This window comes from Chelonia mydas, chromosome 1, assembly GCF_015237465.2.
Source record: "Chelonia mydas isolate rCheMyd1 chromosome 1, rCheMyd1.pri.v2, whole genome shotgun sequence".
NCBI classification, from domain to species: Eukaryota; Metazoa; Chordata; order Testudines; family Cheloniidae; genus Chelonia; species Chelonia mydas.
In genome coordinates, this window is record NC_057849.1 from 96,475,413 (window position 1) to 96,763,770 (window position 288,358).

Genomic DNA, 288,358 nt, shown 5'->3' on the forward strand with positions numbered 1-288,358 from the left:
CTCACTAACCTCCAAGGACTTGTTATCAAGGTTGAAATTCAGTTATGATATTTGAGAGAGGAAAAAGATAAAATACACCTGTAGAAACTCTTGAATGGCAGCAGCTGAGAGTCCATCCATTTGCCCCGACATCAATCTTCCCACCCAAAAGTCTCCTAAGTGATAAATTGAAATGACACTTCACTCTTCTCTGACCTGTCTCTCCCTACATTTTTCTTTTTAAAATATTTACAGCCAGTTTGCATTTTTAATAAGGTAAGAGCAGTGGTGCTGAAATCATTTCTGAGTCAGAGTGTAGCTTTCAGAATCAACTTTTTTTTTTTAATTTCTATTTGCAGAGAAACTTTCCTCCGGAATTACTTCTAGTGTGTTTGAGTTGTCACCTGTCACTTCTGTCAGCTGTCATCTGATTCCTACCACTTGCAATTTGTCTCAGGTATTTCTCCCCACACATGGATCTATTAACTGCCCAAGTCTCTTGCATTGTCACATTCCCAGTTCATTGCTTTATGTTCCTGATATATAAAACCAAAAGAAGGATTAGTTACCTCAGCAACTCTTCTTCTCTGAATGTACTGCTTCAGCAGCATCACGTTGTATAAACAGCCAAGCATATTTATGTGACCATGGAACTGTTTAAAGCAGTAACTTAAAGTACCACTTCAGGGATGTGTGCCGCCTAACAACATCTAGACCAGTGGTGGGCAACATGTGGCCCGTTAGGGTAATCCACTGGTGGGCTGCAAGACAATTTGTTTACATTGACCGTCCGCAGGCACGGCTGCTCGCAGCTCCCAGTGGCTGCGGTTCGCTGTTCCCTGCCAATGGGAGCTGTGAGAAGCGGCGCGGGCCGCAGGGACATGCTGGGAACAGTGGGGACGGGAACGGCGAACCATGGCCACTGGGAGCTGCAGGCGGCCATGCCTGTGGACGGTCAATGTAAACAAACTGTCTCACAGCTCGCCAGCGGATTACCCTGACAGGCTGCGTGTGGCCTGAGGGCCGCAGGTTCCTCACCACTGGTTTATGGAGTACGCAACCAAAGATCCCATCCTATAATCCTGATGTAGCCAAAACTGAGATTAAAATGTTGCAGAATTGGACCCATAGTAACTCATTGACATTTATGATGAGACACAGAAACTGCCCACCAGCACAGCAGGGGCCAAAGAGAGCCTTTGGGCACAACTAGCTCTGCCCCATTATACCTGCAGCCAATGCCAGGACTGGAAGGGGGAGAAAAAGGAGAGAACCGGGCTCAGTTCAGGGTGGTTGGCAAAGAGGCAGGAGCTAGCTGCTGCAATACCTGAGAGGAAGGAGTAGTAGCCTGCCACCCAAGGCAACCACCAGGGAGTAAGTGCTGTCTCCCCAGACAAGGGAGACTGCAGAGGAGACCTAGGAGCCTCCGGCAACTGAGGTAACTGAGTGACAGAAGCCCAGAAACATTGTGGGGTTCAGCCTCAACAAACTTAATGGCTGCCCTGCCCAAAGGAGCCTGGGACTGCGGCAGGTCATCACACAAGATCTGTGAGAGGGCACTATGGGAGGTAAGCCACCTCAACGAATTGGACTATGGGGGCCATACCCCAAACTGAAGGGACAGTGGTAGAAAGTAGTCCAGGGCAATGGACTTGGACGGGGGGCCCTTGTGAAGATAGTAGAGTAGTGAGTGGTGTCCATTTTACCACTGAAATGTGATTGCATTGCTTTGCAAACAGCTATAATATTTTTTTAACAGCTTTTTCAGGAGAGTATATAAAAGTAAGGTTGCCAGGCATCTGGTTTTTGACCAGAATGCCCAGTTGAAAAGGGACCCTGGCAGCTCCAATCAGCACTGCTGACTGGGCCCTTAAAAGTCCGGTCGGTGGCCCAGTGGGGGTAAGGCAGGCTCCCTGCCTGCCCTGACTCCGCATGGCTCCCGGAAGTGGCCGCAGGGGTGACCAGGGATGCTCCACGCTCTGCCCCGTCCTTGCCCCGAACACCGGCTCTGCAGCTCCCATTGACCAGGAACTGTGGCCAATGGGAGCTGCAAGGGAGGTGCCTGCAGGTGCAGGCAGCGCGCACTGTGCAGAGCCATCTGCGCCTAGGAGCCGGACATGGCAGCCACTTCTGGGAGCCGCACAGAGCCAGGGCAGGCAGAGAGACTGCCTTAGCTCCACTGCACCACCAACCTGGAGCTGCTTGAGTTAAGTGCCGCCAGGCTGGAGCCCACATCCCAAATCCTTTCCCACACTCTGAACTCCTGCCCCTGATTGGAACCCCCTCCCACACCCTAACTCCCTCCCAGAGCGCACACCCCTCACTCCCTCCAGCACCCCAAACACCTCATCCCTGGCTCCGCCCCAGAGCCCGCATCCCCTGCCAGAGCCCTCACCTTCTCCTGCACCCCAACCCCCTGCCTCAGCCTGGAGCACCCGCCCACATCCCTAGCTGGAGCCCTCACCCCCTGCCCCAGCCCAGTGAAAGTGAGTGAGGGTGAGGGAGAGTGAGCGACAGAGAGAGGGGAGATGGAGTGAGTGGGGGCGGGGGCTCAGATAAGGGGTGGGGCAGGGGGTGGGGCAAGGGTGTTCGGTTTTGTACAATTAGAAAGTTGGCAACCCTATATAAAAGGAGGAGAGACTGTGTGGCTGAAGCTCTTTCCACAACCTCCCCAATTCTTTGAGTGCTTAAATGCACTCAAACCCTATAAACCTGAACAACCCAGCAGATGAAAGTTTCTGAATTATTTAAAATTGAGCTTTTTATGCAAAAGTTTGGATTTGTGCCCAAGGTAAACAGAATTTTGGTATTTAAGAATATCCAGCGCCTCCAAGGGAGGAAAAAATTAAGAACATTAAACTAAGATAAAGATTGTCTCTAGGTACCTGTTCAAATCCAACCCAGGTCAGTGGTGACTGAAAGCCGTTGTTACTAGATGACTATTTCCTGAAAGAAGTTAATAGCTGGTTTCAGTCTAGTTCCTTGTGGACTGATGTTTGTATTGCAACACCTACCACCACAATTGTACCAGGCTCAATAAATAATTGAAGGGAAGAAGAGGCAAATAACTGAAGGAACAGAGACTAATAACTTCTCAGCCATAAAGTGGTTTCTCCAGGTAAGATTGAGACAGATGGGACAATGTGGAGATACCTGCAGTGTTTATGATGGTGCAGTATTGTTCCTTTTTTCTTTGGATAAACAGAGGATTTCAGTCTTTGAGACTGTCATCTTTCCTAAGCATGCAATTCACTTTTAAAAAAATAACCCCACAGCATTCACTTTTCATTCAAACCTGTTGGGTTACGTTTTCAAAGCAGCGTGTAAATGTTTAGCTGATCTAAGTGAACACTATGAGCAGCAGCTGTGCAAGCTTCCCCACCTCTCCTCGCCAAAGTCTCCTATTCCTACTTGGACCCACTGTGTGGCTGAGAGGTATTTTTAATGTTGTTTTCCCTGCACTGAAGGGAAAAAAAAGGAACTGAAGAGTGACATTGTAGCACCTTAACAAAACAGAAAGCAGTTCCAGAATTCTGCTCTCACTTGCACTGGAGTAAACCTGAAATATAATTATTGATTTCACTGGGGCTAGTCCTGATTTACCTGGGGTAAGTATGGGTGGCCATTGGTCCAGCAAATTTAACTCTGTATTCAACATTGGTACCAATGTTACCACATTGCTTTCATCATATGGGGTGAAGACATAAATCTAATAGATCACCAGTCAAGTGAGTATAAAAGGAGCGGAAGAACACTAGAACCCATATAAATTATGTTCTTTAGCAATATCATAATCCAAAGTGCTTAGAAGCAACAGTTGGTCCCTTATGCAAATTAACTGGTGACTGCAAAGGTCTTTTAAGATTACTACAGTGACTAAAAGAATGACCTAAATATACCTTTTTAAAGGATTTTAAACATGAGTAATATTGTGTATATAGTATTAAATAATCATTAACTGCTCTAGCCATGTCAAATACACCAGGAAACAATTCAAAGAATGCCCTGGTAAAAGACTTTCAGCTTCCTGTTTCTCTTGAGGAATTTCCATATTTTAAAAGTGACGTGTCCTAATTTATTGTCCCAGGGTGCTTCTACAGCTACTTAGTGTGCCTCACTATCTAGTCTGTTTCTATGGTGGTTTCTCCATCAGTGGCAATTTTAGTAAGATATCTAGTCTTGATTTAAAAAGATACAATCTAGGATTTTTTGAGGGAAACTCTATGGTCTGTTAGACAAGTGGTCAGACTAGATGATCCTAAGGGTCCCTTCTGGCTTTGGAATCTATGCTCTGATGGTCCCCTCTGGCCTTAATTCTATGACTGACTATGAATCTATGAAAACGTCTCCAAAAACAGCACCCTCATAAGAGACCAAAAAGCTGCTAAAGGGGAAGGAGGGAGTGTGAGAGGTATATGCCCACTGTTTCTAATGCCAGTGAGCAATAACTTGCCAAAAATTTGGTGGAGAAAATATTCAATTGAAGAAGAAATTACTCTGTTCATCTTCTACAGGCCACCATTGACCACCAAAGAAAACATAAGAGTCTAGTTGCCCTGCTACCTGAATAGCAAATATAGCAAAACACTTATCAGAAGTTCCTGAAGAACTATATAGAAAACAGCTTTATGATCTAGAAAGTAGAAAAGAAGACATCCATGATCTACTTCTTGCTAAGAGGGAAGAAATGATTGAGACTATATGAAAGCTTGGAGCCAGTGACCATGAACTGCTTGAAGTCAGCATGGTAAGGAACGCGTTCACAAAAATGTAGCAGATTTTGGAAAAGCAAATGTTGGATAATTCAGAAATCTACCAAGTAAGGTACTGTCACAGTTACAGGGCTGATTGCACCTCTGTCCCCTTTCTGGTCTCTGAGAGCACCCTTCAGGTGTTTGGGCTTGTTCCCTTACCTGTCTTGGTGTGGAATCTCTCAGTTCTCCCACTCTTAGACCAGGATCTGGGCACAACACCCCTTCTGTGTTGACCCCTATTTCTGTGCAGGTTTAACTGGCCTCTCTTCCCTTTAAAAGCCTGAGACTAATGCTATACAGTGATGAACATTTTTCTTAAAATGAGTATATTAGCAAATCAGAAAAAGCATTAGAGAAAATGATTTCAAAACAAGCAGCCCACGTGCACGTTACATCTTATTTAGTTTTATGCTTCACTACAAGATAAGTTAGATGGGCTTCCCTCATGAGTTACAGGAACAGAACAGGCCCACTGTATGTTCTTTTAGGAAGCCAAAAAGCAATTAGGACCCAGTCTTTTCTGTCTTCCTTCCACAGAGGGTGTCCCCTATACTCCTCTTGCTTTTCAGGGAAGCTAGTTATTCTCAATCCCATCTTTCCCTCCACTTTCCCTGTGCTCTCTGGCCTCAATTGCTTTAGTGCTCAGTCATCTTTGTTACAGGACCTAGGTGTGAAGTCTTCATTTCTCCTAGACAGCCATCGAAGAGAGAGTCCCTGGGAAGGTTCCTCCATTGTTTGGAATTTCTATCCAATCAGCATTAAAGGCTTATGTCTGTAGGGATGTGTGCTGAAACTGTTTTTTCTCCCTTGACATTCCAATCTGCCATCTCAGGAATCCTATACATGTTTTGAGGTACAGATCAATATTCACCAGTGAGCTCCCCTACATTTGTCATAGCTACCTTAGAAAAATATTAAAATTTACCAGTAAAAGCAAGGCTAGGGACTCTAAAAGACACCAGTATTAAGGGACAAAAAACTATAAAGCTGTGACTGATTGGCATTATTTGGTTAAGAAGAAATAAGGAAGGATTCATATTTTCCTCATAATAAAAGGTACAGTGAGCTAGACTTACATTGCTACTTTGTGATGGGGTGCACAAACCCCATGCTGGATGTCAGCCAGGAAGAGGTTAATGGAGAGAAGACGACTTCAGGGTGGGGGTGGTAGGACCTGTAGGGGTAGGCTGAGAACAAAGCTTAGACTATTTTAATTTAAGAGGTCAATAATGCAAAGTAAGGAAATCTATAGTTATGTAATTTTTAACTTGATAGCATCCCTTTATCCTTAATCTATTAAATATTGCTCAAACATATTGAATTCTTAGCACTCATGTAGCACTCTGCATCTTTGAAGTGCTGTGAAGTATTGAATAAACAGCAAAGAGCTGTTGTTGAATATTTAAAGAGACTTGTGGTAGTACATGGGTTTTGTTGGAGGCAGACGTTTGTCAGTTTTTCACTTTTGTTTTTGGTAGTGAGAAACTGAAACCCAAAACTAAGACACCAATAAGTTCCATTACTCAGTCTAATCATTTGTCAATTTATTATAAAAGTTCATTGGCGGAAATAGTTCTGCTATCCCTCCTCCTGCCTTATACACAATACATTTTCTTCATTACTCAGTGTTTCTGTAAACTCTCTGCATGAATCATCCTTTACACCTTACCATGCCTATTTTGTAATAATCTGTTGTATTCAACATAAAATGAGACCTCACCTGGCTAGCATTAAATATACTATTGCTAGTTTAATGGTAAGGGCATAATAAGAGATCGAGGGCCAAATCCTAAAGACCTTTGTCCTAACTTACAAATTAGCTTCATTTGGAGTTTGCCTGAGTAAGAACTGCAGATTTGGGCTAAAGAAATAACAGGAAACACATACATTCTTTAGAGATTTGTTCAAATGATTTAGCAGACTGTGCAGATATACCTAAAAAGGGTTTGTGTTCTCAATCGACTGGAGTGTGCCAAAGCAAATACTGAAAGAACCAAATACTGACGCTTACAAACTCATTGTGGTGATGCATGGTAGTCACAGAAATGTGATAGTTTATAATGTTTTGTTAAATAACAGAACTATGTAATACTATACATTCATGTGACAACATAATGGTCCAGAGACTTTCCAGGTGCAACTCCCACTGAAATTACACTTGGGATGAATTTGACCCAATTCATCAGATACAGCAATTTTCTTTACGTTTCTTATTTCCATAGCTTTGTGGATGAGAGTTGTGATTTGATTTTACGACAAGAAAGGTAAATCAGAGAGAAGCATATGTATTTTCTTTCATGGGTGATAACGTTCGTTAAGTCAAGAGATGCTCTTTGTGCAGCTGGAAGGAAATGTCCTTTATAACCTTCTTAAGACAATCTTCATCTAGCTGAAAATTTCTAGCTCAAAAAATTTTCCCTTAGCAAAAATGTGTTGCCACGGTTCTCTCAACTTCAGTTACTGTATGTCAGTCTGATGCAGTCAGGGTCACTTTCATAATCACAATTTGCTAGTCAGCCTCAGGACAAGATTTAATTAGGTAAGTCTCTTCTCCCTTTCTGCAAATGTTGAAAATTGAATTCTTGGGGACTTGATTTCCCGCCACCCTCATTATTCCAGTTTGAAACAGGCACCATTTCCAAGCACACCCTCATCCATCCACTTTTGCAATGACTTATTCAGTTTGAAAGGAGTCAGAATTCAAACAATGTTAATGTTATAAATCATAAGTTTAAATCCATTAACACCAGCAATGAACATAATTCATCCCTGATCTTCCCATTGGCCATTTTTATATAAGAATGATCCACATGCATAGAAAATCTTGTAAAGTGATGTCAAGAATTTTAGATCCAGATAATAATATACTAACTCCCATTTTTTAGTCATCACTTTGATCCACAAAACTCCCCCTCAGCTGTTGCCTAACCCTGTAGGGACCTAGATTTACTTGTCATTTACATTTTTGACTCTGGGCATGTGCAATGCAGCCTCACTTTAGGGGTCTGGGCGCACATCTCCTGCCTAAGCCCCTAAGTGAATCTCTAACAGGGGAAGATAGGCACCCAAACACCTAAATCACATGTGGGTGCCTGACCCAGTAAGCATGCTCAGAGGCTGCTACCCAGATCAGGCCCCTCAGCTGAGTTCAATCCAAACAGCTGGGATTGTATGGGGGAAGAAGAAGACCACCTCCCTTATAACCTTCAGCCTACTGGTTAGGGTACTCACCCACCATATGAAAACTCAGAGGTTCTAGTCCCCTCTCCTACTGAATGGGAAAAAGGATTTGAACAGGGATTGGCTACCTCTCAGGTTATTGCTCTACCCACTGAACCATGCATGGGATTATCTAATGTGGGGTTTCTTCAGTCTCTCCTGAAGAGAGACTTCAGTTGTTCCACTTTAATAATTAATTGGGCCACTAAAAGAGAGAGAATGACTATAGGTTAGGGCATTCACCTGAAAAGGGAGTCCCCTTTCAAATTCCTTCTCATCAGGCAAGGGAGGGACTTAAAGTGGGGATGAGTACGCTAGCCACTAGACTAACAATTACAAAGGAGGTTCTCCCTTCCCAACCCCAGTTGTTTTGTGGAGTTAGGAATGCTTAAAGGCCATCTACCTGAATCCTCTCCTCCCTCCCCCGCATGAAACTGAGGCAGCCGAATGCCTATCTTCTCACAGTTTGTGGATCACACGCAGAGAGATCAGTGTCTCCCTGCAGTTCAGACTTAGGCGCTTATCTCCATGCAAGGAGGAGGCTTAGCACACATTCCCTCTGGTTGGCATCCGTCTCCTATTGGCTAGCTTAGAGCTCCCTGCCTAGTGTACTGACTTTATGTAAGTGTGGTCACAAATTAAAAGTTAGAGAAACAGGAAAATGACAGCTGTCTTTCCAGATCACGTTTAAAACCAGCATAAATAAAAACACATCTGAATTCTAAACAATGCCCAGGTTTTTTTATGTCATACTAAAGTAAATGGCCCAGTCTAGAAATTAAAAAAATATATACAAAATCCCCAAATTGAAGTAAATTTCAAAATTCCAAACCCCTAGAAACTAGCATTACGCAGTGTACAAAGAGGCCTGGAGAATCCTAAAAGACATTTGGCCCTTGGTACTATTAGTTAGGTAAATGGATATTATCATAAAGTGTACAGAGGCATATATTGTACATGCCACTTTATGATAATCCATAATCTTTAGTCAGAAAAACTTATAGTGAAAGCCATGGTTGGAAGCTGATGCTAGACAAATTCAGATTAGAACTATGATGTAAATTAAGTGTTAGTAATTAACCATTGGATCAAATTACCTAGAGAAATAGTGGATTCTTCAATACTTGAAGTCTTCAAATCAAAACTGGATCTTTCTAAAATATATCCTATGGCTCAATCAGACATAATGGGCTTGATGTTTCATGGGTGAGGTCCTTTTGCCTTTAAAATCAGATTTATCTATTAATCAAAATGCAAGAAACAGATTTCTCTATTTGTTAAATGATGAATGTCAAATCTAGTTTTGTTATGAAAAATGCTTATACCAAAATTCAAGAATTCAGTCACTCCCAATAATTTTTTTTCAAATATATTTGTAGAATTATTGCCAGAAATGCATGTAGAACAGATGGGTTGGACCTCACCCTCCTATGTTTGGCTTGTAAGCAAGTTTAATGCTTCATGCATATAACTTATGAAAAATGGCATCTCAGAAACATGGACAAAAGGAGCGTGCAGTCTTGTTTCCTAGTTCTGTGATCTTCCACAGAATTATCAGCAGTTGACAGTTTGCTAAGCTTTTATTCTTCCAGCCTTATATTCAGTTCCAGGTGGGTTTTTTTCCTGAAGAAAGAAATTAGTAAAATTATTAATAGTACTTGCTGGTCATGAAAGCTAAATGGAGTCCAATATAATCTTCTGTGTGCAGAGGCTCATAAGTTTCTGGAAGAATCTCATTCTGAGCTGACGCTTTCCATGCTTGCTTTGAGGAAAAATCCCTTCAATCAAGTTATCAAGAGTAAAAGTATTTCATATTTGCCCTGTTTTCTCAGATTTACTATGTACAATTTTTCAAAGTGGAAGAATATTTTGCACAAAACTGCTTTAAAGAAAGTTGGGTTATTTTAAGAAAGCAAGAGGCACAATTAATGAGCCATTCTCTAATAGCAATAAGCCTTATGACAGTGTGCATTAACAGCCTATTGGCTCATTTCACAGGCGGCAGAACCTGCATGCCAAAACCTTACTGACCTATACCCTGTAGCGGCTTATTGCTATTTTAACCGCAAATTGCTTTTTGCAGTGACTTCACTTCCCCCCCTTTTAGAGAAGAATAAAAGGGTGTCCTCGGGTGGATTTTACAGTCTTGCTTGGTCTCAATCTTGGTAAAAAGAAAAGGAGTCCTTGTGGCACCTTAGCTTTCCTGAGTTACAAATACATTTGTTGGTCTCTAAAGTGCCCCAAGTCCTCCTTTTCTTTTTGCGGATACAGACTAACACGGCTGCTACTCTCAATCCTGGTACTTACTACCTACCGGGGAGTACTTCCCACTTCCTGCTCATCTTGGCCCCCACACTGCCACCGCTCCCGGTTTCAGTGGGACTACTCAGGATAGTGAAGGTAAGCACGTGTGTGTTCCCAGGCTCAGGGCCCAAGTGGGGACGGGTGTGCTTGGGTGCTGTCGGCACAGGATGGAGGGGGGCCGAGGGAGGTGGGGACTACAGCCCCAGGGAAGAGCGCAGGTGAGAAACAGTAGAAGGGGGCTGTGTGGCGTGGTCCCACTCCCCGCCCCAGGTTTGGGTCTGGTTGGGTGGGAGCTCGACACCAGGGGATGCAGGGGCGGTGGCAGGGCGCTGGGCAGCGCCCCCTGGGGGCGGGGGTGAGGGGGAAGCATGTCCTGGGGCGGCAGGGCAGGGCGCGGGGCGGTGGCTGGATGCAGCCTGGGCGAGGCCCTGGGGGGCCGGTTTGCAGGCGGTAACGCCGGGGCTGCTTGAGGGGTGCAGGGCAGGAGCTGCGGTGTCGCCCGGGGGGGGCGGAGTCAGCGGGGGAGCTGCCCCCCCCAGCGCACGGGGCGGGGTGGCCAGGCCTGGCCCAGCCTGGAGGCGCGTCGCTGGCGTGTGTGGAGCCGCCCCCGCCCGTGCAGCGAGCCGCGGCGGGAGGCAGGCGACAGCTCGCTGCGCGGTCGCCGGGTGGACACAGCCCGGGCCCCGCCGGCCGCTGAGGGGCCGCCGCCAGCAGGTCAGAGGCGGGCGGGCGGGCTGCATTCGCGGGGCATGGCCAGGGGATGCCGTGCGCGGGGGCTGCGCGGCGCCCAGGGGCGGGGGCACCGGCAGACGGGCCTGCAGCGCGCCGCGGGGCTGCACTGGCCCCGGGTGCCGGGGGCGGCTTTCTGTGCGCTTCGTGTCGGTGCCTGCGCTTGTTTGTCGCTCTGGCTCTGACGAGGCGCTGGGGCTGAGGGAGCGCTGCGAGAGCCCACCCGCGCCAGGCTGCGCTTTGCCGGCTGCGGCTCCCCCGCTCCGGACAGGGAGACGTTAGCGGGCTTGTGAATGACAAGCGGGTGTCAGCTCTGCACCTGTGAAGGAAACTCGTGTCAGGAGGGAAGTTGACCCAGGGCCCTTCTCCAGCTCTTCCGCACGCCAGGAAGGAGTTGCGGCTGAAGAGCGCCTCGTCGCCCTGCTTTGTTGACCTGGCCAAGTAATTTATCGTTGACCTGGACAAGTATTTATCCTTAAACTTTGGTGTGTTCCCCGCTTCTGTTCTAAGAACTTGGGCTGCCCCAGGGGTGGTGACCATTGAGACTGGAAGTTCTGTTTTAGTTGGGCAGGAGCTTCATGCTCTTCCTCTGAATGTGGAGAACTCTGCTTACTCCCTATTAGATGTGGTTCAGTGGCAATTGATAATTTTGTTAACTCAGCATTTGGCACACTGCGCTTGGTAGAAAGTAGCAGTGAGCAGAACTAATGTTTTTGTTACTTCTGGAAGAGAAGAATCTCTGATTAAGGCCTTGTTTACATTAGCATTTCTCTTCAAATTTCTCACCATTGCAGTTCTGCTGCTGGCAGTAATGGCTAGGTGGGCTTATGCAGATATTTTTCCAGAAGCCACTGGTGCTTCTTAACTCATCTAGACTTGCTGTAATTAGTAGGGTGACTAGATGTCCTGATTTTATAGGGAAGGTCCTGACATTTGGGGCTTTGTCTTATAAAGGTGGCAGTAACCCCCCCACCCCCACCCCGATTTTTCACCCTTGCTATCTGGTCACCCTAGTAATTAGGGTTAGACAATACTGTGGCTAAAACATCAGTGGCCTGTCTGCACCAGCTCTGCCTTTACGGCTATCTCTGGTAGAACTGTGCTGGTCAGTTTCTGTTTTGAGATGTTTTAGACCTGTTCTACTCCTGACCACAAGTACAAATAACATCAATACTAATGCATATATATTTGAAACAGCATGACCTACCTTGAGATATACTTTGTTTGACTGTAGTGTGAAACCATGCAGGGATAATATAACTAGTGAGAATGTTTATGGTACTGTAGTTGTTTCAAATTACAGTATTTTGAAAGTAATATAGAATTATAATTAGGAGCAGAATGTAGTTTTTTTTCTTGTATACATGACTCAGCTTGTAACTTGAAAACACTGTTCATAACATGGTGTGTGGATTAAAAATCCTTTTGATCCTCATTACCCACGGTTCTTACATTAGGTTTTCTGACACTCAATGTGTATTTGAACACTAAAGTGTCATCTAGGGGATACTACTCTTGAAGAATGGTCTCTAGCATTGCTGTGCCAGGCTGGTAGAAAACCTCTTTTACACTTGCTCTTAAAATGTGTTGACACTGGAGAGAAAAAAAAGTTCAGTATCAACACTGCCAGTTTTGGAAACTATAGTGTAGACTGGGCATCTGGCACGGTGGTAAAAATATCTGCACACAGTCTGCAGTTCAGTTCGCACATGCTGGCACTGGTGCTTGAAAAACTCGGTTTTAATTAGTATTGTTCAGTGCCAGGTTGGCATGTGTTTGAAGGATAAGAGAGCACCTAGTGGGACAAGAGCCATTCTCTTCCTCTCCGATGATAAGGCTTTTTGAACACGGATTGTCACCTTGTTCCCCTTTGCATGCTGCTCTTCTCCCAGATTACCATGAATGCCTTGGTTTGCTTCTACTGTTCCAGGCTACTGGTATACAAGACTATTGTGCATCAGCCACTGGCACTCACTACTTCTTATGTAGACCCTGATCCTGTATGTAGCTATAGGTGGCCTGACCCCTTGATTTCAGTGCGGCTCTGCAAAGGTGCACGGGTCTGCCTGTGTTGAGCAGCTTGCAGCTTCAGGGCCACAGAACGGTGTGTTTGCTCTGGCAGCCTGCTTGTTTTGCTATATTAGCATTGGTCTCCTTATGAGTGGAATGATTGCCGTCTGCAGACACACAGGTTGTACGTTTGTAAGCCAAGCTGTGCTATTATGTGTGTAGTCTCCTCATAGTTTTCCTTCTGAAGTTTAATTCCTCTCTTCGTCATCACAGCCTTTCCTTCGTGAAGAAAGGGCCTATTTTTAAAGTCAAGCAGACAATTGGAACAATCTATCACAATCTCAAATCTTTGGAAATAGTATTTTTGGGATTAAGGTGCTAGAAGCTGCAGATGATTTATTACCTTCTTAACATTTGGCTTTTATAGAATGAAGCCTGTAATGCTGAGATGGTTTAAAAAATAGTCTACTCATTGGTAAATCTTAGACGAAATTCTTGTCTACAATTACATCCACCCTTTTTCTACAGCTTTTTTTACTTCTCTGCTGATTGGATAGTCTCTAGAATGGAGTTGTGTGGGCTGTAAGTAGATAAGAATCCTTATATTACACATAATCTAAACTATTAGCCTTCCTCTTTCTCAGGGTAGAGGCTGAACAGGAGGAGTATAAAGAAATTCCCACTAACAACGTACGGAGGTAAGGAATGTCAGGTAAATAAAGTAGGCTGGGATTTTCAAAGTTGTCTGGAGGACATGGATGCCCAATTCCTATTAATTCCAGGTTGTCCAGGCAGCTTTGGAAAGCTCAGCCATAGTGCATAATTCCCATATTACATATACTTACTCTAGGCTGCGAAGTATAAATGACAAGCTGTCCTACAGTGACTCAAGAGCATGAATACCAACCTCCAGGTACACTGTTTGGAAACAGGGCAAAAACTCCAAATTGATTGTGAGATCTATTTAGATTTCACCAACCAGTAATCAAGTGTGAACTCCTCAGGCACTATAACAGCCTTAACATGGAGTCACAGACCGTCCTCCTGGGTATTCTGATCTGTCTTGCCACTCAGGTAAGATTATCTTTGTGATAGATGGTCCCTTACACCAAGGATCACAGCAATATTCAGGTTTCTTCCAGTCTCAAAGGACCTGTCACTTACTCCAGGTCAGTCACAAGGACGGAGGGTCCCAGGCTCCAGCATGAGCCCAAACATCTACAACCTCAATAAAACAGCTCCATAGCCTGAGCCCTGTGAGCTCGCATCAGCTGATAGGGGCCAGCTATGGGTGTTTAATTGCAGTATAGAGATTCCCCTGTACTTCCTTTAGGGCTAACCCTGGCTAAGCATTGGGGATCTTTTGATTATGCCTAGTAATCCTTGCCTCCCAGAGTTCAAGCAGCATAACGATACAGTTCCTCCTTGTTAGGGGTTTTTAAGCCTCCTTCGGGGTGGATTTGATTTAAATCATGATTTAAATCAATAGTCAGGCAGACTCGATTTAATCATGGATTTCTACATAAAAATGCATTCTTGTTGGTTGTTATAACCTTAATACGTATTCTTCACAACTCAGAGATAGATGTAGGTTTCATTTTTAGAAGGTACATATTATACATTTTTAAAGTGATTTATTCTGAAAACTTTTCAGATTAGTTTTACAGCTCTATCAGAAAATGAATGGTTGTTTGGTTATTTCATTTACCAAAGGTAATTGAAGCAGATAGTTCAGAATGGCTTCATAAATATCTCCAATTCAACAGGTTAATCATTAATATTTGGAGGATTTTCTTGCCATGCTGTATTAGGAGGAGAATGTCACCAGACAGACATTTAAATGGTTTTATTTAACTAAAACAACGTTATGTATTCTGGATTTTTTTCTTCAGCAGCAAACATATTATAATTTAACAAAACAAGCATATGCATTTTTGAATTTAGTTAAACTTTCAAGTTTTTTAAAATCAGGTTTGTTTTTGTTAAAATTGTTTTTAACTAAAATAGTTAAATGGAATATTTAAAAAAAACAACAAAAATTAAATCGACTGGGTCAGCCAGGTCAACAAGAGAAACTTAAAATATTGGCTTCTGCAGCTAACTCAGTCGTCTTCACCTTCATTTTCCTGTTTGTTCATAATATGGAAAAGAAAAACAAGCTTTCCTGCTTTTTCAGGTCCCAAACCATTTCTCAACTTGGAATGAATTAGTCCAAAGGAAGACAATATTCTTTCTACGCTGGCAGAAGAAGGTACTGCTGTTTAAAAGTGAGATTATCACTTCAACAGTCTCTGAATTCATGAGCTTAAGTGACTTTCACCAGTTCACTTGTGTGACTTTCTTTAAAACATCATCAGCAAATGTATATTTCTTGAATGGTTCATCTTTAGTTCTGAAGTTTATTATAGTTGGCATTATGGAGGGATGATTGCTGGATGTCCATGTCATAGCCAACTCCTCTTCTTCAGCAGTTAAGGTTTGACCCTGGTACCGAGTATTGAGAATATTTTCAAGAGAATGACCTGGAGATAGTGCTTGTCCCATTCGCTTTTTTTTAATGCTTGTAATTTAACTCTGTCATTGCATATTTATCTTTTTTAAGATCTCACTCAGTTCCTTCCAAATTTCAACAACATCAGCAATAAAACAGCTATTTCTCTGCATTTTGTTCAAGGCTACAGAAATAAGCTTCAGGGTACTCGGCATGTGTTCAACATTTCTCTTAAGCCCAATGTTGAGAATTTTGGTTGTGACAGTGCCATCTTTTTTTTCACTATTTTGTTCACAAACTGTCCACAGATTAGGGCAGTTCTTGATACAGTGCTCAAAACAGTCCACTACTAAGTTCCATCGCACATCTTGTGGGGGAGTTAGCTTGGTTCCTCCCACTTTTTTCAGAGCAGCTGCTGCAAAGCGGTTGTTAGGGAAGTATTTTTCAATTTCAATAACATTAGCCTTTATTTCTGGAACACTGAAGTCTTTGGGTAGGAAGTGCATCAAATGAGCACTGCAACCGTATGTTATTAGCTTGGGACTCTCTCTTCTAAATAATTTCTTCTCATCTTGGATACGTTTGCAGCATTATCTGTGACCAAGCTGCGAACTAGACATTTGAATTTTTTTTCACGGTGTGTTATAGCTTTTACTGCTACTTCTTGTAAGTATTCTGCTGTGTGTGCATTTTCTGATCTATCAATTGTGTCCGTAAGGAAGACATTCCCTTCTTCTGTTGTCACACAAATACATACAGCAGGATCATTGTGGACATTGCTTCCCCCATCAAGACTCATGTTAACAATTTAATCTTCTAGACCTTTTGCACACTGCTCAATTTCTCTTTCATACACTTTATCTAGCAGTTTGCCTGCGACATTTGCTCTGTTGTGTGGACTGTATCCTGGTCTTAATGACTGACCCATGTTAATGAAGTGTGGGTTCTCAATCATACGGAAAGGAGAGTTTGTTGCATAAACAAACCGGGCAATTTTTTCATCAATTACCTCTTTTTGTAATCTGCTGGTTCTTATCACAAACTTATTTATGGTGGTTTCTGGATGATGGAGATTTTTTTTTTTCTTTTTGCTACAGGTGATATACTCTGGCTGTGTGACATACATGATGTGACTGAAACACTATCATTGGCAGATAACTCTGAAACTATAGAAGACGATGTGGATAGTCTTCAGAATCCTGTATGTTGAGGATGGATTCTCCTAAACAAAATAAGTCAATGTAGTTATTTAATTATTATTACCATACTGCTCATTTAGTATTACTCATTGCATTCACTGACACTCAGTACTACTTTAAAGGTGAAATTGTAAAAGGAAGATCTGCCTATTTCAGCTATTGTTTTTTTTACCACAACTGCATCTAAAATGATAGTACCATAGAGTAACAACTATATTTTTTGCTCAAACATGAGAATTCAAGAATAGTCCATAAGGCAGACAGGCTGTCCATAAGAAGTATGAAATAAAAAAGTTTACCAACCTGAACATCCTGCATGTTCAGACATGTTCCTTTCGTCATCTTAAAAGCACTTTCCTCCTGAGAAGAAACACTTCTCATAATGTTGTTTCATTTGGGCAACCAGGCCTTACATTTCTTTGTTGCACTGTTTGCATTTTGCGCGCATGCGTGTCCTACCCACTGGTAGAGAAACTTGATTAAAATATTTCCAAACTGGGGCTCTTTTATGGCCTGCTGCCATTATAGGTTTTCCCTTCCAGTGAGAGAATGGTATGGTAGATCTCAAATCAATGAAGGCTACACTCAGGAAGACCTCAAAAGACTTCTGGAATATGCTGCTCAAACAGTTTCACTTTTGTTTCTACTGCCTGTCCCTCCCTTCTCACATTTATCTCCAGACTACTTCTCCTTGTCCAGATCTATTCCACCCCCAACACTTTTCTATTCACTGGACTTTTTGAAACTTTGCCATTTTAGAGAGAAGTAAGGGATTGACTGTGTGTACACAGATTTGCAGAGGGACAATAGGGTTGTCTGTTATTTCTCACCTCTACACATTTATTTATTTATTTGAAAACATTTTTGCTGTTAAGCAAGTTATCTCTGGAGACACAAATCCACAGTTTGAGAACTGCAAAACTAAGCATTTCTGATGGTATCCTTCTAGACTGAGCACTGAGTCCCATTGGGTAGATAGAAAGATTAACCTAAATAATCTATACAGAAGCTCCTGGAACCCTATAAGATTGGGTCCCTAATCCATGAACTATTGGAACTCCTTTACAAAACTTCTCTTAAACATTACATGACTATGTTGTCTCATACTATAGAATTAGAATTTATAATCCCTATTCCTTGATAGTTTTAATTAAGATACATTATAGCTCAGAGCTATCTTTAGATAGGTTTTTTCCTCTCAAAAAGCATTTTATCAAAGTCTGATTTAAATTAAAAAAAATCTGATTTTTTTTTTTTTAAATAATTGATTTGAATCCACCCGAGCCTCCCTGTCCACTTTCTGCTTAGTGCTGCACTCTCAGCTGATGGGAGGAATTCATTTCTAAGACTCACCTTCATTGGAGGGGGAGAGTAAACAACAAAGTGTATTGTCCTCTTTCATGTTCCACTCTAGTACATCTGGTGTCAATGCCCCTTCCTTGTGGGGCAGCACATAACACCTTCTGTTGGAGAGCAGCATTTCACAATAGTTAATGTCTCTTTCCTGCCTGGTGATTTATAGTTACTGGGGCTCACAATGCAAACGCTCAAATATTACCTTATAATATGGGATACAGATGTTAGAAGTGAGATTAATGCATGCAGCAATTTACAAGCATTCCATAAAGTCTAAGCATTAAATGCATTCTTATAGTTAAAATAGGCATTAGAATTATACCAAGACACAGATAAGGCAGATTGGTTCCAACTACGTATTTGTCAGTGTTCAGTGGAGACACGAGGACCTTGGCATGAGCTGTCATGTGGTCTGCCAGCATCACACGTACAGTGTAATTTTATTTTAGGTTTGAAATGTTCCCTCATTAACTGTCACCATGGCCTCATGCATTATTACCTAGATTGTGTATATTAACTATTTCTAAGCCAGACCTTTCTGCTCACTGAGGAAAGTCTGTCGGTGCCTGTTAGAAAACTGCTAGAGTGTTTCAGAATCAAGAGACTTTGCAGCAGAATTTGGGTCCAAACTAACCTGCCTACAAAAACTCAGAGCCTTGCACATAGGTACTAAATCTGTAAGGTATCGTATCAGAATAGAACCCCACTTAAATCTTTCTTCAAATGATTCCTATAACCTCATAATAATTTTTAATGCTCTTCTCTGAATTGTTTCCAGTTTGTTGATAGCTTTTTGATGCTGAAGTGCTCAGAAGATGTCAATGCAGTAGTCAATAACAGAAATTAAAATAGTTTAGAAGCTGTTTTTTCAACACTGGTAGACCCCCAACTAGGCCTACTCCCCCCTGCCCCCGATATCTGTTTAAACTGTGCTTGTGCATATAGTTTTTTCTAGAGTATATAAAAATAAAGCTTTTGCACTCTTCTTGTTAGCTACTTTTACAATACCTTTTTCACAAGAGCATCATGTAGTATCTTAGTGAAACCATTTAGATAAGTGTGTAATTTTTACATGCTTCCAGTTGTAAGTCAGAGGTCTGATTCTGGTCTGTTGATGTTAGATATTGTGAAGTGCACCCTAGAAACACCTAAGCATCACATACATGTGATCAAGATAAAGCTGTGAACTTTGTCTCTCCCAACTTTAGCAGCTTTTTGTTTGCTATGGTTCTTTGGTGTATGTGCGCATGTAATCCTTCATCTTTCCTTATTGGAGAAAAGCTTTTGCAAAATGGTGAGTCTTGTAGTGTACTCTGAAAACTGTCATGCTTAGACTCTGCCTTATTCACTTCAGTAGATTTTCCATGGTTGAGTGTTCCTGACCCAGCATGTCTTATTTGTGTCCTTCAAGAGCTTTACCTGTGGCAGCAGGATTGTCCCAGAGGAGTACAGCTCAGTAGATAGGTGGTTTCTCATGTAAACTGGTCCCAGCACATTGACTGTTGTAAACATTAAGACAGGCTGGTACTAGAAGTGATTTAGGAGTTGGTTAAGAGTGCACAGCATCAGTGTGATACGTTCTTTAGAGCTTTTCAGCTAAGGAGGGGTGGTTGCATTCTAAACAAGTTAGATTTCCTGTGTAGCCTTCACTTTCATCCCAATACATTGGGTTACAATAGTTAGTGTCTTGATTAGCTTCTTGGTGTTGCTCTTCTCACTAGCAACACTTAATATTTGTTTTCAAGTTGAGCTAACAACTCTTTCTTGAGAGGTTTTCTCTGGTAAGCACTCTAATAACCTTGTGAGTTTTCTGCTGAGATGATACAAAGGTTAGTATTTTCAGAATGTTCTTGTCAATGGCGTCTGTTGCATCTCAGCTTTACTATTCTGTATCACTATCTTCTTGTATCACACTCATCACCATAGTATCTGAATGCCTTCCACTAGTGCATTAAACAACATGACTAACATCCGCCACATGTTTCTTCTCTCCTCCTCTTCCTAGGGGAGAAGTGTGTGCAGTGGAGTGTCTTGTTTTGGTAGGTATTTAAGAAAATAATAAAAATATGTATATGTTGCTGTGTATTTATATTAGAGAAGGCAAGGTCAAGAAAATGCACCTTGCACTTGGAGCAGAAGCTGGTGCGGTTTGTGATGGTCCTTAATTCCTGGGGTAGTCCTAGGCAGGGGGCTGTAATGAGGTAATGGTCTGTCAGTGTCCAAGGGAGGGGGTGGGTTTTAGTGTTCTCAGTATTGACATCTACACTGAAGATCTGGTCCAGGGTATGACCTGTTGAAGTCCCTGTATCTTATAACTATCAAAGTGCTTTTTTCTCAGAGGTAGCTATCAGGTTGCTAGAAGGGGATATCCAAATTAGTGGCCCCGGCCATTGATGAGGAATTCTATTTAATTAATTAAATTTATTTTTAGGGAGCGTGGAAGAAGCAGAAAATATAAAGGAGGTAGAGCACATGATGTAGGGAAGAAAAGGGTTAGGAAATAGAGCCCATCCATTTGGAGAACTCCGTTGATGGGGGTAAATCTCTCTTTTGTAATCCTAACATGGAATGAATGAATGAATGAAGTATTGTATGAACTTTGACTCTAAGATACAATTTTTCATAATATACATTTGGTAGTGTGGAATTAAATCTTAGGCCACATCTACACTGCCACTTATGAAAAAAAACACCTCCCTCAGCGACATAAGTTTCACTGGCATGAGTGGTAGTGTGCACAGTGCTATGTCAGCGGGACATAGCTACTGCCGCTTGTTGGAGGGGTGGTTTAGTTATGTCGATGGGAGATCTCTTTCCTGTTGGCATAGAGTGGCTACACAAGAGACCTTACAGTGGGACCCCTGCATTGGTACAGTTATCTCACTGTAAGATCTCTAGTATAGACATAGCCTTAGTGTAAACTATGTATACTGTCACCACAGATTAGACTCTGGGGTGTAGCTGTCCCAGGTCTGCTGCTTGTACTGCTGACATATTATATACTTCCTTGGTCTTTGTAGCTTTTACTTTACTACTTTGGTGCAAAACGTTCCTGTTATTTATGCAGAGTCATCTCTTATCTATTGGTAGGCCTGCGCTTATGACAGTGTAGAATACCAGTGTTGCAAACCCAGCCAGCATGGGTATAAATAGCAGCATAGACGGTGAGGCGCTGCTTAGCTTAATAGTGCCCTAAATGCCAGAACCCTGGGGTGTACCCCCTACTCTGCTCTCTACATGCCCAGGCAGTTCTGCTCAGGTCTACACTGCTATTTTTAGCAATGTCCTGCTGCTGAAGCCCTTCCCTGCTGCAGTGAAAGGCTCTGGTGGGGGGAGCTGCCAGAGCCTTTCCTCACTGCCTCCCTCCCATCAAAGCCTTTCATTGCCACATGTAGCTACACACTACAGTAAGGGGGGATGCAGCCTGCCTTTTGCTAAGGTGTGTTACTAACGTACCCAACATGCCACTGCAAGTGTAGACAAGGTATATATTTCCATCGACCTAAGGTGGTAACAGGAACAGATGAAGGTAGATGATTGTGCATGTGGCTGTTACTCTGTAGAGTAATTACGCAAGAGATCATAGGTAATTTAATATATGAAAGACGCTATACAAAGTACTCTGGTACTTCACAGCAGTCAGTCAAGCAAGCTAAATCAAAAGGGCATTTTTTGAGATGAGAATTAGTTTGGTGCAAAACCAAACAATAGTGATTTATTTAAATGCATATAAAACCAGCATGACAGAAAGAAAAATTTGCTTAAGTGTACCCAAACTGGTAAACTGCCCTGAGCAGCCTGTTAACCAGATGTCTCTTTGCTGGTTAGAAGTCCTAGCTTTCTCCTACCCTCACCTCTGAGAAAGAAAGAAAACTTTGTATTTAAATATCCTATGCCTGTCCTACCTGCTAAGATAACCTGTTAATCACCTTGGGTTCTCCCATCTCGTAAGTACAGGCTGCCAGTCACTGTAAAGGCCCAGGAGTCCACCCCTCCATATCTCACTTTCAGAAAAACAAAACTAGCCAGTTGACTCTCATTTTCTGTTGCGTGATAGCTGTTCCCTCTGCTGACAGAACAAACTGGGGAGGCTGCTGGCTCTGTCCAGTGTACATCCCTGAGCAGCTAACCTGGGTGCAAAACAGCAGGCCCAGACTGATATGTTCAGTGGCAGTTTATAAGAACATAGTGCCTACCTGCAGAAATGACACACGCCAATATGTATCTGTATAAATTTTATATTTTAAATCTACATCCCAAGAGTGCATGAAAACAATAGAATAGTTTTTAAAATGAGTTGAATCAGTTTGCTAAAGTGAGTCAATATTTTTCTTACTAAATGAAGGAGGAAATTTTAAAATATGGTTGGTTAGGTGTCATCTTTTTTCTTTTTGGATTTGGAGCTGAATAAATACTTAGAACTTGCTTTTAGATTTAATGGGTTATTCGATAATCGTCCACTAGACCTCTAGCCTAAGATTCATGCTGACTATTGACATTGCTTAAAGTTCATGCAGAATTTGCAGCGGATAAGAGGTGGACAGCTGAAGCCTCACAGAAGATACAAGCACGTCTTTTGAAGGTAAAACTAAGTAATGGAAACACTTCAGAATTAACACCCAATTTAGTAAAATGAAGGTAATTCATAACCTCGATTTCAGGCAAATCCTGCTCTCACTGCATAGCCTTGGGGGCCATCATGTGGAATCAACACGATTTTTGCTTCCCAAGATGTGGAGCTGGAATTGGGGAGCACATGCAGCAGGAGCACATGCTCTGAAAACTAAAGCGATCTTATTGTGTACAGCTAAGGAGATTTTAGGGGTGGGAGCCAGCAGATACTCCTATTAGATGGATTCATCAGATTTTTTTCTTCTTGTATCTGGTTTGAACAGAAGCAGAGAGCTGAGGCGAAGGTGGTCTTTCAGGAAGAACCTCTCACTATACATCTCTGTTGTTCAGTAGGGTAAAGATCCGGAATATGGACAGTTCACCCCTTTGCATTGTTTCCAGTTGTCCGTCTGTCGACCTTTTGTGGAACAGGGTAACACTCACAATAAGCTCAGATTCAGCTGAGGCAGCATCAGGCTTATTCCGAGAACACAACACAGCACCTAATGGGTAAGGAGCAGCCTTTGTGTTGAGCGGACACTGAGTGGCACTAGCTGAGTTCTTACATAGCAGGTATGGAATGGCCTCTGGTGGGCAACACCCAATATGGGGTGAGCTATACCAGTTCAATTACAAACCCTGCACTGGCTGTGTGAGTTCCCTACAGGACTCAGGAAGACAACACTATGGGCTTCTCTATACGGGGGATTTAGTTTGCACTGAGTTGGGGCACAGTAGTTGGTACACAATATGTAGGCATGCTAAAAAGGTGTACACAGGAAATCTGTACTCTCTTTCAGTTTGCATCATTGTGTACGCACAGCAGGGGTTTGGTGTACACTAAGCATGTAGCATTTCAGGAGGGTATCCCCAAAATGCTTTACTTTGCCACTGAGCTATGTGCATTCTGGGTTTTTTCTCACTGCGTGTTGTGGGATAATGTAGTGGAGGCCAATGGATCTCTGGGATTTGGGGTCAAACTCCAAAAAATCCACTTTCTGTCCCATACTTACTGCCTTTTTGGGTGGGCTAGTGCCATTTTTGAATTGCTGTCATGGAGAAATAGATGACTTGGGCTGTTGTCATGCAGGTGTGTGCTGCCATGCAGAAGGTACTGTTTCACTGGATTATGAAGTTTGGTAATGCACATGAGATTTACTGCTTTTCATGGATGGAGTTCCCAAATTGTATTGGGGCAATTGATGAGACACGTGTGTGCCTATCATTTGCCCCCACATTCGGCTTCGAAGTTTAGAACCTGAAAGAGGTATTTCTCCATGGTGCTCCAAGGCCTGGCTGACCACTGCGGCAGGTTTAGAAACCTAAATGTAGGGTAGTTTGCGAAGGTCCACGATGCTAGGATCTTTCAGAACCCATGCTTGTTTACCTTAATGCATAATGGATAGTTTGCTCCCAGGATCACTATGGATATTAATGGTGTGGAGATTGCTCTGGTTATCTGGGGAGACCAATTTATCCTCTGCTTTTGTAGCTAATGAAGTAATTTACAGGCCACATGGACAGACGGCAATAACGACTGTGTGCATAGTTGCAGAATGACAGTAGAGTGGGCATTTGGCCATCTGAAAGCAAGGCAGTGCTGTCTTATGGCTAGACGTAAATTTATGGCAGAACAAAGTTTTCCTAGGGTTATATCTCTGTGTTGTATTTTTGCACAGTATTTGTGAGAGGAAGGAGGAGAGTCTTAACAATGGGTGGGAGGCTGAGGTGCAGAGACTTGCTTGGCAGTATGAGCAGCCATCAAGGTTTCCGCCAGAAAGCATAAACCACTAGGCCAATTCTGTTAGGGGTGCCTTGTTCTTTCTTTTTCAGGCCCCAGGCTCAAATGTGGAAATGTATGTCCAGCACTTATCCCAGTTGGGGGGGGTGGTGCTGCGAGCAGTGTTGGATTGTGAGCATTGGAGTTGCTTTCATGGGTTGCAGAAGTAGCATGTTGTTGCACTGTGTGTCTTGTGTCTGTGCTTTTGTACTTCTGTAAAAACCTATGAGTTGCGAACATTTGTTTCTTGTTTCATGCCCTGCAGAGTCTTTGTGACTTTTTAATGTTTTTATTGCACAAGTTATGCCAGTACATAACAGCCAAAATAATACTTGGAAAATGTTACAAATTTTGCTCATAGTGATTGTAACAACATGAAACACAGCTTTAACATGAAGAAGTCTGAAATTGAAATCAGAATGGTGGAGGGGGGCAGCACACAACAATGGGTGGGAGGCACACTCCTTTTCTCAGGTGAGTAAGCGTCTTTCTTTTGCTGCTGCTTGTTTTTCTGGAGTTGAGAGTTGGGACTCAGAGTGCCAAGTACAGCTGTGGGGCTACAGCAGGGAACATCTTCTGGTGTTCCCAATACCCTGTATTATCCAGGGGCTTCAGAACATGGCTCAGTCCTTGTTGAGGGCACCGCATTGACTGAGGGCCTAAGAGCAGCATGTGTTCTAGCAGAACAGTGAGCCTGTGCATTGCCTCCGGTAATTACTTTTTTTATGCCCGTCTTTCTACATGATATTTCCGGTTATGGCAGCGCTGTCCCAAGCCACTTAATTTCCGTCTCTGGATAGTTGCCCGTCTTTCTCCCACTCAGATTTCAAAAACACCATCCAGCTCTCTGTAGTTCTGTTTTTTTTCTTTCTTTTTTTTTTTGTGAGCCTGTAAGGAGGGCTCCAAACATCTCACTCTTAGACTTCTATTTCTTCCCCTTCAGGTTGGACAGCTGCTGATAAAGGCCCTGTCCTGGAGGGTGTTGCTGCTGGAGGTGCCGGGGGAGTAGAGAAAAAAGCAAGCAGTTATTCATATTACAACTATATTCATAGACGTAATCCTAGCATTTTTTTAATGCTCTGTTTCTGAATTCCATTCCCTTAGTTCATCCCGGACTTGGGAAACCTCAGACGGTACGTGACGTGTGCTTGAGAGTAAGATTGAGATGTTCCTGGTTAGGGTCTCCAGTTACTATATGGGGTCTGAGAGGTTAGTAGGGGCAGGATAGTAGTCCCCTCTGTATCTCTGTTAGACTGTCCTGACTCCTGATGACGGAGAGGCAGGTGACTAAGAGGCAGAGAATGGTCTTACTCAGAAAGGTAAAAAGGGCAGACCAGTGAGATATGCTGTGAAGTTACCTAGATGGTTCCCCTGTAAAGCTGCAGGAGCAGGAGGAGTTGTGAGCTATGTCAAGGACGGTACAGCTGTCCCACAGAGTGTCCGGATTAAAGTCGAGCAATTTCTCAGTCTTATATTCTGTTTAATGTCCCCTGCAGACATGCAGAAAGTGCAGAGAAAATAGCCTGGGGTCTGTACTGATTATTTGAAACCTTTACTGCTCCCAGTCCTTCCTTCCTCCCCCCCTCCCCCCCCCATGAAATGTGTAACCTGATGAAACGCCATTAAGAGCTGCCTGGGTATGTTACTCCTAACCTCAATGTCTTTTCCTGTACAAATCCGTGAAACAGGTTGTTTGTGCCTGAGCAGGGAGCAGTAGCCCGAATGCCCACACCTAGGTATACCTCATGTAAGCTGTGAATACTTACTAAACTTTTTTTCCTGTAACAGCTGTCTCAATAAACATTTGAATTTCTCACAACTAAATAGTATCATTATTGAATGTTCTGTGGGAAGGCAGCGGCACGGAAGTAGAGGTTGTCTGTGCCTGCACCTTGCAAGTTTCGAGCATGTGAATGGAGTTAGGAGTGTGGGGATGGGATGCAGCATTTGCCAGGAAGGAGTGATGTGGAGAGGGAGAAAGAAAGTAATAGGTGGGAGTGGATGGGTTTGAAAACAGATAATGGACAGGGCTTCAGCACAAGATAGAAGCTGATTACCCGGCTGGTCCAGCCACCATTTTGAAATTGTGTTGCGGGAGGGGTTGGGGCAGTATGAAGGCGAACAGCGTTGGGGGAGGAAGGGGAATGGAGACTTGGGAAGGTTTCCAGCTCACATTTATCAGTTATGGCAGCGGCTGCGAGGCACCTGATACTGAAGTTAACACAGCAGTATAGCATAATAATAAATTGAAGATAGGTATGTGGATCTTCAATATCCACATACCTATATAGGATCTTCCTCCTGTGCCCTGGGCTGGTTTTGGGGCTGGGAATTTGGCAGCTGTGAGTTCCGAAGAGAGCTTGGCTGTTCGGGGAGATCTCTTCACTGTCCCACTCGTCGTCTGCAGGGGCCCTAGTGTCCTCGGTGGTGGAAGTGGCGGAGTACCACTGTCCACAAGGGTCCAGGGTTCTGTTGAGGTGTTCCAGCAAAAACTCCTGCCCAATTGTCCATAACATGGACTGGACACAAGCAGGCCACTAGGCTTTTTTGTTATCCGTTATGGTTTTTTGGTCTGTTCACTCTTTATACTGCACTGATAGGCATCCTAGCTCTGACCCTTCTCAGGCATCAGCTTTGAGAACCCCACAAAATGTTTCTTATTGCGGCGGTTGGTCACAAGAGTTGCGTGCACAGTTGCTTGTTCTCAGATAGCGAGGAGATTCAGGATCTCACCATGGCTCCAGAAGACTGCTCGAGGCATGTTGTAAGACTGCTGGAGTAATATCACTATAATGCTGTTGTTCTGACATATTTGAATTCCGGAGCAAATGGGCCGATTCTGGTCCCATGCCAGTTTTTATACATCTGGTCAACTTGACCCTGGAGTAGTGGAGGCTACACAGATAAACAAGTCAGTCACGGACAGCCACAAAAGCAGTGTAGGAAAGCAGTTGGAGTACTGCCAAAGTCGTGAGGAAGAAGCATTATGTGCACATGAAAAGTAAGTGTGCACTAACTCAATTCACATCAAATTTAGTATAGTTTGAAAGAAGACTCCAGAATTTGCACCGAGTCGGGAGTTAGTGCACTTTAAGGGTTTGCATTGTGTGTATGCAGGCATTTTCAATCCGCACTAACTCAAATTAGTGTGGACTAAACTCTCTCTGTAGACAAGTGCTGCATTGATTAATTTACATTCAGTTCACATTTGAAAGGTTTTCTTCACAACCTTACAGGCTACAAACATGGGTTTTTTTTGTTTATTTTTAAGAAAGTTTTGGTTGTGCATTATTTGTGTTAAGATTAGCACTCATAGTCCTCAACCAGATTGTTCCTCATTGTGCAGAGTACAATACAAACATTGGGATAATGTGCCAGCTAATGAGGGAACTTTTGTACTTACCATTGGTAAATGCATTTGTCAAGCCCTGGCTCACTGACTTACTGTTTACATGGCTGTCTTAAGTAGTATTTGTACTTTTGTGTGATTCATTGTGAGTCATAAAACTGTGTTGCTGCATAATGTGCAACAGCTGAAGCTAGCTAAGAATTTTTGTTTCACATTTAATTAGATGGCATGGCACTAAAGGAAACAGGACTATAGTTGGAAGGCTCTGTTCTGAAATGGATAAAGAAATACAATTCATGTTTGTTCTCAATTTTAATAAATCTTGAGGATTGATTTTCAGACTGATGTTTTATTGAATTATAAACAGCATTTTCAGTTGTCTCAAAGAAAACAAGAATTGTTCTCCAAATCACAGATCTCATATAAATCTATTAATAGTCCCGACATTCGTTATTTTAAAGGGTTTGTTATATATTATCTATCTTACATTAACTGCTTCAATAAGAAATTAGTTGGCCTGCAAAAATTCTCCTTTTACAATTAATTTTGTAGCAAACCAGAGAGTTGTTGAGCAGCTTGGAAGATAAGAGAGTGTGCGCAAATACAATGACTAAGTTTTAGTCAGTTATGTTGAATATGCATTTCTATACTTAAAGGAACACTCACAGTTTAATAATCATGAGCAAGATTCTCAGCTGAAGTAAATGGACAAAAATCTATATTTCAAAAATATGGGGCCAGATCCCAACCTGGTGTAAATTGATAGTGGAACTATACCAATTTACATCAGCTAAGAATCTAATCCCATATTTTAAAAATATAGGTGTTCTTATCAACATTATTATAATTTCAGTTATTAAGTGAAACTTCAGAACACAAGTTTGTTTTTCACTGTGATGTCTCTTCACGTTTTGCATTATCTTTCAGCATGGAGAATCTCTCATAATGGAAATAAAGTAGTCTGTTTCACTGGCTCTCCTGCAGGACAAATATTGCCATGTTTGGATGATAAACACTGTAGAGGAAATCTTTTGTTAACAAGGAGACTTCAGCTGGAATTAAGAAAAAAAGTTGTATAAAACCTAAGTTTTTGTCCAAGTAAGATGTGACAGTGTCTCTTCAATTAGATGGTCATTCCCCCAGACCACTGTCTGACTTGGGACCTTATCTATATTAAAAAACTCTTCCTACATTTTTAAACTATTACTACTAGCAGTTCAACTCCTCCGGTGTTACAGTTAGAGCTTACATAAACAAGGACCTGGTGGCCACTGTGTTGTGCATACCTGCATAAAGTAAACTTAGGTAACACTGGGTTTAAAATGCCAGCAGCAGCCTGGAGTCCTGTCTATGTCCACGCTCCCACCATTGCTTCCAAGGATGAGATGCTCCTTTAGTAGTAGCAGTGGGGAAATTTTAGAGGAAAAAGTCCCCTACTGACACAAAGTAGTCTTGGGCACTTAAAAGCCACTACAGAACATAGTAAAATGCATGGTCAGGTAGGCGTGCAATTGCCATAGTATATGCATGCAACATAGGTACCTAAAAACAAATGACTCTTAGCCCTAGATAATATTATATCAGGAGCTTTATAGTACCTTTAACAGAAGTGTTACCAGAGAATAAGAGTGCAAAACAATTCCGTATTTTATTCATGTGCCTGAGAGCTGTCAGAGGAACATATGTAACTCTTGATTTAAATTGAGGCCTGGTCTGCTTCTATAACTTAGATCAACTTAGCTACATCATTCAGGGATGTGAATTACACCTCACAGAGACACAGTCAAGTCAGCATGAGACCTGGTGTAAACACCACTAGATTGACTTCCTTATTGCTTCTTGAAGGGGTGGATTTACTACAGTAAAGGAAAAGCCCCTCTCACTGCTGTAGCAAGTGTCTACACTACAAGAGCTACAGTGGCACAGAGCCCCCCGCCCCTGCAGTATCTCAGTTCTTCCCCTCCATCTTTCTTTTCCCAGTCCTCAGTCTCCCTCTCCCCCACCCTGCCCATGGCTGCTTGGCCCACTTAACTCCTTCACTCCACCAAATCTGCTTTGGCTCTTGTTCCCTCAGTATTCACAGGCACCTTCCTCCTTCACATTGCCTAGGTGCCAGCGGGAGAGTCAATGAGAATACAGAAGAGAGTCTCTTCACCCTAGCCCTGAAGAGCAATTGCAGAGAAAGTTCTGAGCACCTGTATCCCCAGACTGGAACATGCTGAATTGAGCTATGGAGATGGCATGTGTGCAGTACAGTCACATACAGGAGAAGGAGCATGCTCAGCATGGATGGAATCTTTGGAGATTTTAGCAGGGAAGCTCTGACCTGTGAAAACTGAATTTGTCCAAAGGTCTATAACTTGGCCAAATTTGGGCAGGTGTTCTTTGGAACAGCAAAAGATACATCCTTGGTACAAAGGCCAGTTGCCTGCCAAATTTAAAGGTCCTTGTCCAGAGTATAGGGGTGCTAGACCTCAAAAAAATGGCTATAAGGATTTTTTTAACATGGCAAAACATGTGTTCTCCTAAGCTTGTTCTTAGAAATAACTGACCCATTTTGGCTGAAACATCTCAAAAAGCAAACAAACGAAACCGAACAAATGAGGTGGAACCAACCCACTGCAATCTGAGGCAGATGCTCAGGATGGAGAAGTTCAGCCCGACTGATTAAAGTTTGGCACTGTTACAAGAATCTGAAAACATGTTCATGTAATAGGCGGTGCTGCTAGCTCCACCTATAACATAGGCTATCTCCAGTAACTCCACAAACTTGTTGGATTCAACTGGTTGCAGAGGTGGGTCTCAAGGAGGTACCTAGATGTGGAGAGAATATATGGCCTGTGAACCAGTTTGGGAAGGATGTGCTTGTTGCAGGGGTTATTGTGAAAGAACATGGGGAGATGCATATGGGGAAAGAGAATAAATAGGACTTTAAAGCTTTCATCTTTGATAGAATGTAAGGGCAGTTTCAGAAAAGAGGCCAGGGTGGACAGATAGGAAAGGGAGCAGAGATATGCCAGAAGGCTGGGATAAGAAGTTTGGACTTGATGCACTTGTGGAGGGGAAGCCAGTGTAGGGATACAAAGGGAAGAAGGGGTGGAGTTGTGGTCAGATTGGTGGGCAAAGAAGATAGTCACAGCAGCTTTGATGGGCAAGGGTAGGGCAATTTGCATTTTATGAAGGGCAGAAAGGAGAAGATTGCAGTAATTAAGAGGAGAGGTGATGAGGCCTGAAGAAAGTTTTAACTGTAGGGATAGAAGAAGAATGGATTTTAGAAATGCTTCATTTCAGATATGCAAAACAGTCAATAATAAACAAAGGGGCCTTGGGTTGCAACTTTTAAATGAACGAGAGCTTTGTTTTTTGCCTAGTCTATTCGTATATTTAGTCTTTTTATACAGTTTTATATATATTTGGCTTAATGTATTTTTCTAAAATGGATACACTTTTGTCTATAGTGCAGCACTACTGTAGAATTCTTATATTTTCACGTTTAGCTTTTTATTGAATTGAAAGTTCATGTTCCTTATTTTAAAACAGAACCCTTCATTCACTGTCCTCTTTTGCTGCTGTTTTCTGTTGCAGTAGAACGTAATGGCATTCTAGCAGCATTTGTGTTTCAAAGTGAGGAAGCTGGTACATGATTTAGCACCTCTATTGCTTCATTAGAAGGTCCAGCAATCAAAGTGTTAAAATTTTGACTTAAGATGATTGCTATCTTATAAGAGTCTTTATAAATGACATGCTTGAACCTCACTACAAATGGGCAGCACTTGAATTCTAATCAAACTGAACATAGTTCGGGGACTGCTGACCCTGACCTTATGCCTGCCAAGTATATTAAAATGATAATATATTATTGATTGCATTTTTATTGTAAGTGTTCCATAACTGTACACAAAAGTCTGATATCTTGTGAAAGATACCATATATATATCACAAACAGTAAAGTTATATAGTATTGAGATGTAAACATATTTATGTTTCAGCACAGATGTTTTTTGGTTGTATTTTTAAAAAAAAAACTTGAAGGCTAAATTATTTGGAATACAGTGCATGAATAAATCTCAGTAACAAAACAGATGAATCATTGCTTCACTTATACAATTCTGTTTATTTTCTATAATACATTTTCGTGTTAATACAAGCTTTTTCAAACCATACCATAGCAAATGTTGACTGCAGGTATGGTGGTGGTGGTTTGTTTCATATAGGTGTCACTTTATCTCCTTGGTAACACTGCTTTCCTGTGAGAGGGAAATTTCTTGTTCATCAGTATGGATGCATTTGTTTTTACACTTTAGAAGTGCTGTGTTGCCTTGTCAATCATCCTATTACAACCAGTTTAAGACCAGTAGAACTGACGAACTTGTGTGTGATTGGGTACCATATGCTGGGAGGGATTTGCTAGAAGGAAGGGCTGCAGTCTTTCAGCAACAGAGTTCAGGCTGTGTCTTTGCTTCATCATCTGAGAGAAAATTCCCAGATAAGGCATAAGGCTTTCAGAGTACAAAAAAATAGGGTGATAATTATTTTACATGAAAACTACTCATCAGCATAGTGTAATGGAAAAGATGTGGCCATTTGATCATATCATATACATTTCCGTTCACATTGTAAATGTGTCGAATAGACAGAGCTAAACAAGGTAAGAGGATCATTGTCTTTTATTGAATGTTTAAAGAGTTTGCTGCAGTATGCTGCATACCATATGTGTTGCTTGGGGGAGTCAAGGAAACAAGGTTTCTCCAGGCATATATAGTCCTTGGAGGTGAAATGTGAATTTTATATGATCTTGTATGAGTGAATTAAATTTTCAAATGTAAATTGTTCTCTTGAGAAATAGAACACAAGTATATGTATGTTTCATTCAAAATAACACCATTTGAAAAAGGAAATGGGTTGGTATGTTTCAAAAAATACTGTTAGCCTAATTGGATTCTTAGCTGGGTTTTCATCTGTTAGTCGTTGCTTGTTTTGATAAAAGCAATTGGTTAACCTAAAAATCAATAAAGTTTACAATACATATGTTTGAAGATTCAGATGGAATTGGAACATGTCTCTTCTAAGCAACTGCCAGTATAAGGTCTGAACTAAAAATATGATTGTCTGTAAGATTGGAAACAGCTTTACAATGAGATTGATACTTCATTCCACTATGACTTGTATGAAGGACTATAAGTATTTTTTCAATACACAGTGATTCCCTGTGTTCTTAAGGCAAGCTTCTAAAGAGTTTGAGATGTTGTTGTTGTTTAGTTGAACATTTTCCCTGCCATTTCCAGGTCTTTGTTTTAGGTTTAAAAGTAGAACCTTGATCTAAAACAGGAAAATCAAGGTTAACAATACTTACTGCAATTATCTGATCTTTATACATTTTTAATGAGAACACACAGCCAGCAGAATAATTTAATGAGCAGACTGGCTTTTAAAGCAGTGCTTTCACTATGCTGAACAATATCAACTTTCTTGCTGAGAACTAGCAGGAGGAAGCAATGGAGAAGATTTATGTTAAATGTTCTTGACAATGAGAAGGAAAGGAGGTATTTGGGACAGAAGTCTGTTACATTTTACATGGAACGCGGAGTTTGTACCATATTGTTAGACCATGAAATCAAGAGTTTATAGTAAATTTTACTAGAACATTGCAAGAAAGGTATGCAAATATAGAGTCTACTCCTGTGAGGTGCAAAGCCTCTTTGACTTCAGTGGGTGCTGATGTTACTCAGTACCTCCCATGATCAAACCCATAGATAGTAACAGGAATTAAAACTCGATCTTCAATAACATAGCAGTACTGCAGCATTTACTGTGTATACAAATGTAGTATAATTTTAAAAGAACAAGCAAAAAAATAATTTTAATGACTTTAGGTAAAGCAGTGAGAATTTCTCTTATTTTTATGCCCGTTATTGTATTATCTAAGCATTACTACTCAAAGCACTGTTACCCACAGATGTGGAATAATTAAGATTGAGTTGATGAACAGTAAATATCAATGTGTTTAAAGAAGAAAACTAATTTAAAAACATTCTTACTGCCTATAAACATTAGCAATAGTGTAATTTTCAGAAGAGGTTTTGAATAATTGCACTAGTAATAGTTTAAACTATTTTTAAAGGGCAACATTGTATAGATTCTTATAGACCTACCATTTGTACCTTAAAGGAGAAGTACATGACACTAGCTCAAAACTTCTGATGTCCTCTCCCAATTCTTCATGATCCACTTATACTTTTCTTTTTTTTTTGGTGGGCCAGAGTTGGTTCATGTCTGAAAATACCCGACTAAATGCTGGGTAAAGCAGTTGACACTAGTTTTGGATTGTCTTATGTTCTAAACTTGTAACTTTTATATGCTTAACGCATCTGAGTTAATGTAACAATGTTTCGTTAAATAATTTTAACAACTGTATTATTAAATATAAAAGGATAGAGAGTCATTAAGGCGTCTGCTAATGTCACTGATTGGCTTTATGTCAACAATATTTCCAATTGCTGCCTAAATTTTAAATGTAGTATTTTTGTGTACATACATGGAGTATGCATCAAACAACCTAGAGGAAAACTATCTATGAAAAATTAAATAAATAGTTCCATCTCTTCTAAACTACAAAATATAATTTAAGCTTCACAAACAGGATTTTTCTTCACATAAAGAGTTTGCTTTTGTGTGTGTTTAAAAAAACAAACAATTCTCCTCAAGGATACATGCACGAACCTTCCCTTTTAGGTCCTTCCCACACAAAACGGACCTGTTATACTTTTAGGTGGGCTTTTAGTATTATGGTATAGCCGGGAGAAAAAATTTGAAATTATTTATAATGAACATGTAAATACTTGATATTAAATTTATTTGGGGCTAGATTCTAATAGCCTTACTCGTGTTTAGTAGCACATTTCTCCATGAGTAGCCCCATAAATTTTAGTGGGACTACTTGTGTAGTAACTTATTATTTGGTATGGGTAAGGATGGCAAAATCTGGCCCTTAGAAATAGTATGTAGTCACTTTTTTTATTTACCATTGCTATGGTGAAACCAAGTTTAGTCAAGTTTTTTTCAGTAATGTAAAGTTGTATTTACTTATGGATGACTACTCTTGTGTGAGCTTATGCAGTGTTTGTTTTGATTGAAAATCAAATTATTAATTTTTAGGGAACTTAGTTTTAGGATACATATAGTATATATGCCTCTTGTTAATAAGAGTATCTCACAATAAAAGTAGCAGATAATGTTGTATGCACTGTTAGATATACAAGCCTGATTAGCCCATCATATCTCCAACTGAATGTTCTGGTGTGTAGCTCCTAAGTATTTCAGGAATAATCTGAGCTGAGTTCCAGGTTATTTGTGAAAAGCTCTGCTTCTGACCACAATTTTTTTACAGTATTCACAGACTTAAGTAGGGCTCTTAAAGGTGAAGTGTATTCCTGATGAATAAATACAAAAATAGTTTTAATTTCCTAAATCCATTATCTAAATATATATGTAAACTCAAATGATACATTTTTGAAGTCATTTGCTCTTACTTTCCAGGGTCTGTGCTTAGGATTCTTGAATTATCCTGAAAAGAAGAAGCCCCATGTTTTGGAAAGGTTTCCTTGTGACTCAGAAACCCAGAATTAATTGCAAAATTTGTGCAGAATCCATTCCTTGCCACAGGATTTGGCTGTACAATATAAGTTTTCATTTAAAAATATAATTTCTAGTCCTTATGGTTGTGAAACTAACCTTCCAAGTGTGAACCAATGCAGTGCTGACTTGTCTGCAAACAGTGTGAAATAATAGCCTTAGAGAAATAAATTGCTGCCATTCACCTTAAAGGGAAGTACCAACCCTGAAACCTAATTTAAAAAATCTGCCCAGTTAATTATTTAACTGCTGATCATTTTAGTAGAAACATTAATCTGAAAAAACACAAGAACAGCAAAAGTTTTAACGACGAAAAGCTTGATTCAGTGCTTCATTGGCGGAAGCCATGTTCCCACTGATGAAGCTACCGCCCCTCATTCAGGGTGGTTTTATTTTGTCGTAAGAAGACTCTCTACTGGCGATAAAGAGCGGCTACACAGCACCCTTTACAATGGCGCAGCTGCAATGGCACATTGTAAGGTGCGTGGTGTAGACATAATGCGGGCTACCTCAAATCCAACTGTCACAACCTCCAACTCTCCCTTTGACAGCATGTCCCTACAATGCAGTTCTATGCTTGTGCTGTCAGTGCACAATTTCATGGCACACTAAAAAATGAAAACTTTAGGGCAGTGTAAAATTGAAATAAAATCCCAAAATTAGATTACATTTAAAATAAAAATAACCAACACAAGGAATACTGTGCCCATATTATTTTTCATATTCAATTCAATAAAATGCTGTGTTTTATATTAAAGCTTCTGTAGAAATTTCAGCATGCTGCAGCAATAGCGTAGTGCTGTGCAGAAATCAGGTGTGCTTCCTGTACATGTGGATCCATCTTTTCCCAGATTACACAGGGCCTGGTATGTTTGTGATATCATCAACTGTTAGAGGAGAAAAACAGCTGAGCTCCAGTCCTAGAGATAAAAGGAAAACAATCAGATAGTTTTGTTTTTAAATGTATCTCTCTTTATTCTTATTATTTTGAAATATAAAGCTGGCAATTAATTTCAGATATACCCTCTACTTTCTACTGTTTCTTCTGTAACAAGAAAGTAGATATGCATGACACTGCAAAATTCAAATGAGGTAATACTTCCAGAAGTACATCTCAGTCTTTACTTACCTACATCCTGGAACAATAAATTAAGCATCCAAAAAAGTAACAGCATTCAGCAAGGAAGTAGGAAGTAAGGGAATAGTCTGTCCACTGTTTGAATGAGTAATTGTAAATAAGTGAGGGGAAGCAAGATGTGTTTATGTCAAATAGGAAAGAAGACAGAAAAGTTATAGCAGTGTAGTTCCTACACAGAAAGCAGAGTAGGATATAGGGACAGATGGTTCCTCATCAGATTCTGTGTTAGTTTCCTTTTTTCATCCATAATTTTTAGACATATCTGTGTGGAAGACACATCCTGAAAGAGAAAGGGCTTGTTATATATTACGTTGCTCATAAATGGAGACAAGATAGATGCAGAGGTCTATATGTTAATTAAACTTTCTATACCGTCAAGGTTCCGTCCCCACTCTGTACTCTAGGGTACAGATGTGGGGACCTACATGAAAAACCCCCTAAGCTTATTTTTACCAGCTTAGGTTAAAACTTTCCCAAGGTACAAACTATTTTACCTTTTGTCCCTGGACTTTTTTGCTGCCACCACCAAGCGTCTAACAAATATAACAGGGAGAGAGCCCGCTTGGAAACGTCTTTCCCCCCAACTATCCCCGCAAGCCTTACACCCCCTTTCCTGGGGAAGGCTTGATAAAAATCCTCACCAATTTGCATAGGTGAACACGGACCCAAACCCTTGGATCTTAAGAACAATGAAAAAGCAATCAGGTTCTTAAAAGAAGAATTTTAATTAAAAAAAAAAAAAAGTAAAAGAATCACCTCTGTAAAATCAGGATGGTAAATACCTTACAGGGTAATCAGATTCAAAACATAGAGAATCCCTCTAGGCTAAACCTTAAGTTACAAAAAGACACAAAAACAGGAATATACATTCCATTCAGCACAACTTATTTTATCAGCCATTTAAACAAAACAGAATCTAACGCATATCTAACTAGATTGCTTACTGACTTTTTACAGGAGTTCTGACCTGCATTCCTGCTCTGGTCCCGGCAAAAAAAAACACAGAGAGAACCTTTTGTTTCCCCTCTCCAGCTTTGAAAGTATCTTGTCTCCTCATTTGTCATTTTGGTCAGGTGCCAGCGAGGTTATCTTAGCTTCTTAACGCTTTACAGGTGAAAGGATTTTTCCTCTGGCCAGGAGGGATTTAAAGGTGTTTACCCTTCCCTTTATATTTATGACATATACTGTAGTCAGTATTTCTGTTACAGGAACGGTATCTGGAAAAAATTAAAGAGTTTACTCTCTTTAAAAAGTTTTACAGGATGCAGCTAGGCTTCTCTCCATCTTTCAGGATTCAGTGAGAATGGCAATTACAGAACTTTGGGTAGCAAATTTATTTTTATTTTTTGTAGATTCTGATTACTACTATTAACAGACAGTATACAAGATCATCCTGAATATCTAGACCCAGCAAAGAATGGATTTTATTTTCTCCAGTGTTTCTTCCTAGGTGTGCAAAATATTTCCCTCTGGGATTCTGAGGGTTTTGAGATTTTTCAGGTACTTACTTCATGAGTTATTGTATATGCTGAGGGGCCCACAGTCTTTTTTTCACAAGTGTCTTATTTTCTGAGTCTCTGTTATTTTGTCTCTCTTTTTTTGTACTTGTCGAATACAGTTTTCTGGGCTCTGCAGTTTGTCAGCTGTCGAGAGCTTAAGTGATGGCTTCCTGGTGGCTTCCACTTTATTATCAGAATTTGCTTTCCAAAGTGGAGTTCATTTTATTTGTTTTCTGGTTTAAACTTTCCAGCAGATCTCTATTAGAGAGCTCTCCTGAGGCTGAAGTGAGGACGATATGGCAGATCTGGAGGTAGCTGCTCTGTGAAGGGTCAGTGGGACAAGCAAGCTTAGTTTTTAATGCTTTGTGATTGTCATATAACTTAAATAGTTTATAGCATTATTATTAGCTGTTTATAACAAATATATAAATATTTAACACTAAGTGCCATAGTTCGTAAACAAACGGCTTGTAACTCTGCATTTCTGGATTCTCTGACTGTCAGTCCCTGCCCCCTTTTGTAACTTAAGTGTATACGTGTGTTCTGTTAATGATTTAGGACTTCAACACTAGTTTGTATTTTATTTATGTGAAAAGTTGAAAGAATTATCCTGGGATTTCTTTGACAGCAGCACTCATTGCTAGCTTTCACAGTGTTCAGTAAGGGCTGTGAGGATGGTGATCCTATTGCTTCTATCCTAGCCAGCCTACTTGTCCATAGTCCTCTTCCCATGAATGAGGTTGGGGACATCCCCCAGTCTCCAGTCATCAGGGCAAGACCTCCATGCTGTGCCTCAAATGTGTGTGTCTGTGGGTTAGGTTTACGGTGGCCAGACAGCAAGTGTGAAAAATTAGGGCGGGATGGGGGGGTAATAGGTGCCTATATAAGAAAACCCCCCAAATATCGGGACTGTCCCTATAAAATAGGGACATCTGGTCATCCTAGTTAGGTTGGGGTGACATCCACACCCCATTTCCTCAAATAAAATAGAAAACAAATTATTTGCTGGATTAGCAGGGTACAGAACTGCAGTATCAACTAGTGTGGTCACAACCACAGCACTATTGGGCAGACTCAAGAGGTCTTTACATGAAAGGGCAGGAAATGTGCATGCAAGGGAGTAAGGAGGTGGTTTTGTGTGGAATGGCTGTGCTGCAGTACTGCTTTTCTAATGGATGCGCTGAGCATGCATGGAGTTTTGTTCTAGAAGCAATGTGTGCTACTGTCTCCCAGGGCTGTATGCTACTTCAAATTAAAAAGGTATTTCAGTTCACATTTAATTTTTCCAGTTCTTTTTGTGTTTTTAAGGTCCCTGTGCTGCTACTTGGCACTTTCTGAACCCAGACTGTTCATTGCAGAACACTTTCATTGCCAGGGTGGCTCCGTTCTGTGCCGGCAGTGGGAAGCCTCTGAAAGGGCTGTGTCTATGCTGCAGAATCTGGGTAGCCAGCATTTAAAAAAACAAACCAAAAACCTGATATAATGCTCACTACTCTGACTGTGCAGTGAGTGTCCACAGTAGCCCCAGTTTGAAGTGGCAACACCACCATCAAGTCAAGCAGGCAGCTTAATATTGGGCATAATCAATCCTAAAGAGGCAAGGAGCAACAGCATACATCTTAAAGGGTATGTCAACACTGCAGTGTATACCCATGTCCTGACTCATGTGCATGCAGGCATATGCTTGCCAACCACAACTCTGAATGTCTATAGTGCCAGCCTCACACTATCCTTACCTGTTTACCAAGGCCATGCAGGTTCTGCAGTTACATGGGTTTGGGGATAGGATTCTGGCGGCATATCCTAGGGTTGCTGGAGCCACTCTAGGAATTGTTTTACAGTGGTGTTGGAGGAGAACTTGTTGGGCCTCTGCATGGAAAGTGGTTTTAGCCCACTAACAAATTTATCTGTTAGTGATTTAACAAATCTTGCATCCGACGAAGTGGGTATTTACCCACGAAAGCTCATGCTCCAATACGTCTGTTAGTCTATAAGGTGCCACAAAACTCTCTGCCGCTTTAACAAATTTAGGCTCATCGTGCTCCATCTTGGGCCTTGGCATGAATCCAGCACTATTGGATGAGCTGTTCCTGCTTGTGACTGAACTGTTTGAGGCACGGTAGATTTTCTACAGGACAGTGGCTGACATTTCAGCAGCAGTTTTTGACTCTTGGAAGACAGCAGTGGGTCTCAGAGGGGAAGTATATTCATGACAGCCTACTCACAACTCTAGCTGCCTTTGCTGTGGATTCCCTGTGTGCAGACTTACATTTCTGGTGCAAAATAACTAGAACAACATGGTGGGAATAAGTTGTCATGGAGACCTGGGATGAACAGCAATGGTCCAGAGCTTCTGCATGAGGAAGTAGACCTTCATGGAGTTCTGTGAGGAATTCACCCCTCTCCGTCCGATCCTCTGGCCCCAGGACACACAAAATAGGGATAACATGTAAGAACAAATCATGCCAAACCAACCTAATTTTCATCTTTGACAGGGTTACTGGCCTATTGGTTGAGAGGAAGCTGTAGATGTGATATATCTTGATTTTAGTAAGGCTTTCGATAGTCTCACATGACATTCTCATAAGCAAACTAGGGAAATGTGGTCTAGATGAAATTACTATCAAGTGAGTGCACAACTGGTTGAAAGGCCATACTCAAAGAGTAGTTATCAGCAGTCTGCTGTAAAATTGGAGGGGGTGGAATATCCTGCCAGGGGTCAGTCCTGGGTCTGATGATATTCACTATTTTCATTTATGACTTGGATAACGGAGTGGAGAGCATGCTTATAACATTTGCAGATGACACCAAGATGGGAGGAGTTGCAAGCACTTTGAAGGATAGGGTTAGAATTCAAAATGACCTTGACAAATTGGAGAATTGGTCTGAATTCAACAAGATGAAATTCAATAAAGACAAGTGCAAAATACTTCACTTAGAAAGGAAAAATCAAACTCACAGCTACAAAATAGGGGATAACTGGCTAGGTGGTATTACTGCTATAAAGGATCTGAGGTTGATAGTGGATCAGCAGCTGAATGAGTCAGCAGTGTGATGCAGATGTGAGAAATGCTGATATCACTGGGCATGTTTATTCATGAGAAATGAAAACTGAGGGGGGACCTGATAATAGTCTCCAAATGTGTTGAGGGCTGCTATAAAGAGTGCTCTGGTTAATTGTTCTCTCTGTCCACTGAAGGTAGCACAAGAAGTAATGGGCTTAATCTGCAGCAAGGGAGATTTAGAACCCCAAGGGAGGTTGTGGAATCCCCGTCACTGAAGGCTTTAAAAAACCTATTTAGACAAACACTTGTCAGGGATGGTTTAGGTTTACTTGGACCTGCCACCGCACAGGTAGCTGGACTTGAAGACTTCTTAAAGTCCCTTCCTGCTCTCCATTTCTATGGTTCTATACCAGTGCCAAAGTAGGTTGCTGTTGCTATCTGGAAGCTGGCTACCACTGACTATTACAGGTCTGTCACAAACCAGTTTGGTGTTGGCAAGTCTGCTCCCAGTACTATAGTGGTGGAGGTCTATCCATAGGTGATGGACACAGCCAATGTGCCTGAAATAATAGCTGGCTTTGAGAGAAGCTGAACTGGGGCTATTGATGGCACTCTCATGTTCGTGCTTTGGCCTGCCTCAAGGAGGAGAGGAATACATCAGCTGCAAAAAGCTGATGTTGTCAGTTGTTCTGTAGGCATTGGTCAACTACAGACAGGTTCATAAACACCAACATGGGATGGACTGGCAAGATGCATGATGGCAGAGTGCTGAGAAGATGTGATATTTACATGCGTGGACAAGCAGGGACTGTATTACCGCTACATGGTATGGCTATCAGTGTGTCTGTACTCACTGTTGTTTTAGGGGTCCCTATCTACCCTCTACTGCTGTGGGTCATGAAACTGTACCCAGATCTCAGAGCATCTGGCAGAAGGTTTAATTACACACTGAGTCGTTGTGGAGTGCACATTTGATTGGCTGAAGACAAAATGGCACTATATGCCAACTCATTTGGATGCCAGTGTGGCCAGTGCTGTACGGTATGCTGTGTCCTGTACAGTGTCTGTGAGGCTAATTGTGAGAGTTCTTATGTGGAGTGGGTTCAAAACACTGCTGGTTTGCAGTCCTGATACAGGCCACCAGTAAGTGCATCTGTCATTGTTGGGACTGGGTCCAGGAGAGCAAGGGAAATAAGGGATGCCTTGTGCACCCACATCCTTGTATTGCCAGGTGCAGTGGATATGGAAATGCGATGCTATCATGGGGGACTGTAATGCTGTGTATTAAGTATATATATCAATATGTTTGGTAACTTCTGAGTTGTTGGTTTTATGTGATTATAAGAGTTTTAAACTTGTATTAAAAGCTTTGAATACAATTTCCTGATTTTTCCCTTCTTTTTCCAAGCACTCATGCAACAAAGTATTGTACAACCAGACTAATTTATTAACAAAACCAAAGGTATTAAAATATCCAGAAAACCATTGCAGGCATACCAGCTGCCTGTCCACAATAACTATTTACAAGTGTGCCAAGTGAAATAAAGTATAACTGTGTTCAAAACAGTGCCAGTTAACTGAAGGCCAAGCTCCACAGTCTCGCTGGTAGTGGACTGGATGTCAGAACTGTGCCACCTGTTCTTCCTCCTCCTGGTTGAATGTGTTGACTTTTGTATGCTACTTTACAGGGCTGTAGTGCACAGGGTATATCAGATCGTTCCAGTTCACAGACTTGTTAATAGCCCACCCAGCCCCTGAGTTTTTAGTGACTGCATTGGCTGTAGGATATGGTAACATGGAAGAGAATCCCATGGTCACTGGAATTGGTACAGGGACGTGGTGGCTGTCAGAGAGATCAGCTGTTTTAACAGTGCCCCAGCCTGATCCCTGTTCCTTTGGTCATGTTTGAGGAAATTGGCAACCATTCTGTCCTCTCCTTTCCTATCCTGCTCCTCCCCTCCTTCCTGGTACTCCAGGTGTTTGAGACTTGTATGCCATGTCGTATAACCTGTCATCTCTGGGCCTCTCTTCCCCATACTGGTTCAGGGTCCTGCCTCCAAGATTCCAGAGTGGCTGTGTTGGTGCAGCTGAGGGAGAAATCTTTGCCAAGATCATGAATGTATTTTTTTCATGGCAAGGAAAAAGAGTTTTCGACTTTACATTCTGCATCAGGACAAGGCAACAGATTGATACTTTTGTCAAAGTGATGTGTTTTCATTCTGTATTTATACCTTGCCCTATTCAGAAGCTATGTCCAGCAACATACCTTGACCAAAGACACACCATAGTAAGAATTTCAGATTGAATTTTTTTTAAAAAGTATGTGTGGAGGGGAGAGTTGGTAGAACTCTCATGGGGGACTAGGGCAATCCAATTAGAGTCCTGTTGTCAGTTTCAAATGGTATAGGTATTCCTGTTCTACAAATCCCCGAGTGGGAGAAGGAGTAGCTTTTTCCAGGCTACTGGTGAAATCCCATCTATCTGTGAAAAGGACATTTGCTTTTTTGTTTTGTTTTTGGTTTATTTTTGTCACCTGGTGACGGAACAGCTTATATAAGAATGGAGAGGGCTGGGAAGCTATCGAGGTAGCTGTTGGAAATTTTCCGTACTGAGGAATCTCACAGACCATATCGTGTTTCTCTAAAGCATCACCTGCTACCATTCTAAAGCATCACCTGTTAGGACTGGAGGAAAATTGAACTTTAACAGGATGCTGAACTAGGGTGCAAAGGCTTGCCAACAGCTGAGCAAATTCCCACCCACCAACCCAGACAACATGTCATGAACAGGCAAAACCAGAGAACCAAGCACTGTGGTCCACAAAGGACTTTTCTACTGAATACAACCATTGAGATGTGTAATCCATACTGTCTAGGACAATGGTTTAATGCTAGCAACAGTATAAGTCTGTCATACTACTGGTGTGACAGAGGTATGAAGACAGCACTATACACAGACACATGTGCTCATGCTTGCTAAGCCTGTAATCCTGAATCATTTTTTAATAGTAAGTGCAAAGATAAAAAATGAACCACCAGTTGCACACTTAAAAGGTTTTTTCCCTACTTGGAATCCATATTGGATTGCACATGATGGAGGGGGGAGGGAGAAGAGAGAGGAAGGGGGATGGGTTAGGGAAATGTATGGCTTCCACCCTCAACTGAAGCTAAACCCCATTCCCATTGCACTGTATATCCTCCAAAACAATAATTCTTCAACTAGTGTCCCTAATGCTGTTCTATCACCAGGGAGGCTTGCCTTCATTGTAAGGACATGCTCGTCTCACTGGGGTTCAAACATTGCCTCACTTGTCCTAATTGGAATGGCCACTCAAAGTGAGTTTGCTGCCTTGGAGAGTCGTACATCCCCCAGAAGTGTAACATTTGTCTAGCCCTTAAATCCAGTGTGAAGAAGAACCAGGAGATTAAGTTGCATTCCCTTTGCCCTGCTTCTGAGCCAGTTCAGGAGAAACTCCCCCCATATACCAGTCTCTAGGCAGATCCAGTGCCCCTTTGACCTTGGCTTAGCTCTATCCTAGAAAGAGGAGGATTCCAGAGATGTCCTCAAAGGGTCCCAGGAAGAGGAGTTCTGACCAGGGTGGATAAAAATCAATGATTTAAAAAAAAAATCAGATTTTTTAATTTAAATTGGATTTTATTGATAAAATGCTTTTTGAGGAAAAAACCTATCTAAAGATAATCATAATTAAGATACATTATAGCTCAAAGATATCTTATCCTGGAATAGGGATTATAAATTTTAATTCTATAGTATGAAACAATATCTTCATGTAATGGTTAAGAAAAGTTTTGTAAATGAGTTCCAATAGTTCATGGATTGGGGACCCAATCTTATGGGGTTCCAGGGGCTTTTGTGTAGATTTAGGTAATCTTTCTATCTACCCAGTGGGACTCAGTGCTCAGTCTAGAAGATACCATCAGAGATGCTTAGTTTTGCAGTTCTCAAACTGTGGATTTGTGTCTCCAGAGACAACATGCTTGTTAACAGCAAAAATGTTTTAAAACAAATACATAATATATAGAGGTGACAAATAACAGACCTCAACCCTATTGTCCCTCTGCAAATTTGTGTACACAGAGTCAATCCCTTACTTCTCTCTAAAAGTGCAAAGTTTCAAAAAGTTCAATGAATGGAGATTATTGGGGGTGGAATAGATCTGGACGAGGAGAAGAAGTCTGGAGATAAATGTGAGAAGGGAGGGACAGGCAGTAGAAACAAAAGTGAAACTGTTTGAGCAGCATATTCCAGAAGCCTTGAGGTCTTTCTAAGTGTAGCCTTCATTGATTTGAGATCTACCATACCATTCTCTCACTAGAAGGGAAAGCCTGTGATAGCAACAGGCCATAAAAGAAACTAGGGTGACCAGACAGCAAGTGTGAAAAATTGGGATGGGGTTTGGGGGTAATAGGCTCCTATATAAGACAAAGCCCCAAATATCAGGGCTGTCCCTATAAAATCGGGACATCTGGTTATTTTAAAAGTTACCCGGTTTGGGAATAAGAACCATTCAAGAAATATGTTTGCTGATGGTGTTTTAAAGAAAGTCACACCAGTGAACTAGTGGAAGTCACTTTAGCACTTGAATTCAGAGACTGTTGAAGTGATAATCTCACTTTGAACAGCAGTAGCTTCTTCTGCCGGTGTAGAAAGAATATTTTCTTCCTCTGGACTAATTCATTCCAAACTGAGAAATCGTTTGGGACCTGAAAAAGCAGGAAAGCGCTTTTTTTTTTTTTCCCCTTTTTTCCTTTCAGGTTATGAACAAACAGGAAAATGAGGGTGACAATGACTGAGTTAGCTGCAGAAGCCAATATTTTAAGTTTCCCATGTTGACCTGGCTGACATAGTCAATTTATTTTTTGTTTCTTTTGAAAAAAAATCATTTAACTATTTTAGTTAAAAACAATTTTAATAAAAACCTGATTTTAAAAAACTTGAACGTTTAAATTCAAAAATTCATATGCGTGTTTTGTTAAAATATCATGTTTGCTGTTGAAGAAAAAAATCCAGAATACATAACGTTGTTTTAGTTAAATAAAACAATTCAAATGTCTTTCTGGTGATGTTCTCCTCCTAATCTAGCATGGCAAGAAAATCCTCCAAATACTAATGATTAACCTGTTGGATTGGAGATAGTTCACCTCCCAATGACTTCATAAATATCTGCTTCACTTACCTTTGGTAAATGAAATAACCAAACAATCATTCATTTTCTGATAGAGCTGTAAAACTAATCTGAAAAGTTTTCAAAATAAATCACTTTAAAAATGTGTAGTGTGTACCTTCTAAAAATAAAACCCACATCTATCTCTGAGCTGTGAAGAATATGTATTAAGGTTATAACAACCAACAAGAATGCACTTTTATGTAAAAATCCATGATTAAATCGAGTCTTCCTGACTAGTGGTTTAAATCATAATTTAAATCAATTTGATTTAAATCAAATCCACCCGGCTTTGACTCCCTTCCTAAATAACCTGTTTCCCAGTTAGTTGACTGTCTCAGAATGACCTCTTGGCTCGGTACCAGAGAGGCTAAGGACTCCTGCAGTGCTGGTAGAACTAGAAAGTCGCAGAGCTTTTCCAAGAGCAAACATAGCTCCTACCGAGCTTCGGTACTGTCCAGACGTGACAAAGAGGGCAAAGAGAAACATTGTTCCAGGCCGATACTGTCAGATGCAGCTTTACCACTGGTACTTCCCCTGTTTGGTTTTTCTGTACTGTGCAAGCCTAAGTGTCTGACTCTGTTGGCCCCCAACTTTTCAGAGTAGAATGACTTTTTAGAGTAGCCTGGATAGGCAGTTATGTCCCGTTGCCCTCAACTGGTACCATCTTTACTGCTGTCTGAAGCCTTGAGCAGATGGATTACTTGATGAATATAAAGGCTTTTAAATGAGTCTTTGGGATTTCTAGAAACTGCTCATCATGGTGGTGAGGGTAATAAAGTAGGTTTTTCTGTTAGAACCTTATATTGTAAACATGGGCATAATTTGGCCTGCAGAAACTTTAATCCTGGGAATGATGTGTGAAGTGGAAAGAACCCAGGTTGACTGAGATTGCTCTGTGTGTGTGGGGTGGGGGGCTGGCAGGTAGAAAAAATATAATCTTTTTACTTGCAAACTAAACAAATTTTATATGTAAATCAGTGAGATACAATTAATACAAAAACCCACAATACCATTTTGGCTAAGTCACTTTTCAGGGTAGAACCATACTTAAGCATAATCACAGCAGTCACATCTCTTCGCTTTCTGATATTTAAAAATTGACAGAACATATTATCCCTGATTGACTTTTTTAGTATTCATTTTTAGACATGAATTTTACCATACAATGCATCTGCCTGAAAGAAATAAGACCTTGAAGCACAAAACCTGTTTGGAGGAAAGAAGCGCTCGGAACAGCTTAATACTTTGCCTTAAAAATAGTGTGTGGTGCGTCACGGTGAGATTTGTGCGTGGTCAAATTTAGTTTTTAGATTAGAGTTTAGTACAGGAATTAGGAGAGGTAAATAAGAATTGTCCAATATAAATTTTAATATAATATAGATTAGGGACCTATGTAGGACTAAAGCAGTAAGCAAGTTTAGTTTTTCTTTAAGTAAACAACACAACTGTAAGTATTCTCCTATTTTTTTAAATTCTGATTTTATATTAAAATATGACTGGCAACTCTGCTTGCCCAAAGCCATCTTTTGATTTGCTAGTTCAGCATTTTTGGTGTCGGACTCATGCATAAACTCCTAAAGGGGTCAGCTGTGCCCTTATCTGCAGAAGCAGAGTTGAATCTCTATGATCATTATTAGAGTTGGTCAAAAATTTGTTGCTGGAAAATCGAAACATTTTTCAGGAATGTATCAGTTTTGTCAAAACTTTTGCCAAAAACTCATTGGAGTACTTTGTTTTGATAAGATTGAAGTGGTTCATTTTGACATTTATAATTTATAATATAGAAGTCCTATTTATATTATAATATATAAGTCAAAACAATGAAGACAAAACAAACTGAATCAATAAGGAAGTTTTGATATGTCCAAAATAAAATGCTTCTGAGATTTCAAAATTGACTCTTCATTCTGATTCAGGATGAAAGGAAATTTCAAAATGTCGATACTTCCTGAGGAACAGATGGCCTTGAGTTTTGACCAGCTCTAGTCACTATGTGAAAAGGGTAATGAAAAAAGCTAGAGAGGAAAAGATATGTACTCATTGTCTCCATTCCCTATGGTTTAACTCAGTGGATGTCAGGTGGGAAAGGATTTCTATTTATTTAAAATGTTATGTGGCTTGAAAGCCTGTTGACTTGAAGGAGCATCACACCTGATTTAAGAGCTTGTAAAATATTTAAAAATTCCATGACCAAAATAGTCTTAATGTACTTCATTTCAGTTTTTTTTGTTTTCTGAGTCTATTCTCTCTCAATATTTTACTCTAACAAAAATAAAATTGAAGATTTAGTACATTAATCACTTTTACAGTATCATTTTTGTTTTGAAATCTAAAAGGGCAATATCTTGCCTGTTTTTAATTTTGTTTCTGCAAGTCCTCTTCTACCATCGGAGGCTATGTCTACACTTCGAGCTGGTAGTGTAATTCTGTAGTCGTAGATCTGTGCTAGCTCTGTTGGAGTTAGCGTGTTAAAAATAGATGGTAGCCGTGGTAGCATGAGTGGAGGGACGGGCTAGCAGCCCTGAATACATGCCTAGGATCTTGCAAATGGGGACAGAAAATAAAATCTGTGCTATTTTGACATCGTTACTATAAACTGAATAAATTGTTAGGGTTTAATTGTGCAAACTACTAAGTGTCCTCTGCTCCCATTGTGATTAATGACACTGTCAGAAGTACAAAAAATTACTTTTCTGAAAAGAAAAAGGGGATTGAAACAGAATTTCCATACAGCCCCAACTCCTCCAACACAACAAAACAAAGGTGACCTGTCTAGACTGGCACAGATGTATTTGAAAAATCAAATGAACAAGTAAGAAATGAGCCATCTCCTGTGCCGCCTTGTATCAGTTCAAACATGCGATAAGTTCAGTAGTGGTGTTCCACATCACGATAAAAGGTTCATTACCTAAAAATCTGAGAGAACTAAATGTGCACTAAATGACTATAGAAGTTATCATCTGCAGGGACTGCAGTAGCACATTTATAACTTGGCCAAAATCTCTGTCTTGCATAGTTGTTGAAGGGAAGCATTTTCTCTCTGAGCTTCAGATAGATGGCTATCTGTGAAATGGGATTTGACTAAATGCTACCAGATTACTGTGGTGGAATCCAAACCTCTGGATCTCAAGGTCTCAGCGGGCTGTAGCATTTTTTTCCTCTATTGGCATCTCTGGCACATTTCCTGGGCATCAACTGTCAGTCTGCTGCTCTTTCACAGAAATGGAGCCCCAGAGCCTACCTGCCTTTGGCCTCCAGGACCAGTGCTGACCCTCCCAGCCACCCAGTAGCTTAAACACACTTTCTCAGAGAACATCCCCCGAAGGTGTGAGCCATCTGGGTTAACTCTTCAAGGGACCAAGTGATAAGTGTAGCATGTAACTTTATTTAACTCAGTATTCTAGCACATTATTGCTCTTTACTTAATCATGTGAGACTTACAGAGATCTGTACAAACATAGTAAACGCTACACACATTTCCCTTACTCTAGTTCGCCCTTTCCTTGGGGGGGATCATCTGTGTTCAGGTAGGCAGGGTCTCCACTCCCCTGCCTCTTTTGCCTCATCTGGCTCTAGCAGCAGCTTCCCTCTTAAACTGGTGCAAAATGGTCAAAGAGGGAAAGCAAACAGAGAAGCTTCTGCCCTTTGTGACCGTCCAGACCCTCTGCTGGATAACTCCCTGTTTCACCTGAACAGGTGACCACAGAGTCCTACCCGGTGACTTTGTTGCTAGGTGACCTCTCCCCTGACAGACCAGTTCTCCTGGCTGGGAGTCAGTCTTTTGTCTAGACTGATTACCTTTCAGTAGTCAGGTGCTTAAGTCAATAACCCTGTTTTGCCACTCACTTTTCCAATTCTGGTCCAACATGGTAACAGGACAATAAAGAAGATCGAGAACCACACAGTCAAAAAAAAGGCTGCAGTCTGGTAAAGAGAGATACAGAGTTCATAAACACAGAACATGGACAGAGTTCACCAACTGTACAGACAGATTCCCCAAATTATCAGAGTGACAGCATCTGTTCCCAGGGTTAACAGGTCCTGGAACCTGAAGTAAGAAAATCTACTTCCATCTTTGTCTGGGGGGTCATCTGTAGTGATCTGAGGGGGAGAGCATGGGACTTGTGTTACACATCTGTGATAACTCACCAAGAAAGTTGTGAACCATGGTGTTATGCCAACTTTATTGTGTGACGGTGAAATGTGCGCACTGAGAGAGGCTGAAGAGTGGAGAATTCAGTTTTTGTGGTCACCATCAACTGTTCCATATTAAGTGCACGACAAGATCAGAAATGAGCAGTTTTGGGCACTACACTTCAAGAAAGATGTGAACAAATTGGAGCGAGTCCAGAGGACAGAAACAAAAATTACAAGTGATTTAGAAAACATGATATACGAGGAAAGATGGAAAGAACTGGACACATTAAATTTAGAAAAGAGATGGCAGAGGGGGAATATAGGTTTTCAAATATGTAAAAGATTATTTTAAAGATGTTATCAATTTTTTTCTACTTCTTGCCCTACCATTGGTAGATGTAATCAGTTTAGTTTACAGTCAAGGAGCTTTAGTTGAATATTATGAAAAGCTTAACTGTAAGGATGGTCAAGCACAGGAACATGTTACCAAGGGATGTTGTGGAATCCTTGTTGTTGGAGGTTTTTAAGAACAGCTTAGACAGACACCTGTCAGAGATAGTCTAGTAATACTGATGCCTGCCTAAGCACAGGGGGATGGACTAGATGACCTCTTGAGACCCCTGGCAGCCCTACATTTTTAAGATCCAGTATTTTGTGGCTGAACCCAGCAACCATCTCCATTGTGCTGGTTTTGTTTTGACAGCTTTCTTGGTACAGATGTATTATTAGGATGGAAGACTAGCGAATTACAAGCCATGTTTACTAGGGAGTTGGTCAGTGATCAGTTGGTTGCCAAAAGCTTCAGTGATGTGATTGCCAGTGAAGGACATAGGTAGATCATCCAGCTAGGAGAAAGATCTGGGTGGAGCTTGATATAAATGGAAGCTATATCCCTCTAGGATTTGCCTTGAAATCATGATGATGAATAGGAAGATTGACTGGTATAGATCCCATTTTGGGGTTTGAATCAACACCAGCTCATCTGTTCTGCATCCGTGTGAATGGACAAATTGGAGAGTTGCATGTGTGCTTTATATGGTCTTGCAAAGAGGCAGGGTGAGGGGCTGGAGAATCTATTGATTAGTTTTTTCTAATTAAAACAAAAATTATTCCTCATAACCAAAAGCAAGAAGGGGATGATATAACTTGGCCCAGTCCGCCTTCCAGAAGGTCACCAGTCTATGATGTAAGTGGACCCAGCTGCTGGATCCCATGTGCTTCTAAACCAGCAGGGTCTGGACTGAGTCTAGTCCCTGTTGCTAACTCTAGGTGTCCAGACTCAAAGGTTCAGACCTCTTGTCTGAGCCCTTCCTCAGGATTTAGGACTCTGAAATCCAGCTTCCTCAGACCCCCCATCCCCTATTGCTTACACACAGGCCTTCAGGGTTCCATCTAGCTGTGGGTGCTCCAACTTCTAGTCTGACACCTTTTGGGACAACATGAGAGGCAAGCAGGAAACACAGGCTTAGTAAAGGAATTAACCACAGTAATTTTACTCTTAAAAATACTAGAGAGTTATGTAACTTTGCAAAAGAACAAAAGTCCTGAGATGCACCCTCTGCTAACTTGATCTCATCCCTTATGTACGTCTCAGGTCTTGTTAGTGTTTCAGGCTAGGCAGAGGCCATTCTGCCATCTCTCTCTCCAGCCCGGTCTTCTTGTATGTGGTGGTGAATGGCCCCCTTCACAGAGAAGCAACTCATTGTTAAATATAGTCTGTCCCTTTTTGCTATGTGCTCCACTGATATGCTGGTCTCTTCCTCCTGCCCCAGGCTCTGGGGAGAGAGTCCATTGTTCCATGGGATGGGCCAGTAGTTGATTGACAGAGTCAGTGGCCCTAGATTGTTGGCTTGATGGCTTCCCTGGGATCATCTTTCAGTGAAGTATCTATCACCTTTCCTGGGTAGGTGAGCCTGCTGGAATACATCATAATAACCTTGCATTGGCTAAGATTAGACGAGTTCAGCACATTACACAAAATGAATGTCATAAACTAAAAATGGATGTTACCACACAAAATGGAATTCACAGTTTACCCCACTCTCTCTTAGGGAGGTGACATCATTTGGCATACAAATCTATTGGACTAGATTCTCCATTGTTCCAGTCCTACACTCAGCATAGAATTGGAGCAGGAGGCAGGTCCTTGATGAAACTTAGAGCCATCTAAGGACTGTTCTACATTGTACCATCTTGTAACAGCTCCCTAGGGGACATTATTCCGAGTAAGAATAGCTAGAGAGCAATGCATTCTAGTTATACCTCAACCCTCCCTAGAGAACCCACTATAGTGAGGGCTGAACTGGGGAGGCAGCATAGAGCTGTTGCACCAGTTCCATTCTTGCCCAGGGAAAATGCTTTTGTTGGGGTCATCTTGGGGCTGCTTTCACCTCTGCTGTAGGTCATCTATGCTAGGATGGTGGTATAAAAGGGTCAGAGCATATTCCAGAATCTGGCTGATCAGGAACACTTCTCTAGAAATGTTCGTACATTCCTGAAAAATATAAAGTATGTTGTTAGTATAGCAGAATGACCAACTTCTGTAATTTGACATGCGTGGGCCCTCCTAACATACCTTCCTTTGGGAATTTGATTTTATAAATACCTGTTACTCAAGGCAGTCTGCCAAAAGCAAAGCATTGGTGTCCATAGAGGCCCAAGGGTAAGTTATCTCTGGCAAGGATAATTAACCATTGTCCACAACTCTTCTGCCGGATTTTACAGATGAAATCTCCACATAATGACTGAAAAGCCAGGTTTCCTTTAACTTACAAAAAAAAAATGGTGAAGTGATAAAGAGGAATGATACAAAATCAGAAACGGGGTAAAAGATATAGTGGTGTATGAGGGAAATTGCTGTAAATATAAAAAATATTTGAAGGAAACAGTAAAAACAATTGTCTGGTGTTGCATTGAATTGTAGCTAAAATGGAACAAGTATGAGTCCATTTCAGCAACAATACTTGTAAAGACATCAGTGCTGCAAAATATCCTTGTGGCTCCAAGTCAGCTGTGCAGACTCTTGAAATGTTTTCTGAAGCTTAGTTACACATAGTCCTTTAGCAAAGAAATACAATGAAGTGCTTGAAAAGTTGTGCGTACATTCATCTGAATGATGCCAATGTATTATCATAAGCCTAGTTATTTCACAGTTGGTGGGATACGTTCTTTCCTCTTTCCCGAAAGGGCATCGGGCATCAGTGTTGTTATACTGTAAAGCCAGCTTTAAAGTATAAACCCAATAGATTTTCTTAATAAGCTCATTGCTCTACTGTAAATAGCTTGGGGCATAGTAAAAAACCTGAACCTTAATTATAGTAGCAAAAGGGTCAACATATCAGATTGGTAGTCTTGGCAAGGAAGATATGACTCATTTAAGGAAACTGATATTTGTAGGTTACATTGATAAATACAAGTGTGAACCATTCAACCCAGGGACTTTATTCTAGTGAAATTAAAATAAAGATTTAACTCTTTTAAAATTTCTTATTTTAGTGGTAATTTATATAATAGTGAACATCTTCAGGTTGAATAACAGACATTAAACTAATTTATAATGCCTTTCTAGGAGAGGTACTGTAAATAATAATAATTACCATTTTGCAGATGAGGAAACTAATAGAGAGGTTAAGTGATTTGACTAAGGCATAAGGCAAGGCAAATTAGCAAAAGAACTGGGATTAGATTTAGGGAATTTAAGGCTCCCTGCCATTTACTCATACCACTGTACTACCCCTCTTACAGGTGGATTATCATTTTCTTTCTCTTTGAACAGCTCACTCAGATTTATTCAGGCACAATCTCAAGGCTGATTATATGCTAACAAAACTAGCTGAAAGAAGAAATAGATTTTAGTTTTAATTTGTGGAAAAAAGTAATATGTGACTGTTTTCTATTATTTATATTTGTATTTCTAAAAATATTGCAGTGGCAGTCGAGCAGTATTCCATTCTTATTTTCCATCAAATAGCTGGTGGGACTTTATGAAAGGCTTTGTTGTTGTTGTTGTTTTTTTTTTAAAACAGTTCAGCTGCATTTTTTATGTCTCATACGTTTTTAGCAAGATCAATTACAGTAGCATAAGGTGTTTTTACGTTTTTCTTTTCTTTCACAGTTCATCTGCCCATTAGTACTTATTCCACACGTGAAGTCATTATTTTTATAATTGCATAAAGACTGAAACAGCAATCTGTTATAATGCCACCTAGTCTAGTTTTTAATTGTATGACTGGACAAAAATGTTTATATTAACCTACTATACATTTCATAGAATTATAGAATCGTAGAATATCAGGGTTGGAAAGGACCTCAGGAGGTCATCTAGTCCAACCCCCTGCTCAAAGCAGGACCAATCCCCAATCAAATCATCCCAGCCAAGGCTTTGTCAAGCCTGACCTTAAAAACTTCCAAGGAAGGAGATTCTACCACCTCCCTAGGTAACGCATTCCAGTGTTTCACCACCCTCTTAGTGAAAAAGTTTTTCCTAATATCCAACCTAACCCTCCCCCACTGCAACTTGAGACCATTACTCCTTGTCCTGTCCTCTTCTACCACTGAGAATAGTCTAGAACCATTTCTCTTTTACAAATACCAGAAAGTGTGGGATACATCCCGTAGATGTTAGAGATTGGTTCTATAGGAAGACACAAAATCAACATTTCATTTGTTTGGCTTTGTTAGGACAATACCCCAGGTTCATAGACTCATAGACTTTTAAGGCCAGAACGGACCATCATGATCATGCAGTCTGACCTCCTGCACTTTGCAGGCCACAGAACCTCACCCATCCACTCCTGTAATAGACCCCTAACCTCTGGCCGAGTTACTGAACCTCACATTATGATTTAAAGACTTCAAGTTACAGGGAATCCACCATTTACACTGATCCACAGAATTCATTGTTTAGTTTTCTGATCTTCATGTTCTAACACAATGCTAAGGTGTTCGAGTTGTTTAACTCAAGCGAAACACTGTTCTTCGATGTTTTATGTTTGTAAAAAGCATAATACAACGAAACAGGTAACTAACAAGTGTTCCAATGATCATGATTATTTATTTTTATAATCTGTTCTTGTATTTTGGGCTGCAAATCTCTGAGACAGGGACACTGTTTTAATGCAAAGAGCCTTGCACAATGGGGCCTATCACAGGGTGAGCTAACCTTTTATAGGGGCTTGAGGGTCAGCTGCACATAGTCCTAGGACCTAGGCTCAGGCCACCTGCCCCAGGTGAAGGGAATAAGTCCTGGGATCACAGGGTATAAAGGTGAGATTCTGAACCAGGCCCACTGGGATAGAAAGAACAGCCTGAGTTCAGGGAAGGGAACAGGGAGATTCTTTCTCCTTAGCTCCTGAGCAGAGTTCCTGGGAAGGGAGCTCCATAAAGAGTAGGGGAGGACCTGGTTTGTACGTGGAGCTTATGTTGAATTGTTTTATGTTTGAGAAATGAAACTCAACCCTGCAGGAAAAAGAATGAATCTTGATGTCATAGGGAGGGTGGTGGGTATTTATTTTTTATGCACTGGTTTAGAGAGCCCCATTCTGGTTAGTCCTGCGAATGTTACCATAATGTAAATGATAAAGAATAATGAAGTTTTAAACATAAAATTCAGGAAAGCAGTTTAGATTTTGTTAAACTTCAAAGACAAACCAAACAACAAAACAAAACTACACTACCTTTTGGGTCTAAGCTACCCAATAGTATTCTTTTACCCTAGTGATGTCCTGAAGGGTTTGAAATGAAAATTAGCCATGCCGCTACAAACAAAAATCTAATGATCACCAAGAAAAAGTGTCCTTTTAAGTTTCCTTTAAAAATTAAATCCATTGTTGTATAGGCTCTACTTATTTGTGAGAGGTCACACCCAATAGTTGTTTGTTTCTCTGTTCAGATTTACTTCAGGGATTCCAGCTAGGCATATCAGATTTATTTAGGGAATCTGTCTGGCAAGTTACAGTTGTAAATATAGCAAACAATCCCTCTGTCATATTCTGCCTGTTGTGTACACAAGCAAGCATAAGAACATAACATAAGAACGGCCATACTAGATGAGACCAATGGTCCATCTGGCCCTAGTATCCTGTCTTCCAGCAGTGGTCACTGCCAGTTGCTTCAGAGGGAGTGAACAGAACAGTGATTTTGCAATGATCCATCCCATGTCGTCCAATCCCAGCTTCTGGCAGTTGAAGGTTTAGAGACACTTGGAGCATGGGGTTACGTCTGTGACCATCTTGGCTAACAGCTAGTGATTGATCCTCCATGAATTTATCTAATTCTTTTTTGAACCCTTCACAACAAGTTCCACAGGTTAACTGTGCATTATGTGAAGAAGTATTTCTTTGTTTTAAACCTACATGCAAATCCATCTAGATGTCTTCCAGTTCAGCCACTCCGGTCTCAAGAGCCTGTACTGTCTCTCTGAGGGTAATGGCCTGCTTGTACTGTATGCACACATACACTACCTGCCACAAGGATTCAATGAAATAAGCTGGATAGCCTCCACTCTGTTGCTGGACTTCTGCCTGCATTATTTTTACTCTGTTTTTTATTTTGTTTTGGGTGGGAGTGTGGGGATGGGAGGCTTTTAGCCTAAGTTTGGAGTATGTTGATTAGAGAGGAAGTGCAAGAGGCAGATATGCCTAAACTCCACTGTAAAAATCCCCTGTTCGCTAGCTCCTCTCATTGCTTAGGAGCTGGCTTTTTAAACCCCTATTCTCCCTGAGTTAGCTTCTGCTCCTTCTCCAGGGATCCTAAAGGGATTGTGGATTGAAGGATAGCAGGCTAGAGCCTCATTAGTAAGCTCTCAACCTAGCCTAGCAGGCCGCTTGGTTCAGCATGCAGCCCCCAAAACCTAGAGCTTCTATCTGAGAGGTGAGCAAACTACAGCCCGTAGACCACATCTGGCCCATCCTGCCCGGCCCTTGAGCTTCTGGCAGGGGAGGCTAGCCCCTGGCCCCCTACCCTGCTATTCCCCTCCCGTGCAGCCTCAGGACTGGGCGGCAGCGTGGCTGCGAGAGCCGCCAGCCTGCCCCGGTGCTCTAGACTGCGTGGCTGGGTCTGGCCAGGCGGTGTGGCTGCCAATCCTGATGCTCTGAGTGGCATGGTAAGGGGGCAGGGAGCAGGGGGATTGGATAAGGGGCAGAGGGTCCCGGGGGGGCAGTCAGGGGACAGGGAGTGGGGGGATTGGATGGGGGTGGGGTCCTGGGGGGGTGGTTAGGGGCAGGGAGTCCCAGGAGGGGGCGGTCAGGGTACAAGGAGCAGGGGGGGTTGGATGGGTTGGGGGTTCTGAGGGGGGCAGGAAGTGGGAGTGGGCGGATAGGGGGTGGGGGCCAGGCTGTTTGGGGAGGCACAGCCTTCCCTAACCAGCCCTCCATACAGTTCTGGAACCCCGATGTGGCCCTCAGGCCAAAAAGTTTGCCGGCCCCTGTTCTCTCTTCTTATTTTATTATATGACATTAGCACTTATTTTATTAGTGCTTTTATTATATGACATTAGCACTTCTGTTATAGATGTAAAAGTGTTGTTTTACAGAGTAATTGTAAACAGGATACCTCTCGTAATAGAAGCATGTTGGAAAAAGTGTACAGCCCATGTGTATTCTGAAACATTACTGTGTTGCTGCTATATGTGTTTTAGCCATAATAGTGGCTTTGGACGGATCACGGTATCAAACCTTTTATTTCTGTACTAGCTTTTCATCATCCCCATTAATCCTTTTGCTGCACACATCCTTACCAATCTACCTCTCTCGAAACAACCTACTACTACACCAAATGGCCACAACTACTTGTGGCGAGGGGAAAACTATTTGGTAAAAGTGTGTGTGCAGAAGTGTGAAAGGGGTGCAGAGTTATGCTTGCAGTGCCTGGTTTGTACTGTGCAGGGGTTATGGTAAAGTGTTGCTTGTGAGTGGAGGAGTAGAGGGCATGTACCATTAAGGGGCTTAGCTTTCCATGTTTTGTTTTTTTGGGTCGGATATATTTATATGTAACATCCCTAGCTGTTTCACAACTGAGGTTTTTGTGTGTGTGTTAATATATCACTGATGATATACCACCAGTGATTCAAGGTAAAAGCCTCCACTTTATTTTCCTAAAACAGTTGAGCTTGGGATCTCTTACTTGAAACAGGGTGTGCAGAATTAGAGGCTGAATGAAACAAGATTCCTCCCTAAAGACCAAATCCCAGTAGTAATGCTGTGAAAAAGTGTTCAGGAAGGACCATGCAACATAAAATTTCCCAATATTTAGACTACTGTTCAGTGGTCTGGGGAGGCACCTGTAGGAATTAGCTAGAGACTCAACATGTCGGAGTCTCTAGGGTTATCCTGGGACTTCTGAGAGAGATTGTATTCCTTCTCATGCTGCCTATATTTGTCCTGTTATCTCTAGCAGGAGCCGCTGCTTCAGCAAATTACTCTTAACCGTAGATTGAAGGGAATGTCAAATTTAAGAGTAATGTACCTTTCCCTAAGCAAGCCCCTAGAGCTCAGTGAACATCGAGGCTCACAACAACCTGGGATCTTAAGTTTTCATCTGTTTGTTTGTTCTGGTTGTAAGCTGTTCAGGGCAGGGGTGCTGTCGTGTTGTCAGATTTGTAGGCAGTGCTATTAAGTGATGCCTATAGTTAGGGTTGCCTAAAACTTTCTATTACAAGACCCTGTTTTCAGTTATAGCTTTGATAAACTTTAAACTATTTGGTCTAAAACTTTCCATTAAAAGTTCCAGTAAAAATGGTTTCTAGCACCTTCAAGTTTGAAATTTGGCAAGAGGGACACCCTGGCGTCAGATGCGTGCTTTTTGTTGTCCCCGTGAAAATCCACCTACATTTGGTAGATGTTATTAGCCTCTGAAAATCACCTTTCAGAATTTGCTGAGGTTTGTTAGTTTGACAGCTAAGTTCTCCAAAGATGCTGTCTGCATTGGGTATGCTGCTGCCCAGGGCTGCAAGTTCTGAGTAGGACTTTCCCTGCAATCGCTGCTCCTTGATGCTAGGGATTGATGTGGCACCAACACAGGAACTGTGAGTGGGAATAGTCTCTCCTTTGCTCTTACTGCTCCGACTGATGTTGCCCGGGCAACAGGGAAGAGTAAGAAGTTATCTTCCCTGATGCAGAGGGGTATAGAAGCTGGCTGGGGGATGGGGAGATATGCTAGGAGAAGAAAGGTTTTTAACAATAATGCACACTCACCTCCAGATCCTCAATTCCTGAGATCCAGAAGGATGATTAGATCATTATTCTGACCTCTTGTGTATCACAGGCTATTAAATTTCATCCAGTCTAGTAAATGGCAGGGAAACCCATTGCCAAAGTTTGCATCTCCTCCCCCTCTAATGACTGGTACACTTAGAGAGTAACTATTACTACCAGTTAGTCTGTTAATTCAAGTTGCAGAGGTCTGTGCTGTGGGTCTATAGGTTTCAACCCTGCAAGTGACCCATGCAGGGATCAGTACCATTCCATATGATAGAATTTGCTTTTTCAGTTTGCTTTTTTAAAAACGGAGGAAATTACATACAAAAAAACTACATTAAAAGAACTTAATGATCGCAAAGTCAAAAGCACTCTAAAATAAGCAAATGTGGCAGGATCCCCATGGAAAAAATAATGTAACCATGTTGTTAAAATTGTATCATAATGTATATGTTATGCACAAGGGGGCTGAATTAAGGTTGCTTGGGCAACCCTACTGTAGAGGCACATCCCTCTCTTGAGTGAGTGGATTTAAAAAACTCTTCCGTCACTGTACTGTCTATATGACAATGCTACACATAGTATTTGTAGTGCAGGCATACTTTTATAAGGTTGCATGGGCAACCTTAATTCTGGCATTTCTTAACAGTTGAATACTTTACTTTGCAACCTAATGGTTTTTTAAATATTTTTTTGTGTATGTAATATGTTTGTAAAGCACCTAGGACACTAAGATCTCAATGCTGATGTGGGTCTTTGGGACTTCAATATAAATATTAAATAAATGAATCTGCAGTTGTTCAGAATGGGCATTTCTATCTAGTGGAAAAGAGCATGCAAGTGCAGACAGGAATGGTAAGGTTCTTGCTGGGCATGTATTTTGTAGCCATTCATTCATTCATTCATTCCAGTTGGAATTAGATTTAGGGCCTTTATCTCCCCTGCCTTTCACCTTGTGTAGTCATTTACATATGTGCAAAATGGATGTAAAATGCTATCGTAGCACCACTTTGCTCAGTTGTAAATGACTACCAAGGTACAAGGTAGTTGTGAATCAAGCCCTGTTGTTGACATTTGGTATGGAACAGTTCAGATGTGGTTATAATACTGAGGACTGGGTGGGATAGAACTACCTAATGCTTTTTTATTTCTTAGTGCTCTAAGTATAACTGGAAAATTGTTTTAATTTTGAAACCACTGTTTCCATTGATGTCCTGTGCTGGGACTATGGGATCCTCCTGTGCTGGGGGCTATTAATTGTGCATATCAGTTTGAAGGATCAGGTCCTTAGTTCATAACCAGGCCAGCAGAAAGTACTCATGACCACCGCCACTGAAGCACAAGCAAGGCATATCCATGAAACCTCAGCTTTTTCGTTACTCAGAGCTGTCACTGTGATACAGCAAAGCTGTTGGGCCAAAGAAGCTCATATTTTATATTTAGCTTGACAGTGTAAATAGAGAAGTGCTTTAAAAAGCCTGTACATTCCAGCTAGGAGCTCTACCAAGGCCTGTTAATCCACAAGTGTAAGGCTTGAGCCTATGATATGTTGAATGCCTGCAACTCATTGAGTTCAGTTGCTCAGCACTTCTCATAGTTAGAACTTTTGGGGGGTTACTAATTAAACGTCTCTGCTTTTTTTATTTAAAAAGTTTGTTTGTTTGTTTTAAAAGTTAAAGGGGAAATCCTAAATTAAATACGTTATCAAAAAGGAATAATATGATATCTAACTTGAGGAGGGAGGGAAGGTCTTGAGGTTTAAAACATAGCACTGAGGAGTTAAGATATCTGGGATCTAGTCCAAGCTCTGCCACAGACTTCCTGTGTAATCTTGGGCAAGACATTTATCTCCTCTGTGCCTCGGTTTTTCCATCTGCCCAATGGGAATAACATTCCGAGGCTAAATTATTTAGAGTCTACAAATTAACTTGTATGGGTTTATTTCATTACTCTGTGACAGCCTATGTTCATGGGCATATTTTGGTTGTATGGTTATAGCTTCAATCCCACAAAACCCAAAGGCATGAGATGGATCCAAAATGAAGTAAACAACAATAAAAGCAGGATGAACCTTGAAATAATGTGGATTCCTTATCTTTATCATGTCTAAATTTTTCTACAACTTCACTGCCAAGATTTCATATTTTGAATGTCAATGAATGGGTATTATTGTTTATTTAACTTTTATATTACGGGGTGTGTGTGTGTGTGTTTGGTGTGTTACAAGTAGAGGATACAGTAATTTTAATAGAAATTGCAGGCAGTGAAGTAATTTTGCCCACAAAGTTGGGAAGAAACAAAGACCCTCCCCAACAAAACCACAGTGTCACAGCCCCATGGGGTTCTCTATTGGTGATGGTTGTACTACTTTGGTTAGCTTCCTTCCTGTGTCTGGCTACTCAAGGTCACCTGTGACCATTGCAGCTGGGGAATAGCCAGTGCGCAGGAGTGCCCCAGCCATGTACCTTCTCCCACCCTCAACACACTAATAATAGTCCCCGAACTGGGAGTTCTTCTGGGGGTTTCAGAGGCCACACTTCACCTGTTGGGAGAACCCCTTCATAGGGGGTATAGTCTGAGGAAGAAACTCGTGGCTGTAGCACATCTGTGAATTCTCCAATCTGTCACCTTTATCCCATTCCATATATCCTTTGTTTCTTTCCCCTCGCTCACTTCTGCCTCTCCACTAAACCCCCTGGATTTCCCTACCTCTCCCACAGTCTTTTCACTCTGTCCTCTCTTCCTGCCAAAATTCTCTCTCAGTTCTCCCCATGTGCTCACTTCTCTCCTATCTTTCCTCCAAATCCTCTCCTTCTCCCTTCCTTTCCTTTAAGTCTCCTTCCTTCTTCCTCCACAATCTCTCTTCTCATTCCCTATCCAATTCTTGCCTCCCAAAGCTGTCTGACTTTCTTCCCTTCCCTCAAATACCCCAGGCTCCGTTTACACTACACAGGTCGATCTAATGTTGCTTATGTTAACCGAATTATATCAGTGCACACACTACAGCCTTGTCCTGCCTATGTAAGTGCCCTACGACACCGACATAATAACTCCACCTCCACAAGAGGCATAGGGCTTATGTCAGTATAGTTAGTAGACACTGTGTAGGCAATGCAGTGTCTGTGTAGGTACTGTGTTACTTACATTGGCTGTTAGCTCTCTTGTCAATTTCACAGTTCCCCAGGACAAGAAAGCCAGACATCTAGGGTCCAGCTGCTCCCTGCTCCTCTGGAGAGCTGGGTGGTTGGACCCCTCTCCCAGCTGCGAGCCAAGGCAAGAAGCCTGGGTGGCTGGTCCCAGTTCCCAGCTGGCACTTGGAGTGAGAAGCCCAGGCAGCTGTACCCTGCTCCCCACTGGGAGCCCGGGAGAGAAGCCCGGGTGGCTGGACTATGCTCCTGGTGGGGAACAGGAAGGCAAGAAGCCCTGCGTGGCTTCCCTCCTGCTCCTGGAAGGGAACGGGGAGATGGGGCAGGGAAAGCCCGTCGGGAACCTCTGGGGCAGCTGGGCTTCCAGCAGGGAGCTGCCAGCAGAGCTGAGAGACCAGGCTCTCAGCTCCCCTCACTCCCCTCTTAGGTGGGTGGAAGCGCTCTTGGTGAGGACGCACGCCATCAACCTGAGGAGGGTAATGTGGACGTACACCACTGCAGTAATTACTGTGGTGACTGTAAGTCAACCTAATATATGTCGAGTTAAGTTTTTAGTGTAGACATACGCCCAGTCTGGCCTACCTCTCCCAAACTACTTAAACTCTTCTCTTCCTCAAGTCTTTAATTGCCTATACACCAATGGTAGGAGCCTGGGTTACAAACAAGAGGATTTGGAATTGCAAATTTATAAGCATAAATTTAATCTAGTTGATATTACTGAAACCTGGTGGGATGATTCCCATGATTTGAATTTTAAAATCAGTGCTTATAACCTATTATGGAAGGATTGAATGGGCAAAAGAGGAGGGGGAATGGCACTGTATGTCAAAAATGGCATTACCTGTTTCTGAGTCGCTGATAACTCAGAAGAAAAGGAGTACTTGTGGCACCTTGGAGACTAACAAATTTATTTGAGCATAAGCTTTCGTGAGCTACAGCTCACTTCATCGGTCACAAGTACTCCTTTTCTTTTTGCGAATACAGACTAACATGGCTGCTACTCTGAAACCTGTCAGAAGAAAATGATTCTGAATGTTTATGGATCAATGTCCTAACAGATAAAGTGCAAGATGGGATACTAGTTGATGTCTGCTAGAGACCATCAAATCTCATTGGACCTATTTATAAAGTATAGGGGAAAAAGCTGTGTGATCTTGGACAGTGTGACAGTGACATATACTGGAGGTCTCATGCTGCCAGGACTAAAACATCCTTGGAATTTCTATAAATTATAGATGACTATTTCCTACCTGCATCCAACGCAGGAGAATTCTATGTTAGACTTAATAGAATCCTAGAATCGTAGGACTGGACGGGACATCGAGAGTTCATCTAGTTCAGTCCCCTGCACTCCTGGCAGGACTAAGGGTTATCTAGATTCTAGACCATCCCTCACAGGTGTTTGTCTAATCTGCTGTTAAAAATCTCTAATGATGAAGTTCCGCAACCTGCCTGGGCAATTTATTTCAGTACTTAACCACCCTGACAGTTAGGAAGTTTTTCTTAATGTCCAACCTAAACTGCCCTTGCTGCAATTTAAGCCCATTGCTTCTTGTCGTATCCTCAAAGGTTAAGGAGAATAATTTTTCTCCCTCCTCCTTGTAACAACCTTTTATGTACTTGAAAACTGTTATCATGTCCCCTCTCAGTCTTCTCTTCTCCAGACTAAACAAACCCAATTTTTTTTCAATCTTCCCTCATAGGACATGTTTTCTAGACCTTTAATTTTTGTTGTTGTTGCTCTTTTCTGGACTTTCTCCGATTTGTCCACATAAGACTCCAGTTGAGGCCTAATCAGCACAGAGTAGAGTGGAAGAATTACTTCTCATGTCTTGCTTACAACACTCCTGCTAATACGTCCCAGAATGATGATGATGTTTTTTGCAACAGTATTACACTGTTGACTCATATTTAGCTTGTGATCCACTATGACCCCCAGATCCCTTTCTGCAGAACTCCTTCCTAGGCAGTCATTTCCCATTTTGTATGTGTGCAACTGATTGTTCCTTCCTAAGTGGAGTACTTTGCATTTGTCCTTACTGAATTTCATTCTGGTTACTTCAGACCATTTCTCTAGTTTGTTCAGATCATTTTGAATTTTAATCCTACCCTCCAAAGCACTTGTAACTCCTCCCAGCTTGGTATTGTCCTCAAACTTTGTAAGTATACTCTGTATGCCATTATCTAAATCACTGATGAAGATGTTGAATAGAACTAGACCCAGAACTGATCCTTGCAGGACTCCACTCGATATGCCCTTCCAGCTCGACTGTGAACCACTGATGGGAACCGTTTTTCAACCAGTTATGCACCCACCTTGTAGTAGCTCCATCTAGGTTGTATTTCCCTAGTTTGTTTATGAGAAGATCATGTGAGACAGTATCAAAAGCCTTACTAAAGTCAAGATATATCACATCTACTTCTCCCCCCCATCTACATCTTTACCCTGTCAAAGAAAGCTATGTTAGGTTGGTTTGACACGATTTGTTCTTGACAAATCCAAATCTGACTGTTACTTATCACCTTATTATCTTCTCTATGTTTGCAAACTGATTGCTTAATTATTTGCTCCATTATCTTTTCGTGTACTAAAGTTAAGCTGACTGGTCTGTAATTCACCGGATTGTCCTTATTTCCCTTTTTACAGAGGGGCACTATATTTGCCTTTTTCCAGTCCTCTGGAATCTCTCCCTTCTTTCAGAACTTTTCAGATAATTGCTAATGGCTCAGATATCTCCTCAATCAGCTCCTTGAGTATTCTAGGATGTATTTCATGAGGTCCTGGTGACTTGAAGACATCTATCTTTTCTAAGTAATTTTTAACTTATTCTTCCTCTATTTTAGCCTCTGATCCTACCTTATTTTCACTGGCATTCACTATGTTGCATATCCAATTGCTAACCTTTTTGGTGAAAACTAAAACAAAAAAATTAATTAAACACTTCTACCATTTCCACATCTTCTGTTAGTTATTGTTTCATCTTGACAGGAACTGATCATAGAAGTAAAAGGAACTGATCATAGAAGTAAAAATTAATGGTAACTTAGATACAAATCATGACTTGAGTACATTTATAGTGTGCAAATTGAATAAAATCCAGATCAGTGATATATATACTTAATGCTTTAAAAGGGCTATTTTCAAAAAGCTGAAAACAATCTTGATCCAGATCAGCTGTCAGGAAGAATTTAATCAGAAAAAATTGTGAATGATAGTTGGAAATTGTTTAAGAATACTTTATTAGAAACCCAAGAAGCCACAATCAAGGAAGAAGGCCACACTGACTAAAAAAGTAACCTGATTTAGAGGGGAAGTGAAGGCAGCTGTTAAATAAATATCTAACAAATGGAAGAAATGGGAAGTTGAGAGTTATGAATATAAATCAGAATGTATGAATTATAGAAAATTGATAGGGGAAGCAAAGACACACAAGGAGAACGCTATGGCCAGCAGAATTAAGGAAAATAAGGAGTTTTTAAAAGTATATTAGGAACAAAAAGAATCCTAACAATGGTGTTAGTTCATTACTATGTGGAAATGGTAGCATTATCAATAGTAATGCAGAAAAGGCAGAAGTGTTCAATAAATATTTTTGTTCTGTATTTGGGGGAAAAAAACAGATGACATAGTCATGTCATATATGATAACACTCTGTCCATTCCACCAGCATCTCAGGAGAATGTTAAAAAAGTAGCTACTAAAGTTAGGCATTTTATCAGCAGGTTCTGATAATTTGTATCCAAGAGTTTTTAAAAGAGGTGGCTGAGGAGCTTGGTGGACCATTAAGGCTGATTTTTAATAAGTTTTGGAGCACTGGGAAATTTCCAGAAGACCATAAGAAAGTTAATGTTATGCCACTATTTTAAAAGGGTAAACCGGGTTACTGGTGCAATTATAGGCCTGTCAGACTGACATCGATCCCGGTCAAGATAACAGAAAGACTGAATTAAAGGAAGGTGATATAAGTAATGCCAATCAACCTGGGTTAATGGAAAATACATCCTGTCAAACTAACCTTATGTCTTTTTTTAAGTTTACAAGTTTGGTTGATGAAGCTAATAGTGTTGATGAAATATACTTAGACTTCTGTAAGGCATTTTACTTGGTAACACATGACAGTTTGATTAAAAATCTAGAATGATATAATGTTAACATTGCACACATTAAATGGATTAAAAGCTGGCTAACTGATAGGTCTTCAAATGTAATTATAAATGAGGAATAATCATCAAGTGGGTGTGTTTTCTGTGGAGTTCCATGGGGATTGGTTCTTGGCCCTATGCTTTTTAAAATTTTTATCAGTGACCTGAAAGAAAATATAAAATCATCACTGATAAAGTTTGCAGATGACCCAAAAATTGGGGAAGTGGTAAATAATGAAGAATACAATACAGATCACTGATTCACAGAGATCTGGCTCGCTTGGTAAACTGAGCACAAGCAAACAATAAGCATTTTAATATGGTTAAGTGTAAATGTATACATCTGGGAACAAAGAATGTAGGCCACACTTACAGAATGGGGAACTCTCTTCTGAGAAGCAGTGACTCTGAAAGAGATTTGGCAGTTGTGGTGATTAATCAGCTGAAAATGAGCTCCCAATGTGATGCTGTGGCCAAAAGAGCTACTGTGATCCTAGGTTTCAGAGTAGCAGCCGTGTTAGTCTATATCCGCAAAAAGAAAAGGAGTACTTGTGACACCTTAGAGACTAACAAATTTATTTGAGCATAAGCTTTCGTGAGCTACAGCTCACTTCATCGGAGGTATACAGTGGAAATACTGTATGCATCGATGAAGTAAGCCGTAGCTCACGAAAGCTTATGCTCAAATAAATTTACTGTATGCATCCGATGAAGTGAGCTGTAGCTCACGAAAGCTTATGCTCAAATAAATTTGTTAGTCTCTAAGGTGCCACAAGTACTTTTTCTCTTCTTACTGTGATCCTAGGATGCGTAAAATAAATTAATCTTGAGTAGGAATAGAGAGGTTATTTTACCTCTGTATGTGGTGCTGGTGTGACTGCTGTTGGAATACGATATCTAGTTCTCGTGCCACAGTTCAAGAAGAACGTTGATATATTGCAGAGGGTTCAGAGAAGAGCCACAACAAAATGGTTAAAGGATTAGAAAACCTGCCTTATAGTGATAGACTCAAACAGCTCGTTCTATTTAGCTTAACAAAGAGAAAATTAAAGGATGACTTGATTACATGAGGAACAGATATGTAATAATGGGCTTTTCAATCTAGCAGAGAAAGGTATAACAGGATCTAATGGCTGGAATTTGAAGCTAGACAAATTTAGACTGGAAATATGGTGTAATTTTTCAACAGTGAGGGTAATTAACCATTGGAACAATTTACCAAGGGTTATGGTACATTCTCCATCACTGGCTATTTTTAAATCAAGATTAGATGTTTTTCTAAAAGATCTGCTCTAGGAATATTTGGGGGAAGTTCTATGGCCTGTGTTATATAGGAAGTCAAACTGGATGATCACAATGGTGCCCTCTGGCCTTGGAATGTATCCATTTATGAATCTTCCTCTGTTCTTCCTCTCTCTTTCACTCCCCCCACAACCCACAGCTTTCCAAACAACTCTTCACCTGTCCTTCTTACAAAGGGCAGTTTCTCCTCTAAATACCCACTCACCAAGTTGTTCCACTTTCTAAGTCCCACCTGAGTCTGTGTCAGTGGGAGCTGCTTGGATGCTCCGTACTTCTGAAAATCAGGCCACTTACTTAATTGCCTAAATATGGTTTTGGAAGCCAAACTTTGGACTTTTTTGAAAATTTTGGTCAGTATTGGTTAGGCACTCAAAGTCAGGAAATACCAAAGTTAAGTTTGCATGTATAACCTTAACTGTGCCCCCTTGTACATAAGCACTGTAATGCTGTCTTTAATTACATTATAATATACACTATTAAATATTGTCATGTAATACACAGGTTTCAGAGTGGTAGTCGTGTTAGTCTGTAGCAGCAAAAAAAAAATGAGGAGTACTTGTGGCTTAGAGACTAACAAATGTATTTGGGCATAAGCTTTCATGGGCTAAAACCCACTTAATCAGATGCATGCAGTAGAAAATACAATAGGAAGATATATATATATATATATATATATATATATATATATATATATACACACACACACACACACAGAGAACATGAAAAAATGGGTGTTGCCATACCAACTGTAATGAAACCAATTAATTAAGGTGGGCTATTATCAGCAGGAGAAAAAAAACCTTTTGTAGCGATAATCAGGATGGCCCATTTCAAACAGTTGACAAGAAGATGTGAGTAACAGTAGGGGGAAAACAATTGGCATGGGGAAATAGTTTTTACTTTGTGCAATGACCCATCCACTCCCAGTCTTTATTCAAGCTTAATTTAATGGTGTCCAGTTTGCAAATTAATTCCAATTCTGCAGTTTCTCATTGGAGTCTGTTTTTGAAGTTTTTTTGCTGGAGAATTGTGACTTTTTTAGGTCTGAAATTGAGTGCCAGGGAGGTTGAAGTGTTCTCTGACTGGTTTTTGAATGTTATAATTCTTGATGTCTGATTTGTGTCCATTTATTCTTTTGCGTAGAGAGTGTCTGATTTGGCAGAGGGGCATTGCTGGCACATGATGGCATATGTCACATTAGTAGATGTGCAGGTGAACGAGCCTCTTATGGTGTGGCTGAATTGATTAGCTCCTATGATGGTGTCCCTTGAATAGATTTGTGGACAGACTTGGCAACAGGCTTTGTTGCAAGGATAGGTTCCTGGGTTAGTGTTTTTGTTGTATGGTGTGTGGTTGCTGGTGAATATTTGCTTCAGGTTGGGGGGCTGTCTCTAAGCGAGGATTGGCCTGTCTCCTAAGATCTGTGAGAGTGAGGGATCATCCTTCAGGATAGGTTGTAGATCCTTGATGATGCACTGGAGAGGTTTTAGTTGGGGGATGAAGGTGACGGCTAATGGTGTTCTGTTACTTTCTTTGTTGGGCCTGTCCTGGAATAGATGACTTCTGGGTATTCTTCTGGCTCTGTCAATCTGTCCATTCTCCAACAAAAAACCTTCAAAAACAGACTCCAATGAGAAACTGCAGAATTGGAATTAATTTGCAAACTGGACACCATTAAATTAAGCTTGAATAAAGACTGGGAGTGGATGGGTCATTGCACAAAGTAAAAACTATTTCCCCATGCCAATTGTTTTCCCCCTACTGTTACTCACATCTTCTTGTCAACTGTTTGAAATGGGCCATCCTGATTATCACTACAAAAGGTTTTTTTTTCTCCTGCTGATAATAGCCCACCTTAATTAATTGTTCTCGTTACAGTTGGTATGGCAACACCCATTTTTTCATGTTCTCTGTGTATATATATCTTCCTACTGTATTTTCCACTGCATGCATCCGATGAAGTGGGGTTTAGCCCACAAAAGCTTATGCCCAAATAAATTTTAGTCTCTAAGGTGCCACAAGTTCTCCTCGTTTTTATATAATACACAGTTTTTCTAAAAGTATGGATGGAGCTTCTTATAGAACTATGTACTACAAAATATGATTTTTTTTCTTCTCAGTGTATTTTTAATAGAAAATGACCTTGTGGATTCTACTTAGCATACAAAATAGCTTCATTATTCTAAAAATAGTAATCACTTCTTTGGTCTGGTAGAATCTGTATAAAACACTTAGTTATTCAACCAAGTTTGTATGTTTTTAAAGCAGAGTTAGAGCAGAAATCATGTCTACAGTCATCTTGTGTACACATAAAGTTTATTTTTGTAGTAATGTATTGTTATTTACATTTGTGTCAAATGCATTGGCCTTCAATTATACTTTATAAAAAAAAAGAACCATGAATATCATTTTAATTAAGAAAAAATTTGGGTTCACAATAAAAGTAAATGCTGAAAGGACATTTAAACAATTAGAAGCTTACTGCAGCCTTACATGAAACCTTTTAGAAATGGTCTGTAGTTTTAAAAAATCCAATTAACATTCTTTCTGTTAGAAACAGGGGTTTTACCTGTTATAAAGACACCCCCCCTTTTTTTTTTCAAGAGACAAGAAGTTCATACAAAATTCTACCATCTTCATTTTTTATAAACAGAACAAATAATAAGTAGTTGTTTACAACACTCAATAATGCAATCTAAAGGATTAACTGATAAATTAATTGGAAACTGTGGCTCTAATACATTATTTTGGAATTTAAGCACATGAGATTGAATTTTTTCTGAAGCAGCATACCTAATTATTGTATCTTCTACATTCATCTGTTTAAGTCATTCCCAATTTTTCGATTGTTGCCTAGATTATTGCTGCAATACCTGTTTCAATTGGTTATTCCCTTGTCGTGAATAACTTCATGAAAGGGGCTATTTAATATTTTTGTATAATTTAAGTCTGCACTAGTTTACTGCAGTAACTGCACATTTTCAGTGTCCATGATAAAAAGGTGGTGATTGTTTTTCAAAATGTTGCTTTTTAAAAGGTTGAATATAAACTGATATTTTATTTGTTTTGTCAGGTCAATTATTAAAAAGTGCCTTTGTGAAGTCACTTTTACAAGAGAAGACTGCGACGCCTGAATGTGTTTTCAAAATATTATCTCTGCCAGCTAGACATCGCCCTGACCTTCTATGTCACAGAAGACACCTCAACTGTCTTGGTTTGCCAATTGCTGGATGTGAAACTAGCTTCCATATTAAAAAAGCTGAAGAAAGAATTACTGCCAGGACGTGAATAAGCTGACTACATTGCTTTTCCTGTGTAATCGATACCAGCAAGCAGCCTGCAAAGAATTAATATTATCTCAAGGAGTGCCATTGCACTGAAGTAACTTTATTTAAAACGGTTGTCAGCGATCCAATCAAGAGACTCAGATATTTTACAGCCGGAGATGCTACTGAGCATGATTTTTTTGCAGCCAAAAGTCTACAAGTGGGACATATTGATTGATGAGTGACTGCTTGCTGATAAATTGTCTTTGCTCATTCTGCTTGGTGTGTATTGGGCTCCATTAAGCAATTTATTACTTCATTGCCGATAGAAAAAAAGCACAGAGCTTCTCTCTCTCAGCTATAGCTTTTGGAATTGTTGTAGATTGGCTTGGCATAATTCACTTAATAGTCATTCACAAAACCTAAATCAGTTTTTCATCATGGCTTTGAATGTTGCTCCTGTAAGAGATACAAAATGGCTGACATTAGAAGTGTGTCGACAGTTTCAGAGAGGAACTTGTTCACGCTCTGATGAGGAATGCAAATTTGCACATCCCCCAAAAAGTTGCCAGATTGAAAATGGAAGAGTTATTGCCTGCTTTGATTCCCTAAAGGTAAGGAAGAAAGTTGCATGTGTTAATGCTAATGCTAAAATACAAATAATTTACAAATACTTTACATCAAAAATATAAACAATAATTTCATCTTAACGTTCATACATTCGAAACAATTTGTTCTAGGAGTACTGCATGTGTTGCAGATTTTGTTTGTCTTAAGTTTTGTTTATGCAAGCTTTAAAAGAATTTGTGTTTGAGTGTTTTCCTGTCAGATGTAAATGTCTGTTGTTTACACATCCAAACTGTATAAGACTGTGGAATGCACGATTATTGACATCTAATTTGACCATTGTGTTCACATGAGTACCTTTCATGCTTTATCACTGTTCCATGTCAAATGTCTGGTTTAAAACGTAGGCCATTGTGCCATTGATAATAAAGCAAATTACAATAAATTAAAGGGTTATTTTAGATCCACAGAAGAACAGATATGTGGACAGAGTTGGCAACAGGCTTTGTTGCAAGGATAGGTTCCTGGGTCAGTGTTTTTGTTCAACTTTAACTCGCCGTATCATGCCTACTCTAGGTATTGGCAGGTCTAAGCTGAGTCCATAGCATTACTAGTCGTATGTACTGCTGTTTCAACTGTATAGACTATGAAGTAAGTTAAGAATAGAGTGGAAGCTTACAAGTGCACTCTTATGAGTTAACATTGGTAGCCAATCATATTTCCTAACTTCTCATATCTTAAAACATTAGCCTTTTTAAACAAACAGACAAGGCATAAACTTACAGGACTTTTGAGACAAAAGCTTTTTATGTTTAAGTATATATGCATATTTTTAGCATGAGAAACAACAATCAGTTTGACAGGAGGGAGAAATACAACTTGAATGATAGGCATGTTCAGGGTACTCCTAAGGTGCCAGAAGCTGGTCCAGGTTTCTCTTTAATGACAGGTTGGTGCTGGAGAGGTGGCCTGTGAGAACGTCTGAGGCTTTCTGGGGATGAAGACAACGGTCATTTAAAGAATAATGAAAGTGTAGAGTTTATCAAAAATGTGAGTTTGGATACAGGAAAAAATAAGTGAAATGTGGTGGGAAAGAACATTGTGGTGAGCAGGCAATGGGGGTACTTACTGTTTTCTCTGTTTTTAGTTGGCTGAGATTTTGCCAATTTTATCCATTAGCTACAGCATGAATTTACACCACTCAAGGACAGGGCTGGTGCAACACCCTGACCCATATCTGGCTGTAGTGGGAGTGAAAATGATTGAGGGAAAGAGGACAAACAATTGTTGCTGCTACCACCAAAGCAAGAGATCGGCTCACTGGGCTTGCCAGGAGAGGGAGGCCTGTCTAGGTTTTGTGTGACCAAGTAATTGGCTTTGTTGAGCAAGGCTGTGCATCGTTGGATTTCCCCCATCTGAAGTCAGTTATTGTGGACTTTGGCTTCACTGCAGTGCTCAAGGAACTGGCTGCACCACTTTCATTCTCTGTTTTCCACTAGCTTGGGGTTACTAGTTATTTGGTGAGGGCAGCTGTTCTTCGGCAGGATCAAGACACCTGGTTAATTTCATTTCAAACCTCTCTGCAGAAGAAGACAGCATTTCCTTGTCTGGGTCAAGCCTTCTGGGGAGGGATTTTCCCTGGCAATTCTGCGGAGATAGGTCTGAGGCTCCACGGGTCTTAAACCTGCGTGCACAGGTCTCTAAGAAACCCACATATCCTAGCCACTATCTAGCAGTTTGCTGGGCTGAGGGGCTCATGGAACCCTAGCCCCACCAGAGGCACCACCCACAGGAATCTTGATTGGAAGAGTGCTTGGACTCACCAATTGGTCTGGCTGTACTACTTAAGCCAGAAGGAGGCAACTGGGAGAGGCCCTGACTGGCTGCTACATTGCCTTCTTGCTTGAGTCCTGCTTTGCTGCTTTGTTCGTGATCCCTGCCGCTGTCCTACGACACTGACTCTGACCATTGGTTGGAGTCACTGATTCTGATTCCAACTCTGACCTTTGGCCCTGGCATTCGGACTCTGACTCTGATTCTGACCTTTGGCTCCAAATCTCAAGAAAGAGATCTTGGAGTCACTGTGGATAGTTCTCTGAAAACATCCATTCAGTGTGCATTGGCAGTCAAAGAAGCAAATAGAATGTTGGGAATCATTAAGAAATGGATAGATAATAAAACAGAAAATATAATAATGTCTGTATATAAACCCACATCTTGAATACTGCATGCAGATGTGGTCGCCCCATCTCAAAAAAGATATATTGGAATGGGAAGAGGTTCAGAAAATGGCAACAAAATGGTTAGGGTATGGAACGGCTGCCATATGAGGAGTGATTAATAAGACTGGGATTTTTCAGCTTGGAAAAGAGATGACTAAGGAGGGGATATGATAGAGGTCTATAAAATCATGACTGGTGTGAAGAAAGTAAATAAAGTGTTATTTACTCCTTCTCATAACACAAGAACTAGGGGTCACCAAATGAAATTAATAGGCAACAGGTTTAAAAGAACCAAAAGGAAGTATTTCTTCACAAAACCTGTGGAACTTTTTACCAGAGGATGTTGTGACGGGCAAGTCTATAACAGGGATCAAAAAAGAACTAAATAAGTTCATGGAGGACAGGTCCATCAGTGGCTATTACCCAGGATGGACAGGGATGGTGTCCCTAGTCTCTGTTTGCCAGAAGCTGGGAATGGGTGACAGGGGATGGATCATTTGATGATTACCTGTTCTGTTCATTCCCTCTGGGACACCTGGCATTGGCCACTGTTTGAAGACAGGTTACTGGGGTAGATGGACCTTTGGTCTGACCCAGTATGGCCATTCTTATCTGGCTTGACCCTTAGTTTTGGCATCTAGCCTCTGACTCTGGTTCTGACCTTTTGGCTCTGTTTTCTGGTACATGACTCGTGTTCTGACCACTAGGAATGACTGTCCATGTCCCAGTCCCTAAAACTAGCTGCCTCATGATCCTGGCAAGGGTGCTGACCAAAGAGATGATTGTTTGGGTTTTTTTTCTGAATGGAACCAGTGTCAGTCCAAAATGCTATGGGTGGTGATTGGATGAAGGAAGGTGGTAGAGAACCTTTCCCTCCAACCCCCCAGCTCAGACCCATTGGTTACAGGAGTTGGCCTTCCTTTGAAGGGCTACCAAGATAGTGTGAGGACATAATATTTCATCCCTCGTCTTCTATCAACTCAGGTTCATTTTCTCTAGGGCTGGATGGAACATGCCATTGGAAGTCCTGGCTCACTGAAGCTGTCTGTCCTTGGCTGGATATTTTAGTGCCAAGGAACAGAAAGTACTATCCAAATCAAACTGACACTCTTCAGAGAGTAACTTTGCACATACCAATAGACTGCCACTTAACAGTCTGACTGTGTCCTTGATTGGGGTGAAGGGAGGTGGGAGTGACTTAAACCTTTTTTCTGGGTTTTGGGGAGTATGATAGCATCAGGAAGCGTAAAGTGCTTGGGGTTTAGCTGGGCCAGTTGGAGGAGGTGGATGGTAGTGCTGAAAAGTAAAAGTTAAACTGCATGTGTGCTGAAGAAGACTTGGCTAAATAATGCTTTCTGGGTACTCTTTCATGGCGTGGCTACTTCGACCCGTCAAGACTCCTGCAGGCAGTGGTGCCCAGTCTTATTACACAGGAGGGCCATATAAACCTAAGCACAACCTTGTGTGGGCCAAACAGATTCTACACATTTTAGTTAATCACTTTTACTGATTTATATTTTATGTTCAGCTTGTTTTGTATGTATTTAGATAGGTTACTTCTAAGTATAGTACTGTCTGTTTGCACACTTGTGTAAACTAAAATGATGTAAACATGATGACAAAACGCTAATGAATTGGCTGTTAGTATATTATGTTGAAGCAGGCCACAGGCCTTATGAAATGCTCTGCTGGATCGTAGGTTGGGCATCCCTGCCCTAAGCCAAATGCAGCCTGTTGTATTTTCATTTTCATTTCCCCCCATCGCTGCCCTGAGTATTCTCTCCAACCTCTGCTTAGTCAGCTTATTCTTATTTTTTTTTGGTGCAGAGTCCTCCATTTCTTTATTTTCCAGCCTCTCTCACAGAATAGACTGTCCCCAAAGAAGAAAGTTTCCTTTTCCATGGTAAGTGCCACCAACAAATATCTGGGCTTGTGTACATGCAGGATTGTGCCGATTTAACTAAAGATGTGATTTAAAAAGGACTCAGTTAAAACTGGTGTGTGGACTCTCTTCAACCAATGTAAACCTGGTTTACTTTGATTTATCTTAAGTTGATTAGGAACAGGTGTAAACTAAATCAAAATAAGCTACCCTTAAATTGACGTGAGTGTGTCTAAACAGGGTTTTGCACTGGTTTAAGTAAATGTTTAAAAACTGGTTTAAGTTGAACTTATGCAATTTCAGTGTGTAGACAAAGCCTTGGTCTCTTTTGTGAACAGTTTCTACCTGACTGGCCGCTGCAGCATTACCGCTGAGAGCATATGAGGCCACCCTGTCTGCTGCTGGCACCCACTTCAAGTGCCAGAGAGCTGTCAGATTTTAAAACTTTGGGCACTGTGACAAAGTTCCTCCTCTACCTAGGTGGGTCTTGCGCTTATTGGCGGATTTGCTCGCCTTGGAGCTTCATGGCAACCCTCCGTTTGGCCATTTTTGTGAACCCACAGTCCAGGTCAACTCCTCCTGTGTCTGACCAGGAGTTGGGAGGTTTGGGGGAAACCCGGGCCCGCCCTCTACTCTGGGTTCTAGCCCAGGGCCCTGTGGAATGCAGCTGTCGAGAGTGCCTCCTGGAACAGCTGTGCGACAGCTACAACTCCCTGGGCTACTTCCTCATGGCCTCCTCCCAACAGCTTCTTTATCCTCACCATAGGACCTTCCTCCTGGTGTCTGATAATGCTTGTACTCCTCTGTCCTCCAACAGTATGTGTTCTCACTCTCAGCTCCTAGCACCTCTTGCTCCCAGCTCCTCACATGCACCACAAACTGAAGTGAGCTCCTTTTTAAACCCAGGTGCCCTGATTAGCCTTCCTTAATTGGTTCTAGCAGCTTCTTGATTGGCTGCAGGTGTTCTAATCAGCCTGTCTTAATTGTCTCCAGAAGATTCCTGATTGTTGTGGAACCTTTCCTGTTATCTTACCCAGGGAAAAGGGACCTACTTAACCTGGGGCTAATATATCTGCCTTCTATTACTCTCCTATAGCCATCTGGCCCAACCCTGTCACAGCACCTTAATTTGACTTAGATGTTAATTATCCATTATGTGTGGTAATGTGACAAGCTGGTGATATGCGAGCTATAGCCAAGATTGAAAGACATGACTGATGAATTTAGGTGCCCCCATTTTTGAGTGAGCAACCAGAGACACTTTGAAGGGGCCTTTATTTTTCAGAGGATAGGTTGTCAGCACTTTCTGAAAATTGCCTTAAAGATGTCTCAAGTCAGACACTTGAAAATTGAGATGCACGGAATCAGCTGTTGCTTTTGAAAACCTTTAGCCAGTCAGGCACTGATGTTGAGCAATCACCCTATCAGCAGAGTATATATAAGCAGACTGCCAAGTGTCACACATCTCGCATGGCAGTCATGAAATTGGCAGGCCTCTCAGACCTGCCTGCATCTCAGTTGTTCACCCTCACACATCTGGCTGAGACATCAGCCATTTGTCTGCCGTTCCCCCTTCTTGCTGCCAGAGTCTGCTGTGGAGACTGCTGAGCAAACACTCTGGCATGTCCTCCCTTGCTGCTCCCTCAGCTAAACTGGGGCTAGGAAGGAGCAGCTAAGAAGTGGCAGTGACTGGAGGGAAAGTAGGGTTGCCAACCCTCCAGGATTGGCCTGGAGTTTCCCGGAATTGGCATTGATCTCCTGGTGACTATTGAAAGTAATTGAGGATATTTTAAGAAAATGAAATTATGTCATACGGGGGGGGGGGGGACTCCCGGAATAGCTTCAGTAAGAGTTAGTAACCCTAAGGGGAAGGTGGTAGCGGGCTGTACATGGTGACGGGGGGAGGGATAGCTCAGTGGTTTGAGCATTGGCCTGCTAAACGCAGGGTTGTGAGTTCAATCCTTGAGGGAGCCATTTAGGGATCTGGGGCAAAAATTGGGGATTGGTCCTGCTTTGAGCAGGGGGTTGGACTAGATAACCTCCTGAGGTCCCTTCCAACCCTGATATTCTATGACTTCTATGACAGCAGTGCAAGGGGAGGAGCCCACTACCAGCCCCATGCTTCTTTCCCACCTCAGTCAACTGCCAGGCTGTCCCCGGGAGCCCTAGCATCCTCTACCTCCCAGTAGATCCCTGAAATCCAGCACCTCCTGCCCCAGGAATCATCAGAAGTGCTAGCACTGTAGGAACCCTGTACTTCCAGGAGCCTCAGCAGCCACCCACCCAGTTATTCCCAGCTTCCTCTCATACACCCAACCCAGCAAGATTCCCAGATAACCTCAAGGACCTGTCTGCCCCAGCCGGAGTCAGCAAGGATTGTGCAACTCCATGTCCTACACCTGCTACTGCTGGGGACAGGGACTGTTACCATATGGTTCAGTTTATGGCTATATGAAAATTATTTGCAGATATGCAAAATACCTCATTACATTTGCATAAAAGGTCATATGAAGGAGCACAGAACTTGGCAGCTCTGCATCAGGTTGCATGCATTGTGGGCCTCCTGCATGCCCAGTTGCTTAGCATTCCTTAGCATTTGTTGCTGCACCAGCCAGGGCTTCCTTAATTTTGCTACAACAAATATGTGGGAACAGTGTAGGCAAAAATCAATCAGATTCTCTGACTCATTTCACTACTAGCTTTTTGAACACCTGATCAATTGCCTGCTGCTCGCTCCTCCCCCACACTCCCTGCCTCCTCAGGTCACTCATTGTTCCTACAGGCTCTCTCTCTCCATTTCTTCGCTCCAGCCTTACTTTTCCAATGGGCACTCTCTCCCCCTTTCTCTTGGCCTGTGGGGGTGTGTGTCTGCCTGGGCTGTCAAGCAGCAGCCCTTCTACTTTAACTGCTACTAACAAAGCTATGTCTTTTGAGGATGCGTCATCAATGCAAAAAAAAAAAAAAAAAAAAAAAGCTATCCTGATGTAAAAGCTTAATGGAGACAAGACACAGGTTGTTCTTACCCAGGTAATTAGTTGAGGTCATCCAGAGGTTGAGGGATATGGGATTGACTTTCCCTAGCTACAGCAAGGTAAAATCTATCTGTGCCTTGTCTCCACTAGGATATTTAGTGAATTAGTGATCTCAGTGTAAAAACATAGCCCTTGTTTTTAAAGGAAGCGGTGTGTAGTGGAAAGCCATTCCAGAAAGAGGAAAAGGAGTTGTTAATTGGCTTGAAGGCTCTGGGATGCAGCACTGAAGACCCCAGGCTGTTAGGTGCCAGTAACAGAGCAGGAATTCAAGGAGAAGTACAGTTATATTTTACTCTTGGCTTCCATGTGTCTGCTGACCAGTGGTGTCTAGTGCCATACGGAATAGATTCATGCATGGTCACATGCAAAAATGGAAAACAAGGGAAAAGCCCTCATCCTCTTTCCTTGTCCAGCTCTCAAAATGGGCATTGTTCCACAGTTAACCTAGGTACAGCAAGGCAAAGTGAGCAGAGTCAAAAAATGTTAGCAAACCGTCAAAAGGTAATTGGCCCTCATGCAACATTGTCTTAGGAGGCTTTCAGTCTGGCACATTGCTAAAGCAGTGTGGGATGAGGGGACAGAGAGGACAATAGGAAAAAAGTGGTGAACAGAAATGCTACAGAGAGGAGTGCACTGCAGGGATTTATTTTAAAATTTCATTAATTCTAGCTCTGATCTTCCAGTCATTGGGAGTAAGACTAATTTCTCATACCCCTTTTTCTAGAGCACTGAAGAAGTTTGTAGGGGACCCCTGCCAGTTATATGGAACAGCGCCTCTCTAAATTGTAAATAATTTCTGCACATAACATTTGCTTAAATCCAGGGCAAACTTCTGAGGGTACCTACTACAATAGTGCATAGCTGAACATGAGTATCAGGAGAAATTTCTGCAGAGTTGTGGCTGGCAGTTGATTTGCATGGGTGTTCTTGGCAGCTTTAGTGCAGGGAGTGAGAAAGAAATTGTGTGAGGGCTGCCCTATGTTTCTCCATCGTCTTCCAAGAACCTCTTCCCGGTGATGCCAACTTGCATGAATTAAGAACAACATCAAATATTGTGAAATTTATGGCAAAGCCTCTGCCCCTAAATTCACGTGATTACATGAAAATCTCAGCTTTCATTAAAAAACAAAATTAGCTCCTGGCCCTCATGGTTGTGGAGAAAAGCTTGAAAATGTGAACCATTAAGATTAAAAAACCAGAAGGCAAATAAAAAGTCCCAGAATGTCTTTATTTTTAATCCAATGAGATTTTAAATAAAATCTCATGATATTTGGAGGGCCTGACTCATTTAGTTTAAACGCTTGGGCTTGCCAATACTGCTTCGGTTACACTCTCTCCGGGAAACCTAGAAGGCAGAAAGCATGCATGATAGTGCACAACAACAAAACTGTACTCTATGATAAGCATGATGGGGCAGAGAGGCCTAGTATATAGCTCATCTGGGAGACAAATAAGTGTGTCCATAGTGAGGGGAAATTTTTTTTTTTTTAATTTCCAGCCCAATGAAACTTATCTCCAAATCCATCCCTAACTTTGCAGTATTTTAGTTGCAAATTATTATTATTTGTTACAGTAGCATTGAGTCCCCCGTCAGAATCTGGGCCTTGCTGTCCTCTATACAAATCCATATTAGGGTGCTCACTGCCTCATAGAATGTACAATGTAAATTAGTAACCAGCTTGTTAATAAGTGCTGCCCAGCAGCTTTGTTAAGGCTCCTGATTCTGTTGCAGAAGGACAAAAAGGAAGGTCACACTAACAGACTGAGAGGACAGGTGAATGGATACCACACAGGAGCACTTTGGAAAATCCTTGTACTGTGCACACTGGAAAACCCCTAAGCAGTCAGCCTTTGCCTGCTCATCAAACTGGCTTTTCAAATGAGAGATGTGCCTGTTTTGTTTACTTATTACATCTACAGCTGTAAATGTGCATACATCTGGGCTGATAAAATCCGACTTAGGCTACCACTTAGAAGGATTTGAAAATTCTGGTCACGTGTCTAAAATCAGGCATCCCGAATTAGAGGCCACCTTTGAAAGTTTAGCCGTATATAATTTTCTCAGGGTCCTGCCAAAGATGTGTGATAAAGCCTAACAAAGCCCTCAAATCTCCTGGTCTATCCTTTAATCATAAGATTATTCTACAAAGAGTTGTGTACCGTAACTCAAGAAAATTCTTTTTTGATATAGTAATACCTAAAGGTCAAATAGAAGTTAGCCTGTGTCTTTGGGATTGAGTTACATGTAATAAGGGATGACCTGTCAAAGTTCAGTGATGACTCTAACATCATTAGAGGAAACAAGCTTATCCATTATACAAGCTACATGTTAACATGGGGGCGGGGGGAGAGAAGAGGGAGGATTCTTTCCAGATAACATAATTCACATAGAATTTGTAGCAAAATCTTCCTACAGGTTCTGTCAGGCAGTTGTAGTTTAAACTTCCATTCTATTTGTTGTTCTTCTGATGTACAGTTTAATTCTGTGATGTGGCTTAATTCTGAAAACTGTGTAAATCGTCTCATATTACCCTTTGTATATTCAAAGTCAGATCGTCTCTCTTCAATGATAAAAAAAAGATTTTACGTTCTTTACTGCTAATAGCTGTGCTGCTTCTACAGAACTAAGAGTGGGTATATCTACACAGCAGCCAGACACCTATGGCTGATGCATGCCAGCTGACGCCGGGTTGTGGGGCTTGGGCTGTGGGGCTGTGTCATTGCTGTGTAGACTTCTGGGCACGGACTGGAGCCTGGGCTCTAGGACCCTGCAAGGTGGGAGGGTCCCAAGGCCTCTGCTACAGCCCGAGCCTGGAAGTCTACACAGCAATGAAACAGCCCCGCAACGTGAGCCCAAGTCAGCTGGCAGAGGCCAACTGTGGGTGTCTAGTTGCAGTGTAGACATACCTGCTATGTCTTAATTGAAGGGTTAACTTGAGTTATATCTGCACTTGAATTAACTCCTCTCAAGTTAGCCTAGTTTGAGTGAGAGCAACCATGCTGCGAAATAGGACACAACTGGCACAAAGTGCTTGTATTAGTAGCAGAGAGTGGTTGCGTTAGCTGAGGAATTGTGTTTACTCAAGCTGTAGCCTATACCTTCTGATGAGCCTGCCAACTTAAGTTAAAACCACCGACATGCTCAAATTAAGGGGTTTTGTGTGTGGATGAGATTTGCGTTAGCTCTGCAGTGAAGACAAACCTTGAGTAAAGGGTGCATATTCCTTCTTGTGCATCATCAAAAGAACTGCTTACTTAGTTCCAATCCGTGAAAGCTGTGAACACGTGGTTGGCAAGAGGAATTGCACAGGTACAGTTGAACTAATTTAACATATGGAATCTTAATTACTGGTAAGGAGCATGAAGGAATATCCAGTTTCTTTGTCAGAGACCACATTGAGTTTGAAAGACTGGCAGACAAATAACAGTCTTGAAAACCGAGTACAATTCATATGGAAATTATTGAGACACGGTAAACATGGAACTCCTTGATATTTTTACAATTACTTTTCGGAGCAGAACAGCACTTTAAAATAGACGCACATTGTGTTTAATCTGATCTGACACTTCTCTCTGTGTGTGATGGGGTGTGCTGGGAAGGAGGAAGGTTAAAGAGTTGTTCTGGGCCCAGCCACCCTGCCCCACTGCACCTGCAAAGTCTGCATGGGTTGGGAGAGGAGCTTAAAAAGGGGAGCAGCTAGCTCAGTGGCAGACCGACAGTGGAGATAAGATGATCTGCACTCTGAACTCCTGGGATGGAGCTCATGCTGCCTGAAGCCTGGCAATAGTGACCTGACCAAGACTATGAAGAAGGGACCTGTGAGTCTCTGAAGGTCAAAGACTTTATGTTTGTGTTTAGTTCTTTACCTTGGAGACTGGTAGGAAGTGATCCAGGGAGGCAACTGCACAAGCACCCCAGAGTGTAAGACTTAGCTGCCCACCATTGGGCCCTGTAGTGGAGACCAATGGGGATGGTGGGCCCCGGCTCCCCTACCAACTCCTAAAGAGGGACAACTACAGAGGCCTTATCACTGATCCGGGGAATCAAGTTGGGCAGTACAGACCCTGAAGATAGACGGGTCAGAGCCATGAGATATTGACCCAAGAAGGGGGAGCCCTGAGGTCTCTGACTTAATCCTGAAAGTTCTCTCTTTGTTGGACTTTTCATGCATGCCCTGAAAGGTACAGACTTGAATATGTGACCTGCCTAGAGGGCAGAGTCACTGATAGGACAAATAACTGTATGGTGGAGTGCTAGTAAGGAAGTGGGACAGCTGAGAAGAAGAAAACCTGCCACACCCCCACCCAACCACTCAGCAGCACTGATGGTGAGTGTCCCACTTCAGAGTGAGATGATACCATCCGTCATCAAAACTGGAGGTGTATAACTGTGATGCGCCTCTCCTTAATTCTGGAAGAAGATGGAGAATATGTGTATTAATTGCCAAAGGTGATTGTCTGAGAGAAGATGTGGGTTACAGAATTAACCCTCAAGACGTTGCCATACTACAGCCTATGGGTTGTCTGGGCATAGAACAAGATGGCAAGAGCAGTTTGTCTTGTCATTTTTTTATTTTTACTGTTCACTATTAACAATACCAACAGCTAATCATGATTCTTCTTCAGTTCAGGTGGTAGTGTGTGATCTAGGGCAAGTCACTTAAAAAAAATTTAAAAGCCCTCCGTGCCTCAGTTTCCCCATCTGTAAAATGAAGAAACAACTCCCCTTCCTCCCAGGGACGTTCTGGTGATAAATTAATTAGTCTGTGTAAAGTGCTCAGATATACAGTGATACAGGCCACAGAAGTAACTAGATAGAAATACAAACCACCTTTCAAAACCATGATCTACATTAGTGTCACTGCAAAAGTTAGGGAAGGAGAGGAGAAATTTCCAACCAAAAAGCATTGCCATTAATATGGATTTCCAACTTTAACTGCACTTTAGTGAAGATTTTTTAACTGGAAATTAATTGTTAATGTGGTCTACACACCTGCCAAATCAAGAACTTTGCAAGTTAAAAATTATGCTCTGTGAATAAGAAGTAAATATTTGGAATGACTTCATATTTGTCTGCATGTATTCAGTGAATAGTTGAGTACACATCTTCTGTATTGAATGCATTCAAATGTATACACAATTGGTGTTTAATGCAAGAACATTAAAATATGAGTTAGTTAATTTTTTTTATAAAGGAAATGAGAGCAAGTCAATTAATGTATATTGAAACTAAAATTACAAAAATTCATTAAGTGTTATTTATTGGATGTCTCAGAAATGCAGGCTACCTTACAGATTCATCTTGTATACTGCCTTGCCTGCTTACTTTATAGTATGTCAAATAATATTTAAATATTTGCAGAAGTGCAAGCGCTTGATTTATGTGTGCACCAACGTGGTGTGTATGCGTACACCCCTTGATGTATGCACACACATGTAGGTATGGTATTTTTGTAAGCAAATTAAAGTTTGTATGTTTGCTCTGTGCACTTCACATACATGCTCTCTTGAAATTCTGGCCTACAGTGGAGTCCACTGTAAATCCATGGATTCGTAAATTAGTGGCAAAATTGACTTCAGTGAGAGCAGGATTAGGCAGTTTGTAGGATTAGGCACTGGTTTATATTACACAGAAACACACTGAAAGCCTTTTTTTTTTTTTTAAATTTAATCCTATGGCTATGATCAGTTTTTTAAAAATTGGAATTATTAAAAGAACTTATCTTAATATGGTACAGCTGTCATTGAGAATTATTTTTTAGACTTAGCAATTTTAGTCATATCCCCTCTACTTTGAATTTTTTGGGTTTGTTTGTTTTAGTTTCATCCTTCACCTCTGAAAATGGGGATTTATTTTACTGGTTGATAGGCTGGTGCTTATCTTAAATTCTTTTGCTATAAAAATTTTCATTAGAAAATGTTCTATAGGGTTATTCTAGTTCTGTTTAAAAAAACAGCAAGGAGTCCGGTGGCACCTTAAAGACTAACATTTATTTGGGCATACACTTTCGTGGGTAAAAATCCCACTTCTTCAGGTGAATCGTTGGTTTTTTACCCAGAAAAGCTTATGCCCAAATAAATCTGTTAGCCTTTAAGGTGCCACTGGACTCCTTGTTGTTTTGTGGACACAGACTAACACGGCTACCCCCTGATACTTGACACATGCAACAGTCTAGTTCTGTTTGCTCTTCCTGATTAAAAAAAATACTCTTATCACTGTATCTGTGATCTCTCCAACCCCTCCCCCACAAAACTGAATAAACTCATGATATCATTTAGTTTGGGTTTATGTCTTATATAATGTTGTCTGGTGTTTAGACAACAGTAGCACCGAGTTTTCTTTTGCATTGTACGTCCGATGCGTGCAATTCTGAGAAAATATTGTTGCACTATAAGATGTAACCTGACAGTTTGTATTAATTACTTCAAAATGAAGTTATGTCCATGTTCAAGTACAGGCCAAAAATTCCCCTAGGGCTTTAACCTAAACTGGGTAAACCTAATATGACTAGTTTCTTTATAGGTAAAGCTTAAGGTTGGACTTTTGTCAAAGCTGTTGTGGAGTCCAAACTTATCATGGATTTTTTTGTTTCAAATTTCGTCTTTTGATATTTGGAATGTGTGCGCTTGTGGGTGAATTTGTTGGAAAATGTAGAGCAAACTTCAGTGATGGCAAATGAAAAACTGAAAAATTATTCTACTTTGGAAAGAGACCACACACAAATGGCACCTTCTTACTCAGCAGATCTCTTCTCTGGCAAATCCATAGTCAACTAAGTATGGGAGAATGAGTTCTTTCTAATCAGGCTTACGCATTATCAACAGAATTGTCAGTTAAATTCCAGCTGCAGGATCAAGCTCTGCCCCAGCTACATCTGTGAAGAACAGGGCAGAAAACACAACCAGATTTTTAGATTCTAGGTTGAGTTTGCAGGCAAAGTCTCTTATTGTAAACTGAAGAAATTTTATCTAGAAGTCACTGAGAGCAATAAAGCTGTCCCCACACATCCAAATATCCTGTGTAGTTGCTCTTCGGAGTACAGATGCACATTTAAGCTCCAGGCTGCATGGTAGACAAATGAACAACAAGAATTCATCAACAACATAGCCACACAAAGGGCCACTAGACTTAGGGAGAATTTGAATCCCCCAAGAGTTAACGTGGGGACCATCGCTGTACAGTTAAATAAATAACTTGGCAAGCCAGACTGGGTTTACAGAATTCTGCTATGAGAACATCTAAAAGGAAAAGATTTGGCTTTCTCGGTCTCTGACCATCTTGAGAAAATAGCAGATTCTAAATGGGCTGCTCCAGCACACAAGAAATCTATAACCACATTTGTCACAAACTGTGTGTATGAAAAATTAGCTGGGATCACTAAAGTATACTTTATTTCCTGCTTTGATGGAGTATTCACCCCATACTACCCTGGAAGGGGTTAACACCGCACAGGAGGGGTTAAGTAACCTGAGGGAGGTCATTCTTGAGGGAGAGTTTTGGCTTGATAGGAAAGCATTGATTGAGGCTGGAGCCCAACTAGACAAAAGCAGGCGGGGCTGGTATAAAGTCAGGAAGTTTGCAGCAGAAAAGGCCTGCAGAGTGGCGGTCTGCAGTCACTCTTTAGACTCAGCAAGGGAAAGGAGGAAGTGTAGGGGGAGAATAAAAGCCCTTGGATCTTGGCCCTGAAAGAAGGGTTTCCCTAGAGGTTGGTGGAGTAGAAGCCTGGTAGAAAAAACCTGGTAGGAAAAGGTTTGTGGAAATGGCAGAAGGTTTGGGATGGTGCAGACCTTGGCTGCTGATTTGAGGGTCCCTGAGCTGGAACTAGGTTCCCCTACCAGCCACTGAGGGAGTGGCATAGTCTTGGATTGAAGGACTGCTCGGAATGATGCCTGGTCAGCCAGTCCAGTGAGGGAAAAGTATACTGACTGACTGGAAGGCCAAGCCATGAAGAGGGAGCACCCTTAGTCATGAAGAGAGAGCACCCCAAGTTCTGGAAAGCAAGAAGGGCTTGGGATGAACGAGTGACAGAAGGGGGCGCTAAATCAGACGAGTTGATCCCCAGACCTAGCCACAGGCGCATGCCCGCAGCAATGAGTGTACTCTATTACACCTGAGGTAAGAAAAGTTCTTCCAGCTGACACCCTTGAAGATCTCAAGTGAAATCCTGGTCCCATTAAAGTCAATTGGAGTTTTGCCATTGATTTCATAGAATCACAGGGTTAGAAGGGAATGTAAGGGTCGTCTAGTCTAACCCCTTGCCAAGACGCAGTATTTGTTGTGTCTAAACCATCCAAGACAACAGCTATCCAACCTCTTTTTGAAAACCTCCAGTGAAGGAGGTTCCACGACCTCCCTGGGCAGTTAGTTCCATTGACCTATGTTCTTACAGTTAGGAAGTTTTTCCTGAGATTTATCTAAATCTACTATGCTGTAGTTTGACCGCATTGCCTCTTGTCCTGCCCTGTGTAGCAAGAGAGAACAAATTTTCTCCATCTCTATATGGCAGCCTTTCAAGTATTTGAAGACCACTATCATATCCCCCACTTAATCTCCTCTTTTCCAAACTAAACATACCCAGTTCCTTCAGCCTTTGCTCATAGGGCTTTCATTCCATCCCTTTGATCATCTTTGTCACTCGCTTCTGGATCCTTTCCAGTTTCTCTACATCCTTTCTGTACATTGGTGACCAAAACTGGACACAGTATTCCAGCTCAGACCTAACCAGTGCTGAGTAAAGCAGTACGATCACCTCCTGTGACCTGCATGTTATGCCTCTGTTAATGCAACTTAAAATTGCATTTGCTTTGTTTGCAACAGCATTGCATTATTGACTCACGTTAATGTTGTGATCCCCTACAACTCCCAGATCGTTCTGAGCAGTGCTGCTGCCAAGCCAGTTCTCCCCCATTCTATATTTGTGCATTTGTTTTTTCTTTCCTAAGCGTAGCACCTTACATTTCTCTTTGTTAAATTTCATTTTGTTGTCTGTAGCCCAGTTCTCCAATTTATCAAGGTCCCTTTCAATTTTAGCTCTATCTTCCAAAGTACTGGCAACCCCCCTTTTGCTTTGTGTTATCTGCACATTTGATCAGTATGCTCTCTACACCTACATCCAGGTCATTAATAAAGATGTTAAATAACACTTGACCCAGAACAGGTCCCCGTAGAACCTCACTTAAGACTTCCTTTTAATCTGACATCATTCCATTAATAGTTACTCTTTGTTTGCAGTTGTTTAACCGATTATGTATCCACTTAATGTTAGTTCCACCGAGGCAACATTTCTCCAGATTGCTTTTCAGAATGTCATGTGAGACTGTGTCAAAAGCCTTGCTAAAATCTGGATATATTATATCCACCTCATTCGCCCTATTCACCAAACCAGTTACCTTGTCAAAAAAGGAAATCAACCACGTCAAGGGAAGTGATTATTCCCCTCTATTCGGCACTGGTGAGGCCACACGTGGAATATTCTGTCCAGTTTTGGTCCCCCCACTACAGAAGGGATGTGGACAAATTGGAGAGAGTCCAGCCGAGGGCCACGAAAATGATGCAGAAGAGAAGAGTGGGGGGGATTTGATAGCAGCCTTCAACTACCTGAAGGGGGATTCCAAAGAGGTTGGAGCTCGGCTGTTCTCAGTGGTGGCAGATGACAGAAAAAGAAGCAATGGTCTCTAGTTGCAGTGGGGGAGGTCTAGGTTGGATATTAGGAAACACTATTTCACTAGGAGAGTGGTGAAGCACTGGAATATTTATGACGAGATAACTGGCTCTGTGGATGAAGGGAAAGCAGTGGACGTGTTGTTCCTTGACTTTAGCAAAGCTTTTGACACGGTCTCCCACAGTATTCTTGCCAGCAAGTTAAAGTAGTATGGGCTGGATGAATGGACTATAAGGTGGATAGAACGTTAGCTAGATTGTCGGGCTCAACGGGTAGTGATCAATGGCTCCATGTCTAGTTGGCAGCCGTTATCAAGTGGAGTGCCCCAAGGGTTGGTCCTGGGGCCGGTTTTGTTCAATATCTTCAGAAATGATCTGGAGGATGGTGTGGATTGCACCCTCAGCAAGTTTGCAGATGACACTAAACAGGGAGGAGTGGTAGATACGTCGGAGGGTAGGGTTAGGATACAGAGGGACCTAGACAAATTGGAGGATTGGGCCAAAAGAAATCTGATGAGGTTCAACAAGGACAAGTGCAGAGTCCTGCACTTAGGACGGAAGACTCCAATGCACCGCTACAGACTAGGGACCGAATGGCTCGGCAGCAGTTCTGCAGAAAAGGACCTAGGGGTTACAGTGGACGAGAAGTTGGATATGAGTCAACAGTGTGCCGTTGTTGCCAAGAAGGCCAATGGCATTTTGGGCTGTATAAGTAGGGGCATTGCCAGCAGATCGAGGGACGTGATCGTTCCCCTCTGTTCGACATTGGTGAGGCCTCATCTGGAGTACTGTGTCCAGTTTTGGGCCCCACACTACAAGAAGGATGTGGAAAAATTGGAAAGAGTCCAGCGGAGGGCAATAAAAATGATTAGGGGACTGGAACACATGAGTTATGAGGAGAGGCTGAGGGAACTGGGAATGTTTAGTCTTCAGAAGAGAAGAATGAGGGGGGATTTGATAGCTGCTTTCAACTACCTGAAAGGGGGTTCCAAAGAGGATGGATCTAGACTGTTCTCAGTGGTAGCAGATGACAGAACAAGGAGTAATGGTCTCAAGTTGCAGTGGGGGAGATGTAGGTTGGATATTAGGAAAATCTTTTTCACTAGGAGGGTGGTGAAACACTGGAATGCGTTACCTAGGGAGGTGGTAGAATCTCCTTCCCTAGAAGTTTTTAAGGTCAGGCTTGACAAAGCCCTGTCTGGGATGATTTGATTGGGGATTGTTCCTGCTTTGAGCAGGGGGTTGGACTAGATGACCTCCTGAGGTCCCTTCCAACCCTGATATTCTATGATTCTATGGAATGGGTCATCTAGGGAGGTGGTTGAATCTCCCTCCTTAGCGGTTTTTAAGGACCGGCTTGGAAAAGCCTTGGCTGGGATGATTTAGTTGGTGTTGGTCCTGCTTTGAGCAGGGGGTTGGACTAGATGACCTCCTGAAGTCTCTTCCAACCCTAATATTCTATGATTTGTTCTTAGTAAATCCATGCTGGCTGCTAGTGGTCACCTCTTCATCCTCCAGGTATTTGCAAATTGAATTTTATACATTGCTCTAGTAGCTCCCCTGGTATCAAGGTCAGGCTGACTGGTCTATAGCTCCCCAACTCCTCATTTTCCCCCTTTTTAAAGATGGGCACTGTGACATCCTGACACCCCAGTATTCACCACTGTCATGTAATTAGGATATGTTTTGTACAAAGTATGTGTTGTGAGGTATCATTCTAAAAGTCTTCATCTGCTAGATATCAATATCTCGTTGAATTGTATGGGGTATCGTGGTATATGAAGTTATGAAGTTTGTCTATGTATGTGTTACTGAAACATGTAGTGAGGTTGAAAACACCCACAAGCAGCCTTTCAGATACAACAGTAAAAAGGCCAAGCAACGTTAATGGCTTATTGAGGAAATGCGCACGAGCACAAGGATTACCCCATGAACTGTGTACAAGAGAAACCTCTCAGCGATAGCACTACACGATGGGAACTGTTTGGCCCAAGTCACAGCAAAAGAGCTTTCCAGCAAGTGGGAAGTAGATATAAAAGGGGGGTACCTCACTCTCATGGGGGTACCTCTCTCTCTCTCTCTGCAACGGCACAGCTTGAAACAACTGAGGGGCAAAGACTGAACTGTGGGAAGTGATGGTCCCAGGCTAGAAGGATTTTTAGTCTGCGTATGAAAACGTTGGAAAGCCAAGGTAACTTGTGCCTTAAGAATCTGCCAGCCTGTTTATCACTCAGGCTGAGAATTTGCTAATTTATATCCTATATATCTAGTGTGTTAAGGTCAGTTTTGCATTTTTTGTTTATTTACTAAGGTAATCTGCTTTGATCTGTTTGCTATCACTTATAATCACTTAAAATCTATCTATGGTAGTTAATAAACTTGTTTCTGTTTTCTCTAAAACGGGTTTATGGAATTCATAACTGGGGGGCAAAAAGCTGTGCATCTCTCTCTCGACATTGAGGGAGAGGGTGAATTTTATGAGCTTACGCTGTACGGTTTTCTGTGCAGTGCAAGACTGTATAATTTTGGCTTTACACTCTGGGATTGGAGGGGGGGGCGCTTGAGTAACTGGGCAGTACCTTAGCTGAGCCTCCCCAGAGCTGATCTCAGTGTCTGTGTCTTTCTGCAGCTGGGGGTGTCCCTACCTGTATGTGTGCTGGTAAAGTGCAGCCTGAAGCCTGGGGACGGGCTTGACAGGCTGCGTAGCTGTACAGTGTTAAGGGAACCCAGGCTCCTGGGTCAGGTGGGTGCAATGGTACCCCAGTACATCAGGTGGCATTCCTGGAGTGGGGGGCAACCGGTCAAGGCACTACATTAGCCCTTCTCCAGTCTTCTGGGAGATCTCCTGTCATTCATGAGTTCGCAAGCATTACTGCCAGTTGCTCTGAGATTTCTTCAGCTAATTCTTTCAGCATGCTGGGGTGAATATTATCAAACTCCATTGACTTTAATTCATTCAAATAAATTGGAAGATCCCTGATGTGTTCTTTACTTTTCCTGATCTGCATCCCTTCCCATTTATTGTCTGATAACTTCGCTGGTCGTCCAATCACGTTTGTCACGCTGCCTGAAGTGGGTCACAGCTGAGAGCACCAGTCTCTGCTCAGATTGTCAGATAATAGGGCAGATACCCCAAACTAGTGGTATATTCTATAATTAGATTTCACCAAGCCAGTAACAAAAGTGCACTTCTGGATTCTACACTAGCCTCACCATGAAGTCACAGGCAATCCCTTTAGCACTCCATGCAGACACACTGGACTTTATAATAAAAGGTTATTAAAACCAAAACCCATCACATGTTAGATTACTTCTGCGTCAAAATATATTCCAGATCTCACCAAAGAGAACGCTGACAGCCAATTCCTTTCGTAAACTAACTAAAGATGTATTAGCTAAGAAAAGGAAATGAGAGTTATTCAGAGGTTAAAGCAGGTAAAATATGTTACAAGTGAATCAGAGTTTGTAGTCAATGCAGAGATGTAATGTCTGCTAGTTTTCCATAAGCTCTTCAGCCATTTGGGGATCTCTGTCTTGCATCTGGAGCCCCCCTGTCAGTGTTCAGATTAATCAGAGATGAAGGATTGTTTCCAGGACACACTTTTATAGCTGTCTTCCCCAAAAAGCAGCCAGGCAAATACTTGCACTCACAGCAGGGGCTCTTCCTTTGATGAAGAATGCATTTTGGGTCTTTGACCTTGGGACACCACATCAAGGACAACTTGCTTTTAAATTATCATTCTACTTCCTATACACAAATAATTCAGTTACAGTGCTATAAATATGCAATTGCCTGCCCTTACATTCTAATAGGGAAAGACACGTGAAAACAATTCAGATAACATTCATTAGTTTTCAGGAAGTCTACAGATCAAGCAAATTGCTAACACAAACCTCTGGATCTAGGGTTAATTAAGCATAAGGTACGCATATATAAAGTAAATCAAGAGGTTACAAATACGTGAAGACAACAGTACTTCAACTGTGAAGACAACAACATTTCTTTGACCTATCTTAACAGACAAGTGAATTGGCTTGATCCATTACAATGCCCCTTGGCATTTTTTTTATTCCTGTTAGGGCAAGTGAATGGGCCTATTAGCCCACTTAACAGCTCCTTGATACCCACACACAATTGGCACCCCTAACACTTCTTTGAGGTTATGACCTGAGCTACCTACTCAGCACAACAATATTGTTTTGTGTGTGAAGACTGAAGAGAAGTAGGCATTAAGCAGCTTTGCCTCCCTATCATCTTCCATTATCAGCTCACCTTCTTCATTGAGCAGCAGACCCACACCCTCCCTGATTTTTCTTTTTGTCTGACATATTTGTAGAGCTCCATCTTGTTGCCTCTAACATTCCTTGCTGGCTGTAATTCATTCTTTGCCTTGGCTTTTCTGATTTTGTCCCTACACACTCGTTCCAGTCCCATGTATAATTCCTTGGTGACGGTCCCCTCCTTCCTTGTCCTATATATATCCCTTTGGGGTTTTAGATAGCTAAGAAGTTCCTTGTGCAGCCACATTGGCCTCCAGTGGCTCTTCTTATCTTTCTTCTGCATTAGAATAGTTTAATACTGAGCCTCTAGTATTACATCTTTTAAAAACTGCTAGCCCCCTTCGACTTCTTTTCTTCCTAATTGGTCTCTTTCAATTCATTAGGACCAGGATTTTATCCCTAATGGGACCAACTCACAGATCAATTATTGAAATGGAATTATGAGGCTTTTAATTCTGTTTTTAGTCTCCTTCACTTGTGCTGCTATTTCTATGGTATTATTTTCTTAGATTTGCCACACATTGACTCTGGTTAATACTAAAAGTGAGGTCAACAAGCCCCACTCTGTACAGGCTTTTGAAAAGGGTTTGTTCATAAGAACTGCTATACTGGGTCAGACCAATGGTCTGTCTGCGCCACTATCATGTCTCTGACAATGGCCAGTACCAGAGCTTTAGAGGAGTTTAAAGAACAAGGCAGTTGGAGTGATACATCCATGTCTTCTCCTTCTGGCCGTCAGAGGTTTAGGATTGCCCTGAGTACAAGGTTGCATCCCTAACCATATTCTCTAATAGCCATTGATGTACTGATCCAGTTCTTTCTTGTGCCCAGTTATACTGTTGGCTATCACAACATCCCATGGCAATGAATTCCACAGGTTAATTGTATAATGTGTGAAAAAGTACTTCCATGTGTTTGTATTAAACCTGCTGCCTATTAACATTATCAGGTGATCCCTGTTTGTTTTTTATTGTGGGAAAGGGTAAATAACACATCTCCATTCACTTTTTCTACACCATTCATGATTTTATAGGCCTCTATCATATCCTCCACTTAGCTATCTCTTTTCTAAGCTGAAAAGCTCTAATCTTTTTAGTCTCTCCTCATAAGGAAGCCGTTCCACACCCTTGATTATCTGTGTTGTCCTTCTCTGAATCTTTCCGGTTCTGCTATATCCTTTACAAGATGGGACAACTAGAACTGGACACAGTATTTAAGTGTGGGCTCACCATGGATTTATATAGTGGCATTATGATATTTTCTGTCTTACTATCTATTCGTTTCCTAATAGGTCCTGATGTTCTGTTAACCTTTTTGACTTCTACCGTACATTGAACTGAAGTTTTCAGAGAACTATCCACGGTGACTCCAAGATCTTTCTTGAGTGGTAACAGCTAATTTAGAACCCAACATTATATATGTGTATTTGGAATTATTTTTTCCAATGTGCATTAATTTGCACTAATCAATGTTGAATTTCATCTCTCATTTTGTTGCCCAGTCACCCAGTTTTGTGAGGTCCCATTGTAACTCTTCACAGTCAACTTCGGACTTAACTATCTTGAATATTTTTTATCATCGACAAACTTTGCCACTTCATTGTTCATTCCTTTTTCCAGATCATAAATGAAGATGTTGAGTGTTACAGGTCCCAGTACAGATCTTTGGAGGGGCCCTGCCTACTATTTACCTCTTTCCATTGTGAAAACTGGCCATTTATTCCTACCCTTTGTTTCCTAACTTTCAGCCAGTTATTGATCCATGGGAGGACCTTCTGTGTTATGCTTTGACTACTTAGTTTCTTTAAGAGCCTTTGATAAGTGACTTTTGTCAAAGGCTTTCTGAAAGTCAAAGTACACTATATTGACTGGATCACCCTTACCCATATGCTTGTTGACACCCTCAAAGAATTCTAATAGATTTGTGAGGCAACACTTCCCTTTTCAAAAAGCTGTGTAGACTCTTCTCCAACAAATCATGTTTATGTATGTCTTATAATTCTGTTCTTTATTATAGTTTCTAACAACATACAATCTTTTCTTCATCATGTGACTTTACCCATCCTCTTGCTCTCTATTGTGAGAGATTAAACTTTTGGCTCTGCATTTGGAACAGAGACTACTCCATGTATTGTCTTTATTTAATGAAGGCTTCCATCAATGGTATGACACATAGGTTGGAGAGATTCTAGCTACAGTCTTCAGTGAGGCTGTTGACTTTTAGCAAGCTTCAACTTCCCATTCAGCCCCAGGATAGTAGTCTACTGAAGCCTGTGATAAATAGAGGCTACAGGTACCATGCTTGTCCTTTTCATTCCTCCTGAAGCAAAAGTAACAGTGCTGGCTGTCTAGTGCTTGAGGCAGAAGCCTTCCATCTCTGTGCTTGCTAGTGCCAAATCATAGTTGCTGGTTCTGATGGATGTCTCCCATATCAAACGGTGGCTAAATTAGGCTTTTCTATTCTGGGCAGGTTAACAAAAGGCAGTTTAATCTGTATTAACAATACTTTCCTTTTTTATCTTACTTTATCCTAAAGGGAGACTAGTTTCTAGTAAATATTATAGGGTTGTCAATTAATCGCAGTTAACTCCCTGATTAACTCAAATTAATCATGATTAATCGCACTTATAACAATAGGTTTCAGAGTAACAGCCGTGTTAGTCTGTATTCGCAAAAAGAAAAGGAATACCTGTGGCACCTTAGAGACTAACCAATTTATTTGAACATAAGCTTTCGTGAGCTACAGCTCACTTCATCGGATGCATACTGTGGGAGCTACAGCTCACTTCATCGGATGCATACTGTTTCCACAGTATACATCCGATGAAGTGAGCTGTAGCTCACGAAAGCTTATGCTCAAATAAATTGGTTAGTCTCTAAGGTGCCACAGGTATTCCTTTTCTTTTTACTTATAACAATATACCAACTGAAATTCATTAAATATTTTTGGATGTTTTTCTACATTTTCAATATTGATTTCAAAGACAACACAGAATACAAAGTGCACAGTGCTCACTTTATTATTTTTTATTACAAATATATGCACTGTAAAAATTTATAAACAAAAGAAATAGTATTTTTCACTTGACCTCATACAAGAACTGAAGTGCAGTCCTACATCTTATTCTGCCAATCGCTAAGACAAACAAGCTTGTTTACATTGATGGGAGATGCTGTTGCCTGCTTCTTATTTACAGTGTCACCTGAAAGTGTTCATATAGCACTTTTGTAGCCTGCATTGCAAGGTATTTACATGCCAAATATGCTAAACATTCATATGCCCCTTCCATGCTTCGGCCACCATTCCAGAGGGCATGCTTCCATGCTGATGATGCTTGTTTAAAAAAAAAAAAAAAAAAAAGTGTCAATTAAATTTGTGACTGTACTCCTTGGGGAAGAATTGTATGTCTTCTGCTCTGTTTTACCCGCATTCTGCATATATTTCATGGTATAGCAGTCTCGGATGATGACCCAGCACATGTTCGTTTTAAGAACACTTTCATAGCAGATTTGACAAAATGCAAAGAAGGTACCGATGTGAGATTTCTAAAAATAGCAACAGCACTCGACCCAATGTTTAAGAATCTGAAGTGACATCCAAAATCTGAGCAGGACGCGGTGTGGAGCATGCTTTTAGAAGTTGTAAAAGAGCAATGCTCTAATGTGAAACTACAGACCTGAACCACCAAAAAAGATAATGAACCTTCTGCTGGTGGCATCTGACTCAGATGATGAAAATGAACATGTGTCAATCTGCACTGCTTTGGATCACTATCAAGCGGATCATCGTTATCATCAGCATGGAAGCATGTCCTCTGGAATGGTGGTTGAAGCCTGAAGAGACATATGAATCTTTAGTGCATCTTCCACATAAATATTTTGCAATGCCAGCTACAACAGGGCCATGTGAATGCCTGTTCTCACTTTTAGGTGACATTGTAAACAAGAAGCAGGAATCATTATCTCCTGCAAATTGTAACCAACCTTGTTTGTCTGAGTGATTGGCTGACCAAGAAGTAGGACTGAGTGGACTTGTAGGCTCTAAAGTTTTATACTGTTTTATTTTTGAATCAGGTATTTTTTGTACATAATTCTTTGTGTGTAAGTTCAACTTTCATGATAGAGAGATTGCACTACAGTACTTGTATGAGGTGAATTGAAAATTTTTTTTAAAGTGCAAATATTTGTAATCAAAAATAAATATGAAGTGAGTACTGTACACTTTGTATACTGTGTTGTAATTGCAATCAATATATTTGAAAATGTAGAAAACATTCATAAATATTTAGATAAATGGTATTATATAATTGTTTAATAGCAAGATTAATCATAATTAATTTTTTTAATTGCTTGACAGCCCTAGTTAATTTGTATATGTGTTTCTTTAAAACTGTTTCTACTGTATTAAAAAAGGAAACATTCCTTTCTGTTGTTATTTTATGTGGTTAACTATATTTTTACTCTACATTTTGCATTAGGTATTTTACTTCATTTTAAATCTCAATTTTGGGCTAAATTCAACCACCATTTCCCTTTGCCAATGGTAAAATCATTTTAATCTCTTTTTCTTTCTAAATCCACTTCCATCTATTTAGTCAGTGTGAAGTCTGATTTCTTTTACAGAGGACTTCAAGAGATTTCAGCTGTCACCTAAAACATATGTGAAAAACCCTGGCTGTTTTTCAACATGCCAGTTTAGTAAATCACACACACACACATTAAAGAATAATCACCCAGTTTGATGTAATAGGCAATATTCATTCAGGATGATATCAGAACTGGCATACAACTTTGAGGATTTTGTAGGACAGGAATGAGGGAGAGTACCTTAGCAAGCTAAGCATGTTTGCATAATTCTTTTCCATCCTAAACCTGGCATTGGCCAATGGAATAAGTCCTCCATTGTTAAATGGAGAATAGGTGGTCTTTTAAAACAAATATTGGTATAAAAATGTGGCATTTTGCCAAATTTCCCTAAAGCACCAACAATTCTTTAAGGAGATATTTTCTTTATCAGATATTCAAGCATGCCGGCTGTTGCAGCATATACACTGCGTTTAATGAGCAAAGGAGTTTATTAATAGATCTTTGAAATGAGACTGTTCTTTCTAATTAGTTATTAACCTTTAAATCCTGGATACTTCAGAGGATCAAATGTGATCCATGTCATACATGCCACTGAGCGATTTGATTTAGTTTAAAGCACTGAACATATTATTGGTAATGGAAATTAAAAACAGTGATCTAAAGGTAGCCAATAGGTTTTTCTATTAAATGAGAAATTTTATCAAGAGCTAATTAAATTGTAAATGAAGTTCAGTGAATTGATATCCGTATATGTAGCCATGCACTGTTTAGCATGTTTTTGTTCTTAAGCACAGGCACTAAATTATCCACAAGAATGGTGGCTCAATAAGATAAATACATAGAAACCAAGGAGGAACAACAGTAGCTTATTTTAAGTTCAGTTTGATCAAAGGTTTTAATCAATATAACTTGCAGAATTTACTGGTCCCAGTGATCTTGAGATCTTAAAATAATTTCTCTTGAGATAATGTGTAAATGGAGAAGGCAAAAGGAAGGGCATGGCATTGCTGAGCTAGCATAGCTCAGTTTTGTAGACAGCTAGTTCTTGGCTGTGCTTTAGTTGTTGACACTGGATGTCTGCATTGCTGTGGATACCACAAGGAGCCTGAGTAAACAGAAACATTTTATCAGAAGGGTAGCCGTGTTAGTCTGTATCCACAAAAACACGAGGAGTCCGGTGGCACCTTAAAGACTTACAAGTTTGCAAACTTAACACCATTAAGTTGGGTCTGAATAGAGACTGGGAGGGGCTGGCTCATAACAAAAGTAATTTTCCCTCTCTTGGTATTGACACCTCCTCATCAATTATTGGGAGTGGACACATCCACCCAAATGAATTGGCCTTGTTATCACTGGTTCTCCACTTGTAAGATAACTCCCTCCTCTTCATTTGCCAGTATATCTATGCCTGTATCTGTAATTTTCCCTCCATGCATCTGAAGAAGTGGTTTTTTACCCACGAAAGCTTATGCCCAAATAAATCTCTAAGTCTTTAAGGTGCCACCAGACTCCTCGTTGTTTTTGTAGAAACATTTTATGAAGTGTGCTGACTTCTGCCTAAGTTTTTTCAAGAGATGCATTTAAGCACAATTGTGCATTCAAATAAATAGGAATATTTTTGTAAGAACACTGTAGGTACCTGTTGTAACTGGATGTGGCCACCCTGTGGGCAGAATTTTATACTTAACTGGGCATTCTGTACATGCAAAACATAAAATTTCTGGAAACACTAGGGAAAAGCCAGAGAAATCAAATTACTTTTTTCTTGTAAAATAATTACAAAATTAGTGTATGTAGAGAATAGAGCAGATTGAATTTGTTTTAGATGTTAATAGGGCGTTTGAACTACATCATAGGGAATCTTACTTGAAAATTTAATTCAAATTGATCAACTTCGGCAGTAGCACTGTCATGCAGAATGAAAGCTGAGTGCATGACTGTAAAAAAGATAAATGGCAGTGCATCAAATTGTCTAATGAAGTCCCACAGAGGTCATTGTTAGAACTTGTCTTATTTAACATCTTCATGATTTTGCATTCCTTATGTGAATAGTGTACAACAACAACAAAAAACTTAAATCAAAACGAACAAGCATAACTTATCAGTACAAATTCAATAACTTTAGCAAACTTCCCCTACACCTCTGAATGTGTGTGTGCTTAGTTGCTGAAAAGTGGCCAGATGGTATGGTGATGGGTACTTAAGAAATATAGCTGACAACAACGTCGTTTAGTAAACTTCCACCACACCTCTGAGTGTGCGTATGTCTAGTTGCAAAAGATTCTCATTCATTTCCTCTGTCAAAGAGCTCTATAACAAAATAGGGAGTATCACCTTTTCAGTGGAAGATCTGATTGTGGAAATGGCTTCCATGTATCCATTTCTGAAAATTAGTCCGGGTTTAATCAGTATCATATCTATATCAACATATGTATATATATTTAAACATGTGTCTGTTCACTATGCACTTAAGTGTGTCTGTGTCATTCAGGAGTGACTTGGTAGTCTGTGGTAGCATAAGCTCAAATAAATGTGTTAGTCTCTAAGGTGTCACAAGTACTCCTTTTCTTTTTGCGGATATAGACTAACACGGCTGCTACTCTGAATACTTCTTTCAGGCAGTCTTGATGGAAAATTCAGAGAATGGAATTCTGATACAAGCAAAAAACCACAGATCTCTGGGAAAGTAAGCTGTCATTAAAAAGCCACCTGTATAATTTTTTCAAAAATAGACACACAGAATGCAGTGGAATATCTGTTTTACAGATTCTTCTCTCAAATACTTTAAAAAAGTAAGAGATAAACAAGAAAAATTCAACCTGCTGTTCACAAAAACACAACTAGGCACATACCGCTGCATATTATTTCTCAAGTATTTTTATAAGTTCTCTTTTGAATTTGAGTGTCAATGACTTTTCCCCGTGAAACTCTTCCGAGGGAAACCTGGTGTTGGACATGTTTACATTGTGATATCACAACTCTGAGCTCCCACTGTAATTAGTTAGTGAATTTTAAGGCATGTTTTATGAACAAAATATGAGATGGACAGAAAGCCTGCCCCCACCTAATGGCCCAAGCCCTGGAACAAACATGAAGTAGGTAAGCCTGAAAGGGTAGGATGTGGCCCTTTAGGAAGAAAGGCTGGATTTGGGAAGTATTGAGAATCTGGGACCATCAGGCACCTGATCCACCCCACTGAAGTCAAAGGGAGCTTTACTACAAGCTCAGTATCAAATCTAAAAGATATTTTGGAAGGATGAATGGCAGGGTGAAGGTAAACAGGCTGTAAATCACAGCTACAGAGGAATCAATTGCTTTGATTTTTATGCAGTTCAACTGCTTTTTTTTTTTTACGCTCAGACCAACTTGCATGTAACAATATGGCCACTGATACAACAGGGTGCCCATCGGAGTTAGGAGTACGATCAGGAGTTAGGAAGTTCTTGTTGTGTAGGGTACTAATATAGCAGAGCTCTTCAGTTTGTGCTTAAATCAAGCCCTACTCAGCAAAGCACCTATTCAGAAATACTGTATGCAAATTTGTAAGGGAAAGACTTTGTGAAATAGCAGGTGAGGAGAGAATAAACTGCCAAGCCAAATGAGGAAAGTACATGCTAGTTAATACACTGTTGCTCATTAATTTAATTGGCATCTGACAAACACTCATTTCAATCACAGCACTGAACTGGTTTATAGTAAAAGTTTATTAAACAAGAATTAGTAGGTTTAAGTGATACCAAGTATAAAGAGTAAAGACAGAAAGGGTTACAAACAAACAGCAAGTAAAAATATATTTTCTAATAGCTAAGACCTAATTTAACAAGCTACAGTCTTTGTTCCAGGTAGTTTCCTCACAAAAATCTCCCTTTTCCAGCAAAGGCTGACGAGCTCTTAGCCAGGATTCTGACAGAGCCCATGACACCAGCTTTCCTTGTCTCCTCAGGTGAAGAATAACCCAACGTCTTTCTGTGTGTCCTGATACCTCAAAGTCTGCCTTTGTTTCAAGAGTCAAATTGATCCCCTGGGGTTCAGACTCCTGTCTCCTGGGCGGGGGGAGCTCCATCTTGATTAAGGTGTCTCTTGATATGTTCCAATGTGATGCTTCCTGCTGCAGTTTTACAATGTAAATGTCCTTGTAGCAGTTCCCAATACCAATTTACTGGGAGCTGTCCTTCCTTTGTAATCCAGACATGTTGACTTCCCAATCACCTGGTGAGCTTTCATGGTTCTGTTTACCACATATGTAAATTGCAATCCCATTGTCACTGGTCAACCCTGCTTTATTTGTATTCAAGACCTGGGCCAGACCTGTTTTCTACTTTGTTCAAATACAGGCTTTAAACCTTAATATCAGAGGACATCCATAACTCCACATACAGCACTGTCACATATATTTCACAATATTATTGACCAGCATGTTATTAGTTTTCAAATGGTACCTCACAAGGCATATTTTGCACAAAAACCATTACAACAGTGTGTACGGTGTGAAGACACCAGTGCCTAGGGTCACAGTTACTTTATACTTTTCAAATGATAATTTTTACATTATTAGGAAATCTATCAAAAGGAGCACGTTTTTTCTCTCAAAAGTTGGAGTGGATATACAAAGAATTTCTGTAGGTGTTTTAACAAACAAAACAAAAAACCTCAACATTATGTTGTGTACATCACAGTTTTTATGAGAATCTCTGAAATGTCACATTTTTGCATAGCTAGAAATGAAGGCCTGTTTCCTAGGGGAACAGGCACTAGTATCTTCCAGTGTAAATTAATATTTTAACGTGTCCTGTAAAAACCCTTCAGCTTAGTGCTGTGTTCCCTGGGACAGTGTGCTGCTGCTAGAGAACAGTGCACAGCAGTACTACGCATTTAGCCCCAAGTCTTCAAGAGAGGCTTTTAACGTTGGGTGTCTCCATTTTGGGATGCCCAAATTTAATCACCTAGACCGTTGATAGCCTCAGAACATCAAGACCTGTAAATATAGCTTTAGGGGCCTACAGTAACTTTAGAAATAGCTCTCTTCTCCACTGAGCTGCAGGAGCACTTAACCATTATGTTTTCAGAGCACTGTATAAATATTTACTAATTAACCCTCCCATCCCCTTTTGGAAGGAGGAAAGGTAAATAAATATGATCACCACTTCACACATGGCAAAGCAGAAGCACAAAGAGGTTAAGTAACTTGCTTAAAAATATACAGCAAATCATTCCTAGAACAACCATTAGAATAAAGGTCTTCTTCCAGCGTTTTGGACCTGCAATTTCAGCTGAAGGTTGTTTATTTCTCATATACTACTAAGCTGGTTTGTATTATGTTAGGTAGCTTTCGTGAGCTACAGCACACTTCATCGGATGCATGCAGTGGAAAACACAGTGGGGAGATTTTATATACACAGAGGACATGAAACAATGGGTGTTACCGTACACACTGTAATGAGAGTGATCAGATAAGGTGAGCTATTACCAGCAGGAGAGAAAAAAGATCTTTTGTAGTGATAACCAAGGTGGCCCATTTCCAGCAGTTGACAAGAACATATGAGGAACAATGGGGGGGGGAAATAAACATGGAGAAATAGTTTTACTTTGTGTAATGACACATCCACTCCCAGTCTTTATTCAAGCCTAATTTAATGGTGTCCAGTTTGCAAATTAATTCCAATTCAGCAGTCTCTCGTTGGAGTCTGTTTTTGAAGTTTTTTTGTTGAAGAATTGCCACTTTTAGGTCTGTAATCAAGTGACCAGAGAGATTGAAGTGTTCTCGGACTGATTTTTGAATGTTCTAATTCTTGAAGTCTGATTTGTGTCCATTTATTCTTTTGCGTAGAGAGTGTCTGGTTTGGCCAATGTACGTGGCAGAGAGGCATTGCTGGCACATGATGGCATATATCAGATTGGTAGATGTGCAGGTGAACACTCTGATAGGGTGGCTAATGTCATTAGGCCCTGTGACGGTGTCCCCTGAATAGATATGTGGACACAGTTGGCAACGGGCTTTGTTGCAAGGATAGGTTCCTGGGTTAGTGTTTTTGGTGTGTGGTTGCTGGTGAGTATTTTCTTCAGGTTGGGGGGCTGTCTGTAAGCGAGGACTGGCCTGTCTCCCAAGATCTGTGAGAGTGATGGGTCATCCTTCAGGATAGGTTGTAGATCCTTGATGATGAGTTGGAGAGGTTGTAGTTGGGGGCTGAAGGTGATGGCTAGTGGCGTTCTGTTCTTTTCTTTGTTGGGCCTGTCCTGTAGTAGGTGACTTCTGGGTACTCTTCTGGCTCTGTCAATCTGTTTCTTCACTTCAGCAGGTGGGTATTGTAGTTGTAAGAAAGCTTGATAGAGATGTTGTTGGTGTTTGTCTCTGTCTGAGGGGCTGGAGCAAATGCGGTTGCATCGTAGAGCTTGGCTGTAGACAATGGATCGTGTGGTGTGGTCTGGATGAAAGCTGGAGGCATGTAGGTAAGTATAGCGGTCAGTAGGTTTCCGGTATAGGGTGGTGTTTACATGACCATCACTTATAAGCACTGTAGTGTCCAGGAGATGGATCTCTTGTGTGGACTGGTCCAGGCTGAGGTTGATGGTGGGATGGAAATTGTTGACATCATGGTGGAATTCCTCAAGGGCTTCTTTTCCATGGGTCCAGATGATGAAGATGTCACCAATGTAGCGCAAGTAGAGTAGGGGCATTAGGGGACGAGAGCTGAGGAAGCGTTGTTCTAAGTCGGCCATAAAAATGTTGGCGTAAATGTGGGGCCATGCGGGTACCCATAGCAGTGCTGCTGATTTGAAGGTATACATTGTCCCTAAATGTGAAATAGTTATGGGTGAGGACAAAGTCACAAAGTTCAGCCACCAGGTTTGCCGTGACATTATCGGGGATACTGTTCCTGACAGCCTGTAGTCCATCTTTGTGTGGAATGTTGGTGTAGAGGGCTTCTACATCCATAGTGGCCAGGATGGTGTTTTCAGAAAGATCACCTATGGATTGTAGTTAAATTAGGCTTGAATAAAGACCGGGAGTGGATGTGTCATTACACAAAGTAAAACTACTTTCCCATGTTTATTCCCCCCCCCCCCCACTGTTCCTCACGTGTTCTTGTCAACTGCTGGAAATGGGCCACCTTGATTATCGCTACAAAAGGTTTTTTTCCTCTCCTCCTGGTAATAGCTCACCTTACCTGATCACTCTCGTTACAATGTGTATGGTAACACCCATTGTTTTATATACACACTGTGTATATAAAATCTCCCCACTGTATTTTCCACTGAATGCATCCGATGAAGTGAGCTGTAGCTCACGAAAGCTTATGCTCAAATAAATGTGTTAGTCTCTAACGTGCCACAAGTCCTCCTTTTCTTTTTGAAAGAAGTCTATAATTTTCAATGGACTACTGAATCATTTATCAGGAGGAGTGATTTCCCCCCATCCCTGCAGCACAGGTGGTGGTTGTGGTTTACTCTTGAGAATATAAAGACAAATTCAGTGGAGCATGACTGCTCATTTTAGTAATTACAGAAGTGTTTCAAATTGCAACCTTCTGCTGAGCACAGAGAGTCTGTAATCTTGTATTACAATGAAGTAAGTATGCAACTTGCAATAAATCTGGGTATTTTAGGAGAATTACAGAATATAAGTAATGTCACTGGGGGTTCAACAAGAATTGATTTTTTTTGTTTTTGTCTGTATTTATCAAATGGCTTACTGAACATTCAGATCAGCAAAACTTTACCAGTTTTCCTATAGCCCTTTATATGTATACTTGGGATCAGTGCCCAGGAAGTTTGGACAGATAGTGAAAAGGCCCAAGCGCAATTTACACCCGTAACATTTTCACATGAGGTTTGCATCTGCAAGTCAAAATCAGACTATTTGTGCATTTACCTATCTAATTATGGACACAATACTCTTACCATTTTTCATGTACAAATCCTTTTCACTTTTTTTTTGCAATTTAATTTTCCTATGTATTGTAGGTTCTTAAACCCTCCTTATCTTTTTATAAACCATGGTATGGCAAGAAGGCAGGGCACTTTGAAAATTTCATCCTTAAATTAGGTCAAATATTTAAATATGACGTGTCTGGAACACTTGCGAATTTGAAGGTTTGTTTAAACAGTATAGCTACACCAGTGAAGCTTCACTGATATAAAAAGTGACTATAACATCTGCGTAACTATATTGGTGCCAAAATTCCCAGTGTATACAAGCCCTTAGCAAAGTTTCTTTAAGGATTGTAGATTTGCATAGCAGCATTGTTAGGTATATTTCTTAAGTATCCGTCACCATAGCATCTGGCCACTTCTTAGTAGCTAAAGCTTATGATTGTTAATAATTCCACTTCAGCAGAGCGTGTGACCAAATTGTATGATCCTTTATCAAGCGGAACTTGCAAACAAGCAGAACTTGGCTCTATTAGTTGTGGAAATACAACCTCTTTTCTAACTCCCCCCGCCCTCTCCTAATTTCTATGATTACGAAATCACTCAGCTAGGAATTCATATCTGACAACTTGTCGGGCCTGAGACGACATAAATAAAATCAGACCTTGGTGCAAATTAAGGATCTGCACAAGTCCAGCTTCAGCATTTGGACATATATTAGGCCTTGTCTACTTGGAATTCAGGAGATATTTGGAACAGCTGAATATCCTTCCTAAATCCCTGTTAATTGTAGTACTTGCTGCTGATCCTTCTCCCCATGGAAGCTGGCAACTTTTTTGGCTTCACTGGGACCTGGGGGCCTTTATTGTATGTGAAAGCTTGATTGTATTTTTATTTCATCTTCAAACACAGAAAATTCCCATTTATTAGTATGCTGACTTGTGATTTTTCTTAATAGTAGGAGAGACCAGGAGAGTTAGGAATAATAGCATTGTTATCTCTTCTATTAAGGAACACAGGACCAAAGAATTGAGATGGTTTCAGTTTTGTGCATAAGTTCCCCAATTATTTAATGTCCTGAAGATAGTCAGATGCTTAGGTGGAGGCAGTATAAGTGCCTATATACAGTAATAGATACTTTCCCCCCAAGATCCTCGTATTTGTTGTGGAGGTTTTTAGAATGTTGATAAAAAGTTGTAGACATTGGATTTCCTTCATCTCGGGATTATCTTCTCAGCTACTGTGAGAGAGTTGAAAACCATTTCAGAATACAGCAAAGGGCTAGCTTTTTTTTCTGGCATTCCTATCAAGCAGATCTGAAGTGTTAGAGAAATATTTTCGCTATTTGATAATGCTGTAGTAATATCAGATCAGATCTTTTCAAAGAATATCAGGTATGCTGGCAAATGGTTGATTGCATCTATATAGTTTCTCGGGCACTAGGTTATTTTAAATAGTCTATCTGGGGTCCAGCATGACTTATGTTGTATTCTGTTTTACTAAAACTTTAATCTTAAAGGCAAAGAATTAGTGTAATCCATTCCTGATTGTTCTCATTTAATTTGATAATAGCATATTGAATATTGGGGAATTCAGTAACTGAAATTGTTTAGTTTTACCCTGAAAATTGATCAATTCATCATCAATCCTAATATTCCTAGTCCCCTTCCTTTCCCATATATCAGTTTTAAACACATCTAGAAAAGAAAATCCTGCTAGGCATGGATCTCCATTTATTTATTTATTTATTTTCTTTCTTCTTCTTTCATTATGTGTTGACATACAGCATAAGGAAAACTGATAACGTGTGGCTTAGAATATGGCAGACAGCTGCACACTATAAAGGAGCTTCTACTAAAGTGCCTAAAATAGCTAAAAATTGCTAGTTTCTCCACTCCATGTGGAGTTGCATTTAAAACTAATTAGAAATTTTTCATCCACTGAAATATTGAGACCTGTGACTGATGTTAATATCAAGAAGTTCGATGAACACTGATTTATGGAAGGTAGTGTTGCCTAGCGGATAGAGCACTGGCCAGGGACTCGGGAGTCCTGGGTTCAGTTCCCTGCAGTGCCACTGGCCTGCGTGACCTTGAACAAGTCACCTCACCTTCTGTGCTTTAGTTCCTCCATGTGTTAAATGGGGATAATGATACAGACCTCTTTTGTACAGCGCTTTGAAATGTGCTGATGCAAGGTGCTATATAAGAGCCAGATATTATCAATTCATGAAGAACTGTGAAATCAACATTAGGTAGGAGTTCAAAATAATCTGGCTGCTTTATAATCAAACTCTGTTGGGATAGTTCTTGGTATGCCAAGAAATCAACTATAGTAATCATTGTGCACTAAATACTGATGAAAGCTATCGTGTGTGTGGTGTGTGGAATCTCAAATGGTCCATTAGTATTAAAATATAAAGAATTCTTTTCAATTAAAGAGGAATTGCACTACTGTTTGAATTCCCCACTGATGAGGTAAAGGAGTTGGTTAAACCCCACTCAAATGCTGGTTGGTGACAGTATATTATGAATGTTCCTTCTGATGAATGGTGCTCATCCATCACAATTTTCCTAAGGCACACTGATGCAAAATCTGCAAGAGGAAAAGACAGATTTGCCCACGTAAATCATTTTTTTTTAGAATAGCTGTAATTTCAAAAACATTATGAAAAATTATAGTCTTGAATATTTTAATGATTGACAGTTTAAACTACATTATATTTTTAACCTGAGTGCCCTTCAGATGAAATCACTTTTAAAGTATTGTGGTAATTCTAATCACTGATGATGTACATGTCAGACAAGTAGAAGATGGAAACAAATATTTCACATTTTGTTGTTCAAAGAGAACTACCCCTGTGAGGACTCTAATCATTAATTTTTTTTTCAACAAAACTTTCTCTTGCCCTCTAAACTTAGAATTTTGTGGAGGGGTTTTCAGCCTACACTAGCACATAAAGAAAGTTTTCAGCTGAAGTTCTTTGTGATCTTTTAGTAGCTGCATAAATACTGTTTTCTTCTCTTCCCCAGCCTAAAAAAGGAAAAGTATAGAGGCAATATCATTCAAGCTCCACCTGTTAAGAAACTAGTCAGCAAAAAGTTCTTTCAATCACAGGTGATGTTATTAGCCCCTTCCATCAGATTGTGTGTTGTTTTTGTTTTTTTGCCTCCTCTGCCTAAGTGGGAGCAATGGGGTCCTCGCCTTAATCCTCTGCTTCCCCTCGCATCTTAGCATCCAAAAGAAAAAGATAATGAGAAAATGAAAGAAAGGAAGGAATGAGGTGTGGGAGAGCTAAGAAGAGAACCTCAGAATAAGAAAAGTATGGCTGTTGATGTCACTGCTCAAATTCAGGTTAAGGTAGCAGTCTGTGCTCCTTATGCCATCTCTACCCCTCTTTCCATTCAAGGTAGTCAATGACTTCTATATACAGGTGTATGAGAATGGAATTGGGTAATGGGTGCAGCTGCAGCACAGTACTCATCGGGCGTTCTTGGACCCGCTCTTCTGTTCTGGCACTGTAGGGTGCTTTTCTCCTTTCCCTACGTGGCTTTCACCCTGTTTCTTCCATCACTAGTGGGGTTGCTTCACACTGACAGTTGCAGAAGGCACAGATCTCATGCCTGTGGGGAATTTTCATCTTGGGGCCGATGCACAAGTTTGTCCTGTGTCAGTGAAAACACCTTCACTCTTGGAAGAGTTCTTCCTTGCCCATGGCAATAAAACCATGACTTGGTGGTCCCATGACTCTGGTCTGCATTGTAGTATTTTAGACACCTTAATAAATCTGTCATGTCTTCATACCCTCTAAGTCTCCATACCCTGGCACCAAGAGGTGTCAGCTTGTCACCACACCGATGCAGTTGTGCCTGTAGGCATGACCCCTTGTCTCCCATCTATCTAACTTAAGGGTAAAAACAGAGCTCAAGTGGATGAGATCAGCCACAGAGTGGTGTGAGCATTTTTGGAGATTTGTCTGTACAGTTTATGGATTCTGGCTGAATTTGTGAAGCTGTTGCTGTACAAATTGCTGTATCATGAATGCCTCTCTGTATGGGTATCCTCCATGGGCTACCAGGGCTGTGTCAGTCTTCTCCAGAAGAGGGACAGTGGGTAATACTTGACTTTTAATGACCAGTCAATAGTTATGCTAGAGTAACTGCATCCTAGAGGAAACCAGTTTTACCTTATTCCTCTGAGGAAAGGGGAGAAATGAAGAGTAGAAAGTTACCAAACAGCGCAAACAAGCAGAGGTGTTGGTAGGGGAATATATAAACAGATTCACAGGGGAGCTTGCAGTGCAACACACAGGAAATGTGTGCAGGATGAAAGAAGAGCACAGACCAAAATCAGAGGAGGTCAATTAGGAAAGAAGACTCCATGTTTTAGAGCCCAAACCATGCTTTGCAGCAGAAGGACCTGGAAAGCCCAAACAATGCTCTGGAGTGATAAAGAAATTGAGGGAGGGAAATGCATGTAGGATTTATTATTCTGTGTGGATCTGCATATTTTTCGTGCTGTTAAAGAGCAATAATGTGTTACATGCACACTTTACTCAGAAATGTATAATATTCTACACTTACCACCTGCCTCCTGGGAGAGTTAAAAGTGTAACACAGAAGGCTCACATCTTCAGTGGGATTCTGGGATAGGGTGTATTTAAACTAAGGGGGTATCGTGGGTGTCAGCACTGGTCCTGAGGGCTTAAGGGAGGTGGGCTGAGGGGTTCCACTTCTGTGAAGTGGTATCACATGGAGGGTCAGTGCCCAGAAAATATGACAGAGAGGCCAAGGGAAGAAACAGTGCCGCAGCCTACTGAGACCCAGGGAAGCTTAAAACTTCCAGTGGCTGAGTTCCCTTACTGCATCTAATAAGTGGCCATGATGGGGCACTTGACTCTGTCCATGACAAGTAGCTTTCACAGGATAGTGGGAACTGGACCAAGAAGCTTTTCTGCAAATACGTCATCAGTGGGGGAGTCCTTCAAGGGACTGGCGAATCTCCAAGCTGATGGAAAAATTACTCAATTCTGCAGCAGTCCATTGACACCCTGGAACCAGGAACTGGTGTCTTTTCTACAGCTTTAGAGTTAGGGTACAAGTATTTATGCCTTGGCTTCCTCCTCATTTCCAAAATTCTGAACAAAACAGATCACACAGAGAAGAATCCCTTGTTAAGCGAGGTGATCCTGATTTACTGACTGCCTGAATCTATCAATCTTTAAATAGTAGTGCCTGTTGAACAGAGCAGGTGTGACCCATGTACTCATGCCCCCCTCCCTTCCAGGCATCTATACACTGTCCCTAAGTTCCCTCTTACTGCCCAAGGAAGCGAGTTGAAACCAGTAGTGTTTGCCTGCTACTACTTAGTGGGATTTACTTCTACTATAATGTTAGCCAGAGTTAAAATTCCCTTCATTCTTCGCTTCATGCTTCCCCATTATTATTTTTGCTTATTAGGTTGTACCTAAAAAATTAAAACAAAATTTATTTTCTCACTGGGCACCATCTGCACCAAAATGACAGATTCATTGTCCTTGGGCTTCAAACCCTGCCTGTCCTGCAACAGTGTAATTCCTCTCACTGGTGGCCACAGCAGCTATCTGTTCTGCCTTGGCAGGAGCAAAGTACCAGACTGATGCTCTGTGTGTCGGTCCTTCTCAGCAAGGACAAGGAAGTCCAGAGATGTTCATCTGAAAATAAACCTCCTTGAACAGCCCACGACAGTACCCATGCCTACAAATACTGCTAAAAAGCCAGCACTGGCTCTGGTAACAGCATGAACTTCAACACTGGTACTATCCATTCAATCAATAGAATCCCTGGCAGTGTCTGCTGATTCTTTGCTGGAGGAGACAGTCATGTCATCAGAACTGAGTCCACTATGGCACAGGTGCATATCCATGACATCTAAGTACTGAGAGATCCCCAAAGGTAACACCACCTCTCTGTGAGGTCAAGTCATCATTGCTGTCATAGAGGCACAATTTGTCCCCTAAATCTAGCAGGGAGCTTTCTCTCCTTAGATTTCATAGGCTGGGAGAAGAACCCACCCCTTTGAATGGTCAGCAGTGTCAGTTGTGGCCATGCACGGGCTCCCTAAGTGTCCTTGTGCCCTTCACTGACTGGCCACAACAGACAGCAGCAGCCATTCCATTTTTCTCACCACCTCCTGGCTTCGAGATGGAGCTTCTCTCTGTGCATTGCTCAAATGAACTGCTGGCCCTTTTTTTAAAATTTATTTATTTATTGGTAAATTGTATGGTTAATAGTTGTATGGTTAGGGTTAATATATGTATGGTTAATATGGGTTTCATTTTTACCAGGAACCCATCTTTTTCCTTCCTGGAACTGGGATGGTTTCTTCTTAAATCTGGGGTACTTGGTATTTCTCCTCATTCAAAGGTGCTATGCCCATTAATGATGGGCACTTAACGTGTTTGGTTTTTTATCTGGGAAAACTGCATATTCCCAGAAAATGGGTGATTTGCAAGTCCTTCACTTCTAGGGCTTACAGATCTATAAAATCCAGCTTTCAAATTTACTTGACAGACAAATCAATGAGGCTGGCTTTGGACCCTGGGCCACTTGACACCATCCACCCCTCTATGTGATCTGAAAATCCCTAAGAGTGCTAGCACTGGATCTGGAGTTTCCTGAGCCCTGTCAGTAACATCTCCTGCTTGAAAATCTAGCAGGATGGGTAGGTAGCTGTCTACAAGAAAGGTGTAGGGACAAAGGACTGTAGAGACAGGTCTCTAAGGTCTCCTCAGAGAGAAAGTTGGCTTCCCCACACCGTTCTGTCTCTAGAAAGACTTTGCGGCCTGGCAGGATTACTGCTAAAGCTCATCCTCACCTCAGTCCCAAGGCCATAGCACTGAAGAGCTTGCTAAAGACCACCTCAGCCTTCCTCTGATCCTCATAGCTCAGTACCATCTACATCTTGGTGAGCTGTGTTGATATTCTCTGCATCTCTGGTGCCAGCACCACAGCCTTTTGCCAGCGACCCCAGCTCCCCCTTGCATTGTATTGCACCGACTGCATACACAATACCCACAGATCTTAAGAATCTCCCAGGAGCTGGAATCACTCTTACCCTCTATATTGGAGACTCTGGAAGTAGCAGGTCCATCTCTCCCTGTGGTACATGGTACTTCTCCTATATCTGCTGTCCTCCCAATGGCCTTAGAAGCCAATGAAGATGGAGAGGAACTCTGATGACAGTGTGGAACCCTCATATGTTCCCCAAATTATGTCTTCCTGTGTCATCTGCCTCACACGGAGAGTCTGGAGACAACTCCCAGGACATACTTTATGGAGACCATTGCTTTATGGAACCAGAGTGTGGTTCCCTATACCATGGCTGCCATGTTCTTATCTAACTATGTCCATGTGGCCTTTGTGGAGGCTGAGGGCCTCTTGTGGATGCAAGAGTTCTCCTGACAGGCCTCAGATCCATAAGGCTCCTCCTGTATGGCATCAGCTACCCAGGTTGTGCCTGAACAACTCACACAGCTGTCTTTTCAGTCTGAGGAGGTCCCAGCCCACTGCGTGGATTTGTTGAGTCCCTCAGTTGTTTCCCCGTCCCTCCTTGAGGAGACCATGATCCCATCTAGTAAACCCCAACTGGATACTTTAAGGGGTTTCAAGACCTGCTTAAGAGAGTCTCGGTCTTTGTATATTTCCTTGGAAAAGTCCAGGATCCTACCCATGGTTTGACATCTTGCAAATGCCTGCATCTGGTAAAAAAGCTCTTTCTGCTAACGAGGCTGTTATGGACCCATTAAAGGGTTATTTGGCAAACCCTGGCCACAGTAGCCTGCACCTTCTGCAAGACCAACAAGAAATATCACCATGGTTCTGTAAAAGGGAGCTGTTGGGTGAGAAACGAGATCCACTCCAATTTAGGCTTAAACAGGGACATAACCCTATGCTTTGGGTGTCCGTAAACCTCTGACTGCCAGAAGTTGGGACTGGATGACAGTGAATGGATCATTCAATAAATTGCCCTGTTCTGTTCATTCCCTCTGAAGCATCTGGCACCAGCCACTGTTGACAGACCTGATACTGGGCTAGATGGATCATTAGTCTGACCCAGTATCGCCATTCTCATGTTAATAGAATCATAGACTTTAAGGTCAGAAGGGACCATTGTGATAGTCTAGTCTGACCTTCTGCACAACGCAGGCCACAGAATCTCACCCACCCACTCCTGTAACAAACCCCTAACCTATGTCTGAGCTACTGAAGTCCTCAAATCGTGGTTTAAAGACTTAAAGGTGCAGAGAATCCTCCAGCAATGCCCATGCCCCACGCTGCAGAGGAAGGCGAAAAACCCCCAGGGCCTCTGCCAATCTGTCCTGGAGGAAAATTCCTTCCCGACCCCAAATATGGCGATCAGCTAAACTCTGAGCATGTGGGCAAGACTCACCACCCAGACACCCAGGAAAGAATTACTGTAGTAACTCAGATCCCACCCTATCTAACATCCCATCACAGGCCATTGGGCATATCTACCGCTAATAATTGAAGATCAATTAATTGCCAAAATTCGGTTATCCCATCATATCATATCCTTCCATAAACTTATCAAGCTTAGTCTTGAAGCCAGAACTTCACTTCTCTGATGGTTATAAACCTTTGTCTAATTTCAAGTCTCAACTTCCTGGTGCCCAGTTTATATCCATTTGTTCTTGTGTCCACATTGCTATTGAGCTTAAATAATTCTTCTCCCTCCGTGGTATTTATCCCTCTAATATATTTATAGAGAGCAATCATATCTCCTCTCAGCCTTCTTTTGGTTAGGCTAAACAAGTCTAGCTAATGCAGTCTTGGGATGCATCAGGTGAGGTATTTCCAGTAGAGATAAGGAGGTGTTAGTACCGTTATACAAGGCACTTGTGAGACCTCATCTGGAATATTGTGTGCAGTTAGGCTAACCAAGCCAAGCTCATTGAGTCTCCTTTCATAAGACAGGTTTTCCATTCCTCGGATCATCCTAATAGCCCTTCTCTGTACCTGTTCCAGTTTGAATTCATCTTTCTTAAACATGGGAGACCAGAACTGCACACACTATTCCAGATGAGGTCTCACCAGTGCCTTGTATAACGGTACTAACACCTCCTTATCTGTTGGATCATATTAAAGAAGTTCTGTATTAAAATCATAAATGAGTTTGATTCCCCATAGTTTAAATTCCAGGGTATTACTAATTAAGAGGTCTCTTGGTTTTTGGTACTGTTTCTCTCCCTCTGTGTGAAACTTGCAAGCTGCTAATTGTGTTAGTACATTCTAAGACAGAGTCTGTTCTCAAAGCAATTCACAGAGAGAGAGACTCAAAGCAATACTCTAACAACAGAAACAGCACCCAGAGACTCCCCGCCCTTTTGTTGTATTAACAATTGTGATTAAAATAGAGATAGAGGATATGTGTGGATGGATGCTTGGTGTGGATAATAACTGAGTGATCAGGGAGGTGCCAGCCTAAGAGTCCAGTGTCCATCGGCTGAAAAAGGCGTCAAGTGGAAATAACCAGAGGACCCCCGGAGGGCAGACTGGAATCCACCCAACAGCCTCAAGAATGGGAGAACCTAAGAACAAGATAACATCTAGCAGCACGGAGCTGTCAGGAATATGCTATCTGCTGATTGATTCAGCAACAGCATGATGAAGCAATTCCCATAGACTGGCATAGGAAGAAATTCCTATAAAAATAGACTCTAAAAAGTGAGAACTTTGGGGTCTGATTCTGCAAACCAGCTTCCAGGAACATCAGATAAGCATCTGACAAGGCCCTGCTCCCTCCTCATGTCCAGGCCACCTGGCCAGTGGCTTGGCATGAGCAACCCTAAGGCTGGTAACTATGATAACAACCTTGCAGAACCTGTGTGTGTGTGTGTGTGTGTGTGTGAATGTGTGAATAAATATGAGATTGAATGGAATGTTATAGCTATAACTAACTGCTTGCTATGATTCTTTCTGTATTCACAATAAATGTGGTATTTTGCCTTTTTCCCTTTAATAAGATGCTGCTGGTTTTTATTTTATTGGTATAACATATCTCTACTGGAAATACCTTGCCTGATGCATCCCAAGACCGCATTAGCTTTTTTCACGGCCATATCACATTGGCGGCTCATAGTTATCCTGTGATCAACCAATGCTCCGAGGTCCTTCTCCTCCTGTTACTTCCAAGTGATGTGTCCCCAGTTTATAACAAAAATTCTTGTTATTAATCCCTAAATGCATGATCTTGCACTTTTCACTATTAAATGTCATCCTATTACTATTATTCCAGTTTACAAGGTCATCCAGATCTTCCTGTATGATATCCCGGTCCTTCTCTGTATTGGCAATACCTCCCAGCTTTGTGTCATCCACAAACTTTATTAGCACACTCCCGCTTTTTATGCTAGGGTCAGTAATAAAAAGATTAAATAAGATCGGTCCCAAAACCGATCCCTGAGGAACTCCACTAGTAACCTCTTTCCAGCCTGACAGATCAGCTTTCAGTGTGACCCATTGTAGTCTCCCCTTTAACCAGTTCCTTATCCACCTTTCAGTTTTCATATTGATCCCCATCTTTTCCAATTTAGCTAATAATTCCCCATGTGGAACCGTATCAAATCCCTTACTGAAATTGAGGTAAGTTAGATCCATTGCGTTTTCTTTGTCTAAAAAACATGTTACTTTCTCAAAGAAGGAGATCAGGTTGGTTTGACACGATCTACCTTTTGTAAAACCATGTTGTATTTTGTCCCAATTACCATTGACCTCAATGTCCTTAGCTATTTTCTCCTTCAAAATTTTTTCCAAGACCTTGCACACTACAGATGTCAAACTAACAGGCCTGTAGTTACCCGGATCACTTTTCTTCCCTTTCTTAAAAATAGGAACTGTGTTAGCAATTCTCCAGTCATACGGTACAACCCCTGAGTTTATAGATTCATTAAAAAATTTTGCTAATGGGCTTGCAATTTCATGTGCCAATTCCTTTAATATTCTTGGATAAAGATTATCTGGGCCCCCCGATTTAGTTCCATTAAGCTGTTCGAGTTTGCTTTCTACCTCGGATGTGGTAATATCTACCTCCATATCCTCATTCCTATTTGTCGTCCTACCATTATCCCTAAACTCCTCATTAACCTCATTAAAGACTGAGGCAAAGTATTTGTTTAGATATTGGATCATGCCTAGATTATCCTTAACCTCCACCCCATCCTTAGTGTTTAGCGGTCCCACTTCTTTCTTTGTTTTCTTCTTATTTATATGGCTACAGAACCTTTTACTATTGGTTTTAATTCCCTTTGCAAGGTCCAACTCTACATGGCTTTTGGCCTTTCTCACTTTATCCCTACATCTTCTGAACTCAATAAGGTAGCTTTCCTTGCTAATCCCTCCCATCTTCCACTCCTTGTAAGCTTTCTGCTTTTTCTTAATCACCTCTCTGAGATGCTTGCTCATCCAGCTTGGTCTACAACTCCTGCCTATGAATTTTTTCCCCTTTCTTGGGATGCAGGCTTCTAATAATTTCTGCAACTTTGACTTGAAGTAATTCCAGGCCTCCTCCGCCTTTAGATCCATAAGTTCTTCAGTCCAATCCACTTCCCTAACTAATTTCCTTAATTTTTTAAAGTTAGCCGTTTCTAGACTGTGACAGGGTGACCTCTCTGCTCCTGCCTTTGCCTGCACACACAACCCACTTGGAGACTCTCTTCCCTTGTAAACACTATGTGTGGTTTATTTACAGTGTTCCCCAGTCACTTTTACAGTATTGTATAGCACCTTATCTACAATTCCTCGGCCCCTTAGACCAAATATAGGTGAGGGAGAAGATCTTGCCTTCCAAGACCTCTCAAAGCCAGCTTCACCGTGACTCACTCTTCCCCAATGGTTCCCTTCTGTGCCTTTTCTATTTTCTGGGATAATTAGTTAATTACCGCTGTAGCTCTCTCTATCTCATCCCCAATCTATCAATTTGGCATAGCTATCATGGTCAGATTTATTCCCAGACAACTAATTGGAGTTGTAGTGATCAGAGAACTAGTTCTGCTGCTGTTGACAAACACTCTAGCAGGGCCGTTGTGATAGAAGCTTCAACACTATACCAGGAGATAATTCTTGTGACATCAGCTTGCACCCAAGCCTTGCATCTTTTGGAAAATGAAAGGGACTTCTTCATAGTGAAAGGTTTGGGTTTGTTACATCTGATTATAACTAGTAGTTTTCTGTGGGCTACCACTTGAATCCATGGGTACCATATCCCCAAAAATGTTACTTCGGAAGCATTTAACGGTCTATAGGGTAGGGTAGTTGACAGACGTAGTTGATAATATTCATTTGCTTAAAATTATTTTTTGACAGAATTATTTTTTGCCTTTACTTTTCATTTTTAAAAGCTTTTACTGAATATAATGTTTACCATCATTGTGTTTTTAACTTTGTTTATTCCTAAATCAATTAATTGAACACAGATAGTGATTCAATTTTGGTTGGGTATATTGACTTCGTGGACTACAGATACAATGTATTCTTACAGACCGAGCTGGTAGGACCATCTATATTTGAGGTTGCCCAACACTTTCCATTATAAAATCCAATGTTCAATTGCTTAAAACTTTGCTAAACTTTAACTGTTTATAAATGTTAAGTACTCTGGAAAATCATGCCCTAGGTGCCTCAAATTGGACAGTTAAAATTGGTGGATAGTTTTGACAGTTGTGGCCTTAATCTCTTTGTGACTCAATTTCCCACCTGTAAAATTGGGATAATATCACCTACTCTCACAGGAGTTTTGAGAAGATAAATACATTAAGGCCTGTGAGTGTGAATTAAGGCCTCAGATGCTATGGTCAGCGCACCATAGAGAAAATACCCATGAGGAAATGAATAATGTGTTCGCTGCAGGATTTGGATGGTGTGTGTTAAAGGCCTGGGACCACGCATTGAACAATAAAAAGAAATATTGAATAACTACCCATTCTCTGACTCAGGCAGGGGTGGTTTGGAAAAAATAGTATGTATTATGCATAGACACAGTGGGGTCAAATTGAGGTTGCACAGGCAACCTGAACTCTGACATTTCTTAATTTTTTGAGTACTTGACTTTACAACCTTAAAATTCTTTTAACGTAGTTGTTATTATGGAATTTGACAGCTTACTACTAGTAGTAATTATTTATAGAATGTTTGTGCAGTGCGTGTTATAGTAAATATGATAGTTATATGTCTTGAAAAACCTAATAGAATATTTTAAAATGAGGGAAGCTATAGAATTTTACTTTGTACTCACTGTGACAGGGTCAGGCCAGATGGCTATAGGAGAGTAATAGAAGGCAGATATATTAGCCCCAGGCTAAGTAGGTCCCTTTTCCCTGGGTAAGGTAACAAGGAAGGTTCCAGAACAATCAGGAACCTTCTGGAGACAATTAAGACAGGCTGATTAGAACACCTGCAGCCAATCAAGAAGCTGCTAGAATTAATTAAGGCAGGCTAATCAGGGCACCTGGGTTTACAAAGGAGCTCACTTCAGTTTGTGGTGTGCGTGTGAGGAGCTGGAAGCAAGAGGCACTAGGAGCTGAGAGTGAGAACGCGGACTGTTGGAGGACTGAGGTGTACGAGCATTATCAGACACTAGGAGGAAGGTCCTATAGTGAGGATAAAGAAGCTGTTGGGAGGAGGCCATGGGGAAGTAGCCCAGGGAGTTGTAGCTGTTGCACAGCTGTTCTAGGAGGCACTCTAGACAGCTGCATTCCACAGGGCCCTGGGCTGGAACCCAGAGTAGAGGGCGGGCCCGGGTTCCCCCCAAATCCTCCCAACTCCTGGTCAGACACAGGAGGAGTTGATCTGGACTGTGAATTCAGAAAAACGGCCAAGCTGAGGGCTGCCATGAAGCTCCAAGGCAAGCAAATCCACCAATAAGCGCAAGACCCACCAAGGTAGGAGCAGGAACTTTGTCACATCACCAAGACGGTTAGAAAGAAAGGCCTACTAGCCTGCTCCTCTGACAGGCTTGAGAAGGACAGGAGAGCTTGCAGGAGCATAATCACATGCTATGTTAGTCTGGATCTGTCCTCTTTCTTGTAACCAAGCTTTTGCTGATCTGTTCTATGAGCTGCCACTTAAGATAAACATATCTCCTTTAAATTATACTGCTTGCTACTTCTGCCAGCTTTTCTAGAATTTTCCTATTGTAGGATGGAGAAAGATGTTCAACAAGAAAAAAGTTCCTAATAAATGAGTTTGTTATACTTCTTCCCCCCCCCCCCCCCCCCCCCCCCCCCCCCCCCCCCCCCCCCCCCCCCCCCCCCCCCCCCCCCGATTCCCATATCCAGCCCTTGTTTCCCTTAGATTTTCTTTTGTAGCTGAGGGTGGATTGGCTGATGGGTTCATTTATTCTGGGTAACCCTGAAGCAGTGCCCACCCTATTATCACTGTGTTTTGCTGACTTAGGGTATGTTTACACTGCAATACTAGGTGTGATTGCAGCTCAGGTAGACATACCTATGCTGGCATTGCTAAAAGTAACAGTGTAGATGTGGTGGCACAACTGCGCAAGTAAGCTAGGGAGAGGAGTACCTACTTATGTTGCTGAAGCATCTGGACTGTGATTTTCAAGCCATGCTAGAATGGATGTAGCTAGCACAGGTATGTCACACTTGGATTGCAGTGTAGACTTACACCAGACCCTCGCTAGAATGCGGGATTTGGGATCCGTGCGTGGTACTGCGTTAACGCAAGGTCTGCATTAAAATGAATTACAATTAAAGTAATTAAATTTGGGATCCGTGGCCGCGACCGCGTTATATGCGAATTCGCTCTATATAGACACGCGTTCTAGTGAGTGTACCTTCAGAGGATGGTGACTTGTTAATCCACTTGGACATAAAAGATTCTTTATTTGGGGACATGTTGGGATTCTTTCTCTGGGAACCAGGATCTAGTGTGTGGACGAGCAGACCTGAGGAAAGTACTCTAGGATTAGCCATGCCTGAACAGAAGATGTGAGCTGAACTTTATCAACTTGTTGATTTCTTTATTAACAAAGTCAAATCTCAGGAAGAGGATGAGTTTGTATTCTACATAGCATCACAGAAGATTAGGGTTGGAAGAGACCTCGGGAAGTCATCTAGTCCAACTCCCTGCTCAAGGCAGGACCAACACCAACTAAATCATCCCAGCCAGGGCTGTGTCAAGCCAGGCCTTAAAAACCTCTACGGATGGAGATTCCACCACCTCCCGATATAACCCATTCCAGTGCTTCACCACCCTCCTAGTGAAATAATGTTTCCTAATATCCAACCTAGACCTCCCACACTGCAACTTGAGACCATTGCTCCTTGTTCTGTCATCTGCCACTACTGAGGACAGCCGAGCTCCATCCTCTTTGGAACCCTCCTTCAGGTAGTTGAAGGCTGATATGTAATCCCCCCGACTCTTCTCTTCTGCAGACTAAACAAGTCCAGTTCCTTCAGCCTCTCCTTGTAAGTCATGTGCCCCAGCTTCCTGATCATTTTTGTTGCCCTCCGCTGGACTGTCTCCAATTTGTCCACATCCTTTCTGTAGTGTGGGGCCTCAAACTGGACGCAATACTCCAGATGTGGCCTCATCAGTGCCGAATAGAGGGGAATAATCACTTCCCTCGATCTGCTGGCAATGCTCCTACTAATACAGCCCAATATGCTGTTAGCCTTCTTGGCAACAAGGTCACATTGCTGACTCATATCCAGCTTCTCGTCCACTGTAATCCCCAGGGCTTTTTCTGCAGAACCGCTGCTTAGCCAGTTGGTCCCCAGCCTGTAGCGGTGCATGGGATTCTTCTGTCCTAAGTGCAGGACTCTGCACTTGTCCTTGTTGAACCTCATCAGATTTCTTTTGGCCCAATCCTCCAATTTGTCTAGGTCACTCTGGACCCTATCCTTACCCTCCAGTGTATCTACCTCTCCCCCCAGCTTAGTGTTACCTGCGAATTTGCTGAGGGTGCAATCCATCCCATCATCCAGATCATTAATAACATGTTAATAACATGTGAGCTGTGTTTGTAGGGCCAGTTGAGAAAGATCCCTGCTCGTGTTTACTTTTAATATAAGCTACATTAGTTGGAAAGTTATATCATGTGCTAAATTCACATTTTATGTTCTATATAGATGACATAATGGTATAACTGTCTATTGTTTTAATAGCCTTGTTCACTGTTGCTTGTGTAATTATGGAGAGTAAAAGAGACTCTATATATCAATCTTTTCTAGAGGTACAATTACATTTCTTTTGGCTATGTTTTCAGTCTCCACTTGATTAGTGTTTTATTACTGGTCTGACACATGTAAGTCCTTTAATACTTTAAGAAATTTCTATGCATTTTTCATCACCTTTCCAGCCCAAATTGGGAATTCATATCAGACTCCACTCGCACTGGCAAGCTCCCTCGGCTAAACCCATGATTTATTAATAACACAGCTGTAGCTTCAGCACTTTCATAAAGAACTGGTAAACACTCTTCATTTTGTAAGGAGACAAGATAATATACTTTTAACCTCTACAATTATGTAACTTCTCCTAGACTATCTATTAAAATGTTGGACTAGGATATTGCTTTTTCCTTTTGTTAGTAGAGTAACCTTGTGCTTGGCTAATAAAGGATGAAAACTGCAAAGAGAAACAGCCTTTGCATCTGTTATCATTTGTGTTATGATAGGGCATAAAGGCCCCAGCTGGCAGCCATGTTCTAGTGCGCAAAACAGCGTACATACGCCTATAGTAAGAGACAGTCCCTGCTTCAGAGTTTACAGTCTAAACCCTGGTCTACACTGGTGGGGGGGATCGATCTAAGTTACGCAACTTCAGCTACGTGAATAACATAGCTGAAGTCAACGTACTTAGATCTACTAGTGTCTTCAGTACGGTGAGTCGACTGCTGCCGCTCCCCCGTCGACTGTGCCTGCGCCTCTCACGGCAGTGGAGTACAGGATTCGACAGGAGAGCGCTCGGGGATCGATTTATCGCGTCTAGACTAGATGCGATAAATCGACCCCCGCTGGATCGATCGCTGCCCGCCAATCTGGCAGGTAGTGTAGACATACCCTAAGTAGACAAGACTGGCAAAGACAGGAGGGAAAACGGGCTCACAGGGGGGATCGGTGACTTGCCGAAGGTTATACAGAACCATAGTGGCAGAGTCAGAAATAGAACCCAGGTCCCCTGACTACCAGTTCAGTCCACTGGCCTGCATTGCCCCTGCACTTTGATACATATAGCTGCTATGTAGCATGTTTTAGAATTTGATACTGTAAATATTTGTTCCATAGGCCTCCACATGATATATCATGAGTTTGTTGACATCCTCTGTAATACACTAGCATAGTCCATTGATATCTTGCAGATTTACCAAATCATACTCATAAGCTTTTCCTAAATGGAAGTATTTCTTTTTGATTAAACATTGGTCCCAATTTAAATGTAGTCTCAAGTTCACTTAAAGAGGGTAACGTTTTCAATAAGACTTTGTTAATGTTAAAATTTACAGCATTTTCTTCCTTTTTTGTTTTGAACAAATCAAAGTCAGTCATCTCATTACCAAAATATATCTCCTAACCCTTTGATGTCATCTAATTAGTTTTATAGCTGTTTGTGAAATGGATTCCAGTTTCTGCTGCATTCTTGAGAGAATTCTCATTTGCTAGAGTGTCAACCAAGTTGTTTCCTCATTTATCCGGTCAGAATTTTTATAAAATGATTCTTTTCTGTTACGCTGTCTCTCTGTGTTTCTTTGCCAACCAATCTGCAATTGACAACTACAGCTGTCTTCACTGGCCTCCCTTCTTTCTGATTGATTTTTAGATAGGTAGAAAAGTTAAAGAAAACTCTGTCATTACCAAAATTTGTACCTCTTATTGTGTCTGACTGAATTTCAGTGCAGACTATAATAAACTTAGTGACTGAGTATATTGGTTGTCACTAAAAAGTTAGCATATACCATGAGTTACCAATCAGTACTATCTGAGATGATCACAATTCTATCCTGTATTTAAAATAGATATTTTTGATAAGAGTTAATATTTACTTATAAGTAGCTTTGAATGTAAATTTCTGTAGTGCTCTCTGTTAGTGTTAGTGAAATACTTTAAAGATACTTAGACCTGTTTGCTGTAGTGTATGCATGAATCTGCAAGTTATCTACTCCAAAAGAGAACAGAAAAAAGAAGTTGGAGACTAACCAGTTTTTTTACAAACAGCACTCCATTCTGCCAGCCTTCATGTGTCACTTAGCATCTTAGATTTCAGGAAAGGGACCATGTCTTTCTGTATGTTTGTAGAAGACTTTGCTTCTGATTAAGGCCACTAGATGCTATTGTGGTAGAAATAAAAAATTTTAGTGACTTATTTTTTCATACCTCCCATCTACTGACTTTGTCAGTTTTACAAAAGCTGGACCGCTAGTATACTTGAGGTGCTCCGGTGTGGTTGCCCTTGTGGTCCATGAAGTTCCATAAGTACCTTAGAGTGTAAAATTTAGTCCACTTTTTCCAGAGCTGTAAATTCGTGCCAAGGCTTTGCTGATGCTGGTAAGCAAACAAGGAAGTAAACTAAATAGAACTATTCTATTTTCTGGAAACATTAGAAATGAAGGGAATAAATTAATGTTGATCAAATGGAAAAAGATCAGATCATTGGGGAAAGACTAAAAATTGTTTATTTTTAAGGTTCTCAAACTATAATTGAGTCAATGATTATATAAGAAGCTGACAGTGTCATTTTAAACCGTTTTAATGATTATATAAGAAGCTGACTGTTTTTAGTTTGTTTAGTTTTTCTTTGCCTTCCGAGTATACACACTTATATCTGTGAAAGTAATCTCAAGGTTGTTCATCAGATTTATTTGCAATTTCATATGCATCTTTTTTGGAATCTGAAGTATTTACTACAGTTTTTTTCCTTCAGAGCAACCTTAGGCTTTGTCTGCACTGGAACCTGAACGACAAAATTTGGTGGTTCAGAAATGTGAAAAAAACACACTCCTGAACAACAAAAGTTTTGCCGACAAAAAGCACCGGTGTGAACAGCGCTTTGTCGGCAGGAAACAAAGCTACCGCCGCTCATTGGGAGTGGAAGTTTTTTTGTCAGCGGGAGAGCTCTCTCCTGCCGACAAACAGGGGCGAGACTGCGCAGCTTTTAGCGGCATGGCTGTAGCAGCACAGCCGTGTCGCTAAAAAGTGCGTAGTGTAGACGTAGCCTTAATATCATGTATGCTTCCGTTGATATTAAGGCAAATTGTCAACCCATTCTCTGTACTCACTGTGAAACGCATCCCAATATTTTTGTTTGAAAAAGCATCTTGAGAGAGACAAAAGCTCCTTATCTGTATTACAAATGTATTCTTCAGTCAAACATTTTGTTTTTCTATTTCAATAAATAACTCCTGTTAGGTCTTTCATGTTAAATATCTTCTAACATTTAGACACGATAGTTTCCTTTTTATGAGATTTTCATTTTTCTTCATTATTTTATAGTTTTGTCTGTCACTGTGTTCACAGAAAGCTCTCTTTCCCGGACTTTATGAATACATTAAACTATTTTTGTTATGCCAATTTTCAGTAATTTTAGCATATTATCCAAAATCAACAGACGAGTAGCTGATGGTTTTTCCTCCCTCTTTAGTAACTGAAACAATCTAGATTAATGTGAGCATTTTACCTTCATTTCCTTTTTCACCATAGAGTAAGAAGGTGGATATATGGCCTTGATGTTTTCTTGCAATGAAAATGTGAGAGCGAAGGCACATACACTCATATTAGTGGGTGAACTTGAAGGAATTGTTATGGTCCTGTAGATAAGGAATTAATTTGTTTCCCCAATTTTCCAAGTTTTAATAGTAATTTATGTATATTACATTTGAAATAGTTTAGTTGTTTAACGTGTTTTTTCCTTATGCTTTGTTTGTGCTAGTGGCAATCCACTGACAGGAACTGAATGCAAGCTGAGACAATCCAACTCTTTTTGAATCAAAGGATTAGCGTCTGTCGTTTTAGTATAATCTTATTGGTCATTATTTAATTGAATTTAACCTCATGTAATTCTGGGGTCTCTCTTTCATTTTCTTTAAAGGCATTGAGTCCAATTCTGTTCTCAGATCAATATAAATCAGGCATAATTCTATTGAGATTAATCCAGTTATATTTTCACAAAGATAAACAAAGATACTCCAGACACACAAGCATATAAAATTCAGGTCTTCTTTTTATGACATAAAGAAGCAAAATATGGCACAAGTCAAATTTGTAAAAAATCTTTTGGAAGTCACCTTGAAGCTTGAAGTCCGGGAACATTTACACGTGTACTTAACTTCCAGAATAGTATTCAGAAGTAATTATAAGGTAATTTTTTTTGGGAGGGGTGAGAGGAGGCTGGGGAATTTAGGTCTTATTCATCTGGCTAGAATGGCTGTGGTTTTGTTTACTATCTTTGCTTGGAGAGCTGGGGATAGGCGAGCTTGCTAAAGGGTATGAGACAGACAGATCTGCACATAAAAATTAAACCCTCAAATTGTGATTTTGGGAGGAAAGATCTTTTTAGTTTGACCAACTTAAACTTTAACATTTCATCCAGATTTTGTTAATCAGAAATGCTGTTCCAAGTTCAGTTGCTGAATACCAAAATGTAAACGGGAGAAAGTTATAAGTATTTTTCTGCTTGGAAACAGTCCCTGTGTTTCCATAGCTGAATGTATGTATGATTTGTCCTTTCCTGTGATTTCAGTTCCAGCTTTCTGCCTCACAGGATCAAAAATCATGAATTGGACCCCCACCGCACCAAAAATGCTGAGGTTGTCCCAATAATCATGAGATTTTTTTTTTAAATATTGTTCTGTGTTTTCAGTCTGTCTTTTGGTTATTGAACTATCGCTGCCCATTGTGTGTGCGCGCGTGTGCGTGCGTGCGAGCATGATAATTAGTGTTGCCTGTTCTCCCAAATCAACTGGGTAACATGATGGTGGCTCCTGCTGCAGGGGGTCTTATCCCCACATCTTCCCACCCCCTGCCCAGCAATTAATACTGTCCCCCATTTCCCCACTCAGTTTAGCTCCACCCCCCTCACTTTATCGCCACCCTCCCACCCCAGTTCAGTTCCCAGCCTCACCTCTGCTCCTCCTAAGGCTCCTCCCTTTCCCAGACCTGGAGAGCTGCAGCAAGGATCTCCTTACTCTCTTCCCAGGCTTGGGGGGAAGGCAGCGTCAGGGGCACTTGACCACCCTCCGCCCTTTCCCGGGCTGAGTGCTGCGGTGGGGAGGGAAAGGAGCGGAGCAGATGTGCCATCCTGTCCTGTTTCTCACGGGAGGGGGAGGAGGAGGTAGTGGAGCTGCGCTGGGCTGCTGGGCCCTGTGCTTCCTCCTTCTATCTCCCTTGCTGTGAGAACAGCGAGCAGAGGGGAGGTACTCTGCCGGCTTCCGGCAGGGCTGAACTTCGGGAGGGGGATGGAGCTTCTTGCATCACTGCGAGACGAGCTCCAGAACCCTCCAAAATCTCGTTCCTTTTGAAAAAATTGTCAATACTGTGGTAGCACTGCATTTCTTAAGTTATTTTTGAGTTGAAACCTTTTAGGATAATGGAGGTGTAATACCTGTGGACTGGCCTGGAAACCTCAGATGTCACAAAGCACCTACGGACCTGTTGATTGACTGATTTGGGGATATTATTTTGATCCATGGATTTTCCTAGCTCAGAATTACTGGAAAGGAAAAGTTCTTCGTTTGACAAAAGGTGGCCTAATCGGACCCCACTGGGTAATGCCGGAAGGCGAGTGCCCCATTCTGATTTACCTAGGAACTCTGGGGGGTTCAGTGCCAAGGGGGAGGAAACAGGCTACCAGCTTCAAAAACTGAGGGAAAGGCTTGTGGGCCTTCACTTCTAGCTTGTTAGCCTGTTTGGCTCATTTGCCTGCAAAGGCTGCTGTCATTCCTGCTACTGTGGCTGTTGGCCACTGGCCATGTGATGTCACCCACCGTTCTTGACAAAGAGGCCTCTATGCTTTCTCCACAGCGCTGACTGGCCAGTGAAGAATGGGAGTCCAACAACGTGCCATATCTAGGATTCAACATTTATAAGCAAGTAGCCTCTAATCAGCCAGCAAGTCCATTGCCATTAAAATATCTGAGCTGATTAGGGTTGTCAACCCTCCAGGATTGGCCTGGAGTCTACAGAAATTAAAGATTAATCTTTAATTAAAGATTGTCATGTGATGAAATCTCCAGGAATACATCCAACCAAAATTGGCAACCCTAGAGCTGATAAGAGCACGAGCTGAGCTTTTCAGTCCATGTACAGTAAAAGATTTTTTATCCGGCACGCTGTGGGAATGGGGTGTGCCAGTAAATGAAAAATTCCAGTTAACTAAGAGGGAGGGAGTTTGGGTGCGGGAGAGGGTGTGGGGCTGGGGGTACGGGAGGGGGTGTGGGGCATCGGTCTTGGGATGGAGTTTGGGTGCAGAAAGGGGATCGGCGCAGGGGATTGGGGCACAGGAGGGATTTGGGGGTGGTTAGGTGGCTCTGCGCACTGCCTCTGCCCACTGGCAGCACCCCCGCAGCTCTCATTGGCCGCGGTTCCCAGCCAGTGGGAGATGTGGAGCCAGCACATGGGGCAGGGGCTGCGCACAGAGCCGCCTAACCACACCTCCGCCAAGGAACAGCAGGGCCAGGTTGCCACTTTTGGGGAGCCACACAGAGCCAGGTATGGAGCCTGCCGTCCCCACACCAACCGAACTATAAACCGGACTTTCTGTGAAGATTAGAAATGCCAGTTTATAGAGCCTTTCGGTTGGTACAGGGCCGGATAACACAGCTTCCTGAGTACCAGCTTCCTGAGGCTGAATGACGCCACAAGAGTCACAACCACCATCAACATTTTTTGTTTCTAGATGGATGCCTCTGCCCCGGCATTCTCAACTTGTTTTTAACTCCAGCAGGTAGCTGGTTGTGAACATGTGTGAATGGGGGGGGTGTGGCTGGACCCCACAGGAGGTATGGCGCTATTGAATAAGTCCTCAAATACCTAAAACACTGCTAGGTTAAACAGCCTTGCTGTCTAAAGGTATGTCTGCATTGCAGTTAGACACTTGCAGCTGGCCCGTGCCAGGTGACTCTGGCTCGTGGGGCTTAGGCTAAGGGGCTGTTGAACTGCAGTATAGATGTTCGGGCTTGGGCTGCAACCTGAACTCTGGGACCCTCCCATCTCATAGGATCCTAGAGCCCAGGCTCCAGCCTGATCCCGAATGTCTGCGGCCATAATGAAACAGGCCCTTCGCCTGAGTCCCATGAGATGGAGTCAGCTGGCATGGGCCAGCCATGGGTTTTTAATTGTAGTCTAGACATACCTGAAGAGATCTCACACACATCTCATAGGTTAGGAGTTGTATGTTTAATCCTGTGAAATAATATTTATTTTCACCTAAATTTGTCATTTGAGTGTTAAATATAACAAGCTGTTTCATATAGAATTGCACTGGAATATTTCATGTAATCCTGTGATTGGCAGGGAAGAGACTGGCTAATCACCCAGCCACCAATAATTTGAGGGAAACTGCTTTAATTGGCATCAGAGCTGTGATCTCAACATTACCTTCAGCCATGGAGTGATTTGACCCTCCCTGTAGCAGCTCTTTGACTGGAACATAAATATATTGATGAGCAGTGTTAATTCCCTGTTACTTTGGAGACTTATAGTTAAACAAGATTGCTGCCTTCCCAAATTTTACGTAATGCAGGAATGCAAAAGAGTGCACATATGTGGATTTTAAATCTTACTGTACACAGCTATAGAATTTTTTAAATTTCTGCACTAGTTTCACTTAGAATTATTACTTTAAAATAGGTTAAGCATTTACATAGTATCCTACATTTAAAAAGCATTGTACGAACACTGGGCTGTCTTGTGCCATTGATTTTTAGGCAAATTACCCATTGTTCTTATTGTGGAAATCTGCTTAAAACCAGTGGCATGATATGGCTGAATAAGGGATCTATTGTGGTTGGTAAACCACAGCCTACAGTAGGTGAAGTGTGGGAAGACACCGCTCTGGTGACAGTTATTAAAAGCAATGTCTGGGAGTTCTGAGAGCCTTTCTTTGTCCAGGCGTTCCACTAACTACCAGTTCTGAAATTTCCTTTGAAATTTTCCTACTGGTGTCCTCATCTATCCTTTACAGTTAACTAGTTCAGTACTGCTGGGATTGCTGACAGCATGCATTTATTCCTTTAAACCTACAGTGTGCCCAGATATTATTTGATGACATCTCCAATACCTTTAGTAGCAGTAGTAGTAATAATTAGCTATTTATATAAAATTTTATTTGGAAAGAATAAGGAATTTTAAACTCTTGGGACAGAATTTTCAAAGGGACACATTGACCTGGCTTCCATCTGAATGCATGCAGTTTTAGTGCACTAACGTTATCCTGTGTAAGTGATCAAATCTATACCGACAGAACGCATTTGTGCTCAGATTTCAAATGAAGTTTGTGCATGTAAATTCTCTTCATGCACATGAGTGATAGGATGCAAAATTTGCATGGACCACATTTTAAAAGGTAGGCCTTTGCAGTACTGTTTGTGATCTGGAAAGGGAAAAGTAAAATAGGTAGTGTAATTTCTAAGGTCATCATTTGAAGCCCTACGCAGTTGTGTGTTACTCTGACCCTGCTTCAGAGGCACCTCATTCAAAAGCCATTTATATTTCTATGATAGATTTGGTCAGGAAAGTTTTTTTCTGGGGGGGGAGAGGGGGTCAGTTTTTTCAAATCTGTAAGGAAATGTTCAGAACAATACTGTTTTATTTAAAGTACCCGAGACTTTTTAAAAATTTTGAAAGGGACTCTGTAGAGTGGAAGCTGAGAAGGAAGTAAAGTCTATGAGTAAGGGACACAGTAAGCCAAGAATCAGTGTCTAGCCCAGGTAGGAGGAAGGCAGTAGTGTCTCAGAGCTTGAATAGCATGCAAAGGTCTAGTGTTAATACTGACTTTCCAAGATTCCACAAGTATCAAGGGTTTTAGAGAGAGGTAAGTGGCTAAAAATGTGTTCTTTCATGGGGATCTTAATGAGCTTATCTAGGCCCTGAAGGATATTCCTGTGGCTATTATTTATTCCCGTGGTGATTTTTGATGGTGAACTCCACTAATGTTCCTTCTTTAACTCTGTATTTTTTAATGAATTTTTCCAGCCGTGTATGTCTCTGGGGAAGAATCATAAGGACCTTATAACTGAGCAATGGAAAGTTCTGTTTTTTTCCTAATTTCTCAGTTTAAAAACTCATCTACAGGTAAAAACAAAGAGGAATCCTTGTGGCTCCTTAGAGACTAACACCTTTATTTGGGCATAAACTTTCGTGGGCTATAACCCACTTCATCAGATGTATGGAGTGGAAAATACAGTAGGCTGGTATAAATACACAGCACATGAAAAGATGGGCGTTGCCTTACTGAGTATGGGGTCAGTGCTAACAAGGCCAATTCAGTTAGGGTGGATGTGGTGTAATAATCGTTCTGTTATGACCTGGGTGAAATCTTGTTCTGGGTTGAGTTAAAACCCCATTTAGAATGATAGGTGTAAACTCATCTCAGTTAACGTAACTGTATGCGTAAGCCCCCAACTATTAACTGTTATTAACAATTATTAACTATTGTTTTAGGTAGGTGTGTATGTATGGAGGGAAGGCAGAAGAGAGGAAAAAACTGAGGCCATGTCTATGCTACAAAATTAAGTCAACCTAACTTACATCAGCATACAGCCGCCTCAGTAATTACACCACTTGTGTGTGTCTACATTTTGCTCCTTGTGTCAGCGGGGCGTGTCCTCATCAGGAGCACTTGTATCAATTGTATTGTCAGTGTGAGGCATTGCGGGGCGGCTCCTGAAAGCCGGTAACAGTCGACATAAGCAACGCAGGGTCACCACTGACACTGCATCAACATAACTATATCGACCTTGACTCTATGCCCCTTGGGGAAGGTGGACTTACAGAGGTGAAAGTAAGTCAGTACGCCCCTGGCAAGCAGCAGAAGCAAGTTATATGGGCTTGTGGATCCGGCAATATTGAGGGCCCGGGGGCTCGGCTCCACCAATGTTCGGGGCTGGGTCTCCCCCTGGTCCCACCTCCTGCCCCCCCACGCCTACCCCAAGTGTCCCGTGCCCCTTTCCCCCCCTTGGTGCCCCCGCACGCCTCCCTGGGTCTCCCCTACAGCTCCATGCTGCCTCCCTGCATCAACTGCCGCCGCAGGGTCCCAGTGCCCCCCATCCACTACTGCCAGGGCAGGCTGCCCTTACTCTGCCCTTCCCCCTCAGACTCTTTCATTTTCCGGCAGGACCCTCCACCAGTACAGCCATCCCCACTGCCTGCAGTCACTGCTCCTGCCCCACTCTGGGCAAGGGGCAGCCTCATCCCTCACCCCCAGTGAGGCTACAGTGAGGGGCAGCAGCAGGGGACGAGATGTATATGTGATGGCAGACACTCCCCCTCCCCCCGATGGCACCCACCACAGGGGAGGCGAGGGAGATTCCTGGACCTGAGAGGGTCCCTAGGAGCACATGCAGTGACAGTGGTGGGGGTGAGTGTGCTGCCGGGGGGGACAGGGAGGCCCCTACCGCAGAGCTCGCTGCTGCCGGTGGGGAGAGGTCTGGGGTGAGTCCTCCTCTCTGGCTCCAGTCCCAGGGCAGCCTGCCTGCACCCCATACTCATCCCCAGCCCTGCCCCACCCCAGAGCCCATACTCCCAGTCAGAGCCCTCATCCCCCCATACCCCAACCCTCTGCCCTAGCCCCAGGGCCGGTGCGCCCTAGGCGAAACTTCCACCTTGCGCCTCCCTCCCCTCCCCCTGGAGCATCGCTTATTATAAACTTTCGAAAATGAATACTGCATAATGTGGCATTGCTCATTAGAATTAATACACGTTCGGCTTGAAAATTTATTAATTTCATTATTTAGTCTACATATTTAATGAAAATAAATGAATAATGTGACAGTGTTGACATTGCTATTGTTTTCACTTTGCACAACATAGCATGGATCTTAAAATAAATCAGATACATTATGCACAATACACTATCACAGAGTAACACATTATAATTTAGAATTTATTTTTCCACGCTGTCAGTTTAGCAAATTTAGAAACAAGTTCCTCCAAGTCAATGCTACGAGCAATGTCATGTTCTATTGACAAAGGAGATAGTCCAACAAGTCTTTGTTGCAACACTGATGTTCGCATGTATGTTTTTATCAACTTGAGCTTCGAGAAGCTTCGCTCACCACTGGCCACAGAAACTGGAAGAGTCAAGAGGATGCGAAGAGCAATAACTGTGTTGAGGGCACTATCTGTCAGCTTATTTTTCCGTATTAAGTTCAGTACATCTTGTGGTGATGCACTCTTTTGGGCTCGTCTTGCAATAGCTTGCAATTCATTGCACAAGTCAAAGGAATCAATATCTTTGGATTTACCATGTGCAAAGCTTGCTCAAGATTCAAGTAATGTTCCATAATTTGCTTCGGTGTTGTATTTTGCAAACTGTAAACGTCATATAGGAAGCCAAATACTAAACTAATTTGCTGCATCAATGTGAATCTTTCTTCAACCGAATGTATTGCTGTGTCGATGGCTGCAAAGTAAAAGTTCACTTTGAATTTTTCTTTCGGATTATAAATAGGTTCGTCATCTGCTTCATATGTGAACTGCTTCCTCTTTTTTCTAATATGGATTGGATCTGGTTCAAAAAGTGTTGGTACATCCAACTCCCCCACAAGTTCACCTGCATCTACCAATGTTTTCTCAAAGTCTGCGTTACTTCTGCGGCCCACAAGAAACTTCTTGGTTTCTCCAAGTTGATTAATGGCTTCACGTATGTCGAATTCTTTCTCCTGAAGTTGTTTGCTCATCATGTTGATCTCAAACAATATGTCGTACCACACAACAAGAGAAACAAGAAACTTGAAACTAGAAATGGCTTTTGCAAGATCCTTTGCTTCAACTCGTGACGTATTGCCAGATGATCCTGTTAGAGTAGAGTCATCATAGATCCCTGTCAGAGCATCATAGATGTCACCAAGCTGATAGCAAAGAGGTTTCAAGGCATCAATTTGATTTTCCCATCTTGTTTCACTCCATGGTTTAACTGTGAGATTAGGTACGTGGTGTGCTAGAACTTCCCAGCCATGTGTAGAAGCTAAGAAATACACATAAACATGTTGAACTAAATCAAAAAAGGCTGTTGCCTCCAAGCAACACTTTGCAACATCATTAACAACCAAATTCAATGTGTCTGTATTCGCACTGTCAGTCTTGGCAAGACCATCCTGGGATGGATGGAGAGACTCATCTAGGAAGTACTGCAGGTCCCTGCTTGCCCTACACTCCTCACCCTCTCCAATACCGCATAGTTGGAGCCAATCAATCGCTATTTGCATTTGAAGCCATTAGTGCTGCTCTACATTTCCCTTTAGCCATGATCTCTCTTTGGGGCACAGTGTCTCTCTCGCTTTATTCCTCTCTCCCCGCCTGAGTCCCGGTTTGCAGAAAGCCCCAGCCCAGGGCTCCGACTGTCCCCCCGCTGACAGAGGCTGGGGCAGGGGGAGGGGCACCGGGGCAGCTCAGCTCTGTGGGCTGCCGTCCTCTCCAGCTGCCTGCGCACGAGGGGAGCATGGACCAGCAGGTGCCTGAGCTGTGGGGAAGCGCTTACCTTGGCCAACGCACCAGCGTCCTCTTCCTCCGCCGGGTCCCTGCGCGAGGGTCTTTTGTTCTTGGGCGGCGGGTGGGGAGTGAGTGAACGTGCTCTCCGTGCCCCCTGCTGCGGCTGAGCATGGAGGCTGAGCCAAGGCAGCCGCCCGTTTCCTTGTCAAGCCCCGCTGCTGCCTGGCTCGCTTTTTGGCAACCCCAAATCTTGGCACCCTAGGCGGCCGCCTAGTTCGCCTAGTGGTTACACTGGCCCTGCGTAGCCCTGAGCCTCTCCAACACCCCAAACCCCCCATCTCCAGCCCCAGCCAGAGCCCTAATCCCCCCCCCCACATCGTAACCCACTGCCTCAGCCCTGAGCTCCCTCCCACCCCAAATCCCTCATCCCCAGCCACACCCCAAACCTCTCATCCCCAGCCTCACCCCACAGCTCTCACCCCTGCAGCCCCTCCCTCCGCACCCTCTCCCATCCCCAAACTCCCTCCCAGAGCCTGCACCCTGCACCCCTCTTGCACCCCAATTCCCTACCCCAGCCCAGGGCCTGCACCCCAGACCTCCTCCCCAACCCAAACTCCCTCCCAGAGCCTTGGGCAGGTGGGGGGTGGAGTTTTGGGGGGGGCAGAGTTTGAGCAGGGGCACGTTGTGGGCACCACCAAATTTTTACAAACCTGCCACCCCTGCCAGCAAGAGCCAGTGTGCCGTACCGGGACGGACCAGCTTCTCCAGACTGTAATTTAAAGGGTCTGGGGCTCCCAGCAGCGGCTGGAGCCCCGGGCCCTTTAAATTGCCACCAGAGCCCCACTGCTGGAGTCCTGGGGTAGCCTGACTGGCTGCTACCTTTATAGGACCCCTAGTCAGTGAAGCCCCACCCCCTAATCAGGGCTCAGCTTCTCTCCCAGCACAAAGCCCCTACAAGCCTCTACACATACAAATACTACCAATACAAAACCAAGCACACACAAATACCTTCTCCTCCAACAGAACTCCCACTCAAACTCCCCTGTTTACAGCTCTGTTTGCTGGCTCCTGTGCCGCTGCAGCTGTCTGTGCCGCTGCCTGACTGGCTGCTACCTTTATAGGACCCCTAGTCAGTGAAGCCCCGCCCCCTAAAAGTGCTGTTTAGGAAAGACCGAAATAAAGGTAAAGGTGGTGGAGTAGCACTGTATATCAATGATGAGATAGAATGTAAAGAAATAAGAAGCGATGAAATGGATATGACTGAGTCTGTCTGGGCAAAAATTAAATTGGGGAAGAAAACTATTAGAGCCTCCCCTGGGATAGTGCTTGGGGTGTGCTATAGACCGCCGGGATCTAATTTGGATATGGATAGAGCCCTTTTTAATGTTTTTAATAAAGTAAATACTAATGGAAACTGTGTGATCATGGGAGACTTTAACTTCCCAGATATAGACTGGAGGACGAGTGCTAGTAATAATAATAGGGCTCAGATTTTCCTAGATGCGATAGCTGATGGATTCCTTCAGCAAGTAGTTGCTGAACCGACTAGAGGGGATGCCATTTTAGATTTGGTCTTGGTGAGTAATGAGGACCTCATAGAGGAAATGGTTGTAGGGGATAATCTTGGCTCAAGTGATCATGAGCTAATTCAGTTCAAACTGAATGGAAGGATTAACAAAAATAAATCTGCAACTAGGGTTTTTGATTTCAAAAGGGCTGACTTTCAAAAATTAAGGAAATTAGTTAGGGAAGTGGATTGGACTGAAGAATTTATGGGTTTAAAGGTAGAGGAGGCCTGGGATTATTTTAAATTAAAGCTGCAGAAGCTATCGGAAGCCTGAATCCCAAGAAAGGGGAAAAAATTCATAGGCAGGAGTTGTAGACCAAGCTGGATGAGCAAGCATCTTAGAGAGGTAATTAAGAAAAAGCAGAAAGCATATAGGGAGTGGAAGAAGGGAGGGATCAGTAAGGCAAGCTACCTTATTGAGGTCAGAATATGTAGGGATAAAGTGAGACAGGCTAAAAGTCAAGTAGAGTTGGACCTTGCAAAGGGAATTAAAACCAATAGTAAAAGGTTCTATAGTCATATAAATAGGAAGAAAACAAAGAAAGAAGAAGTGGGACCGCTAAAAACTGAGGATGGAGTGGAGGTCAAGGATAATCTAGGCATGGCCCAATATCTAAACAAATACTTTGCCTCAGTCTTTAATAAGACTAAAGAGGATCTTAGGGATAATGGTAGCATGATAAATGGGAATGAGGATATGGAGGTAGACATCACCATATCTGAGGTAGAAGCGAAACTCAAACAGCTTAATGGGACTAAATCGGGGGGCCCAGATAATCTTCATCCAAGAATATTAAAAGAATTGGCACAAGAAATTGCAAGCCCATTAGCAAGAATTTCTAATGAATCTGTAAACTCAGGGGTTGTACCGTATGATTGGAGAATTGCTAACATAGTTCCTATTTTTAAGAAAGGGAAAAAAAGTGATCCAAGTAATTATAGGCCTGTTAGTTTGACATCTGTAGTATGCAAGGTCTTGGAAAAAATTTTGAAGGAGAAGGTAGTTAAGGACATTGAAGTCAATGGTAAATGGGACAAAATACAACATGGTTTTACAAAAGGTAGATCGTCCCAAACCAACCTGATCTCCTTCTTTGAGAAAGTAACAGATTTTTTAGATAAAGGAAACGCAGTGGATCTAATTTACTTAGATTTTAGTAAGGCGTTTGATACGGTGCCACATGGGGAATTATTAGTTAAATTGGATAAGATGGGCATCAATAGGAAAATTGAAAGGTGGATAGGGAATTGGTTAAAGGGGAGACTACAACGGGTCCTACTGAAAGGTGAACTGTCAAGTTGGAGGGAGGTTACCTGTGGAGTTCCTCAAGGATCAGTTTTGGGACCAATCTTATTTAATCTTTTTATTACTGACCTGGGCACAAAAAGTGGGAGTGTGCTAATAAAGTTTGCAGATGATACAAAGCTGGGAGGTATTGCTAATTTAGAGAAGGACAGGGATACCCTACAGGAGGATCTGGATGACCTTGTAAACTGGAGTAATAGGAATAGGATGAAATTTAATAGTGAGAAGTGTAAGGTCATGCATTTAGGGATTAATAACAAGAATTTTAGTTATAAGCTAGGGACGCATCAACTAGAAGTAACGGAGGAGGAAAAGGACCTTGGAGTATTGATTGATCATAGGATGACTATGAGCTGCCAATGTGATATGGCTGTGAAAAAAGCTAATGTCGTCTTGGGATGCATCAGGAGAGGTATTTCCAGTAGGGATAAGGAGGTTTTAGTACCGTTATATAAGGCACTGGTGAGACCTCACCTGGAGTACTGTGTGCAGTTCTGGTCTCCCATGTTTAAGAAGGATGAATTCAAACTGGAACAGGTACAGAGAAGGGCTACTAGGATGATCCGAGGAATGGAAAACTTGTCTTATGAAAGGAGACTCAGGGAGCTTGGCTTGTTTAGCCTAACTAAAAGAAGGTTGAGGGGAGATATGATTGCTCTCTATAAATATATCAGAGGGATAAATACCAGAGAGGGAGAGGAATTATTTAAACTCAGTACCAATGTGGACACAAGAACAAATGGATATAAACTGGCCACTAGGAAATTTAGATTAGAAATTAGACGAAGGTTTCTAACCATCAGAGGAGTGAAGTTTTGGAATAGCCTTCCGAGGGAAGTAGTGGGGGCAAAAGATCTATTTTGCTTTAAGATTAAACTCGATAAGTTTATGGAGGAGATGGTATGATGGGATAACATGGTTTTGGTAATTGAATATTCATGGTAAATAGGCCCAATGGCCTGTGATGGGTTTTAGATGGGGTAAGATCCAAGTTACCCGGGAAAGAATTTTCTGTAGTATCTGGCTGATGAATCTTGCCCATATGCTCAGGGTTTAGCTGATCGCCATATTTGGGGTCGGGAAGGAATTTTCCTCCAGGGCAGATTGGAAGGCCCTGGAGGTTTTTCGCCTTCCTCTGTAGCATGGGGCACGGGTCACTTGCTGGAGGATTCTCTGCTCCTTGAGGTCTTTAAACTACAATTTGAGGACTTCAATAGCACAGATATAGGTGTGAGGTTTTTTGTAGGAGTGGTGTGTGAAATTCTGTGGCCTGCGTTGTGCAGGAGGTCAGACTAGATGATCATAATGGTCCCTTCTGACCTAAATATCTATGAATCTATGAAAAAAAAAGGGCCTGGGGCAGTAGAGGCAGTGGGATCCCCAGGCCCTTTAAATAGCCCCTGGAGCCTGCCGGAGTCCTGAGGTAGTGGCAGCAGGTCTCTGGCGGCTATTTAAAGGGTCCAGGGCTCCCACTGCCGCTACTACCCCGGGCCCTTTAAATAGCCACCAGAGCCCCAGGCTCCAGCAGCACCGCTTCGGGGACGATTTAAAGGGCTGTGGACGGTAGTGGCAGCCGGAGCCCTGGGCCCTGCTGCTGGACCCCCAGGGCTCCGTTGCAGTAGTGGCAGCTAGAGCCCCGGGCACTTTAAATCACCCCCGAGCCCCAGGGCTCCCAGCCACCTCTGCAGCTGAGAGCTCGGGGGTGATTTAAAGAGCCCGGGGCTCCCAGCTGCTGCTACCACCCCTCTAGCCCCAGGCCTTTAAATCCTGATTTAAAGGGCCTGGGGATTTAAAGGCCCCGCCCCTTCTGGTTGAGGCCCTGCCCCCTCCTCAGGACTCCAGAGTTCTGGCAAGTCCTTTAAGTTACTTTCACCACTGTGGAGTTAAGTCGGCGTAGCAGGGCAGTTACAATGGCAGGAGCGGAATTTAAGTGTAGACACTTCCATGGTTATGTCAACTTAAGCTGCTTTGTGTCAACCAGATCTGAGAGAGACAACCTGAAAGCACTGTGTTAGCTGGGTTAGCTGAAAGCACTGTGGCTGACACCGGAAGAAACCTGGGAAGAGGTTTTAGGGTTGGGTTTCAGGCTGAAAAGTGTGTTCTTGGTTCTGTGAGTAGGCTTGGCAGAATTTTTTTTTTTTAAATAATTTTGAAGGATAATATCGGTTTAGTTTAAAGCATTTTTTTTTACTTGATTTTAAATTTTCACAGTTGTACAAAGATATGGGGGAGTTGGACAATAATTATTTAATGACAGTCAGCATTGAGATTCAAAAAGTTAAAGCTTTAAAACCATTAAAACACGAATTATCAACATTACATGTCAAAATATACAAAATAAATATCCTGAAATCAAACTCTAATAAGGTCCCAAGCAGAATTTTTCTGTGACTATCTGTAAATTTCTATGATGATCTATGGAAATATTTTTTTCAGCATTTGTATATGTATGGTGAAATTGATGTGTATTGACATTTACCTATAAAAATCTCATCATTCCCATCCTAATTGTGAAGAAAAAAAATCTGTTTCCTGATATTGTTTCCTCCTGTATTCAGAGACACAGGACTTTGTACATTCTTTGTAAAGAAATAAAACTGCATCAAAGTAATACATATCCCCAATTTCTACATCCAGCTGGAACCCCCCCAGAACCCCCAAATTTGACAAGCTATTCAAGTCGAAAAGGGGCAACAATACAGTGGAGTGGAAGCACAAAGAAAATTACTAATATTAATACTTGTAGTTCTGCAAACATACATTTAATATCCAGTGTTTAAAAGCTATATTTTGTTTCAAATTAAAATGTTAAATCTATTAATAATATTAATTATTAACATTTATATTGTGGTAACAACAGAGGCCATGATCAGGATATCTTGAGAGGAAATTCAAGCAGTCTGGCTAATATTCAGGGCATTAATTCTGTAGCAATGTCCTGTATTTACCAATTAACATACCATCAATCATTTTCTAAAATTAGCCTATTTTTAAAAAAAATTTCAGTTGATAACATAAGTGACCAACTTGGGTTACTGGCCTGAGGCACAGCCGTAATCTGTCATCTCTTCCTAGCTAGTCAATTCCAAGGAAATGCCTTGCAACTCAATTTTTGTTCCTTAATTGATGGTGTAATATTTTGCCTTGAGAAACCAAACCGCCATTAAAAGCTATAAAGTAACTGATGTAATTTTTTGCAGGGTCGTTGTACAAGAGAGAACTGCAAGTATCTTCATCCACCAACACATTTAAAAACTCAACTAGAAATTAATGGCAGGAACAACTTAATCCAACAGAAAACTGCAGCAGCAATGCTTGCCCAGCAGATGCAGTTCATGTTTCCAGGATCACCAATTCAGCCAATGGTAAGTATCCTTTTTCAAATGATGTGGTGGGTAACTAAAGCTCAGTTGTGTGATTGGGTTGACCTGAAAATGGCCTCTAAACACCTTACTACTTTCTTTGTCAATGAAAATAAATTGCTATTTAGAGATTGTGTGAAGTACAGAAATGCTGGAAAACATGCACAAATTTAAATGTGTGTGCTGAGGTGTCATCATAGATGTGGCACATCCCCCATTGCCTATCTCAGCCTCTCCTCCCTCCCTCTCCCTTCCCCCTCCGCCCCCCCCCCCTTTCTTTCTCTCAGGTTTTGAGACCCAGCTACCTTGGGTTAGCTTTGCAAGGGCTTTGTGCAAGATCCCCGCTTGAGTGGAAAGAGTTACAAGAACAATAACCATTTGACAGGTTTCAGAGTAACAGCCGTGTTAGTCTGTATTCGCGAAAAGAAAAGGAGTACTTGTGGCACCTTAGAGACTAACCAATTTATTTGAGCATAAGCTTTCGTGAGCTACAGCTCACTTCATCCGATGTAGCTCACGAAATAAATGCTCAAATAAATTGGTTAGTCTCTAAGGTGCCACAAGTACTCCTTTTCTTTTCGCGAATAACCATTTGAGTAGGATTGCAGTGTCTTCTTTCCCAGCCTCTATGAGCTGAATAATTTTTAATAAATCTTTCATCTCAGATTGTTTCTTTATTCCCTTCCAGAACAGAACAAGTGATCATGTGTTCATGGGTTGTGCTTGCTTCCTAGCTTGAAGTCTGAAGTGCCCCAGAATGACATAGACAAAGAGAAAAGATGATATGGGACTTCACAAGCTTCAAGTTCCATCTTTTGAAATCATACGTAAAACAGTTTGGGGCATTTCCTGCAAATCCAGATACAAAGCAAGCATCTTGCAGCCATGAACACCAGCTTGGTATAAATGATATGGGTATATGTATAAATGATCAGTCCTATTGTACTGTTCAAACAGGTCAGGGCCACCTTTGTAACAAACAATAAAGATTAGAGGTGAGTGGGCACTACTCCTTTATCTCAAGTGCATTGTGACCCAGTGGGAACACTTAGGGTCAAAGCCAGCTTTCATTGACTTCATATGGGAGTTGGATCAGACGTGTGTGTGTATATGTATCACGCACGTGCGAGAGAGGAGACAATGTGAGGGGAGCAGGGAGAGTGGACAGCAGGGAGGGTCCCTGAGGGGACAGGGAAATGTAATAGGACAGGCAGAGAGATCTTGTGGTGCAAGAAAATGAAGACTTGTTTATATTTGTATGTTTGGTTTTCCCAGTAGACCAGTCACTTATGCCCAGTCAGCTGCATCCTAGATCTCTCACCAAAGACAACGCTTGTAGCCAATCCTATAATAAACTGTCTAAGGATTTATTAGCTAGGAAAAAGAAATGAGAGTTATTTATAAGGTTAAAGCAGGTAAACGTGCACGCACAAACTAGTTACAGTCTTATGTTCCGAAAGGGTAATAGAAGCTGCTGTAATATGCAAGGTATATATATATGTACTTTAGGGCTAACCCAGGCCAAGGCCAGGGGAACTCTTGCTTATGCTTAGAAATCTTCACCCCTTACAGTTCAAGCAGCTTAGAGGTACAGTTCTTTCTTATCAGTGATTTTTATTCCCTTCCCCCCAGAGTTCAAGTTGATGGAACAAGTCCACCTGCACGTCTTCTCTACATGGGTGTTGGGAGGAGCAATCGACAGAGTTCTTGTTCTTCGATGTTTCACAATGGCTCATTTAGTTACAGTGGGCCTTCTTGCTGGGCCAGACCTAACACCTTCTGTAGGAAGCCAGCATTTCTACATTAATTAATGTTCCTTTCCTGTTTGATGACTTACACAATTACAGAGGATTACCATGCAAACACCTGCTATAACCTTGTACAGTAAAAGCTGTTTTATCTGGCATGTTGGAGAATGGGGGGTGCTGGTAAGTGAAAAATGCCGATTAACTAAGAGGGAGGGAGGTTGGGTGCGGGAGGGGGTTCGGGGCTGGGGCAAGGGAGGAGTTGCAGGGCGCAGGCTCTGGGATGGAGTTTGGGTGTGGGAGAGGGGTCGGGGCAGTGGGTTGGAGCGCGGGAGGGGGCTCGGGGTGCCGGATCCAGGGGCGTTCACCTTGGGCGGCTCCCTGCAAGTGGCAATCTGTCCTGGCTGCTCCTAGGCGGAGGCGTGGGTAGGCCAGTCTGCATGCTGCCTCCGCCCGCAGGTACTGCCCCCGCAGCTCCCATTGGCATCCCAAGCCCCTTCCCGTACCCAAACTCCCTCCCAGTGCCCACGTTCCGTACCCTCTCCCGTGCCCCAACCCCCTGCCAGACATGCGCCAACCGGACTTTAACTGGAATTTCAATGAAGATCAGAAATGCAGTTTGTAGAGCTTTCCAGTTGGTCAAGTGCCAGATAAAACAGCTTTTACTGTAACATGGGGTACAGATGTTAAAAGTGAGATGAATATACAAAGCATCCTACAAGTATTCCATCAAGTCTAAACACATTCTTATAAATCTAATACCTATTTTAACAATACTAACCCACAGATGAGCCAGTTTGGTTTCCAGCTATGCATTTGTCAGTGTTCAGTGAGTGCTAGGGGTCTAGGCGTGAGCTGGCACCTGCTCTGCCAGCATCACAGTAACAATATAAAAATGCTAAGTATTCTGAAAAATCAGGCCCTAAGTCTGTCAGGGTAGGCACCCAAAATTAGTGGATTCTTCTGCACATTATGGTTTTAATTTCTCCATGCTCAATCTGTAAAATGGGGATAATAATCATATTCTTTCTCACAGAAGAGGTGTGAAGATATATTCATTAATATTAGTGAGGTGCCCAAATACTACAGAGATGAGCACCATTAAAAAGTCCATGAATCAATTAACAATTCTTTATTTCAGTGCATGGTTCGGACGGTGCGTAGTAAATAAGGCCTAGGGGCTACACACGGAATGATGAGGAAATTTTGAACAGCTACCTCATTCCTGAGCACTGTCCATCCTGTGCCTTGAATGAGGCAGGGGTAATATGATAGAAATAGTATGTGATTGTATAATTAAAGTATGTATCATACTGCATATGCACTAGGCAGAATAAACAATCTTAATTGACATTTCCTAACTGTTTTGTGTTTGACTTTGCAACTTTAATGTTCTTTTAAATTAGTGGGGATTTTGTATGTAATAGGATGTTGGTTAAACTTGTCACTACTGTGAGCAAAGAAATCCCCTAAATTTCACATAGATGTTTCTTTCCTTTTCTCCACCCTATCAATACAATCATCATTCAAACTTTATTATTTCACCTACCAACAGGGAGTAAAAAGCAAGTTCTTTTTCTCTGTCTCAAACTGCTGGTGGGCTGTGGTAGATTATCACTGATGTAGCGAAATAAAAAGTATAAAAGAAATACCTAAACATTCAATGAAGCTTGTAGGGTTCTTCTTGAAATTATATCTAGTGCAAAGATTTTATTTTTTCTATTAAACATTGTGCTGCAATAGCATGTTTATAATAGCTATTGTGTGAAAAAACTGAGCATAGACCTGTTATAGCAAGAATCCTTTTTTTTCTTATAATTATTTCCTTATTTTGATTTACAGTTTATGGATAGTATTTAGCAAGGGAATGAGCACATTTTTTGATGGGCAGTGGGAAAAAAAATTTTTTTTAAGTGTTAACTCTTCGCATGAGTGATAACTAGATGATCTTTTCCTGCAGCTGGGTACACTGGTTGGTTCTTCTGCTGCTCTCAACATCTTCTTGGGGACTACGCTGGACTCATTCTTGACGAGCAACTTTCTCCAAAACCCCTTTGAGTCCTATTCTTTCCCCTAAGGCTGTTTCATAAGTGTTGATGGCTAGCTTCCCCTTCTAATAGAGCCTGTAGAGGCCAACATGAAGAGAAAGAGATGTCTGCCTCTTTACATTTTCTAAATGTCTCTTCAGAGCTCTGCTACATCTTGGCATTTTCTAGCTGCCAGCTTATTTTGGAGCTTTACTTTTAGTCCTACATAACAGACCCTGCATTTCTGACCTGGCAAGTGTTGCATAACGTGGTTCAGGAACCTGACAGAGTCCAGTAGTGAGTGCAGGTACAAACTATATCTCTGCAACTGCTCCAGTAGCATTAGTCCAGAGTCTCCACTAGTCTGAGACGTGCTACATTTCCAGGCACATTCTTTTCACATTATAATTATAGTTTGCCTCTAGCAAACATTGACACTGCAGGCCTACAAAAGACCTTTCCAGTCCTGACCATGGGACTGCATTGACTCCCCACCCTATGGAATATGTGTTGGCAAATCTGCTATCCTGCTTCATCTGAACTGGATTTCTGCATCACAGAATTGCTTCTTTCTCTTGATACAGCTTCATTGCATTACATTGCTTTAAATGGTTGTGAAACATAATTTCAGACCCATATCATTCCCACCCCTCAAAGGATTTTGATTGGCTAAGCTTAGAGAGACCAATCTCTCTACCACAGCCCATCAACCTGAAAAGATCACGACCTAAACATTGGGCCCAAGAATAAATGTTCCATTTGCCACAGGTGGCAGTTGAATATAACATAAGCATTGCACAGGCCAGTTTTTACATGTCATAGGCATACAGGGGTGAAAGTGAGCCAGTACCGCGTACCGGTAAGCACCCGCACCGGCCCATACCCAGCCCACATTAAAGCGCTGCCATGGCAGCACTTTAATGTCCCTGCCCCTTTCGCCTCCTTTCGAACGGTAGGGTTCGTACCGGCAGGGCCGCCGACGGGGTGGGGGGCGGTGGGGCAGCAATGTTAAAGCGCTGCTGCGGCAAAGGACCCTGCTGCACTTTAACGACTCTGCTCCTTTTGCCCGCCCTGGCTGCCGACAGGTGTGGGGGTGGGCGGGCGGCAAAGGGAGCAGCTGCCCTGGGGCCGACGATTTAAAAGGGCGGTGTCTGGAGCCCCGGGCCCTTTAAATCAACACGGGAGCCCCGGGCAGTGCAGGCCAGGCGGCATGGAAGGGCTGGCTGGGGGATGCTGACCCCCCAGCCCCGCCCCTTCTGCCAGAGGCCTCGCCCCTTCCAGGGGCCGGAGCTGCCCCCGTACTGGTAGGTGTCCTCAGTTACTTTCACCCCTGTAGGCACAGTAACTTAAATTATATAGAAATACAAAATACGGCATGCAAGGTGGTAGATGTAACATGTGAAAGAGCTTATATAATGTATACTATTATTACAAAGATGGATTCAATATACTGAATAACATTTTACCTATAAAATTCAGTTTTACCAGGGAAGCAGATAGAAAGAGAAAGCAGTAGAAATAAGATGCACTTTATCTGAGATGTATAAATAAATTTGAAGTGTAATATGAACTGTAATCTCGGTAGATATCCAGATTCAAATTATAGCTGACATGTGTAGATGCACTGAGAACTCCTTTTCTCATAATATGGCTGCAAAATGCTGTTCCTATCCTTCACTACATCAGAACGTATTACATCAGCGATTCTCAAACTTTAGCAACCCAAGAACCCCCATTTTGATTTTAAAAATTTTGCGGCCCCCCCCCAAATGGCTTCTAATTTTCCCCAGGGATGCTCAACCCCCACTCATCCTCAGGCCCTGCCCCCACTCCACCCCTTCCCCAAAGGCCCCGTTCCCACCCCACCTCTTCCCTCTCCAGCCCTGCCCCTCCTCTTCCCCACCTCTTTCCGCTCCCTCCCCTGAGCGTGCCCTGTCCCCGCTCCTCCCTCTCCCTCCCAGTGCCTCCTGCATGCCGCCGAACAGCTGTTCCACGGTGTGCACAAGGAACTGGGAGGGAGAGGGAGGAGTTGATGAGTGGAGCCAGCAGCCCTGGACATGACTTGGGTCCGCAGACCCCAGTTCTAGAACCGCTGTATTCCATGTTTAAGAGAAGAAAATATGCAGTGTAATGTTGTCAACTCTTTTAAATTCTGATTAAGAAAATGAATCAAAACCAGGGAAAATGTACAAAAGACATCAAATAAGATCTGCGAACTTTTTAAAAAAATAGTTTCAATGTAAGGTTACCTATTTATTTTTCATCTCACTATGTTTTCATTTTGCAGCCCACATTTCCAGTAGGTCCAACAATAGGAACGAACACAGCTATTAGCTTTGCTCCTTACTTAACACCTGTAACCCCTGGAGTTGGGTTAGTTCCTACTGAAATCCTACCCACACCGCCTGTCATTGTTCCTGGAAGTCCCCCTGTCACAGTTCCTGGTTCGACTGCTACTCAGAAACTCTTGAGGACTGATAAACTGGAGGTACTACAGACACCATTGTGACTAGAAATGTAATTTTCTGCTAATTTATACGTGAAAGCTTTGAAAAGCTTTGTTGTCCTTAGAAGCGCTCTCTGATATAGCGTAATCTTTAGTTATTAAAATATAGATCTCATAAGTACTCTTGTAGGATTTACACTTGTACTCGGTGGAAATGTTACCATTGTTTTAGTGTCGTCATTTTTTTTAATATGGTTTGGATAAAAATTCAGTGAATGTGTTCTAGAGTTGATTGCTCATATTTAATATGCCTAATCAACATCAAAGGTAACAAAAGGGGTTGAGTTTTAAAATACAGCTCTGTCCTTATGAGTTTCTTCATAGAGAAAGTAACTGGGGCCACAGGAGCATTTAATTGACAACACTGAGTAATATTCGTAAGGGTTTTATGTTGGTGAACAAGAATAGATTTTTTGAAATGACACAGTTCTATGTAAGTTCAACTTATTATCAAACAACACAGCTATATTAACTGCAACTTAATTAAGGGCAGGCAAACATATTTAACAAACGTGTAAAGGACTGTTGCAAACACTTTGGGACAAGTCTAAAACACAATAAAGAATGAGCTGTGTATGTGGTTTTTTGTTTTGTTTTTCCCAGTTAAGATTGCTGTGGGTCCATCAGCTGTAATTAGTATTGTTTTGCACATAGGTATGCAGGGAGTTCCAGCGAGGAAACTGCGCGCGGGGAGAGACTGACTGCCGCTTTGCACATCCTGCAGATAGCACAATGATTGACACAAATGACAACACTGTAACCGTTTGTATGGATTACATAAAGGGGCGTTGCATGAGGGAGAAATGCAAATATTTTCACCCTCCTGCACATTTGCAGGCCAAAATCAAAGCTGCTCAACATCAAGCCAACCAGGCTGCAGTGGCAGCTCAAGCAGCTGCTGCAGCTGCTACAGTGATGGTAAGTGCAAGACTATATGGTTAAATTTTTCATAAACTTATCAATTATTGTTTTTCTCCAGTTAGAAGTGTTGTTTAAATTGTTGATTTTCACACATTCATCATAAAAGCTAGGAATTCTAAAAAGTATTACTTTCTTTAGGGCAGTGGTTCCCAAACTTGTTCCTCCGCTTGTGCAGGGAAACCGGCTCGGCCCACCAGGGGCTTTCCCTGCAGAAGCAGGCGACAAGTTTGGGAACCACTGCTTTAGGGAAAAATACTTTCTCCCTCCCTCAGTTATTTCAGCATAATAGGTTCCTCTTCTGAATAGAGTGAAGCAGTTAGACACTTTGTACTGTCTTTGCTCTCTGCTCCATGATGATATGCCAAATTTGCCTCCTAATATTTCTTGATGAGAAATAAAACTGGTAGAACTTAGTGGTCAATGGGAAGTATGTACACATATGCTGTATTATCTCTTTGATGGCAGAAATATAATCTGAAAAATTAGGAAACAAGGAATAAAGGAAGAAGTGGTGTTGTTTCCAAGACACGGGGCACAGATGAGAGATCTGGTATTTCCCACTGACTTACAGTAATATCCTGAGCAGGCCATTTTTAATTGCCCTGTGACTCAGTTTCCCCATTAGTAAAATGGAAATAAGGCACTTAATTGTGAAGCTTAATTCATTAATGTTTTCAGACATTCAGCTTGTATATCTGTGAATGCCGTAATAATGCCTATAAATAAAATTAATAAAAATATATCTAGTAAGGTCAAACAAAAGAAGTTAAAGGATCTTATTTGTTTTCAGAAGTTTTATACTATTACTGAAACATATTTAGAGATGTCTTTCCCTCAGTGTCCTCTTGCAGAATGGTTAATACTGTTACTAGCAACAGTTCTACACCAGTATTGATAGAGTTGAACAAATAAAGCATGCAGGGTTTTATTCAGGGGACAGCAGTACAGTCAGCCCACAGATCAAAGCAGCATTGTCCTAATTCCTGGCACTGAAAGAATAATTATACAGATGTGACTTGTGGGTAGTGCATACAATAGATGTAGACAATACAGTTACTCTTAGAGTAAGAAGCCTACCAGAAACACAATACAGTACAGTATATAACTATCACAGGGTATTGTATTTAGCAAATAAATAGAGACCAGACATTTAGGGGACAAAGAGTGAGTTTCTTTCAAATGTGGCAACTGTGAAATAATTTAAATATCTGAAAAGAACAGAGGAGAATTTCCCCTAATTCAGTATTTTCTCCTACAGTATTTCCAGTCTCTATTTAAAATATAGGAATTTTAGCTAAACCTTCTCTGTGCTCACAGCAACTGAGGACCGATCTGGAAATAAAAGAGTGAATATCTGAGATTTTTGCTGTAACAGTTAGAGCAGGGCAGATGACTGATTTTTGGGGTGGTGGGGGGAATGCAGAATGCCCAGCAAACCGAAAAATCAGAAAAAATATTAGATTTGAGTCCAAAAAATTCAGTTCCCTCCTCTGAATCAGGCAGAGAGAAGATTTGCATCCATGTCTTTTATCTCCCAGGTAAGTGCCTTAATCACCGGACTATAGAGTCAAGTTCAGTATCTCACTTTGGCCCACTGAAAATGTAAGTATTTATACAAAGTGGAACAGCTTCAACAGGAGAGATTGAGAGCAACCCATCCACAATAGTCTAAAGCCCGGTGGTTAGAGAACTCACTTGGCAAGGGAGGAGACTTGTGTAGAAATCCCTGCTCCAGAATGGCAATTCAAATCTTGGTCTCCCACCTGCCTTGCAAATGCCCTAAATTTGGACTAAATGGACTAAAGGTCATGAGGGACACATGGACAAACACATGGCACTCTTTCTGAAACTGGCCCTCTAATCTTTTTCACAGCCAAAATGAACCAGGTCAAATTCATGAATAGTTTCAGGTTGATCCAAACTGCATTTTTGGCTAATAAATTAAAATACATTTCATCCAGATGCAGTACCAGTCCTTCAGTCATGCAAAATTCATTACTTCTAGATATAAAAACGAGGCTTGTCGATTAAGAGCAGATATCTCACGCGATTAACTCAAAAAACTTAATCGTGATTAAAAAAAGTAATCGTGATTAATCGCAGTTTTAATCGCACTGTTAAAACAATAGAATACCAATAGAAATTTATTAAATATTTGGGATGTTTTCCTACATTTTCATATATTTTGTATTCTGTGTTGTAATTGAAATTAAAATGTGAATTATTTTTATTACAAATATTTGCACTGTAAAAATGATTTTAAAAAAATAGTATTTTTCAATTCACCTCATACAAGTTGTGTAGTGCGATCTCTTTGTCGTGAAAGTGCAACTTACAAATTTAGGGTTTTTTTGTTACTTAACTGCACTCAAAACCAAAACAATGTAAAACTTCAGAGCCTATAAGTCCACTCAGTCCTACTTCTTGTTCAGCCAATCGCTAAGACAAACAAGTTTGTTTACATTTACAGGAAATAATCCTGCCCTCTTCTTATTTACAGTGTCACCAGATAGTGAGAACAGGCGTTCGCATGGCACTTTTGTAGCTGGCATTGCAACGTATTTACGTGCCAGATTTGCTAAACATCCATATGCCCCTTCATGCTTCGGCCACCATTCCAGATGACATGCTTCCATGCTGATGACACTTGTTAAATTCAATTACCGTATTTTTTTTTTGTGATTGAATTCCTTGGGGGAGAATTGTATGTCCCCTGCTCTGTTTTACCTGCATTCTGCCATATATTTCATGTTATAGTAGTCCCGGATGAGGACCCAGCACATGTTGTTCATTTTAAGAACGCTTTCACTGCAGATTTCACAGAACGCAAAGAAGGTACCAATGTGAGATTTCTAAAGATAGCTACAGCACTCAACCCAAGGTTTAAAAATCTGAAGTGCCTTCCAAAATCTGAGAGGGACGAGGTGTGGAGCATGCTTTCTGAAGTCTGAGAAGAGCTACACTCTGGTGAGGAAACTACAAAACCCAAACCACCAAAAAAGAAAATCAACCTTCTGCTGGTGGCATCTGACTCAGAAAATGAAAATGAACATGTGTCAGTCCGCACTGCTTTGGATTGTTATCGAGCAGAACCAGTCATCAGCATGGACCCATGTCCCCTGGAATGGTGGTTGAAGCATGAAGGGATATGTTAATCTTTTGCACATCTGGCGCATAAATATCTTGCGACACCAGCTACAACAGTACCATGAGAAAGCCTGTTCTCACTTTCAGGTGACGACGTAAACGAGAAGCGGGCAGCATTATCTCCTGCAAATGTAAACAAAGTTGTTTGTCTGAGCAATTGGCTGAACAAGAAGTAGGACTGAGTGGACTTGCAGACTCTAAAATTTTACATTGTTTTATTTTTGAATGAAGGTTTTTTTGCACATAATTCTACATTTGTAAGTTCAGCTTTCATGATAAAGAGATTGCACTACAGTACTTGTATTAGGTGAATTGAAAAATACTATTTTGTTTTTTTACAGTGCAAATACTTGTAATAAAAAATAAATATAAAGTGAGCACTGTACAGTTTGTATTTTGTGTTGTAATTTAAATCAATATATTTGAAAATGTAGAAAACATCAAAAAAAATTAAATAAATGGTATTCTGTTATTGTTTAGCAGTACGATTAATTGCGATTAATTTTTTAAATTGCTTGACAGCCCTAATAAAAAAATAAGCAAAGTATTTTTCTGAGCCAAACTAGTTCTAAGATATGCCTCCTTTTATTGAAATAAGCCACATTCAAGACGGAGACCAAGGGGAAGAGTCTTTTGAAATACAAGTTTGAATTACTAGCATTATACCACCAAAGGAGAAGGCGGCTGAAAGCTAGATGATGGTATATTATTTCTGTGGAAAATTTTATAGATGGCCTTTAATTGGATATTTAAACTCGGAAGAGTTATAATGTAGACAAAAGAAGCTTTTTTTCATCCCACTTATTTTTATTTAATACAAATCCAAAACAAAGGGAAACCAGGGGTCAAAATAAATAAATGGAGTCAATTCTCCATTGGGACAAATAATATGGGAGAGTATGGGGAAAAGTGGTTGCTGATACAATATATATATAGGTGAGGCCCCCCCAAAATGGTCAAGAATTATTCAGTCAAAATACTGTCTGACCTAAAAAAATAATAATAATTCTGGTGGATCTCCATTGGAAGGAACAATCAAGGATCCTTAACCAACAGTTCCTGCTTCCAGATGGGTCCTGAATTGAAATTATGGTCTCACAGCAGACATACCCTAATACTTGTTGGGCAGGAATATGGATCAAAAGGCTTGAGTACTTAAAGCCTAGATTATGCAGGGCTCTATAGACTAATACTAAGAGAAGGGGTTAATTTACACACTTCATAAATGTTCGAACAGCACATATTTTTGCTGTAGAACATGTTAACATATATCTTCACCCATGTTGGAACTCTTTTACCTTTATAAAAACACTTATTAAACAGCCTTGAAGCAAAATTTACAACCATGTATAACAGCCAGTGCTACACTGTAGTCAACACAGAAGATAATTCCCCCATCAGTCAGTCAAAAATTCCAAAATCAACAGTTTCCTAACTGTACTCTGTAGGTCACTGATGGTGTGTGGAGCACTTTCTTTTCCACTTTAAGCAATTGCCGTAGTTGCCCAGGGAAGTTGTGTGATAGTGAAGGTGAGGGGAGGTGTCATTATGAAAGGAAGGGAGATCATCCATGGCACTAGTGAGATGTGGTCCACATTATGGCAAATGTGAGAACTCCATTCTTGAACCCCCTCAAAAAACATTATCAAAAAACAAGCAAAGATTCTTGGCTTGTGTGGGCTATTCAGCAGCATAAAAGTAGTTCTAGGGCAGTGGTCTCCAACCTTTTTATGCCTAAGATCGCTTTTTGAATTTAAGGACAACCCAGGAAGTTCGGAAGTGGGTGCAGGCTGTGGGCTGGGGCCGAGGGGTTCGCAGTGTGGGAGGGAGCTCTGGGAGGAGCCTGGGGCAGGGTGTTGGGATACAGGAAGGGGTGAACGGTGCAAGCTCTGGGAGAAAATTTGGGGGGGGAGGGGGGCGCTCCGGGCTAAGGCAGAGTGTTGGGGTGCGGGATGCTGGCTCTCTGCGGGGGTCAGGTCTGGGGCAGGGGATTGGGATCCACAAGAGGGTTTGGGGTGCTCACCCTGGGAGGAGGCTCAGGGCTGGGGTTTGGGGTACAGGAGGGGGTATGGGGTCCTGGCTCCAGGAGGGGGTTGGGGTGTGGCCTCTCACCGGCTGGCACTTGCCTCAGGTGGCTCCCAGTTGGTGGCACAGCGAGGATGAGGCAGGCTCCCTGCCTGCCCTGTCCCCACACTGTTCCTGGAAGGGGACAACGTGTCCCTGAGGCCCCTGAGGAGGGGGGTGGAGGGCACATGGCTCTGTGCGCTGCCCCTTTCGGTCGTCATGGCCCCCACAGCTCCCATTGGCCACAGTTCTCTGTTCCCAGCCAATGGGAGCTGCAGGGGTGTTGCTTTCAGACAGGAGCAGACGCCAAGACCTCTGTCCGCCCCCTCCTCCCTACCCCCGTGGGGGCGTGCTGGCCACTTCCGGGAGCAGTGTGGGGCCGCAGCAGCAGGGAGCCTGCCATAGCGGCAGTCCAGCAACACCCTCGGAGATCGTGATCAACTGGGAGAGTCCCCAGGATCAACCAGTCGATCGCGATCGACTGGTTGGTGACTACTGCTCTAGGGCCACCATAAAATAGAGTTAAGATAAGATAAAGTCACCTTTGTCCCCACTCCCTCAGGGTACATCTTCGGTGTTGTGCCTCCAGGAAAGAATCCCAGCCAGACCAAGGGGTCAGTGAATTCCAGAGTTCAAGACCCCTTTAGGAATACCCTACCTCTAGCCCCTGACATTTAAACCTAGTAACTTTTCCTTAAATGCCTTAGCTCGAGGGTGGGCAAACTTTTTGGCCCGAGGGCCACATCTGGGTATGGAAATTGTATGGTGGGCCATGAATGCTCACAAAATTGGGGTTGGGGTGCAGGAGGGCATGATGGCTCTGTCTGGGGGTGCAGGCTCTGGAGTGGGGCCAGAAATGAGACGTTCAGGGTATGGGAGGGGGCTCCAGGCTGGGGCAGGGGTTGGGGTGTGGGGGAGAGGGATCATGGCTGGGGCAGGGGACTGGAGCACGGGAGGGGGTCAGGAGTGCAGGCTCCGGGCGGCGCTTTCTTTAAGCAGCTCCTGGAAGCAGTGGCATGTCCCCACTCTGGCTCCTATGTGGAGGTGCGGCCAGGTGGCTCTGTGAGCTGCCCTGTCCGCAGGCTCCGCCCCGCAGCTCCCATTAGCCACAGTTCCCGGCCAGTGGGAGCTGAGGGGGTGGCGCTTGGGGCGGGAGCAGCGCGCAGAGCCCTCTGGCTGCCCCTAAACGTAGGAGCTGGAGGGGGAACGTGCTGCTGCTTCCAGGAGCCTCAGCACGCACATGCGAAGTGGCCTCCTACCCCACTTCCCAGCTGGGGTGCAGGAGCAGGGCAAGCCCGAGGCCCCGTTCCCCAGCGGGAGCTCCAGGGCCAGATTAAATTGTCTGGGGGGCCGGATGTGGCCCGTGGGCCGTAGTTTGCCCACCCCTGCCTTAGCTGATCTCAGCTTTTGAGGTAAAAGCAAGGAGATGGGCAGTCTGTGAAATAGCCAGAGCTCAGACTACTTATAGCTGAAAACCAGTGTTTTGGTATTTTTGTGCTTTAAGTGAATTTGAAGACAGTGTGATCCATTAGTATAATCATTACATTATTTATGGAGCACTAAAAGTGTGTTCAGTGCAGTAAGAAACATGAAAGAAGACATGGAGAAAAACACAAAATCTAAATTAAATTAAATATTCACCATACCTTAAACACACCTCATAATAGTATACATAAAGTATATGTGGTAGATAAAATATAGAGACTTCATGCAGCTAGTTAATTTTATTTGTTTTCTTTCTCCCACCTCTCTCCTTCTGTTCCTCTCCAATGGTTGGTTATCATGGAAAGGGCTGGTGGAAGAAATAGTTTTATAGAGGGGTTTGATTGGTGAGAGGGAGGTTCTTTGGTGAACAAGGCTTCAAGCGTAGGGGTGAAAGGGAAGAAGGTTGTAAAGATATGAGGAAGAAGTGGACAGTCAAGCGAAAGGCATGGCGAGCAGGGGAGACAAGGAGGAAACGAACTGCCTTATAGGTAGAGACATTGCTACTATAGAACCTTGAAATTGAGCACTAGGAGCTTGACTTGATCTGGAAGGCAAGGGAAAAGCCTGCAAAAGGATTCAAAGAAGGGAGTTTGTAATGGAGCAAACAGGTTGAGATGTATGCAAGACCAATGCAAAATTGTGAATCAGCTCAGTGTGAGCTTCCAGTGTGACACTGTGGCCAAAATAGCTGTTGCAATCCTTGGTTGTGTTACCTTTGTATTGGGCACTGGTGCGTCTGCTGTTAGAATATTATGTCCAGTTTTGGTGTCCACAATTCAAAAACAATGTTGATAATTGGAGATAATTGGAGGTTCAGAGAGCCACGAGAACAATTAAAGGATTAAGAGAACAGCCTTATGGTGAAAGACTCAGGGACCTCAATCTATTCGGTTTAACAAAGAAGGTTGAGGGGTGATTTGATCAGTCTATAAGTATTTAAATTGGGTAGAGAAATTTGATAGTAGAGGGCTCTTCAGTCTAGCACAGTGGTCTCCAAAGTTTTTGGATCGCGCACCCCCACAGTGCAGCCGAAGAAAGGAGGAGGGAAGACCTGTCGCAGGCGTGCCGCCGGAGGGGAAGTCCTGCTGCAGGTGTGCAGACCTCCCGCCAAAGAAAAAAAACGGCGGAGTGCCGTCCAGCGGCACTCCTCCAGCAGCGCACCCCCTGAGATTCTCTGGCGGACCCCGTGGGGTGCACACACCCCACTTTGGAGACCACTGATCTAGCAGACTAAGCCCTGGTTTACACTACGGGGTTAGGTCGAATTTAGCTGCGTTAGGTCGATTTTAAAATGAATGCATCTACACAAGCAACCCCATTCCGTCAACCTAAAGGGCTCTTAAAATCGACTTCTGTACTCCTCCCCGGTGAGGGGAGTAGCACTGAAATTGACCTTGCTGGGTCGAATTTGGGGCAATTTGATGGTTTTGGCCTCCGGGAACTATTCCAGAGTGCTCCAATGTGATCGCTCTGGACCGCACTTTCAACTCTGATGCACTAGCCAGGTACACAGGAAAAGCCCTAGAAAATTTTGAATTTCATTTCCTGTTTGGTCAGCATGGCAAGCTCACGTGACCATGCAGTCCCCCCAGAATCACAAACAAGCTCCAGCATGAACCAAAAGGGAGACCCTGGATCTGATTGCTGTATGGGGAGAAGAATCTGTGCAGGCCGAACTCCGATCAAAAAGAAGAAATGCTAATATATATGCCAAAATCACACAGGACGTGGTGGAGAGAGGCTACAACAGGGACACACAGTAGTGCCGCATGAAAGTTAAGGAGCTCAGGCAAGCCTACCAAAAGACAAAGGAGGCAAATGGTCGCTCCGGGTCAGAGCCCCAGACATGCCGCTTCTATGATCAGCTGCATGGCATTCTAGGGGGGAACCCTACCACTATCCCACCACTGTCCGTGGACACCTGCAAGGGGGGAGTCTCACGCAACAGGGAGGAGGAGTTTGTGGATGAGGAAGAGGAGGAGGAGAATGCGCAGCAGGCAAGTGGTGAATCCATCTCCCCGGCAGCCAGTACCTTTTCATCACACTGGAGCCAATACCCTCCCAAGGCGGGTTCCCGGACCCTGAAGCCGGAGAAGGCACCTCTGGTGAGTGCACATTTGTAACTACAGTACAGGGTTTAAAAGTAATAGCGTTTGATTTGCCCTGAAGAATTGGGAAGCATTTGCAGCCAGTACAGCTACTGGAAAAGTCTGTTAATGTGTCTGGGGATGGAGCAGGAATCCTCCAGGGACATCTCCATGAAGCTCTCCTGGAGGTACTCTGTAAGCCTTTGCAGAAGGTTTCTGGGGAGGGTTGCCTCATTTCATCCTCCATGGTAGGACACTTTACTACGCCAATCCAGTAGCAAGTAGTCTGGAATCATTGCAGCACAAAGCATGGCAGCGAATGGTCCTGGGTTTTGGTCGCATTCAAGCAACATTCGGTCTATAACTTTCTGTGTTAGCCTCAGGAGAGTGATATCATTCATGGTCACTTGGCTGAAATAGGGGAATTTTTGTAAGGAACAGTAAAAGGACCCCGTTCACGCTGGGTTGCTTGCGCTTGGCTAAAAGGGATGATCCCGGAGAATAGCCATGCAGTGGGGTAGGGGGAGGTGTGTGCTGCACATCCCCCCAAAAACCGTAGCCCCTCCTTTTAAATGTGAAACCCAACCGGCATTGCTTGCTATGGGAAAGGGTGGCTCTGCAGTTTGAAACCATTCCCACATGTTATGAAGGTGGAGGAAGGCAACCCTGCATACCAAAAGGCTTACCATTGCTGCCTGGAAACCAAATTCTGTTGCCCAGCCATGTGTGATGTGTCACCATACCGGCAGGCGCTCAATATAAAAAGGCAAAATGCGACCTTGTACCTAAAGCACATGTGCTGTCTGCTGTGAATTGCTTGATTCACTGTGAAAGATTCTCCCTTTTATTCTCAGAAATGTATCTTCTTAAATTTTACTCTCCCTTTTTATCTCCTCCCAGATGCAAATGTTTCTGTGCTCCCCCTATCATCTCCGTCCCTGAGGTCATCGCAGATTAGAAGGAGAAAAAAACACACTCGCGATGACAAGTTTTCCGAGCTCATGCAGTCCTCCCGCACTGATAGGGCACAGCTTAATGCATGGAGGCATTCATTGGCAGAGGCCAGGAAAGCATTAAGTGAGTGCAAAGATCAGAGGCAGGAGGCGATGCTGAGGCTAATGGGGGAGCAAACGGACATGATGAAGCGTCTGTTGGAGCTGCAGGAAAGCCAACAAGAGCACAGACCCCTGCTGCATCCATTGTATAACCGCCTGCCCTCCTCCCCAGGTTCCATATCCTCCTCACCCAGACACCCAAAAACGCACAGTGGGGAGGCTCCAGGCACCCAGCCACTCCACTCCAGAGGATGGCCCAAGCAACAGAAAGCTGTCATTCAAACAGTTTTGATTTGTAGTGTGGCTACAATAAGCAATATGGCCTTGTCCTTCCCTTCTTCCCCCGCCCCGCCCCACCCCACCCGGGCTACCTTGTCAGTTATCTCACTTTTTTTTTAAATTAATAAAGAAAGAATGCATGGTTTCAAAACAACAGTTACTTTATTTCCTTTGCCAGCTGTGATTGAAGGGGGGAGAGTGGTTGTCTTACAGGGATTAAAATCAACAAAGGGGGCGGGTTTGCATCAAGGAGAAACACACACAACTGTCACACTGTAGCCTGGCCAGTTATGAAACTGATTTTCAAAGCCTCTCTGATGCGCAGCGCGCCTAGCTGTGCTCTTCTAATCACCCTGGTGTCTGGCTGCTCAAAATCAGCCGCCAAGCGATTTGCCTCAACCTCCCACCCCGCCATAAATGTCTTCCCCTTACTCTCACAGATATTATGGAGCACACAGCAAGCAGCAATAACAATGGGAATGTTGGTTGCGCTGAGGTCTAACCTAGTCAGGAAACAGCGCCAGCAGGCTTTTAAACATCCAAAGGCACATTCTACCACCATTACGCACTTGCTCAGTCTATAGTTGAACTGCTCCTTACTACTGTCCAGGTTGCCTGTGTACGGCTTCATGAGCCATGGGATCAAGGGGTAGGCGGGGTCCCCAAGGATAACTATTGGCATTTCAACATCCCCAATGGTAATTTTCTGGTCTGGGAAGTAAGTCCCTTCTTGCAACTGCTCGAACAGCCTGGAGTTCCTAAAGATGCGATCGTCATGCACCTTTCCTGGCCATCCCATGTTGATGTCAGTGAAACTTCCCTTGTGATCCACCAGTGCTTGCAGCACCATTGAGAAGTACCCCTTGCGGTTTATGTACTGGTTGGCAAGGTGATCAGGTGCCCAGATAGGGATATGCGTTCCATCTATCGTCCCACAGTCAGGGAACCGCATTGCAGCAAAGCCATCCGCTATGACCTGCACATTTCGCAGAGTCACTACCCTTGATAACAGAATGTCAGTGATTGCATTGGCTACTTGGATCACAGCAGTCCCCACAGTAGATGAGCCCACTCCAAATTGATTCCCGACTGACCGGTAGCAGTCAGATGTTGCAAGCTTCCACAGGGCTATCACTACTTGCTTCTCAACTGTCAGGGCAGCTCTTATCTTGGTATTCCTGTGCTTCAGGGCGGGAGAAAGCAACTCACAAAATTCCAGGAAAGTGGCCTTATGCATGTGAAAGTTTTGCAGCCACTGTGACTCATCCCATACCTGCAACACTATGCGATCCCACCAGTCTGTGCTTGTTTGCCGGGACCAGAATCGGCGTTCCACTGTATCAACCAGCCCCACTTCTACCATGATGTCCCAATTGCCACAGCCTGAGCTTTCAGGAATGTCTGTGTCCATGTCCTCATCACAATCGTCCTCATGCTGGCATCTCTTCAACTGGTTCTACATATACTCCAGGATAATGCGCGAGGTGTTTACAATACTCACAACAGCAGCGGTGAGCTGAGTGGGCTCCATGCTTGCCGTGGTATGGCATCTGCACAGGTAACCCTGGAAAAAGGACGCGAAACGATTGTCTGCCATTGCTTTCACTGAGGGAGGGGCGACTGAGGACATATACCCCAAACCACCTGCGACAATGTTTTTGCCCCATCAGGCATTGGGAGCTTAACCCAGAATTCTAATGGGCAGCGGAGACTGTGAGAACTGTGGGATAGCTACCCACAGTGCACCACTCCGTAAGTCAATGCTAGCCACGGTATTGAGGATGCACTCCGCCGACTTAATGCGCTTAGTGGGGATATACACAATCGACTGTATACAATCGATTTCTAAAAATCGACTTCTGCAAAATCGACCTAATTTTTAGTGTAGACATACCCTAAGATATAACAAGTGGAAGTTGATGCTAGACAAATTCAAACTAGAAATAAGGTGATAATTTTTAACAGTGAGGGTAATTAACCATTGGAACAATTTACCAAGAGTTGGGGTAAATTCTCCATCAATGGCAATTTTTAAATCAAAATTAGATGTTTTCCTAAAATGTATTCTCTAGTTCAAAAGGAATTAATTCAGAGAAGGTATATCCTATGCCCTGTGTATACAGGACCCCAGACTAGATTATCACAATGGTCCCTTTTGGCTTACTGTGTGGATCTAAGTCTAAACTGAGGGAAGAGGATAAGGAGTGCAGATTTTGGAATCATAAATATAGAGATAATAGGGGAAGTTGTGAGAGTGGATGAGATCTGTGTTTTGGATGATAATAGTAATGGGTTGAGCACCTTCAACGCCCATTGAGTTAAATGAGAGTTTACAGCATTCATCGCCTTCCATAATTGAATCCAGCCATAATATTTCAAACTCATATAGTTTTTTGTCCCTAGTGATCTCAGAATACTGTGCAAAGATGGATGGGCATTGTTAGATATTTTACAGAAGGGAGAGAGGAGGGAGTGATCAGCTTTTTCAAAGATAGCAGGTCAAGGTGGAGGAAAATAAACAGAAAACCCTTAGATCTGGCCTGCCTATCTTACTATTGTACGTATACGGTCCCCATTACTATAGTATCTTAGTGCCTCACAAACTTGTCAACATATTTATCTTCACAACCGTGCTGTGAGTAAGGAAGTGCTATTATCTCTATTTTACAGTTGGGGAAGTGAGGCACAGAAGATTAAGGGTTCATTTGCATCGTGTGTTAGTCCTCACCAGTGCGGTGTAAATTCTAGTCTGCACCAGTGTGTTGTGCACTAACCGGTCAGGGTGGACACTATTTGTGCACGCTAAAAGTTTTTTGGTGTGTGTTAACACAGTCCTGTTTCAAATGGTACTACATTAACACGCACTAGGGAACATTTAGTGCCCACCAGCAGGCTCCACACAGGACAGTTAGTGCATGACATGCTAGTGCAGACTAGACCTTACATCCCACTGGTGAGGACTACCGCAGCATGTGGATGAGCCCTAAGTGACTTGCCCAAGGTCACAAAGGAAGTTTGTGGTAGATCAGAAATTGAATCTGGGTCTCCCACAGCCCAGGCTAGTGCTCTGACCACTGGACCCTCCTTTCCTGATCATTAATGACCTTGGTAGAGCAGATCTCATAGAGTGGAGGGTGTAGAATCTAGGAAGAAGCTAGAGGAGAAGTTGTCAAGACATCAGGAATAGAGGACCTGCTTAAGGACTTTGGATGCAAAGATATAAGGAAAGATACAAGGTGATAATCGGAGAGACAGAAACGTGGACTTTGAAAGATGTTTTAAGGATTAGTGAAGCAAGGGCTATCCTGCAAAATGTTCATGTTGTCATTGGCCTAAGTTCTGTGACCGTAAGTTGTCTTAGACATGGTGCTCTCAGTACCTTGTCCTCCCTTTTTAATTATTGTTCTACTTTTCTATATCTGAAGCTAAGGATAGAAACAGTCTGAATATTCATTTCTCCTATGGACTTTGAGGAGCTACCTATTGTGAGTGTAAAAACCAGATTTCTGATTCATGAGGAAACCCTCCTTTCCATATGTTTTCATTAAACTCTTTTAAAATTCCCATTTAAAAAGAGTTATAGATGAAAAAGATCAACTAAATTTTTCTGCTGGAATGTAGTCAAATTAGCCCTCATCTTTTATCTCTTAATGCAAATATAGGTAATAAAATTTATGCTCATGTTAAGCATTGTTTTACATTTAAATATTTTTAAATGATGCTATATTAGCACCATAATTCCTGTTCTAATCATACATTACATGCTCTTGACAAATAGTATTGTTTTCTATCACCGATTCCTAAAGTTAGTAAAGATTTTCCTGAATGACATCTGAGAAAATATTTGTTTTAAAATGTTGGGCTTTTTCTCAGTGTAATATGGTAGATTAAAAAGGATAATCCAAGTTACTGTCCCAGCTATAATAAAAAAATATTAAACTGATAAATTAGTGATTAGACATAACATGAATTTGTTATAGATTGGAAATAGGAAAACTGTTTATATTTTGACTTCAAAGTCTATTGAAATGTACATTTTATTAACTAAGGCCCTGATCCAACAAACATACACGTGAGTAATTCTATTAAAGCATTAAAACTCTCATTAGTGCTTTATATTTTAAATGTTAGTGTTGAAAATTTATTTTATGCTTTTTAACTTGACATAACTAACTTGTCAGAAATTCTTGTAAGAAAATCCTAAAAACCAATGTGTTTCTGTGAAGTATTATAATATGCTTAATGGTGTCTGCAAGCTGCTGTTTTAATTAACTTTCCTAAATTTCAAACATCTATATTTTACTCTCTTATATGCTTTTAACTAAGGTATAGTAGATGCATTATTGCTTCAGTACTAATTCAAGGTGTAATATTCATTTCTTTAGAAAACATTTTTGTTGTTGTGCATGCCTAGTGTTTTGTATGTTGTATACTGCATTCAGAATATTTTTTTCCTTCTCACCTATCCACAATGCAATGCCGTTCCCATGATGCACCTCTGCTTGCTGTTTACCTGTATGTTAATTCGCTTGAATCCCATTGGCCCACTGCCATCATGTGCTCGCTGCCTGTTATTAAAAGACTCAGTCGACTGCCAAAGCAATGAAGCGGCCTCTCGAAGCAACTGTAGACCTGGTACTTTGACCTTTCACCTTTTGCTTTGCATGTAGCTTTTCAGAGAAGCAACTAATGAAATTTGTATTGCTTTTTTTTTAACATCAACTGAAAACTATCATATATTATTAATTTAGAAAAAATTCAGTATTATATTTATCCATCTCATTCTCATATGCAATAAATGCAAACAATTTAGTTTTTTTCCTAACATGATTTCATTTTAAAATACCTTTTCATAGAAGTTAAAATTAAATATAACTGCTTTTGTAATTGAAAATACTATAATCCCTCACTGTATTTAATAATAGGAAAAATATTTAAGAAAGAATACTTGGTAATGAAACACAAGTGGTTTTTTCTTCCTAGAATATTTTAAGCCCAAATTCAAAGGAAATGCCACTTTTGTTGCTTTAAAGGCCTTCCTTTTCAGTAGTTGTGGTGCTACAGTTTTATGTTAATAGTACCATGCTTTTGCGATCAACAACAAAATTTCACTCATTGTACATTGCTATTATTTGAGTTAAGGTGCATGGCAAGGCATCTTTAACAGCTTTTTTAAAAAGTATATTACAATATTTTATTCATATATATTAGAAAATATGTATATCTTTTGAAAAATCTGCCAATTTAATTAATTTCTCTTTTTCTACAGGCCTTTCCTCCCGGCGTTCTTCACCCTTTACCAAAGAGACAAGCACTTGAAAAAAGCAATGGTGCCAGTGCCATTTTTAGTCCCAGTGTCTTGCACTATCAACAGGCTCTTGCCAATGCACAGTTGCAACAACATGCAGCATTTATCCCAACAGGTATGTTGTATTTGCACTAAACAGAATCATATTTAAGCGTTCTCCCCATAAGACAGTGCTTATCACATTGAATATACTTTTAACTGTGTAATCCATTCTCTACACATTCATGACAAGTATGCACAAATATTTTAATACACTATTTTAATTCCTTCTGCAGAATTTTAGGATTCAGGAGGTAATTTCATCGTGTCATTAAGTAGCTTTAGTATTTTCTGTTATTGTCCTTATTTTGCATTTGTCAGAGTACTTTATATCTGTGTTAAATGGGTCGCTTGTTGGGTCCATCAATGAGCGCTGTGTTTGGTGGTGGGGAGGAGGAATGTCATTAACTTGATGGGGAAGGCATAATGTTTCTGCGTTACAAGGGGAAGTGTGAAAAGTATTGGTAATAGCTATCCCTGTTCTTCGGGTGTATTTTGTTCTTCCACCGCTACTGTTCGGCAGCCATGGACATACTCCTGCTACACAGTACCCTTTGCCCTCTAGAACTGCAGCGCTAGCAGCCAAATTATTGCTAATTCCTGCACAGATGCACTATGGGGATAAAACACTCCCCATCTGCACAGAAGTGTTTTATGTGGGAAACTTGCTTTGTTGTCTTCATAATGGAATATTTTATAATCCAAAATTCTCCCCAGTTTTTGCAGTTAATAGCTGGTGTTGTAATTCTTAATATAAGTGATTTAACTACAGTGGAATTTTAGTAACATGAATATTCCATTGTTGTTCAGAGCTGTAGAAAACTAGACCATGTCATTTGGAAAAATCCACAACCCCATCAGGCCTACCATCTTGAGCTCATACATGTGGTGTGGAGACTTTCTTTTAACACTGTGAAAGAAGGGAGAATATTCCACTTAAATGTCTGATTTATGAATGAAGTGAACAGTTGCAATAAAATCCTCTATATTATTCAAAAAGAGAAGTATCTAAAAGTAAATACCCTGTATAGTGCATTAAAGAGTGCAATTTCAGTATTAGTATGTATATCAACCATGATTTTTTAGGCTGATTTAAAACACTTTTCTGTAGTAAATATATTTTCTATTTTTGAATATATTTGTTTATCTTTTATCATAGTCTTTAACCATTTAATAGTAGTATGAATTAAACAAGTAAAAGAATTCAAGATGCTGTAATTTCTTATAGCTTTGCAATAATCTTTTAAAAACAAAAATCATACGAACTCAGTGGAAGTTTGCCTGAATAAGAAGTATGTTAAAACTTAGTAAAGATCTCAGGATTTGGTGCTATATTTGTCAAAATATGTTCTAAACATTTACTTTATGCACTTGTTTTACTCATTTTAATTTTGAAAATATCCCAAAATCTTGTGTAATTTCCAGTGAGATCCCATGACCATTTTGTAACTTGCTACTATAATGGAAATGTGCAGGAAAATATGCTAACATCCGTGGGAAGGTTTGAAGGAATTTGAGAAATGAAAGAGCATCCAGTTCTTACAAATGTCCAAGAGTCCCCCTGCAAATGTACTTCACATCACAGCCATAAGAACTTGTGGTGGGGTGTACATTGTTCCTCCTCATAGGCACTGCCTTTCAGAGCTTTTCACTATTGGATATAATTGGAGTAAAATGCATTAAAATAACTCTGAAAAATAAGCTAGTTTGCAAATACTTCAGTAAGATAGCACTCAGATATTTTCCAAACTTAGAATGCTTATCTTTCCTCAAGTACTTTATTCCACGTGCTGTTTCTTTTCAATTCACATTTTTGGTTAACCCTGGAGTCATCATAACCAGAAGTACAAAATTAGCTCAAAATTGAGTGACAGTTTGTTTATTATAAATTCATGATGTAAAAGGATGTGGGCCTTTTTGCCAAACTCTTGAGGGGCTAGATTGTCATCCAGTCTCAGCACAGGTGCACAAAAAAGGGAAAAGGTGCAAAGAGTCTCTCATCTCCAGGAGACCCGGCACATGAGCTAGGGTAGAATGGGAGACGTTCTCATAGCAAGCAGGAGAACTCAGAAGATCTGGCATCACTAATATCTGTACAGAGGGGTGGGGGATGAGGACGTGAGCTATGGCGTACACCCTTTCCACTGGCCGGTAGAATGGCCCTTTCATAGAAGACAGTGCATGTTGCTCCTACAGTTGTTGCACTTCTCAGGGAGTCCAGGAGGAACTGTGTGTTCTGGAACTTGGCTCTAAGTACATCTATACCTTCCCATTGTGGGGCTGTGGCTATAAATATCGCACACCCTATGAAGCTTGAAATTAATTCTTTAGTTTAAAATGGTAAACCAATATTTCCTGAACTAATATCAGTTTTAAATACGTCCTACATGTTTGGTAGAAATGTTACAGCTAGAACCAGGTTTTGCTTATAAAATATATGGAAAACTGATATGTTGTTTTATATAATTTCCCTGCCTTTCCTAACCAATGACTCCCTAATTAATGTTTTGGGGTTTCGTAACACTGCTTATCTTAGATTTTTTGTACTGTAGTTCTCTTTTAATACAAAACATACACCAAGTTAGTATGACTACTTCATCTGCACTTTCTATTGTTTGGTGAATGGTTATTTGTGATCTGAAAAGCAAGGAGGGTAGTGTTTTCCTTCAGATGCTGTTTATTAGAACTGTTATGACCACCGGAAGAGGGGAAAGTGTATGAGGGTTATTCTTCATGATAAGGTCATTCATAGTTACTTTTGCTGTTAAATAAATAAATACATAAAAGGTTGTTACCATCACCAAACAGGAGTTCTGCAAACTTAATCTACTTTATGCTACTACTACATATTCAGCACATAATGTGTTGTGTACATGCCACTTTGTTTCTCTTCCTCTCTACCGTTCACCTTCTCCCCACTACACACTGTACTCACCATCCTAAAAAGCCCTATCTATTTTCATTCGCTTTAGCAGAAAGGATAACAGTTGAATGAGCACAAAAACTGAACTCAGCTGTACAGAGGCCTCCCCACCCCCGACTACTTTTGCGGCACATTCGCAGGACATCATGTGGAATGTTGCACAGTCACTAGCCACGCTGCATTGGTTCAGTTTCCAGTGCTGCCATTTTAGCATTTTTGTTAATAAAAGTAACATTAGTAATTTGTTGTTAAAAATGTGTATGTTAATATTTAAACACAGATAACAAAATCTCCACTGAATAATAAGAATTTCTATTGAATTAAATGTTTTCCTCTGCTGTGTACCAGCAAAATTAATAAACATTAATCTGTGTAGCTAACATAATGCTGTCTGAATTGTTGAATGGATTTAAGCAGCCATTAGATAATCCAATATTCAATCAAAAATTGTTTTTAAAAATCATTATTTCTACAAAAAATATATGAAAGATGTTTATGAAATCTGGTCCATCTTAAATACACACAGAGATGTACAAAATATGTCTTGGTATACTGTAATAGTATTTTAGGATAACGTTATTTAAAGTCACTCTTGTAACTATGAATGACCTTAAGATTGTGTTCAGCTAACTTCTACTTATCCTTGGTTATGCTTGAATCTCAGTTTGAATGTTAACTCTAAACAGCTAACCTGTTTCTTCCCTTTATTCACTTTTTCCACCTATCATTGCATGACATGCAGGGTCAGTTTTGTGCATGACACCCGCTACCAGTATTGGTAGGTTCTAAATTTCTTTATTGATCTCTTTTATATTGTATACTGTACTTTCAGTTGTTTGCAAATCTTAAACATGACTTGATTACTAGATTTAAAGGTTCATTTGGCTTTTTGATTGACTTTGTAGGATCTTAGATTTATTTGTAGGTTAAAATTGCAGTTTAGATGTGACATCACCTGCTATAACAACCACACTGCAAATGCATAAAATCATGGATTCCAATCTGCTTTTCAGTTTTCAAAATTGTATTTCTCTCAATATATTTTATATTTTATAGTATTTCTAAAATCATAAAATATTGGTAAAGCAAGCTAATTTCATCAGTGTTTTGAAGTTTCATAGTTGTGTGCCTATTTCTCCTTTTTGCTGTGTGTTAAAAAGTTTTATCAGAGTTTCCCAGAAGCATTTATTTTAATACTTGTAACTGAAAGTACTTTGAGACCTAAGGTCTGAATCGTATTCCCTCTTAATTAAATCAAATCCACTTTAAAATTTGAAGCATTTGAATGCACATATTTTATGGTTGCAAAATTAGCAACAGACCCTTACTCAGGTGAGTAATGCTTATTCAAGTGAGTAGTCCCATTGATTTTAATGGGGCTACTCACTTGAGTTTCAGCTACACACATGAGTGAATTTTGCACATATTGATAAATTTGTCCTTAAATTAAAACTGAACAAAAAATAAATTTTCACAATCTGCTTTGCTCTTTTAGATCAAACAAATTAGTATTTAAATCAGGAAAATAATTATAACACTGATGTTTGCCTCAAAGCAGATAGTAATTTAACTCAAATAAGATCCAACAGTTATGGGGAGGTAACAGAACATAAATCCAGAAACAAAAATATAAAAATTGTATGTATGTTTAAAGCAAGGCTGCAAATATACTTTTAACCTATAATACTGGTAAATGAAAATAAATTATTTTTAATATGTACAGAAATAATAAACTATTTCTTTCCTTTCCAATACTAAAAATGAAAGATTTCACTTCTTAAGGAATGGTGTTTTAATGTGTTTTAGCTACTTAAAAATAGTCTTTCAATTGATTGAACAATTCTTACTTAAAGTAATAAGCTGTTTTGGTAGATGCCCAATTTAAAACAGGTTTCAGAGTAGCAGCCGTGTTAGTCTGTATCCGCAAAAAGAACAGGAGGACTTGTGGCACCTTAGAGACTAAAAAATTTATTTGAGCATAAGCTTTCGTGAGCTACAGCTCACTTCATCGGATGCATTCAGTGGAAAAAATAATTTGTCAAATTCTTAAATATAATGCCAGCAATCATAAGTTATTTTGCTTTTTCTGGGAATCACTGATTGTGTTGACAAACTTCCTTTAATTGTACTTGTAATAAGCTATTTTCCCTTTTTTATTTCTCTGCCACGCTTTCTTGCTTTGCATTGTGATTGCATGCCATCTGCTGGTTTAACCCATGATGGCTTGCTGCTCTGATATTCACCATGCCAAAATACCACTTCTATTACCATAATGCTACACCCTCCTGTTCATTGCTTCCATGGTTCCCCTCCTGAAAGTACCCATGATGCACAGCGCTACGTCCGCCACTGTCTCTGCAGCAGCAACTCCTGCAACAAGTGTCCCCTTCGCCGCAACAGCCACAGCCAATCAGGTTTGCTCCTTTTAAAGCTTTCTTTCACAAATCCCAAACTCTAACTGAGTGCTGATATTTTTTTAAAAAAAATTCTCATGGAGAATTTTTTTTTCATGTTTACCCATCAAATTTTATTTTTAAATAGTTTATAGCAAGTGTTTATGGACAGGTTGCACTTATTTAGAGTTAACATTTATTGCAAATAATGATGTAGCTATGTTTTGTGTTGCAGTGTTTGTTTCTTGTATCTAATATTGTGTAATTAACCCAGCTGAGTGAGAATCATTTTAGTAGTGGACTGCTTGTTAAGATTTACAACTAACTTTGGATGCCAAAAGGAAAAAATATTACAGCAGTTTTCAAATGTTCATATATGTTAATATCCTTTTCTCCATACAGTGTGTGTAAATGACTAGCTCATTGTGTTCGTGAAAACTGACTAAATCCACAAGTGGGCAAAGTCAGCTGAAGAGAAGTCCGTGAAAAGGAAAAAGTAAACATTTTCTAAAAATGAAGTAACATAAGGAATAACTCACATTTGCATTCTTCATATTTACATGGAAAGTTGGACTCCTCTGTCCACTTTAGATTTTAAGGGACACTGCCAACTTGAAAATTACATTTCCTTCTGAAAATATTGTACCTGCTGTTGTTATGAGTGACCCCTAAGATGCAAGAGAAAGAGATTTGAGGAAGTAATATTTTTTCTTTTCTTTTTTCAGTTTGCTGATGTAACTGTGTGTTACCTTTCCCCTCTGTGCCCGATCTACTGAGGATATGAGTCTCTTGTAGCTCTCCATATGCAAGCTGGGCTTTTTAGCTTGATCTGTAGAGATTCATGCTTTCAGTTTTGGGGGTCCTCAGTTCAATCCCCAGTGTGCCAGCCTGCACACCCCTTTGTGCCTTGGTCACTTTTACTGTTTTATTGATAGCCAGGTGCATCACTGTCATGCACTGCTCAGGGAAAGCTTAAAGGTATACTCGTCCCCAAATTTTGCAAAAGGGTGTTTACCAGTAACAGCAGCAGTAAGATGAAACTGAAGAGGTAGTAGGCAGATTTGCTCACAAAGAGAAAAGGAAGAAGCAGTGGCCTTCATCATAGTTATCTTGTTGCCCCCCACCCCACCCAGCACCACAGGCCTAGCAGAGGAGCAGAATCACATGCCAACTTTTTTTTTTTTTTTTTTTTTTTTAAGAATTTTAAAAAATATTCGGAATGGATTATTTATAGGTGTTCTACCAGTAAACTGAACTCAATTTAAAAGCAATTCAAGTTTGGTAATATAAGTTACCATGACCACTGATGTATGGCATTCTAGGGGAGATATACTACCTCTGAAATACATAGTGCTTTCTTAAAGAAACATAAACAAATGTCTTCCTTGGTTTTCGGAGGGCTTACATTTTCCAGTGTGATAGTGTATTCATGGCTTTATCCTTTTGTTTTGCACAGTATTCTTTTGTACATCCCTTTCTGAAAGCTAACTCATTTTAATCAGGAAAATGCTGAAGGATGATGTTTGGGAATAGAAGACAGAAAGTTTTATTCTGGAAAACACAGGCAACTGGTGTGCTTAAAATTCAGCTGTTTTCTATTCTTGTCGTTTTTGATTTGAAGGTATGGTAAGGTAATGAATAACATCATGGTACTACCCTGAAGAGTAGGTTGATGATCCTGTAGATTTGCTGGATTTCAGGTTCTCAAATCATGTAGTTAACATTGCACATCAGAGTCTGTGCAACAGAAATTGGTTAAAAAGCGCTTAGTGAAGTCTTGTGAAGCATGGTGATCAAAAACAGAGACACAAACAAGTGGAAATACAGATGGCAGGGGAATAAATAAAACAAACAAAGGATATGTCTACACTGCAGTTGGGACCAGGCTCCCTACTCCAGGTAGATAGACACGTGCTAGCTCTGCGTGACAAAGCTTATTGAAAATAGCAGTGTAGCTGGGGTAGCACAGGTGGTGGATTGGGCGAGCTGCCCAAGAACATACCCAGAGGATCCGGCTGTATTCAGATGGCCAGCCCAAGCTGTGGCCCATGCTATCCCAGCTATGCTGCAATTTTTAATGTGCTAGGACAAGCAGCGCTAGCACATGTCTATCTGCCTGTGCTGGGAAGAATGCTCCAAGTTGCAGTGTAGGCACATCCAAAGATTCCAGTCAGGAGCAATGTTTTCCACATGGATTTCCATAGGGGCTTCCTCCACCTGAGTAACTTAACTCATGCTGGCTGGAAAGACAGAATCATCATACATAACTTCTCATCTCTGTCCCTTTTTTCCACAAGCAAAACAGCAGCGATCTGTCCCCCTGCAAGAGAATACCCTGGTTTCCCCTGAATTTGGCAATGCTGGTTTCCTTTTCCATTTATGTTGGAAGAAGGGAACACTTAAATTTAATGAGAGTCTTGTTTAAAAATGTAAAAAGGGAATTGCTAGGGTGTTTCTTCCCCTTGATATCAATGGGAACCATTGTTTTCACCAGTAGGCTTTTCACTTCCCCCTTTGCATTAGTCCTTGGAAACACCCAGAAGCTGCAGTAAGAGATTGCTGGCTCTTGGTGCTTTCACCCAGATGGAGTGTGATGCCAGACTTGATTTTGAAGAGGAAGTAGTAGCAGTGCTTAATCATCTGGGTGAATATTTTGAACTCGTCTTGGAAAAAATTTGCTGACCTGCTCAGGAATCCTGGAATTGCCACTAGGAATAGGTGCCAACATCAGCTGACAGTCACAGCCACTGAGTATCCGCTGACAGTTTTTTAAAAATCCTCGGTCGGGCACAGAAATTGAATTAGCATGTGTTGATGGTTCATATTTTGTGTCAATGACATACTGCATGAAAATCGTACATGAACCCTATCTGCTAGACAATTGTTTGCTTTCTTTTTGAAAATAACATGAGTAAATGGGACCCAAAGCATAGACTACACAAACCCTTCTGTGCTGTTCACCATGCAGAGTCAGACAGCTCTGGTGGCTGAGTTGTCCCCTTGTGCAGTCAACCTGTGCACTGAATGAGGCCTGTGGAAAAAATAGTATGTGATCACATAATTGCAGGGAGGAAGTCCAGGCCCCCTGGCTGGAGCCAAGGTTCTAAGGGCTTCTCTGCTCTGTGGCGGGGGACTCCCTGGGCTGCCCCTAGTGTAGAGGGCAGCTAGTTGCTTTGTTCTGTTGTGGAAAAATCAAATGGAAATGTTTAGAATTTTCCAGAATAAAAAGTTTTTGGAATTTTCATGGGAAATTTTTAGTTTTTGTTCTGACTTGGAAGGGAAACTTTTTTGAAATGTCAGAATTTTCTATGGAATGGAAATTTCAAGTTTTGACCAGCTCTAGTCAGGAGCCTTCAAATGGAACATAACCCCTAAGTTTATTTCAACATAGAGAATGCTGCTAGCTTAGTCTCCTACAGCTTCCACCACAGTGGTCCTTTTTCTCTTCAATGTTAGAGATAGCAAGAGTAAAGAAATCATGTACAGTTCCAAGATTTCATCATTTTCCTTCTGTTTTTACTTGAGAACATTGCATTACATATGTTTCTATATTGGTGTAATTTATCTCAACTAATATTCCAGCTGCACTGTAGTGAAGTAGGAACCCATGGAATGTCTGTCCAGTTCTTGATGGTTATTAAAAAAAAACCTAGGTGAAAGCCTGTACTGTCATACAGGTGTAATTCATAAAGTGTATTTAAAAAAAAAAGCCAAAAATTGCTGAGAATTTAAAAACTGGACTGTAATATGATGGCTGAACCTGGTGATATTCTAAACACAAAGAGCTCTCAACCATCTTGTAGCTGTTTCCATTGCTTCATGCTGACTCAACAGACATTTTAGGCTTCAGGGCAACACACAGAGTGACAATCTAGAAATCTTATTATATCAATTATAGAACTTGAAATGCTTTTAGGCCATGTCTACACTACCCGTCGGATTGGCGGGTAGTGATCGATCTATCGGCGATCGATTTATCGCATCTAGTGTAGACGCGATAAATCAATCCCCGATCGCTCTGCCATCGACTCCGGAATTCCTCCACTGTGAAAGGCGGAAGCGGAGTCGACGGGGGAGCAGCGTCCGTTGATCCCACGCCGCGAGGACGCGAAGTAAGTGATTCTAAATCGATCTAAGATAAGTCGACTTCAGCTACACTATTCTCGTAGCTGAAGTTGCGAATCTTAGATCGACACCCCCCCCCCCCCCCCCCCCAGTGTAGACCAGGCCTTAGACAGTAGCCTTGCTCATATCAATTCACTTCAATACAATATGTCTTTATTTTGTGTAGCATCTTTTATACAAAATTGTATTCTAAAATGCTTCACAGAACAAATAGACAATATAGAATATACATTACAGAAAAGCTGTGTCATAATTTCTCTTCCTTTGTTTATGGCCTTAAGAGGCATATACAACAGAGAAAAGATCCATTTTCAGATTACATTTGGAAAGAGATCATCAACATGTCTAACAAGGCCAAGGCTTCTGAATTATCCAACACCATCATAATCTGACCTAAATTATGCATCAGTTTCTGAGGCAAATTGGAAATTATGCATCTGTATTAATTCTGAAATCATTCAATAACCTTCATTTTTATTGAAATAATTGTAAAATTAAAATAATAGTGAAAATAAAAATAGTCACATTACATTCAAATTCAAAAAACAAATTAAAGTAGTTGCCACAGAATTTAGTTGGAAATAATTTTTTAAACAATTAATTAAGCCACATCAGGCAATTTTGGAGTTGAGGAGTTTGGGAAGCAGCTGTCTATCCCTCCTTCATGCTTCGTAACACAGGAGATTGGGAACAAGCAGTGACAACTGTCTTGGAAAAGGGGAGGTGGACGCTTGCAAGACAAGGCATTCAGTAAACCTAAATTCTGTTAGACTGAAGAATCACATGGCAGCCCCCTTGCTCAGCTGTGCAGCTGCTAAGGCCCACATGAGTGAATCTATTGTGTGTAGCTCAGGAGCAGCACATGGCAGCTGCTGTCCGCTGTAAACCTCCCGTGCTCCCTAAGAAAATGCTTAAATTCATTCTGTGCACTACCTCTGAGAGAAGGTTTGGCAAGGCAGGTAGCTCTCACCCTTGTTGCTGTGCTGAATTAGAGAGGGCTCTTGATGCTTCCCGCTCTGTCTCTTAAGGAAACCCGTTAAACTCCCAGATATGTCGAAAATGTTGGGCAGAAAATGAAAAGCTGGAAGATAGGAGGAAAATGGCCCTTTTTGTGGATTAAAGTAACATCTTGGAGTGAAAGATAATTTTTATGTGGCCTTTAGTGTGGGTACATAACCACGGGGTCCTGCATAAGACTAACATTATTAAATTTGATAGCTATCTTATGGAGATAGTCTTATCGATGCTGAAATAATTCATATCCACTTCATAAAATGACTGCATTTTAAAAAATGTAGTTTTATTAACCTTTTCCTCATTAGCATCATTTATTGTATTTTTCTCCTGCCTTTCGTGTCTGACATTCCAACTGTGGGTTTTCCCTTCTCCTAGTGATCAGAACCAGGCTTGTCTCTAAGATGCTCCCTTTTGGGCACTCTCAGGTGCTCCAATCCCCAGATTAAACCATTTTTGTTCTTTTTGTTTCATGGCCCCAGAAGCAAATGGAAATATCAAAGCACTGAGCCCAGTCCCGAAAGGAAAAAAGAATTCACCCAATCAGTCTCCCTTCCTCATAAAAGGAAAGAAGGAAGGAATGTCCCTGCTTCCTCTAGTTAATCTTCCTCTGCTCTGTTCCTGTTTTATCTAGGTGATGGTATAGACTACGTTTGCACTGGTCCTGAAAAATAGTAAGAGAGTAGAGTAGAGGTGCTTTCAGAGTCACACGTGGACAGTTCAGACAAAGAGACAGAACAGACCCCCTCCTTCCAGAACTGTTTAAGACAATGCTGAGAACTATGGCTATCCAATCTGGTGACACTGACTTTCAAAAAAAAACCAGAACAAATTTAGTAACAGTCCTAGAATAGGCTCTGTCACAGTTGACGGCAACTGCACCTCTATTCCCCTCTGTGATCCACCAAGGACAACCACTCTAGGGCTCTGGCTCCCTAGCTGATGCCTTTCTTGAGTGGAGACACATGTCTCTCCCCCTTCTGACTGGGATATTTCCAGGCAGTATAGTTCCCTGACTATACTGTGACCTCCCCAGCAAAGACTACCTAAAGTATGCGGATAACAGCAAGTAGCCTGTGTCTGACACACATGTATCTTGTCTTAAAGGCTCAAAAATTACAGGGTCATGGCCTGTTTCATGGTAGACAAGCAAGACCCAAGAGCATGAACATTATCAAATGAAATCTTCAGAGAAGTTGATTTACATGTAAGGAATTTTCACTTTCAAAAATAAGGATTGGAAAACTTTGCAAACACAAGGGGGCAAAGTCAAAAGCAAAACTCACATTGACTTCAGACCGTCACACACTCATTTTTAGACATGTTGACACTATCCAGTATGTGTGAAAAACATTATTTTTTATTAATTAACAGAAACTGTATAAGTAGGTCTGTTTCTCAGTGTAGATTTGGTTAAACAAAAAGAAATGATCATAATGCTAAATACACTTAAAATGTCTTCACTATATCTGTTTTTACTAACTTTATTTTGTGGAACCCTTTCTGCTCAACTGTCACCCCACGAAAGTCATTACAGATGACAGTTAATTTTAGCAATCTTATTGTGTACAAATCTTTGGTATGGGTATTAACAATGTATAAAATATTATCAATTTGGAAGGGATGTGAGAGAAGTGAGAGAAAATTGACTTTTTCTGCCATAAACTAGCTAGATGGCAGTATCTTCACATAGGCTGAGAAATGTGCAAAGAAAAGCATTCTTTTTATTTCTTTTTTATGTCAGAAGTCTAGGCATCCTTTCCTTCTATTCTATTTTTTAACTTTGGAATGTTTTTCTGCACTTAACTGTTCCATAAAATATGACATTGCAGTGGATACAGTATACATATATTTGAGGAGGCAGTTTTCTTATATTTCCTGCTTTTGTATAATTTTCCAAACAAATATATCTTTAAGATGAAATTTCTCAAGTTTGTGCCATGCCAAAAGTGATATTTTTGGCAAGTATGGTAAAATTCCATTGGGTGTGTTTTTAATTATTGGAACATGGGCAAAGTTTTCTGAGATCAAGTGATTTCATAAGTTTGGGGGGAAAAAAGTTTAGATATAACAGTTGCCAGTTCTTGAAATTCACCCACAGTTCATATCAGGTATGTGTTTTTCCTTTAAAATTTTAGCCAAGTACTGCAGTCCAGAGCTCCAGATGTATTTGTTTGGAATTGGAAAGAATTTCAGTTGACTGTTTCAAGAATTCATCCTGGAAATAAACTTAGATAACTTTTTTATATGTACATGATCCATTCCATGAAGCATTCCCCCAACAATAATGCATTTATCATTTTTGGTACTGATCTTGCAGGGATCTCCCTGTGCAGATTCCATTGGAGATTTTATTTCAAATAAACCCAGGTTTATATATTAATTTGAATATAAAGCCGTTCACAGTTCATAACTTCACTTTTTTCTTGTTTAAGTGAAAGAAAAGACATGACAATTTAAATGAATAAAAGTCAGGACATTCATGGATAAATTTCCCTCAGAGACTATGATCGGTCCATTCTAAATATGTGCAGTAAGTTTATAAAACTAACCATAAGTACAGTAATACAAAATACTACTCCAATATGTGCAAGGTGGCTGAACTGTATGGGAAATATAATTTGGATTTTCTTGATACTTTGTGAATTTATGGTCTGACCCATAACATTGCATTAGAGAGCTTTTGCATTAGAGAGGAACTTAATTTGAAGCCTGTTTTTTTTTGTTGTTGTTGTTGTTGTTTTTTTAAATCTTCGAGACAACTAGTGCTTGTTCTTCCTGTGGAGCGTAGAGAAATGTTACCTGTGCCCTTTGTGATGAGGCAGCACTCTCTATTAACAGTGTGAAATTGTGAAATTTTCATTCTGAATGTTTTCAGCACACATGAAATACAAGAAGGAAACAAAATAGAAACAGGATTTACATAAAAAGAGTGGGTGAGCTCAGGAATGGTGTGTTGAAGTAGCACTCAGGATATATAGAAATATAGACTCTGCTATGATGAATAATCTCACACTTGCCCTTCACATCTTTGGTCCCTTAGCACATCTGGGTAAACCTGTCACAGCAATTTAGAAAATGAAAGCAGAGAAAAGAAAATGCCCTAAAAAATAGCAGATGGAAAATGTAATCTACAATAGTAGATCAAACCTGCTGAAAGTTAATATTGAGTTGGACATAAAAATAGTCATCACGTGGGTGCTTCTAAACTAGCTACAATAATGGCTTTCCCCTTTCTGTGTAGTCTGTTTATTACCAGTCTCATTAACAGAAATTAGAATGTTCTTGTGTGTAATACGATAAACTTTACAGCAGTGGTTTCAAACTTTTTGAGCTGAGGCCCCCCCCTTCCCCTTTGAGGTCCCAACCAACACAAAAATAGACACATGCAAAAAGTACACTTGATAGCCTGCTCATAAGCCTAACAGAGACCTTTAACACAACTTTAATTAAATTATCTATACCTGTAAGTTTCAAATACACAGATACTTTAATATGAAGGATGTGCCTGTTTCTCTGCGGACAGTTATGTGGAGAGATTTTTTTAAACTGACACTCTGAGGTTGTCCTCTACTTCCAATCTCAAATGGTACTTGTCTTTAGCACAGCCAGCAAAGAGAATCCGATCTCACACAAATAGGATGAACCAAACGGTAAAAGAGCTTTGATCACACACTTCGACAAAACTGAATATTCTGAGCCAACTTTCAACCAAAAATCCCCCAAAGACTGTTTTGTAAATTGAATGTCCAGTATCCTATCACTCTGAAGTTCAATCAGATTCTCCTGAATGTCATCTGAGAGCTGGGACAAGGTCACTGCCTCAGCTGCAAAAGGTTCGATAATCCAGTCTTTCAGGGGTGCATTTCCTTTGGTAAAATATTTATCCAAACTGACTCTGAGAGTAGTCAAGTGATTCTTGGTTGTCTCCACAACATTCAATAGTTCAGATTGTGTTTCGTCGATAGCGTCAGTTAACAGGAGTGGAATGCTTAAACCACTTTCGATCTTTCGTTTCCGTAGAGCTAGCTTTCTCTTGAATGTCAATATCTTGTTGTGCAGGTCAAAAATAGTACTTTCCACTCCTTGCAATGAGACGTTTAGATAATTCAGTTTGTCAGAAATATCAGCAAGGTAAGCCAAAAGCACAAGCCAGCAGGGATCACACAGTGTCTCTGTGTTGCTGAAATTCAAATCCACTACAAAAAGTCTAACTTAGTTTCTCAGTTCAAAAATGCGTTGCAGCACTTTCCCTCTGGATCGCCACCTGACTTCCATGTGAAACAAAAAAGGATTGTGCTCCTCTACGATTTCTGTAAAAAGGATTACAAAGAGATGTGCCTCAGTGGGCTGGATCTTAATAAAGTTCATGATTTTGATTGCAGAACTCAGAACATTAGTAAGTTCCTGATCCATGTTTCGAGTTGCAAGGGCTTCGCAGTGTATCGTACAACGAGTCCATGATATACGTGGAGCAATTTCAAATACTTTGGCTTTCAAGCCTGCCCTACCTCCAGTCATAAAAGGGGCTCTATCCATGTCGATGCCGACTCAGGCTTCCCACTTCAACTCATGAGAAGTTAAGAAGTCGTTTAAAATGTTAAATGTTCAGATCCAGTTGCATGCATCTTAACTGGCGTGCAGAACAGAAAATCTTCCAATATTGTTGTTTTGTGACTGTACCTAATGTAAGCAATTAAATTGGCTTCTTTTGATATATCTGTTGCTTCATCCAACTGGATTGCAAATAAAATGGATTATAATCGAGAGATCAGCTGTGCATTGATATTTTCTGACATGTCAGAGAGTCGGCGGCTCACCGTGTTGTCTGACAGCAGGATCATTTTTAACTTCTCTGCCTTCCTGTCACCAAGCATTGTCCTGCAAATGTCAATTGCAGCTGGGATAATCAGTTTTCCCCCAGTTGCATAAGACTTTTTGTTCTTGGCAATGTGGTTGATATGATGACTGTATCAGCTGTTTCAGCTTCTGCCTTTCATTTCAGAACATTACTATCTTTTGGCAATAAATACTGATCCCTTTTTCACCACATAATATGAAAAAATATCAAACTCACCAGTGGAATAAGCACTGCGCATCTGCTTGTTGTAAGGACAGGATATGATACACTAAACCAGAAGGTGGGAAAGGTAGTTGTTGCTATAGAAATGATCATGGCTGCTGCAATTTGTCAGCCGGACAGCTGACAACGAGAACCCCAGTCGACAACTGACAGGGGCTGACAGCGGGATCCCCGGCTGTCAGCCTTGAGCAGCCCCACAGTTTGAAAACCTCTTCTTTAAAGGGACTGCATTATTCACTATTCATACGAAGAGTGAACAAGGTTGGCTAGTCCTAGAATGTAGCTACTCTTGTTTATTTGAAGTGAATAAATACTCGTTAATATAATAAACATGAACATAATGATGAGATGACAGCTTTAGCTGTCTCAGATTCTCTCTTTAGTGGCTTCATAGAAATATTAAATAGGAAGAATGACAAGACTGAGTCTTGTGGGATCCCTCTGGGACCACTGTGAAGAAGTGAATCCAGAGAAGAGCAACTTCCATCCATTCCATGAGATTTCTACTGTGAGTCATCAACAACCTGTGGTTAATGGAATCAAAGGATGCTAGTAATAGCAAAAGCACGGAGACCTGATCCTTTTCCATTGCTAGAAGTATATCTGCCTCTGATATTAAATGATTTCAGATACTCAAGTCTTTTATCCAAATGATAAAAGGGGGAGAGAATGGAATCCACGTTTAGCTAAAAACTGGTCTTTATCACCTCAATATGTTTCCTAAAAAGGCAAGAATACTAAAGACATTTATTATATTCCATCAAAAAAGTAACATTGTGGTTGCAGGCTTTTATGAGTGCCTACTTCTCAAATTATACTGTATATGATATCAGACATTTTTTCATCAACCTTATATACATGTATACAGTCTGGGAAAAGTCCTGTTGCCTAAGACTAATTGGCTTATTGACTTTAGGGCTAGAAGGGGCCATCGTGGTCATTCAGTCTGACCTCCTGCACACCGCAGGTCACAGAACCTCACATGCCCCGTCCTGTAATAGACGCATAACCTCTGGCTGAGTTACTGAAATCCTCAAATCATGATTTAAAGACTTCAAGTTACAGAGACTCTGCCAGAGACCCTGGGGGTTTTTCACCTTCCTCTGTAACATAGGGCACAGGTCACTTGCTGGAGGATTCTCTGCACTTTTAAGTCTTTAAACCATGATTTGAGGACTTCAATAGCTCAGACATAGGTGAGAGGTTTATTGAAGGAGTGGGTGGGTGAGATTCGGTGGCCTGCATTGTGCAGGAGGTCAGACTAGATGATCATAATGGTCCCTTCTGACCTTAATATCTATGAATCTATGAATCTATTTACTCTGGTTTAAATCAGCAAGTGGCCCGTGCCCCATGCTTCAGAGGCAGGTGAAAAATCCTAGGGTCTCTGCCAATCTGATCTGGTGGGGAATTCCTCCCCAACACCAAATATGGTGATCAATTCAACCCTGAGTATGTCAACAATACCAACCAGACAGACACCTGGGAAAGCAGTCTCTGTAGTAGCTGAGAGCCTTCCCCATCTAGTGCCCCATCTCCATCCACTGGGGATTTTTGCTACTAGTAGTTGCAGATTGGGTACATGCTGTAGTAGGCAATCTCATCATACCATCCCCTCCATAAACTAATCAAACTCATTCTTGAAAGAAGTTGGCTGTTTTGCCCCCACTGTTCCCCTTGGAAGGCTATTCCAGAACTTCACTCCTCTGATGGTCAGAAACCTTTGTCTAATTTCAAGCCTAAACTTGTCGATGGCCAGTTTCTAACCATTTATTCTTGTGTCAACATTGGTGCTTTACTTAAATAACTCCTCTTCCTCCATGGTATTTCCCCTCAGATGTCTTTAGAGAGAGCAGTCAAATCTCTCAACCTTCGCTTAGTTAGGCTAAACAAGCCAAGCTCCTGGATTTTCCTCTCATAAGGTAGGTGTTCCATTCCTCTGATCATCCTAGTAGCTCTTCTCTCTACCTGCATTTCCTTTATCTAAAAAATTAGTTATCTTCTCAAAGAAAGAGATCAGGTTGGTCTGGCATCATCTATCTTTTGTAAAACCATGTTGTGTTTTATCCCAATTACCATTTACCGCTATGTTCTTAACTTCTTTCTCTTTCCAAATTTGTTCCAAGACCTTGCATACAATAGAGGTCAGACTAACAAGCCTGTCGTTTTCCGGATCACCATTTTTCCCTTTCCTAAAAATAGGTATTATATTAGCAGTTCTCCATTCATAGGGTACGACCCCTGAGTTTACGGATTCATTGAGAGTATCATGTTTCCTGCCCACTTAGCAAGGACAATGGGACAGACATTAGACACAGCAGCATTGAGCTGCCAAGCAAAGGGGTTGGTGGTCAGAGGGGCAGAGTGGAATTGGAGCAAAGAGAACTGAGCTGACTCAGAGTCAGGAGAGGAGAAGGGACTGAGCAGAGCAGTAGACCTGAGATGCCAGTCAGAGGGCAGGTGGATGGGCCTGATTGATGTCAGCCAAACAAATAATGCCTTGGGAAAACAGTGTAAAGCCAGGAGGAAATGCAGTGCTGAGCATGCCTCAGGCTGAGCTTCATTTTGAAAGTGTGTGTCTGTTAATGCTCTAATTAATCAGATGTGTGTGGTGACTAGGGAGGAAAGAGATTAGATATGAGCTTTTCATCTATAGTGGGATTCAAAGGTAATGTTCAAGCCAGTCCAGAGTAAGATGTGTAATAATTGTCATAACCTTGCAAACGTAGAAGCATCTGCTGGTGAAAGGCAGTTTCAGCTAATTTTAAGAGGAAAATAAAGCTTGCAAACTTAAGGCTGCAGTCAGATAGTTCAAAGGCAGTTATTTTTGTCTGAAAGGCAACAGCTATTGTAGTCTGCTAACTAAGCCAGAGTAGGCTTTAAAATAAACTACACTTTAATTTTATTTGCTGCAACTGCTAAACAACAGCTTTACCGGATTTGAGGAATGAGATTACCTTTCTGTAATACTTCGTTACAGTTTTTTTGTAATTGCAAATTTACTGACTGCTGCCAAGGGTAGATTGCTTAATATGCTAATCAGTTCAAGACTTACACACTGTATAAACACTATTTATATGACACTAGCACCTAGGAACCTCAGACAAAGACCAGGGCCCAATTGTGCTTGCACTATACGGACAAATAACAAGACAGTCGCTAACATGGAGAGCTCACAGTTTTTATGTCTGAAGCAATGCAGCAGACAGACAAAACAGGCAAACCAGGTGGGGGTGGTAACAACAAAATGAACAGGCATGAGTAGCAAACAGAAGTCATAGCTCACTGCTTGTCTAATCAGGCGCACAGAAGTGATGGGTAGCAATCAAGGCAAGAGTAAGTTTAAAGGAGAGATTTAAAAGGAATATGAATTTTGATGAGCTGGTTTCCCCAAGCATCGGGGGTGACGTTTTGGAAAGTGCAGAGATCTTTGAGAGAGAAATGGACAAATGAGCGATCAAGTCTGGTATCACTGGCAAAGCAAAAGCGGGATTGAGTTGCTCAGTAAGACAGATTTTGCAGACTGCATGGAACTAAGGAGGTTGTGTTTGATATGATGTAGGAAGGGGAGCCAAAGGAGGGATGCAAAGAGGGGTCTGATGTGGTCAGAACTGTGACCCAGGAAGATTATCCTCGTAGCAGGTTTTGCCTGGATTTCAGATGGGGTGTATAACTGGTGTCAAGGCCAGAAAGGAGATTACAGTACTGAAGGCATGAGACACTGAGAACCTGATCTAGAGTGTTGGCAGTCTAGACAGACAGAAGAGGCAGATTCTTTAACATGTTATGTTGGTAGGCACAGCAAGACTTGGATATGGCATGACTGTCTGAATGTAGAGAGCGGGCAGAGTTCAAGTTTATGCCCAGATTATATATTTGAGTGACTAGGATGATGATGATGTTTATTCATGGTAACAGATAAATTGGGATTGGGGAGGAAGGTTTCAAGGAGCAGATCAAAACCTGAGTTTTGGCCACACTGATCTGGAGTTGCTGGCTAGACATCCAAAAAGGGTATCAGAAAGACAAAACAAGATGTGGGACTGTTTAAAAATTAAATAATCACAGATTTGATTTTGATTTTATTTAAAAAAAACAATGTCTGGAACACATCTACTCACCCTTTTGGACTTCAGGGTTAAAAATAATAATAATTAAAAAAATCAGCCTGAAGCAGGAGAGGGGTAAGTGTAAAGGACATATAGCATATGGGATAGGAATATGAGAAACTTCAATGTAGATGCATTTTCCAGAACTCATGGAAAGCTATAAATCCCCATGGTTTGTGTGTCAAAAAAATGAAATGTTTCATGTAATTTTCAGAAAATGTGATAAGCTTTCTGATAAGGGCAGTCCTCTTGTAAGTGTCTGTAAGACCTTTAGAATGTATTACCTACATGCACGTGACTGCTCTTCTGCTCATGTGAAATACATTAAATGTCATTTTGTCTACAAGAAGTTCCTTTTCCTAGGTAGCTCTGGAGTGTGCAACGGGGGAGAGCCAAATGTTTGCCACCTTGTTAACACCATTTACACAGTCACGAAACATGAGTTCAGTTTTCGAGATATGGCCTTAATCTTGGCTCAAGGTATATTCGCATCTGTGGAATGAAAGACTTTGGAGACGTAATCTCAGTCTCTTTAGGGGAGTGTCTCAAATGCCTACAAAAAGCAAGTTTTTTACAGCACTTGCTGATGGATCCACTGACAGTTCTGTAACTGAGCAAGAGTCGATGTAGATCAGATTTGTGCAGCATGGGAAATCTTGTACTCTCTTTGCTGTGTACCAGCATTGGATATTCAGACAGTTGATGCCACACAGTTGTAAGGATCAAGGCAGCAGACCTCAAATCAAAACTGATTGGCCAGAATTTGTAAGGTACAGCTGTGAATATCGGCTGTTTAAATGATGTGCATTTCAAGTTCAGAGAAGATGCTCTTTATCTTATTGTGAACTGTCTCAGTGAAAGCCATGAACTTGCTATTCTAGATCTCAAGAAAGGTTCTCTGAGGTTTAAAAAGTTGGAATTTATTTTGAAAGACACTTTCAAATTTTACTATTTCATCTCAAAATTCACCAGCAAGTTCAAACTTTTACTAATTCTTTTGAGGCAACCATGAGCTACTTTGGAGTTATCTACCAGGTATGCTAGTTGCTAGTCTGCAAGGGAACTGAAGACAGTGATTAAAAAAATTTCCCATCTGGCTGTCACTCCTTTGACACACGTTGCAGAAACTGACTCAGGATCAGTCATAGCCCAAGTTATGTTCATTCTTAAAAAGATAAACACGTATTACACAATAGACTTCACCACCATTATGATACCTTGGAGGATCCCTTATTCTTGAGGCTTAGTAAAAACTAGAAAGTGCTGTGCTGGAACTCATAGCAATGAAAGCTAATCTTGGCCTTTGTGTTCCAAAAATTATTTTTAGGGATAGAAGATTTGAAGGGGTAAATATTTCTGGATACGTAGAGGCAAATCTGCAGAGAAGTCCAGCATGCTTAAAACCGCCATTGATGCTTGGGTAATAGCAACCGTCATTCACATGATTTCAGTGGTTTGAATCTACACAATGGCCTAGTGATACAAACAATCTGACTCTTTATGGCAAATCTATTAGACACAGATATTGAAAGAGGAGGAAAAAGGAGAGTGTCCTGTCAGTGGTTGCCTCTAAAATCATTCGTAAATACCATTAAATCCACTACAATCATACATAAATATTTAAGAAGGCTTTTAACCACTAGGCCATCAGACTGTCAGGATATATTGCTCTTGTAAGAAATGCTATTGTACCACTGCAGTGGCAGAATGTGCATTTTCTGCAATGAATTTAGAACAAGCCCACTCACACATAGACAGGAAAGCACATTCCTGGGCTTGCTATAGATATGAATGAATTGGCCATATGTAGACATTTTCTCCTATCAGGCTCTTACTGTATCTATTATCTTGAAAAGGGACCAGGAACAAAACACATTAGTGAACATAGTCACAGTGAATACATAATTGCAGTATTAGGCAAAAGTGGGAGAGCAGATAAGTGCTATTCTATGTGATTAGACCTAGGTTACAAAATAGATGGACATATCTCATTGGATTATTTAGGAGTTAGAATTTACATTTGAACTTGAAATAAATGATTATTAGGGCTGTCAAGTGATTAAACAAATTAATGATGATTAATCGTGCTGTTAAACAAAATAGAATACCATTTATTTAAATATTTTTGGATTTTTTTACATTTTCAAATATATTGATTTCAATTATAACACAGAATACAAAGTGTACAGTGCTCACTTTATATTTATTTTTATTACAAATATTTGCACTGTAAAAAATGAAAGAAATAGTATTTTTCAGTTCACATAATACAAGAACTGTAGTACAATCGCTTTATCATGAAAGTTGAACTTAGAAATGTAGAAGTATGTACACAAATTGTTTTATTTTTGAATGCAGCTAATGTAAAACTTTAGAGGCTACAAGTCACTCAGTCCTACTTCTTTTTCAGCCAGTTGCTAAGACAAAGAAGTTTGTTTACATTTTCAGGAGATAATGCTGCCTGCTTCTTGTTTACAGTGTCACCTAAAAGTGAAAACAGGGATCCACATGGCTACTGTTGTAGCCAGCGTCATAAGATATTTACGTGCCAGATGTGCTAAATATTCATAGGTCCCTTCATGCTTCGACCACCATTCAACCACCATTCCAGAGGACATGAGTCCATGCTGTTGACATTATTTTTTAACGAGTGTCATCAGCATGGAAGCATGTCCCCTGGAATGGTGGCCAAAGCATGAAGGGGCATATGAATGTTTAGTATATCTGGCACGTAAATACCTTGCAATGCCAGCTACAAAAGTGCCATGTGAACTCCTGTTCTCACTTTCAGGTGACATTGTAAATAAGAAGCGGGCAGCATTATCTCCTGCAAATGTAAACAAACTTTTTTGTCTTAGCGATTGGCTGAAAAAGAAGTAGGACTGAATGACTTGTAGGCTCACCACCGCTCATTGAAAGGACTAAGTCATTCTGCAAGTCAACGCAATTGTTCGTCGCTGTGGCCAACAGGATGAAAGGTCATCCAGGGTCCGCTCAAAGAATGTCATCTTGGATCACTGCCTGCATTCGCTGCTGTTATGATCAGGCAAAGGTGCCACCTCCGGCAATAGTAGCTGCCCACTCAACCAGGGCGCAAGCGTCTTCGGCAGCTTTCCTAGTCCAAGTTGCCTATCCGGGACATCTGTAGGGTGGCCACCTGGTCATCCATCCACATGTTCACGTCCCATTACGCGCTTACCCAGCAAGCTCGGGATGAAGCTGGCTTCAGTAGAGCAGTATTGCAAGCTGCTAGGCTGTGAACTCTGAGCCCACCTCCGAGGATACTGCTTGTGAGTCACCTAGAATGGAATCAACATGAGTAAGCACTCAAAGAAGAAAAATAGTTACCTATCTTTTGTAACTGTTGTTCTTCGAGATGTGTTGCTCGTGTCCATTCCATTGCCCGCCCTCCTGCCCCTCCGTCGGAGTTGCCAGCGAAAAGGAACTGAAGAACTGGCGTAGGGTCGGCAGCACCAAATATACCCATGCATGTGCACATCTACAAATACCTTCACCCTTTTCCCCATGCTGCCACTTGGGTGGGGAAAGACTCCCTGTCAAAATTCGTAAAGCCACCTCCTTATTCTCCTTCAGGTTCCTCCTTAAAACTGTGATGTATACAGAAAACTGCCATCTGAGAATGGTGAAGCAGGTGGGAAATTGCGATTAATGCTACGAACTGGCTAAAAATTGTTCAAACAGTTAATCCATGTTAAAACATCAACCATGAGCAGAGACTGTCAGTTACTCTGTGCAGTGTCTAGCACAATGGGGCCCCAACCCTGGCTTGTCTCTGGGCACTACCACAATTCAAATGTTTAATAATCATCATATCTTTGTTCCCTCATCCTCCCCTACGCCCTCCCCAACTCATTTGTTTATTTCATCCATGCGTTGGGTCTTGTCTTTTTTAGATTTTAAGTCTTTTGGGGTGGCAGATACATGTTTGTGGTTGAAGCTTCTAGATCCTACCAAAATATAAATGATAATAAAGACACAAAAGTTGGCATGCCAATAAGTTCAAAGCTTATAGATGCATGCAGATTCCAGGGGTTCATACAGAGCATTCCTTTCCTCTCAAAGAAGCACTGGGTTTTTTTTGTTTTTTTGTTTTTTTTTTACAATCCAGGCTTGAAGTAGATCATTCATTAACATTAGTGGGAGCTGCTATTCCAGCCTTCTAGAACAGACGGCTTGAACAGAATGACCAAACTGTAGGTGCCTTGAAAACAACAATTCAGTATCTGATCCACCTCCAGACCATAACACTTCCTGAGCTCCTACCTGGAAAATGGTGCAACTTGTACATACATGACAACACTGATGTCACTCCTGGAAATACAGTCATCTTTCTTTGAGAAATGGAAAAACTTGCTGTTCATTGTCACCACGCATGTGAGCCGAGGTTTCCGGGGTACCCACAGGAAGTTGGCTGTAATAGTTAAACCATTTTGATTGCATACTGCACCTACAGCAGCAAACTGGTAGAGACATAGACATGCTCCAACCAGCTCTTGGAGCACTCCTCATCAGTAATCATGTATGTGGCTGGAATAAAGGGCTGTCCATGATGAGCTAGTGTGTTTCTTTTTGGTGATCTGTATGTCAGAGGTAGTATGTTGCTGGGGTTATTTTCAAAGCATCTTATTTTTTCAGATAAATTCACAATATACAATGGTACAAGCCTACAATACATAAATGGGCAGAGTACTATTTAATGCTATGTTATATACGGCCTACAAATATGGCTTGAAAATGTGTTGAGTGCCCAAATGAACAGGAAAAAAGGGGCAGTTCAGCACATGTCCTGTGCTTACCAGCCTTTCACTTTTAGCTCTGAAGTAGGGGCTTGGTGATGGTGAGATACTGCAGCATGTCTCCAGGTGGTGATGTTACACCCGGTAGGAAAGGGCATTGTAGCTGGCCTAGCTAGCATATTTGGGTGATGGAAATCTGATTTGTTTTTCAGTACTGTACAGCAGGGGTGTTTGAAGTATCTTAAACGGGGTATAAAATAATACTGTTAACCTTTGCTGTATGGGAAATAAAATGATTGACCTGTAGAAAACAGGTTCCAGCACTCTTGGGCTCTAGCATACTGAAATGTCACACTAGCAAGATTAGTCATTACATGGGAAAGGTGCTTCACTTCATTGACCTGCAAAAAAAAAGTTAGTAAGAATTAGAAAAGTGTTGCTATGTGTCTGATCTTGTTTGAGGCATCCAGCCCAACAACTTTCATGGCTCGATTCTGTTCCTGTGGAAGTCAATGGAAAGCACCCTGTTCCCATCATTGACTTTAATGGGAGAAGGATTTGAACCTTAAAATTGTAGTAGATAATTATTCCTGTCCTCTGAGGTCCTGAGCCCCTCCTGCAAGGTGCAGAGTACCCTCAACTCCCATAGATTTCAAGGAGTATTTAGGTCGCTCAGCACTTCTAAGGATTGGCCCAATAATTGCTGGAGCCTTTCACTTTTCACTTTGACATTTTTCTCTTGCTTTTTTACTGGAAAAATGGGGGAAATGTATCTGGTATTTTCAAGTGTAATATCCCTTTTGTCTGATTGCATGCTCTTGAGGGTCTTAATTGAAAGGAAAAGGACAAGTTTGTGAAATGCAAAAGCCTAAACCCAACATAGATCGATGGTGAAAATCTTGTGTAATCTGTGTCTTAATTTTAAATAGACCAAAGCCTAAATTGTAGTGTAGTCTTTTTTTAAAAGGATAAAATCATCAAAAAGTCCAATAATATTTTCATTTCTTTATAGATAATCCTGAAATAATCAGCAGAAATGGAATGGAATGTCAAGAGACCTCATTGAGAATCGCAAAACATTGTTATTGTACATACTATCCTGTTTCCTCCTCTCTAGAATTGCCACAAACTGCATGCTAAGTAAAGATTTTGTTCTTATGGACAGATCAGAAATTCTAAAAAGCTAGTGCGGTTGTATTATATATGAATATTACATATGGTATGCTTAATATATTCCAACCTAAAATAGTTAACTACCTGATACCAGCTGTGATGTTTCAAGACATAAAGGGTAACATTTTACTTTTAAAGATTTTATAAACACCGTTTACTTCATAGGAATATTTATTATCTCCATAACTATAGCTAATGCAAATGGCCCCATTAATTTAGTATTATAAGATTCACAATTTTTTGAATCTTTCAAGTTTAGCAATAATTAATTTACATTGGCTAAAATATATCCCAGTTTCAGGTATGATTTTAACCCTAATTATTGTTGTTGTAACCAAGCAGAAAAACTCGAAATCCTATGTTTACTACCCTAGTCAGCTGACTCCAATACAAAGAAAGGAAGTGAAACAAAACCCAGTACCCCTGCTCATCACCCTGTAAGTCTAAAATTTTAAATAGTAAATCCAACGTAAAGCACAAATTCTTTAGATACACATAAGCTGATATTTGACTTGTAGAGAGAAGCTGCATTGAATCATGGGACAGCAGAAAAAAAATTAAAACTTTGCACGGTATGAACTTCATACCCCCAAACAACAGAGTCTTGAAAATATTATTTTACGAGTATATTTATAACGTTTTTAAAAGAGACTTTGCAGAAGTGCCTAAATTTTGCCACATCAGACTTGAAGGAAGTGAGGCTGATGCCAACAATCTAACCCACAATAAGTGACTAATCTTTTAAACTCTCAGTCAGGTTACCTAAAAGAAGCAAGTTGCTGTTGAGGTAACTTCTATCAAGAGCAACAACAACAAAAAGGCTGTAGGTGAGGAGATTTGTAAGATATTCTAATTTAACTAAAACTGAGTTCAGTCACTGAAAACCTGATAAGTGACTTTAATCTAGATTATTAACTAAACATTAAAAATGGAGGGAGAGTTTCAGTTGAATAAATTATTACTGTTCTTGCATTTTTTAAAATTGGATTAAAGGGTTGTAACCGGATTACAGCATAGAGGGGGGAAAAAACTAGTTCTTTTAACCTTTTTCTTTTAAAACATATTTTATGTCACAGAAATATGAAGATATCTTTAATACAACTATATACATATTATATATATACATACATACATATATATGGATTAAACAGATTTTAATGTTTACTTTTTTAAATACATTGTTGTTTTACAAGGTAATTATATATGTACAATTAAAATTTCATTTAGGTTTGGTTTAAGATTTGTTTCCAGCACTGCTGTACCAAATATTTCATATTTTACATTTTGTATGTTGCACACGTCACAAATACGTAGCTTTTAAATTATTGTTTAAAAATGAAAACAGCTGTTATAAGTGAATATTATGTATAATTGTTGACAACATCAGTTTTCTATGTGGACATTGTTGGTGATTGCAGTATTTTAACTTAACCTTTTCAGATTGATTGTAAACTATTTTAAACTTTGGCAGCACTGCCTTTTCTGAAAGGCACTAGAGGCACTAATGGTATGATTATTTGTCTAGGAAATTATTTTCCGTTCTAAATTTTGTTTGTCAAATGTCTAATTACTATCTATTTGTATTAAAGCTGTAGATCTGATCACCCGAAAGAGAGAAAAAATCACAATCTGATTGTAAAATTAACATAGTGGTTGTAATGTTGCATTTGTTTTATTTTGTGGAAAAAAATGTATCTTAACTTCTGTTACTTTAGCAGTTAAGGTCTCACCATTATGTACTATTCAAACGCTAATATTTGTAGACTTTCTCAGTCATTATAACTAGGTAGTTGACATTGCAACTCGCCTATATCTGTCAAAGTTGTGTTTATTTGTTTTTAATAATAGTTCATTTAGGCATTTTGGTAGCTTATTGTACAAGACTAAATGGTAAATTATCCACATTGTTTCAATATTTTATGTAGAGGACTGTTTAAAACATTGTTTTGTGCAAACTTTTTATGTTTCATGATAATTATTCTATCGTTTTTTACAGTTACTTCAGTTCTACTATTTTTTGCCCATTCGTGACAAAGCTTCAGATACATCAGGTCTTGCATTCAGACAAACCTACAAAACAAATGAGAAAATGTATTTTTAATACGAGATCCACTTTCCAACTTTATAACTTTGTGATATTCCTAGAAACTGAACAAGTACAGATCTGTGCTAACAATAAGGAGGCAATTACACAGATGTGCAGATAAATGTACAACAGATTCTGCATTTTATTTATTAACAAATAATTTTTAGAACAATTACAAATTTGGAAAGATCTAAAACTATTTTTCTGTATAAATATTATTTGCCAAAACTTTTTGTATATTTTAAAAAGAAACTATAATGATGATGAGTAAACCTTAAATGCTTTATTTACTTAAAATAAATAAATAACCTCCCCAGAACGAACCATGAGATGGGCCAACGTTGAGATAGTAAATACTATAGCTGAGACGTGATTTCAAGTTACTTGAGATGTCTCAGTATTTATTTTCTATAGATGAAACAGCACTTCACCAAATACCTTATCATTTGCCTCTTTCATACAAAATGTAATTGACTGCACTTATGCTGAATATTTCAATAATAGTTAAAGAAATCCCTTCTTTCATGCCTTTCACTGTAACCATTAGCAATCTGTTAAATATCCATTATATTTTTGTTGTAACATTAAGTTCATTCACCCAATGTGCAACCGCTCAAATAAAAAGAAGCATTTTAAAATGATTGCAGCAGCACAGCATTCTTTCATTGTCGTGACATCATGCTGAGGAGAGCAACTGGCGCAACAACAGAAATCAAAAGAAGGTGAGTATGGTATTTTTTAAAACCATTGTTTGCTTGTGGCAAGTAACAGAGATGAAGTATCGTAAAACGAAATGATCTGGCTCAGGAGGAGCAAACATGCTTTGCAGGGGGATGGCATTCTCCTTTTTTTTCTCCTTCCCCCTAGTCAGCAGGAGCTATTAGAGCAGCATCCACAACTGCTGTGCACATCATCTCTAGGAGGGAATTTGCATAATGTATGTATGTAGTTGCAGATCTACTAGCCTTGCCCCAATCCTGAGAATGCCTCTCTCTGCCAGGCGTGGGTTCCCTACACATCAGTTCCGCTGCACTGAGGCTTGGATCCACAAAGGTATTTGAGCACCTAACCCCCCAGATTTAGGCACCGAAGTCACATTTTAGGCATCACTGCATTCCATAAAACCCCATCTGGCTCGACTGCCACATAACCCTGTAGGTGCAAAAACGCACTCCTAAGGTTTTGCATTAGAAGTCGGTTAGGTGCTCTGTTTCTGCCTCTGGGCACGCACACTGCTGCCTCCCTCTAAGCCCCGGAGCGATTCACAAAGCAGGGGAAGATAGATGTTCACCTGACTATCTTGCCTATGGGACGCAATCCAACAGGTGTGCTCAGAGGCCACCCAACTCCACACACAAAATAGCTGGGGGTGGGGGAGATAACCTCCTTTATAACCTTTAGCCCAGAGGTTAAGGTAATAACTCGGTTTGTGGGAGACCCTGGATCAAGACCTTCCTCAACCTGATGAGGAGAAGGGATTTGAATAGGGGTCTGCTGCCTCTCAGGTGATGGTTGTAACCACTCGGCTATGGATTACATCCCATTCTCTCACTGGCCTAATTAATATTTAATTATTCTATTATTTAATTGAAGTGGAACAACGTCAACAGGAATGACAGCAGGCGCTCCACATCAGAATATTCCACAGCCCAGTGATTAGAGCACTCAGCTGAGAGGTGGTAGATTCCTGTGCAAATCTCATCTTGTCAGGCAGAGGGGGCACCCACATCCCAGGTGAGTACCCTATCCACTGGGATAAAGGCTATAGGGGACCTCCTCCTCTCCCCAACCACTGAGCTACGTGTTATGAAGGAGGTCCTTCCCAACACCCACTTCCCTGCTGCTTTGGGTGGAGTTAGGTGTTTGTCTAGCTCATTCTCACCAGAAACAACTTAGCCATCTAAGTCACCTGACTCCAGGAGAGGGGTTCCTGTCTGTGGATCACCAGTAGAGATAGCGCCTCCCTGCCACCTGGAGTTAGGTGCCTATCTCCAAGAGGGGCGCAGTTTAGGACACACCCTTTTTTTGGCATAGCCCATTGGCTATCTTAGGCAGCTCCCCACCTAGCACGCTGGCTTTGTGGATTGTGTTCTAAGGTGCCTGTCTTTCCCCATTCATTGTACAGGAGCCGAGGGGCCTAGCTCAGGCTTTGTGGATTACATTGTTGCAGTGATTTTCTAGGTTCCTAAAAGGTATGTACTGCACCACTTAAGTCCCTTTGTGGATCTGGACTTGAGGGCCTTCCATGGATTTACCTCTACCAGAACAATTACTTTATGCCACTTCTGTCAGTATACACACGATTGTGTACAATGACACAATTGTCATCTGTGCAGTGTAGCTCACAGATGTATTGGAAAAAATGATAGTTACACATTATATCGCTTTTTTCCTGCATAGCTCTCTCAGCCTTTTATAAAAGTGAGTAAACATGAGTGTATCTGCATTTTCCCAATGGGGGAGGCAGAGGCTCATAGAGATTGTTATTTGCCCAAGGCCTGGGATTACACAGCAAACCAATGACAGAGCAGGGATTAAAATTCCTGGTTCACAGTCCCATGATCTGTTCACAAGACCATGCTGACATTTGAATCTTCAGTAGCAGGGCAGAACCCATTGCATTCAGTGTAGAGAGAAACAGAAACTTGATGTATCATTGTTTAGGGGACAGGCTTCTCCTTCATTCAAAAAGAGCAGAAATAAATAAAGGGCTGTCGCACCTTTTGTCAGAATCCAAGGATTGGCTTGAAGGCTCCTCACCCCCTAGAATGGTCACTCCTGGTCAGGACGAATGAGGAGTCCTGGCCAGGCAGTGTGAGGAAGCGAACGCAGCAAGTGCAGTAGCAGTTCCATTGCAAATAGGACTTTGTTCTCTAGGGTTGTCAATTTTACACATTTGTGAACACTGCATTCACTTGTTAAATGGCTATTAAAAGAAGTAAAACCCCTCAGGGCAAGGACCGTTTGTACCATCACCAATGAGAGCTAGTTAGAGAGGAACCCGATGTCTCAGTGATTGTGGAAAAACACCAGGCGAGCCTGTCCAATGGCAGGTGTCTCAAGCTCAATGCTTGTCAAGGAAGAGTATGTTTGGGTGAGGGGAGGAATGGAAGGTTAGAGGCCGGCTAGGGACATAGTACAGAGGAAGGCATGAAGGTGATTTCAGAATGTTTAGTTAATTGAATTACTAAAACCTCAGCTTCACCTGGTTCTGTTTACACTTTGTCACATGAAGCCCCATCCTGCTGTAAGTATTTGGAAAGCCGACTGCTGCCAAGAAGGCTCAGGAAATGTTGGCATTCATTTTAATTTTTAAAAATCCCTTATTTTCATAGTTTCATATTTCAATATTTATGCCTGTATCTGTAATTTTCACTCCACGCATCTGAAGAAATGGGGTTTTTACCCATGAAAGCTTATGCCCAAATAAATCTGTTAGTCTTTAAGGTGCCACCGGACTCCTTGTTGTTTTTGTGGATACAGACTAACACGGCTTGGCACCTTATTTTCATGTCAGTTAAGAAGCGCTTTTCACAACCACCCCTTCTGAACTTCCTCTCTTGTGCTGAGCTTAACTCTATAGCCAAGTTCTGTGTTTTGACTAGTAAACCTACCTTACCTCAGGTAATTGAGGGGTTTCAAAAATGAAACAAAGCACTTTAAAGAAATGAGGATTCATAATTATTAGGTTTTTCCACCAAGTTTTATTCAAGGCAGAAGGTAACTCGGTGTTGTTTATGACCACTGTAGTGTGCAGAGAGTTGAATGAGTCTTCTGCTGAAGATATTTCCTCGTTTAAACTCAATGGATTTTTGAAAATGCCTTGAATTGCCTCGCTGACTCCATCTTTTTGGTATCAGGTCATTTGCATAGCATGCTCCTTGTTTCCTTTGAAAAGCCTCTTTTCTGGGTCCTTGATTTCCTTTTCGAATGCTATGTAAAGATTACATTTTTGGCTGTGACCTTTTTTTAGTAGTTCAAGATTATTTTTATTGCTTTTGCTAGAAGGTACATTCAGGAATGCACTAGCAAAGTGATTAAAATTTCTGGTAAACAGAGTGGGGGGAACAGCTGATAAAGATTAACATGAAATTCATACCTGTGTTATCTTTCAATGGATGCTAACATTAATTTGAAATGTTATAAGAAAATGTTTCCTACAGCAAAGAAAAGAGAAATAAAAATGTTTTGAAATATGAAAGGAAGATGAGTGGCATGAAACTGAGAAAGGGAAGGTTAAAAGCAAGAAAGGACTGTCTGTGCCATGTTGTGTAATTGTGATGTTTCCACAAAAGGTGCTTGAAGAATTATGTTGATACTGGTGAATACATTGTTTTGTAAAAATGAACATAGTGGAGTTACAATGGCCTTTAACCTCTGAAGATCTGAGTTCAAATCCTAGTTTCGGGTGGAAATAAATTTAGTGAGCCTTTTCCTAGTCTTCGTCCACATCACAAACCAGTACAGTTTCGCCTGAATGGTAATAGAGTCACAGGATCAAAATAGCACAAGGTCACCAGATTCCCTTGTGATGTAAGGGTGATATAGATAGGTCAGGATTCACATACATTTGAGGAACTAGGTGGGGGGATGGTGGCTCAGCTTCATGCCTAGGCTGAACTTGAGCCAAGCCAAAGCTAGTTCTGTACTTTCATTAGCAATACATTTGCTTACTTTCCATGTAAGGGTTTGGCAGGGAAGCAGAGGTGTTTTTTTGTTCTTCTTTGTATGAAAACAGTTACTTATCTGAGAGCAAATGGACTTTTCTATAGACATTAGAATCAGTGAGCCTGGAGTTAGCAGCTAACAGTGCTATTCAGAACTAATAGATACCACTTTTCAGCTTGAGGCAAATACAGATGTTTTTTCTCATGAAGAAATTGTTTTGATTTGTAGCACTGTCAGCCACAAGTAACCAGCAATAAAACTAGAAATTATGATGAATTTTACAGTTTTCCCAACCCCAAACATTCAAAAATCTTGAGTTAACACCCCAAACATCATCAGATTAGCTTAAAAACCTCACGATTCTTAAAAAAATCATAAATGTTGAGTTCTGTTTATTCAACATCTGTTTTTTGAATGTTTAGAATACACTCGGGTCACATTTTTAAAGCTTTTCTCCCCAAATATGAGGGCCCAAAAACTTACTTACAAAACAGAGATCCCCATGCATTCATATGACTCCAAGAGGTGGGCCTTAAGAAGAATAATGTATATCATGACACTCATGATAAAATATAAGAGTTGGCAACACTGACAATTTTATAAGGTTTGTTTTCTTTGGGATATTATTTCTCGTTCTGAAACAGATGGGAAATGCACAGGTGAAGAGGGGACATCAGGAAGTCTTTGTCAGATAGCACCACCATGGGGTCTCTCAGGCCTGGTCTTCACACGGTTTTTGTACTGTTATAACTGTGTTTGTTAGTGGTGTGATTTTTTTTACCGATACAGTTTGTCAACAGGATCCCTAGTGTTGATGCATTTATACAAGTATAGCTTATTCCCTATTCTACATGGGAGTAAGCATGGGTGACGCATGAGCCCCCCCTTCAGGGAGACTAGCCACCCAGCCCCAGCCCTTCCGCTGGAGCCCCCACCCACTGCCTGCCGGAGCCCCGCTCAACTTCCCCCCAGCCCATGGGAGCCTGGAGGAGCACTGGCCGAACAGCTCCAGGCCGCCCTCCAGCCCCAACCACCTGCTGGCCTCCGGTGGGAGCTGAGGTGCCGCTGGCTTGGAGGAAAGGGCGCAGTGTAGGTGGGATGAGGGCTTGGCTTAGGCCTTGGCCTACTACACCCAGTGCCCATGGGAGTAAGCTATACTGGCACACACACACATTTATACCAGTATTACTGCATCCACACATCCATACTACTGAATAGTAATAAACTTCCATTCTGTGCTTCCATCTTTCTCCAAGGGCCCAGTCCAACTCCTATTGAAGTCAGTGGGACTCGTTCTATTGGCTTTAATGGAAGTTGCATCAGATGAGTACTATTCACATCCTACTTAGTCTAACTTTCAGTTGCTGTGTTCTTCTGGGGACGTGTGTGCTATGGAAAGCCCATCCTGATTCTCAGCTCTTTTTTTTTTTTTATGTTTTCATTGGATGGTGCAGTTTTATTGCTTTTATGCTCCAGAAGCATATTTCAACCCTTTCCCCATCACGGGTGTTATTTAAAGTATGCCTGCCCATTAGTCCTATACTGTTTGTACTCAGGCAAACACACTCCGCTCACCGCATAAAGGACCTGGACCTCATTTGCAAGCAAACTATTCTGAAGTCACTAAAACTGCATTCCTTTCAGATTAAAAGAAATCCTTTATTAACTGGAAAAACAGAGGAAGAAAAATCATCCTCTCAACCTGTAAGAAACACCATCTGATCCCATTGTAAGCAGCCTCCAAATATTCTTTCAGGCCTCATATTCCCAGCCACACCTTTGCTGGCAGTATTTAAGGGATTCATCAGTTCCACACTATTAGCCAGGCCTTTCTTGCAGTAAGCTTCTTACAGGCCTATACTGGCCGATCTGAGGGGTCACTTCCTGTAAGGCTATCCAGACTATCTGCAGCTTCACAACAACAACAACAACAAAAATACAGCACCTTTCGGCATTTCCATATAGATTAGTTAGAAATATGACCTTGCATTGCTCATTCACACTTGCACGCGAATTGTGGGGTGGGGTGGGAATATGGTTTGGGCATTTTAAATAAAATGTTCCTTCAACATAGCTCCCTTCTGGGGGTTCATGTGTTCTTACAAAAGGCAACAAGTTCAAGCAGCTGCTGGAGAGGCTGCTGTGGGCAGTATTTTGTGAACCTGGACAAGGGGAACGTACCAGGTGAAAGTCTGTGTCAGACTGCCTGAAGAGTCCTGTTTCAGAGTAGCAGCCGTGTTAGTCTGTATCCGCAAAAAGAACAGGAGGACTTATGGCACTTTAGAGTCTAACCCATTTATTAGTGCATAAATGGACGCAAATCTGACATCAGGAATCATAACATCCAAAAACCGGTAGGAGAACATTTCAACCTCTCTGGCCACTCAGTAAAAGGTTTAAGGGTGGCAATTTTGCAACAGAAAAGCTTCAAAAACAAGACTCCAGTGAGAAACTGCAGAGCTTGAATTAATATGCAAACTAGATACCATTAACTTGGGTTTGAATAGAGACTGGGAGTGGCTGGGTCATTACACATATTGAATCTATTTCCCTGTGTTAAGTATCCTCACACCTTCTTGTCAACTGTCTAAATGGGCCATCTTGATTATCGCTACAGAAGTTTTTTTCTCCTGCTGATAATAGCTCATCTTAATTAATTAGCCTCTTACAGTTTGTATGGCAACTTCCACCTTCTCTGTATGTATATAGATATCTTCTTACTATATGTTCCATTCTATGCATCCGATGAAGTGGGCTGTAGCCCACGAAAGCTTATGCTCTAATAAATTTGTTAGTCTCTAAGGGGCCACAAGTCCTCCTGTTCTTTTTTTAAAGATTCATGGTGGTCAAATAATGGAAACACATATCTGCATATAATTATTTAGTGAAAAAGTTGACAACTTTCACAGTGAATATTATTCATAACAAATTGTTCAGTTACATCTCTTTTGGATCATGGGAAGGCTGAAGAGAGAAGATTGCAGAGTGGGCCAGGGACCATCAAACAGGGGCTAATGATGAAACCTAAGAGAATGACATATTGATTCTCTTCCGGGTTTCCTCCCACCCTCTGCATCTCATCTTTATCCTTGTATGACTAGTCTGTTTCCTACTGGTAAGAATAATTATTTTCTATGTGAGAGGCACAAAACAAAAGCCACCACATTGTGTTTTGTGCTAAAATATGAACTATCTTCCAGGGATCTGAGATAGGTCCAAGAACAAAAATTTTGTGACCTGCCTACAAGCTGTGGTGAAGGCAGCAGATGTGTTTCTTTTTTCAGAATAATTATCAGTGGAACTGCTTTCAAATCCAAGTTTCCTGTCGAATATAATTATTCCTGTTTAAATAAAGGACTCTGTCAGAGCTATTTAGCAGCACCTCTTTGTACAAAGCAAGAGCCGTTTCTTCTTAACACGGCACTCTTTCTACCCTTCCCAGAACATTACTCTTTTAGTATCAAATATTGTGCAGCCAAAATGTCTAAAATCAAAGATAATTTTACATTCAATTGAATTCTTGAAATTTGAAAATGTTGCAGTGAAGGGAATGTACTTTACTTTTTTATTATTGTTACTATTGCATGCATCACAAATTCTTCAAGGGGAGCAGCCAGTTCTTCCTTCCTTCCTCCCTATTTTAAGAGGCTTCCTTATAGGTAGTGGGGACTGGATTGTTGCTCCAGGAGTACAGTGTTGGGGCCAGTTTGGCATATGACTGGTAGGGGAGTGGCCAAAGAAAAAAATGGGCTTTACACTATGATGTGATGTTTGCAGAATTTGGGCTCTGCCAGATCAGTGATGGAACATGTTTCATCTTTGGGAGACCTCAACCAAGAATACCCTGACACTGGCTCTCTTAAAGTTGAACCATGAGTCCATCCTTCATAATATTCACATGGAACAGAAGTGCTGCAGAGAAAGACAGAGGCTGGCAGTCTTTGAGATGACCAGGATCGTGACCTTTCTCTAGGACTGGACTGGCAGCTAGAGTACATTGTAGAGCCATGGTGTTCTGTGTTCTCAGTTTTCTTCACTTAGTGGTCACGTTACTGTATGTTGAACCAGTTGTTGTTTTTGACTGGTCTGGGTAGAATGATTTGCAGTAATCAAGCTTTGAGGTGATAAAAGCATAAATTATGTATCTAAGGTGAAAGGAATGGACATAGTCTCCGGACCAGTCAAAGATGGAGCCACTGCTTTTATCTGATTATCTACAAATTAGGAAGGAGATTTTTTTCAGGACCCTGAAATTGCAGACCACCAAGTCAGATGGTGGGAAATACCCCCAGCAGAGGATGAGGTAATGCAGTGGGGGGGGGGGGGAGGGATAGCTCAGTGGTTTGAGCATTGGCCTGCTAAACCCAGGGTTGTGAGTTCTATCCTTGAGGGGGCCATTTAGGAATCTGGGGCAAAAATTGGGGATTGGTCCTGCTTTGAGCAGGGGGTTGGACAAGATGATCTCCTGAGGTCCCCTCCAACCCTGATATTCTATGATTCTATGAATGTTTCCTGCTAGTTCCTCCGTTGCTTATCTCTTCCCTTCACCATCACCTTTGTCCTAGCTAGACTGAGTATGAGCCAGCTGTTTCTCATCCAGAGCCATATTTTCCTCCTTGGGACAGCAGGTTTGGGTTGAGTGTGGCCTCTGATGTCTAAACCTTCAGAAGTGATAGTAGCTTATTCCTAGATGGATGCCATCTCACAACTAACCAATTTACTAAACAAATTGGTTCCAGTAGAGGTTTCCTAGGGGAATTGGGAACAACAGAAGGAGTCCAAAAGAGAGGTTTTGGTCTCTAGGAGGCAAAACTGGGCAGATACTCTTTTCCCAACTGGCCCAGCCAATCCCCAAGGCAGAAACCAAGAAAGGTGAGGCTTGGGGAAGCAGGGGCAAGTTAAGAACTGCCACAGTGCCCAGAGCCAGTCTCTGCAGGGAGACAGGGAACATGCAGCTCTTGGCCTGCTCAAAGAGATGTATTATAGTGATTGGCAGAAACTGTGGTGAAGTTTAGCAGGTGTAAGAGAGAGAGAGAAGGAGGGAACAGGAGCAAGGAAGGAGATACAGCTCTGGCTGTAGGGCAAATGTTACGGGGTGCACTAAAAGGGTCTGGAACACAGAAGCTGGCTTTTAGAGGTTCACTATACTCTAATGGTTAAGGCATTTTCTGCTCTAGGTTATATGTAGGCTCTAAGCCAGTTAGTACAAAAGGCCTATTTTTTAAAAGAAGGATTTTCATGAATTCATGTGTTTTAATCCTTGATCTTTTTCATTGCTCACAATCATAACTGCTGTCAAACAGCAAAGACTCTTTATAAGATTTCAAAAAAAAAAAGAAAAGAAAATTCAAGACCTCCTAATGATCTAGAACAATGTATTCAGAAGTTATTTAAAGTATACATTAGTCATGTCCCTTGAATTCCACAGCACTTCCATGCAAGAACATTGTCTGGCCAATTTTAACATATTTTGCAGCTGTGATAATGTGTTTGGGCCTGCAGTTCTGAACCTGCAAAATACACTTATGCTGAAAATTTCTCAGAGCCTTGCTGTTCTGCAGAATCTGTCATTAACAAAAACCAGAAGGGTTAGCCTAAGTACTGCCTGCCCACCTGCCTCTCCAAACTTAGTGAATACAGAAACACACACAAGTGGAAAATGTCTGTCCCTCTCTTAGAAGGCTATATTTTCATTAATGCAAACATCACTTTTAATATCCACTTTCACAACATTGTAATCATTATGAGTGCACTATGCACAGAATTTAGTGATGAGAAATGAGAAGTAGACTGTGTGATGTTAGGTCATATAGTTCACCTCCCTGTCAATACAGGTTCGTGCTATAGTCTTCCTTAAGTAGTAAATGAACTAACATCAGTGGCTTGACGTATTTTTTTTAACCTCTGATGTCACAGTGCCCTCAACAATCATCCTTCAGGTGCTTTTCCCCAGGTAAAATACCTTTTGTTAAAATTCAAGCCCCATCGTTCCCCTCCTGTTTTGCATGAGGAAAATAGCCTGAGCCCATGAATTGAAGCGGGGACAGGAGCAGGGTAGCAAAAGGGGAGAGTGTGGTCTCCACAGTATGCTACCCCTTCTTCTGACTACATGGAATTCTTTTTGCCGAGGTTCTGTATGGTTTTAGGTCCACCAGTTTGGAGAGGGCAGGAGCCATTCACATTCTGCCATATTCTCCTTACAAAACTGTGCGACAAAGCACTGCAGATAAGAGCCAGCAGAGGTTTATACTGCTGCTTCTTCCACACTTGGAAACCCACTTGCATGGGATATGGGCACAGCTGGCAGATGGGGGAGCCCCTAGTAGCGTAGCACCTGCAGGAGACAAGCTGCCCAAAGACAGGTAGGAACCGGTGGGGACAGCCACCTGGACAGAGGCCAGAGGTCTCTGAGAGGATCATATACATGAATCACTCCCACGTGCACTTCTTTGTAAGTCCTTGCACTGATTCATAGACGTTAAAGCCAGAAGGGATCATCATGATCATCTAGCTCAGTGATTTTCAGACCTCAGTGGTTCAGGAGGCAAATTAGTGATCAACATTATCCAAAAGAGCCACAGTAGTGTGAGTTTATTGTTACATTTACTATAGTGTTATATAGTCATATTTAAACAGTATGACGGGGAAATATTTAGTTTGTGTTTTTATATATATTTAAAAATATAAATATATATATAAACACAAACTATATATATATATATACACATACTCACAGCAAAATGATTGACCAAGTATTATTATATTATCAACTACGATTGGTTAATAACATAGTGAAAGCATCCTGATTGGTTAATAGCTTAGAGTGGTTAATAATTAGATCACAGTGTTTTAATATCATGTACTGCAAAGAGCCACGGGAGACACATTGAAGAGCCACTTGCAACTCATAAGCCTCAGGCTGAGTATCACTGATCTAGTCTGACCTCCTGCACATTGCAGGCCACACAACCTCACCCCCATCACTCCTGTAATAGACCCCTAACCTCTGGCTGAGTTACTGAAGTCCTCACATCATGATTTAAAGCATATCTAATCTTCCTTTGCTAGTGCAGTTATTGGGAAATACCTTTCACTCTTAGTCATGGGTTGGGTTGCAGTCTGTCCTTAGCTTGTTCTTTGTCTGTTCATGCTCTTCATCTACCCTCTGCAAAGGGCAGAATGTCTAGTGTTGGTAATTAGGCTGCAAGTTTCCATAGATTTTTACCCTCTTCTGTTTTTCCTCATTGCCACACTCCATCTCTTTTCTTGTTCCTCCATATTTATCTTGTCTGTTGTTTCAGTTCGCAGTCTCTGGCTGTTTCTGCCATAAGGCACTCTTCCAGAGTGACTAAAATGAAATCTTTTGCTTCAGGTCTTCAGCCAGTCACCTGCAGGGGTAAGGAAGGAATTTTTTTGTGCAGTGCACAATTGGCCAGATGTATTCTGGGGGGGATTTCATCTGAAGCATCAGAGACTGGCCTCAGCTGAAAACACGATACTGGATGGGGCAGTGTCATGTTCTGGGGTGCAGTTCAGACCAGTGAGAGAGTGTGTTACTTCCTGTCCCATATCCCTGAGTGCCTCAAAACACTCTGCTACTGGAGCTCCCTTGTCTGGACGCTCCCAGCCAGCATACGAGCATGCACTGCGTGTCTGTGGGTTAAGCAGATCTGACTCAATACATCTCATTCCAGCAGCCTGCTTGTTACACCAGAGCCACACGCTGGCCTCCTGACAAGATGACCCCCAACAACCCTCCATCCCCAAACCGTGTACCCTGCAATGTCCTGCCCTCTCCTGGACCACTCAGTGAGATCTTAAGGTTTGTTTGTTCCTTTGCAGATACAATACCCAGCAGCTTGCCACGTTAACTGGAGTTACCATTCACTTTAAATCAAACACAGCACTGGGCTGGTTTAGATTAAAAGTAAAACAAGTTTATGAACAAAATGAGATTGGATTTGAAGTGAGTTCAAGTATAAAGGATAGGGTTAGAAATGATTACAACAAATAAAAGTGAAAAAGACCTTCTAGAGGCTAAGAATGAAAACAAGCTACAGCCTTTGTTCAAGGTAGTTTCCTTACCAATCTCCTTTCCAGCAAGATGCTGACCACCTCCTTGGTCAGGCTCTCCCACAAAGTCCAAAGCGCTTGGTTCCTTTGTTGTCTTAAGTGACAGGTAACTTGGGGTTCTTTGCCCCTCTCTTTTATAGCCCACTGCACCATTGAAAAGGATCCTTCTGAAGAGTACCCCCCAAAGTTCATTCAAGCTGTGAGGAAGGTGACATGGAGTGGTTATCTACTCCCCTTGATGGTCCCATTTGCCTTTTATGTAAATTGCATTCCCATTGTCTCTTAATGTACCCTGGAAATACTTCAAGGTGGCAGAATCACATTCCTTTGTCGAGGGTGGGTAACTTTAGCTCTACCTGCACACACACATTGAAAACATAATTTCCAATAAATTTATAATTTTGAATTTGTCCTCCATGTATACACCACATTATACTATTAATAATCAGTATGGTATTGGCTTTCTATTGCTACCTCACATTACACCTTTGAGATACAAGTTATGACCACAGTGAGTTGGGGTACATTGAACTGGTCAAGCCAGCTGAAACTTACTATCAGATATCAGTGAGCCTCTTCCATTGGGATACCGTTAGGTCACATTGGACCAGTGCTCTGCGATGGTATAGAGAATCTTCTTTCTCTGGCTGGTGTGTTCAGTCACATGCTCAAGGTCAAACTGATCGCCTGACTGGGTCTGAGAAGGGATTTTCCCCTGGTCAGACTGGCACAGACCTTGGGAGTTTTTGCCTTCCTCTGCAGCATGGGGTATGGATTGCCTGCTGGAAGCATCTGTGAAAATCTCACCTAATCAATTCCTTGCCATTCCTTGGGCACTTGGAGGCACCCCAGTCTCTCTCCTGTTCTCTACCAGTGACATACAACATTTAGTCTCGTGAGTAGTGAAATGCTATAATTTAATGCAACACGGGAATATCTGAGTGAAATGTAATGGCCTATGATATACAGAAGGTCTGGCAAGATGACCTAATTGTTTCTTCTGGCCTTAAAATACATGAAACTTCATTTGAATTGCTCCATTGGTTTCAGAGCCTTTAGCTGTTGCTCAAGCCCCTGGATCTTTCACTTCAGAAGGGGGAAAGGCTGCAGACTTGATACCAATATGGCCCTTCTGGATTTCGTTCTGGAAAACAAACATTGAGAAGGTTCCATGTTGGCTCACCTTGGTACTTTCATTATCCATTCTATAACCCAGCTGTGTTATTTCTTCATAGGAGTCTCTTCACTTGTTGGGACTTGTCAGTGTCGACACACTTCAGTCTCTTCCTCCCAGAATTCCCTCTGTCGTCTGATCTTCCCTGTTCTTGGCTCACTGTGTTTCCCAAGTCATAGGTCTTTATGTCTGTTTCAGCTCCACGCACTCATTATTATCAACACTGTCTCACTGCTTCAGCAATTCATTCAGCCTCCACACAGAGCTTTCAGTTACATTATAGCCATGAAATACATTTCTTTTCTTTTAAGTGTTAGGACAAGCTCCCGATGGCTTTTATAACATTTCATCCATTTAGAGCTGTACTTTGTATTTGTTTCTAAATAAGCCTTGAAGAAAAAAAAGGCTGATGGGTTTTTTTTCTTTTTTGGTGATTAGTACTGCCTCCAGCTCTGCCTGTACAGCTATTAAATCTATCCAGGTCGTCTTGAGGAGGAATTGCTTTGTGTTCCAGTTCCACTGCTGCCCACTTTCCATACAGTGTCTGATTTCCACTTGCACTAAGCCTTTTCCCTTGGAAAATTTCTTAGTCATTCAACCTCTTGGCACCATTTCTCTCCCATCGCAAGCAATGTTTGGGTTCATCATTTATATCCTTGAACTTTTTCAGTTACTCAGTCATTTGTGTTACATTTTGCCTTTCAGTTGGAATATGTTTGAATTCCAGTTTTTCCTCCCATCACTCCCACCCAAGGCAACCACCTCATTGGGTAATAATGGTCTGATATCAGAAGAATCTTTGATTCCTGCTTTCCCCAGCAAATGTTTTGAAATAAAGAAAAAAATCTCTGTGCGGTACCCAAGAGTTTTCATGCTTTGGTGATAATAAGAACAAACTCTCCTCTTACTGGTTTTAACTTTTTAAGGAACCATCATTTTTCTTCCTGTCGCTCCCCTCTTTTTTCATCTTTCCGTCTCAGTGTTCCAAACCAGATTAACTCTTCAATGGACTGTTTTGGAAAAACACTCTGAAACTTCTCAACTATCCTCAGTGGGGATGGGGGTGTGTGTGTGTGGGGGGGTCATCTCTTACTTCAGATCCAAATTTGTCTCTGCTCCACCATCATCTTAAGGGCTCTTTATTTTCATAACTGTTAATTATTGACATTGGGAATTTGATGCTTAGAGATCTTGTTGTTTATGCTAAATTTGTCCCACATCATTTAAAGCTTACTTTCTAAGTAATAACTGGACTATCAGTTATTTTGGGTTTTTTTTGTTCTGAACGATTGTTTCAAACTTAGGGAGGCAGCATCATTCAGTGGATAGACACAGGATTATAAATCTGAAGAGCTGGGTTCCATTCTCTGCTCTACCACTGACTCACTTGACCTTGAGTAAATCACTTAACGTTGCTGCGGCTCAGTTTCCCCATCTGAAAATGAAGCTAATGAATGTTAAAGTACTTTTATGAAGCATTTTGAGCTATACAGTAGTTACAGATCAATGTAAAAGCTGACTACAATCTTCTCTCATTTACTTCATGGAACACACTTTAAAACAAGGAGTGGCAGATGTGTAAACGAGCGCAGAAATGCACCATTATTTATTTGAACATGACAGGTTGAAGTGTACACAGACACACACACACGTTTGTACAGTTGACGCACAAATTCCCAAGGCGAGACCCTCGGCTGATATAAACTGACGTAGATTCACTGAAGATAGAAGAGCTATGCCAATTTATACCTGCTGAGGTGCTGGCCCCAGGACTTCCTGTTTGGGGGAAATATTACAACTAAGGACATCTTGGGCCTTTTATTCCCCTCCCCCCCCCGCGAAAAAAAATCACATGGTTAAATATAGAATATTTACCCTTCATTAAATGCATGTGTTTGTGTATAGACACACATGCACGGAGGGGAAGCACCAACAGCGCTGCGAAGATAAAGACTTGAACTGAGGAGATTGGTCCCAGGCTTAAAGGGAATGCCTATGTATTAAGGACTGTAACCTACCTGTAGTATCCAGTGGGATAAGGAAAATTGCTTGATCCAAATACTGCAGTCTAATAAGGTTTAAGATTGAGATTGTGTTCTTACCTTTTATTTTCTTTCATTTTCTGTCTCTGACCTTTTGTGTCTATAATCACTTAAAATCTATCTTTCTGTGGTTAATAAACCTGGTTTATATTTTACCTAAAACAGTGGGTTTTGATTAAAGTGCTTGGGAAATCTCAGCTCAGTTTACAAAGGCTGGTACATGTTCTCTCCATACTGAGGAAGGGGCAGAGTAGGTAATGAATTTACACTGGTCAGGCTTCTGACCAGGGCAAGACGGTATAGTTGGGGGAGGGGGTGCAGGGCTAAGGAGCTTGTGGGGGAAGAGCAGGAAATTGGCTGGTGCCTTTCTCTGTGTGATTTGTGAGTGGCTCAGGAAGCATTCATGCAATCTAGCTGGGTGTGGGGCTCCACATGCTGTTGTACTAAGTGATAACAACACCTGGAGGGGTTTGCTGCTTGTCTCTAGCAAAACATTGTGGGAGACAGCCCAGGCTTGAGAGTTAAGCAGGCACAGTGGTACCCAGTCCCAGCTTGTATCTCAGGGATCCTGTCACAAATTGGACTACAGCGTCCCATATTCCAGGAAGAGTTGCTAGATAAAGGCTCTGCACCCAGAAAGTGTGCATAGAAGCCCAGAGTTTGATACAGTGAGTGGATTCCATCTAGTTCCAGATCGCCTAAGGGCACACCGGTCCCCAGGTTTGGTCTGTTACAGCAGCTTGATGAGCATCACAAGGGGAGCTCATCCATGGTTGTAACAGTGTAAATCAAAATTAATTTAACTATTTCAGTTCAAGTCTGTAGGCAGAGACTATTATTTTGGAATGAAGTGGTTAAAGATCAATTGGCAAATTGATGCTAGCCACTTTTATTCCAAAAGAACCCATTTCCACAAATAGACTTGTCCTGAAATAACTAAATCAGTTTTAGGGAAAAAATTAAATATATGCAAGTTTGTCTGTAGACCATGTCTGAGAAATGAGGACAACTAGCTGTTTATTGAGGAAAAAAACACTCTATTTTAAAAGCTAATTCAAACTGTGGCTATCTTAGCTCACTTTCCCCAGAACATAGCTACTCCAGTCTTTAGAGATTTCACTGCATTAAAACTAAATAATAAAAAAACTGATTGAGGGAAGGGAAATAGGTGCAGTAACTGTGATCTTCTGTTGGCACCGCTTACAAATCCAATTGTAATGAAATGTACGACACTGCTGCTGATTATCTTGTTCTATAAAATAAGGAGTTAAACATTTCCTTTTAAGTCTGACTCAAAAAAATTAGCAGTATGACTTGTGGTGACTATTCAGACTCTGGCACCCTAACAAAACCAGACTATTCATTGTCTCACTTCCTCATAAATCTTGTGTTGAATTGATTTCTTTTGAACGTCCAAAGCAAAAAAAAAGCCATGAAGTAACAAAGTAGCCATTTTCAGTTTATTTTTTTACATATCTTTATATACTTTGAAACTGACTTCTTCAGTCCTGAAGGTGCATCTGAATATCAGACTGTGATGCTGAGCCAGAGAGGGTTAAGCAACCAGCAGGCTGGTTGACTTGAAAATAACCCTTAAGGACACATTAGAAGAGTATTGACATGGTAAACAGGGCCATTCCTTATAGATAGTTAGCAAAGCCATGTTATATAAACTAGAATAATTGAAATGTAGGGCCTGTATTGTTAGAGAATCAGAAATAGATACTAACTGTATTTGTCTGTTTACCTATACCTTGTTAGAAGTTTAACAATGTGATCTAATTAGCTTGTAGATGCTAAACTTTTGTTCCTGTCTATAATATTTCGTCTATAGTCTATTGATTCAGAGATCAAAAAGGGATATTTACATTTAGAACTTGTGGTGTAATAATATCACTGTCTTTATTTCTCTTTGAAGTTTTTTAAACTACCTGTGAACTGTTTGAATGATTAATTGTCGTATGCTAATCAGTGGAACTAGTTATCAGTGTATGCCTAGGAAACAGAGATTTATCGCAAAGCAACAACATACATTACCTATTCTTCATCCAAGGAATGCCTGCTGTGGTCATTTGCTGCCAAGAGGCTTATCATCTGCACTTCAACTACAAAGGATCTTTTGGGTCTGATCTCAGATCTGCTTAAACTTTGTCAGGGAAAAGTCTATGTTGCAAGACTGAGGTCTCCAGGTCTATTCTGGATTATCCCTACAAATTCTCATGGAAGAATTTGATCAGACTCTGCACAATGGGCTGCCTATTGGACTATAACCTATTGACCTAATTCTAGAAGGACTTTTACAAATCAGCAGCCTCACCATCTCTGCTATGAAACCAACCTGAGAACTTTGTGTCTGTATGTGCAATGATCTTTTAACCTCACTATCTCTTTCTTTTCTAATAAATCTTAGATTTCGTTAATAAGGATTGGATGTAAGCATGTATTTAGGTAAGATCTGAAATATTCACTGTCCTGGTAGGTAATGTGTTTGATCTCTTGTGATTGGTAGAACTTTATATACGGTGAATAAGGTTTTAAGTAACCCTTGCTATATTAGACTTGGCTGGGAAATTTAATTACAGAATAAACCACCCATTTGGCGGATCATCTGTCCTATTTGCAGTTCGCCCTGGTTGAGCAGTCTCAGGATAGCCCCCACAGTAACCACGGTCATGCGGACATTTAACCTAACTTCATTGGCAGATAGATATGTATTTCTCAGATCAATTAGATATGCAGTGGAAGCTTTTCATTAAAACTATTAACATGATTGAGGGTTCTTTCTTGCTTGTATGGGAAACAAAACTTTGTTGAAAGCACCATACTATATCAGCAAGAGCTTCTGAAAAACCACTAAAACAACAAAATCAAGTCACTGGCTAATCCACTGTATTTTTATCTATACTTTACCAGAGCTTTGAGAAATGGTATTATCAAATGTTCCTGTGCAGCTTAAAAAAAAGGGTAATTTCTTTTTTAAATTTAACTGAGGACTTCAATTAAATATGACCTTATCACCTGACACAGATGGGTATTTGACTGGATCAAGTGTTCATATTTTTTTCAAACCATTGTAGTTATCTGAGCTCTGTGATTCCATCCATTACTTGGATATTCTGTAAAATCAAGAGCAAGCATTAATTAGGTGGTAATAGAAAGCTTTGCTGATTTGCAACAGTACTAATCTTGTCACCATGTGAAATAAATGATAGGATTAATTCTGCATAGTTTATTCTGACAAAAACCCTAAATGATTGCTGAGGGAAAAGTTTAATGTGCCTGCTACTGCTTTTATGCTGCACATATTTCAAATTGTACATCTAAATAATTGTTTAAAAGTTACGTACTTATTGAATCAGATAAATAGTAAAGCAAATGAAGGAGTCAGGATTGTGGTGCAGTGCAAGTCTTTACTGGTGACAGGTTTAAGCTTCACTCTCTAGAGGGTCCTCTGAGAACCAGTGAGGAACATCGTACTCCAACCACACACTCTCCTCACTCCTTCCCCCACTGCTAACATACCCATGGCACACCCACTGTGCCAGGACCATAGAGATCAAAAAGGATATTGAAGAACAGGAGGGAGTCAGAGAAAGGAGCTGCGAATGATTAAGGGCATGGAAAAACTCTCACATGAAGAGACTGAAAAGATGTGGATTGCTTACATGAGACAGGAGGTGTCTAAGACATGATAAAAATATATAAAATTAGGAATAGTATAAACCCTTTAACACAATATGTACAGTGACTGAAATGCAACGCCACTAGATGCCACTGCAGGCAAGAGCGTTGCAAGACTCAAAAAGGGACTGGACGTTTTTATGGTTAGTAAGAATATCCAAAGTTCTAACAGTTAATACTAAAAAAGGGTATGGGGTGGGGAGAGAGAGAAAAACCTTATGCTCAAGGCTTACGCCAATCTTTAATAGCAGTTAGGCACATTATCCCATCCACATCTGCTTACTAAAGGGTTCTTAAACCTTTGTGTGATGTATCTGGTGCTGGCCTCTCCTGGAGACAGCTTACTGAACTAGATGAACCATGGGCATGGATATGATTTTGTCATGGTAAAATTAGGCAAAATTCACAGAACAGGCATGGGAAAAATGTACAAAATCAGGGTGTAGTCATAGCAACAACAAAAATGTGTACCAATTGAACAATAAAGTATTACAATGCAGAGGCATTGACACTGGCCTGCAGGCTGGGTGGCCCACTGAAGTGAGGCAGGGAGTGAAAGTGGGACTCTCCCCAAGCCCCGCCCCTGGGGCTGAAGCCCAAACTCACGGACCTCTCTTAAAATCACAGAATCTGTGACCTCATCGTAGCCCTAACCATGGGCCTGATCCAGTCTGGCATTTCCTATGTCCCCTTTTACCATTTAGCTGGCCTTTTTTTTTTTTTTTTTGCACCTTAAATTCTCTAAAATTAGGATTTACTAATGAAAAACATCAGATTTAGATTTCCTGTGAGTGATATTTTAGGAAACTTAGAAATAAATAAACTCACTTTGCTTAAAGTAAAACTATCTTAAATCTTAGATTATAAAACAGAGTTTACCAAATCAGACAGTAAACCAATGAATGCATGGTCTAGTGATTAAAGATCATGACATGGAGTCGGGAGACCTGGGTTCTTTTCCTGTCACTGCTCTAACAAGCAAGCCATAGAGTCACTAAATTTTTCTGGCCTATTTCAGATTTAATTATTCATTTAATTAAAGTGAAACAACTTCAATAGAAGAGATTGAGGAAGACTCATATCAGAATGTTTCATAGTCCAGTGCTTAGACCACTCACTAGGAGGTGGCAGATCCCTGTTCAAACCTCTACTCATCATCAGACATAGGGAGAACTTAAACTGGGAGTCTTCCATATCCTGGGTGAGTACCGTACCCACTAGGCTAACGGTTATAAGGGAGAACATCCTCCTCCCCCGCTTCATGTGTTTAATGTGAACTCACCTGAGGGGCCTGATCCAGTAGGTGGCTTTTGAGAATCCCTACCAGCATGAAACCTGGCATGCAATTCAGGCAGCTGAATGGTATACTTTCCCTTGGTTTGTGAATTGCAAATACAAATGGGAACCTCCCTGCACGCCAGACTTAGGCACCTATCTCTGCGAGAGTGTGGGGTTTAGCATACACCTTTCAGCTCAGCATCTTCCATGCTCTAATTTAGGTGGCTCACAGTCTATTGTGCTGGCTTTGCAGATCACATTCCCAGGTGCTTCTCTCCCCATTCATTATATAGGAGCCTAGATTCCTAACTCAGGCTTTTTGGATTGCAGGGTTATTCCTGTGATTTTTCTGGACACTGTGACACTCAACATCCAAGTCCTTTTGTGGATCTGGGCCTTAACCTTTCTGTGCCTCAATTTACCCAACAGTAAAATGGGCATACTTATCGATTGCAAACGATGTTATGAGGCTTAATTCATTACTGTTTAAAAAGTCCTTTGACATCTGCCTGTGCAAGTGCTAACAATTACATTCCTTCATTGCAAATTCGGACCATGATTCTGCCATAAAGTCAGGGTGGCTGGACTCATCTGCATGCATGAAGCCCCGTTTACTTCGAAGGGGCTCTGCATAGATGCCAGGGTCTACTCACCCGGAACTCATTGTAGCCTTAGGCAGCATAAAACAAAGCAGAATCGTGCCCTAATGCGTTCATAAAAACAACTGTCTTGTGCTCTTCCTTTTAAAAAATGTGTGTGTAAGAGGGAAAAAAAACAGGCATCTTTTCTTCCAGCAGCCAGCACCTTATCCTGTGGATTAACCATTTTTTTTTTTTTATCTAATGAAATATGCTTATGAGAAGTGAATATGATGTAACTGGAATATGCTTTATGCAAAAGGTCTCTTGTAAGGTATCATTACAAAGGTTATAACCTACTGAATATATTCCTCCTATTTCTAGGCATGTATCTGTGACGGGTTGGGTCACAGAGGCCCCTTTGGGACTGTCACCTGATATGCTAAGATTACCTCTGAGCCCATTTTCCCTGCCTGCTTGGGACTCCAGAACCCTGCCTTGTTGAGCCAGACATGCTAGCCTGCTGCAACACAGACCCAGGTCTGGTCCACAACCCCAAAGCTGCAGATTTTAACTAAAAACAGCTCAGCAGGTTTCCTATCTTCAGCACCCAGACATAGAAATAATACATGCAAACAAATAGGATGAACACACTCAATAGATTATAAGATTTGTAATACCTTACAAGTTTCAGAGTAACAGCCGTGTTAGTCTGTATTCGCAAAAAGGAGTACTTGTGGCACCTTAGAGACTAACTAATTTATTTGAGCATAAGCTTTCGTGAGCTACAGCTCACTTCATCGGATGCATACTGTGGAAAATACAGAAGATGTTTTTATACACACAGATTATGAAAAAATGGGTGTTAATCACTACAAAAGGTTTTCTCTCCCCTCACCCCTGCTGGTAATAGCTTATGTAAAGTGATCACTCTCCTTACAATGTGTATGATAATCAAGGTGGGCCATTTCCAGCACAAATCCAGGTTTTCTCCCCCCCGCCACAAACCCACTCTCCTGTTGGTAATAGCTTATCCAAAGTGAGAGTGATCACTTTAGATAAGCTATTACCAACAGGAGAGTGGGTGGGGGAGGGGGGAGGGAGAAAACCTGGATTTGTGCTGATAACCTTGATTATCATACACATTGTAAGAAGAGTGATCACTTTACATAAGCTATTACCAGCAGGAGAGTGTGGTGGGGGGAGAGAAAACCTTTTGTAGTGATTAACACCCATTTTTTCATGATTTCTGTGTATAAAAACATCTTCTGTATTTTCCACAGTATGCATCCGATGAAGTGAGCTGTAGCTCACGAAACCTTATGCTCAAATAAATTGGTTAGTCTCTAAGGTGCCACAAGTACTCCTTTTCTTTTTGCGAATACCTTACAAGAGACCTTTTGCATTCAGTTACATCATATTCACATTTATAAGCATATTTTCCTAAAGCATATGGAGTGCAACATCACAGTATCATTCTTGTATCTGAAGCTATAAATATGAAGTATAACTCTGAGGTCCTATTTTAATTATGCAAAGTGTGGGCCATTAATGGTGGTTTAGAATCTTGATGGCTCCCATTGACCCAGACAATTGGGTGTAAATGGTTTATTTACCTGCAAACCTTCCTGTATGTATGTGTGGGTCAACCCAGGAAGAATGCAGACTAGGGGGTCTTACAGTGACATGTGACCATGTCACATGATGCTGGAATCCATCTTAATTCTTGTACTTTTCCATTGATGAGGCGGGGGTGGAGACAAGCACAGGCAAAAGATTCCCGCCTTGTGCCAAAGCTATAAAAGGGGGTGGAGCAGAACAAAAGGGACTGCCAGTCATGAGAAAACCCCTGCTTACCAGCTGAGATGTCTGCTGGATCTAACAAAGACTGTACTGGGGAAAGGATTCGGCCCAGACTAGGAAGGAGTCTAGTCTATGAAAGAAGCTTTACTGGAACATCTCTTAGGGTGAGATATTACCTGTAGGCAGTTTCTTAATGTATTAGGCTTAGACTTGTGTGTTTTTGCTCTATTCTGCTTGGTGACTTACTATTTTCTGTCTGTTATTACTTGAAACCACTTAAATCCTACTTTTTATACTTAATAAAATCACTTTTATTAATAAACCCAGAGTAAGTGATTAATATCTGGGGGAGCAAACAGCTGTGCATATCTTTATCAGTGTTACAGAGGGCGAACAATTTATGAATTTACCCTGTATAAGCTTTATACAGAGTAAAACGGATTTATTTGGGGTTTGGATCCCATTGGGGGCTGGGTATCTGGGTGCTGGTGACAAGTAACCTGCTGAGCTGTTTTTAGTTAAAGTTTACAGCTTTGGGGGCGTGGCCCAGACCCTGGGTCTGTGTTCCAGCAGGCTAGCATATCTGGCTCAACAAGGCAGGGTTCTGGAGTCCCAAGCTGGCAAGGAAAACGGGCTCAGAGGTAATTTCAGCACATCAGGTGATAGTCGCAATGGGATCTCTGCGACCGAACCCGTCACACCCCTCACCCAGAACTCATTGTAGCCTTAAGTAGTATAAAACAAAGTAGAATCGTGCCCTAATGCGTTCATAAAAACAACTATCTTGTGCTCTTCTGGCTTGAAGTGTGACACTACAAACATAAACCATAAAAGAGAAAAATAAATTGTGAGACAGACTTTAAAACTGCCCCATATAAGTCCTCACAAATGTTTTTAGCCCTTTGGAAACTAGCCAAATCCCAACGAGATGGCACCTGGGGATTAGATATCTTCCAGCAAGTTGGAGGGGCCAATAGGGATGCTATGCTGGGGAAGAGGGAGCCTTTCTGCCTTTATTGATGTGTGGCTGAGATTTCTGCCAAAAGTCCTGACTGGTGCCGCTTCCTCTCTGCCAGGAAAAGTTTCTCCCCCCTCAAATTGACCCAAATTTCCCTTGTTGCTGGTTGCCAACTACTCCCTGAATAAAAAGGGTGCAGGTAATATGCATGAGCAGCTGAGTCTGGTAGAACTGGCACAGAGCCCAAGAGGCTCTATATTTATTTATTTCTATAACGAGAGAGAGAGAACAGAGTCCAGCTAGGGTAAGGAGAGGCTGAAGACCTAAGAACAGGTATACTCTTCATTCCCCACCTGCAGAACACCAACGAGAATACTTGTTCTTGCTGAGAAGACATTATGCAAATAACTCTGAACACTGCATGGCTAGCAACAAGTTGTAACAACTGTCTTTGTTTCCCTCTCTTCTAGGGTATGCTATATTACACATCCTCCTTCCATTTGTACTAACAGTGGATTTTTTGAGGGGGCCAAATAGAAAAGGGTTTCAGCGCTACTACTTTCCTAACACTTCCTGGTGGGGGGGCTCAGCACTTTTGAAAATGAGACCATTAAAGTGCAGTCTTTTTATGCTGCCATATTGCAGTGCAAACCCAGTGGTGCTCTGATATCTGATCTCTGTTAGTACATTGGAGCTCCCGCTCAACAGGCCATTGGCATCAATGCCTCATTCAGTCACTGCTAGCATAAAGGCACCAAGGCTGTTTGGAGCCACCCTCAAAATACTAGCCAGACTTGTCTACACCATTCAAGAATCAGTCGGGAAATGATAGCCAAAATTGTTAAGTACAGTTTTAGCACTACAAGTGCCGACACTTGTAGAAGTGCCACTGCCCCTCAAAGAATACTTAGACCATATGCCAAAGTGTGGCTTATACCACCTGTGCCAAATTCTGTTGAGATACCATTCAGAGGTTCTCTGCTACCTTGCTTGAGACAGATTATGGCTCCGCTAGCTCTGAAAGATTTGTCCCTTTGAAGCAGAGTAGTTCAGTCCATTTTGAGACAATGTATCATTGTGGTGCAACAAGCAGAGAGCTCGCTAAGTGTAAAGGATGGCCAAACAATACGTTTCTGGTCTGAACAGACCAACAGAAACAAAAAAATCAGCATCACTGAAAATGTTACACTAGTCAATACTGATCTGACTGGAAGCCATAATCTGAGCACTCAGACATCTGCTCATGTCCAATTCCCAGGCAGAAGATGCACTGAACGTTCTCATTAGCTAGAGATCATCAGTTAGATATCCTTTTGCCACATGAACATCATTAGATGCAAATGAGCAGTCTTCCTCCTGATTGAGAAATTGCAGCATGACAACCTCCTAAAACAAAAAATGAGATCCTTGAAGCAAAAAGCTTCAAAGTTCAAAACTGAAGCCACAGAAGAAAGAAGGTGTGAGAAAAAAGGAATCGAAGTGCTAAAGCAAAACATTGAGATGAAGCACCAGACCCGTAGATATTGAAAGTACAAGAACACTAGGCAAGGGTTCTCCAAGGTCTCCAGAGACCAAAGACTCCCTGCTTAGCATCAACCACAAGGCCTAAAAATAAAATTAAGGAGGAAACAAAATTGGATGTCTGAAAAGCAGAGAGACAAAAGGGTATTCAAAGCTGACTAAAAGCTAGACAGGATGAAAAGCAGAGCTGCACCTAAAGTGAGTGCATTTGCTGACTGCGGTCAAAAAGGCACTAACCAGAAGACTCCTCAGGTCAGTGCTTAAACGCCTAAGTCACAAGTGGAGGGGGAGGCTTGTGCACACTGCTTAATTCGTAATGAAAGAGGTGCTGGGGTTCAAGAAATTTTTTTACATTCATAACTGATGCAGTAGCCCAGAGCTGCTAGGGCTACAAACTACCAAGCCTCGAGGTGCCAGCACAAATTAAGCACTGCTTGCTTACCACCTCCAACCAGTACTGCTGACCTTGCAGATCAACAATTCTAGAGATCGGGGAGTTCTACTTGTCTTGTGTAAGAGCAAACAAAACCCAGGAGTGAGAATCTTGCCAGAATGTTCAAGGCAAGTCTTCTTCCTTTCCACGTATCGCCTTCATTCATTCTTCTCTGGTTCTCTCTCTTCCTCCCAATGTGTGCATCTGTATTTAGCCCAAGGGCCAAGTGGGATTTAGCCCTAAACTGTCATTAGAAACAAAGGCAAAGAAACGCGTTCTACACCTATGACCCCCAAGCCTGCAAACACTTACACAGCTGAGTAGCCCCACTGCAGTACAGGCGGCCGCTCACGCACAAGCCTGCAAGAGCCAGGCCAGGATTGTTGTCGGCAGCCGCTTGTTAGATAACATGCGGCAGAGATTCCAGAGTCGCCGCCGTGTTACTCCGTATCCGCAAAAAGAACAGGAGAACTTGGGGCACCTTAGAGACTAACACATTTATTTGAGCATAAGCTTTCCTGAGCGACAGCTCACGTCTTCGCAGAAGCGCTGCACTGCGGCGGGGCGGGCAGTGCCTCTGGCTGGCTATCGTCCCACGCCTTCGCAAGCCAGCCCCGGCTGCTAGGGCCGCCCGCAGAGCCCGGGGCAGGCGCAGGCAGCAGCGGGAGGCTGGAGCCCCACAGGGCTGCTACAGCTGCAGCAGCCGCGCCCCCCCGACACCGGCAAACCCGCCTCGCGCGCTGAGCGGCGCCTGCCGCGCTACCAGCGCTAAGGAGCAGCCGCCGCGAACACCGCCGCCGCGCGTCGTGCCACCGACCCCCTCCTGCCCTTCTCCGATTGGCTCACTCAGCCGTGCGCGTGACAAACGCGTGGCCTCCGGTTGGCCGCTGGGGAAGCTCATGTCCGAAGGAGGGTTGGAGGCGGGTCGCTGTTTCCTAAGCTACAGCGGAAGAGGAGGAAGCTGGTGGCGGCAGCCGCATGTGGGACGCGCTCTTGCCCTGCGATTGGCGGGGCAACTTTGCTCCGGGTCACGTGGCGGCTTGGCTCGCGCTGGCTGGCTGGCGGGTTGTTGCCTTGGCGACAGAGGAATAAGGGGCGGGGTCTCCGCCTCGCTGAGCCGCCGCCTGTGAGCGCGCGGCCCCGCCACCGGCAGCGCCGCCCAGGAGGAGCTGTCGCGGCAGGAGCGTCCGCCGCCCGGGCGAGCGCGGGGCGGGGGCAGAGCGGGGGCGCGCCCATGGCGGGGGGGTGAGCGCGGGCGGGGCGAGCGGCTCGCGCTGGCGGCGGCGGCGGGCGGGCGCCGGGCGGGAGGATGCGCGAGTACAAGGTGGTGGTGCTGGGCTCGGGCGGGGTGGGGAAGTCGGCGCTCACGGTGCAGTTCGTCACCGGCACCTTCATCGAGAAGTACGACCCCACCATCGAGGATTTCTACCGCAAGGAGATCGAGGTGGACGCGTCGCCCTCGGTGCTGGAGATCCTGGACACGGCCGGCACCGAGCAGTTCGCCTCCATGCGGGACCTCTACATCAAGAACGGGCAGGGCTTCATCCTGGTCTACAGCCTCGTCAACCAGCAGAGCTTCCAGGACATCCGCCCCATGCGCGACCAGATCATCCGCGTCAAGAGGTGACATCCCCCCCCCGCCCCATCCCCGCCCGGGAGCCGCCGTGCCCCCGCCCGGCCCGGCTCGCCGCCCCGCCCTGCAGCCGCCGCCGCCAGCCCGGCTTCCCCGCCCCACCCAGCCCTCCGCCCGCAGGCGGGGGCCGCCCCTGCCTGGCCGGGCTGCGCCCACCACCCCTCGCCCCCTGCGGCTGCCCGCGGCCTGGTGGGACGGGGGTGTTAAGCGGCGTCTCGCTCGTTAGCAATTGCCGGGCGGGGGGTTTCTGGCCGCTCTTCCCGGTCTCCTGGAAACTCATCTGCGGTAGCGGGGCCTCCAGACCCAGCCGCTTGCCCCGGCCGTGGGCTGAAGCTTGGCTTGGTCCCGAGGGCGGAGGATGGGAGCGGGGCCGGCAGGAGATGCTGATTCTCCTGGGGACTTTGTGGCACAGACAAGTTAGCGATTTGCCTGTCTGAAATGTGCCAGGCTGCTAATCCCAGTGCAGGCGGGGGACTGCCCTTAGTATAACCCGGTGGCTGTGAGGGAGTTAGCTGGTACTTGGATGTCACCCACAAAATCCTTTCTTAAAAGTACTTTACTAATCAATTATTTGGCCAAGAGGAATCCTACAGTGTGTGTGCACTACATACATATTTAACTGAATACAAAATATACCTCAACAGCTGACTGCATAGATTTTACTTATCCTCCCACACCACTTCAAGGTACCAGCGCACAAACCCCTTCCTTAGTACAAAAACTCTGTATTTAAGGAACGCTGTGATGCTTAGGCCTCATCTACACTCTGATTTCTCTTACATTTTCCCTGCTTGTATTGCTACCGTTGTAGCTTTTGTCATAATAGCAGTGGTTGGTGAATTATGGTATATGGGCCATCTGTTTTTAACCACTGTATCATTGAGTTATGGTCTGAGAATGGTTGGGTGACACTGATTGAAATATAAGTGACCAGTGTACTTTAATGCTACCACTAGTTGAGCTGCACTAATGGCAGTACAACTAACTGAAATTTTTGAGATGTCCATGTCGATGAGAGCAACAAGGAGTCCGGTGGCACCTTAAAGGCTAACAGATTAATTTGAGCATAAGCTGTCGTGGGTAAAATCCCCATTTCTTCAGATGTGGGTGAGGACGTACCTGTAGCTGGGTTTATTCCTGCCTGTGTAGACAGAAGTAACTGTCAAAGAACCATGTTTAAGCCTAAGTACCAACCAGGGTTAAATCATGGTTCTCCAACACGGACACTTGTTTTCTCCATATATATGGAAGAAAACCCCTTGTAATGTAATATAGTATGGCCACAACTGTGTTTCTGTCTTTCTTAATGTAGTCAGGGCTTAGAGCAACAACATTTAATCATGTAAGTATGCTCATTACATTATCCATGCAAGCTGCCATTTGAGTTTCTAAGGTAGAGGTAAATATTATAATGGATGGGGGGAGATCAAAATTCTCATTTCAAGGAAGATTTCTGAGTTCCTGGGTAATAATTCCCTGTACAAGTGTTTTATAACTTATCATAGAAGATTTTTTTCTCTTCATTTCATTTGATGTAGTAGGGAAATTTAAAGATGGAGGTGGAATTTTCACATGGGCCAAAATGATTTAAGAGCACAAGCCTGATTGAAAGTCCGTTAAACTTTATCTGTATTATGCCATTCACTGTTTCCCCACTTAAGGATTTTTTTATTTATTTAAATAATTAGCTGTTATGGGCTTTCACATTTATTAAATTCCTATCAAATTTGCTGAGCTAATCAGTCAAAAACTGATCTTCCCGTCAGATCCCAAATTCAGTTGGGATTGGAAAATTTAAAATTGCCACTTTTGCAGCTTACATCATAACCAGTAACAGAGATTCTGCAATCAGACCTAAATGTACAATTTGTAGATAGCTGAAGCAGAATAGAATCCAGCTTGAACATCCTTAGTTGACTTCAGTCAGCACTGCTACCAGGAGATCCACACACGCCTCTCCTTTTTTTTCTGTTGCCGTCTACTCTTACATCTTTTATTATTGTAACTCTTTACCATTTGTAATTGGTGCACTGTGGGATAGTTGTATGAGCAAGATGTCTTAATACTACAGTGCTTCATAGAAATTAAAACTAATGCAGGTATGCAGCTGCTGATGGAAATACTTCCCCAATCATGCAACTTTAAATGGGGACTTGAGCTGTGGTTAAGAAGGGGGCACACCAACTTTAAACAAAGGCATTTTTTAAAAAAAATGCTAGCTAAAAGTCATTTTGGGTTCTAATGTACTGACCATTAGCCTCCATGCCAACTTCTGCAGTTTTATGATTGCTTTTTAATTTTTCAGTTAAGTATTTCAACCTTTTTAGTTTTAGTAAACTTAAGTATTGACTTGTAACCATAGGAAGTTTTAAAAAAAAAAAAATCAGATGTCATTAAATTGAATGTTGAAAGTGACATAAGCTAAACCAAAAAAGACACTGCAATAAGTGTGTACACACAGAGATTATAGTGATATAATTATACTGGTATAGTTGTGATGGTGAATTTCCCCATTTACACAAGCCCATAAACTCAGTCCTATTTATGAGGGTTAGGGTTTTATGTCCTGATCCTGCAAACACTTACACATGTGCTGAACGATTGGAAACTTTGAGTGTGCAAGAAATATTGGACTTTGTGTGGACACAGCTTCCAATGGCCCTTGATGGATTCTGTTAGTGGGCAAAAAGAAGCAAATGCTATCTTTTTGCCATTGAGTAGGAGATACAAAAATGTTAAGAATGCTTAGATTATACTATTGCACTGAGATTTTTCCCCCACAAAAATGGGTGGGCAAACTTGGAAACATAATTAACTGTGTGATGTTTACATTACGCAAATAATCCACTTAATTTCAGAAGGAGCTGGATTGTTGTCTGAAGAAATTTACTTGTTTGGACAAGGCTAAGCTGCTAGACCAGTGCTTCCGAGAGTCAGCAGTGAGGTAAAAGCACAGCAGTTTTCAATGAAACAAAGATTGAAAGTGACACACCCCAATAGGTTTTCAAGAAAATAAACTAGGTTAGCGAGAAAGAGTGAGTGCACTGGCTAAGAAATGTTCCTTTTGTTGAGAGGGATTAGATAAATTCTAACAGTAGGTGAAATATCACTTAAATGATTCAAAAGCATTTACAGAGAAAGTGTTAAAATGCAGCTCTCACCTTTTATATATATGTTCCTATACTGCAGTGTGTACCCATGTTCTGGCTTGCATGTATGTGGGCACATTCTAGCCAAGCCTGCCTCTGAGTGTCCACAGTGCACAGCCTCACACAACCCTTGCCCTATAGCAATGTTCACACAGACGCTGCAGTTATGTGGGTTTGATGCCATGGTTTCTGGAAATGTATTCCAGTTTTCTTAACGTCTCACTATTTGGAGCCACTCTAGGAATCAGTTTGTTTGATATATTGTCTGTCCTTCCTGGGCCTGTGTGCAGAAGTGATTTCAGCCCACCAACTTATTTAGTTGAAGCACTTCCACCTCTACATGCTTCTCACTTCTGTCTGTTCCAGCTGAGGCTATGTCATGGATCCAGTCAGGGTGGATTTAATTTAAATCATGATTTAAATCCCGAGTCAGGAAGACTTGATTTAATCAAGAATTTCTACATAGAAGTGCATTCTTGTTGTTGGTTATAACCTTAATACATATTCTTCACAATTCAGAGATAGCTGTAGGTTTCATTTTTAGAAGGTACACACTATACATTTTTAAAGTGATTTATTTTGAAAACTTTTCGGATTAGTTCTACAGCTCTATCAGAAAATGAATGGTTGTTTGGTTATTTCATTTACCAAAGGTAATGGAAGCAGATAGTTCACCTCCCAATGACTTCATAAATATCTCCAATTCAACAAGTTAATCATTAATATTTGGAGGATTTCCTTGCCGTGCTGTATTAGGAGGAGAACATCACCAGACAGACATTTAATTTGTTTTATTTAACTAAAACAACACTGTTCTGTATTGTGGATTTTTTTCTTCAACAGCAAACATGTAATATTTTAACAAAACAAGCATATGCATTTTTGAATTTAGTTAAAAACATTCAAGTTTTTAAAAATCAGGTTTGTTTATGTTAAAATTGGTTTTAACTAAAATAGTTAAATGAAATTTTTTTTAATAAAAACAAAGTAAATTGACGATGCCAGCAAGGTCAACAAGAGAAACTTAAAATATTGGGCTTCTGCAGCTAACTCAGTCGCCTTCACCTTCATTTTCCTGTTTGTTCATAATCTGGAAAAGAAAAACAAGCTTTCCTGCTTTTTCAGGTCCCAAACCATTTCTCAATTTGGAAAGAACTAGTCCAAAGGAAGAAAATATTCTTTCTACATGGGCAGAAGAAGCTACTGCTGTTAAAAGTGAGATTATCACTTCAACAGTCTCTGAATCCAAGTGCTTAAGTGACTCCCACCAGTTCACTTGTGTGACTTTCTTTAAAACATCATCAGCAAACAAATATTTCTTCAGTGTTTCACCCTTAGCTGTGAAGTTTATTATAGTTGGCATTATGGAGGGATGATTGCTGGATGTCCATGTCATAGCCAATTCCTCTTCTTCAGCAGTTAAGGTTTGACCCTGGTACCAAGTAGTGAGAATATTTTCAAGAAAATGACCTGGAGATAGTGCTTGTCCCATTTGGTTTTTTTAATGCTTATAATTTAACTCCGTCATTGCATATTTCTCTTTTTAAGAGCTCACTCAGTTCCTTCCAAATTTCAACAGCATCAGCAATAAAACAGCTATTTCCCTGCATTTTGTTCAAGGCTACAGAAATAAGCTTCAGGGTACTCGGCATGTGTTCAACATTTCTCTTAAGCCCAATGTTGAGAACTTTGGCTGTGACAGTGCCATCTATTTTTTCACGATTTTGTTCACAAACTGTCATCAGATTAGGGCAGTTCTTGATATAGTGCTCAAAACAGTCCAATACTGAGTTGCATCGCACGTCTTGTGGGAAGAGTTAGCTTGGTTCCTCCCACTTTTTTCAGAACAGCTGCTGCAAAGTAGTTGTTACGGAAGTATTTTTCAATTTCAATAACATTAGCCTTTATTTATGGAACACTGAAGTCTTTTACCCTCTAGACCTTTTGCACACTGCTCAATTTCTCTTTCATACACTTTATCCAGCAATTTGCCTGCGACATGTGCTCTGTTGGGTGGGCTGTATCCTGGTCTTAATGACTGACCCATGTTAATGAAGTGTGGGTTCTCAGTCATATGGAAAGGAGAGTTATTTGCATAAACAAACAGGGCAGTTTTTTCATCAGTTACCTCTTTTTGTAATCTGCTGACTCTTTTTTCTTTTTGTGTACTGTGGCTATGACATATATGATGTGACTGAAACACTATCATTGTCAATAACTCTGAAACTGTAAAAAAAAATGATGGTGATCTTGAGGGTGGATAGTCTTCAGAACCCTGTATGTTGAGGATGCATTCTCCTAAACAGAATAAGTCAGTGAAGTTATTTAATTATTATTACCATACTGCTCATTTAGTATTACTCATTGCGTTCACTGACACTCAATGCTACTTTAAAGGTGAAATTGTAAAAGGAAGATCTGCCCATTTCAGCTATTTATTTTTTACCACAACTGCATCTGAAGTGATAGTACCATAGAGTAACAACTATATTTTTTGCTCAAATATGAGAATTCAAGAATAGTCCATAAGGAAGACAGGCAGTCCTTAAGAAAGAAGTATGAATTTAAAAAGTTTACCAACCTGTCTGAGCATCCTGCATGTTCAGACATGTTCCTTTCATCATCTTCAACGCAGCTTCCTCCTGAGAAGGAGCACTTCTCATGATGTTGTTTCATTTGGGCAACCAGGTTTTACATTTCTTTATTGTACTGTTTGCATTTTGTGCGCATGCCTGTCTTACCCACAGGTAGAGGAACTTGATTAAAATATTCCCAAACTGTGTCTCTTTTGCGGCCTGCTGCCATTATAGGTTTTCCCTTTTAGTGAGAGAATGGTATGATAGATCTCAAATCAATGAAGGCTACACTCAGAAAGACCTCAAGACTTCTGGAATATGCTGCTCAAGACAGTTTCAGTTTTGTTTCTACTGCCTGTCCCTCCCTTCTCCCATTTATCTCCAGACTTCTCCTTGTCCAGATCTATTCCGCCCCCAACAATCTTCTATTCTTTGGACTTTTTGAAACTTTGCACTTTTAGAGAGAGATAAGGGATTGACTTTGTGTACACAAATTTGCAGAGGGACAATAGGGTTGAGGTCTGTTATTTCTCACCTCTATATATTATTTATTTATTTGTTTAAAAACATTTTTGCTGTTAACAAGCATGTTGTTGTCTCTGGAGACACAGATCCACAGTTTGAGAACTGCAAAACTAAGCATCTCTGTTGGAATCTTCTAGACTGAGCACTGAGTCCCGCTGGATAGTTAGATTAACCTAAATAATCTATACAGAAGCCCCTGGAACCCCATAAAATTGGGACCCTTATCCATGAACTACTGGAACCCATTTACAAAACTTTTCTTAAACATTACATGAATATATTGTCTCATGCTATAGAATTTGAATTTATAATCCCTATTCCATGGTGAGATATCTTTGAACAATAGTGTAGTTTTAATTAAGATACCTTTAGATTGGATTTTTTTGATTTAAATGCTTTTTGGGGGGCGGAGGGAAGCAATTTTTTTTTTAAATCATTGCTTTTTTTTTTTTTTTTTTTTTTTTCAAATCCACCCTGGATCCAGTGTTGGTAGAAGAGCTGCCCCTACTTGTGGCTGAGCTGGGTAGAGGTTCTACCAAATGCAGCAGGGTAGAGGTTCTACCAAATGATAGATGGCATTTCAAGAGCAGTTTCTGAACTGTGGAGGACACAGGACATGGAGGGGAGCTCATTCATGGCAGTCTGGAGACACCTGTCGCTTGCTGCGATCGCTGCAGATTCCTCATGTGTAGACGGATCCTTTTGGTACAAGACAATTAGCATAGCATGGTGGGATCACATCATCGTGCAGACCTGAGACAACCAGCAGTGGCTTCAGAACTTGGGCATGTGGAAGCAGACCTTGTTAGAACTATATAGAGAGCTTGGCCTGACCCTTCAGTGCCAGGACATACAAATGAGGGAGGCCATGCCTGGGACTTCATCCCCTTAATCCATCGCTGTTCAGAAGCATGTTGTGCAAGGCTGTGGACTCTGCCCTGTGCTTGGGGCAGTGATCAACACCCATTCGAACTCCTTGTAATAAGGACAGATAGAGGGCGAGTTGCTGGACCTGCGAGCGCCACCCTTAGCCTTGCGGTAGAGGGTCTTAAGGTGTTTTGATGTGCTCCCTGCAGTGCACACCAGTCCAGTTGATCCCTCTCCTCCACCAGCGTCTCTGAGAGGATCTCAAAGAATTGCAGATTTTGGGTGCCTCTCACAAAATCGTGCTCCTTGCTGTACTTAAATGTTAAGAACCACCCTGGAGTGCATCTCTGGATAACTAGCAGTACGCTGAGTATGAATCTTGTAATGCTGTTTGGCAGAGCTGTGTGGAAAATAGAACAGGCTGTGTTTGATTAAGGGTTAAATGCAGAACAGGGGTATATTGACTGACAGGTAGCTTTTGGTGCAGGGGGGTGAGCGGGAAGTAAGTAGATAGGACTGGGGCAAAGGAGGTGAGTGGGAAGTGAGCAAGTAGAAGGACTGGAACAAACAGGCCCCAGGAATTGTGGGATATAGCTCTGTGGGACTTTGTATCCGTGTGGAAGTGATACTTAACCACATGCTCTTTTGCAGTTGTATTGTCTTAAATGTCTTTGGGTTTGTCTGTAGACACACAAATTGCACTGGTTTAACTAAATTATTCTTTACAATGTTTCAGTTAAATCCGTGCAAATCCAATGTGGACACTCTCTTAAATCAGTGTCCACCTGGCTTATGCAGACTGACTTAAAACAACATAAGTCAGATGCACGCCAATTTAAAAGTGCCCTCATTAGGAATTTACATCCGTTAACCTCAAATCAGTTTTTTGAATGATTTCGTTAACAACAGTACAACTTCTATGTGAAGACAAGGCCTCAGTCAGTTCAATTGTCCTAATAGTTGGAGTTAAAATATTATCAGCTAATAAGATTTTAAATGTGTAATTGTGCACCTTAAAGACATGCTCACAGAACTGGTTACTTGGTGGTGTAGTATGTTGTGATAAAAGATGAATTGGTTAACTTCTCCATAGAGCCAAAGGGATATGACATAATACTCTTTTTCTCACCCTTAAAAAATATATATAATATAACTAAAGATGTGCTGAATTGCCTTGGTATAAATAGTAATTCATGCAGGGATGGTGTCAATCTATTTAAGATTTCTGGAAAGAAATCTGTACTCTAGGAACTTTTTCCAGAGTGCTGGAACTGAATTACACTGCTATGAGGGCAAGCATCTCAATGGAGCATTGTCCCTCTGCAAAGTTTTTGTTAACCATGTGGGAGATTTTTTTTTTTTTTTTTTAAATAACTTGAAGGATGTTAAGCATTGTTCTGTGATGACTTACGGTAACGCGAGACTCTCTGGATATGTCTACACTCCAGTTGGGAGTGAGCCTCCCCGCCTGGGTGGTCAGACTCACGCTAGCTGGACTCGAGCAAGTATGCTAGAAGGGTGGATATTACAACTTTGGCAGAGAGATAGACTAGTCACCCAAGCTCGGACATGGGGTGTCAGATGGGCTTGAGAACCCCAGCCCGAGCTACAATGTCTGCGCTGCTATTTTTCGTATGCCAGCTCGAGCCCTCCTAGCATGAGTCTGTCTGCCTGGGCTGGGAGGCTCACTCTGAGCTGCAGTGTACGCATAGCTGCTACTACTTTAGACAAGAAGCTCTTCCTTTTCTGCCAAGGCATAAAAAACAAATGATATGCCTCCAGACTCCTTCATGGGTGTTGGTGGAGAGCAAAACTTCTGCAAGCTTGAATGACTCTTAACCCATTATTTTTAATTTTTTTTCAGATTTTAGGTGGCCTAAAGCTAGTGTCATTGCAAAGGGGCTGATTCTTTAAAAAAAAAATAAAAAAATAAAAAGCAAAAGCAACCCCTGAAATGCAGTACTTTCTCTATTTAGCATCTGGTTCTGCAATCCAGCAAGTGGCCACCAGATTCATAGATATTAAGGTCAGAAGGGACCATTATGATCATCTAGTCTGACTTCCTGCATAATGCAGGCCACAGAATCTCACCCACCCACTCCTGCGAAAAAGCTCTCACCTATGTCTGAGCTATTGAAGTCCTCAAATCGTGGTTTAAAGACTTCAAGGAGCAGAGAATCCTCCAGCAAGTGACCCGTGCCTCCTGCTACAGAGGAAGGCGAAAAACCTCCTTCTAATTTCAAGTCTAAACTTCCCAGTGACCAGTTTATATCCATTTGTTCTTGTGTCCACATTGGTACTGAGCTTAAATAATTCCTATCCCTCTGATATATTTACAGAGAGCAATCATATCTCCCCTCAACCTTCTTTTAGTTAGGCTAAACAAGCCAAGCTCCTTGAGTCTCCTTTTATAAGACAGGTTTTCCATTCCTCAGATCATCCTAGTAGCCCTTCTCTGTACCTATTCCAGTTTGAATTCATCCTTCTTAAACATGGGAGACCAGAACTGCACACGGTATTCCAGGTGAGGTCTCACCAGTGCCTTGTATAACGGTACTAACACCTGATCTCTACTGGAAATACCTCGCCTGATGCATCCCAAGACCGCATTAGCTTTTTTCACGGCCATATCACATTGGCGGCTCATAGTCATCCGATGATCAACCAATACTCCAAGGTCCTTCTTCTCCTCCGTTACTTCTAATTGATGCTTCCCCAGCTTATAACTAAAATTCTTGTTATTAATCCCTAAATGCATAACCTTACACTTCTCACTATTAAATTTCATCCTATTACTATTACTCCAGTTTTCAAGGTCATCCAAATCTTCCTGTATGATATCCCGGTCTATCTCTAAATTGGCAATACCTCCCAGCTTTGTATCATCTGCAAACTTTTATTAGCGCACTCTCACTTTTTGTGCCAAAGTCAGTAATAAAAAGATTAAATAAGATTGGTCCCAAAACCAATCTCTGAGGAACTCCACTGGTAACCTCCCTCCAGCCTGACAGTTCACCTTTCAGTAGGACCCACTGTAGTCTCCCTGTTAACCATTTCCATATCCACCTTTCAGTGTTCATATTGATCCCCATCTTTTCCAATTTAACTAATTCCCCATGTGGCATGGTATCAAACGCCTTACTGAAATCTAGGTAAATTAGATCTACTGCGTTTCCTTTGTCTAAAAAAATCTGTTATTTTCTCAAAGAAGGAGATCAGGTTGCTTTGGCACAATCTACCTTTTGTAAAACCATGTTGTATTTTGTCCTATTTACCATTGACCTCAATGTCCTTAACTACTTTCTCCTTCAAAATTTTTTCCAAGACCTTGCATACTATAGATGTCAAACTAACAGGCCTGTAGTTACCCAGGTCACTTTTTTTTTCCCTTTCTTATGTAAGCAGAGTCAGAAAAATAGGAACTATGTTAGCAATTCTCCAATCATACAGTACAACCCCTGAGTTTACAGGTTCATTAAAAATTCTTGCTAATGGGCTTGCAATTCCCAAGGGTGGACATGGTAACTCAGGCTTGCATATATTTGTGAGGGAATCTGTGGAAATACTCTTAGGAGCAGAGATACTTGCCTACCAAAAAAGGAGAAATGTCATCTCCATGTTGAAAAGAATCTGAATACTCTTATTCTGAATAGTTCTATTTTAATGATGTGACACTGCAGTTCCTAAATTATAATCCTTTATAAGACAGGTGTTGCTGCTAAGTAGGTTTTGAATTAATGGTCGGGTCTGTGCTTAAAGATTGTAAAAGTGTAATTTTAATGAGCTAGAGAAAATCCTATTAGAACAGTTTTAAAAGAGTTTTGTAGTGGGAGTGACTCTTTCAGTGCGTATTACTTGGTTAAAGGAGCATGAGAACATTTTCACTTTGAAGTTTGAAATGGTCTTACAATACAGTCTGCTGGTCTTTCATGTAATTGCTTTTTATTCAAGCTTATGCATTTGAGTATTTGTTTCGAGAGAACACTTTTCTATTTTGCATATTAACCAATATTTTTCCTTTTTAGTTTATTATTTTTATGGCTTGAATAAACTGGGATAAAGACAAAAATAGTTGTTAAATTAAGCATTGAGCTTTAGTTAATTCAGTTAAATTTGGCCAGTTCACACCACTGTGTGGAAGGGACTCCTGTCCAGGAGTGTGGGAGCCACTTGCACACACTAGTGCGACCAGGGACAGATACCAGTGAGCCTGATGCCCACCCTAGTGGGTAGGGCTGGGGGCGGTACAGCCACGCTGGAGGAGCTACTTGGGCTGGGCGCTGGCTCCTGTGAGCGGCGGCCCACCATGTTGCTGATTTTGCTGCTGCAGCTCCATGGATATCCACTTTATATCCAAGGATAACTGCATCCCTGGATATAAATTTTGCATCCGTGGAGGCCTCTAATTATGACATGTTTTTCTGCTATTAGTTGTGTAATTATGATTAACTGCTGAACAAACTAATGTAAACCGAGAATTTACCACTCTAGTGACAACTATGTAGCATTTGTTTTTAAATTCATTTAATAGAACTAAGGCTTGATATTGTATCAAATTTCCAAATGTACAGCTAATGCTATTAGCCTGTCAAAGACCTTCTCCTGCCTCCACTACAGCTTGACATCACACATCCAAAACTGGAATAGCATACAAGCCTGTCTGGTTATCTTTCTCCTTCCACTGTCACCAATGAGCCTTGGTCTTGGTCTTGCCTTGCCTTGGATGCCTTTGAAATAGTGCATGCAAAAACTTGTGTGTTAAAGGTGGTGTTTTTGAAGCAGATTTCTTGTAATGTGAAAGAGGTCTCTCAAATAATACCACATATACCACTCGGGTGGGCATGGTATTTAATACGGAGATAGCAGGAAATGCATAGCAGGGCCACTCTGTCACAGTTGTATTGGATGCTGCATTGAAGCATTGCACTGAAACAAAGTAGTCAAGCATGATTCATAGACTTGTAGATGAAGAATGTGTAAGGAAGATTAAACTAAATTGCTTTATAAAAGTATCTAAAAACACTGTTCTTTCCAAAATTTTGAGTTCATGTAGGGTGAAATGCCCAAAATGCATACGAAGCCAGAATAGTTGTGCTTTGTGATGGCCTGCTAAAGGGATTATGGGTAGGGAAGAGGAGGAAGAAATACTTCCTCAGCCTAAAGGTAGGCTTTGCAAACATTAAGGGGCCTTACAGCTGCCACTCCAGCCTCAGCAGCTGGACTGAAGTAGTATGACTCTTTTTTGCCCCATGTTGTTCTTTGCTCTTGGATTAAGACCAGCACTAATCCAGTGGTTTCCCCCAATCCTAGTTCTCCCCTTCATGCTGGCAAATGTGATATTGGTGTGTAGCTCACAGCTGCATGCAGCTGCTTTGTGTAAAGAAGTTTATAAAAGAAACCTGAAGGATGGTAGCAGCTCACAGCCTCTGCTGAGGGTGGTTCTGATTTAACATTTGGTTTCCCTTCTATGACTAAAAGCCCAGAGAACCTTGTCAACTGGGCATCTGTCTATACTGTGGCATCGGAGTACGTTGCAACACTCCTGTGAGATAAGGAAGTACTATAATCCCTGTTTTACGGATGGGAAACTGAAGCACAGACAGTGCAGTACCCTCTATCAGAACCCAACCATGTTCTGCAGCCCCTGGATAATACAGCGTACTGGGAAATATCATCATGTGTTCCCTGCTGTAGCCCTCTGGCTGTGCTCCTTAAGACTGTTCCCTAGCCCCACCATAGGGTGGTAACACCACCATGTTGGAGCCCAGCATAATCAAACCATCCAGTGCACTTGGCAACTTCCTGGCACTCAACCACAAAAGGACAAGAAGTAAAGAAAAGGCATTCACTCTCCTGTGTATAGGAGCCGCCCCCCATTCTTGTGTGCTAACCACCCTCTCCACTGTGCTGTGGTGAATTTCAGATCGCTTCAGTTTTTCAGGTTTTTACAATCCCTGCTAGGTTTACTTTTGGCTGTTATGTACTGGCATAACTTGAGCAGTAAAAGCCATTAGTCATAAAGAAACTGCAGTGCATGCGTGGTACACGCAAACACATTTTCATAGGTTGTCAGTTCTTACAAAAGAATGAAGGCACAGACAAGATAGAGTGCAACAACTTGGCACTTTTGTCGCACATAAAGCAATTCCAGTACTCACAATACAAAGACACACACCAACGCAGTTAGCCGCTGCACATTTTCAGACCCCAGACTCAAAGAAAGAACAAAAAGGAATTCTCACAGCATTGGTCTGGTGGCTTAGTTTCTGGTGGACATCTTAATGGCTGCTCAGACTGTTGAGCAAGTCTCTGTACCTCAGCCTCCCGCCCATTGTCAAAATTTCCTCCCTGACTCTCATCAGTATTGTACAAAATACAACACACACCTATTATCCAAGGCCAGTTTTGTTCTAGACATAAGACAACACTGTTTAGTTTTGAGATGCTCAAATACATGCTTCACTGTCATTCTGCAACTATGGAGGAAATAGTTAAACAGTTTCCTTCTTCATCCAAGTACCCTGTAAATGGCTTCATTAGCTGGGGAAGCAGAGGATAAGCTGGGTCTTCCAGGATGATCAGAGCAGTCTCTACACCGTTGATGTCCGTAGCGATCCTGGGGGCAAACTCTCCATTATTCATGAAGGTAAGCAGGTGTGAATTCTGAATGATCTAGGCATGATGGACCACCCAGCATTTATGTTTGTAAATCTACCTCAGTGGTCAACCAGACCAAGGAGCAACCTGGAGAAATACCCGTTTGTGTTTGTAAACTGCAAGGCCTGATGAGAGGGGCAATTGATAGGCGCACATGGATCCTATCAGTTGCCCCAGTACTGTTCAGGATCCCTCTACGTCCCACATCATCAATAATCTGATGAGCATTACCAAGCTTATAACCGAGTTTACCAGTACCTTGGTTCACTTTCACTAGTATGGCAACACAGAGCTGCATGACAGTGGTCCCCACAGTCAGTCTCCACATACTGAATTGGTTGGCAGTGGGTTGGAAACAGTTGTGGGTGGTCAGCTTCCAAATAGCAATGATGAACTGCTTCTCAGTGGTTATGGGACATTGCATGCTGGTGTACTGTCACTGCAGCTTCAGGGTCAGTTCAGCACAAATCTCAAAGAAAGCTGCCTTTGCCATCCTGAAAGTCTGTCACAACTGCTGGTCTGTGCAGATCTGCAGAACGATCCCCTCACATCAATCAATTCTGGTTCCCTGAGCCCACAAACAATTCTGCATTACGTGAAATGACCAGGGAAGAGTATAAAAATATTGTTCGGGCATGCAGGAGTGAAATCAGGAAGGCCAAATAACACCTGGAGTTGCAGCTAGCAAGAGATGTTAAGAGTAATAAGAAGGGTTTCTTCAGGTATGTTAGCAACAAGAAGAAAGTCAAGGAAAGTGTGGGCCCCTTACTGAATGAGGGAGGCAACCTAGTGACAGAGGATGTGGAAAAAGCTAATGTACTCAATGTTCTTTTTGCCTCTGTCTTCACGAACAAGGTCAGCTCCCAGACTGCTGCCCTGGACAGCACAGCATGGGGAGGAGGTGACCAGCCCTCTGTGGAGAAGGAAATGGTTCAGGACTATTTAGAAAAGCTGGACAAGCACAAGTCCATGGGGCCGGATGCGCTGCATCCGAGAGTGCTAAAGGAGTTGGCGGATGTGATTGCAGAGTCACTGGCCATTATCTTTGAAAACTCATAGCCATCAGGGGAAGTCCCGGACGACTGGAAAAAGGCTAATGTAGTTCCCATCTTTAAAAAAGGGAAGGAGGAGGATCCTGGGAACTACAGGCCAGTCAGCCTCACCTCAGTCCCTGGAAAAATCATGGAGCAGGTCCTCAAGGAATCAATTCTGAAGCACTTACAGGAGAGGAAAGTGAACAGGAACAGTCAGCATGGATTCACCAAAGGAAAGTCATGCCTGACTAATCTAATTGCTTTCTATGATGAGATAACTGGCTCTGTGGATGAGGGGAAAGCAGTGGACGTGTTGTTCCTTGACTTTAGCAAAGCTTTTGACATGGTCTCCCACAGTATTCTTGTCATCAAGTTAAAGAAGTATGGGCTGGATGAATGGACTATAAGGTGGATAGAAAGTTGGCTAGATTGTCAGGCTCAATGGGTAGTGATCAATGGCTCCATGTCTAGTTGGCAGCCAGTATCAAGTGGAGTGCCCCAAGGATCGGTCCTGGGGCCGGTTTTGTTCAATGTCTTCATAAATGGTCTGGAGGGTGGTGTGGATTGCACCCTCAGCAAGTTTGCAGATGACACTAAACTGGGAGGAGAGGTAGATACGCTGGAGGGTAGGGATAGGATACAGAGGGCCCTAGACAAATTAGAGGATTGGGACAAAAGAAATCTGAGGAGGTTCAACAAGGACAAGTGCAGAGTCCTGCCCTTAGGAAGGAAGAATCCAATGCACCGCTACAGACTAGGGACTGAATGGCTTGGCAGCAGTTCTGCAGAAAAGGCCCGAGGGGTTACAGTGGATGAGAAGCTGGATATGAGTCAACAGTGTACCCTTGTTGCCAAGAAGGCCAATGGCATTTTGGGGTGTATATGTAGGGGTATTGCCAGCAGATCGAGGGATGTGATCGTTCCCCTCTATTCGACATTGGTGAGGCCTCATCTGGAGTACTGTATCCAGTTTTGGGCCCCACACTACAAGAAGGATGTGGAAAAATTGGAAAACGTCCAGCGGAGGGCAACAAAAATGATTAGGGGTCTGGAACACATGAGTTATGAGGAGAGGCTGAGGGAACTGGGATTATTTAGTCTGCGGAAGAGAAGAATGAGGGGGGATTTGATAGCTGCTTTCAACTACCTGAGAGGGGGTTCCAAAGAGGATGGATCTAGACTGTTCTCAGTGGTAGCTGATGACAGAACAAGGAGTAATGGTCTTAAGTTGCATTGGGGGAGGTTTAGGTTGGATATTAGGAAAAACTTTTTCACTAGGAGGGTGGTGAAACACTGGAATGTGTTACCTAGGGAGGTGGTGGAATCTCCTTCCTTAGATATTTTTAAGGTCAGGCTTGACAAAGCCCTGGCTGGGATGATTTAGTTGGGGATTGGTCCTGCTTTGAGCAGGGGGTTGGACTAGATGACCTCCTGAGGTCCCTTCCAACCCTGATAGTCTATGATTCTATGAAGCTGCTTCAAGAAGATCTTACATTGTAACAATTCCTTGGTGGTGGTGTACTCTTCCATCTGCTGCTGCTGGAGAAGCCACTGTTGTAGCCACATCTGCTTGCTGCAGCAGTTAGTCTGAAACAGAAGCCACTCAATGCTGAGAGCTCTTATAAAGCACAAATATCCTGTATATCTGTAGCTGCTAGCATGGGGTGCATAGTAGTCTTGTATCCATGCTGGCCAACAGCAATTCAAAAATGGTGCTAGCCCACCCAGAAATAGAGGAAGGATGGGATAGAGAGGTAGTGGAATCTTGGGATTTTTTTGTTGGTGGTGGTGTTTGACACCCTTCCCCTCCAATCCCAGAATTCCCCTGGCTTCTGCCACAGTACTCCATTGAGAAAAATCACAGAATGCACATAGCAAAGCAAAGGACCATGGAATACCCACCTGTGACGCTTAATGTTTAGTGCACTCCAAGCTCCCACTGTATGTACACAATGATGCAAATGGAAAGAGGATACTGCTGTCCCATCTGCATGCTCTTAGTGTGGCTTACATACTGCATATCAATTCGGTGTGAGCTAAGGCTCCCATTTAGACAAGCCCTGAGTGACTTGCTGTAGGTCACACAGGAAGGCTGGGGCAAAGCAGGGAAGCAAATCTAGATCTCCAGTGTCCTCGATTAATACCCTATTAATTGGACCACCCTTCCTCTCTTGTGGGTTCTGTGCTCTCGTGAGGTTATGGGCTAACATTTGAGCCTAAGTGAGCATGACTATAAAAATTAAAAGGAATTTCAAAAATGTACTTATGAGACTTCTTAAAAAATGTAAGTTAAAAAAAATGCTGACTTTTTAGGTGGTCTTCTGCAGCTTGTAAATTTGGTAGGCAGCGACTAGCTTTGCAGCTATTCTTTATTGTGCAATCTACTAAGTGCACAAAACTGTATTAATGTGACATTAAAATTGCCCAGTTAACATTTTAAAATGTTTGCATTGTTTCCTGATCTTTAAGACCTAATTTTTAAACCTGGGTCCCAAAGTTAGGCGTTTAAAAGAGTAGCCTAATTTTTCAGAGGTGCTGAGCCTCCCTGCTTTCAGCAGCATTTATTGGTGTTCAGCAACTACAAAAATCAAGATACTTATTTTGGTGCCTAACTCTAGACACCCAAGTTTGAAACATTCTATAGCAATAAAACCACATTGCGCACACAACTTCTGTTCATGCTTTTCTTTGTAAATGTGTCTTTTGATAGACTACTTGTAAAATATATATAAGTAAAGTTTATTCAGTATGAAGAGTAGCTAAATTTATGTTGTTAGACAATTGAATGTTAGAGGTCAAAGGAGGTGTTAGCAATTCATTAGTAAGTGTCTAGGTATTCCCTGCTCTCTTACTATCTAAGAAGGACAGCAGTTTGTCTCTTGTGGTGACTCTAATTCCAATCAGTGCTTCTATGACGTGTGTGAACGAGGTTGAATTTTTGGAAGGAAGGTGATGTTTCTCGTTCTGTGCTTGGCTTGTTTTTGGTGGCACATGAGATCATCCCAGATGTGGGTGATTTTCTCAAAAATGAGAAATTTTAGGGAGGTGAGTTCAGTCCTGAGGTAACCGGAAATAATCTCAGATTATGCAATTCATAGTCTTTGAAAATTCTGCAAGGGGTAACTTTACTACTTTTTGTTACTGAAGACATGTATGAGCTCTTTGCTGCCATTACACAATAACTAAGTTTGTAGTAATTCCTTGTTTGAGGCTGTGTATCGAATCCTCTCCTCCACCAATGCCATTTGAATTTTTTTCCTTTCCATATTTTCTGTTGTAGACTGTCCAAAAAACATGGTGACTTAAGAGTGCTTATAGCAGCAGTTGGGGAGTGACTGTAATGCATCACTACATTTTCTGTTCCATTGCCTCTTGGTTGGAAGAGTTCCTGTAGTGTTGACCTTCCATGCCTTTGCACTGTATTTATGATGCACTTGCCAACAGCGTGCATTCAAAATTGTAGCTAGTTCTGGCATTGCTTATACTAGGCCCAGCAACCCAATTGAAATAAATCTATTGACCATAATCAACCCTGTTTTAGTATAAAATAATTAAAACTGAATTTGTCCTATTATATTTAATTTAGGACCACACACAATTAGTTGGCTGTATATGCTGACTATTGCAAAAAGATTTATAGTAGTCTGTCACAGTTCTTGAGGTAACTGCACTTGGGAGCCCCACATAGGTTTCTGGCAGGATCCTGCAACCCTTTCTCTCCAGACTTAAGCTGGACTTCACAGTAATTGCAGCAGGTCTGACCTCAGCTCAGCACCTGCTATCCTATTTTCAGCAGAGTAGTGACAGGTTTAACCAGTGACGAACCAACTTGCATAAAGCAAAGTACTATTTATTCAGAATAAAAGCATTACAGAGAACATATCTGAAAACAATAAACAGCTGACTTACAGGTCAAGCTTACCTGATGGTGGTGGTCCGTCTTCCAGATGGGGACTCGGGCAGGCTCCAAAGTACTTTGGGCCTTTTCATAGTTTCATGGCAGTTTGTGGATTGGGTGAGGGTGACTTATGACAGAGTTGTCACTTTATGTAGTTTCTTTGTTTACTAGGCCTCTTGAACCAGGCCAAGCCAGTATATGCACTTCCCGGGGGAAGGGAGAGAAAATTCTCTAGACTAGCTACTTTCCTTCAGGATTTGCATTAATTATTTCCCTGTGACTTTAGTTCTTGCAGGAATCCTATAGTTTCCCCATTGAGTCAATACAATCACTAGCCTATAATGTTTATCACTTATCAAATTGCTAGAATAGTCTGAGTATTCCATGTCTATACGTGGTGTATTCATCACTTAATACATGTATAGTGTTTTTATTCTTTACATTTGCTTTGCATATGTTAAATATTCAACATCCTGTGAAGTCGGTAAGTACTATTAGCCTCTCTTTACAGATGGGTAAACTGAGGTCCATAGAGAATATGACGTTCCTAAGGCTACATAAGGAATTCATTTTAGAGCCTGGATTAAAATGCAAGGAATGGTTTTGTCCCCAATCCCATGCCTGGAGCATGCTTCACTCCCTAGAGCAGGGACTCCAGAATTTTCTTCATAACTCTGCCATTGAGTTGCTGTCGGACTCTGGGTAAGCTACTTAACCACTCCAGGCCTTGTTTTACTCCTGGGGGAATTCTGCACCAAAAATTAAAAATTCTGCTCACAATATTCTAAAATTCTGCATATTTTATTTGTCAGAATAACACAAGATAATAAGCCGGTTTTAATTATTTTGGTAATGTGTTTAAACTACAATACAATGGATGGAGAATGGTAGTGGGGAGCATTGGAGGAAATCTCCAAATCTCCTTTGTGTAATAGTAATGTAGCTAGGCTTGATCCTTCATTTCTAGTTATTAGTCAACAAATACATGCAGCCATATGCTCAGTATTGCATCATAGGCAAATAACGAGCAAGTGGGGACTGGGGTATCAAACTCACAATTTATATTGGCTACTGACTATCTCCAGAAATGTCAGTAGCAAACAGTTCATGGAGCACATTTTGATAGGACGTTTTTCAGTCCAAAAACAGACCAATTCTCACTAAAGTACCATAAGCATTTATAACGCCATACTGTCATTTACAATAAAGCTCCTTTACACTCTTGCAGTGTAAAGGAGCCTTAAAAATTTTCTACCTGTTTTATGCTCCTGGGGGAATCGACTAAGAACGGGAACAATTCACTAACAATGAAAACTAAGCAGGCAGGCTGCTACGTTATGTTCTGTCTGAGGGGCAGAGCCTGCCTCATGCCAAACACCCCAAAGCCCTGCCCCTCCACACTTAGCATGCCACAATAGCAGGCCAGAGGGACAGTTTCTCTCTCGTTCTCTTGCTCGCATGCCCCCTCCTCCTCTCCCCCTGTGCTGATTTACATCTCTGCCGGCTGCTCTGGGCTGCTGGGGAGGGGCAAGTGACCACTTCTGGGGCTTCCCTTTGCTTCTCCCTCATTAGTCATTTTTCTGCGGGGAAGCAAAGAAATCTGTGGACAACATGAATTCTGCACCTACACAGTGGCGCAGAATTCTCCCACAACTATATGTTTTACCCACCTATAGAATGGCTTTAAAAATTCCTTTTACACCCATGTGAGGGTTGCTTAATGAATCGTTGCTTCATTCTTAGGCAATCTAACAGCTTCCAAGACTGTTGAAAATTAAATGCACCTGATTGGTAAACTGGAATGAATTACTAGCATCATAATGTCTTTTTACAACTGTTCTTTATGGAGTTACCTGAGTAGCTAGAATAACTTCTGTGGTTTGGGCAACTGAGACACTTAAAAGCTATGCACGAATCTAGGTGTTTTAAAAATGTGGAGACATCTTCAGTTGGTATAAATCTGTATAGCTAAGTGGAACATAATGGAACTATGCTGATTTACACGCAATGAGGATCTAGCCCATAATGTTAAAATTGCGACACTAACAAAATACAAAAAATTTTAAGTTGGGGGAATATGTTGTCTTTGCCTAAGTTCCCAAAGTGATAGGGGTATGGATGCATTCAGCTAGTTTATAGATTCCAAAGTCAGAAGGGCCGATTGTGATCAATATCTACTCTGACCTCCTGTCCATCACAGGCCATAGAATTTCCCAAAAATAATTCTTAGTGCATATCTCTTAGAAAATTATTCCAATCTTGATTTAAAAGTTGCTGTGATGAAGAGTCCACCACGACCCATGGTAAGTTGTTGCTATGATTAATTACTCTCGCTGTTAAAAAATATATGCCTTATTTTTGGTCTGAACTCATTTGAAGAATTCTGTGGGACAAATAGGCTAGGGCACACAGTGCTCTCCATCTTGAGGATTTTACATTTTAAAGCCTTCCACAGAATGCTAGAAATGAATATAAGGAAAATTTTGCTGGATTTAAAAGTAGAGTATCTTGCTTTTATGGATGTCTACTGTCATATTCAAGCTATGGCAAAGTTCACCTCAGTCAAGACGGGGCACAGGCTAAATTACTAAATTGCATTCTAAGCGGCATAATTTATAATGAACTACTCTGTTTGGGTTTGGCAGACTTAACTTACCATTTTTTTAATCGCTTAAGATATCTTATCTCATGTAATGTAGTTTACTTAGTTAGGCTTTGATAGGATTCTTGCCACTAAAGTTGCAGAAATCTAAAATGGAGATAGGTTTCAGAGTAACAGCCATGTTAGTCTGTATTCGCAAAAAGAAAAGGAGTACTTGTGGCACCTTAGAGACTAACCAATTTATTTGAGCATGAGCTTTCGTGAGCTACAGCTCACTTCATCGGATGCATACTGTGTCTTCTGCAGTTTCCACAGTATGCATCCGATGAAGTGAGCTGTAGCTCACGCTCAAATAAATTGGTTAGTCTCTAAGGTGCCACAAGTACTCCTTTTCTTTTTGTAAAATGGAGATACTTTCCCTAACCAAGATCTATCTGCAGACCTTATTTATAGTATCAGTGTCTCTGCTAATATCTGTAGTCCTTTACAGCTCCTGGTAAAAGTACAGGGAACACATAGTAACGGGAGGAAAGAATAAACTTTAGAGTCTGAAATAAGCTAAAGAAGGATTACAAGTACAAAACTTTGCTGATTATCATGGACACTACAGTCATTGATCTAAAAGTGATATGTGAATTATTATTTATGAATAGTGATACAGGGCACCCTCAGATGTTAACTAACCATACATTTTTCTTTAAATCCAAAGGCCAAATGGTAATTATTCAGTTGCTTTAAATGTGCCTAAATAATAAGCAGTTGACTACATCCAGTAGAGTAGCACACATCCATAAGCATATGATCAGTTATACTCACAGAGGTACCAGAGAATAGTCCTCTCATCCTGGTTTGCTCCAGCATGATGGGACCGGATCTGAGAGAGACTCTTCAGATTCATGGCTCTCTTTATACCCTTCAGTTAATCTGTTCGCTCTAGAAAAACCTAGCCTGAAGCATTTTATCCTTGATATTTTCCTTCCCCCAAGACCTTCTTTTCTTATCTTCTCTCCCTCCACTGTTGCTTCTCAGCAGAACAGTGAAAAGGTTTGTGCTTGTTCCTTTTAAGACAGTTTTTCTTTGCCTTATTGGTTACTTTTAAGGCATCCAGCCTTCCTACACTATTTCTGGTCTTAGCTTATTCTCAGTCTTACTTTATTTGCTAATTAGGGCTTTTGCCTACTGACTAGCAAATATATTATTTTCTTAAGCAAACTGATGCTAACTTTAGCTTTTTAATTTCATAACTGTCCCTACAGGGGATTAATTCCAGTGGACCCAGGATTTAGCGCTAAATAAAAGGGCAGACCCCACACTGAACCAGGGCTGGGAGTAGAAAAATGCAGTAGAACTTCAGAGTTATGAACCCCAGAGTTATGAACTGACCAGTCAAACACACACCTCACTTGAAACCAGAAATACACAATCAGGCAGCATCAGAGACCAAAAAAATGGGGCAAAGTACAATACTGTGTTTAAATGTAAACTACTTACAAGTTTTAATTTTTTTTGTCAAAGTAAGGAAACTGTTTTTGTGCTTGTTTCATTTAAATTAAGATGGTTAAAAGCAGCATTTTTCTTCTGCATAGTAAAATTTCAAAGCTGTATTAACTCAATGTTCAGTTGTAAACTTTTGAAAGAACAACCATAACGTTTTGTTCAGTTACGAACAACCTCCATTCCTGAAGTGTTTGTAACTCTGAGGTTCTACTGTACTGGCATGTTCCCAGTGGAGGAATAGTTTAAAAGGACACTTCTAGCTGAGGAAAAGGGGGGAATGAGTTGTATATGGCACCAGGAAGTCAGGCTGATGCTGAGAGCTATGTCAGGAGCGGCAGTGGTTTTGTGAAGACTGCTCTAGTACCATGGACTTGGATTCCCCCCACATCCAATCCCCCATGCTCTTTAGGAGATTGATTGAGCAGGACTAAGGGTACGGTTGCAGCTGCCCAAGTCAGCAGGCTCAGTCTCACAGGGCTTGGGCTGTGGTGTGTAAAATTGCTGTGTAGACATTCCGGCTTGGGCTGGAGCCTAGGCTGAGGGACCCTGCGAGCATGAGCCCAAGTCAGCTGACCTGGGCTCGGAGACTTGGTGCTGTGGGTTTTTTATTACCTTGTAGACATACTCAGAAACTGTTGGCCCTTCTCTCATGGGATATGCACACTATCAGTTTTCCTCCTAGGTGAAGGATTCAGTATGTCTTTGCACTCCAAGATATACCAGACAAATCCTTTGTCTTTATTCATGAACAGGACATCCCCATCCTGTTTTTCTTCCTGTAAATTTCCTCCCTTGTAGTTTTTGCAATCTCTCAATTGCAGCTGGCCCAGTATTCAAATAGGCAGACAGTGTGAGGCATACAATACACAAATGGCCAGACAGGGAGATAGGTGTCAGTTACCTCCTGCTTGAAAGGAACATCTCTGAGGTATGTCACCTCCTGGCAACCTGCCTTAATTTCCAGTATAGATACATATCTCCTTAAATATTATGTTCTTATCTGTACACACGTTTCACAATGATTATGACGACCAGGGGAATACTCGCTCTCAGGAGAGACCTCACATGCTACACTTTGAACTATTATGCAACTATCTGAGCAGGGGATCCCTATGCACCCCCTGTGCCCTCTGCCAAGGACACCCCCCTGTGTCCAACTCCCATCAATGCTAATTTAGGGCCCTATAAGTTCATAGATCGGGTTGAACTTTTATGCAGGATTTTTTTTCTGCATAGCTAGTTGGGTGTATTTGGCTCTGTTTTGAATCATAGGACTGGAAGGGACCTCGAGAGGTCATCTAGTCCATATTTTTTGAAATATGGACAAAAATGAATTCTAGAAAAGCTGAAAGATTTGTCTGCAATGAATGATAGAACATAAAATTAAGTCAACTCTGTAACAGTTTTTTTGTGATTGATTGGTACTGGGTATTTTCAGAGTTTAAAAAAAAATTGATCTCTTTACTATCAGGCTTGCTGTGTGTCACTCTTATCTCCTTCTGTGAAGAAATTTCACTTCATGTCATCTTTTGACAAGCCAGTTATGTCTGTGACCCAAAGTCTGAAAAGTAGCTGGATAAAAATTTTCAGACATGGTTTCAGTCATTGTTTTCTATCTCTGGATGTACCTTTTAGGTTCAGGGGGAAAAAACATAGGCAAGCAGCAGCCACCACCAATTTAGTCAATTTAATGGACCCTCTCTATACACGCACCTGATAAATTATTTGAAATCTTATTTCTACTTTAAGATGAGGTAGAATGTGGAGCAGTCAAGTGGTACCATTACCATAGCAATGGGGATAAACTGATACAATCCACACATTAAAATGCCCACTTTGAAATATTTGCATTCATTTCTCTTGAACTAATACAGAGAGCCATTAAATTAAGACACCGAATTGGATTTCTTTGTGACCTCAAAGCATCACAACAACAATCTACAGGGTAAAACAAAATACGATAAATGTGTACAGGTATCATTGAAATGTAATACCACTGGTGACATTTCTAGTCAATATCATTATCTTGTTCATCATTATGATCTCTGTCTAAAGTGCATGAGTTACCAGACTTCATTGCCTTGGCAAGCAGAGTTATGTGCAGGGATGTTTGTTTTGACTACAGGCATAATTGATTTTCTCAAGTTCTTAATGGTGAGTCCGTTCTGGATGTGTTCTAGGTTTTTTCTAATGCTGCACGCTGATTGTGCAGGGAGAGTAGTGACTTTTTTTTCCCAATTTGTCAGTGATTATTTCTTGTGATGCTGGACTGTCTGCAGACTCTGCTAGAGTGGTAGTTCAAGCCATTGAATGGAAGGTATTCTTTCCATCCATGGTCTCTGCGTTGATGTCCATCTTATCAGCTCCTTCATGGATGAGATTTCCACCAGCATGTGTGGTTCAGTTCCATTTGGAATGAACACACCTCCCTGGAGTCTTTCTGCTTTATTTTTTTGCAGCACTAGTGATGAATTTCTTCAGCTCATCATAATTGTTGCAGAATCCATGAAGGTGTGTGATATGTCAATTAAACTGTGAGATCCAAATTCATGGTATAGCAAGGTATATGTGCAGCGGTGTGATAATTTTGGGACTGTTAAATATTGTGCACTCCACAATTGAGTCACCTTCTTTGAATGTCTTCTAAAGGATGATACTCATTGCTGACTGAGTTAGATGCCTCTTTATTAACCAAAAGACAAACTTCTGTACCAACTGGGGCAGAAAAGCAGCTGACCTCTGTAAAGTTCCATCACCTGGCTTTGGATAATATTCTGAGGCTCTCCTTTGGCTATTTCAGACCAAAGGATTGAAACGACATTACACAAAACCACTTGTTCATTTCACAGCTGGCTCACTTGCCAGAAGAACATTGACAAAACATTTGGATGACTTAAGTTCCTGCTTCAAATTACTAGCAGCTTGGATAACATCAGCTAATGTTGTTGTGCTGTGTAGAACAATGGTAGACTTGCCTTGTCCTTGCTGTGCATGGAATGAAATTGCAGATCCATAATTTATTTTTCTAATCTTGATTGTAATTTGCTCCTGGAATATCTTTCAGTTTCTACATCTGAGGGAAATAGGGTTTTATATCTTTGTAGCAGGTTGGACAGGAGCAGAGCCGCCTTGTTATACATAAGATCATTGTCTCTTCAGTCAGCTGATAAAATGCAGTGTCATAAGGTGACTGTATTGTTACATTGTATCTAGATGGTTTTGCCTTAAGATTTCATTTTACTCAAGTAGGAAGAAAGGCATGTTGAGTGATAAACTGCATCCTTAGCAATCAAGTCTTCCACAGATGTTCTGCACAACATGTCATGTCAGTTCCTCTGAAGTGTCACCTCCTTTAGATTGGTTGCTCTCTCAAATGTTTCTCTCTTATGAAGTTTCTCCTTTTGTGTGTGTTTTCTCAAGCAAACAAGGCAAATGGACCAGTTGCTGGAGGACGTGCATGCTATAGATGCAGGTGAACATGATGCTCTCTGATCAGATTAAGAGTCTGTGTTCTTTCTTGGGTTCTCTACAACTCTGATATGTGCCAAATTCTGCTTGCTTGTGTATTTCTGAAAGTAGCCCCTGTGACGGAGTATTGGTGACACATCATCTAAAGTAGAAAATTAATCCAGTGGCCCCTAGTACCAATTCATCTCTCCTGGCTCCTGCTGCGAGCATCACAGAAGTCTCTCCAGCACTGGTGTCTGTTGACAGTTTTTTGCATTCTTTTGATTTTCATGACAATGCATTTTTCAAAACTTGTGGAGAGTCTTTTTCTCTTTGATGTAAGCTTTAAGGGGCTCATATCCTCCATGTTTTCATAAACTCTAACTTCCCTTTAGAGGTAAAATTCCCACAGAATATTGTTAGCATTACCACTGCCACTACCACCATTTTTTCATTGTCCAAGTATACAGACTTGTACTAAATTAGGTCTATGTTTGTATCAAACTTGACAGTTTTGTTTAGTGAGCACTTTGATTGAAGCCCGCTGTGTATTGTCCTTTCCAGTACTAATACTGATCTGTGCATAAGTGTCACTAAATTAAAAGGCTAGCTTTCAGAATATTTCAAAGGCTAGTAGTGCACGCATAGGTAAGGCTACGATTTAGTCATTGGTATTCTTCGTAAAAGTCCTGGACAGATCACGGGAAGTAAACAAAAATTCACAGCCCTTGACCTGTCCATGACTAACACTGTGACTTACTCACAGAAGTCATGGAGTCTGTGACTTCCAAAGGCCTCCATGACTTCAGCCAGCTCCAGCTGGGAGCTGCAGGAAATCCTTGCCGCTCCCTGCCCCCTTGGGCGGCAGGGGAAATCCCTGGAGCTCCCAGTGCTCCCTCCTCCTCCACCTCCTCCCAGCTGCCCAGGCTACCCATTTTGTCATGGGTATTTTTAGTAAAAGTCAAGGACAAAATTCACGGAAGCCCCGTGACCTTTGTTGCCTGTGACCTGTCTGTGACTTACTAAAAATACCTGTGAGAAAAACTTAGCCTTATCCATGACTTATACTATAAATGCCCTTTCCTAAAGCTTGGGGGGGTGCTGCTGGGGGGGTCTCAGGCGGTCTCCAGGGCCAGCCACACCGGCCGCTGCTCTGGCGAGCCGCGGGGCCACTCGAGTGGCCAGCCAGTGTGGCTGGCTCCAGAGCCAGCTGCTTGGGTGGCCCTGGGATCAGCCACGCTGGCTGCTGCAGAAGTCACAGAGGTCACGGAAAGTTACAGAATCCGTGACTTCCATGACCTCCGTGACAGGCACAGAGCACTATGCATAGGCAATTACAAACTCAAACCTTCTACCAGGCAGGCTAGGTGCTACACTGTATGTACAAAAGCTTACAAACGGAAAGCTTTACGTTAGGAATTCACATACATTTATATCTACCTATTATGTGGTACAATCTATGGGCACACAATCTACTGCTACTGGTGCACAGCCTTCAGTGTGAGACTGATCTGGTCAGGAAATTTCAATTGAAAATACAGCAAACTGCATATTCTTAATTATCACTCTATCTTGCAAGTTGTTATATTAATGTGAAAACATCTCATATTAATGTATTTGTAAAATGTTGATATTTGGCATTTTTGCCACATGCTAAACAGCTTCATTTCTGGAAAAGAATATTGCCCATGCAAAACCAATACAAATATTTTTAACATTGTTGTTTGATAGCTTTGACCAATTAAGCTTTGACCAATTCAACACCACATTAAGGTGTTGAAATAAAATTAAAGAGCAAAAACTGTTGTCATAGTCATGTTTTAGTGTTTCTGGAACTGTGCAAAAAATGATGTGCAACAATGAGAATGTCACCTACAGGCTTGTGGCACCACTTGACAGCGCCACCTCGTACCTCATCTAAACTTACATAAAATAAGCTTTCAAATGATGTGGATGTGTGTATGATGGGTACATGAAACTCCAAAAAACAGGGTCCTTTTTGGAGAATTGCCACACACCTAATAAGCTCACATTGATACATTTTATACAATATTTTTCATCTTGAAGGATCCTAAAATGTCTTTAAAATTCAGTGAACTGGTATTTAAACTATAAACCGAGATCACTTCATGCAAAACTGAAATGCAGTCATATGTGAGGTAACAACTGTTCCACAGTGTACAGCAGTGTTACCCAACAATGAAGAACAGGAAGTCAAGAACATTTCTTTCATTTGGAACTACAGAAGGAATTTATGTAGTTCTTAATTGCCCAAGTTGGAATTCTGTAATGCGTTATTACTTCCTAATACATGTTAGTTTGGTTTGTAGTACAAAGCAATGTCCATAGAACAGATTAGTGTTTTGCTGTCTTAGATGAGTGTGGGAATGTAACTGGACAGGAGTAAAAGTCCACATAGGGTGAAAATTGAATCAGTGTCAATGTCTCTGTTGATTTGGCTACAAAGAGCCTGATCGTGTAACATCTGTAGGAGTTGTCAGTACCTCTCAAGATCAAGATAGAGAGTACACCCATTTTGAGACAGGTTTTAGCATATTGTTCTGCAAAGACTTCGCCATGTACATAGTTGCTTCTGTCAAATCCTTGGTCGTAAAGTTAATCTAGTAAAGCAAGGCTCTATCTTTGTGCCTTTATCAAGTTATACTGTAAATGTTTGCCCTAAAATATGCATTTCAGTGCATCGTTATTATAGAGGGAACTGGCAGCAACACCTATATTAGTGCTTCTCTAACAGTTTCCATTGTAAAAGATTCTTGCAACCTTATTTTAAGAACCCCTCAAATATTTGCCTCAGGCTTTAGAAATTTGACAGGGGAAAGGGGCTGTCACCAGGGATGTGCCTTTTGCTTCTCCCATCAAATTCGTTTCAATTTTGGCTGAGTTATAAGATATGGAAAATCACTATTTCCCATTTCTGGCTTAGGTCACACTGAATCATTTTGGTAACATGCCAAAATCTGAATATTCTAAGGTTGAACCCCCTGCTGTAGCAGCAGCATGCACAGTACTGGGGACCCTGGGGAGCAGTTGGAGCCTGCCTGCTACTAGAGCTGCTGTGGTGGAGATGGGGAGAGTTTGACCAGGCTCATCCCCCCAGACTTGACTTAAGCAAACCCATCCACCTTCCAGGAACACCACATAGGGCAGAAGCCCCTTACGCACAAGAGGGTGAGGAAGAGGGCCAGACTAGGCTCCTTCCAATCACCCCCAGATACTGCATACGGTTCTAGATGTCCATTCCCCTCTTGAGGCAGGAACACCCTCTCCTCCTCCCAATCTTGAAGAACACGCGTGTATCCCTGGGGAGGGAGAACAAGATTGTGCTACCCCTGACCATTTCCTGGGCCCAGCACGTGGCCAAAGCTGTTAGTTGCACATAATACAGTTGTTCCTTTTTTTTTTTTTTAGTACGTAACTTCACAATTTGAAAAAAAAAAATTGTTGCACTGAAAAACGGTCCTCAAAAGTTAAGTAATGCCAGAATTTACTTTGCATAGGCAACCTGAATTCAGCCCCATGGTGCCTATGCATTATGATAGTCTCATCACATTTGTTTTTCTGCAGGACCCAACCTTGTTCAGATTACATGATGGCCTGTGCTCAGGGATTTGTGTATAAGACTGATATCTGTAAGATCTCTGTTATACAATATAGAGTCTAGTAATGGGAAGGTATGTAGTAAATGAAGCTGGGGAATGTAGGAAGTAAAAGGATGGCCTAGTTAAGGTAGGTAAACGCAACACAGGAGAACTAGATTCTGTTCCTACCTTTGTTACAGAGTTTGTGTGATGCTGAGCAAATCAATTAAACCAGACTTTTCATAGCCACCAATTGCGTTTCTTTTCTCAGCCCCCATGAGGCCCCAGCTGTCTTGACTTTCAGAAGTGCCAGGCACTCATAATTAAGTCATTGGGAGCTATAGATGTTCAATACCTCTGGCAGTAAGGCAGTGTCATCTGAAGAATGAGTGCAGGGTTGGGAATCAGGATGTTCTTTGTCAAATTCTGACTCTCAATGAATCATTGTATGGCCTCAGGTAAATTGCTCTGAATGTGTTTCCTCATCTGTAAAATAAGGCTAATACTCATCACCCAAGGAGTTGTGAAGATAAATTCACTTATGTTTATGAGGCAACTAAAGATAACAAAAGATGACAAAGAAATGGGTAATGCTGTATTCAGAGCAGGGTTTGGGTGCTGTACAGCAAATAAACCATGGGCCCCACATTGAATCATGAGGGTAAAAAACACTGAATAGCTGTCTTTCATTGAGCCCATCCATTCAGTCCACTGAGTGTGGTAGAGGTCCCATGGAAAAAATAATTTGCAATTGTGTAGTTAAAGACTGTATCACAATGCATTCACACCAGGGGGCTGAATTTAAAGTAGTCTGTGCAACCTTATTCTTGCACTTCCTAACTTTTGAGTGTTTGACTTTGCAGCTTAAATAACAAGTTCACAGTGTGTTCTTTGTTTTGTCTGAACTCGGGTGACTAGCTTGAGTCTGCTCTGGAGCCGTAATGTCCACACTGCTATTTTTACCATGCTAGCTTGAACTCAGCTAGTGTGAGTCTGTCTTCCTGGACTGGAAGGCTTGCTGTGTAGACATAAAGCGTAGACCTAAATAAATTAAAGTTGGAAGGAGGCTTGAACCTCCAGCCGATCCCAAATCCTAATCTGGACCGTGCTGGAGTGGGAAGAAATTTTGTTCCACACCAAAAGAGCTAGGGTTGTAAGTGTTCCTGACTGGAGAGAAAATTAAGAGGAAGAAGCATTCATAAGAAAACTCTGAAGGGAGGTGCTGTAATAAACTAGCATGAGAAAAAAGCAAAAGCTTGTGTAGCGTTTTGAACTATAAAGTAGGTTTTGATGAATGACAGAATTATTTCTCATGGTATGCACTGTTTGTATGTGAGAAAAATCATAATCTATTTTAAGGAAACTTAATTCTCTTTTTGTTTTGAATTACAGGTATGAGAAGGTGCCAGTAATTTTGGTTGGTAATAAAGTGGACCTGGAGAGTGAGAGGGAAGTATCTGCAAATGAAGGCAGAGCTCTGGCTGAAGAATGGGGCTGTCCTTTTATGGAGACCTCTGCTAAAAGTAAAACAATGGTGGATGAGCTCTTTGCAGAAATCGTTAGACAAATGAACTATGCAGCTCAGCCAGACAAAGATGATCCATGCTGTTCTGCATGTAATATTCAATAGCATTAAAAATGACCTAACCTGGACTTAATCTGCAGAATTTTTGTAAAGTGGTAAAACTGTTTGCCTCATTTCCTGGTTTGTGGGTCACTTGGAATAAATCATAAGTGAAGTAACAACTTTAAATCGGAGCTGAGCATTGAAAGTCAGTCGCTGTCTCTGAACATAATGGGGTTAAACAACTACAGTTTCTCACCCAGTACGCCCTTGTGCACCTACAATTTCATCATAGACATTTGATCTACAGGGTGATCTCAGTGAACTATATGTATTTGCATTATGTCAGACAGCAGCAGCTATTTCATAAATTAGAAAATTCCTGGTGGTGAAAATTGAAATCACTAGAGGGAAGACCTGGAAAGATTACTTGCAATTAGCGTATTCTGTACTGATAAACGCAGAAGGAGAGGAAAGCCTTTCAGTTTCGATATACTGAATTTCAGGAGTTGTACTTTTGCTTGTGGCCAAGTTTACACAAACAAGTATGCTGTTTCATCTGAACTTCTGACAGTTTTAGAGACAGATATGATCTACAAGACCTAAATAGTTCTTTTTTCCCAAAATTGATGCAGTTTCTACACTTTATCCCATCTTGTGAACTAGAAAGCACTGCATCAGTACTTGAAAGAAGAGAGAAGATCTGAAAAACTAAAAGCTAGTGAAAAAACACGATATGGCATTGGAATGTTTTAAATCTTCCACTTTGCTGCTCAAGAATGGAGGATCACTTCAGATTTTGGTCAGACAAAAAGCCAAACAAACCCTCTGTTTACAAAGCAGGAAACATCTTTATCACTTTACTGAACCAGGAGGAAGCAACTGTGATGAAAAAAATTGCTTAGCCTTACTAACAAGGAACACTTTAATAGATTAACTAGTACCATCTTGTAAGGAAAACAAAGCCATGTTGCATCCAGATGTTCCCTTTTGCAGAAACCTCATGGGGCAGTATGAACATCCTGCATTTTTAAGTTTGCTAAAGAAGATAATTTCTTTCTTGCCTTTAAGGGCTAAGGTTTTTTTTCGTGTGATCCCTAACTAACCTTTGGAAATCAAGTTTGCTATTTCATAGCTTTAATGTTGGCAACTTTGTTAATTGAATAACCATATAAAATCATTTTGGCTCACAGGAGGAATATAGGTTATGGTTATACTGTAGGTGAGAAAGGAAAAAGCTTTTGTGTAATTGCCTGACACTATTCGAAGATTGCCCTGATTATTAGGGTATCAAATAGTGGGAGCAAATATTTTGTTTTGCAAGGGTGCTCAAGCTCTGACATTCTAGTTTTCCTAGCAGTGAAGTATTTATCATTTGCATGACTAATGGCACAGAAATATCTATTCTGAAGTCTTACAATCAAGTATAGAAAAGATTTCAATCAAAATGTTTAAGTTTTATATGTTGGAACGATTGTCTTGAGCTGGACCTTTATAGATAAAATTTGGTCATCAAAATGCAATATCACTGAGCCTGTGGTCTAAATACCACCATGCATTTTATTAGTTTCTCAGTCTTGTGCAGTAACAGTGTAGTTCCTTGTGTGTAAATGAGTGAAAACAGGGGTGCATGTGTTGGGTGTGTGTGTGTGTATGTATCCCTTAGAAATGCTGTAATTGGAGTTTGGACAGATTTACCTCCATCAGCAGAACTGCTTTAAAAATGCTCTTAATCTTTGAAATGAAAAACTCAAGTATAAAACAGCTTCCCAAAATTTCTTTTTAATATAGTAACATTTTTAATCTTGTTCAGTGGGTGACAGCTAATGGAAATATTAGTGATGGAAAAGAACTGGCCACCACTGCCCTTAGACCTTGAAAAGCTTTTCGAGGAAACAAGGATGTTAAGTCTGATAAATGTGTGGCCCTACTAGTCAGATTTTTCTAAATCCTTGTAATGTAGGTTTTTCCTACCAGCTGATTTCCACAAGTTTGGATGTTGGTGCACCTTTTTCACCTAATATTAACCATGTGTGTGTGCGCGTAAGCAAAATTTGAGACTTGAATCAATGGTATCTTCACTTCCTAAAATATTTAAATGGAGGAGGGGTCTAATGAAACTATACAATCTAATAATAAAATAGGCAGCTTGTCAATTTGAGACCTAGTGCCTGAGTGCTCAGAAACATTATCAAATTTGATACCAATTTACAGTTTGGAGTGCATGTTGAGCAATATTATACACAAACTGCTAAGATCTTATATAAAAAATGGCTGTGCCACCAATAAACTGGTATAAATAATACGTATGAAAGGCCTAAGTTGTAACATAAAACAGATGGGCTTTTAATTTAGGAAAAACTGCACAAGTAAAATTCTAAACAGAAAATTTTAGTAAAAAAGATACTTCCGAGACATGTTTTTCTTACCATTTTACATTTGTAATGACTAAGCAACACACATCAACACACAACATTCCGGGGTGTCGGGCGGGGGGAAATGTAAATGTTCTTCTCTTTATTGTATAATTCTAAGGAGGTAGTTGTGCACTATTTGTGTTTCCACTGATGTGAATATAGTGGAGCTTGAATCAATGACAGTTGCATTTGGCTAAGATATTTTTGAAAGCATAAGGATAGCAAGAGGGTAGTTAAATGAGCCACATTCAAGATAGGTGGCCACCTGGAGAAAGTCAGTGGTCTTGGGTCATCTCTTTCTTTGTACCCTGATCAGACTACCAATTATAGTATGTGAAAGTTTTTTATAACATGCCTTAAAATATTATGGTTTGATCCAAAGACCCATGTTTTCTTTAGCTGTTCTTGTAGAGTTTTGTACTTTTCTACAAAGACAGCATTTTTAAAGTTTTATTGGTTTGGGGGCGGGTTTTTTTTGGGTTTTTTTGGCTTTTTTAAACGTTGCAGCTTTCATTTTTTTCGGCTGTGATAGTGGTAGTAACTGTTTTCTCCCATTTTTTAAAAGTAGGCAAAATAAATAAACCAGCATCAGATCAAAAGTATTTACACATGGGGTTTTTTATTAGAGCATCAAAAGCAGCTTTTGATGACTTTCTGTTCTGGTTTGGCCAACAAGTAACTAGCCTCTCTCTAACCCCAGTGCTACAGTTGCCATCACTTTTCTGTGGGAAAACTACTGGTATTTGCTTTCCTGTATAAAGAATGTTGCCTAAAGATGTCAGCCATTTGGCTGGGGGTGGGTTGTGCATGTTTGGTTTTTCTTTTTACCAGTGTAGAATCAAAGTACTGCTTAGGCTTTAATGGTGAAACTCTGACAAAGCAAATGTTTGACAACAGCAGGAGGCTTTTATCTGCATTGTTGTGCATCAGGTCTCAAGAATGGTTGCAGGGGGTTTTGGAACCAGGCTTAACGGTATTGATTTGGGGTTTCCCAGAGGTGACTAAATATATTTCACAGTTAATTGTTGAGCTCTAGTACAACTGGCAACGTATAGATAGGGCAACAATTTATTGTTTTGTAACAATGTCAGTTGTTAAACCTTGATGTTTCAAATAAAACAAGAATTGTACATAGAACTCAATGCAAACTCAGCAGTTGTATTTGGAGTTAAATTATTTTAACAAATAAATTTATTTAATGAAACCTGCCTTGGATTTCCTTGTATCATCCAGTTTGGTTTTGTCAAATAGCTCACCCAAAGCTAATTAGAACTACCTACTTGTAAACAGCACTAAACAGACCTATTTAGAGTTCAGGAGAGGTTCTCCTGTCGAAATATTCTGTTGATATAAATTGAATGGATGCAAGCAAATACTATTGTTTTCATTTTTACATATGCACATTTACTGTAGCCTCACACATACTGCTACTGGATAAAATGTGCTCCAGAAAAAGGCCAGTGGATTGGAAGCTTATTAAGGTACATATCTAATTCTGAAAGGTTGAATAAAGATTGCTGTAAAGTGTACTAAAATGATGTAATGAGCTGAACTTGGTCAACCATGAAGATGTAATCTCCAATAATGCAGTTACTTTTATGGTGTTAACATTTCAATGGATTAACATAAGGATTGATCATCACGTCAGCTGTTCTATTGGTGGCTGGGCTTTTATTTTGGTTTCTTAGTCTTGCATTGCTCTACAAAATACATCGTGTTAGCAAGAATTTCATTATACATCTCTGCAATGATAGCAATATTTGAACAGTCACGATGCTAATGTTAACAGGATTGTTCTAGATGATGTTGATTAGCAGTTACATCTTGGTGCTACTGACATGACTATAATGTATTATTGTGTTTTGAACATGATGGGTACTGGGGGCTGTGTGTCTTTTGTTTACAGGTCATGTGGGTTTTAAGGTGCCAAAAGTTGGAGGCTGGTGCTCTGTAAGAACTCTTTATTCTGTGGACAACACTGTGAAGAGTGACAAATTATGTTAATTTACGCAGCCTTCAGCTGCTCTAGTCACTGATAACTGGCCCATTCATTCTGTAAACCAATTTCCAGTGTATCTTTGGCTAAAACTGGACAAGCCCTGGCAACGTTCCATTAATTTAGTAGAATTCTTGGGTTGGAGGGGAGTTGTATAAGAGAATAGCCACATGGGGTTACTGACATTTTATTGCACTGTTTTGAATAGCTAAAAAATACAACATGCTATAGCACGATGTTTTTTTTTTTTTTTTTGTGGAATGCGGGAACAATACTGGAATGTGGGAACACTTGCTTAGATCATGGTGATTGAATTTTTTTCCTTGTTTCCTTTTTTTAAATACTTACAGCTGCAATGTTCTGCTGGTTCCTTCTAGGAAAACTTTACACTGTTTGTTTTTCAATTTTAAAAAAATCTGTCACGGTTTTGTTATCCAGAGATATTCACTGGATAAGCACTTTGCTTCCATCACTTAGGTCATGTAGTGACTGCTTGTTCATCTTCAGAGTGCTGAACTATTCTAAAAATGGCCCTTAGGAATATCTCTCTTATTCTTTAGGTGCTGTGCTGCTTTGTGTCCTCTCTGTTGTAAGATCAGTCCCTTTCTGACTACATGTAAAGGAGAAATTCTCAGGGTACTAACAGGGCTTTGTGGGCTGCATGGCTCACAATGACACCCTAGAACATAGTAATACCTTGTCATCCCTCTCTCCAACTTCTTTGAGTCTGTTTTAATAAACGTACTATTTAAGTTTCTCATGAGAGACGTCATTGTATTATGCACCCAAAGCATCAACCAGTCACTGTTCTGGGAGGAAATGAATTTGCAAATATGTTGAGCTCTCTAGCCCCCGTTGATCATGCTGAAGTCATGTGACACCTTATGTTGTCAACACATCTAGATTTTGAGCCTCATTGCTCCTCAGTTGAGTTTCTCCTTTGGTTCTGCATGCATGTGGTGCCACAGTTGTTTTTCTTCTCTTCCAGGAATTGAGGAATGAAGACACCACTGGCAGCTTCAAGAAGTGCCAGGATTGTAGTCTTATTTTCTTTTTGTTTCATCTCGGTTTTCATCAGTATGGTCTGAATATCTTTCAAGTATAGTTTACTCTGAAAAGTGGCTACATAATTATCGTATTCAATAAGCCTGTTGCCTGTCTATTCAGAATTATACCTGTATGTGTTTTGCTTGGTTTTTACTGCTCTTAGTCCTGGAGAACCAACATAGCTCAGAAATAGGCGCTGGTTTCTATTCTGGCTTAATGTTGCAAACCTGAGTGAGACAGAACCCAGCTTGACATTGAGTTGCTAAGACGTGTTTGTGAATATGGCAGTTATGAAAAAATATTCTTTACTTGTAAACTGAGAATATTGTGATACCGAAATAGGTGATACAGTGAACCCTAATCCCACTTTTACAAAGCAGACCTCTTAAGCAGAGACCTCCTTGCTTTGTCTTAAAACTGAACTAAAGAATTAGATTAGTTCTCATAGTCTGCCCCAGCTGTTGCGTTGGTGAAAGTGAAAAACATAGAGCAAACCCTAAAGTACTGGGTGTACACCCATGTGGCACCCTGCAAGACCCATCTGTCCTGAGCACAGACTCTTCGTTGAATAAGGAATGACTTCTGAAGTGCCATGTTTGGCCAGCAGCAGAAAGGGATCAGGTGTTCCCAAAATTAGTGATGAGCAAGAGAAGGGGGGGCTGAGCTCTTGTAAAAAAGAATTGCAGCTTTCATTCATTAATATATATATTTTTATATATAACATATACATACACACACACACACACACACACACACACACACACACACACACACACTCTTGTCTCCTAGTGTGTACAGATATGAAAACGTAAACTATTTGCAAAGCTAGAAAGGGAGATTCAGCGGGGCTCCATTTCTGCAGCAAGCAAAGGGAACCTGAAGATGCTTCCTTCTTGCCTTCCCCTGTACTCTCGTTATGTGAAATGAAATCATTTTGCTCAACCTTCTCACAGTTCTTAGGCTGGCTGTGTGTATTGATGTTACCCATGGATGGAAGTCAAATTCTGTAATCCCCCTGCACACACACCCTAAAAGAAATCCACATGCTAAGGTTGGCTTTATTTATTACCATTTTAATCCTCTCCAAGGGTACCAACTATAGCCACAACTATGGTGACTATTGCACAGAGAGTTGTCTTCTTGCATTTCCTCACCAGTGTGCACATGGGGCACACTATATACTCTTCTAGGGTTAGCTGCTTCAGCAGCCCATGAGCTATGGCCAAAATGCTGTTGCACTGAAAGAGAATCCTATAGCCACTGCAATCTGCCCCTCTTTCTGCTTATCTGTGCCTGCCCAGCCGTTGAGTCAGAAAAGCTAGTGTTGGAAGAAAGTATGGACCTCTATTACCTATATACCAGTCTGGTCAGACAACTCCACCTATCTAAGGGGAGGGATACCTGCAGATCTCAATAACCAAAGTGGGCCTATCCACAAACAGCCCACCATCAGAAAGGACCCCTTTTTTATTATGTTTTGTTTTTTGCTTGACCAGCTGTTCCACAGCTGGAGACTGCAGGATGACTCTCCCGTCATCACTGATACCAGCAAAATTTGCAAGATGACCTGCCTGTCCCTGCTCCTGCTGTGAGGAACAGCTACAAGGCAGGAGAGTCACTTGAGCCTGTGTGATGCACTTGGAAGTGGGAAGCTCTTGGTCCATGGAGAAGTGCTGGGCCGAGGGAAGGGGGGAGCTGTGGATTTTTTGGAGAAGTGAGAACATGGAACTAAAGTCTGTGCATAAACTTATTTTAAAATCCAGAACAATCTCAACCCTGAGATACCTCACTTGTCAAATTATGAGAGGTTGTTTTTTGGTTAACGCATTCATTCTATAACTTGTCATATAGTTTATATTATAATTGCCTTGCAAATTATGTAAACAATTCACTAAGGTCCTTTCCAGTATTATAGGTGGTGACTTTCAGTTATAAAACCATCATTGTTTTAGGAGCGTCTAACTTTGGCAAACTTTAACTGGGCTGAAATTCTCCATGGTGGGTGTCTGGTCAGCTGGTGTCTCTCTTTTTTTAGTTTAATTTAAAATGGTTAATCTGTTTGTCATAATGTGGTAAGGGAAAAATATATTATTTAACATGGGTAAAACTCTTATGACCATTTTGTTGAGAACCTCTAGCAGTTTCATGCTTTGGAGCAGGGACTTGAAATTTGAGGCTAGCCTGTGTGTCGGGATGTGGCTCTTACTATCTCCATCAAATTCAGCTAAGGTACAAACCTTTCAAAAATCTCGGATTGCACATGCTTAGTAGAAACTTGCTAGATTAGCAGCTACATTCTTCCTATCCTGTCTGCACCAAGCATGCTCCAGCCCCCTCTCAGCTCCTATGTGCCAATTGGACTGCACATGTGTCATCCCCCAGAGCGACTGACACACTCTGTCAAGGGACTTCAGCAGCTGAACAGGACTTTTCCCTGCAATTGCTTCTCCTGGGGGCTGCTGTAGCAGTGGTCGCCACAGTTGAGAGTTGGGAGACTCCTGCGTGCTCAATACACCTGCTGCTGGCATCCAGGCTGCATGGAGGAAAAGGAGGCAGCTGTCTGAGTTGAAGGCAGAGGGTGGGAGGCACATTAGGAGGACTGAAGGGACAAGGGCAGCAGCAGTGGGGAGAAAAAGATGGGGGAGATTAGGGGAGAGGGAGGGATGGAAGCAGAGATAGGTGAGCTGGGGTGGGGGAAAATTTGTGGGACAATAGGAGGGAGGGGACAGGAGCTGGGGATGGGAGACATGAGAGCAAAGTGAGTCAGGGAGAGGCTGAGGTCATAGGGGCAGGAGGATATATAACCACTAGAAACCCTGCCCTACAGAACCTGGATCTGAACCCAAGAATCCTGAGTAAACGTATTCCTTTGCTGTCTAGGAAATAGCAGTGAAACCCACTGAGAGTGTCTCTCCATACACCTTTTGTGGCAGGTCCATGTAGAAGATCGCCTTCTACAACTTCCAGTTCATTCTTTAGCTCAAATGAGAGAAGCCTACGCTATGGATCTAAAGATCCCATCTGTGCTGATGACCCACTTGGGGGTGAATGGTTCCACAGGATGTGATGTTTTTTGAATTTTAAAGTTTTTAAAAAACTTAAGAAATTAAAGTTGCCTGTGCAACCTTAATTCAGCCCCCTTGTGCTGATGGATTATGATAGTCTCTAATCTCATACTGTTCTTCGAGTGCTTGCTCGTGTCCATTCCATGCTACGTGTTTGCGTGCTGTCTGCACAGTTGCCAGAGATTTTTCATTCAGTGTTATCCGTAGGACCAATTCTAGCACCCCCAGGAGCCACGTGCATATGCGCCTGTAAAAGGGGCGCCGCTGGTACTGCACCCTCTCTGTTCCTTCATGCCAGCCGTGACTTGCTTGGAACGATCCTTCTTGCTCTTGAAAGGCTTCTTTCCCAGTGGTTTGGACTTTTGTAGTATATTGTATAGTTATTTTAGTTAGTGTCTCTTGTTCTTAGTGTTAGTGTATAGAGTAGTGTGAATAGTTGTCCATATCACTGGGGGACTTTTGCTCCAGAGATGGCATGCCCCGGTCTCTGGACATCAAGTCGTGTCCCTCCTGCGGCAAGCCCATGCCAGTGAGTGACCCACTCTCCAACTGTCTAAAGTGCCCCTCCTCCAGTGCAGGCCTCTTCCTCGTCATCCTCGGACAAGGCGGTCTCAGGCTTTAGTAACCCACTTCTGTGAGATTACATGAGGGCCCATCAAGAGCTCCTGAAATAGATCACAGCAAACTTGGGGCTGGAAGCTGAGGAACTGAAGGAGTCTACACACAGCTTAATTGATATCCTGGCTGCAGCTGCTCCTTCAGAATGGCCCTGCCAGTTAATGAGGTGGAGATGGGACCTGTCGGGGGCTATGCCAGACCCCTTCGTCTCTGCCCCCTACCGCAAAAAGGGTGGAGAAGTACTACTATGTACCAGCCAGTGGGTTTGAGTACCTGTGCTTGCATCCCCCTCCCCCCCACCTCCGAGTCCCTGGTGCTGTTGGCCGCAAATGAGCAGGACAGGTGAGCAGTCAAGCGCTACCCCTGGAAAATAAAGAGGCTAAGAGACTGGACGTGTTTGGATGCAAGGTTTATTCGATGAGTAGCCTCCAGTTACATATCTCTAACCACCTGGCTCGTCTGGGGAAGTATGATTTTTAAGATGTGGGACTTGATGGCTAAATTTAAGGACTCCCTGCCACAGGAGACAAGGCGGGAGTTCACAGCAATTCTAGAGGAAAGCAAGACAGTGGCTAGGACCTTCCTCCAGGCAGCTCTGGATGCGGCCAAATCCGCAGCCAGGGCTATGGCCTCAGCAGTCTCATCAGCAATGTATGGAGTCGACTTAATCCCTCAAAATAGAGTTTAAATGGTTCACAGTGCAGATCCTTTGCATAGGGATGATTTTCTCTTAATGACCAAAACTTTACTATCAAATAAGCTGCTTATACAACCCCCTCTGACTGAAATTTTCCTTTCTTTCAAAAAAATTAGGGTTACCAGTCTGAGATCCAAGAATTCCTGGTTCAGACTCCACCTTGAATGGATTCTGACAACTCCACAAAATAATGAAACATTAATTTCACTTATGTTTCCTGTAAACGTCTGTAAATGTGTGTAAGTGAAACTTTGGAAAGCATAGATCCTGAAAAAAACAGATGGCTACGGCTCACTGTGCGTTTGAGCCAGCATCAGCTTTATATTCAGCCTTTCTTGGGTCTTGTCTACACAGTGCCACATCTGGACTTTCGGGGTGTGAATTGTAGAGGCCTTTAAAGTGTTGTGCTCTAACTGCCCATGTAGACCCTGCTGGAGCTAATTAAAAGGTACCTAGTTCATGTTAACTCCCTGTTTAAAAGGGGAGTGCATATATCTGTTTCTTCTTCTCTGCTCCCCACGTTCAAATCTCGTTACCTTTATGTATTCTCTCTACCTTCTCCTTCTGGTCAGGAGTAAGGAGAAGGCTGGGTAGCCAGCCATCTTCCTAAAATGGGTCAGTAAATGGAGAATATTGATTCCAAGCTCCATATTAAATATGTTCATTTAAAAAAAAAGCTAACCTGAAATAAACCATTGTTAAACTGAATTTAGTGTGTCTACACACAAACTTGCATCAATTTAACTAAGCCAGTTTAAAAAACATACCTTTTAGTTAAACTGGTGCAAGTCTCTCTGTGGACAAGATCTTAGGCCTCTATTTTGAAGTCTGTTCTGCACAGGCAGACCCCTATGCCTGTTGAAGTTTTGCTTTTTACAACAGTCTAGAATTAAAAAAGCATTGAAATCAGAGGGCTCTGCCTGGGGGCAGTGCCTGCCTGTACAAAACAAACTACAGGATTAGGTTCTTAATTTGTAATTTTAATCAGTTACACAAGCAAAATATAGTCCTTGAATAACTTAATTATAACTTGATTTAGCTCCCAAAATACCTTATTTTGAGAACTGCTTACTTATACATTTAATATCAGAGGTGACATCCGTTAAAAGTCGCTATTAAAATCTGCAAATAGAAGTACACACACACATTAGCAACATTTCCCTTGAAAAGGGTGTAACTAGGGGAAGAAGGATCACATCTGTTACATTTTGCGGGTACTGAACCAATACGACAAGTGCCTTAAGTGGCCCTTGCTAAAACACAACACTCAAACAGTTTGCCACTCACCAAGTTTCAATGTTCTCATTAAACCTTTTTTTGGTTTTTGGAAATACCACCTGACTGAGCTTTGCTTTTATAACTCTTGCTGTTACACTGAAACAGTGTTTCATTTTTGAAGCCATGTGCGCTTTTGCCTTGTCTGCACTGGGGATTTGCCTTAATTACAGCCATCAATGACCAGTCACTAGGATAGCTATTTGTATTAGGAAAGCTTACCCCTCTTTTAAATAGAAGTAATCTGCACCAGTGCAAATAGTGACCTTGCATGTCTGCACTTGGGTGTTTTGAACCAGTAAAGCTACGTCTACTACAGCTGCAACAGGAGCAAATCCCCAACATAAACAAGGCCTATGCAGATAAAGACAGAGTACTAGTTAGAAAAAAAAAAAAAAGTTCAGGCAAGGAAAACTCAAAGAACCAACATCAAAATTATGAGATCAGAGTTTAAAACAAAAAATGCAAACCCAAGATATTAAACTCAATGAATAGTTTGAATTGACTTAAACAGGGCATAAAGCGTGATAGTAAAATGCAAAACTCTACTTTTTATTTGGAGAAGTGACACACAAAGGTGTATTTTTAACAATAGGAGAGGAATTTGTCTGATATCTATACCATACTGCAATGTATATTATATTAGAAAGATACAGTGTAAAGGGTTTACCATAAGTTAAAAGAATTATTTGATCATGTAACGGAAATTGCAGTGCAGGATCTTGTGAAAACAGGCCAGGTAAGGTTTATGTAATAGACAGAAACGATATAAAATCTAAAACACTCACTGTGGGAGATTTTAGTGCATCTAATGCTGATTAAAGTAACTACTTCCTGTAATTTCAGAGTGTAGTACCAGATGTTTTTTCTGTAGTTAACTGAGTAACTAATACGACTAGAGAGTTTTATGGAACGCTTACAAAATGAAACCAATCAGAATCCTAGGGGAACAAACACTGGGAGACTTCTTTGATCTAGTGATTGCTGTGTGATTGTTCCAGTGCTCTGCTCGGGGGACTGTGCGACAAATGGCAAACAAAGGCTTTTGAAGGCATGTATAAAAGTCAGTAGGAATAAAATACCTTGGAAATGTCTGTCGGATATTATTGAAAGTTAGTAGCAGATCCATAGTTAAGGTTGAAACTAGCTTCATGTTAAAAGCCTGATTTTTTTCCAAACCTCTCCCCTCCCACAACACAAGTATTGTTGTCCAAAAAGAAGCCACTCTTCCCAGAAGTGCGAAGCACTCACCTTTTTGAAAATCAGGTGACAAATTCAGGACACCTGAATTGAGCACCTCAAATTGCTCATCACTAGGGCTGTTGATTAATCGTAATTAACTCGTGCGATTAACTCAAAAAAATTAATTGTGATTAATCACTGTTTCTATCGCACTGTTAAGCAATAGAATACCAAGTGAAATATATTCAATATTTTTGGATGTTTTTCTACATTTTCAAATATATTGATTTCAATTACAACACGGAATACAAAGTGCTCACTTTATATTATTTTTTATTACAAATATTTGCACTCTAAAAATGATAAACAAAAGTAGTATTTTTCAATTCACCTCACACAAGTACTGTAGTGCAATCTTTTTATTGTGAAAGTGCAATTTCCAAATGTAGATTTTTTTTTTTTACATAACTGCACTTTTGTTACATAATTGCACTCGAAAGCAAAACAAAGTAAAACTTTAGAGCCTACGAGTCCACTCAGTCCTACTTCTTGTTCCGCCAATCGTGAAGACAAACAAGTTTGTTTACATTTACGGGACATAATGCCGTCCGCTTCTTATTGACAGTGTCACCTGAAATTGAGAACAGGCGTTCGCATGGCACTTTCGTAGCCGGCATTGCAAGGTATTTACATGCCAGATATGCTAAACATTCATATGCCCCTTTATGCTTCTGCCACCATTTCAGAGGACATGCTTCCATGCTGATGACGCTCATTAAAAAAAATGTGTTAAATAAATTTGTGACTGAACTCCTTGGGGGAGAATTGTATGTCTCCTGCTCTGTGTTTTACCTGCATTCTGCCATATTTCATGTTATAGCAGTCTCGGATGATGACCCAGCACATGTTGTTCGATTTAAGAACACTTTCAGTGCAGATTTGACCAAAAGCAATGAAGGTAACCATGTAAGATTTCTAAAGATGGTTACAGCACTCAACCCAAGGTCTAAGAATCTGAAGTGCCTTCCAAAATCTGAGCAGGATGAGGTGTCGAGCATGCTTTCAGAAGTCTTAAAAGCAGTACATTCCGATGTGGAAACTACAGACCTGAACCACCAAAAAAGGAAAATCAACTTTCTGATGGTGGCATCTGACTCGGGTGATGTAAATGAACATGCGTTGGTCCGCACTGTTTTGGATCGTTATCAAGCAGAACCCGTCATCCACATGGATGCATGTCCACTGGAATGGTGGTTGAAGCATAAAAGGACATATGAATCTTTACGTCATTTGGCACATTGATACCTTGTGACACCGGCTACAACAGTGCCATGCAAATGCCTGTTCTCACTTTCAGGAAGTAGGACTGAGTGGATTTGTAGAATCTAAAGTTTTACATTGTTTTGCTTTTGAGTGCAGGTTTTTTTACATAATTGTACATTTGTAAATTCAACTTTCATGATAGAGATTGCACTACAGTACTTGCATTGGGGGAATTGAAGAATACTATTTCTTTTGTTTTTTACAGTGCAAATATTTGTAATAAAAATAATATAAAGTGAGCACTGTAGACTTTGTGTTCTGTGTTGTAATTGAAATCAATATATTTGAAAATGTAGAAAACATCCAAAAAAGTAAATAAATGGTATTTTATTATTATTTTAACAGCACGATTAATCACAATTAATTTTTTTAATTGCTTGACAGCCCTCCTAGTCATGTATGGCCTTTTCTGCTAAGAGTAGAGTGGGGTGAATGATTGGAGTTAGGCAGGAGGGAGTTTGGCAGCCAAACCAAAAGATCTGAAAATTTCATTTCAGGTTGACAAGCTTTTGGTGTTTCTCACTGAAACAAAAAACTGAAAAAATTCATTTTTGGATGGAACAAAATGTTTTGTTCCACCCAAAATGAAATATTTCATTTCATTTTCATGTGGGTTTTTTAACCTTTTTTTTTAATTTTTAGTTAAATCCAGCTACATTTTTAAACGAAAAGTTGACACCTTTTTTCTTGAAAATGTCCAAAGCCACACTTCAAATCTTTTGGAGTTTCTTTTCCCATTTTTTTTTAAGGCAAAACTATTTTGTCTGCAAATTTGGCTATGTTGGTTGACCCAAAACTGCATTTTTTTGTTTTTTATTTGGTGAATAAACTATTCACTGAAAATTTTTTACCCGGTTCTAGTTAGGAGGACTCTGAGGCATCTTTCTAATCCTCTTATGCTCAAACACCCTTTAAGGGAATGGCCTTCCCCCAAGACACTCAGTAGAATTGGTCACAGACCTTTGTAAGCAGACTATGTCATAATAGCCCATGGATAACAAGGCGTTGAAGGAAAGTAAACTGGAAAAAAAATACTTTAAAGCCTACTGTTGCTACTACACTGCATTAATATAATGCTTTGAGGCAAAAATCTCCAAACACTTGATAAAAGTGGGTAAATATTGTTCTCCCCCTTTTACAGATGTGGAAACTGAGTCACAGAAAGGTGGTTATTTCCCCAAAGTTGTATACAAACTTAGTGGCAGAATGGAGAACCAAATCTAGGTCTCCTGACTCCTATCACCCTCCTCTAACCACCAGACTGCTATCGCCCTATTTCAATAACAAAAAATGAGGAAAGCTTTCCTTAAATCTTAGAAACCAAAGAAATGTGAAAAACCAATGTCCTGTCCAGTGGTTCTAAGATCAATTAACAAGTGGGAAAAATAAGCGCCAATGGAGACAATAAGAAAGAATGTTATAAACCACTTTTGTATTTGTTTGTTATAATGACTTGTGGCCTAAACTATTTTTTCTTGTTTACAAATTTTTATGAACTAAAAAGTAGCTTTCATAAATCTTGTACTTAAAAACAAAGGGTCTAGAGCAGCACAGAAATTCTACGCCAATTAATTTGGTGTTCTTTGTGGAGAAAGATGCAGAAAGTATTTTAAATGGCCAAATGGGGAATCTCTGGGAAAGTTTGAGTAGAGCCAGCTACTATGGTTCCAGGAAAATGAGAAGGTCAGGCTTAATAAATTTGCAAGAATTATTCAAGAGAAGTGCTATTGTGAGAGGCAAAGGGAATGCTGTGGAAATAATCCATGTGTTAAATGGTACTCTTCTCCTCGCGATGGTAATGAATCAAGTAACAATGCTGCTTGTGGGAGAAGGTCCTGATTTTTTTTTTTCTGGTTGGTAAACTATGAAGTAGAGAAGCAAGCAGGGAACCAGGTTCTCTTTTTCTGTATATTCATTTTACCATTTTTGGATTTATGAGATCTGAACAGTGAAAGGGTGATGGGGGTGGGGAGGGGGAATTCAAAAATGAGCCATCGCTTTCTGACTGCAACAGTTGAGGTTACAAACACATAGGGAAGGTATCCAGCCTGACAAGTATAGTGAACAAATGGAAAGAGAACCAACTAGGCTCTTTACAGATTTTTGTTCACAGAGGCACATCCTCTTCAGGCCATTAAAAAGTTGCACTATAAGTACAAGGCACTCTGAGCTCAACAGTACAGAGAATACCATGAATGCTGTAGGGCTGAGAGCTATAGATTAATGTAAAATCTAGAAGAAACTTGCAGGAGAGACAGGTCTGTAATTACTTTATTGATAGAGAAATTTCGATGGAAGGCTTACAGCATAGACCAGCCAGTTCATGAGCTTGCCCTGCAGAAACACCACCACCCCCACCAAAAAAAACAATCAAACAAAAATACAACCCCCAAATCACACACTAAAGATAAAAGGTGAGGAAATAATCTAAATCCTGATTCACACTATCCAAATTGCCTGATTCTTGAGAGTTTTCATGAGTGGTTCTTGAGAACTGTTTCAAGTGTATAGCTTTACTGATGTGCATGGATAGGTAAGTGCTGCTTACAGTTGCTGAAAATTGTTTTCAAAAAGCTTTTCTGTGCTGAGGCCAGCTGACACTTGCTAGTGAAATCATCTTAATTGAAATGGACCCAGTTTTCAAAATAATTTCAGGATTGGGTGTCTTTGGTCAGGAGCTACAGGTTTAATTAGAAAGCCAGAGTTTCCAGTACTGCATTAAGGCTTTGCTCTCATCAGAACTTTCTGTGCAGGTTCTTGAAATGGCATACTTTTCTTAAGGTTGTTATTCTCCATCCACCCTTTGAAGGAATCCATTTAATATAAATGAAGAAACAGCTGGCTGTGAAAAGAGAAATAATTTCAGAAAACTTCTCATGCTTTCAACACACAAAAAAAGTTGTGGGTCACATACAGGGCTTTGTCATGGATAAAGGGACATTTATATTTATTGCAGCTTTCTCAAAAGGGCTCTCTTGGGACTTTCCAAAAGTTAAGATTAGCTTTGAGGAATCCTCAGCCAGAATAACTTCCTTCCAATAGTTTTGATCAGAGTTAGATTTTCCCACACTTTTGTGAACAGTTAAATTGGAAATGCTGGACATGAAAATATATTTCTACTGCTTGGATAAATTGCATAAATTGCAATTCTACAACTTGTAGATGTTTATTTTAATGTGAGGCTCACAAAAGGAGCAGAATTAATTGGTACTGGAGACTGACATCTGTTTAGCGATAGAATGGGCATAACAAAATAAAGCTCTGGTCGTGCAAGCTACCTTCCATTGTATGGCCTATTTGCCTCAATCTGAACTTGAAGGGACCAATTTCTCCCTCCTATGAATGAAAGAACAATGAGTCATGCTTCTGCAATCCTTGTCTCCTCTGCTGAAACTTAAAAGGGGAATTCAGCTTCCCACGCCAGCATGCACTTTGCTTGGTCATTTTGCATTGTACATACATGCACGTTGTATTTAAGGGAATCATCGCTCCTCAAATTATCAGTTTACTGTAACTGTTTGAATTAAAGGCTGTGTTTGGTAAGGATAATACTTGTGTTTTCACATTGAGAGTGTTATCTGGTCAGTTTGCATCACATTTAAGTACATCTCCCTCTTTTTCATAGAATCACAGAAAGGTAGGGCTGGAAGGAGCCTCAAAAGGTCAAGTTCAGCCCCCTGCACTGGGTAGGACCAAGTAAACCTAGACCACCCCTAGCAGCTGTTTGTCCAACCTGCTCTTAAAAACCTCCAGTTATTAGGAGTCCGCAACCTCTCTTGGAAGCCTATTCCAGAGCTTAACTACCCTTATAGTTAGCAAGGTTTTCCTAATAGCTAACCTAGATATCCCTTGCTGCAGATTAAGCCCATTACTTCTTGTTCTACCTTCAGTGGACATGGAGAACAATCTATCCCCATTATCTTTATAACAAACCTTAACATTCTGCAAATATGTTATCAAGTTCCCCCCTCCGTTGTTTTTTCTGAAGACTAAATGTGCCCAGGTTTTTGTTTGTTTTTTTTTAACCTTTCTTCATAGGTCAGGTTTTCTAAACCTTTTATCATTTTTGTGCTCTCCTCTGGACTCTCTCCAATGTATTTACGTCTTTCCTCAAATGTGGCACCCAAACTGTGGTGAGCAGAATGGGACAGTTATCTCCTGTGTCTTACATATGACACTCCTGTTAATACAACTCAGCATGATGTTAGTCTTTTTTGTAATTGCATCTTATTGTTGACTGGTATTCAGTTTGTGATTCACTAGAACTCCCAAATCCTTTGAAGCAGTATTGCCACCTAAGCAAGTTGTAGTTGTGCATTTAATATTTTCATTCCTAAGAGTAGTACTTTACATTTATTTTTATTGAATTTCATCTTGTTGAATTCAGACCAATTTTCCAATTCTGACGGTCGTTTTGAATTCTGATCCTGTCCTCCAAAGTGCTTGTAACTCCTCCCAGCTTGGTGTCAGGTGCACATTTTATAATCATGCTCTCCACTCCATTTCCAAGTCATTTAATAAAAATATTGAATGGTATCGCACCCAAGACTGACCCCTGCAGGACCTCACTAGATATACCCTCCTGGTTTAACAGTAAACTACTCTAAGTACTGTCTTTCAACCAGTTGTGCACCCAGCTTATAGTAATTTCATCTAGATCACATTTCCCTAGTTTATTTATGAGAATATCATGTGAGACTATCAAAAGCCTTACTAAAATCAAGATACATCACAACTGCTGTTTCTCTTCTATCCACTAGGCCATTAACACTGTCGAAGAAGGAAATTAGGTTGGTTTGGCATTGTTTCTTTGTTTTTTGACAAATCCTTGCTGGCTATTCCTTATAATCCTATTATCCTCTAGGTGCTTACAAACTGATTCTTTAACAATTTGTTCTTGTATCTTTCCAGGCACTGAAATTAGGCTGACTGGTCTATAATTCCCCCTATCCTCTTTGTTTCCCTTTTTAAAGATAGGTACTATGTTTCACTTCTCCAGTCCTCCTCCAAACCTCACCCATCCTTCGTGATTTCTCAAAGATATTTCCTAATTGTTCCAAGATTGTTTCAGTTAGTTCTTTAAGAACCCTAGGATGAATTTTGTCAGGCCCTGCTTACTTGAATTTATCTAACTTGTCTAAATATTCTTTAACCTGTCATTTCCCTATTTTAGCTTGCATTCCTTTCACCTTGTTAATATTAATTGTATTGACCATCTGGTCACTATCAGTCTTTCTTGTGAAGACTGAAGCAAAATAGTCATTAAAACCTCAGACAACTTGATATCATCAGTTAATAGCTCTCCTTCTCCACTACGTAATAGACCTACACTTTCCTTCATCTTTCTCTTGCTCCTAGTGTATTCAAAGAACATTCCTGTATTGCCTTTCATGTCCCTTGCGAGGTATAACTCATTTTGTGCCTTAGCCTTTCTGATTTTTTTGCTACATGCTTGTGCTATTCCTTTGTACTTGTCCTTTGCAATTCATTCATGTTTCCACTTTTTGTAGGATTCCTTTCTGATTTCTCAGGTCACTAAGGTCTCTGTCTTCCCTTTTAGTGAAGAGAGATCTTAACTATTTTTAGGTGAGAGATTATACATCATCGCCTCCTATAAAATGGGCAAAGCCAAGGCTTGCCAAGCAGAGCTCAGGTACTGGTGGACAGAAACTGGGAGCAGGCAGAAACTAGACTCTAGACATAAGTATCTGGCTATATGCTCAGCTGTGCTACAGTCAATAGAGAATTCCTGAAAATGGCTTCTTATATTGTCCACATCACCATAGCATCTGAGTGCCTTCTAGTAGTGCATTGAGTGATCTAAGTAACATCTGTTACATGGAGTATGCTAAGGAGTCATGAACACAATTGAGCAAACACATTTAAAATTACTACCACCTATTAATAGATAACTGTTGCGCTATTTGCCCAAGCTGTAGTTGTGGTCAACAACAGTAATATTCTGAAAGTGTGAATGAATGCAAGTACCCGAGATGCATGACTTATTTTTCATACTACAGAAACCTGTTTGGTGAGAAATCTGATTCCTTCCAAAAATCCCTGGGGAATTGGACTAAATGATCTGTTATGGCCTCTTTGATTCCAACAATTCTATGACTTTGTCAGCACAACAACAAAAAAACAAAAACCCACCAGGCAAAAAATCTAGTTAGCACTGTCAAATAACAATCTGAGACACATGGTAGGTGAGGTAATATCTTTTATTGCAGCATCTTCTGTTGGTGCAAGAGAGGAGCTTTCTAGATCCTCAGAGCTCTTCTCTCCCATATCCTGAGGCCACCATGGCTACAACAACACTGCAATCAATCAATCAGATGTCTGCAGCAGGCAAAAGATAATTCTGATTATCAACTAAAACAGGCAGGAGAGACGCTGAAAACAAAGTAGGAAAATATTGATAAATTTTATTATAGCTAAAAGTTAACAATGGAGTGAGTAGTTATTCCGAACTGGGGTCAGTGATTAGTATGCTCATTAATGATCTGAGAAGGGGAAAAACAACATGGTGACAAAACCTGCTGCTAACACTGTCTATTTTGTCAATACTGGGGAAGATTGTGAGTAGCAGGTACTTATAAAGGTTACTGCATGGTAAATTAATTATAATCACTTAGGGAAAGGTTCTATAATCACTATTAATTATAATCACTTAGGGAAAGGTATGTCTATACTACCTGCCGGCTTGGTCGATCCAGCGGGGGTCGATTTATCGCGTCTGGCGCTCTCCTGTCGACTTCTGTACTCCACTCCCACGAGAGGCGCAGGCAGAGTCGATGGGGGAGTGGCAGCAGTCGACTCACCGTAGTGAAGATACCGCGATGAGTAGGTCTAAGTACGTCAACTTCAGCTACATTATTCACGTAGCTGAAGTTGCGTAATTTAGATGGATTCCCTCCCCCTTCCCCCCCCCCCCCCAGTGTAGACCAGGGCAAGGTGTCATTATGAAGGGACTAAGAAAGTGAACAGAGTTAGTGTGTAAGTAATAGTATGTAAAAGAGACAAAATATCAAGCTATTATATAAATTATTCCTCATTGCCTTAGGATTTACTGTTGTTATTCAACAGTTGTGTTGCCAATGGCTTGTGATGGGACAGTAGATGAGGAGAGCTCTGAGTTACTAAAAAAAAATTCTTTCCCATGTGTGTGCCTGGTGGGTCTTGCCCACATGCTCAGGGTCTAACTGATCACCATATTAGGGGTCGGGATGGAATTTTTCCCCCAGGTCACATTGGCAGAGTCCCCGGGTCGGGAGTAGGGGATTGCCTGCCTCTGCAGCCTGGGGCACGGGTCACTTGCAGGTTTAAACTAGTGTAAATGGTGGAGTCTCTGTAAACTGAAGTCTTTAAACCATGATTTGAGGCCTTCAGTAACTCAGCCAGAGGCTGGAATTCTATCACAGGAGTGGGTGGATGAGGTTCTGCAGCCTGCAATGTGCAGGAAGTCAGACTAGATGATCATGATGGTCCCTTCTGGCCTTAAACTTTGAATCTATGAGGTGGTTGTCATCAGAGGTAAAGTGATCTGGAGAAGCACCCACCGCAGCTCTGCATCCCCCATATCTGCTGTCTTGTCCTATGTGAAGCCAGGCAGAACAATTTGATACTCACAGGCTCAAATCAACACACTGCATCCTGCTGAGCAAGAACTTGGACCAGCCTGACTCCAGAGGAGACAGTATCTATATCCTGTCCTTTTACTGGGGCACCAGGGGTAATTGATTTGCCTAACAAACTGGGGTTGGTCAGCTATCAATCCAGATCTCCTGCCTCCATTTCTGTTAATGGTTATGGGGTTTGTTTTATAGATTTTTTTTTTGTGGCTCAGGGGGAGAAGTGGTTGCTGCCTCACTACCTTACTCATAGTGTTTTTAAGAACAGCACACCAACTAGTAATGTATTTAGTTTAAATTGTGGGTGGTTATATTGAGTGACATGCCCAGGGAGGAGGGCCATATTTCAGTTCTTGTGGGCCTTTAAATAGCTGGCTGTCAAAGGGCCATACATTGGGATTTTGGACCCACTTGGTTAAAGGAGATGGTGGAGTTTCCTATCCCTCATTGTTTTCCAGCAGATCCCCAGGTACATATGTTGTGTAGGATTCTAACTTTCAATGCATAGTTATGTGTGTATGTTAGCACAGAAACTCTATTTAAAATGTACTCAGGATGTTCACCCTCCTCCCTTCTTATCCTTGCCTTATGGGAGAGAAGTTTTGGGAATAGTCATGTATTTTGCATTCAATGTAAGGCAGAAGGAATGTTTGTTCAGGCTGCCCCTCTCTAACCTCCTGATATTTTTTCCCTGGCACTCTGACTCAGGAGCACTGCTCTCTCACGCCTTTGTCTTTTCTTACAGCCCCCCGTCCTCTTCCTCCGAACAATTTCTTAGTCACTTATCCTCTATCTTCTCTTCTCCCCCATCTCCAACTAAACTCCTTACAATTCCCCTAGATACCCTTCATCCTGAACTCCTCACCCAACACATCCTCCTGTGTCTTGGCAGGCACTGCGTCATATGCACAGTGGGATGGGTCCCCCAGTGAGCACCTATGGCTAACCACTTACCTGTATTTCTTTGGAACAAAAAATGAATTGATAACCCTATAAAAAGGTGAAAAAAATCTCACTTAAAGTTGAAATTCATATAATCTTCCTCTAGGAAATCCAGCTTATGGAGCGTGAGGCTGAAAAGCTTTAAAGTTTTTAGTAGTTACTCAGCCAAGTCTACGGGGATGTCAATCCTGTTCAGTAAAAAACTGACCACACAAATCCTATCGGCTGATTTTAAAAAAAAAAAAAAAAAAACCCAAGGAAGACTTCTAACTGTACAGTTCCTGTCTCTGATGTACATACACGCTTTTTAGCCTCTGTGCCCCTAGCAAAGATGATCCCATTCAATCAATTATTTTCAAGCTTGACTCATTTGAAAATTTGATTATAACGGGGGACTTCAACAAAGTGTTAGACCCACTTTTAGATAGACTGAGAACATGCCAGCATTCCCGATCCTCTGCTAGGCAGATCATTATTGGCCAGATGGAGGAAGTGGGTTTAAAGGACAGAGGGAGGCTGCAGTACCCTACAGCTAGAAACTATATCTTTGTCTTAGCTCCACATTCCACATACTCCCAGATCAATTGTTTTTTGATATTTGGTGGCTTGAGGAGGTCTGTTATTAACAATGAAATAAAAGTGATTATGATCTCTGATCAGGCACCTCTGGTATTGCAGCTCTAATACCCTAAAAAACTAGGCACTACCAGAAGATGGAGGTTAAACTCCTGTTTACTACTAGACATGCAATTTAAAAAGTTAGTGGAGGAAGAAATAAAGGTAGAAATAAAGGTAGGAGCTGCCTACCTTTGCTTGGGCTTCACAGCCATGAACCCTCTCCTGGAGTTAGGTGCAAAAAAACCACTGGTGCTGCATCCTTCTTTGTATGCAGTAGCCAAGTATTTAGAGCACTCACCCAGGATGTGGGAGACCTGGGTTCAAATCCCTGTTCTTGTTGATTCAGCACAGAGACTTGAGCCTGGCTCTTCTGCTTACCAGGTGAGTGCCCTGACCACTGGGCTGTACAGTGTTCTGGATGGGGCTCTCTCATGCTGAAGGTGTTCCACTTTGTATGAAATATCTAAATACTCATTGGAGCAGGGACTGGAACCTGGGTCTCTGAAGAGAGTGTGCTAACCACTGGGATATAGTCATTCTTACTATCTCTGGCCCAATTAATATTTAAATACGATAGGATCAGGAAAAAGATACAGCTGTCAACCAGTTATTCCACAATTGTCCACTACAGTGTTTCTTGCAGCATCCTCTGAAATAGCTGATACGAGCTACTGCTGAAGACAGGATAGCGGACCAGGTGGACCCCAAATCTGATCCACTAAGACTATGTCTATGTAGAGTTAAAGGGGAATCCATTTTATATATTGCTGCCAGAACTAGCAGCTGACTCTTATATCTACCTTCTGTCTTACAATACCGTATATTTAGTCAAACTGGAGAAGATGGGGAGTAATACGAGAATCAAAAGGTGGGTAAGAACTGGTTAAAGGGGAGACTTCAGTGGCAGACTTCATACTGTAGAGTGAAATATCAGGCTGGAGGATGACACAAAGTTGGGAGGTATTGCCAATACAGAGGAGGATTGGAATATCTTACATGAAGATCTGGCTGACCTTGAAAACTGAAGTAATAGAAATAGGGTGAAATTTAACAGTGCAAAATCCAGGGTCAGGCAATTAGGGACTAACAAGCTGGGGATTTATCCGTTGGAACCAACAAAGGAGGAGAAAGACCTGGGTGTATTGGTTGACCCCAGGATGACAATGAGCCACCAATGTGATGCAGCCATGAAAAAGGCAAATGCAATCCTAGGATGCATCAGTAACCAGTAGAGATAGGGAAGTGTTGTTACCATTATACAAGGCACTGGTGAGCCCTCATCTGGAATACTGTGTGCAGTTTGGTCTCCCATCTTTAGAAAGATGAATTCAAACTGGAACAAGTGCAGAGAAGGACTACTGGGATGATCAGAGGCATCAGAGGAATACCTACCTTACATGAAGAGATGTAAGGAGCATGTCTTGTGTAGCCTAAGAAAACAAAGGCTGGGGGAAGATATGATTGCTCCCTATAAATACATCAGAGGGTTAAACACCAGGGAGGGGGAGGAGTTATTTAAGATAAGGATCAATGTTAGCACAAGAACAAATGGTTATAAACTGGCCATCAACTAGTTTAGGCTTGAAATTAGACAAAGGTTTCTAACCATCAAAGGAGTGAAGTTCTAGAACAGCCTTCTAAGGGGAGTAGGGGGAGCAGAAAACACTAATCTGTTTCAAGACTGAGCTTGGTAAGTGTGTGGAGGGGATGGTATGATGTGGTTGCCTACAATGGCATATGGCCCATCTATGACTGTTATTACCAAATATCTCCAATGGCTGGAGATGGGACACTAGATGGGGAAGGCTTTGAGTTACTACAAGGGAATTCCTTCTCAGGTGTCTGGCTGGTGCATCTTGCCAACGTACTCAGGGTCTAACTGGCTACTATATTTGAGCTCAGGAAGGAATTTCCCCAAGGTCAGATTGGGAAAGACCCTGGAGAGGTTTTGCCTTCTGCTGCAGTGTGGGGCATGGGTCACTTGCTGGTTTGAACTAGAATAAATGGTGGCTTCTCTGTAACTTGAAGTCTTTAAAGATTTGAGGACTTCAGTAACTCAGCCAGTGGTTATGGCCTACTGCAGGAGTGGGTTTGTGAGGTTCTGTGGCCTGCAGGAGGTCAGGTGATGAACATGATGGTCCCATCTGGCTTTAAAGTCTGTAAATTCAGGTATTATCTGAAAATAACAGCGTTCAGTAAGTATGTGAGGGCTAACGTCTTTCTGGAAAAATACTATATAAAAGCTAGGTCATTTGGAGCCTTTAGAAAGTCCGTGAGCTCAGTTCAAAGATAGCAAGCTTGAGAGGGCTGACTAGTTCAAGGGGAATGATCAATGTCTTGAATATGGTCTGCTGATTAGCTATTATCAAAATATATTACCATCGGGCAGTTATTTGGCAACCCATGTAAAATCAATGGGATAAAATTCTGTCCAGTTCCCACTGCATAGCTTTCCAGTGAGAACTGGAGCCACACCCTTCTTGCTAATCTCTGTAGAGGAGCCAAATAGTGAATGGACATGAGTAATGTATACCCGTTAGAGTGAAAAGTTCATTACTCCAGATCAAGTTTGTGGCACATTTACTGAATACTTCTATTTGATCTATACTGGTCCTGTATATAAACAGAAGGCTTGGATTCCCAGGACTATCAATTTAATACTTCTCTAATGATTCATTCAGATCACTAATTGTTTTATACAATTGAGTCAGATGTTTTTAATACAGTATGTTTCTATCATTCCTTATGCTGGAATTCTCTTTATGCATTGGCTGGTAATTGCAGGCTATAAAGTAGCACAGTGAAAGCTCTGGCATTTGGTTTGAGTGTTTTTGGGGCGAGTGGAATTATGGCGTGTGGAGCACACAACAGAAAAAAAGCCATTTAAAAATGGTGGCAATGTTAAATTACGGAAGATGACAAAGAAATTACGTATGGTTTAATAAAAGAAAATGCCACTTCATCTGAACCATGGAAAGAAACGGTCAATAGATTATGGTATGCTGAAAATTTGACAGGTTTTTCCTGAGGACAGATGTTCTGCTTGTGCACTGAGGTCAATGGGAGATGCACAATGGGATAAAGCACTAGAGGGAGAAAGTAACCTAAAAAAATACATTTTAAGCATCTTTTATAGACTTGCTGATAGCAAATTCCATAAATCAAATCTGAAACAGCCTCCAAATGCATCTGCTTTTTAAAAAACAGCTTCATGGCGTAGAGGCAATCTGTCTGACTGGTGCTAGTAACACATGCTGAATGCAAAAACCAAGACTGACATGGAAACGACCAGAAAGGGCCTGTTTCCACCATCCCATGATCTTGTCCTTAACAGCAAATAAAGACGATTTTCACTGGCTAGTTACTACTTGCTGTCACCACCTAGTACTGGAGTAGATTCTCTAAGTCGATGCATATACAGTGTGATTCAAAATGCATTAGTTCTGCAATATCTAGCAAGCACTGAATAAACATCATCCTTGGTAAAAGTGAGATGAGGACACAAAACTCCTCCTGAGAGAGAGTGCTGAACAATTTTGCTGAGTCATTTAGGCCCCGATTCTAGCACCCTTTACTCACAATTGTGTCATACCTTGCTCGATGTAGCCCAATTTATTTCAGTGGGAGTTGGGACCACTAACAGCATAAGGTGAATCAGCATGAATCAGGGTGGCAGAGCCAGGCCATCTGTTGGAGGTCCCGGGCACTGGGGCCAAAGCCAGAAGGACTTCAGGGGCCTGTAACCTTAGCCCCACTGCTCAGGGCTGAAGCCCTCAGGATTTGGCTTTGGCCCTGGGCGGTGAGGCTTGGACTTCGACCCCAGGTGGTGGGGCTTGGGTTTCGGCTTTGGCCCCAGACCCAAGTCCCAGCAAGTCTAAGCCAGCCCTGGCGTCCTCATTAAAATGGGATCCTGACCCACTTTGGGATCCCGACCCACAGTTTGAGAACCACTGCTGTGAAAGACATCTAGACTTCTGTTTTGGCGGAAACTGAAAGCTTTTGGGTGAATGTCTAACATCTCTAATTGAACTGCCACCATTCCAAGGGAAATTCACTTGGAAGATATTTGGGGAGGTTTATATTAAGCAAGTGTACAATTTATGACTATTGGCTGCTACAGGCTCAAATGTGATGCAGCCCAAAGGGTGAATCAGAAGCTGATGCTGACTTCATTTTGACCAACAAGCTGTATCCGTGATTCAGTACACTTGGTCAGCCAAGCTTAAAGGGGCACCAGCAACTCAAGTTCACTAATTTTAAAATGTGTGCCTAGAATCTTTGTTCTGGGCCCCAGTTCTCCCTTTTTAAAAATAAAATATTATTTCACAGACACAGTGATACATATAGCAAGTATCTAGAACTTTAACGCATCAGGCATTGAGAAGATGACATAGCAGGACAGCATCATAATGAGACTAAATTTTCAGAACTGAAATTTGTTTTTTTAAACTCCCCCACCATCTTCCACTTTTAAATCTAAAATAAATGCTACATTAAAGACACACTCACCACGTGACATTATAAAGGGTTGCAATGGCATTCATGCATCCTCTGGTGCATTGCATTCGGCCTCTGCGTGAAACTGATGAAAGTTGCATTATTGACCAAATAAGGAGTCTTGCAGAACTGGTTTACTGGATGTATTGATAATGAACAGAACAAGGTTTACCACAAGGTCTGACCCCCACATCTACAAGTTAAGAAAAAACTTTATGGAGAGGCCACTGACTAGACTGTTTTAATGGCTTGTTTAGCACCTTTCAAGAACAGTTCATTAACTTGGAATCAAAAATAAAAATTTCATTAGAACTTCTGACGTTCAGGCACAACCGGGCAAATTAGCCAATGTTAAGATAATTCGTACTTAAAAACAAAAATCTAATTCTAGTTCTTTGACCTCTAATTGATTTGGCCTGTCTGAATAGACAAAACCAGTCATTTTGATACTTGAATTTTGCAACTGTCAGAACTTTTGTTCCATGGAAAAAAGTGTGACTGGCAGCACCCACAGAATCCTCATCCTCTTTTTTATTACAACATCCGTGTTTGTTTTCACTTCCCCCTTTGTAAACGTTTTAGACAACTAAAATGAAGTCTTAACCATAGAGCCAGCCTTTGTACCAGTAATGGCACAAATTACATTGTTCTCAAGGGCCTGGAACACCCAGCTATTATATCTAACTACATGAGCTTGGCAAATCTTTTCATAAGCAAGACAGCTGTTTCCTGGTAACTCTCCCGCCTCCCCTTCTCTTTCTTGTTTGTGTGATGTACACAAACATAACTAGGGAGATATAATACATCTAAAACATTCCCATCTAAGGTGTCCAACAGGGGTGCTGGAACAATTTGTGTAGTGGGGGTGCGCAGAGCCATTGAACCAAACTATAAACCCTGTATGTAATGGAAACCACTTCAAGCCAGGGGGTGCAGCAACATCCCAGGTACCCCTAGTTCCAGGGCCTATGGTGTCTGGGTTGGGGAAGTTTTGAATTTTTTTTTTTTTTTTTTTTTCTTTAAATACACTGCAATTAAATTGGAGACTGACCCAACCTGCTCTCCCCTCCCCACCCCCCCCAGCTCTATGGGTGTCACAGTGTCAGACCCCTCTTGTTAAATCCCCAGCTCTGAATAACCATAAACACAGGTGTGTGTTGCAATTGGAATCTGGATCTGAAGTTTGTGACTCAAGCCCCTCCTAAACCCAATGAATCAGGCTTCCGGTGTCTCCTTGTTAAAAAACCATCTTAATGATTCATTTCTTCCCTCAGGCACACTTCAGTTTCTGTTGCAGTAACAGAAAATAACTCATTATGCAAAAAGCATCATTGTTCATATTTAAGGCCACTACAGAAAGCCAATAAAAAATCCTAAGCAAAAACAGCTACAGGGCTCTCCTTACTCCCTTCTATTGTGGCTGAATAAATGTCTTCTCCATTGTGCCAAAGTAAATCAGGAGCAAATCCAGGGAAGTAAATGGAGTTTACTCTGGCATAAAACTGGTATGACAAGAGAATCACATCCATTATATCTAAATTCTGTACTAGTTCACCACCTTGCACAGAGAAAATAAAACTGGTAAGAGTGGGGGGAAGCAAACACTGAGGTCCACTTTTCCCCGATAAATTATTTTCTATTACTGCTACAATAACTGCAATGAAAAGGACAGATCTTAAGACAGTTCGTTAAAAGATAAACCAAAGTTAAATGGGTTCATTTTTTTAAAGATTCAGATGAACCAGTGTGTTTAATTTCTGCTGGTGAATAAAAGTTTAGAATGGTAAAGTCTTGATAACTATTTGTGTGTTAAACATACCTCCTGGGTTTGCAATATGGACATACAGGGCTGGTTGTAACTCTTCTTCCAGAAGAAATGAGCAAAAGTACTCGCTCGCCGCTCAAAAGGGGTGGGGAGAGTGGAGTGGTGTTGTGACTGGTTAGGAAGCTGGGCCTTGAGAAGACTTCAGTGCAGTGGTAATAAGGAAGGGATAGCAATGCCTTTCTGCGTTACCTGGGGCTCAGGGACGAATAGAAGAGTCAGCCTGCTACTACAAATGGAAGATGAGTCAGGATCATAAAATTACAAAGTATCCTGAATAAAAAAATGCTGCTGTGATACACACCAGTAAAAGAAAGGAAATCATGAGTAATTTACAGCCACTGTGTCCTTAGCTCAACTTCTTGTGTCTACCTGTGTGTACTGTAGCAGTGTATATGGCATGTGAGATCATCGCTGCTCTGTTCTGAAATCCCCAATGTGCTGCCTGTCTGGGTCTGATGCAATAACCCTGATAGGCAGGGGAAGGGAAATGGAGGGTCACACCGAGCCCCCAGCATGGTGGGGGAAGGGGTGAATTGAGGATTCTGGTATGGCGGGAGAGGAGCACACCTGTCAGCGTTGACCAGGACTGAGACTCATGGCTGCCATTAACACCTTCCAGCATAACAACACAAGCTGAACTATTGACATAGTGTTTTTCTGTCACAACACTTTCACATCATCATCGCAATTAATTTGACTCTCCTCCAGCTCTCCATGGAGCATTCCTGTCCCTGCCTGACTTCTCTTCAACCAACCAGGACAGGTAAGCTTCAGTGGGCTCCTGACGAGTGTCTATTGTGTCTTTGCAGTCTGTTAGCTGGGAAAATTTTGCGCTTTCTGCTAAATGGGGATATCATTACTGTAACAGCTCTTCCAACCTCAGCTACAGGCTCAGTTTCTGGGGCCAGCCAAGCTGTGACTCTCCACATTGGATACCTTCTCAGACAATCCTTAAACCTGAAAAGTCATGTGCACTGTAACAGTTGGATAACACACAGCACTTGGCCTACATGAGCGACAGAGTGTGTGACCCTCTTGTTTATTAACTCGACTAAATAACGAAGCAAAAGGATCAAATATGTGTAAACAAATCAAATTAAAAGTAAGGGCCTTATTATGGCATCCCCAAATTAATGTAATTATTGAGGTGACTAAATCCCATCAATAAACCAATAGTTCCTTATAAGATCCATGTAATAATTTGGGAAGGCAGCAGTCTTGTTTAGCTATTAGCCCGTAACAGTAACAGGGCATTATCAGTCTCAATGCTGATTGCTATGCTTAGGTTCCAGCCAAATAGCTGATACAGGGAGCATCAAATCACTCCCGAGTTGAAACCAATGTGGAGACTACAGCTCTGGTGCCAATTAAGGCAGCTTGCCCAAATGATTGGTGGTTAGGTAATAGCCAATCTCCTCTCGCCACGCCAACCTAATCATCATAGAGTTACAATGAAGCATTCCAATACAATGCAAGATGATTTACATTTAATATTACAGTGTCAAATGCAGGTGAAAATAACATGATTTCCCAGATTAAACATACAACTCCTAAACCATCAAATGTTTGTGGGGTCTATTGACCAGCAGGCTGTTTAACTAGTGCCGTTTTAGGTAGGTGAGACACTATTGCAGAGGTGCCATTCTCAAGTACATTCTGTGGGTTCTGGCCCCATGCCCTCCTGTGCGTGCTCACACATGCTCGCCTGCTGGAGTTAAAACAAGTGCAAAAATGCTGAGCTAGAGATATCCTGTCACTAATAAAGATTAGAATACAAAACCAAAACGTTGATACTTGTGCAGGATGATTGTTGCAACTCTCTTGTGGCTTCAGTCAGCTTCAGGAAGCTGGTATGTGGTTGAAAAGATCACCAGTGGTCTTGTTGGCCCTGAGGTGCCTCACTGACAGATTTGCCAGCTGGCTAGAGATTACTTGGAGGTGTTAAATTGAGATTTTGTATGTTGCTGGGCTTGTACCCTGCAGTGGCCAATCAGGAGGGTGGAGGAAGCACAGGTCTCTTTGGCAGGCATGGGGCCATTGCATAGCCAGAGACCAGCAACCAATTACTGCACCAGCAGCCATGTCAGCAGCTTTTGCAAGCAAACAAACCAGCAGCAAGTTCTCTTCTTTTCATTCAGTCTTTGAAGATGATGACCTGGCTGGTTCTTCCCCTTGGAACTTTCTCAGGGAGCTTTAGGGTGAATCAGAATGAGGCACTTGTCTTCTGAGGTCACTGGCATCACCAAACGAGGGTCCAGTTACATCACCTTTATGCAGACAAAGAACATCCCTATTCCAGTAGCTTCAGGCTTGGAAAGCCCCTGGATCCTAAAATATACCCAGTCAGTCAGTCAGCAGGACGGTAGGTCTTTTGAGACATTTGAAGTTATGGGTCAGTCCACAGGTATAATTTCAACCAGCCTAAAAAGTGCTGACTCAACAATAATTTGAAAAATGCAGAGCTACCAAAAAGTCGGTACTGAGGCATAGGAAAACACCAATCATACAGTCTTGGCCATATTCCTGTTCTACAGGCAGACACTTATAATTTCCCCTTTATTTTCTGGTATTCAGCAGCTCATCTTTGAATAGTATTGTTGACACGCAAAACCTGTTGAAAGGTTACCCCGTTTAACGCTGTCAGAGTAAAAAGCCTTTTCCTTCTAAAAATAGCAATTTGGGGGTTCAATTTATATGCATGCCCATCTGCTTCGCACCACCTTTATCAAAAACATTCTCCCTTGCCTACTGAGGACTCTCCTCCCTCCCCACCACAGGGGAAACCCCAGCAGGTGACTTGCTGAAGGAGTTCCCTGCCTTTGCGCCACCTGAGTGACATAAAGGGAGCTGACCAGGGCAGAGAATATGTCCCAAAGTACTGCTTATGGCCCTGCTACCTTTTTGAACTACCTTGTTCAGCAGAGACTGCTCAAGACAATCTGCTGCCCTAGGCAAAACTTCAGAGTGCCGCCTCCCCGCCTACGCTGCCTCTCTGCCTCAGCCCCGCAGCTCAGCCACTGCAGTCTCCCTGCCCACTGCAGATTAACAGATTCCATTGCCACATTGCCCTGGAAGAGAGAGGTGTGTAATGGAACCCCGCCCCCCACCCAAGAGCCTGCTGGAATCTGGGCAGTTCATTACCAATCCAGCCTGCAGGTCCCAGCAGGGAAGGGCCTCTCCTGTGCTCTGAAGTGTATAGCCCAGCCTACCAGCATGAGAGAACGTAATTCTGAGTAGAGTTATATTATATAATTTCTCAGCAGGGCGCATTCTGCAGGCTGCTCCCAGTGAGACCAATCACCGCCTGCACAGGAGCGCAGGCCAGGGAGTCAGTCAGCTCCACTCTCAGCTCTGCCCAGGGCTGGAGCTAGGACTGAGAAGGGCCCAGAGAGAGCAGAATTTGGGGGTTTTCCCAAATGACAGTGGAGTTGAAGACTCTGAGTTAGACTGACCCCCTTACGGCCTGTTCCCGGGACCAGGTCACCAGTGGGGATCTCACACATTCCACCCAACCCCCTCAATCCTCCGTTCCCCTGGCAAACCTTGGTCTTTCCCTTACAGCTCATCAGATGGGCTGTTGGGTCGATGGGAGTTTTTACTCATGGGGGAATTCTGCACCACTGCACAATGCAGAATTTTGCAAAAATTAACGTGCGTGCAGAATTTCCTTCCTCCCCCCCACCGCCCACAGCTGTGGGCTGCAGTGCTTCTGGCTGCCTCTAGGGGCTTCTGGACCCGGCAGAGTCCAGCACGCACATAGAAGACAATGCTTGGGGGGCAGGGGAGGGAGCTAGAGGGTTCCTGGCAGCTGCAGTTCCCCACACACCCCGAGGGAAGGAGGCAGTGGCACGCAGGAAACTCCATACAAGGCCAGGACCCAGCATGAGGCTGTTTCTCCCTCTGGATCCCTGGGCTCTGAGGGGTAGGGGGTTCAGGTGTATTGGCTGTGGGGGGGGGCATGGCTGGGGCAAAAGGGAGCAAAGAAACAGGAACTGGGTTGTGATGGGGTTTCTTGAACTCTCTACTCCTGGGGAGGGGGGGGATTTTTGTGTATCTGTTTGTTACAGACAAAGTTGTGACAGGTATTTTGAAATAAATTTCCAAAATAACTGAAACTGGTGTAATTATGTCGTATTATTTTGATAAATAAAATCTGCAGAATTTTGCAGAATTTTAAAATATTGTGCGCAGAATTTTTAATTTTTGGCACAAAATTTTCCAAGGAGTAAGCTTTGCCCTGGCCTTGATTTCTGGGTGTGGTATACCCCCTCTGTACTGGGGGAGGGGGTCCTGGAGACTGACTGTGCCTGCGCAGCCACCCACCCCAGTCAGCTCAGCTGGGCTCCAGCTCAGTTCGGGGCCCAGGGCAGAAGCAGACCAATGCTCAGCATGTTACTGGCATTTACACATACTCACGGGCTTAGGTGCCCTACAGCCTTATATTTCAGCTTGTTCCGCTGGCATCCTGTGCTCTACATGCTGGAAACATCTGCCTGCCTGGTTTGTAACATGTTCACTTCCAGGAGACATGATGTGCTGCATGGGGCCCTTCCCCACTGCACTGTGGGAGAGCACCAGTCACCAGGGGTGAATGGGAGAGCAAGGAACAGCTGCAGGCTGAGGGGGAGCAGAGAGCAGGGTGGGGAGGGAAGAAGGGGTGGAGGTGGCAGGGAAGGAAGAGGTATGGGGAAGCCACAGGGGGGAAGGAATTGGTGGGAAGGTTGAAGAGGGAGCTGGGATTGGTGGTGGGGAGGGCCCCTCAGGTTGCACAGTTGCTCTGAACTGTGACATATATGGTGGCAGCATGCCTGTGCTCTGTGACAGGGTGAATTGCCATAAGTGCCAACAGCAGTGAAAACAAGTACTGTAGCCGGCAAAAACAAAAGAGAAAAAACAGGGTCTTCTAGTCTTTTTGGGAAACGGAACAGTGAAAAGAGAGACGGGGAAATGAATGATGAACAGCTGAAGACAACTCGGCTGGTTGAGCTATGTAAAGAAAGGCAGCTCAACACGGAGGACCAGACAAGGGGTGAAGCTAATTGACTTGGTGTATTCTGACAATCAGAAGAGACATGACGGTCCAGGTTTGCAGAGAACATCCAGCTGGCAGAGGGTCCAGCAGGCAGGGGATATCTTGGAGCCAACTTTCTGAAGGGAATCAGGGAAGAGGCTGACTGAGGCAGCAACCATGTTCTGTCCAGACCAAATGCATCACTGCAGCAGGGATCATGGACAGAACCACAGGTGGACCGAGAAAGTATAGAGCTGGAGAGGGGCATAGAGCATCTGGAACCCCGGCAGCTTGCAGACTGGGAGTCACAGCACCAGCATGAGGAGACCAGCCTCAGTGCAAGTGAGAAAAGAAGGAGAACTAGCAGCAGCATCAGGAGAGAAATTGAAGGACGACGAGTGTCAATACCAGCTCAAGATGGAGAGACTGCATCAGCCCAACTGTAGACTGGTAGGTGAAACCAGACCCCAGATACCAGTCCTGGGGAGCGGCAGAGACTCCAAGTGTTGCTATCCTTGTTGTGTGAATCCAGGGCAGCAGAACTGTACTTGTCATACCCTGATTGAGGGACTCACCCTCAACTAAACAGCACTCACTAGGCAGGGGACATGGGTTCCAAAGTCCTGTGAGTTGAGAGAGGGAGGGGATAGAAACTTGTACCTCGTGGTGTGGGCCCTGCCTAAGAACACGAGACACTATTTGACCCTTCCTCTCTCCATTGTGTAATAAAAGAGCTGATTAAGGACAGTGTTCCCTCTAATTTTTCCCACACATGTGAGAATGAATTTTGTAATGTGCACCAATATGGAGGGTATCACATCACCTCATATGGGTGCACATAACAAAATTCATGTGACAGGGTTCGGGCTGAGGGGTTAGGAGCGTGGGAACCCTCATGCTCCGGCTCAGGCTTAGGGCTGGGACAGTGGGTTGGGGCATGGAGGGTGAGGGATCTAGATAGGGTGCAGGCTGCCCCAGGGCTACAGCAGAGAGCGAGGACTCCCTCCAGATCTCTCTCCCTGCAGCAGCACTTGGGCTGGGGGGAGGGGTGCCTCTCCACCAGCTGTGGCAGGTCCAGAGCTGGGCTGGACTGGAGCTGGGGGAGGGGTGCTTCTCGCCGCAGCAGGTCCAGGGCTGGGCTGGGCTAAGTCTGGGGGAGGGGCACCTCTCCCAGCTGCGGCAGGTCCGGGGCTAAGCTGGGTTGGGGCCAGGGGAGGGGTGTCTCTCCACCGACCGCGGCAGGTCCAGGAGGTGGGGAAGAGGCATCTCTCCCCACCACAGTCCTGAGCGCCTGAGTGGCACTTAATAGTCTGCTGTATGGCCACACAGCCGCACAGCTTAGAGGGAACTTAGATTAAGACTCAATTAAGAGTCTTGTTATGCACCACGGAGCTGAAATCACTGATACCTAGGTGTGACCAGGATCCCAGTGGGGGCCAGCTGAGGTCACTCAGGGTGAACTGCAAGAATGGGGCAGACAATCCCCAAAGATCAGACACATTTTCTCCTAGGTTAATGAATATTCCAGATATTACCCAAATACACACAGCCAATTCTTATTAACGAAACTAAAATGTATTTAAAAAAGAAAATAGAGTATGGTTAAAAGATCAATATACATTTAGACATGAGTTCAATTCTTGAGGTTCAGATACATAGCAGAAATGGTGAGCTTTGTAGTTCCAAAGAGTTCGTTTAGAATTTAATCCGTAGGTTATAGTCCAATGTCCAATACCATATTCAGGGTGTTTCCAGCTGAACTGGGACATCAATCTTGTGACTCAAACTTCCCTGATGAGGTTTAAGCAGATCTGAGATTTAAAGGGATTAGTACCCAAGGATCTTTTATACAATTTCAAGCCTTCTTTGGCAAGTTGGAGTCCCTTGGGGAACAATAGGTAATTAGGGCTACTTTGAAATAGGTCCATCACCAATACTTAGCTATACAAATTATCATAAGGCAATTGCCTGTTCCTCCACCATTCACAGATGATTTACTATACATTTCAAAGAGATGAATACAGCGATATTCTATGTTTACAATTCATTTAAACTAGGATGTTCTTTTGATCTCTAAATTATCAGAATACAGCATAGACAGGGATTGTTGATTACATTGTTGACCACTATCCATAAATATGTAAATACACAAAGACACAAACATTATCTCCCCGTATGTCTTTAAGGGTTGAATTTGAGTCATTCATCTGGCAGGATGTTTAACCCTTTCTGGTCATGCATCACACTACGTCTAAGTATTAGACTTGCTCTGGGACAGTATCTCTGATCCTTTGGGACAGTGTGCACCAGCAGTGAGGCTCTCCCATTAACTGCTGAAATCACTGAGAGCTGTGTTAAATGGTGGGACCTGAAGACATCCTGGCGGCTGGCAGGACGCCTGGTGGATTGGTGAGCAGCTGGCAGATCAGCAAGCAGCCAGTAGGGCAGCTGGCGAAGAGGCAAGCAGCTGGCAGGGTGGCCGGTGGAGAGGAACAGCGAGCGAGTGCCTGGACAACAGAGCAAGCAAGGAGCCTTCTTACCGCTCTCTCCACCTAGGGTGGGAGGTGAACTCTGCGGATATACCTCTGAACTCTGGGCCTACACTGACTCAGGACAACAACTGTGGGTGGGGTGCAGAGAAGGGATGGGCAAGTTAAAGGGACTTTTGGTTGCTGGACTTAAGAACCTCAGGGAAAAGGATACTGCCCAATTACTCGGGTGAGGGGGGGAACGGATCTTTTGCTCATGGTTTATGTTTATCAACCCCGTTTGCGGCGTTTTCCCGAATTAACGTCAGGTTACTTCCCTCCTTTTATTAAAAGTTTCTTTGCTATACTCAGACTCTGTGCCTGCGAGAGGGGAAGTATTGCCTCCTAGAGGTGCCCAGGGGTGGTATCTGATTGTCCCAGGTCAATGGGTGTGGGGCTCAAGCCAGTTTTGTGGTATATTGTTGAAAAGGAACCCCTAGATACTGAACCTGGCCTTTGTTGCCACCAACTCTGACTAGCAGAAGGGTTACACACACTAACAGTGCAGCTTCGGGAAGGGTTTGCAATGACTCATGGGGCAAGTACAGTGTCACATGATGCAGGTTTCTCAATCCCATTATTCCATGGGCATCCTACTAAATTGCCAGCCGCTTTTCAACTGAAGTGGGAGGGCGAGGAGGGAAGAGTGTGTGACAGGGAGTGGCGGGGGGAGGAGAGACAGAGTGTGTGTTGCGCGAGAGTGAGTGTGTTGGCATGCTGTCTTGTAAAATCAGCCAAGCTGCCGAAAGCAACCAGTGCACATCTCAGCAGCTAAGTTCCCTCTAAGCTGCGCAGCCGCGCAGCAGCCTATTAAGCTCTGCACAGGTGCTCAGGGATGCGGCGGGGAGAGATTCCTCTCCCCCAGCCCTGGACCTGCCACGGTGCCCCTCCCTCGGCCCCTCCCCAACCCTGCCCAGTGCTCCACTTCACTTGTGGCTCCTCTCTGGACCCTTCCCTGTGCTCCTCTGTGCCCCCTCAGTCCTCTCATCCAGTCAGCTGAGGGCTGGTCTCTCCTCCCCTCGACACTGGCAGGCCGGCAGGGGTCCAGAAAGGAGCCCATATCTGCTGCCGCTCCTCTGGGCTGCCAGTGAGGGACGGTCCACTGCTTGGGGCTCCCCCGGGGCCCGGAGACCTAAGCGGCAGACCGCCATTCGCGGTCTGGACTGCGGACGGACCTGCCACGGCCCGGGGAGAGGCATCCCAGCCCCAGCCCAGCCCCCTGACCTGCTGTGGATGCAGGGAGAGGCTCCCCCCGCCCAGGACCTGCTGTGGACAGGGGAGAGGAGCCCAGGCCTCAGCCCAACCCCACCCCCCCGACTTGTTGTGGATGGGGGAGAGGCACCCCAACCCCAGCCCAGCCACCTAGACCTGCGGCAGATGGGGGAGGGGCAACCCTCCCCTGGCCCCGATCCAGCCCAGCCCCCCCAGACCTGCCAAGGATGGGGAAGATGTGCCTATCCCATGGCCCCAGCCCCAGAGCTGCCGCAATGGAGAGAGGCACTTCTCCCCTACCAAGACCAGGTGGTGCTGCGGGGAGAGAGAGCTAGGGGGAGTCCTCTCTCCCCACTGAGCCCCAGGGCAGCCTGCACCCCAATCCCATCACCCCAGCCTGCACCCCCAGCTGGCGCCCTCAACCCCCTCCCCCAGCCCCTTCTGCACCCCAAACCCCTCATCCCCACC

General features: G+C 41.7%; 2 protein-coding genes across 47 annotated transcripts; both read left to right on the top strand.

The window, feature by feature from the left end:
• Positions 1–10,250: 10,250 nt before the first annotated feature.
• Positions 10,251–191,390, top strand: MBNL2 (muscleblind like splicing regulator 2). Of its 46 annotated transcripts, none has more exons than XM_037895990.1 (13): positions 10,840–10,970; positions 13,640–13,693; positions 15,172–15,246; positions 71,239–72,045; positions 76,073–76,123; positions 140,262–140,426; positions 146,483–146,683; positions 147,356–147,619; positions 162,321–162,374; positions 163,009–163,162; positions 166,752–166,787; positions 168,329–168,423; positions 188,503–191,390. In XM_037895990.1, exons 4-13 carry the CDS (start codon positions 71,872–71,874, stop codon positions 188,515–188,517), a joined length of 1,209 nt encoding a protein of 402 aa, XP_037751918.1. In that variant the 5' UTR covers positions 10,840–10,970; positions 13,640–13,693; positions 15,172–15,246; positions 71,239–71,871; the 3' UTR covers positions 188,518–191,390. The 46 variants fall into 46 exon arrangements, with proteins under 46 accessions (XP_043390738.1, XP_043390713.1, XP_043390785.1 ...); XM_043534734.1 differs by lacking the exon at positions 188,503–191,390 and adding an exon at positions 168,805–172,151; XM_037895963.1 differs by lacking the exon at positions 168,329–168,423 and having other exon boundaries at positions 15,172–15,262.
• A 26,821-nt stretch (positions 191,391–218,211) lies between these two features.
• On the top strand, positions 218,212–253,627 carry RAP2A (RAP2A, member of RAS oncogene family). Its single transcript, XM_037896109.2, has 2 exons — positions 218,212–218,581; positions 249,835–253,627. The coding sequence occupies exons 1-2, from the start codon at positions 218,268–218,270 to the stop codon at positions 250,070–250,072; spliced, it is 552 nt and encodes a 183-aa protein (XP_037752037.1). The 5' UTR covers positions 218,212–218,267; the 3' UTR covers positions 250,073–253,627.
• Positions 253,628–288,358: the final 34,731 nt, after the last annotated feature.

Bases quoted from the DNA above. Each gene is read 5' to 3' on its own strand.
- RAP2A (XM_037896109.2), top strand. From the start codon at position 218,268: ATGCGCGAGTACAAGGTGGTGGTGCTGGGCTCGGGCGGGGTGGGGAAG. The intron at 218,582-249,834 runs GTGACATCCCCC...TTTGAATTACAG, and splicing joins CAGATCATCCGCGTCAAGAG to GTATGAGAAGGTGCCAGTAA.
- MBNL2 (XM_037895963.1), top strand. From the start codon at position 71,872: ATGGCTTTGAATGTTGCTCCTGTAAGAGATACAAAATGGCTGACATTA. The intron at 162,375-163,008 runs GTACTTTGACCT...CTTTTTCTACAG, and splicing joins TCGAAGCAACTGTAGACCTG to GCCTTTCCTCCCGGCGTTCT. The intron at 163,163-166,751 runs GTATGTTGTATT...CATGACATGCAG, and splicing joins TGCAGCATTTATCCCAACAG to GGTCAGTTTTGTGCATGACA.